At 40.1% G+C, this 233,559-nt stretch overlaps 2 protein-coding genes, 1 long non-coding RNA gene and 1 pseudogene across 22 annotated transcripts, besides 16 other annotated features; 2 read left to right on the forward strand and 2 right to left on the reverse strand.

Moving 5' to 3' along the window:
• Nucleotides 15,542–16,741: an enhancer, noted in NCBI's record as "P300/CBP strongly-dependent group 1 enhancer chr2:201167128-201168327 (GRCh37/hg19 assembly coordinates)". NCBI's record gives its function as "activates an origin of replication core promoter dependent on BRD2, BRD4, P300/CBP, MED14 and CDK7 cofactors, with strong dependence on P300/CBP, by STARR-seq in HCT116 cells {active_cell/tissue: HCT116}" and the evidence as "EXISTENCE:reporter gene assay evidence [ECO:0000049][PMID:35650434]".
• Nucleotides 16,284–16,333: an enhancer, noted in NCBI's record as "active region_16954". NCBI's record gives its function as "activates an Ori minimal core promoter by ATAC-STARR-seq in GM12878 lymphoblastoid cells {active_cell/tissue: GM12878}" and the evidence as "EXISTENCE:reporter gene assay evidence [ECO:0000049][PMID:35858748]".
• On the forward strand, nucleotides 19,016–195,401 carry SPATS2L (spermatogenesis associated serine rich 2 like). Of its 15 annotated transcripts, none has more exons than XM_011510938.2 (14): nucleotides 19,399–19,738; nucleotides 22,024–22,227; nucleotides 42,568–42,617; nucleotides 102,360–102,420; nucleotides 125,448–125,556; nucleotides 129,516–129,565; nucleotides 132,387–132,633; nucleotides 152,259–152,465; nucleotides 153,786–153,921; nucleotides 172,906–172,964; nucleotides 180,427–180,536; nucleotides 183,051–183,153; nucleotides 185,969–186,189; nucleotides 190,773–195,401. In XM_011510938.2, the coding sequence occupies exons 2-14, from the start codon at nucleotides 22,210–22,212 to the stop codon at nucleotides 191,166–191,168; spliced, it is 1,767 nt and encodes a 588-aa protein (XP_011509240.1). In that variant the 5' UTR covers nucleotides 19,399–19,738; nucleotides 22,024–22,209; the 3' UTR covers nucleotides 191,169–195,401. The 15 variants fall into 15 exon arrangements, with proteins under 15 accessions (NP_056350.2, NP_001269664.1, XP_024308556.1 ...); XM_047443892.1 differs by lacking the exon at nucleotides 19,399–19,738 and adding an exon at nucleotides 19,830–20,059; NM_015535.3 differs by lacking the exons at nucleotides 19,399–19,738; nucleotides 22,024–22,227 and adding an exon at nucleotides 19,016–19,297.
• Nucleotides 19,205–19,304: an enhancer, noted in NCBI's record as "active region_16955". NCBI's record gives its function as "activates an Ori minimal core promoter by ATAC-STARR-seq in GM12878 lymphoblastoid cells {active_cell/tissue: GM12878}" and the evidence as "EXISTENCE:reporter gene assay evidence [ECO:0000049][PMID:35858748]".
• Nucleotides 19,715–20,444: a silencer, noted in NCBI's record as "silent region_12223". NCBI's record gives its function as "represses an Ori minimal core promoter by ATAC-STARR-seq in GM12878 lymphoblastoid cells {active_cell/tissue: GM12878}" and the evidence as "EXISTENCE:reporter gene assay evidence [ECO:0000049][PMID:35858748]".
• Nucleotides 20,465–20,794: a silencer, noted in NCBI's record as "silent region_12224". NCBI's record gives its function as "represses an Ori minimal core promoter by ATAC-STARR-seq in GM12878 lymphoblastoid cells {active_cell/tissue: GM12878}" and the evidence as "EXISTENCE:reporter gene assay evidence [ECO:0000049][PMID:35858748]".
• Nucleotides 25,403–25,903: an enhancer, noted in NCBI's record as "H3K4me1 hESC enhancer chr2:201176989-201177489 (GRCh37/hg19 assembly coordinates)". NCBI's record gives its function as "activates a minimal SCP1, AML or CMV promoter by ChIP-STARR-seq in primed H9 embryonic stem cells {active_cell/tissue: H9 hESC(primed)}" and the evidence as "EXISTENCE:reporter gene assay evidence [ECO:0000049][PMID:30033119]".
• Nucleotides 35,003–35,297: a silencer, noted in NCBI's record as "tiled region #2520; HepG2 Repressive DNase matched - State 5:Enh". NCBI's record gives its function as "represses a minimal TATA promoter and a strong SV40 promoter by Sharpr-MPRA in HepG2 cells {active_cell/tissue: HepG2}" and the evidence as "EXISTENCE:reporter gene assay evidence [ECO:0000049][PMID:27701403]".
• RNY4P34 (RNY4 pseudogene 34) lies at nucleotides 86,315–86,404 on the forward strand (annotated as a pseudogene).
• Nucleotides 87,265–87,314: an enhancer, noted in NCBI's record as "active region_16956". NCBI's record gives its function as "activates an Ori minimal core promoter by ATAC-STARR-seq in GM12878 lymphoblastoid cells {active_cell/tissue: GM12878}" and the evidence as "EXISTENCE:reporter gene assay evidence [ECO:0000049][PMID:35858748]".
• Nucleotides 91,788–92,314: an enhancer, noted in NCBI's record as "H3K4me1 hESC enhancer chr2:201243374-201243900 (GRCh37/hg19 assembly coordinates)". NCBI's record gives its function as "activates a minimal SCP1, AML or CMV promoter by ChIP-STARR-seq in naive H9 embryonic stem cells {active_cell/tissue: H9 hESC(naive)}" and the evidence as "EXISTENCE:reporter gene assay evidence [ECO:0000049][PMID:30033119]".
• Nucleotides 97,014–97,153: an enhancer, noted in NCBI's record as "active region_16957". NCBI's record gives its function as "activates an Ori minimal core promoter by ATAC-STARR-seq in GM12878 lymphoblastoid cells {active_cell/tissue: GM12878}" and the evidence as "EXISTENCE:reporter gene assay evidence [ECO:0000049][PMID:35858748]".
• Nucleotides 102,181–103,380: an enhancer, noted in NCBI's record as "BRD4-independent group 4 enhancer chr2:201253767-201254966 (GRCh37/hg19 assembly coordinates)". NCBI's record gives its function as "activates an origin of replication core promoter dependent on BRD2, P300/CBP, MED14 and CDK7 cofactors, and independent of BRD4, by STARR-seq in HCT116 cells {active_cell/tissue: HCT116}" and the evidence as "EXISTENCE:reporter gene assay evidence [ECO:0000049][PMID:35650434]".
• Nucleotides 109,792–191,110, reverse strand: LOC101927741 (uncharacterized). Of its 3 annotated transcripts, none has more exons than XR_007088047.1 (7): nucleotides 190,682–191,110; nucleotides 189,240–189,379; nucleotides 162,513–162,605; nucleotides 144,642–144,674; nucleotides 142,560–142,774; nucleotides 124,596–124,645; nucleotides 109,792–118,513 (listed from the first exon to the last, which is right to left on the reverse strand). It is a non-coding gene; the product is annotated as an uncharacterized LOC101927741 (long non-coding RNA). The 3 variants fall into 3 exon arrangements; XR_001739165.3 differs by lacking the exons at nucleotides 109,792–118,513; nucleotides 124,596–124,645 and adding exons at nucleotides 136,013–136,204; nucleotides 137,501–137,618; XR_001739167.2 differs by lacking the exons at nucleotides 109,792–118,513; nucleotides 124,596–124,645; nucleotides 162,513–162,605 and adding exons at nucleotides 136,013–136,204; nucleotides 137,501–137,618.
• Nucleotides 118,497–119,696: an enhancer, noted in NCBI's record as "MED14-independent group 3 enhancer chr2:201270083-201271282 (GRCh37/hg19 assembly coordinates)". NCBI's record gives its function as "activates an origin of replication core promoter dependent on BRD2, BRD4, P300/CBP and CDK7 cofactors, and independent of MED14, by STARR-seq in HCT116 cells {active_cell/tissue: HCT116}" and the evidence as "EXISTENCE:reporter gene assay evidence [ECO:0000049][PMID:35650434]".
• Nucleotides 136,922–136,971: an enhancer, noted in NCBI's record as "active region_16958". NCBI's record gives its function as "activates an Ori minimal core promoter by ATAC-STARR-seq in GM12878 lymphoblastoid cells {active_cell/tissue: GM12878}" and the evidence as "EXISTENCE:reporter gene assay evidence [ECO:0000049][PMID:35858748]".
• Nucleotides 184,740–184,919: an enhancer, noted in NCBI's record as "active region_16959". NCBI's record gives its function as "activates an Ori minimal core promoter by ATAC-STARR-seq in GM12878 lymphoblastoid cells {active_cell/tissue: GM12878}" and the evidence as "EXISTENCE:reporter gene assay evidence [ECO:0000049][PMID:35858748]".
• Nucleotides 186,235–186,384: an enhancer, noted in NCBI's record as "active region_16960". NCBI's record gives its function as "activates an Ori minimal core promoter by ATAC-STARR-seq in GM12878 lymphoblastoid cells {active_cell/tissue: GM12878}" and the evidence as "EXISTENCE:reporter gene assay evidence [ECO:0000049][PMID:35858748]".
• Nucleotides 195,402–202,094: 6,693 nt separating the features above from the next.
• Nucleotides 202,095–223,205, reverse strand: KCTD18 (potassium channel tetramerization domain containing 18). Of its 4 annotated transcripts, none has more exons than NM_001321548.2 (7): nucleotides 223,148–223,205; nucleotides 219,994–220,228; nucleotides 217,907–218,096; nucleotides 212,028–212,221; nucleotides 210,890–210,984; nucleotides 206,309–206,411; nucleotides 202,095–203,753 (listed from the first exon to the last, which is right to left on the reverse strand). In NM_001321548.2, exons 5-7 carry the CDS (start codon nucleotides 210,921–210,923, stop codon nucleotides 203,237–203,239), a joined length of 654 nt encoding a protein of 217 aa, NP_001308477.1. In that variant the 5' UTR covers nucleotides 210,924–210,984; nucleotides 212,028–212,221; nucleotides 217,907–218,096; nucleotides 219,994–220,228; nucleotides 223,148–223,205; the 3' UTR covers nucleotides 202,095–203,236. The 4 variants fall into 4 exon arrangements, with proteins under 4 accessions (NP_001308477.1, NP_001308476.1, NP_001308479.1 ...); NM_001321547.2 differs by having other exon boundaries at nucleotides 217,885–218,096; NM_001321550.2 differs by having other exon boundaries at nucleotides 222,765–223,205.
• Nucleotides 222,978–223,437: a silencer, noted in NCBI's record as "silent region_12225". NCBI's record gives its function as "represses an Ori minimal core promoter by ATAC-STARR-seq in GM12878 lymphoblastoid cells {active_cell/tissue: GM12878}" and the evidence as "EXISTENCE:reporter gene assay evidence [ECO:0000049][PMID:35858748]".

The following is a 233,559-nucleotide window of genomic DNA, read 5'->3' on the forward strand; positions in this document are numbered from 1 at the left end:
TTCTAAATTGTAAAAGTTATACATTCATAGATTGAAGAGGCTTAGCAAAACTCAAGTGGGATAAATATGAAGAAAATCATGCCTACCACATGATAAAACTGCTAAAAACAAAGAAAAAATCTTCAAAGCAGTCTGAGAAAAACTATATACTGTCTCATTATATAGGAGTTATCATTAACTCCTTATTTGAAACAAAGGAGGCCAAAAGGCAGTGGAATGACATATTTAAAGTGCTGAGAGGAAAAAAGAGCATAGCCAGAGACAATATCCTTCAAGAATAATGAGGAAATAAAGACTAAATACAGATTTTTCAAAAAGAAACTAGTAAGAAGCTTTATCATCACAAGACCTGTACTAAAAGAAATAGAACATTATTTAGGCTGGAGGGAAATGACACTAGATGGAAACTTAAGCGATAAAAAGCATTGAAAATGGTAAAGAGCTGGGTATTTATTAAAATCTCTTTTTTCCCCAACTTTTAAAAAGCATGCAGTTTAGATTTATAATATATGGAGATGCAGTAAATAAGGCAACGATAGCATAAAGGACAAATGAGGTAAATGAACCTCTATAAATGTGAGCTTTCTACATTTTACACAAAATAGTAAGTAATATCTCTAAGTGGACCATAAAAAGTTAAGCATAGATATTGTCATTCTTGGAGCAATTAATAAAATGTATGATGCTAAGAGGTATAGCTAAACAGCCTATTGATAGATTGAAATGGAATTCTAAAATACATTCAGTTGATCCCAAAAAAGGCATAAAAGAAGAATAAACAAATCAACAGAGGGGACAAACAGAAAAGAATACCAAAATGGTAGAAATAAATCTAACCACATCAATAACATCAATTTAAAAGTGAAAGGAGTCTTTTCAATAAACGGCACTGGAATAACTGGATATCCATATGGGGGAGAAGAGTCTTTGACCCATAGCTCACACTGTACACAACAATTAATTTGCAATGAACAGAGACTTAAATATAAATCTGAAACCATAACTCTTTTAGAAGAGAACTTAGGCGAATAGCTTTATGACTTGGAGACAAGCAACATCATTTTTTTTTAACTTTTATTTTAAGCTCAGGGGTACATGTGCAGGTACATAGGTAAACTTGTGTCATGGGGTTTTGTTGTACAGATTATTTCATCACCCAGGTCTTCACCCTGATACCCATTAGTTATTTTTCCTGATCCTCTACCTCTTCCACCCTCCACCCTCTGATAGGCCCTAAAGTGTGTTGTTCCCCTCTGTGTGCCCATGTGTTCTCATCATTTAGCTCCCACTTCTAAGTAAGAACATGCAGTATTTAGTTTTCTGTTCCTACATTAATTTACTAAGGATAATGGCTTCCAGCTCCATCCGTGTCCCTGCAAAGGACATTACCCCATTCTTTTTTATGGCTGCATAGTATTCCATGGTGTATATGTACCACATTTTCTTTATCCAGTCTATCATTGATGGGCATTTGGGTTGATTCCATGTCTTTGCTATTGTGAATAGTGCTGCAGTGAACATACACGCACATGTGTCTTTATAATGGAATGATTTATATTCCTTTGGGTATATACCAAGCAATGGGATTGCAGGGTTGAATGGTATTCTGTTTTTAGGTCTTTGAGAAATCACCACACTGTCTTCCACAATGGTTGAACTAATTTACACTCCCACTAACAGTGTATAAGCATTCCTTATTCTCCACAACCTCAACAACATCTGTTATTTTTTGACTTTTTAATAATAGCCATTCTGACTGGTGTGAGATGGCAACATTTTTTTAGGACACAGAAGCAGTAACTGATTTGGGGAAAACGATAAATTAGACTTGGCCAAAAAGAAGGGCACTGTTTATTAGGTTGTAATCAGGTTATAGGAGAACCAATAGAGATGGTGCCAGAACAGAGCTGGTAACAGCAGAGGGCAAGGAGAGGCTACCACAACCTAGAAGGAGAGACTTTTGCAGCACACATGGTTGTGATCTTCAGAATGTGATCTGGTCAAGGTTGCGTCAGCCAGCCTGAGGCAATCCAGTAGGAAGAGAGCCAGGGAAATAAACAGTCTAACAGCATTCTCCTCCATCTCTCCCATTTCTCACCAGGTTTCTCTCTTGGCAGAATCCAACCAGAAGCCAAAGGAAAGGAAGCCGGTTGATATGATTGCAGGAGACACTGTAGGGACCCCACACACATCACCTTGACATTTAGAGTCTCATGTTATATTTGCCAAAATCACCTTTTAGCATTTTTATTACATGATTACATAGGAACTGCCAACAGGTTCATTCCAGTAGTTCCTATAGACACATGTTCAGATCCCTGTTGACTCAGCTTCCTAGATCCTTCAGTCTTCTCATGCTTCTCATTGTAAGTATAGGGATTCCAGAAAGCATACTGTCTTGGACAGGATATATACACGGTGCCTAGTAGACTCCCTTCTAAGAAAGCTCTTGAGTGACTTCCACACTTCTTGCCTGCTGCTGAAGACTTCCTTATCCCTCATTACCATGCGTTTTTATCATTGATCTCCTTATCCTAGGAATATCCAGAGTGGAATTAAGCAGGCAGATATCTATGTTTGCCAACAAGGTTTTAGAGGGATTGTCAAGCACACGTGTTGCCCTGGAATTTTAACTGACTGACTAAACTAAAATTTGGATGTGAGAGAGTGTAAGACAGCCAGGTAACTAGTAGCATTTAGAGAAGACAGCAGTTAAATTGCCAACGTATTAGAGCACTGGAGTAAGATTAGACGCTAACTTCTGAAGAGATTAATACAAAATAGATTTGCTAAATCTCAAACTTTTTTTTTTTTTTCTTGAGACAGAGTCTAGCTCTGTTGCCCAGGCTGGAGTGCAGTGGCATGATCTCAGCTCACTGGAACTTCCGCCTCCTGGCTTCAAGCTATTCTTCTGCCTCAACCTCCTGAGTAACTGGGACTACAGGCATGCACCACCATGCCTGGCTAATTTTTTGTATGTTTAGTAGAGATAGGGTTTTACCATGTTGGCCTGGCTGGTCTTGAACTCCTGACCTCAAGTGATTCACCCGCCTCAGCCTCCCACACTGCTGGGATTACAGGCATGAGCCACAGCACCTGGCCCTCAACTGTTTCTTGAATCAATTTTCAATTTTTCATGAGACTTGCTGAGACTTTCTGATATATCCTGATAAACCTGAGGAGACCAGAAACTATCTCAGTTCCTTGTAACCTTAAAAAGCCCAGTTTTTTCTTTCAGTTAAGTGACAAGGCATTTTTAAAAAGGGAAACTTACTGCATCACACAATTGAACGGTCTTGAAGTATTCCACCAAAGTTTGACCTGGCAATTCAATGATATCACCAAGGACTTTTCTCACTGTCTATCCTTTCTGCCATCTGCAGTGTTGGCTTCATTTCCAAGTTCCAAATAGATGCTCTCCTCTTGTGGCAGCAGTTTCAGCCCTTACAATTTTACAATCCACTGTTTGGAGGGGTAGAGAATAAATTTCTGATAGTTTCTGAACTAGTCTTGAGATGCACTCTCATCAAACCAATTTAGGTCACATTCCCCATCCATGAATCAATCTCAGAGGCTAGGAACATTGAAGGAGCTAATTTGTCAATATTCCACACCTGAAGCTAAATGTGGGCTCAGCTTTTATAAAAGTATATGGGTACCCAAAGATGTTGGTGGCTGTAGAGAACGAGATAGAGAATGGATGCTTAGAAACAACACATATGTCCATATGTATTCAGTTCTTAGCCTAAATAGCTACCCAAAAACAGACCTCTGCAAGCATTGTTTTATTGAGCCCTGGCATTCCACTATTAGAAAGTAAGCCTTGGCCCTCCACTAACATGTTAAGATGATACTTTCAGACATAATCATCATTCCTGGGCAGATTTGAGGAAGGGTGAAAGCATGAGAGCTTGGCTACCTAAGAAGAAGAAACCACCAGAAAAGGAAGTGAAGAAAAAGAGAATTGGGAGGTTAATGGCAAATGTATCTCATTAAAAAATTTGCCAAGTGTGGGCTGGGCATCCTGGTTCACGCCTGTAATCCCAGAATTTTGGGAGGCTGAGGTGGGAGGATCGCTTGAGTTCAGGAGTTTGAGACCAGTCTGGGCAACCTGGTGAAACCCCATCTCTACAGAAAATCAGCCAGGCATGGTGGCTCATGCCTACAGTCCCAGCTACTGGGGAGGCTGAGGTGAGAGGATTGCTTGAGCCCAGGAGGTCCAGGCTGCAATGAACTGTGTTTGTGCCACTGCACTCCAGCCTGAGTGACAGAGCAAGACTCTGCCCCTACAACCTCCCCCAAAAAATTGCCAAGTGGATACTTCCCACTGCCAATAATAAGTTGTCCCTGGGCTGAACTGAGCAGGCTGAGAATGTCCATTTGCTATCCCTGGCCTAAGAATGGCTTCAGGACTTCTCAGACGACTCCAGTTACCTGAGACATTTTCGTTTAAATTCTGGTGGGCCACTCCAAGGAAGGAACATAAATCTAATCCAGGAATTCTCTCTTTAATAAATTGAAATTAAAAAGATCTGTAATCAGCCATCCTCTTTCAACTTCCTACTAAATCACACAGATATACACATATTGTTAAAGGTATTCTATTCTTGCTAGGGCCAAAATTTATACAGAAAAGATGCTTCATGAAATAACCCTGAATTTTCCCTAATGTATGAATTTAGAGTTAGGAGCATTCTAAGGTGTCAATTAGGCACGTTCATCCATAGTTCATACCTACCCTGCCTCCCATTCCTCCTCCCCACAACCCTACTGAACGCCCAGGAGCTATCTGGATCAAAGCAAGCTTATAGAACTCAAATTGGATAAGACAGTAAACCATCGGAGCAGAAAAGCAAGGGTGTTGACTTATTCCTCTACTATAAAAATAAGAAAGTTAATGAGACACTTCAAAATTAGAATAAGTAAAGAATGTATTTTTAAGAATTAAGTGGCCGGGCGCGGTGGCTCACGCCTGTAATCTGAGCACTTTGTGAGGCCGAGGCGGGTGGATCACGAGGTCAGGAGATGGAGACCATCCTGCCTAACACGGTGAAACCCCGTCTCTACTAAAAATACAAAAAAAAAAAAAAAAAAGAAAGAAAAAAAAAAGAAAATTAGCCGGGCGTGGTGGCGGGCACCTATAGTCCCAGCTACTAGGGGGGCTGAGGCAGGAGAATGGCGTGGACCTGGGAGGCGGAGCTTGCGGTGAGCCGAGATCGTTCCACTACACTCCAGCCTGGGCGACAGAGCGAGACTCCGTCTCAAAAGAACAAAAACAAAAACAAAAAAGAATTAGGCAAGCAATTCGTTTGGGCTGTTGGCATATTAATCTTTAAAAATTTTAAAGTAAAGCCTCTACCTATTCACAGCAAGAAGAGACTTTCTTATAATTTTTAAAATATATGTTTCAACAAATTAAATGTCCATATACAAAAAAACACTTCATAACTGCTACCATATATAAAATATAACTCAAAATGGATTGTAGACCTAAATATAAAATCTAAAATTATAAAATATCTGGAAACAAACATAGAAGAAAGTATTTGTGACCTTTGGTTGGCAAGGATTTCTTGGATAAGATACCAAAAGCACAATCCATAAAAGAACAAATTTGACTCCATTAAAATTTAAAACTTCTGCTTTTCAAAAGACACAGTTAAAAGAATGAACACACAAGCCACAGACTGGGAGAAAATATTCATAAATCATATATCTGATAGAAAACCTGTATTCTGAATATATAAAGAACTCTCAAAACTCAGTAATAAGAAAATAACACATTTTTTAAATGGGCAAAAGAAATGAACAGACATTTCACCAGAGAAGATATTTATACAGAAAAGATGGTTCATGAATAACCCTGAAGATTCTCTAATGTACCAATTCAGAGTTAGATACGGATGACATTTAAGCATATAGAAATATCCTCAGCATAATTAGTAATTAGTCACTAGGAAAATGCTAATTAAAGCTCCTATGAGTTACCACTTTACACCTATTTAGAATGATTAAAATGACTGACCATATCAAGTGTCGGTGAGGATGTAGAGGAACAAAACGCTCATAGAATGCCGTGTGAATGTAAAATAGTTGAACTGTGGAAAAAGTTTCTTATAAAGTTAAACATATACCTACCATATAATCCAATCATTCCATTCTTAATTTACCCAAGCACAGGGAAAGCATATGTTCCCACAAAGACTTTTCTGCAGATACAGCAGCTTTGTTTATAATAGCTAAAAACTGGAAACAACACATGTCTCCATCCACAGGTGAATGAATAAATAAAGTGTGGTATGCCATTACAATAGCATACTACTTAGCAATAAAAAGGAATGAACTATTGATACCTAAAGCAATGTGGATAATTCTTAAAATAATTATGCAGAGTAAAAGAAGCCAGTCCCCTCCCCAAAAAGAACATATAAAATGAGTCCATTTATATAAAATTTTATAAAATTGAAATTAATCTACCCTGACGGAAACTAGATCAGTGGTTACCTGGCAGAATGTTGGGTGAGGGAAGGTCTCCGGATCGGGAGGGAAGTAAATGAGGATGGGATTACAAAGGGACACAAAGAGAAAACTTTTAGGGGTTATAACTATGTTCCCTATCTTGACTGTGATGAAAGTTTAAAAGGCATATATATATGTCAACACTTATGCAATTGTACACTTTAAATATGTGCAATTTATTGTTAGTCAATTATACTTCTATAAAATATTAAATAAATGAAATTTAAGTATATATTTTTTGAAAATATCCAGCCATGTTGTAATTTGACAATATTTCCTGAATGTTCCCAAGCACTGAAGCTATTCTTTAAGAAGATATGAAATGTAACTCCTAACCTTCAAAGGCTTTCAGAGTTCGGAGGGCTCAAATTTTGGACTTGTGGGACTGGAGCTGTGTGTGTGTAGATTTAGGATATAGAAGTTTAGAGCTCAGGACAGATTTTTGATCTGAAAATATAGACATTAGAGTTACAGGGATACAGAGTTAATGAAATAACTTGCATGAAAGATATGCCTAGAAATAGATTCTAGATTGAGAAGTGGAAAGAACTGAGGACAGACACTAGAAACACCAACATTCAAGAGGCAGGAGAGGGAAGATAAGCCAGTCTGAGACTGAAAAGAAATAAGCGGAAAGTTTGGATGGGAACTCAGAGCAGCAGCACAAGGAGTAGAGCATTCTCAAAAGGAGGACAGTGTCAAATGACTCAGGAGGGATGCCAAAGATAAGGAGTGAACAGTGTCAATCGAATTTAGCAATTATGTCTCCAGTGGCCTTGGTGAGAGCACTTTTTGTGTCACTGCATTGAGGAAGCCAAACACTGGTACACTAATATTCTTGCTTTGCATGTTGGTTATTGTAAAGGAAGCAGAAAAGAAACAGTTGGATATTTGAATTATTCCTTCTCAGACAGGACATTACAGCACACCAGAGCATTGAAAAGATGATGTTCATGTGTCTAGACTTCTGTCTCTCAATTCTCTGCTCTCTTTTCCCCCATGTGAACACAATCATAGTCTCCTAATTTTGATCAAAATGCATGGCAGTCATCGCTCCATTATCCTCTTTCTCCTTCACTCAAGTCCCTGAGCCCCTTATTCCTTTCCAGTTCCACCTCTCCCCTTCAAGTTGCCAGAAAGAGTGGTCCCTGTCCACCACTTCCACTTCTTTACACTCTTTCCTCTCCTGTCATCTTCATGCACCCAGGAATCTGGTCCTGATAGGAGGGGGAAGTTTAGAGTGCTAGAACAGGAAGGGCCTAGAGTATGATCACCAGGCTTCTTAGCCAGATGCTATTAATTTCCCCAATGAGAATGACACTAAAATATCTCTGAAATATTTGCTCCTTTATGTCCATGGCTGCAGATGCAGTTCATTCGCTCTTTGATATAATGACCTACCTGGTCCCCTCCCCTGAGATGGCCCTTACAGCCATCTTACACCTGCTCACAGCTGCAGGCATTTGGCTGCTTTCTGTAGGCCATGGCTGTTCTGCCTGTGGCTTATTGGGAAAAGAGAATGCTGGTGGAAGCGTTTTGGATTTGGATTTGAGTAGCTCTCTCTTTCAGTGAACTAGGCTTTGAGGAGTGTTGCTAGTGTGGTTTTCATCTTATGTTCTGGTCCTAGCAACTAGGCTTCTTTCTTTCTCCCTGCCTTGTACTAGAATTCTTGAAACATAATCCCCTTCTCTGCTTCCTATTCCTCAGTGCCTGATTTGTTACCTGGCTACATCAGACAGGAATTCCAATTGGCTGCTTGTAACCAAAGTAGGAAATAACAGTGGTTTAAATAAAAGTTTTTCTGTCACATAAAAAGCATCCAAAGTAGATAGTCCCAGACTGTTCAATGGCTCCTCAGTAGTCAGAGACCAAGATGGGTTCTTACTGGAACACCAGCCTTAGCACTGGTTTCTATTTTCTCCCTCCCTTCCTTCCTTCCTTCCTTCCTTCCTCCCTTCCTCCCATTCTTTCCTTTCTTTCTCTCCCTCCCTCTTTCTTTCTTTCTCTCTTGTCAGGGTCTCGCTCTGTCACCCAGGCTGGAGTGTAGTGCTGCAATCACAGCTCATTATAGCCTCGAAGTCCTGCAAGCAATCCTCTTGCCTCAGCCTCCTGAGTGGCTAGGACCAGAGGTGCACACCACCATACCCAACTAATTAATTTAACTTTTTGTAACCTGGCCTCAAGTGATCCTCCTGCCTCAGTCTCCCAAAGCACTGGGATTACAGGTGTAAGCCACCACTCCTGGCCTTTGTTTTCATTTTCAAGCTTGCCTCCTGGCCCAAATTGTCTGTTGAAGCTCCAGCCATCAGGGTTGTCTTCCAAGGAAAAAACTGGAGAAAGGGGGAAAGCAGGCAAAAGGCATAAAGCAGTCATTTGTCCTCTTTTTACAGAACGTTCCAGAGATTTCCATCTAGAAACTTACACTTGTATTTCATTGGCTAAAAATTAGTCATATGGCCAAACTTTGCTGTGCTAACAGAATGAAACCAGGGTTCTAAGTAAAAAGGAAACAGTAGATTTTGGGTGGGGAACTAGCAGCCTCTAACAGAATTATTCAGCTTAGAAACTTGCCATTTTCATTATATCCTCCTTCTTTCCCTGAACCAGTGTCCTGTCTTATCTCTCTGACTTGATATCTCCTGATAGATTTCTCTACATCTGCCTGCCTGCTGACCACTCACCTGGGCCTCCAAACACAGTCTGCTTCAAATGTTTCTATTGCTATGTTTATCGACATAATTGTTCAATTGCTTGATTTCTCCTTATTGACCTTCCAGGCTGTTGACACCAGGCTCAGATTACTTTGTCTATTAATTCCTGGTAAACAGTACTTTCTAGTACTGCCAAAGATGCTTACAGTTCCCCTGGGGAGGGGGAGATAAGCATATTACACAAGAGGTAAGTGTGGAAAAGGGGCCAGGACAATTAGTCATTAGTTCATCTGGTTGAAACACATCTACTCCTGGGCAAGAGCTCCTTACCCTGCTTGAACTGCAGCATCTTCCTCTCTTCTCCTCCCTTGTCTATTCAGTCATGATTTCTAGAATACGCCCTGTACTTAAGATTTTCATTCTCAACTTGATAACTGGATTGCAACCTTCATACATTTCTCCTCTTGGTAGACTTCTTGCCTCAGAATCATTTTCTGACTGTAAGTCTTCAGTCTTCAAAGTCCTCTTGAAATTATGTTTTCTTGACTTTCTCCTTCACTTGGTCTATCAGACACCTATTTTCATTAGTAGCATTTCCAGGCTTTACCCTGAGACTGACGATAAACAAGTTTGTTTACTTCTAGTGGTTCGTTAGAGCAGGCTTGTATTGGCTTGGGAGAGCTGTTTGTTAAAAACAAAATAATTATAAAAATATAACTTGTTAAAGTGTTGGTAGCTTGAAATTAGCCATGGTGGGAGTATGTACCACATGGAAATTGGCAAACACTATTAATCAGGGCTTTCTTTTTTCCCGAAAGGGTGTCTACCAGCACGCCATTGCTTGTTTCACCCCGTCATTACCCCCTGAATGCGCGCGCACGCACACACACACACACACACCCACACGACACTTCTCATCCCAGATCCTTATCTCTTCAGCCTACCTTAGCCTCCAGCTTACAGATAACCCTTCCACACTCAGCTATAGCCAGTGATTCAACATTTCATAATGGAATATATATTTTGAAAATACATCCTGGACCCTAAAGACTTTTCCAAGACTGCTGACCACGCTATTTGAGAACTGCTAATGTAGTCCATCTGTCTGCCTTCAGAACACATGTAATCATATGGAGGAATCATTTGCTGGGGAAAAACCTACATCCTGGTATTTCAGTAGAAGGAATTTATTGATCAACATCAGAGATGACTCATCACAGAATATTAACTTCTGTGAAGTTAATATTGGGTGAAAGATGACCAATTAATGATTACAGGTATTTCAGAAAGCCTGGTGCAAGCTGTGCAATAATCAAGCTGCATGAGCCAACCAAAACGTCAAGATGCTTTGCCTTTGACAGGAATTGTATCAATTCACATCATGCCATTACCTCTTATTGATCAGGACCTCCGTTCCACGTGTCTTCGATTAATAACAATGAAAAATGAATTAATTATTACTTATAATTACAGTATTTTAGTAAACAAAATCATTCAACTCATGGAAGAAAAATAATAAAAAAGATTATGAAAGCCTGGGAACCACTAGACTATGCCAATTTTTGATTACATTAAGAAGCTAATATTTCTTTGTTTAAAAACATGTAGCGGTTGCTAATATTATAGACTAGAGCACATGCTGTGGAGGCAGACTAATTGGGTCGTATTAGAACTTTGCCACTTAGCCCTGTGATTTGGGGCAAATTGCTTAATCTCTCTGTGCCTTAGTTTTCTCATCTGTAAAGTGGAAATAAAAGCATCTATCTCACACGATGACTGTGAAATTAAAATGAAAAAACACATTAAATGCTCAGAACGGTGGTTAGCATGTAGTAAATAATTAATGAACATTTGCTCTCATCTTCATCCTTGATATTATTTTTGAAGCAGTTTTATTGTACCAGGAACTGTGCTATAGGCTGTACATGCAATCTCCTCTAACCTTATCATTAAGCCCATTTTATGAGTAAGGAAACTGACCCTCAATAGAAATGATGTAACTTTTCCACGGTCTTGGGCTAGTAAGTGTGAAAGAGGTTGGCTCAATATCTTTTAGGAGATTTCATTTAAATGGTAGAAAGATGTAAAACCACAGCTTGCATTGGAATTCAAGCCATCCTGATATTTAATATTCTACTGGGAAATTCTTACCTCATAGTCAACTGAACCCGTGCATGTGGTAGCATAAACTATTCTCGTTCTGTCTTCAGCGGAGACAGAAGAGCTCACTCATAAACATCCCTGTGTTTTCGCTTGAACTGTTATTAAGTTGCCCTCCTGACTTGTCTTCTGCAGGTTTTACAAACACACAGCTCCCATAGGCCTTCCCCATGAATCCTATTTGTTAGCCACAGAATAATCTCCACAAAAGTATTTTCACTTTCTCTAACAGTAATTTTTAACTTAGACTTTAAATCTAAAGTTCATTACTAGCGTAAGTAGAGCACAATATCCTTTGGCTGAACTGGCTTCATTTATGAAGAAGCTGAATATAAAGATCCTTTCTGTCTTGGACTTTCTTATTCCACCTTCTTATTTAAAAGCTGCTGCCTACAATGCACCACAATGTATATAATAAGTATTTTAATAAGTATTTTTTTAAGTTTCAAGTTGCATGTCATTTTGTGTCACAGGGGTGAGTCTAGACTCACATTTAGTTGTGCAATCAGGAAGACAAATGACAGTGGGAATATTTTTAAAAAACACCTATTATATCACTATCCATTCATTCACTTTTTCTGGGCCAGTCACTGTGCTAGACACCAGGACCAAAGAACACAGTCCCTGCTCAGGGAGCGCATAAGTCCCACAAAGGAGGCCAATATACAGTTACCTAGTTATTGTGATAGAGCAATGCACAGGAATCAATAGGAACATGCGGAAAGGAGCAGCGAAGAGACCCTGGAATGTAGAGGTAATATAGTCTGATCAAGAATGCTAGGGAGCCAGTCAGAAGCCCTGGCTCTAATCCCACTTTTACAATTAATTATTATGCCATCTGTTAATGGCTGAATTGTGCCATCCCAAAAAAGATCTGTTGGAGTTCTAACCCCTAGTACTTCAGAATGACCTTATTTGGAGATAGGGTCTTTAAAATGAGGTCCTTGGGGTGGGCCCTAATTCAATATAACTGATGTCCTATGAAAAGGGGGAAATTTGGACATAGAGACAGACATATGTAGAGGGAAGATGATGTGAACAGACACAGGGAGAACATGGGCATCTGTAAGCTATGAGAGACCTTTCCTTCACAGTTCTCAGAACAAACCAACCCTGCCCGTATTTTCAGCCTCCAGAACTGTGAGACAACTTTCAGCCTCCAGAACTGTAAGACAATATATTCCTATTGTTTAAGCCACTCAGTTTGTGGGTTTTTATTACAACATCCCTAGCAAACTAATATGCCATCTCAGTGTCACAAGCATATCCCAAGCTTCAGATACCACACTAGGCAAGGCCAGTCCCACATTTGGGAAAATTTGGGCAAAAGCACTCAGAGCACGACTAACCAGAAACATGCCTGCATCTGCCTGCAGCTTGTTCTTATGCTGTGACCCAGATGAATTCAAAGGTTTCTCTTTAAATACTGAATTTGAGTCTATGACAAGACCCATTAAACCTCCCCAGTGTGACATCCAGAAACAACACCAGTAGTCCTTTGCTTATAAGGTAAATAATATATACTATTGTAGATAATTTTAGAGTACAAGCTAAATTCAATAAAAATAAACTTTGTGTTAAATAACAGATCAACATGACATTACTTAAAACAAATGGTTAATAAACATGCAAGATTTTCTATCTCACTGGTAATCAGATTTGAGAAAAAAACTGCTCTTGGCAAACGGAAGATGCTAATACAGTTCACCATTGAACACTGTGAGGGTTAGAAGTGTTGACCCCCATGCAGTCAAAAATCTGAGTATAACTTTTGACTCCGAAAAACTTAACTATTAATAGCCTACTATTAACTGTAGGGCTTACTAATAACGTAAACAGTAGATTAGTTGGTTATATGTATTATATACTGTATTTTTACAATAAAGGCAGAGAAAAAATGTTATTAAAAATTATTATAAGAGAAAAAATATTTTTTATTCACTAAGTGGAAGTGGATCACCATAAAGGTCTTCATCCTTACTGTCTTCATATTGAGTTGATTGAGGAGGAGGAGGAAGAGGAGGGCTGGTCTTGCTGTCAGGGGTGACAGAGGCAGAATAGGTGGAGGAAGTGAAAGAAGAGGCAGAAGAGGCAGGCACATTAGATGTAAATGTTATTGAAAAAAATCCACATGTAAGTGGACCCGCACAGTTCAAATCCATGTTGCTCAAGGATCATCTGTACACATCAGAGAACAAATGCATGCATCCTGAATGAGTGATAGCCTGTTCACTTAGAATACACAACTGGTTCCATTTGTCTTTCTGTTGGCACAATCTGAACCTAAAATTATCTTCCTAGAATACACAGTGACATGAAACCTGTAAAACAAACAAACAAAGAAAAAACCCCTCTATTAGGTACATGTTCATTTCAGGCAACTCTTCTGAGGACAGAAGGTTTGAACATAAAAAATGCCTGAAACAATGAAAAGATAACCTAATATTTAGCTCCTGTATAGACTGAAAAAGTTCAGCCAAAGTGCATTGTTTGGGTTTCTTCTTTCCAACATGTTTTACCCTCAGGCCAGCAAGGTTATACTTTCTCTTCTCACCCCAAGTCTTCATCTTTTCTGGAAAATTTCCAAGCTGAGCCCTGGTCTCAGGTCATAACAACTTGATCTGCTGCACCAGAACACCAAGGGAGTGAGTCATCCCTTTGGATTTGCCTCGGCAGGTCTTCAACAAGTCTTTGTTTCTCTGCCTATCCATCCCTCAACTGCTTGACATTGGCCAGTGTCCATGATGGGTTTTTCTTCTAGTTTCTGTTGCCTTCCATCTTTTTACTTTTTAAAAAATTATAATGATAAAGAAGCGCACAAAGTTAAAAGGGCAGGTTTCACCCCTTTCACCATCACCCTAAGGGTCAAAGGGTTACCAGGGTCAACAGTGTGAGTATCCTTCGAGAGACAGGAATTTCCATCCTCCCCGCCCTGCCCCCTTGCTGTTTAGAGCTCATACTGTACACAGTGTTCTGACTTGCTCTTATCACTCAAAAATATATCATGGACACTCTTCCATGTCAACACATACATAGCTCCCTCATTTTTAAACAGCTATTTATTTTTCTACAGTGTAGATGTGCCCAAATAGAGAAGTAGATGAACCATTCCTCTATTTATAAACGTGGAATGTGGTCCAAATTTTTTTGGCCCTTACAAATAATATTACAATCGGCATATCTGTAAATATATTTTGGCACACTTAATATTTCTGTAGATGAGATCACTTGTAGTGGAAAAGTGTGATTAAAGGATACATGCATTTTTAATATCTATAGGTTCTGCAAATTACTTTCCAAAAATGTTTATTAATTCACACTCCAGTCAGCTAAGTATGAAAGTTCCTATTTCTTATAGATGCAAACACCTGATAGTAAAACATATTTTTGCCAATCTGACAAATAACAGATGCTATCTTGTTTTTATTTATGCTATGATCATTGATGAAGTTGGGTATGTTTTCATATGCTTATTAGCACATAGTCCTTCTTTTGAGAATTGTCTATTTTCTTTGTCCATTTTCTTACCCTTTTGCTGCTTCTCGTTTCATACTGATTTCAAGAAGTTGTCTATATTACCCATATTAACCCTTTCCTGTTGTGTATACATGTTGCATGTATTTTCTCCCCTTAGGTAACATTGTTTATGGTACCCTTCACTTGATAGAAATGTTAAATTTTTATAGTCTTCTCTGTTTAATTTTTTTCTGTTATAGCTTGTGAAATTTTTTCATGATATTTCTAATTAGTATTATAAAGCTCTTATAAGGAGCCCTTATAGCTCCTACCTACAGTACTTACTAAGAAGCAGCCTTCGATTATAAATATTATAAATATTGTAAAAGTCTCCTATATTTTCTTTTAGTCTTTTATAGTTTTTTATGTTTAGATTATTAATCCATCTGGAATTTTTTCTGGAATATGAGCTAAGACAGTGTATTAGTCATGCTTCATTCAACAGAAGGATTTTTTTTTTACTCAGATAACAATTGTGGGTGTTCAGATAACAACTGTGGGTGTTCAACAAGCAGACACAGGTATATTAAATGTTTATATTAAATGTTTTAATATCAGGTGTTTGTGAGTGTCTATAAGAAATAGTGACAGGGTGACTCAGAGACCCAGGCTCCTTCCATCCTAGCTCTACCCTCCTCTTGATAAGGGGTCAGCAAATTACAACCCATAGGCCACATGCAGCCCACTGCCTGTTTTTGTAAATAAAGTATTATTGGAACATAGCCATACTTATTTGTTTACATAGTGCCTATGGCTGCTTTCCATAAAACAGCAGAGTTGAGCAGTTTTGATAGAGACTATATGATCCACAAAGCCTAAAATATTTACTATTTGGCCCTTTATAGAAAAAGTTTCCTGACTTCTGCTTTGAAGTCTCAGGGTCCTTAGTTTCCACATGGCAGATGGGGAAGAGAGATCATGTGGGAGGCTTTCCACGGATGAGGCCTGGAAGGGGAGTACAACACTTTCGCCTACATTCCATTGGCCAGAATTCAGTCCCTGGCTTCACCTAACAATTTGGGAGGCTAGGAAATGTGAATTTATTGTGCACTGAGGAGGAAAGGGAATAATTAGCCATATTCTGCCAAGGTGTTCCCTGCAATTATCTGTTTCTTTCTTCCTTCCTATTTTTAAACAGAATAGGCTAGATTACGGTGCAGAAACAACCAACCATCAAATCTCAGTTGCTTAGAACAAAAAAGGCTTATTTCTTGATCATACTACATGTCCACTAATGCTCAGCAGGGATGGCATTGCTCATTGTTGTCATTCACTCCAGTCTGATGAAGCAGTCACCACCACGCACCTTGATGTTGCAGCACTAGGAAGAAAAGAATGCGGTGACTGATGTCCCAACTCTTAACTTCTGACTCAAAGTTATACTCATCACTTCCGGCCACCTTTCATTGGCTGAAGCAACTCGCAGGGCTATACTATACTTTAGTCAGGTGGGGAAGTACAATCTTATCATGTGCTTCAAAGGCAGCAGAGCTGGAATATTTGTGAACAGCCCTACTGGATTGCACATTAACAAACACAGAACACATATTCATCCCCTTCCTATGGGAGATAACCCAGATTCCATTCATTCACTGCACACAAAGTCCAAGATCCTAGATGGTAGATGCCCTCCCCAATAAGTTTGAATATTGCCTAGTGATCTGGAGTCTAGCAACTAAAATTCCTCTCTGTCCCCACTACTTATTCAGATATCAAAATCCTAACAGAGTCACAACTGATCATGGCCTGAAACAGGTTTCCAGAATCTGAGCTATATCCACAAATGTGAGCCCTGCTCTGAACGATCATGCCTAGAGAATCAGGAGCCTGGTACAATCTAGGGGTGGCAAGCGGGAAATACGGCATTTTGCAAAAATCAATACTGCAAGAAAAGAGTCATCTTTATTGAAGGACATGGCATTGTTTCTCCAGGCTTACAATTAAGCACCCTGAATAAAGAGTGTAGGTGACAATGTGGAGGAAAGCAGTACGCACAGATTAAAAATACCTACACGTAAATGTTAAAAAATATAAACGAACATACTTTGTTCATCCCTCAGAAAACATCTGCTCTTATGGTTCTTGTTTTGTTTGCTTAAGAAAAGATCTTCACATTTCTATTTAGTTTAGAAAATAGTAAAATGCAATTCAATCTCTGAATTGTAATCACAGAGAATCATTTTGAACAATACTGTCAAACTAGCATTACACAGATCAAGATTTCAAACAATGTAATTTTTCAAATAAACTTTGACCATCTGGTGAAAACATCAACATATATCTTATTCATATTTTGTTTCTTCAGACTTTTCTATCTCCCTATAATAATAGGAATATAATGCATATTTTAAAAATCATTTATGCCTAATTCAGAAAAATAATGCTTTGTTAGTTATATGATGTGCAAGAAGCTTTTACATGTTTCAATAAGCATATTAAATCCTCTCTAACAGAAACAGAAGTTTTCATTATTTCCAGAAGAAATTAATTTGAACAGCAAAAGGTTCAAGTTTGATTTGAAATTCACTGTCTCTAAAACTTTTAAAACTCTGATTTTTTTGGGGGGGTGCTGGGCCCCTTAGCTAACTCTTGAAATATACAATTGTTTTCTTCGAAGTTATTCTATACTTGTCTTTTCACGCGCTAGGCCTCCACTCACAGTAGAGAATTAGTTTTAGCCTAGTCTGTGGTACAGTGGCTACTCCTACCTGCCTAGTCTCTATTTTTTCATTGATTCACTGCTTTAACATCTTTGCTCTCAACACATACAGCATTTATTCTTATAGCTCCTACCTACAGTACTTACTAAAAGAAGCAGCCTTCGATTAGAAAGGCGGTATATGGTCTTCTTAAAACCCTTTCTTCCCTCTGGTCATATTCTGTTCTTGAAGGCATTTTTTTCTGTCGGACTTCACTAAGCAAGTTAGATTTGGAGTCATGGGAAGATTATGAAGTGGTGGAAGAAAAGAATGAAGACTGAGTTCAATGTTATTTCCAAAGCCCTTCCTAGGAAAAGTGTTGTTTATTATTCATTTTGGAATTCTAATTATGGAGGAAACCTCCCAAAAACATAAATAAATTATTTAGCCAGAGGACCTAAGAAGTGCATCAAATTTCAAGTCAAATGGCTACAAGTTACTTATTACACCTAAATTTAATAAGCAATAGGATGTTTGTTCTTTATGTGTGGTATGGCTTCTAGAAGCAAGCTTTCCTCTCTGTAGCACAGGCAGGGTCCAACGGTCTAGGTTCAAATTCTTCCTTTACCACTTACTAGCTAAAAACTTAGGCAACTTATTTCACCTCTCTGTGCCTCAGTTTCTTTCTTTCTTTTCTTTTAAAGGCTCTGGCTCTGTTGCCCACACTAGAGCGCAGGGGTGTGATCCTGGCTCACTGCAACCTTAGCCTACCTGGTTCAGGTAATCCTCCCACCTCAGCCTCCTGAGTAGCTGGGACTACAGGCGTGCACCACCATGCCCGGCCAATTATTATTATTAGTTTTTTTGTTTTGGAGGGATGGAGTTTCACTATGTTGCCCAGGCTGGTCTTGATCTCCAGGGCTCAAGAGATTTGCCCACCTCGGTCTCCGAAAGTGTTGGGATTACAGGTGTGAGCCACTGGGCCCAGCCCTCAGTTTATCTGTAAAACAGGACAAAAGTAGTACCTACCTGATGGGGTTCTTCCAAGGATTAAATGAGCTAGTACTTATAAAGCACTTGCTAATGTCTGTTAAATAAATTATATTATCCACACACCAATCCAAGGCGACTATAAGGTAGCAAGAACCACTCCAAGTCACATAAGAAAATGAATTCCTTTCGTTTTAGCTCCTCTCTTTATTTCAGCAGTGCGTTGTCAACAGGGCCACATTATGTTAGCAGATTTGAACTTTATCCGAAAGGTGTTTGTATTTTATTTCAAATTATGAATTCCTGAACATCGGATTATGTACGATTCTGCAGTGCCCTCGGAGGCCCATTAGAGTCTGGAGCTCGAGAAGCATAACAAACTCTGGTCTGATATTTGTAAGGAGCTTGACAGCCAAGGAGCCACTCAGAAACAGTTATTGGTATTGCCAAAAAAAAAAAAAAAAAAGGAAGCTAAGAAGTCACCCTTCTAAATAAATAAATAAATAAATAAATAAATAAAAACCTGAATTGGAGAGCTGCCTGCATTTCACTCTACTGCCTCTGGAAGAAGAGTGTTATCTAAAGTGCTTCCATCATGAATAATGATTGAGAAACTGCTTTTACTCTCCCGACTACTGTACTCCCAGGCAGAAACCCACGGCTGAAGCCCACGATGCCCATGTGTAACTTGGTTATTACACACACGTTTGGAGCCCAGTGTGCAGACCCGCAGCGCAGAGGAGGCGGCGGAACACCCCGGGTTGGTCGGGTTTCCAAGGGCTGACCCGAGCTCCAGCACTTTTTCCGCGCCTGATTTTTCAGGTCATTTTCGAATGGGCTATCTTTGCTTACATTTTGAGCTTGGATCCTCTCCAGAAAGCATTACTACCTTCTAAAAGGAAAAACATCTCGTATTTGCAGACAGTGCTGAGGGAGCAAAGTTCATTTTCTCGGGTAGGAGAAGATGATTCTCTTGCAACACGTGCGGATTGTGACAAAATCTTTCATTAACAAGGGGAGTTTCGGTGAAGTGGAGGTTTGGGGAAAGGCGAGGAAGTCGGTCTGGAGCAAGCAAGCAAAGTGCGGAAGCTGTACTGGGATTCTTCTAGAAAGTGGGGTGGGAAAGGAGCTAGGGAGGGCGTGTGGAGGGACGAGATCTGTGTCAGAACGTGCGTGTGAGCGGATACAAAACCCGAGAGAGGCGTGAGCAGCGCTGTGTTTGCGAGCGGGAGCGAGGGGCGCCGGCTGGGGTGTGTGCTCCTGGTGAGTGACACCGAGGGGAAGGCGGGCGGGTCGGCGGGCGGGGGCAGCCTGCGAGGGGCGGGAGTGTCCCTGCGTGGGGCGGCCGAGCCGGAGTTGTGTCAGTGAAGGAATCCAGTCCGGGGGCCGAGCTGGCTGCGCCCTCCGCTGCAAGCGCCGGCAGCGCGGGGCGAGCTCCGGACGGCGCGCGGCCCAGGCAGCGGCTCCCGCTCGGCCCGCCCTCCGAGCCGCAGGGGCCGCCACCGCCGCGGCGCCTCCCCTGGCGACCGCGCCCCCGGGCCCCGGCTCCGGCCCGGGACGGAGGAGCCGGCGCTCGACACAGAGGTAAGCCCAGGACCCCCTCCACGCCGGGCCGGCTGGGGATGCAGGGCGCGGGCGGACGCGGAGGGGCCTGCGCGGCCGGGACGGAGACTCGGCTGGGCCGAGCATTCCGCAGCCCGGGCCGCCCAGCCTCCGCCGCCTCCCGGAGCGCTGGGTGTGGCCCGCGCTCGGCGCCGAGGCGGGCTGGTGGCGCGGACCGGACGCGAAGGTCGCCGTCCTTCCTTTCTCCAGCCGGCGCGGGCAAGCGGGAGGAGGCGCCGGCTGGGACGCACAGTGGCGCTCCCCGGGCGAGCGTGTGGCCGCCGCGCTCCGACGTGTACCCGCCCGCCCCGGATCTGAATCGCCCGCGGCCGCCGTCCCTCGCCTGCCGTCCTCCCGCGCGGGCGCCCCCGTTCCCTCCCAAGCCGGAAAGAGACCCACCGTCCCCCAGGCTGCTCTCTGGCCCGGAGCCGCAAAGCCCACGTCAGCCGCGACCACCCCGCCCTCGGATCCCAGCCGGGTGCGGGGGCCGCGGCCCCACTGAACCCCGCGCCCCTGGCGCCCAGCGGGAGTGGGATGCGTTGGCGTCCGCGCTGCGCGGGTGGGCTGGGGTGGCCGGAGCAGACGCGGAGCGCCCTGGCCGCGGGACGAAGCGGTCGCGCCGCCGCATTTGGGCGGGGGGACCCCGGAGTCCGCGGGCTGCGGACCCCAGCGGGAGACGGGGTTGTCGTAGGATGCGCTCGCGCTGGACGCCGGCGCACTCTGAATATCATGCTGCCGCACACGCGGGGCTGAAGGGCCGAGTCTTCACCTGCGCGGGGATGCGGCGGAAGCGTCGCGTCTTCGCGAGTGGAGGTTTCGTGTTCCCGCGGGGTTGGTGTGTTTTTGAACTTCACGAGCTTCTCATCCCCCCCGCAATCCTGGTTTTAGCAGATGTCGGGGTTTTGGAGACCTGACACTTTTCGTGAAAGATTCTTTCTGTACGTTTTCTTTTGGCTATATTACAGGGTTTGTAGCTTGAGAACTAGTGAAAACCCTTGAACTTCAAACACAGTCTCATTGCTTATTTTTTGAAATTTAAATATTAAAATATGTACCAGCCCCCTCACAAGCCGACAGACTTTAAGACAAACGACTGTGAAATTTTAGAACCTGTGCAGAGAAAGTGGTTTTATACCAGTACTTGAAATAGTAAGGTCGTGTAACCTTTTTAACATCGTTTTAGTTTGTCTTAAAGGAAGGTTTCAGCACCACTTTGACTGGTACTGTTTTCCAGAGTTTAAGCAGATGTATGTAATATAGCAGGGAAGAGGACAGGAAGTCAGAAATCTCTTCACTCTGAAAAAAAAAAAAGACTTCAAATAATACAACCAATACCCTGAAAATAGAGTGGCCGTCTGGATAAAGTATTTGATAGGCCTTATGAAATTGTGTTGCTTAACCAGAAAGCAATGTGTTGTTAGATAGGGCAGTTTTATCTAGTAACTGTCGTGTTTAAAAATATCTGTGTATGATATTCTTTGTTGAATTTTAACTGGGGAAAAATCAACTTTGGGAATGGGTTTCTATTTGGACAAGGCAAATACTGCAGTTTCTAATTAGAGTTTTGGAATAAGCTCAAGCTGTGTTAAAACCTATTGTATGGAGCAGCAGAACAGAAAACATGTCAAATCTGTATCTGTGTGGCAGAAAACATGTCAAATTCTGTATCTGTGTGGCTTTAAATACACACACACACACACACAGACACACAAACTAGAGACTAGCCCCAAAAGATAATTTGCATAAAAATACAATCACTTGAATGCAGAGAATAGCTAAAGACGTTAGTAAAAACTGAACATCTGGGAAAAGACTGTATTAATTGGCAATTTTCTTTCTTTAATCCCTGAAAATATTAAATGATTTTCTAAGAATCAACTTAGTTTAATGTGCTCATTTAGACAGGCAAAATGATCAAGACTCCTTTTGTATTCATTTTGTTTTAGGGAGCCCCCTAATGAAAGTCTTCAGTAAATAGTTTTTCTGCATGCACTGATTTTCCTGAGGCCATTGTGGAGAGAGTTATCTGTGGGCTTGAGAAGCTGCTCTGCCACACCAGTAAGGATCAGGGAAAGAAAATACTTAGGCCACACCGTTGCAGTCTTTGATTGCATGCCAGTCTGAAGCATTTTATGGACCCGTTTTGCCATGTAAGTGGTAAGCTTTTACATCAGAAGTTAAGCTTTAGAAATATCTCACTTTGGGGCCTAATTTTTGTGAGTTTCTCAGTCTGCGATCAGAGTTGTGTTATCAATCACAGTGAATGTTCGTGAATGGTTGTGTGTTGAAAGGGCATAGGTGGTCTTCATTCTATTACTTTACACAGTTTTAATCAGCATTTTCTGAGGTGAGCCAGGACAAGAACTTCTGGTTACAGTTTGGATAGGATGGAAAAAGTTGTGGTTGCTCTTCGTAAGATCTAAGCTGCTACTACCTGTCCCACTGTATGACAAGAGTGGAATGCATTTTATGTGCACTTGACAGGTACTGCTTAGTCACTGCTTCATAGTACTTCTTTCCTAGCCATCTTCTGTAGCACTTTTACTGTCATTTGACTGTGATAATTAAATCATATGTTTTTTATAATTTCTGTGCACAGAAGAGTAGATTTTACAAGCATGACACAGGACATGAGAGTAGGTGTCTCATATGGACAGATTTAAGTGATTGGGTCTGTTTATTGATCTCTGAATGTTGTGCAACATTCAACTAATCCATTTCATCACTGTTTTGCCTTAAAGTGTAATCACACAATTAAAATAAGATTTTCATGTTACAAACAGTTAAAAACCCAGTAAACATAATTATAGAAGAAAAACAAACCTTTCTTTTTTCTTCCCTTTTTTGAAGTAGTCTTGCTATGAAGGTGTTATGTCTTTGACACATCAAAATGGCTAATTTGGAGTTGTGATGCTTGTTATGTAAATAGGCCATATGTTGAATTTCTGCAGAAGCTTATTCCTTCAGTGTTGTGGTAATGGGTAGGATCCCCTAAGTACCATAGCTGAGAAAAATAGTCTTATGAAGATATATTTCTCTCTACAACTTATGTAATTTTTTATTATTTTTGATAATAGCTAGTGTTTTTATTTTCTGATAAAAAAATTTTAAATGTGATGTTATCCTTCCTTGCATCATACAAATCTTTGTCTCTAGTACTGATCCAAACTCCATTCCTATTTATCTACTTCCTTAATTAATAGACTTTTTATGGTGGATGGCCTGCTGTCAAGCTAAAGACTACATGCTTGATAACAAACTTTTTGTATTCTCTCTAAACTTCTTCCTTTTATGATGAAAAGACTTTCCTTTCTTGATCCGTTTAGCATTCTCTTCATCACCCAGACTGGAGATGTAGGAACCATTGCTGACTCTTCGCTCTCTCACTGCCTCTGTGAAACTGTGTTATCAAGTCCTGTTAACTCTTCCTTTTTAATGGTTTCTCTGAGCCACCCCTGCATTTCGTTTTCATTCTTCACTCTCCCTGATCGGATGGGAGGCCGTCAGCCATCACCGTTTCTAGGATAATTATAGTCTACATCTTGGTCTCTCTGTAATTGAGTTTTCCCCATTCTACGCACTTCCACCGTATCAACCTTCCTAAAACTCTTCCCTCAAAACTCTTCAAGGATTGTTTCACAGGAACAATACTTTAGCATTGTTTAGTATTGCACCAGAGTGCAAATACTTTCCATGGCCTCCCCCATTGCCCAGCCTCTCAACTTGGTTTCAGTGTACCTCACAGTCTTGCCCCAAATTAACTTACCAATGTTATTTTCTACTTCTTTCCAACATGAACCTTCTGTTCCTACTAGTTGGATCTCACTGCCCTTCTAAGATGACATGCTCATTTTCATGTGTCCTTTTTTGTTCATGCCCTGCCTTTTAGAATGTGTCTCTTCTTTTTTTCTCTGACCTAACCACATTCTTCAAGTTCAAGTCAGCCTGCCCTGATCATGTTACTCTCATTGGTTCTTTCTGCCCTTTTGTTTGCATCGTTCCTCTAGACCATCACATCCTTTCTTACGCTGTTACATGCTTCTTTCTTTCTTTCTCAACTAGATAGTAAGGCACTGATGTGCCTTTTATTCTGTCTACCGGCCCTGGCCGTAAGAAGCACTTGATAAATACACCGATAAAATGAATAAATGTAAGGATGATTTTTTTTAAATCATGGGCTTTGATACTGACTCTGAACTGCTCACCATTGGGTCCTCAGAGCCTAACTCATAGCCTGACACATAGTCATGACCTCAATAAATATTTGTTAACTTAGAAATTCATGTTGACATTGGATAAAAGGGACAGGCATTTGAAGGAGGCGTCTGTCAAGATTTTTTTTTCCCATTTTTCTTCAGTAGTTCTAATCAGCTTCTCCATTCATCAACTGTGAGAATTCTGAGGACTCGGCATTTCCCAGAGTTGGGATAATGATGGAGTCTGGCAGTTGTGAGTTGGAATTAAGAAGCTTGTAGTTATTTTAAGGTGGAGTGATGGGCCCCAGTACTGAGCAAAAAAAGCATTGAGGCTTTATGCCAGTATTTTATACGTCAAACAATTAGGCTAAAGTTATCAGTTATATAAAAGTTCAGCTAATTGGCTCTAAAATTTCAGACTGTATTTATTGCAGGGCTGCTCAAGTTTTTCATTTAAAAGCATCCCTGTAAATTAGAAAAAAATACATCTGGGCACCCATCTGAGGGTGAAAGGTGATGTAGGGAAGAGTCTACCACATCCCATTGTATTCAGGACCGAATTTAATTGTTTAGTAAGCCTTATTTTGTACAAGGCACTGTTTCTGCTGGGAAGGAGTTTATAGCCTAGCAGGAAAAAATAACAGACGTATCCCAGAAACAAAGGTCTAGCAGAGCTCAGAAGGGAAAAAAATCTGTTGGGGAGTGGAGGGAATCTTCTTAGAATGACAGTTGTTTGAGGTGATTACTGAAAGGATTTGGATAAGATTTCAGTGTTATTGGGAATATAAGGATGGGGGAAGGGTGCTGTGAGTGAATTCCAGGGCCAATTTGTTGACTTTACATCAGCACTCTTATAGTACTCCTGCTTCTGAGGAGTTGAACCCAGCTAGGAGTCTTCTGAGCATTGGTGGGCTGCAGTGTTCAATAATGGAACCTAAAGGATATATAGATACCTGCAGTAATTACATGTGGTGCCAAGTGCTGAACTGACTATGACACAAAGCAAAAAATAAATCTTGGAAGCAGTATAACCAGTGTGTTCCTGGATAGCATCCAGCTCACTTAGAATGCTCAGAAAGGCCTCCTGCATTATGGAAATGCCACTGAAGGTTGACACTTTCACAGTAATGTAAATAATGAGAGGTGCACCCCAGATTGTGGTCCCAAGCAGCCAGCCATCTGTGGGACACTGCACAGTGCACCTAGCCGAGTTGAGTAAAGGTGTAAACACACTGTTATATAGAACCCTCATTCTGATTCTGTGGAACGGAGTCCCATGGTCTGTAAAGCTAGGACCAATGGGAATGTTTGAGGAATACAGATTTTGGGTCAATAGATGGAAAGTTGCCCCATTATGGATTGTGCTATTTCAGGAGGTAATAGGCCCCCATCACTAAACATATATAAGCATCGCCTATACCAGGCAATATCTTATTTAATTATATACATTCTCTCCTTTATTCTCAAAACAGTGCTATGAAGTACATGCTCCTATTACTCCAGTTTTACTGAAGAGCAAAACTGAAGCCTAGAAAGGTTGAGTAGCTAGTAATTTGTAGAGCTGGTATAAAGCCCAGGCAGTTTGCGGGCAGAAACTGCATATGCACTGAGATGAAGAAAGGATGCAAACATTAGGTGGCCATATGGATTTTCAAGATTCCTTCCTAACACTAGGATTAATACTTTAATTCACCTTAGGGATCAAGATGCTAGCTGTTGCAAAGTACTAGTTCATTATCAGCACCCAGTTCCTAGAGATTCAGAACAAAGTGAATACAGTCATCATCATCATAGTTATCACTTATTGATCATTTTATTTAAACCTCAAAGGAATCTTGGAAGGTAAGGATTATACACCCTTATTGGACAGTGAAACTGAAGCTCAGGGAAGTTACATAACTTGATTGAGTCTGCAGAGTTGATAAGTGGCAGATGAATCTGGTGTCTGACACCCAGGCCCTGCTTTTTCTTATACCACCCTGTGAGGTAACACATGGTGACACTGAAAATATTTACCTATCGGTCTGCACAGAAACCAACAAGTCAGAGCTGTCAGCAACGCCTGTGGCTCTGCAGGTGATGAGTATCACCTGAAGTGATATTTAGGAGCAGTTTGAAGGTGTGTGAAAGGCTTGGTAATCTACCAAGACCACAGATCTGGAGCTCTAGTGACTTCTTCCCATGCTCAGCATTTATTTTATTTTATACATGATAAGTAGTACTATTAAAGAGAGAGAAAGCCTTCACGGATAACTATTATTACATTTATATTTCTAATTAAGGAAAAATGTTTTGCAGTGGTAATCTGTGTCCCTTATAAATGGCAGGCTCTCTTCCCACTCCTTGTCTTCCTTTCCCTTATTCCAGTCTGATGCTAATCCCTCTTGCTTCCTCAGGGACCTTGCTTCATTGTCTTTTCTTCAGGGTCTCAATGATCCTTTTCTTTCAACATATAAACATGCATAAGTCTTTCATATTCTTTATGAAAACAGAAAACGATGAACGCTTTTGGTCGCTTCTCTCTAGGTTTGGGTGTGTTTCATCTTATTCCTGGTCTTAGCAGGCAGCTCCTTGAAGTACAGGTCCTCGTACACATCCCGCACCTCGCCATCTTCCTTTCATCTTCAACCCCCTGCACTCCTGTCCTCTCCTAATGACCACCAGGTCCATTATCTAGGATTCTCTTTCATTTCTTGAACTTTGCACAACATTTGGTGTTCTTGACCACTCTCTGCTCCTTAAAATGTTGCCCACCTGTTTTCTGAGTTATCCATTTCTCCTCATTTTCTTTCTTGTCCAGCTGCTCTATATTTGGACTTCTCTTTACTGTCCTCCCTTCCTCTCAAACCTTAGCCTCCCCTACAGTTCAGCCCTCAGCCCTCTGCTCATTCTGCACGTTTGCCCTGTGGCAGCTCATCTTCTGTTTTCTTCTACTACCACCTATATGCCATTGATTCCATTGTAAATCTGCATCTCCAGCCTTGAAATCTTATCTGACATGTGTTCCAAATGTCTTTAACTCGACAAGTTCAAAACATCACTTCCCCAACTTCAATCCAGCATACTCCTTCTGTGTTTTCTATCTCAATGAATGAAACCTGCTTCACCAAGTTTAAAACCCAGGACAACTTCTTTGCCTTCTTCAACCTCTACATTTTATATAGAGACTGTCTTTTCAGACTCTCTTGAATCTGCTCTTTCCTCCCTGTATCATAACCTTCATTACTGCCGTGGTTCGGGCCCTCATCCCTTCTCTTGAGGATTATTGCAGTAGCCTCGCAACTGGTCTCTCTGGCTTCTGCCTGGCCTGTCTCCAATTTGTTCCTCATACTGCTGCCTTTCTAAAAGGCAAATCTGATTACAACTCTCCACTGCTTAAAATCCTTCAGAGGAGTTTCTGCATCTTCAGGTTAAAATGTAAGCTCCCTGGCATGGCACGAAAGCTTCTTTGTGATCTGGGCCTTCCCTTCAGGTGTGTGTCAGTCTCCTCTAATGATCCTGGTCCCCACTGTCTGCCCCTGCCCGTAGCATCTCCACTAAAGGAAAGAAATGATAGGAGGGATGGGAATAGAGGCGAGATGATAGACCTGCTGTTCAGTACTGTAGCCACTAGCTACATGTGGCTGTTGGGCACTGGAAATACAGCTAGTCCAAGTTGAGATGTGCGTAAGTGTAAAATACACCATGCTTTGAGACTATATAAAAAAATGTAAAATTTCTTATTTAACAAATTGTAATATTGGTTACATGTTGAAACAGCAATAGTTTTGATATAGTAGGTTAAACAAAATATATTACTAAAATTAATTTCACATATTTCTTTTTATTTTTAAAAATGTGATTACTTAGTGGACGTTACCATGCGACATAAAGAAATAATAAAATAAAATGTGATTACTAGAAAATTAAACATCACCTGTGTGCTCACATTATAGTTCTGTTGGACAGCATTGTTAGGGAACATCTCATTCCCAGGAGATGCATCCTGTACGAGCCAAGCCCACGAGCTTTTTGAATGATTAAGTCAGCCCTATTGGCATAGAGAAGTAGCAGTTGCTCAGTTTTTTCAGTCCAGAGGTATGAAATGTTTGGATAAGATTCAGAATTGGAGAGACAGCTTCTGAACGCTATAGCCAGGAGTTACATGTACAATGGGCATAGTGTGGAAAGCACTATTAAAGCACATCTGTCTCAGCAGGCCCACCCAGCCATCATCAGAAGTGGGAGGCAGGAATTCTCGTGGTATGGTAGAGGAAGGATTTGAGGTAGACAGGAGGAACAAGGGAAGGGAAAGTGGAATCACATTCCCTGGAAGCCTCCTATTTGTGAGGCACCAGCTGAAACCCTGAGAGCCAGGTCTCTGAGATTCCCCATCCTGCCGTTGATTCTTCCTAGTGGGCTAAGTCCCAACTCCCCTACTGTCTGGCTGTAGGATCCTGAACAAATTAATGAATCAACGAATCTGGAGTCCGAATATTATGCACACCATACAGTCATAATGTGTCAAACAAAATGATGTGACCCACACTGATAAGGGCTCTACAGAAGTTAGTTATGCCTTAAGACACTGAGGGCAGTAATCTGTGGATGAGTTGGCCTGAAGGGCTTTGAGGGAAGGGCATACGGACTGTCAGAAAGACCTGGAAGATAGCACCTGTTGCCTTAAGAGATATGCAGAGCTTCTGGCTAACACGGTGAAACCCCGTCTCACCAAAAATCCAAAAAAAAAAAAAAAAAAAAGAGCCTGGCATGGTGGTGGGCACCTGCAGTCCCAGCTACTCGGGAGGCTGAGGCAGGAGAATGGCGTGAACCTGGGAGGCAGAGCTTGCAGTGAGGGGAGATCGTGCCACTGCACTCCAGCCTGGGAGACAGTGTGAGACTCCATCTCAAAAAAAAAAAAAAAAAAAAAGAGATATGCAGAGCTTTATGTGTTCACGATGGAAAAGCCAACCTGTGATAGGAAACCAGATCTTACCAGGTTGGATCAGGAAGGGGAACCCTCCTGGAAGAGGTGATGGGAAGAAACTGTGACTATAAAGAGAACAGTCCAGTGGGATTAGATTCCAGTGAAATCTGATAGGCAGTGTGACTCAGTGTCTTCTCTAGTGGTGGTTTGCCTGCTGTAGTCTGTTGGACTCTTAAATTCTGAGAACTTCCTCTCTTGGTTTCAACCTGGGCGGCTGTTTTTATTTGCTTCATGAGTAGGCATTTTGTATAAGATTTTGTTAGGGGCAAAGGTTCTTGTGCTAAAAACAGAAGTTTGAAAGTCCTACATTATAGAAAATGGCCTGAGAGGAGTGGTAACTACCTTGATGTGATTATTTCTCCCTCATTCGCAGGATCTAGGACCAGTTTAGGCCCTTTCCAGAGGGCATACAGCTTCCTTTCATCTGAGGCTTAGCGACTTCGCGGACCAACCATGCAGTTTGCCTTGTCCAGGTAGTTTAGCCAGGTAGCCATAACTCAGTCTTGTTCTTGGGTAAACAAGTTTTCACTTTTGTACTGGGTTCCACCTTGTCTCCTGCATTCCCAAGTCCTGGATTTGTGTTCTTGTGGAGGGACCCCAAGTTGTCTTAGTTAAGGATCCTGTCATGTTTCTCCAAGCCTTCTTGGGACAGTAGTGTCCCTAGGGTTGGGCCACTGCTACTCCCTTCTAGGCCTCTTTAGTACTGAGAACTACCAGCAAGGGTCAGGAAACTTGATAGATATTTAGAATTGAATAATTTGCCTGGAGCTTGGCTTTTCCCTGGCTCCAGACCCCTGAGAGCAAATATTCTTGCTAGTTTGCAGTCCCGCTGGTCTCTGAGTCCCATTTGTACAACTTGGAAGGAGAAAGGAAGACAGATATAGGGCTGATTTTCTTAAATTATGGTGCATTCATATCTTTGTCTCTAGTGGGAAGGTTGGTCTTATGTGTGTATGAGAAAGGTGGCCGCCTTTATGTTGTGGTTTCAGAATCCATACTGCTGAAAAGGGCACTTCAAATATCAAGTTTCTCTTTTTTGCTCTCCAATATGTGAAAGCCTACGTTATAAAAACTCTATTTAGTTTCCTATGACCAGTATGATTTAGAAGAAAAAGAGGACGGGCTTTGGCACTTGAAAGACCTGATTTTGAGTCATGCCATTGCTGGCTATATGAATTTGAGCAAGTTATTTAATCTTTCTGGACCCCAGTTTTCTCATGTATGAAGCAAAGTGAGTAACGCCTACAATTCTGTTATGATTTTGTTGTGACTAAATAAGATAAAATATAAAGTGCCTGGCACCAGGGCCTAAAATGCAAATGCTATGGAGGTGGTAAGTCAAACTTATCCTCATATCTCAGTATATCTCAATTCACCCTCCTTATGTTGAATAATTTTATAGACCTTTCCCTGAGACTGATCAGGAAGAGGATATGAAATCTGGGGCAAGGGGCCCAGATTTTACCCAGCCAAGGGTGACAAAGGACCAGAAGGAAGTTGCCTTCACATTTTGCCTAAGTCCCATTCTCCCTATGCTTTGCATTTGTGAAAATATTCATCTGAGATTATAGGTACAGCATGAAGCCTTGGAAAAAAGGCATGTTTACATCCTCTGCCAGGATAGCATAACAATTAACAAAGCAGGTTTTTGAATCTCTGAATAGTCAGGTGCACTGCCATCAAAATAAACTTTTATTTCTATTCTTTGCTGATAGATTACAAATAAAGCCACTAAAATATCCTGAAAAAGAAGATTTATATATGAATTGGACACCAGGGACAGATTTTTCACACTTATTTTGTTGGAGCAGTTTTTTCCTTAGCTGTGGGTGTTTGGGAAGTTCTTTTGTTGTAGCTTTTGTTGCTTACAAGAGGGAAAAAGCTTTAGTATGCTAAGGTAAGAATGATTTTGATTGGAGGCAATATTGTTCTCAGTGTGGGCTGACTTTCACGTATTGTAGTGATTACCAGTACATAACTGAGAAAACCCATTTGTTGAAGTGCTGTAAACAGCAGAGAGTCTGATCTCACATACTGCCCTGATCGACAAGTGTTTATTGTAGGAATGTGGTCAGTCCTGTAATTTTTTAAGGGAAAAGGGGAAGATGTTATGCCAGTCACTGTGATTGCAAATGCCCTGATCTGGCAGGTCTTTTTCCTTTCTCGTTTATTTCTCCTGTGGAATCTGAATGGTGGATTCAGTACATGTACTGAGCTTCCAGTGACTTGGTCAGCTCTTGATGCAATTGATCACACCACTGTAATTCCATACCCTCAATTTTAGTGCCATATCAAAATCATGAACACTCAAGGAGACCATGTAAATCTACGTCCTCAAAAATTAGAAATAATGGCATTAAAAATGTTATTTAGTGCTGGTTTGTAGCACTGAATATATGAACTCATTCATTGTTCTGGTACTCCCTGAACAAGAACTGTTTCGGTTGCAGTGGATGATATCAACTAAGGTTTCCATGGCAGCACTAATTTATAATATGAAAACTTTTGTGGAATTTCACCTTCTGGACTCTTCTCGATTGCATTTAAATTTACATTTTCCCCTCATTTATTAAGGTGAGGCATATTTAGATATTACTTACATGTGTGTACTAGGAGTATCTTCATGAAACTCAGTGATAAGAAATTACACGTGTAGAAAGCAGACAATGGAAACGGAAAATGGATACTGTGGTCTAACATCTCACCAAATGCAGGAATTCTTTCCACATTATCCCAGTTGCCATTTGAACCAGCCAGGAACGAGGAGTTTGGTCAACATTTTATGAAGCCAAATAATGCTAATGACAGTAGTCTGCAGTGCTCCGGACCCTAAGCCCATTTCGATTTGGACTTCATGTTATTTGTGATTGGACCAATACTCCATCAAGCACAGGTGGACACAGATATTTGTAAAACCTCTTCCCCAGTGGTGCACTGAAACCTGCCTCCCTGCAGCTTCCCTGTTGGTCTTCCATCCGCCCTTTGAATGCCACAGAATAAATATGCACCTTCTGTGTGGTCGCTCTTCAAATATTTGACCATAGCTATTGTATCTCCTCCTCGAAGTCTTCTCCTTTCAGGGTTATGCAGTGCTAGTTCTCTTAACTGATAGTTCTCATCCTGTTAACATTCCTCTAGGCACCCACTACTCTATCAATGCCATCTTAAAAATAGTGCATCTGGCCGGATGTTATGGCTCACGCCTGTAATCCCAGCATTTTGAAGGCCGAGGTGGGCGTATCACTTGAGGTCAGGAGTTTGAGACCAGCCTGGCCAACATGGCAAAACCCCGTATCTACTAAAAATACAAAAATTAGCTGAGCATGGTGGCGTATGCCTGTAATCCCAGCTACTCAGGAGGCTGAGGCAGGAAAATTGCTTGAACCCCAAAGGTGGAGGTTGCAGTGAGCCAAGATTGCGCCACTGCACTCCAGCCTAGGTGACAGAGCGAGACCCCACCTCAAAAAAAAAAAAAAAAAAAAAAAAGCATCTTGAATGCAACAGCCTACTCCTGACTGAGTATTCTGAACAGTAGAAAACACCAGGCTGCTATTCACTCCCTTGATCAGGGCACTCTTTTATTAATCTAGTCAAATATTGTGTGGGCCTCACATGTAAATCAGGAACAGCACATTGTTTGTTCACATACGAAGCTAAAGAAAACTTCCAAGCCTTTTTTCCTAACAACTGCTACAAAGCCAGGTCTCCTTTGTTCTTTACTTGAGCAGTGAATCATGTGTGCCTACTTAGAGGACTTTACATACATTTATCCTTCTACATTTTGTCTCTTTTTGTTAAATTATTTTTCCTCTTTATCAAGACAGCTTTGAATTCTAAAATTTTTAAATTCGATATATTAATGATGTTAGACTCTTACTTATTTATCAATTGCACACTTGGAAATGTTACTTTGTCGTTGATAAAATGTTGACCAAGACAGGCCAAAGATAGGGCCCTGTGACATTCTGCAAGAGAATTATTAACATCAGTATGTGAATTTTTTTTTTAAACTAGCTTGACAGTCTTTCACTTGTTTACTTTGTTATCCAAGAGCATAGAGTCAGGGAAAGACTTAGTCAAATGCTTTAGTAATGAGATCATTATTGGTCTACTTATTGCCACACAGTAGAACTCTATGATAAAGAATAAGATTCATGAGAGTAATTTTTAGATTGCATTAATTTTTCTTCTGAAAAATTTCTTGAAAAAGCATATCTAAGTCACCTTATTTTTAATGTATCTAAGAGAAAATAATTTTGTAAAATAAAATCAAACTTCACCTATCATTTCAACTCATGAACTTGTTTGGTTCAAAGGAATTGCTATGTAATACATCATTCTATTCTCTTTACAGAATCATTACTCTTAAAGAGAATTGGTGGGGTGACAGGAAATTACTCCATAGGTGTCACTCCAGCACATCATGATATTCTCATCTCCTGGGACAGAGTCGTCAGGCTGAGGCATGTCCTAACAGTGTGCCAGCCTGTGTAGATGGCTCCATGACAGTATCAGTAACGTGACCATGACAGAGAGAGCTCTGATGGCATTGTGTCACTAATGGATGTGTTTTCACTAAGCTGAAAATTCTGTATTATTTGAAAAGAGGTTTATTTTTCTTCCCACACAAATTATTTGACTCTCATATTAATGTCAAATAGCTGTCAAGTAACACATATGGTGCTTTCTGTGCTATATTTTATTGTACTCATGTACAAAATAGTTTTTTTAAAAACATGTTCTCTGCCTTGGACTAGATAGAAAAAATAATTTAAAAGAATAGTATTCTTAAGAAACACAAATCTATAATATATCAAGGAATAAATGAGTGCTTCATAAAAATACTAGTATTTGTGTCTATATTTTTCAGAGTACTTTCATGCATTTTCTTTTTTGAAAAAAAATCTGATGTTAAAAATAATACATACTCTTTGAATTTGGAAGCTACTGAAATGGATAAAAAATTAAAAGTCAGCTCAAATTCCACCTCTCAGAGATTGTCACTGTTAGCATTTGGTGTTTCCCTTTCAGATGTGCATTTGTGTGAGGTTGTGAGTGTGTGTGCATGTGTATATTTGTGTGTTTTAAACTAGCTCTTGGTGGACCCAGGACGTTTGTACAGAAGAATCAGCATGACATAGTCGGTAAAGAGCTTTGGAATCAGGCACTTGGAGATTTCAGCTCTGGCTATACAACTTACGTAGTGACTATGAATTCCTTAAACTCTCTAAACCTTAATTTCTACTTCTATAAAATGAGGATAATAATACTATATACCTAGTAAGTTTATTGTAAAAATTAATAAGATAATGCAGATAAAGTACATAGCATGGTTCTTGGACCATAGCATATGCTCAGCAAATGTGAACTATTTTTATTATGCAGGTTTTCTTTTCTGCTTTCTTCACTTAAATTATAGGGTAAAAATTTCCTTGTCATAAAATATTATTTGAAAAATATTTAGAATGACTGCATAAATTTCAGTATATGAATGTGCTTTAATGTTATTCTATGGATAAACAATTTTTAATTTATTGTGATCACAAAGAACACCACAGCTGATATCGTTTACATTATGTTTTGTGAATAGACAACAAATTCAAAGTGAATTACTAATCGCATTTTATGGAGAGGCAGAAAAAAACTTACAGTTCTTTAGTGTCTATTAATGTTCCAGGTTATATGCTATGTTCTTTACAATAAAATTCTCTTTAACTTTCACATCCCCTTTGAGGTAAGTCTGTTACGCCCATTTTTCAGATGACAGAGCTCTGAGGGGAGATAAGTCATTCGCTCAAGGTCACAGAGAGATAGTGGTGGTAGAGATGGTGTTTGAAGCCAGCGTCAGATTTCAAAGCTTATGCTTTTTCCATTCTGGCATGTAGTTCATGCCTATCTTTTTGAGGCTTGCAGAATGAATAGTTAGCATTGTGCCTTCTACAAAATGTCACTTGGTGCCACATGAAAGATAGGATACTTGGCTGGAATGCTTGACTTACTCAATATAGTACCTCTTGCGTGTGTGTATTCTTATATGTTTTGGAATCAAGCCTCATTAAAATAAGGTGTTAACTAAAGGAAATGAAGCATTGATATGATTATTTGATGAAAGGAAACCTCAAGGAAGAAAATATTCATTGAGTTGATAATATGAAACTCTTCTTTGTTTTAGTTGTACGGACTAAGCCAGAATCACTTATCTCCCCAGGAATCAGGGTATTTCACATAAGTCAGTTTAGGAATTAAGCAATAACAACAGCCAAAGTAAATTGATGCTGTCAAAGGAATTGTATGTTTCATTACTTGTATATCAGGGGTTGAATGTAAAAAAATACCTCTTTAGCCTTTGCTGTAAGCTGATACATCAGGAAAGAGCTGTAATAATTGCTATAGGTATAAGTATAGGTATACGAGAGACAAAGTATACTAGGATAAGCCCTCAAAGAATTATTTGGTGAACTGACAAGTTGTCTTTAAAAAGTCAGCCATTCGGAACATTTCTCTTGGCAGCTCTCAAATCTGACTTACAGTGTGTACTGTGGCAGCCAATTTTGTAGGAAAAATGCATAATTAATGTGAAGATCAAGGTACAGGTATTGCCAGTCAGTACCTAACACACAGTTTCTTAGAACAAAGGAGCAATTGAAGTTGTCTTTTGATAGGGTAATCCTGATTTGTCATTTTGTGGGTTTCAATTCTTAGTAAAAATGGGGGAAAAAACCCAACTCTAGGAGTAATATTTCATATCTGAGAGGTACTTTGTTGCAGAGTTTATAACCAACTGTTGTCTAGTCAAGAAAGCTATCTTTGGTTTTTGAGATCTCGAATTTTTATAGCCTTTGAGCTTGCTCATTTTTGTCTTAGGATTATTCTGGTTTCCCTCCAGTCATTTTAGTTTTTGCAAGGGAGAAACAGTATCACTTATGGACCCAAGGCCAAAAAGGCTTCAAATCTCGACAGAACATGACCACCAACTTGGCATGTTGGTACTAGCAAGTTAAATTTGAACTTACTATGCAACTAGTGAATAGTTAGAACTGTGAACAGAGAATTAGCTATGGGATCTGCAGGTTGGATTTACAGCATGGCTCCATTGTGTGGTAGCTGTCTACCCCTGGGCAAACAGCTTTCCTATCCCTGAGAGTCCTCAGCTCTCAAATGGAGATAATGACTACTATATAGTCAGAGATCATTTGGAGGGTCAGATGTATTGAGCAAACCATTGGTTCACCCAAAAGTTTGCTTATGATTTGTTTCTAGGTGATTAATAATGGCTTGAGCCATTATACCATTTAAAATATTTAATGAGAATATTTTAAATATTCTCATGAGCCAATATACCATTTAAAATATTTTCAAATGAAGTATGGGAATATTTGTAAGATAAATGTAGAAATATATAACTCCTGGGGCTAACCTCACCAGACCCTTCTAACTCTTTGCTTAGACTTTATCCAGTAATAATGGGACAGGCCCTTTTACTGCCCTGGAAACCCCTGGTGCCTAGCTTAGAGTCTCTCAGAGTTTGGATGCTCACACCCAGGGCATATTCCTCTAATGAGGGAAGGGGGCCTTTTGACTTCAATAGGTGGTTCCTTTGATCACAGTAAAGACCTTTATAGAAATAGGCATTTAGATCTATTATGTTGTTCTAAGATAGAAACAAAACTGGTATTTGATGTGTATTTTACTCTTCAATAAGAAAGGCTCAGAGAAAAAGACTATAAGGTAGAAAAAAGATTTCAGAAGATTGCATTACAGAAAATTATAGGCAACTCTTTTATTATTAAAGTAATGCAAGTGCTGGAGGGGACAGGAAAGGGAACGGGAATTTGGGAACTTTGACACTGGGTAGCATCCGTGCAGAGGTTTTTGGAGGTCTCTCTTGGTTCTTCCCCCCAGTTCTGGTGATGTAGTGAAGGGCTCAGAAACTGCTTCTGGGTCTGACTGCAAGAGAGTAAATCCCAACCCTGGGGCTGCACTGACTCCCTTATCCTGGGCGGCTATGTTCTGACCTCCTTGGCTTTTATGGCCTCCCATACAGTCACTGTGGATCGCCCTTTATCTTAGTCCCTTAAGACAACAGGATTTGCTCATTGACCACCCTTGCTTGGACTATACTGTAGGACCTTGAAGGTGTTTCAGGCAATTAATGATTGAAATGTCTCTGTGGAGTTCCTGAGGGATGTAAGTGTGTGAGCTAAGTGCTGGACATTTTAGACAAACCTCTGTGACTGCTTTGCAGTAGAGAGCCCACCCAAGGCCCACTGGTCCCAGGACTCTCTGAGCATGCCAGGTGGTGAGGGTCAACCTGCTTGCTATTCTCATTTGGAATCAATTTCTAAATTTTATTTCTCCTTCGACACAGGGAACTATTCTGAATTTCCCTTCTTTGCTTTGGTACCAAAGCTTTCATTGAGCTCATCAGCTATTTCCTGAGTGTCTCCTCTGCACCAGGCACTGTGAGAGGAACAAAGGGAAATCAGGTCTTGAAAGGAAAGAATGTGCATGCCTTAGGTAAGAAGCAAGATGTGTCTCCAGAGTTGAGAGAAGGGAGAACTGAAGATGCAGTGAATTTTTTTCTGTTGTACTTTCTATACAATAAATTTTACTTCATAAAAATCTATACTAATATCCATTTGTGTGGCAAATTCCATTATAATGAAAATCTCTGTTATCCAGCAACTTAGGCAAGTATCAGCAGAGCACAATTTCAATACAGCAGAAGACTTTGGAGAGTCCCTTGGAGTGAGCTGAAATGGGATTTGACCTATATATTAAGCTTTTCATGGTTTTGATATTTTTCATTTCCATGTGTCAACAAATACCCGACTTGATATTAAAGCCAGTTAAATCAATATTTCTTGCTGTAGTCAAGGTACAGCAACATATATCCAAGGGCAACAACTCCCCAACAGCCATATTTTGTTGAGAATATATATTTTATCATAAACCTGATTGAACTACCTTCAGAGGAAAAGGATGAAAACATCAACATAGCTATCATAAAAAAAGAAAAGCCAGGGAATCTATAATCTTGTACCTTACCCCTCATTTAAACAATTCCATAATTTATTTTGCTTTCTTTAATCATAAGGAATGACAACATGGAAAATATTTTTATTGTGATAGCTGTGGTTTCTTTCTCTATCCTCAAATAGAGCTGCTTTAATCCTTCTCCCAAATTCCGTCCCATTCAAAGGATTTTTGAGCAGGTACATGTGAGCAAAGTGGCAGGTACAGCTGAATCCAAGATTCTTGGACTGTAGGAATCTTTTTATTTATTTATTTTTTTAGACAGAGTCTCACTCTGTTACCTAGGCTGGAGTGCAGTGGTGCCATCTTGGCTCACTGCAACCTCTGCCTCCCGGGTTCAAGTAATTCTGCTGCCTCAGCCTCCCGAGTAGTTGGGACTACAGGTGCACACCACCACGCCTGGCTAATTTTTGTATTTTTAGTAGAGATGGGGTTTCATCATGTTGGCCAGGCTGGTCTTGAATTCCTGGCCCCAAGTGATCTGCCTGCCTTAGCCTCCCAAAGTGCTGGGATTTCAGGTGTGAGCCACCGCCCTGGCCAGACTGTAGGAATCTAATAATCAAATAATTGTAATGGGAAGGAGAGTGGAGTAGAAGCCCATTTCTACTTACTCTTTCTCTGAAGTTTTAACTGTTTGACAATTTCTGGAAGTCACCTATTACAAACTCAGTATTTCTATAAACAAATAGTCTGATGCATCAGTTTATAAACACCAACACATTTATTTACTATGTGTTATCAGAAAAGCCTCACTTATCTTCCTTGTGTTCTTTGACTAGGTGAGTACTTAACCATTTATTGGGCTCCTACTCTGTGCTAAGCACTTAAAATATTTCACCTCTCACAGGCAAAATGATGCTCAAGGCACATGCTATTGTTTATATTTTCCAGATAAACATGAGACTTCAGCTGCTAAGTAACTTATCAAAGGGCACCCAGGTAGAAAGGGTGTAGTCTGAGGTTTGAACCCAAGTTTGTCTGATTCCAGAGCCTTTTCACTTTTTTAGAGATGGGGTCTTGGGCTCTTCACAGATGCAATCATAGCACATAATAGCCTTGAACTCTGGGCTAAAGCTATCTTCTTGCCTCAGCCTCCCAGGTAGCTGGAGCTACAAGGGCTTGCCACCATGCCCAACTCCTTTTCACTTTTTTAAGGCTGTTTTCCATAATATATTCTGAGATTGAAAACAAAAATTCAGATTGTTAAAGTAGTACATACTCACTATAGAAAATTTAGAAAGCAGAGAAAATTATTAAAAAGAAGAAAAATTACCAATAATCCTTCACCCTAGGGATTATCACTACTGAAATTTCAATCGTTTTTCTCTCTAGGCTTAAGAAAGCTATTTATCCAAATGAGCATTTTTCCTCAAAGTTGTCCTCTTTGAGGAAAGATGTCCTCTTTGAGGTTTATGCATGTATTCCAACAATGTTGCCATTGCATAAAATAATTGTGGAATCCCTTTCAGAGCCAGTTTAGGAACCAACTTTTCTATAGACTCCCAAGCACAGGTTACTTTGGTAGAAACATAGTAAAGACAGTATATCTGCTACCTGAAAACCTATCAGAATAATGCATGATATGTTTGAGCATTCTTTTTTTTTTCGAGACGGAGTCTTGCTCTGTCACCCAGGCTAGAGTGCAGTGGTACAATCTCGGCTTACTGCAACCTGCAGCCTCTGCCTTCCCAGTTCAAGCGATTCTCCTGCCTCAGCCTCCCAAGTAGCTGGGATTACAGGCGTGTGCCACCATGCCCGGCTAATTTTTTTTTTTTTTTTTTTTTTTTTAGCAGAGTTGGGGTTTTGCCATGTTGGCCAGGCTGGTCATGAACTCCTGACCTCAGGTGATCCACCTGCCTCGGCCTCCCAAAATGCTAGGATTACAGGTGTGAGTCACCATGTCCGGCCCTGTTTGGCCATCCTGTACCTTCTGAAATCCTATGCTGCAAATATTTAACCATCCTATTAAAAATGCCATCATTGAGCCAGGCGTGGTGGCTTACACCTGTAATCCCACCACTTTGGGAGGCCGAGGAGGGCAGATCTCTTGAGGTCAGGAGTTTGAGACTACCCTGGCCAACATGGTGAAACCCCATCTCTATTAAAAATACCAAAATTAGCCCAGTGTGGTGGCATGCACCTGTAATCCCAGCTACTTGAGAGGCCAAGGCAGGAGAATCACTTGAACCTGGGAGGCGGAGGTTGCAGTGAGCCAAGATCATGCCACTGCACTCCAGCCTGGGTGACAGAGCGAGACTCCGTCTCAAAAAAAAAAAGCTATCATTGCCCTCTCTTGAGTTGTAAATATCTTGTGCTGACTTCTATTGTAGTGGCAGATGGAATTTACCAAAGTGCTGCTTCTTTCCATGTCAAAGATTGATGGATATTTTGGGGAATGTCTAAAAGTCTTTATTAAAAATTTAATCCATAAATGTTTAATATCTCATTTGACAACTCATGTTATTTATTGCTTTGTCAACACAACAATGTTTGCCTTTTGTGGGGCATAAAGAAAATTAGAAAATTGTTTTTGTCAAAAGTGTGAAAAGCATATTTTAAAATCAATTCCTTTTTAATGGAAGTATTACACTCACTAAATTATTACCCTCCAAGGAGTTTTTGTGAAAGCAAATGTATCTAGGTGAGATGAACTGATCTTTATATAAAGTCAGTTGCATTTATGTAGAAGTAAATGTTTCCCGTAGAAGCAGGCGTGTGCGGGCACACACACACACACACACATACACACGCAAACAAAAGATTTCTGTCAAAATAGCCATTGGTATACTTTATTAAAGAAAGTCAATTAAGTACCAGCTGAGTTCTTGTCACTTCGGTTTGTTGCATACAACACTACTAACTTGTAGAAAACAAATCTAACTTCCACCCAAGCATCCCATTGGTTTTCTTGTTTCTGCCTTATTTTTCACAGACATTCTTACCCTCCCCATCTGCTTAGCATGACACCCTACCCCTTCCCAGTCTGCTGGACACTTGGGGCACGTGGATCCTGGGTGTTAGACTGGTACAGATTGGGACAGACCAAGTGTGTACAGTTGTCCTCAGGGCTGCATTCTTCCCTTGTCTTCTGGTTGCCAAGATTTCATAGGATGAGAATTCACCATGCTTATGGAGGTCATTACAAAGTGTAGGCTGTGTCCTGTGTTATATCTTTGGCATTATTCATGGTGCCTAACATTGTGTTCAGTCAATGTTTGTTGGCTAAATGAAGGGTTATATTTTTTCAAAACTGGACTGGTAGGGAGAAAAAGTTAGTCCAAAAGAAAGTCACAGTTGTAAAGTAGAATCTCAGGGCTTAAAGTCTTTAGGTCAATCCTCTTATTTAAAGATTAAGCCCAGAGAGGTCAGCTGGCTTGGAGAAGGTCACCCAGAGAGTTGGTGCCAGAGCCAGGAACAGCATCTCGTGTCCTGAGGCCCCGTCCCCTTCTTTCCAGTGCCTCCCTCGCGGTTGTTCTCCAGTCATTTTGTGGAGGTCAATCTTCTGAGTCTCGTAGGACCAGTTAGCGGAGCATTTGAATCCCCACACAGTACTCAGCAGAGCATTAGAGACATAGGCATTATTAAGAAATATGTGAAGTGATGGGTGACCGAGTGAGTGATTGATTGGTTGACTTACGACCTTGGCACCCATCTTTCCACCTAAGTGGTTACTGGTTGAATGGTGAGTTCTTTGGGATTGTGTGTACTTTATAGGATATCTTTTGGAGAGGAGAGGATTATAACAAGAACAATAGCTAACATTAAATTGGACAAGATATTTTGGTGAATAGTCCAGGCTCTGGAACTTGATTGCCAGCTACATTTTCATGAGACAGGTGATTTGACCTCTCTGGTGCCTCATTTTCCAACACCTGTAAAGTGCCAGTAATACCAGGGCCTACCTCAGAGTATTGAAGAGTTAGCCTATGTGAAGCCCTAGAACAATGCTAGACACTTCCTAAGCAGGCAATAAATGTTAGCTGTTGTTGGTGTATTTCACTATTATATGTTAGGCAGTGTGCTAAATGCATTACATATGTTATATATCATCCAGTCAACAACTTTGTGAGGAAGGTACTGTTATTATCCCCATCTTACAGTTGAATAAACTGAGGCACAGAGAGGTTACTCCACCTACCTGGAGTCACATAGCTGTTAAGTCATGGGTGAGGACGAATTCCCTGTCTTCTTGACTCCAGATCCTGTGCTTGGGTTTTGAGTGTGATGGGAAATGGGTGGTGTGGCTACTAATTTGAGACCTGCCTGACTTCCCAAATTTCCATTTTTCCTAGAGCTCTTCAGAAACCAGGCTGCTTTCAGGAACATTGCTGTGGATTCCCAGGTGAGTAGAGATGGTCCTTCCCTCTCTGTGACCTCCTCCTGCTGCCATGGCCAGCTGTCCCTACACCTGCAGCTGCCTCCTGGGAGCCTTGTCACAGCCTTTGGCCGCCTCTGCTGCCTCTCAGGGCTCAACACCAGAGTTCTCTTTTAGAGTGTGTTGACTGAAGTTATTCCTGATAGGGCAGTGGGGTCTGGTGGATGTAAGTCAGTGCCACCCCACCCACATCCCCCTTCCCCACCTGCCTTGCCACGTCTGTGGATCTTTAGAGTAGTTTCATGCATATGAAATACTTTGAAGTACCAAAAAAAAAAAAATAGGGCTTTTAAAGACATTCTTGTGATTTAGAAAAGAATTATGGCTAAGAGTGGTGGGCTCTGGAGCCAGACTGCCTGGCTTTCCCTCCTCACAGTGATAGCCACTTTTGCTCTCACTGTCCTTCTTATTGAAGAATGTGCTCCCACGATTGCAGAAGTCTGACTTGGAATTGACAGTGCTCAGTCAGCATTGAGTGGGAGTAGGACACAGACTCCTGAGCCAGACAGCCTGGCTCTGCATCCTGCCTCTGCTGCCTAATAATCGTGCAGTCTTCGCATGTCACTTACTTTTCTGAGCCTTGGTTTCCTCTTCTTTAAGATGGGGTAATTATACCCATCTTGCAGAATTGTCAAGATGTTTTCAAGCTCATGTATGCAAGGCAAACTTACACAAAATTGATATTCAATAAAACAGTAACCAAAGATCATCCTTGGTCCAGACCCTGTTAAATAATCATAAATTCCAAATTGAGGTAGTCCAAATTAATGAAGTCTTATTGCCTCCTGGATATTTCCATTAATGTTTAATATAAACTTGATTCTTTTTCCATAAATGTAAAACTTTTGTGGTAAGATGATTGTAACTTTTTGAAAAGAGCCATAAATATTGGTGGGAGTTGGTTGTTTTCCATGAATAGAATCGAATATTTTACTTCCTCATATTTGAATCACAATGAAAGCACTTTCAGTTGTTCAAAGAGAATTAATATAGAAACAACTGTTGATTTTCTGTCTTTCTGTCTCCATACACATGTCTGCATGCACAGGCGCACACACTGCTTAGTTTTCCTTTGGTTAGGCAGCTGAAGAGTTACTATGTAGATCCTGGCAGCCTTCTACCCATCAGACAAGCAAGGGCACAATCAATTCCTGTTTTCTTGAAACGTATACCAAATAATCAGAAACTCTGATTATTCTGCTGGAAGGCAACAGCTTGATGGAAAGATGTACCAATTGAAAACAATTCTGATCATATTTTTGTCAGGAGAATGAGATGCCTCCAGCTGCCTGTCACTAATCATATTAGAGGTGGAAAGCAGGAATGTTTTACCCTGCAAAAGATTACTCTAATCATGTGTTGGAACGCTACTTGTACTGGCTGCTTATCCCAGAACGGTGACATTAGACATCCCTTCTGTAACTGGTCTTGCCAGTTGGTAGTAGTCTAAACCATATGCCACATGAGCACACTTTAGGAATTTTCTAATTACAGCTCAAAGGCTTTACTTTTATCTTTTTATGCTTGTACTGCAGACATCAGTGATTGAAAATGATTTCCCCCTCAGCATAATCCTATTGCCAGCAGTTATGAAAGACTAGGAAGATGGTAAATGAAGCCCACAATAACTGAAGAGGTGTCCGAATTCAATTATGAAGAGGCCTGTCCCATGTGGACACATAAGCCATATAAATCCATTTTAATTGTGAGCTGTGATGCTTATCTGATTATGTTTATTTTCGATGCAAGTGCCAAAGCTGGATTTAGACCAGAATTCCAGATCTTCAAGTTCTAATGACTAATTTGGGTATCCACTGAATCCCTTAATTCATTTCTTAATTTGTTCTCCCAGAATTAGAGAGTTGCTTGGTTACAGTCATTTTCACAAATTTCTCATGGATCAAAATAAATGTACATAGATGTTTTTCCCCCTAGGATTCACACATTTTGCTCTGATCTCAAGGAACTATTCTTGTTGTTATCAAAATAACAATAACAGTGCCAACAATAACAACAAAACTAACATTCTGCAAGGTAGTGTAGGGAATATAGACCGAGGCTCCAGGAGGAATGATTTTGAGTCGCACCTCAGCTACTTAACAGCAGTGGGACCTTGGTCAAGTTAGTCCCCCTCTCTGTGCCTCAATTTCTTCTTGTAAAATGGGACAAATGAGAGTATTCACCTCATTGGGTTGTTTTGATGATGATTAAACAAGCCCATATATGGAAAGTATAGGTAGGTTGATATGTGGAAAGTCCTGGCACAATAAAAAATGTTAGTTATTTTGTTGTTATTGGTAAGACAGTGGTCGACCAGAGGCAGATTTTGCTCGTACCACAGTATTGTCATCTAAGTATGTCCCATTTCTACGGTCCACTTGGAGAACATTTATGATGGTAATGAAAACACTGGAGACTCTGAATTTGGAATCAATCTCTGTTATTTGTGCTTGTACTCCTTAGTTTGGCTACAGAAATAACATTTTTTGGCTTTCCAGGCTTGATCAGTATTGAACTTGGAACCCTTTTGGTGCAAAATTGCTTTAAAATTTGAATGAACATTTTGTTCTCTTGGTATGCACAATATTAGCCCTCATTAAGAGGAAAAATTTTATTACAATATGTAAAATGTGTGTGTGTGAGAGAGAGAGAGGGAGAGGGAGAGGGAGAGACAGAGAGGAAAGAGAGAGATTTGGAAGAATCAGCTTTAGTAAGTTTACTGGAAATCTTCAAGCTTTTTTTTTTTAGAGAGACAGGGTCTCACTCTGTCACCTGGGTTGGAGTGCAGTGGCGCCAACACAGCTCACTAAAAGTTCAACCTCCTGGGCTAACACAGTTCTCTTGCCTAAGCCTCTGGTGTAGCTGGGACCACAGGTGCATGCCACCACAACTGGCTATTTTTTTTATTTTTTATAGAGATAGGGGGTCTCACTTTGTTACCCAGGCTGGTCTCAAACTGCTGGGCTTAAGCGATCCTCCCACCTTGGTCTCCCACAGTGGTGGGATTACAGGTGTGAGCCACCATGCCTGGCCCAAACTATTTTTTAATACAGTAAAATGCATTTATTATCATGGCTTAGATTTAGTGAATGTGTAGGAGTGAAAGTCTACTGAGAGAATAAATCTAGTAATTTAATGAACTTTCTTCATAGCTTCATAAGAGTTAGTTAATTATGATTTCTTAATTCATTGCCCAAAGAATGAATTACTGGAATTCATTATATTTTTTTTTTGAAAAAAAAAAACTAAGTTAGCTGCCTGTGTGTGTGTGTGTGTGTGTGTATGTATGTATCTATGTATTCTAGAGAAATATATATTATATGCATCCAGAGATGTGTAAAATATTCTCTATCAGTAGGAGAATAGATTAATAAATTGTGGTGTAATCATATGCTAGAATACTATACAGCAGTAAAAAAATGAACTAGAGCTGTACACAATAACATGGATATATCCCACAGACATGATGTTGAAAGACAGATATGGCCTGGGTTTGTTAGCTCATGCCTGTAATACCAGCCCTTTGGGAGGCCAAGGCTGGGGGGTTGTTTGAGCCCAGGAGTTCAAGACCAGCCTGGGCAACATGGTGAATCTCTTTTCTACAAATACAAAAAAAAAACACCTTAGCTGGGTGTGGTGGTGTGTGCCTGTAGTCCCAGCTGTTTGGGAGGCTGAGGTGGGAGGATCAGTTGAGCCCAGGAAGGAAAGACTGCAGTGAGCCAAGATCACACTACTGCACTCCAGCCTGGGTGACAGGACAAGACCCTGTCTCAAAAAAAAAGAGAGAGAGAGAAAGAAAAGACACAAGATTACATAGCAGTCTTTTTTTTTTTTTAGGTTTTTATTATTGTCTTTATTTTATTGAGACATGATATTTTATATATTTATGGGTTACATATGAGTGTTTGTTACATGTGTAGAATATGTAGTGATCAAGTTGGGAGTTTGGGGTACAAGGGTTTTTTAAAATTTTTTTTATTTTTTATTTTATTTTATTTTTTATTTTACTTTAAGTTTTAGGGTACATGTGCACAACGTGCAGGTTTGTTACATATGTATACATGTGCCATGTTGGTGTGCTGCACCCATTAACTCGTCATTTAACATTAGGTATATCTCCTAATGCTATCCCTCCCCGCTCCCCCCACCCCATGATGGGCCCCAGTGTGTGATGTTCCCCTTCCTGTGTCCAAGTGTTCTCATTGTTCAATTCCCACCTATGAGTGAGAACATGTAGTGTTTGGTTTTTTGTTCTTGCGATAGTTTGCTGAGAATGATGGATTCCAGCTTCATCCATGTCCCTACAAAGGACATGAACTCATCATTTTTTATGGCTGCATAGTATTCCATGGTGTATATGTGCCACATTTTCTTAATCCAGTCTATCATTGTTGGACATTTGGGTTGGTTCCAAGTCTTTGCTATTGTGAATAGTGCCGCAATAAACATACATGTGCATGTGTCTTTATAGCAGCATGATTTATAATCCTTTGGGTATACACCCAGTGATGGGATGGCTGGGTCAAGTGGTATTTCTGGTTCTAGATCCCTGAGGAATCGCCACACTGTCTTCCACAATGGTTGAACTAGTTTATAGTCCCACCAACAGTGTAAAAGTGTTCCTATTTCTCCACATCCTCTCCAGCACCTGTTGTTTCCTGACTTTTTAATGATCGCCATTCTAACTGGTGTGAGATGGTATCTCATTATGGTTTTGATTTGCATTTCTCTGATGGCCAGTGATGATGAGCATTTTTTCATGATGATGAGCATTTTGGCTACATAAATGTCTTCTTTTGAGAAGTGTCTGTTCATATCCTTCACCCACTTTTTGATGGGGTTGTTTGTTTTTTTCTTGTAAATTTGTTTGAGTTCTTTGTAGATTCTGGATATTAGCCCTTTGTCAGATGAGTAGGTTGCGAAAATTTTCTCCCATTCTGTAGGTTGCCTGTTCACTCTGATGGTAGTTTCTTTTGCTGTGCAGAAGAAGCTCTTTAGTTTAATTAGATCCCATTTGTCAATTTTGGCTTTTGTTGCCATTGCTTTTGGTGTTTTAGACATGAAGTCCTTGCCCATGCCTATGTCCTGAATGGTATTGCCTAGGTTTTCTTCTAGGGTTTTTATGGTTTTAGGTCTAACATTTAAGTCTTTAATCCATCTTGAATTGATTTTTGTATAAGGTGTAAGGAAGGGATCCAGTTTCAGCTTTCTACATATGGCTAGCCAGTTTTCCCAGCACCATTTATTAAATAGGGAATCCTTTCCCCATTTCTTGTTTTTGTCAGGTTTGTCAACGATCAGATAGTTGTAGATATGTGGCATTATTTCTGAGGGCTCTGTTCTGTTCCATTGATCTATATATCTGTTTTGGTACCAGTACCATGCTGTTTTGGTTACTGTAGCCTTGTAGTATAGTTTGAAGTTAGATAGCGTGATGCCTCCAGCTTTGTTCTTTTGGCTTAGGATTGACTTGGCGATGCAGGCTCTTTTTTGTTTTCATGTGAACTTTAAAGTAGTTTTTTCCAATTCTGTGAAGAAAGTCATTGGTAGCTTGATGGGGATGGCATTGAATCTATAAATTACCTTGGGCAGTATGGCCATTTTCACGATATTGATTCTTCCTACCCATGAGCATAGCAGTCTTATTAAAAAACAGACAAAACTAAACTTTGTTGCTAAGGTGTGTATATTCAAGTGGCTGAAACAATAAAGAAAAGCAAGGAACTTATTACTGAAAGAATCGGATACCAAGACAGTGCTTACCTGAGGCGGGAGAATGGTGTGAACCCGGGAGGCAGAGCTTGCAGTGAGCCGAGATTGCGCCACTACACTCTGGCCTGGGCGACAGAGCAAAGATTCTGTCTCAAAAAAAAAAGAAAGAAAAAAAAAAGAAGATAGTGCTTGCCTCTAAGACAGGAAAGAGAAAGGACCTGGAGGGCTTCCAAGGGTGCTGGCAATATTGTGTGCTTTGACGGGGCTGGTAGTGACGTGGGCAAAATAAATGAATTTTTAAATTTACTTTCCTGTTAATGAGTTATAGTAATAATTTAAAAAGTTAAAAAGATAAAGTAACTATCTCTTTGGCCTGGCTTAGTTCACACCTTGTGTTCACACCTGATTTTAGTTCTAGAGATTTCTGTGATTATAACTGGCTTTTAGAAGTGAACGACTGTGTCACTGCATGGCAAAGTGGTCTCCAAAGTGGGATATGCACCCCAGGGAGCACTTGAGAAGACTCATTTGGGTAGGAAAAGAAATTGATTAGGACTTGCATTTACATTCATTTTGTTATCATGAAACATTATGGTAACTGATGGCAACTGTATTGACATTGGCACCATCCTTGAGTCCACATATCTGGGTGGTTAGGTATTGCCTGGGGCATAGGCGAAGTCTCCTGAGCAAAGAATGGGAGTGCCCAGCTCAGGGGCTTCCTAGTGGCTTCCCCACTGTTCCATCTGTCTTTGTTATATTGTGAAATATATTGTGCCTAGTTAACTGGATTTACAAATTCTATATTTTAGTTTTAACAAAACCTCACAAACTAGCAGAATTTTTAAAAGATTCTGGAAAGAATTCTCATAAGTTGAAGACAATTTTAATATTGCAAGCAAAAAAAGAATGGCAAAGCTTTGCATGAACTTTTTGTCAGCCACGTTATGAGTTAATGACAGGGACCACTGAATCAAATCTGGCAAGAAGCTGGCCATGAAAATTTTATGATACCTGGAAAACTAAGGGATTTATATTCACCTTGTTTAATCATGAACTTCGTCCTGTTCGTATTGCCTTGAGATATTATGATTAGAAAACATTGTATTCATTCTGTCATCCTTTTTCCATGTTTTATAAGGTATATAACATATTAATACAATAATACATGTATATGAATTTAAAAAAAAAGACACATACAAAATGTGAGTAGAAAATAACTTGGATACTACTGTCATGTATTTCAAAGGCTACTTACTGCTCATAGTTAAAATGTGTGGAAAAGTCTGCATATCACAGGCAGGTCATCATACCATTAAAAGACCTTAATTTTTTTTTCTCTTGTGAACCTATTAAAGTGTATTTGATTGTATCACAGCCATTTCTAAAACAGATGTGTACTGCTGTTCCTCACACCAAATGTGTATCCGATACATAACATTTGTTCTACCAGGACTTGAGTAATTACTAATAATATTTCAAGGATGGAAATGATTTAAATGTTCATATGTCTGAAAAATTGATGAATAACTCCCAAAACAATTCAAACGATTCTTTCAGTATTGCCCCTGACAAGTTCTAAATGTTAGTATATTGTCCCCTTTGGATCATTCATTTTAAAGCTGTGAAGAGTGTTGATTCCTTGTTTTTCAAGCACATGTACATATGAAACAACCAAATTTCATATTGTTCATACTTAGTGAAATTTTTTTTCTATTAAAAGAAAATGTCTTTCTTAGAGAAAGCAGATCGCTGAAGAGACAGATATGGTAATAACGATCATTAGTTTACTTGGCCTTGGTTTTCCACAGTGTTGAGTTATAATGTAATCTATAGTTCATCTTTTTAACTAACTCTCAATACATTATCAACCCAGTGCCTCACACTGTTTACAAGGATGATTTATTATTTGTCAGATTTTAAGTGCTAACCTATGAAATGTTAAACTTCTATTGGCAGCCACTGCAGGAAGGTTTGTAGGTGTCCTGACTAATGCTTTGAAAGACCAGCATTAGCAGTAAATCACAGCATACAAAATTTTTTAATAAAGTAATGGAAAGGATTTTACATTCTGGGTCATCTAAGCTTTGGTATTTGGAAGTTAGTTATGTGCGAAATTAAAGGGGTAAAACATTCTCAGGCTTTAACCCTTGAACTTTGGGCCAGCCATAGTCAATAGCAAAAGCATCTTGGTAGCTTTGTTCTCCTAACCCCGAGATTTCTTGGCTATGAGAACTGACAGAGTGCCAAGTATAGGCCTAATTGCATTCCTTGTTACTGAGAAAAAATATCTCAAAGGAATTTTCCTTTTCTTTCAAAGGGGTACCTGGGCATTTTCTGGGATAGCAAAATTGTTTATAAGATGTTTGCAAAACTTTCTGAAAAGAGAACTTGAAGAGGGCTCTGACAGCTAGTTGAAAGGCATGTGTGGCTTACCTAGAGCAGTGGAGAGTTCGGGAGATGCAATTTAAAACGTGAGAGAGATGTGGCTTTGTCCTCTAAAAGCTTGCTTGCTCCTTGATGCACAAGCTGATGGCCTCTCTTCTTTTTCTTTCTCTATGTTCTGCTCAAAGATTTAGCAAGACATTACATAAGATATTCAGCTAGCCCCATAATAGACTGCCAGCTGTCTAGGTTCTGCTTTGTTCACCAATATTTCCTGTGCTGTGTCCACTGCCTAATACATAAGACATACTCAATTAGTATTTGTTGAATGAACATATATATTCAGGTATTTTCTTCTATGATCTATATATTGGTGATTAATTTATTGAACCAGATATACTCTGAAACAAATTAACTTTTTTGTTGTTTTTTGAGACGGGGTCTCACTCTGTTGCTCAGGCTGGAGTGCAGTGGTCCAATCATGACTCACTGCAGCCTCAGCCTCCTGGGCTCACGTGATCCTCCCACCTCAGCCTCCAGAGTAGCTGGGAATACAGGTGTGTGCCACCACTCCTGGCTAATTTTTGTATTTTTTATAGAAATGGGATTTCACCATGTTGCCCAGGCTGGTATTGAACTCGTGGGCTCAAGCAATCCACCCACCTCGGCCTCCCAAAGCATTAGGATTACAGGTGTGAGCCACCGTGCCCAGCCCCAGATTAACTCTGATCAAGGAATCAGTAGCTAATTTTAGTAGATTGAGATCTTCTAATATATGGAGTTTATATTGTAGTGGGAGGGCCAGACAATGAAGAAACATGTAATCAAGTGAATAAACCCAATAGTTCAGCAAGTGATGAGAGCTGCAAAAAACCTGAACAAGGCAAGTGTTGTGATGTAGACTAAGGGCTTGGAGAAACCAAAGCCTGGAACAACCTGAAAGCCCAGTGGTATAGAAGGAATTGATACAACCTCCCCAAAGGCTTAATTTACTCCAATAGTTAGCATGTACAGTGAAAAGATTCATCTTATCACAGCTTTTCTTAATGAAAATAGTTTTGCTGCATCTTACCATACTAAGAATGTCAGTTCCTACTTTATAGAATTTTGTTTTTAACACATCAGTTGGTTAACACCAGTGCCAAGGCCAAGGGGTTACCTCTCCACTTCACTTCCCTTCTTCTCCAAGCTGCACTTCTCTCTCAAAGCCAGACAGCTGTCTCCCAAATGTGCACTGTCAGTCGCATAGGAAACCAGATGACCAAAAGAGGGTGGATCAGCACAAATTTCTCATCAAAGCTGAAAGAAAGAAAGAGAAAGAACCTCAAAGCCAATGCCCTGCTGACTGTGGGTCAGAAGTGTTATCTTTGTATCTCAAGGACAGAAAACTTAATAAAGATTTGGGTACAAAGTACACATCATCCTCCAGGCATGCCGAACGATGTCAGTCAGAAAGCCGTTCCTTAGAGTTTACAATTTCCCCTTTTTCCTAAATTAAAAAATGCTAATGTGAACTGTTGACTCGCAACAACACATGTTATTATTGTATATAGGGCAAAGAGTAAATAAGACACTTGCCTCATGAAATAACAGTTCATTTTAACTCAGCAAGCTGGAAGTAATTTTAGCTTTTTTTTCTTTTTTTTTATGCTTCTTTATGGAAGTAGGCCACAATCATTTTTATTCCACGATTCTTTATAACCCTATAGCATGCTTCCTGTTTATGCTTTTAAGACCTGTTTTTAAAGACCCTTAAGGGATATCCTTTAATACATTCCTTTTGAAAATAATTATTCATCTATAGTACCCCCTTAGAATGTCTGAGGGTTTGAAAATATGGGAACTTCTTAATGAGATGTGTTTAATAGTCTATGCAGAGTATTGAAATGTTTACACCTGGTTTAGTTAACATAAATTATATTTAATTAGTCATTCTGGAAAATAAGTAGATATTTTAGAATAGATTCAGTACCTAAAACCCACCATTTGCTTTTTATGTATAGTATCCATAGATAAATTCAATGCATGTATTTATAGGTTTAAAAACATGCTTGCAATAACATAAAGTCAATTCTTAGGGACTTTTAGAAATAATACAAGGAACATGTCTTGTTGGGGCAAGCAAAAAAACATCCATGTGGGCCAGAAGATCATGTTTATAATTTTTTACAAAGTTTAAAGTGCAATACAAATGTAATTATGTTACTGCTATTTTTAACGTTTGTGGCATGAAGAACTTCTGGGTTGAATGACAGTCCATAATTTTTTGTTTAAATGCTGAATGTTCCTGTTTAGAGTGAGATTTCCTTTTTCACATGCAACCTTTGTGTCGGGGGTGCCCTGAGTTCCTTAGATGGAATCGTTCACACTGCAATTGACTTTTCAGCTCTTTAGGTGACACTTGTGCCTCCATGTGATCCTTCACATGATGCTTTAGCTGGAAGTCTCATTTATAGAAAGAAACCTCGACCCACGTCACATCTGCAATCTAAGAGCCCCACTGTGGCCATCTCCCCAGTTTCTCCCATGCACTAGAAAAGGGCTGAGCAATCGCTCATCCTTGGTATTGGGTGGCCTCTGTTATGGTCCTCTGAAGTATGCTGTGCTCGCAGAGTTTATCTGCCCTGCACTCTTTACTCTTGCTGCTTTGATGTCTTCTTATGGCTGGTATGTGTTTTGTAGTTATTCTGGCCACCAGCAGTTTTTTCTGCAAATCCTGTGTCCTGCTGGGTATGTCTGTTCCTTCCTGTTCCCCCAACAACACATTCTCTTCACTTCAGCATCTTTTTTTTTGTTTGCCCTCAATGCTACAAGAAACCAGAAACAAGACAGCGTGTCTTGATAATATTCCTCTGCCGATTTTCCACTGCCTTCTTCCCTGGATGAAATTGCTCTTTTCCACAGCACTCTAGTGTTGCCAGCTGCCATCTTTGTTCTCTGCTCTTTCAGAGCGCTCACATGGAGGGGGTGCAGCAGGAGGTGGGGAGGGCTGTGGAGAGGCACAGCCCTTTCTGCTCAGAGTGGTCCTCCAGAGAAGTGCCACATTGTCCGGATGGAGGACCTGACCATGGGAAACAGACTCCCTGACAGTCACCATGGGTTACACAAATATTACTTCCATTTAGCTTGACCTTTCATTGTGCTTGAAAAAGGACTGAAAATACTTAAATCATGTATAGTATTTTTCTGGAAACAAAAATAAATGGGGTTCTTTTCAGAAGGCACACTTGAACTTTTGCCCTTGCTCTTCCTTTTTGAGCCATTTTATCCAATTCAGTGTTTTCTTTTATCATGTATTTTCCTTTTGTGAGAAATAGCGAATTTCTCTGCTGATAAAATTATGAATCACAGAAGCAATGTAACTGTTAAAGATAAGGATAGCGCTTGTGGCCCTAAAATACTTAGTTCTGGGAATTCAGCTTTGCTAATATTTCTTAAGTGCTTACTCTGTATGTGCACGTATGTGTCACTGGCAGACCGACTTCTTAATTCTAAAACTGCTTTAATGCATTATCCCAACCAATTCTCACAACAGCCCTGTGAGGTGGGTAGTATTATCATTTATCTGTGTTTTATGGATGTACACATGGAGGCACAGTAAAGTTAAGTGATTTCCTCAAGGTCGCACGATTAACCCTGGGCAGGGCCTGGATTTGAACCTAGGCAGTGTGACTTCAGCACCTATGTTCTTAACCACTGAACTAAACTCAATAACTCAAGTGTGTCATAGAACCTCTGAGAACCTAAGTTTCCTCATCTCCGAAATGGGAATAGTAACACTTACCTTACTAAATTGTGAGGATCAAATAAAATAATTACTTGAGAGGATGCACTTAATTGTGATGTGCTGAAGCATAAGGTTGAAGTCTGGGGGAAATGTTGATATGGGATTTTCTGTTATGAGTCTTATTGGTGAATTTGTCCTTTGCTGCTTGGATATACTGCTGGTTCAGATGAAAAACTGTGTTTTTTTAAGGCTGTTTTGAAACCACAGGAAGACCTCAGGTTTCACAATGAAAGGGATCCTTTCCAAAATGGTGGCATTTAGAAGCATTTAGAGGACAGGCAAAATTAACTATAATTTTTTTTTTTTTTTTTAGACAGAGTTTTGCTCTGTCGCCCAGGCTGGAGTGCAGTGGTGGGATCTCAGCTCACTGCAACCTCCGCCTCCTGGGTTCAAGTAATTCTCCTGCCTCAGCCTCCCGAGTAGCTGGGACTACAGGTGCCTGCCACCACGCCCAGATATTTTTTTTGTATTTTTAGTAGAGATGGGGTTTCACCATGTTAGCCAGGATGGTCTTGATCTCCTGACCACGATCCGCCTACCTCAGCCTCCCGAAGTGCTGGGATTACAGGCGTGAGCCACCGCGCCCGGCCAACTATAACATTTGTAATATGCCAAGTAATCATATCATTGTTTTCCTTTTACTCTAATCCCCCTTTAATGTAGCACTTGACACTCCCTCCCTTTTTTCTAAATCATGCAAAATAAGTTTTCTTTCCAGTGTCTATTCACCATATACCATGGACTTATCACTAACTATCACTCACTGTGTAATACTGGACCTGGGACCATGTCTTGTATTGCCAGCACAGGGCCCTGAAACACAAGAGATATTGGGCAAGGGATAGACCAGTGGAAGAGAGGTAGAAAGCAAGTCCAGAGATAAAGATTTAGAAAGGCTGCAGACTAAAATGACTGCTTCAGAATGTGGGACAGGAGACCAGAGCTGCAGAAGAGTCAGCTGGGTGGTATTGGAGGAGGACCTGGAAGAGGACGCTGAGAAAGACAAGCTTAACAGGAGACTGGTTGTTCTCTTGCAGCTGCTTTACAGGGGAGTGAAGCCTTCCTCCTCCGTCTGATGCTGGGCCTGCCTTCCCTGCTGTGCAGCTACTCTGTGTCTGTGGGTCTAGTACCTTCATTTCTCATTATGTTCACACAAGTCAGGTTGTTGGGGAGCTGAGCTCTTACAGTCCCATGGGGGAAGTGGAGAGCCAAAGGTCTCACTTTTTGTGATTCTTTGGAGATTTTATGCACCCTAGAAATTTGAGTTTTTCCTGGTGTCTTCTGGGACTGGTACTGCATACCCAGGGTCACCCTGTTTGGGGGCTTTTCCAAGCGGAGTTTGTGATCATAATGAGTTATATTTTTCCTCTTTTCTGGATAAGAACAATATCCTTGCCATTCAGTCTCCAAATATAGCATGTGGTTATGATAGAAGAATATCCTTATGTTAGGAAAGAAATTGGCAGTCTCAATGAGGCAGAAATGTCCAATTTAGAAAACATGTCTAAAAGGAAAAGCTGCTGTAAGTCCTTTTTGGAATCAGGTGGAATATAAATGAATAAATAAAAAAATTTCAAATAAAATGTGTGGTCTGACAATACATTCTACTTTCTCTCTTTAAGGTACTTGTTGATTTTGCCTAAACTTCAGATGTAATTTTTTTGTCACTTCATTAAAATTTCAGACTACAAACTGATCTGGCATCTAATTGGGAGAATAACTTGGATGGAGATTTTCTAGCTGATGCATGTAATCAGAGCACTACAATAATATTGTCAGGGACTGACCCATTTAGAATGTTTTTAAGAATGTTGGTAAGTGTATAAGAAGAGTACTTAACACAGGGGAGGGAGAAAAGGCATCAGGTCCCAAAGAAAGAGCCAAAATGGAACGTATGTCAGTCTTGGCTGGAAGTATACAAATACGGAGTATATAATATAAAATCACCTAATCGATTAAGGTGTCTGTAGTTAACATTCATCAGAATTATGGATACAAGCACATCTATCATACTTCACCAACCCAAGGGTGCCTGTTTAGTTTCTCTTCATGTAGTACTAAGCTGATCATAACACTTGATAGGCAAGTAACTCAAGTAAATTGAAGTATATGATGCCCTTTCTAGAGGGCAGTTTGTCACTATGTTTGTTTTTAATCCTTTAAAATATATTTACTGTTTTATTTATAGGAATTTGTGCTAAGGAAATAATTAAAGATATGTGGAAAGGTTTTAGCCACAAAGATGTTCATTACATCATTGTTTATAATATAGTAAACAGGAAATTGCTTCAATTACAGATTAGTTAAATATATTCTGTATATGATGTCACAGTCATACAATAAAATACTGTTCAGCCACAGTAGATGCTGTTGTAGATAAGTATTGATAATGAAAAGATGTTTATGATACATTGTTAGGTAATAAAATGTTAACAAAAGCCAAGTATGCAATGTGATCATATTTTGCTTAATATATGTATATATTCTTAGAAAATATTCTGGAAATGTATTTAAGAGTTTTAAAAGTTGTTCTCTGAGTGGTAAGGTTTGGGGCATTCTTCTATTTTATCTATGTCTTTTAATTTTCCTACTCTGAACATATACTGCTTTCATAATAAGCAGAAAATAATCCATAGAGGTTATTTTTTTTAAAAAAAATTTATTTTTAAATAAAATTTATTAAAAAAAAATAGATTTGAGGGTGCATGTCCAGGTTTGTTATATAGGTAAACTCATGTCATGGGGGTTTGTTTTACAGATTATGTCATCTTCCAGGTACTAAGCCTAGTATTCATTAGTTATTTTTTCTGATCCTCTCCCTCCTTCCACCCTCCATACTCAAGTAGGCCCCAGTGTCTGTTGTTCTCATGTGTCCATGACTTCTCATCATTTAGCTCCCACTTATAAGTGAGAACACACAACATTTTGTTTTCTGTTCCTATGTTAGTTTGCTAAGGATAATGGCCTCCAGCTCCATCCACATTTACACAAAAGACATGATTTTGTTCTTTTTTTATGGCTGCATAGTATTCCATGGTGTATATGTACCACATTTTCTTTATCCAGTCTATCACTGATGGGCATTTAGGTTGATTCCATGTCTTTGCCATTGTGAATAATGCCGCAGTGAACATTTGTGTGCATGTGTCTTTATGGTAGAATGATTGATACTCCTTTGAGTATATATCCTGTAATAGGATGCTGGGTCAAATGGTAGTTCTGTTTTTAGCTCTTTGAGGAATTGTCACACTGCTTTCCACAATGGTTGAACTAATTTACACTCCCACCAACAGTGTATACATGTTCTTTTTCTCTGCAACTTTGCCAGGATCTGTTATTTTTTGACTTTTTAATAATAGCCATTCTGACTGATGTGAGATGGTATCTCATTGTGGTTTTGATTTGCATTTCTTTAATAACCAGTGATATTGAGCTTTTTTTCATATGCTTTTTGTGGGCATGTATGTCTCCTTTTGAGAAGTGTCTGTTCATATCCTTCGCCCACTTTTTGATGGGGCTGTTTTGTTCTTGTAAATTTGTTTAAGTTCCATAGAGATGCTGGATACTAGACCTTTGTCAGCTGCATAGTTTGCAAATATTTTCTCCCATTCTTTAGATTGTCTGTTTGCTCTGTTGATTGATGGTTTCTTTTGCTGTGCAGAAACTCTTAAGTTTAATTAGATCCTATTTGTCAGTTTTTGCTTTTGTTGTGATTGCTTTTGGCAACTTCATCATGAAATCTTTGCCCATCCCTAGGTCCATAAGAGGATTGCCTAGGTTGTCTTTCAGGAGTTTTTATAGTTTTGGGTTTTACATCTAAGTCTAATCCATCTTGAGTTGATTTTTATATATGGTGTAAGAAAGTGGTCCAGTTTCGATCTTCTGCATATGGCTAGCCAGTTATTCCAGCAACAAAGGTTATTTTAATTGAGAAAAGGAAAATATTTAGATCAAACCTTATTAAAGTGACTGACTCTGGATAACTGAGAGACTTTATATGAGGCTTTTTGGCTGTATTTGTTTGTAAACATATTTCAGCTGAACATGTGTGCTGTGATTTTGAAAACACTGACTACTCTATAGTACATTTGATTTAGCAGAGATTATTAGCTTTCTTCCTAGACTGCCCTGCAAAATGAAGGAACTCAATTTATTAGGCCAGCTCTGGGGTTTCTTCCTACTCCCAAATCCCAGGTCTACACTTTCTAGGTTTACCCAGAGAAACTGCTGAGTGGGGATTCCCTGCATTTCTTCTATTTACTAGCTCCCAAGTGATGATCATGTATTATTAAGGACTCATTGTATCATTTGTAGTACACTCAAGCTAACCTACTCTGTAATATTATCCTTGATCTTTTGCTCCTTTGAAGAAAGACCTTCAAAATACCTAGTTTTTGTATCAATTGTTGATTACTCTAGTTTTTAACTTTTTTGGAGCGCTTATGGTGAGGGTTACATAGCTGAGAGCTGCTCAGTGTTTCAGGGGAGCTTCAGCCGTAGGTGGGAAGCAGTTGAAGCAAACTGTAACAAAGAAGTCACTTCCATCAGAAAATAAAATTCCCACCAGCTGTTAAACCCCTGACAACCTCTCAGCCTCTTCCTTTTGTGTCCAGGAGACCTCTGTCTGTCTACAAACCCTGGACCTGGTTTAGTTCAGTGAGGCAAGATGCCGTATATTTTTCCTTGTTAATCACCCTTGGCAGATGTCATAGTATTACAACCACTTTCTCCTCCCTTTAAAAATATAATTTCAGAATGACTTCACAATAAATGTAGAGGTAAATTACAGTAACATCTGGCAGACTGACTTCCTAATTCCATGACTTCTGAGTGGTTGTTAGTGGAAAGAGTATTATAGCTCCATGAGCTAGGAAACCCATATTTTGATCCTGGCTCTGCTGTGAACTTCTTGGGGAACATTAGAAAGATGACCTAGTTTTTTTAGGTCCAAGTTTTTCTCCTCAGGAAAGTGAAATAGTTGAATGTGGTTGTTTTCAACCTTCCTCTCAGTTCTGAAGTTGTGTGACTATGATCTATAAAGGTCATTTATTGTTGCCTTCATAACTCAAGACCAAAGGCAGAGTGTCTGTTAACACTCCATTTCAGTGACTCCCCTGCCACTTATTTCTCTTGGTCCAATAAACTATTGTTTTTTTGTTTATCTTCCTTTTCTCATAAAACACTAAGTAATTTCAGAGAGAATCTCATTTTGGCATTCTTTATATCCTCTAATGTATGATGTGTCTTCGTGACTACTGAAAAAAATTCTTAAAAGCAGCTACTTCCATTATTCTCTAGTTTTTAAAGCTATCCCCTGAGAACTAAATGTCAATTCAAAGATTCCTGCATTTGTTATCATTTCTACCCTAACCTGTAGAAGTCCAAGACATAATTTGAAACTGAAGGATTCTTGCCTGGAGACAGTGGGCTCATAAATATGTAGCTTGATTTTTCTCTATAAGAAGAAATTAGGATTTTTAACAACACTTTTTCAGTATCTAAGTTGAATATGCAAAATTGGGCTGCTGTACATGCTTGCAGATCCTGTATTTTTAATTGTAGTTACATTATTTTTCAATTGAGTAATAATTTTCAATGAAGCTACTGCAAAATAACAGGTTCTTGCCTAATGAAAGATTTTACAAACCAAAGACTCATGTGTTTTAACTCTATCTCTAATTTAGACTCTGAAATATGCCATTCTTCCTTTATATATGTCAGATAGCTGTCTGTTTTCTAGGCCGAGCATGGAAAACACAACCCAAGTGGGCCACAGAAGAGGTCACTAATTTCCTACCCAGTACCCATTCTTTTCCTCTTCCTTAGTAACACATTCTGATTTTATTCAAAGGGATAATGTCCCCAGCCAAAAGACTGCATTTCCTAGCCTCCTTTGCAGTGAGGGGTAGCCAACACAGAGATCACTAGGTGGGAGTTCCAGGAAACCTCTTCAGTGGGAGTTGACTGTCCTGCGCATGTCTTGACTCTGCATCTTCTGGCTCCTTTCTGAGCTCCACCTGGTCACAGGATGGTCAAGTCAGCTTTAATCTCATCATCCTCTTCATTTAAGCCCAGCAAGAAAAAGTCCATTTTCCTAATAGCTTAAACAAAGCCCCCGGTTTGCATGTCCTTGCCCTCATTGCCCATTTTGAGCTGCCTTGAACCCATAACTGAGACACATAGAATACAATGTGCCGATGGATCCATCCTGGTCATATAACAACCCCAGGGCTCAGGTTGGAGGCAGCTTCACTGGGTCCCCTAAAGCAAAGTAGGGCTAGGAGAAGTGGGGGTGGATGGATACTGAATGATCATACTACAAATGTCCACCCCACCAAGTATGCCAGTTTCTTCTCTGAGTTATTAGTCTCTGATAATCTGGTAAACTGCTTGGTTTGCAAAGTTACGTGAACAACAATTTAGTCACTAGATTCATTTATAGTAAACGAAGTTGAAGGCTCAAGGCTGCACCATTAATCTGGATTAGCTATCAAAATATATATCTTCTAATTTTCCTGAGTAATATCTTATAATAAGTCATATAACTTCTCTTTCCATTATCACCCCATATATGGCCTGCTAAAAGGGTGGAATCAAAAGCTTGCCAAGAAATTTTTTCAAATCACAGCAATTGTATTTTCCAGTATGGCTTGCTGATATAGCAGAGGACATTGTTTCTGAACATAAAGTTGTATAACAAGTTACAGCTAAATGAAATTTAAAACGACTTGTGATAAACCCTGAAAAAGTGGTGCTTTAAAATAGTAATGTCAGCAGGCTGTCTATTATGTAACCATAATACTAGTGTTCTGAGTTTAGATGGGGAAGTTATAGGGCAGTGACAGAAAATGTCGTTGTCCTGTCTTTGGTATGAGAGAGCATGTAAAAGTGATTTTGAAGTGATTTACTGCAGATGCATGTTGAGACATGGTAAACAACGAGACAGATGATTATGGCCACAGTTCTGAAGATGTTCAGATGGACTTCAATTAGCTTTGGGCAAGGCTGCTTCTTGCAGAAGCCAGTATTGATTTTCCAGAATGCCTTCTAACTTTTCAGCAGAAGGGCCAATCTTGTCAATTCCTTTAAAGCCACGGGACACGTCATTGGAGAGCAGACTGTGGGAAGTCTTCCTGCAGTGGCCAGGGACTGGCTATCTGAGCTGAGGACAGTGGGGCTAGGTGGAGGTGAGGCAGTGAAGTGGAATGATGGAGTGTGAGCTCTACAGTCAGAGAGGCCTAGGTCTGACACTAGTACCTCCATGTATACCAGTAGATCACTAAGCTCTAGGAGCCTCACTTCCCTCCTTTGTAGGATAGGCACACATGAGAATCTAATGAGAAAAGGCCTGGAAAGCTCCTAGCTCAGTGCTTCTGGCCTGTACTAAGTGTTAGGAAATGTTAACTATTACTCCGTTTCAGAGCTGGCCCTTGAAAGAAAGAGAAATATTATTGAGTTTTTCACTCTTTTCCCCTGAGTTTCATTAAGAAAAAAAAAAAAAAAATTTGCATGTGAAGAAGTTGAATTTGGGTTGGCTCTATTCCTTTCTGACTATGCTTTTACTTTCTTGTGTAGAAAAATGGAGAGTCAGTATTGGCATATCCTAGGTGCTTTTACTATCTTAGGATCTTGTCCTGTACTTTCGGTGCAAATTTGTTTAAAACAGCCCTTTTTTAAAAAGAAGAATGGTGTTATTGCATCACATCTAAGAATGGCAGCCACTTGCTGAGAGAGCAGAAGGACCCTGAGAAGTCAGCAAAGTCTCAGGCCTGTAGTTGGCATCACGTTAGAGACCACCAGCATTCCGTCTGTCACTTTAGACCTTCTGGAAAGAGTGTTCCAACATCTCAGAATAGCAGGACCCTAGGGTCATAAGCCTCCAGTTTACAAATGAGGAAACCGAGATCTAGAAAGGAGAAATGACTCACAGGCTACATCAAGAGTCAAAGACACGTAGGCCGGGCATGGTGGCTCACACCTGCAATCCCAGCACTTTGGGAGGCTGTGGCAGGTGGATCGTTTGAGGTCAAGAATTTGAGACAAGATTGACCAACATGGTGAAACCTCGTCTCTACTAAAAGTACAAAAAAATTAGCCGAATGTGATGGCACATGCCTGTAATCTCAGCTACTTGGAAGTCTGAGGCATGAGAATCCCTTGAACCCAGGAGGCAGAGGTGGTAGTGAGCTGAGATGGCGCCACTGCACTCCAGCCTGGACAACAGAGCAAGACTTCGTCTCAGAAAAGAAAAAGAGTCAAAGACACAGGCAAGAGTGAAATCCAAGGTTCTCAATGCCCAGGTCAGGGGAATTAATGACTATACCCTGTTTATCCTCTAACCTTCTCCTTCTGGTCTCCTGTTAATTGCCATTCTCATCCAAGCACTGAAGGGCAGGAATTCATTCCTTTCAGCAAATTCAGTTTGTTGGAAGCCACCTTTTACTTTGTCCTCCCACCAAAGTGTCAACATCTAAATGTCTTCCCACTGTGGTCACTCCATTACCCAGGAATGAAATTCACATCTCCTGCCTGGGGGTCTAAGAGTAGCCACTGCCCCAGGCTATTGAATGGGAGAGAGCTGGAGGCCTCACTGTTAGTGCCCAGAGAGACTTCCTCCTAGGCCCTTGTTTTCAACCTGGACCCTCAGCCTGCCCTCCATAATGCCTGGGGTCTCAGCCTCTTGGGTTCAGTTTTCTAGAGAGGAAACCACATATGTCCCACAGGGTTGAGAGGGATGGTTGCGTGGCTACGGTGAGTGAGGTGGGTCTGTTCCCCCTCTCAGCCTTCCAGGGGTTCTTTGGTGGCCAGACGGCTGGCTTCTCTGTATTCTTATCTGTGGGCCCTTAAGTCTCAGTGGCCTCTGCTGAATCAAGTTCCTACTCTTTTGTCTGCTTTCCTTCTTTCTGAATGGTTGTGTCATGCCTCAGCCATTTTTGTCTCATCTTCTCATTTGTTGTCCTTTTGGGCTTATACCTTTTAAAAATTACTTTCTCACCATCCAAGCAGGTTTTGGAAGAAAACAGATCAGCACAGTGTTAACCACCCCCACCCCATGTTAATAGCCATTTTAAAAAATATATTATTTAAATTTTTCTCTCAATGCAAATTTCTAAATTTAAATTTTATTTTGATTTCATTTTATTTTTTGAGATGGAGTCTCACTGTGTCACCCAGGCTGGAGTGCAGTGGCACGATCGTTCACTGCAGCCTCTGCCTCCTAGGTTCAAGCGATATTCGTGCCTCAGCCTCCCAAGTAGCTGGGACTACAGGTGTGTGCCACCACACCCAGCTATGTTTTTTTGTTTGTTTGTTTTTTTAGTAGAGATGGCGTTTCACCATGTTGGCCAGGCTGGTCATCGGCTCCTGACCTCAAGTGATCTGCCCACTTCGGCCTCCCAAAGTGCTGGGATTATAGGCATGAGCCACCATGCCTGGCTTAAATTTAAATTTTAAGTAGACCTAAAATCCTGTGGATAGTGACTGACTAGGGCTGAGTGTGGTTAATTTTTTTTTGTTTCCTTTGGAATGTTGAGGCTCTTGGCTTCAGCAATACAGAGAATGGGTGAAGCAAGTGAGGAATTACCCTCCACAAAGATCACACCATATGTTCAGTCACTGCCAAGAACCTTCTGAAAAACAAATCTTCTCAGGTTTTGTGTTATCACCAAAAGTTAACCTCACAGCATGGTTCACAATCATGTTTATGCAAGTGTTTTGAAAATGAAATGCACCACTATGAAATCAATGGGTGGAAAGCAGTGCGAACTCTGAGGGAGAAGTGCATTTGTGTATTTCTTCTGTAGCTGAGCACTTGCTGGGAGGGAGTGCCAAACATCTCAGTGTTTGTGTTTTTAGATGCACTAACCAACAATAGCAAGCTTTTCTCCAAGCATGTAAGTACCGGGAATACAGAGGAATGATGTTTGCTAAGTGAATAAACTTAATGTATGCTAGAAGATTTTGTGACTATAGTAATATATTTGCAGTAAAAACATTTGAAGTTGAGATACTTTTCAAAATCCTGAGAAATTAAAATTAAATGAATGGCACATATTTTGTTTTGCCGAGAACTAAACTGTCCCATTAAAAAAATAAATATATTACCTTGTCAGTAACTTTTCTCCAACACCTGATGTATTTTGGTTAATACTAAATTATTCCTGGTGTTCTGACACGCATAATTGTTAACAAAGGGATTCATCTAATACAATATTCAGAATTGATGACTGATTTACATAGCCTTAAACTGAAGGATGGGGCATAAAAATTTTTTTATTCACTCCTCCCTTCAGTAGCGAGGAGTTATAGATTGAGATTTTTTTTTGATGCAACTATAAATCAACCTTGTAAAAACATAGCTAACAATGATGTAGTCTTTGGTATAAGGTTTCCCTGTTGGCTTCTAGAAATATCTGAGGGTTTTGGTTATAAATCCCCTGCTCCTTGACACGGCTCTTTAAGAGGGTGGAAGCCCCCTGTGCCATTTCAGTTCTATCTTGTCAATCTGTTTGAGTGTTGTTCAGTTAATGGTTGCTTTCTATTGCCTTTTAATGGATTCTAAGAATGTTGCTATATCTCTTTTCCAGTCTGTTTGGCTACCTTTCTGGCTTGGGTAGTTTCCCATTTCAGTGTACATCTCAGTTTACGTGCTTGAAGAAAGAGCCAGAGACTGATGGGTGTTTGTGTCTTGCCTTTTGCTTTTTGTAAATGCCTGACAGTGTAGCAATGCCTCATGGTTTACAACCAAAAAAGGTAGTGCTGTATTTGTATTCTGAGTTTCTTTTCTTGTGTGAACAAAACTGACAATTTAAGGGTGATAGAAAAGGGCATATACTTAAAGACCATAAAATGAGTTTTTGCAGCTCTATATAAAATACAAAATATTTTGGTTTTGAGGCTATATAACCAGCAGTTTTTATATATATATATATATATATATATATATATATATATATATATATATATATATATATATGGTAAACAAGCTCGATTTTCTCTCTCTCTTTTAAACATTATCCCAAATAACAGGCTTAACTAGTTTTCACCTCCACTGTATTGATCATTTGCTCTGTTACGCAGACACAGCTTAGGATCTCTTGTGAATCTGCTAACCTGCTGCTTTTTTTTTCCTTTTTTAACCCTTAGCTCTAGAATAGCTGGATTTAATGGCAGGGGGCCTTAGCCTCTGTTCCTGAAGGCTCTTTTCCTCCTGCTCCCTTGGAGAGGGAAGCATTATTAATTTTTCCCCTTCCCTTTTGATTATAGGAAAAATCAGGTAGACAGTAACTCAGTGCCAGCACACCTGAATTCAGGGTTCAGCTCTGCAGACAATTGCTTTCTTGTTCCTTAGCCTCATGGGCTGGTGAACAGCGAAGGTGAAGGGGTAATGAATTCCTCTAGGTGCTGATAAGAGCTACATTCCAAGAGGATTAACAGCACAAAAACCTGCATGTATGAGGGAAAAAAATGAGAAAGCAGGGGAGGGGAACACCCACATTGACACACATGCACAGCCACACAGTGAACTTTCTAGTGTTCTCAAAGCCACATTCCAATTTTAGCTGCCCAAAGTCTGAACTACTCTGACAACAGCATCTACATGTTGTACATGGCATGTACTTTCTTTAAAAGGTTTGGGAACATTCTTGCTGTGGTTCTGAGAAAGGATACTCTGGTAGCAGAATGACATCTGGCCTCTATCAAGGACTTCCTTGATCAAAACACAGAAAAATTTTCAAAAATACCTTGATTTTAGACTTTTCAACCTAGAGGAGCAAAGAAGAGGAGATGAAAAAGTCCATGTAATCTGTTAACCACATCTGAGAACAGTTCTGGAAATGGAAATTTGGCTCCATTTAAACTTTCCTAAAACAGCTTGATCGCTGCGTTGAAATTTGGGATCTTGATTGTGCAATCCAAGTGGAGGTCCCTTGTATGTGTTTTGACGGATATATTTGGTGAAACTTAAAGGCAGTATCATTCCTGTCTGCTAATCAAGGGCCAGAACCAACCCACACACATCTGCCTAACTATTCCTCACTGCCTGTTATGAAAATAAACCTCTCATTTTTCAAAAGAAGTCACTACCCCTGAAGCAGAAAACAAGAAGAGCAAATGGATGTGGTCCCTGGATATTTCCACCCTCTTCCAACCCTTTACCATTCCCTACCTCCAATAGCTATGATACCCAAAATTTTCAAACTTTGAATCTAACCACCCTTTGTTTTGCCACATCCCCTATTTCACAAAGAAATCTGACTTAGTTTAGCTTATCCCTAAAAAAAAAAAATTCTGAAGGTATTTGCCACTCAGACCCATTGTCCTTGAGAAATGAACACATAATCAACTCTTACTGAAGCAATGACTTCTACAAGTACTGTGCCGTGGTCTAAAACAGAAATATGCACCACTATTGTAGGAAACTACAGCTTTTACATTTTCTTGGCAGAACTCTGGTCCTCTCTTTATAGTGAGAAGAGAACATTCCATAAATAGCAAAGTGGGCCTTCAGTTAAGTTGTCCAATCCATATTTTGCATGGTGGTGTCCATTGGAAATATACCTTCTTGATGTCAGTGAGGGCTTAATGAAGTTAAACATTTCCCAAGTAAGTTTGTTTTTGAGAGGAATCACTTCAGGAAGGCATGTTGGAGCAAACTTAAGCTTAACTAACCATGAATAATTATTTGCCTCGGTCTGTAATTTTAACAATGTGAATCATTAGCTCAGACCCTGTCATTTATCCCAAAGAGGGAAAGATGCATAGCCAAGACCATGGAATTTAGTGAAGGCTCTCTGCTCTGAATAGAAAGGGGTGTTGATGTTCCTCGCTCTCATACAATGAGATGACTTTAACTTTACCCTGTGATCCTAGAAGTGGAGCCATAGGTCTTGGACAGTGTAGCCAGCCCTAGTAAAGAATCAAGTTCAGGTCGGGCGCGATGGCTCACACCTGTAATCCCAGCACTTTGGAAGACCGAGGTGGGAGGACTGCTTGAGGCCGAGAGTTTGAGACCAATCTGGTAACATGGTGAAATCCCGTCTCTACTAAAAATACAAAAATTAGCTGAGCATGCTGGCTGGCACCTGTAATCCCAGCTACTCAGGAGGCTGAGGCAGGAGAATCGCTTGAACCCAGGAGGTGGAGGTTGCAGTGAGCTGAGATTGTGCCATTGCACTTCAGCCTGGGCGACAGAGCAAGACTCCGTCTCAAAAAAAAAGAGAATGGAGTTCAGCCTTTTCTTCCCACTTACCCACTTCATTCTCGTGCCTTTCAAGCCCTCACCATTGCGAGAGGCTAGCTGTTGCCAAGGATTCTTATTCCTCTCCTTTCTTCCCATTTGGAGGGATAGTTTGTAGAAAATACAAATAGCTTTTAACTGTCTGTAGATGTATTTTAAAAGCGCTTTTTGGGATACATCAGAAAATATTTTTCGATTTAAGAGAAAATGGCCATGAGTTTGTTAGTTATTTGCTGTGCCTGAACAAACCAGATTTTAACAACAAAGGCAGTACCTTTGACATCTTGCCAGGGTTGTGTTTCGTAGCTATACATGACATTTAGGAAATGTCAACCGTGAATGACTTTTTTTTTTAATTGTAGTAAAGTATGGTTGGATATACGTACAATCCCTGACTTACAAGAACTTGACAAACAGGTTTCCCGTAGACATAAAAGGCCGCCCTTCCTCTATCTCTCCCTTTTCAGACATCTCTTTTGTTTCCCCTCTTTGCCCTTCACCCGCCTGCTGTCTGTCCCCCTCAATGCCAGAGCCACTGTGGCACTGCTGTGGAGACCGCCTGTGGAAAAACTTGGCCCTTCTGGAAAAATCGTGGTTTCTGGAATGGAAGGAGAAGCTGTGCAAAAGACACAGTTAGGGGGTCTCACCCCAGACATAGCCTCTGGGCTGGACCTGGTGGGCTCCTCAGTATTTTCTCTAATGTGGTGTGATTCTTTCTACCTTCATTTACTTTGATTCATTTGGATTTACAAGTATCCTTTTTAAAAATCTGGATGTCTGTGAGACAGATAAGGAGGACAAGCCCCATTCATTGTCATGTTGCTGTGAATTGGGTCAAGCTATAGCAACCACACACACAAACACACAAATCTCATATGCATTTAGTGATTTCTGTTTCACTCTTTACAAAAGGTTTCCACACACGATTGTTCTTCACAGCTGCTTTACAGATGGTGAGACTGGGAGTCAGAGAACTTGATACATTTGAGTTGCGGAAAGCAGGACTAGAAGTTCTGAATTGAGTTCTCCTTCCATTCCGTATTCCACTGTGTATACAAATATGTTTATGCAGACACATACATCTATGTCTTTTTAAACAGTGAAGCAAACACATTTGCAGGTAATTAGAAGACAGAATATAATTCAGACAATTTCAGACTGTCTCTGACTTCAGTATTATGCTATTTTATAAGATCCTTACACCTGGAAGGTGAAAATTAGATGACTGAGTCTTATTTCATAAGGAAATAAAGAAGGTTGTTTCCTTATTTCCAAGTCTTTAGAGATTAAGATTATCGTGTGTACCTGTAAAACACACTTAAAACCTGAATGTTAAGATTTTACAACTTGACTGAGAAATATCTATGTAATGGTTGACTAAATAATTAACGGAATTCATGAATTATATTCCTGTTTACAAGTCAAAGCCCAACACTAATAGTACATTTACACCTGTGGTTTTGAATTTCTTATTTGAATTACAAGTCAGTCCACGGTAAATGGGTATTATGTGTATCTATCTATAAAGTGTATTGGAATTTCAGACCAGAAAGTCAGGCTCATTATTCATATGAAAACCTTTCTGATCAAGGCCTAAATAACACAGTTCTGAAACTGAAAATGATAAACATGCATAAAAGCACATTATACAGGTCTGTTTATAGTAATAATAATGATGGCACTAAACAGATTTGTCTCACTGGCAATGAACATACAATGGGGACATCATAAGAGATGAACTAGTGCCATTTTCTGAGACAGAAAATTCTCACATTTTACATAAAGCCAGAAGTAAAAAAATGGTTCCAAGAAAAAAACATGTGTTAAGAATTATAAGTGTTTAGCTTAGAAGGAGGGAAAAAAATGGGTTATCACAAACATTGCTTTTTTTTCTCCCAAAATATAGAAACATTTTCCATTCTCTGACTACATGATGTCATGCTCTGGATCAAAGACATAGTGGAGGAAATGGAATTATGCAAATGAGCAATATAACTTATCAACTAGATTCAATAGGAAATAAAAATCTGAGGATGGCTTGGTAAATGACTAATAACGCTTTAGGGATCATGGATGTCAGCCTATTTTGTATAACAGAATACTCTAGATTGTGTAGTTTGTGAACAGAAGTTTATTTGGCTCATGGTTCTGGAGGCTAGGAAGTATGGCATTGGTGTCTGGTGAAGGGAGGGCCTTTGTGCTGCCTTCATCTCATGGCTGGCAAGAGAGCAAGAGGGGGCTCACCTTGCTTTTACAACAAAGCCACTCTCCAGATAACTAACCCACTCCTGCAATAAGGACATTAATCATTTATGAGGGCAGAGCCATCATGACCTAATCACTCCCCCCAGCACTGCTGCATTGGGGATTAAGTTTCCAACACATGAACTTTAAGGGATACATTCAAACCATAGCAATGGAATTGTTACTTTCAAGGATCTAGATAAACTGTGTTTATTAAAATTGTGTGAAGTTGTTACTGAATATTTTCTTGAGAACTATAATGTCATCATCCAACATTCTTCACAGATGTTGAATTCTGTTCATTCCACCTCTGTTTGGGGCCAGATTTTTTTGGACATGTGTTTTCCCTTCTAAACTGCTTCTGTAGGATCGGTTACTACATTCCTGAAAGTCCTTTCATTGTCAGTGTCTGTAGAATTATGCTTTAGGCTCTGCTGGAGCCCTTAGCATTGCTGGCTAAGTGAGGCCACTGAGAAATAATGCCAAGCCCATAGTGTCATTAAAAGCCTTCCTCCCTTACATTGGCAGAAGTTTGGAGGCTCTAACTTTCAGCTCAGCCTGTCACTTTCTTTGGAGACAGGTAGGTGGTTACAAAGACCATTGATTTCTGCCTTTTGAAAAATGTAGAGAGGGGGAAAAGTAACTATACAACTTATCTGATTTTTTAAAAATCAGATGCCTCTTTTCTTAGATTATGGTTTTGAAAAGCCAACCCAGACCAAATTACTTTTTCCATACTCCAGCACAACTTGGCTAAATTTTAAAGCACAGGTTGTTTTTTATGTAACAAGAATAGGGAAACTTTACTCCCATTTCACATGAAATGACAAGTACATTGACTTGGTTTAGATCAATCTGCATTCAAGTAGACTATCATAATGTTTCTCATGAAGTAGCACTGGGTTTTAAAGTCTTCGTAGTTAATTTTTGAGCATCAGTATATGTACGCGAGCAATACATGTCTCAAAGTGCATTGGAGACGTGATCTTTGAGAGATATCAAAGATGTCATCAAATCATCAGTTTGAATTTATAACTGAAGGCACCCAAGCACACATAGCCTGGGAGAGACTTGCTTAACCACTGAGACAAGGAAACTGGCCTGATGTTAAGCAGCTACTGTTCTGTCACTTGCCAAACATTCCTGTTACAGAGTCATGTTCTGAAATTTTCGTGAACCAACTAGACGAACAAACTGTGTGGTCTGGATAAAATAATATCTGCCTAAAAGGAAAGAAGTGAAGTTAGCCAGAAAGCCAGATGGCAGATTATTTTCTGCATAACTCTATTTGGAAAGTGAGCTTTATGTAATTTTTGGTCATTTCTTACCATCTTAGGAGACCATTTTCAGAATAAGCCATTGAGGGATCTAGCACACAGGTTTCAAAAGATGAACTGTACAAATGCAGGCACATCATATAACCTGTTCACAGAATTAGCACTAGTTGATGAAAATGCTTGGACTTCTTTTTCTTCCAGCATTTTCATGACCTACACCGCTATTCCATGTCTTTTAGTATTCATTTGGCTAAATTATCTTAGAGCTAAATTCTATGGCTAGAAATACAGTGGAGTTCACATACAGGAAAAACCTGGCTGCAAAGGTACGTGAATTTAATATTGGTCTTCATCTTGTGGTTGACCAGATTGCTCTGCTCACTCACATGCAGAAAATCAGGAGTTATTCACTACATACACACAAAGGTGATATTTCCTTTTTTTTTTTTAAGGCAGAGTGCCATTTCTAAATTGCATCTTCAAGCAAATGTAGTAATATCTTGGGCTCTTGAAAATTTGGTCCATCTTCCATGTTTAAGAGTTTTTTAGCTGGATGCAGTGGGCCATACCTGTAATCCCAGCACTTTGGGAGGTCAAGGCAGGAGGATCACTTGAGGCCAGGAGTTTGAGACCAGGCAACATAGTGAGATCCCATCTCTATCTAAAAACAAAATTTAAAATTAGCCAGGCGTGGCAGTGCACACCTGTGGTCCTAGCTACTCGAGAGGCTGAAGGGGAGGATCCCTTGAGCCCAGGAGTTCAAAGTTGCAGTGAGCCATGATTATACCACTGCACTCCAGCCTGGACAACATGACAGAGTGAGACCCTGACTCTTAAAAAAAAAAATACACACACACACAAATTTTCTTTGAGGTTAGAGGCTGAGCCCCAAGCTTTTAAATAGGAGTAAGGAAATATCAACTCACACTGTTGTTACTTACTCTAGCAAATCAGGATAAAAAACTTCAAGAAATCAATTAGGGTTGTTTAGTTTTTAAATGGTGGAATCATTTCTAGGAGTATTTGGTTTCTTCTCTTTCTTCCTCCATATTTTACTGAGGCTTGATCATATTCTTTCTAATTGATGTTCAGTTTCATACTTTCTTCATTATTACCACCTTTATCACTCTAATCAAACTCTGATAGTCTCACTACAGACTCTTCTGAGCTGCTCTAACCAAATCCAGTTTTTTTTCCATCCAGCTTGCACCCTAACCTCAGAATAATCTTCACAAAACATAGATATCATGATGATGTTTGTATCTTTAAAATGTTGAATGGTTCCATATTTCATTCTACAGCAAATCAAATCCAGATTTCTCTACCTTTATTTCATTGTTCAAGGTAACCTGCCACTTTGACTCTTCTCTGTCTTCCAATGACTAACATTATTTCCTGTTACTCTGCAATATATTGGCGCTCAAGTCAGTGTGATGAAAGCCAACTTCTATCCCATTTGTGTGATAAGCCTGTTCTTGGAATAAAGTATTCCCAGAGAAGTCTTATTTGGCATGCACCTCCCATTTTCCTTCTAGCTCTGTAAATCCTGGCCATTCAGCAACTGTTAGCTCAGTCCTCACCTCCTTCCAGTTCATTTCAACACATATACACTGAGCATCTTCTGCAAATGGAAAGTCATCTTACAGCATGTGGCAAGGAGTGCACGGCTGTGAACCAGGGCCCTTCCAGTCCAGCTGAGTCTGTCTGGACTACTCCAGACTTCTAAGTCCTTCTCTTCTGAACTTCTACAGTACTGAAATTCTAGACCAGTGGGCTCCAAAGTGGAGTGCTCAAAATAATCCTTTGGGGGTGTAAGAATATATTGGAGCTTATATTAACATCTTTTTCCATATCTTTTCAAATTTCTATTTTAGAATATTTCTATAAAGTATGTGATATATTAATACAGAAGCACATGTTTAACCTTTATAAATAAATAACATATATGGTCCATGTGCAAGCACTACAACTATGGGGTGAGTGATAAAAAATACATAGAGCCTCAAGTTCAGAACAATTTCACTGGGGTTTTAGAAGGTCAGCTAACTGGTCCACCCAAGTCCATTTATTCTCTTCTTCAAAAATTGTTTACTAGTTTCCTACAGTGTGCCAGGTAATGTTGAGAGAGAGGGCAGTCAGGCAAGAGGAGAGTAAAATGTCAGCTTTCTTTCTGATAAAAGCTCACTGGAAAATGTGTCTTTAGATCAGGGCCAGCATGGTTTGCCAATACTTCGCCCCTGCAGTAAGGAGACCCAGTTACAGGCAGAGTGGGACATTACATCCCCTTCTCTACCTCTGTCCTCCCCAACCAGGGGCAGGGCCTGCACCCAAAGCTTATTGCATGGCCAAGAGCAGGTGGAAAGTTACCCTCTTTGCCGGCAGGCAGAAGGATCCTATCGGAGTGGGGAGAGGAAGGGGGGTTACCCTGTTTATTCTTTCAAATGAACCTAGGAGATAAGCCGCTCCTCCTTGGGGGAGGGGAAGCAGGTGGCAGGTGGTCAGCAGTGTCCTCACAATATGGGATTTCCTCTAAATAAATAAGCTACTGTTATTTTGGCTTTCATCACCTCGTAATAAGCTCTTGTGTTGTTTCAAATGTATCTACCTGAAAAGGAGCACTCTTTCTTTTTTTACCAAAAAGACTAGCATGGCACATGACCCATTGAGGGGATGAGTAGAATTGTGTGCTTGAAGATGGATCTGTACTGAGGCCTGAGGCTTGATGCCATTGTACGACCCCCCGCCCCCACCAGAGTTCATCATCTGGTTTCCCAATGGTAGGATAGAACAGAACAGAGCAGAACAGGGCTGTGTGTGTGTGTGTGTGTGTGTGTGTGTGACTGTGTATGTGTGTCTGTGAATTGCTTCTGGATCCATTGTGAAACTCCCTTTCTAGCTCCACCCCACTATTCCCCACCCCACCCCCCCACACACACACATCCCTACACAGATACACACACCTACATACACATACACACTGTTCCTACCATTAAATTTTGCAATCTGTGGCACATTATAGAATGGACATAGGTGAAAGCATGTGGTCATGAGAAATAAAGCAAAGAGAAACAAAGTTTATTGCTTCTCATGTAAGCACAAACCAACTTAATGTCATGAGAGAAAGAGAGAGAAGAAAAAGGAGAAAGAAGGGAAATTGACTGGGGGGAGAAGGAAAGATTGGAAGCCCTGGTCCCTGGATGAGGGACCTTGTTGAGATAATCTCCATCCTCACTCCCTCCTTCTTGCCCTCGTAGGGCAGAATTCTAATATGACATTCTAGAAAATTAAAATCTATCCAATTAAAAAAATATCTGCAGGGAAAGAGATTTCAAAACCTCCCTCAGTAACTAAAATGATTAACTGCACGCTAAGAGAATACATTTCTCCAAATCGTTAAGGCTTTCTTGCTGCAGTTTAAAATGGTCTTCTTTCCATTGTAGAAGGCTCAGTTCATTGCCATCCTTTGTCTGAAACAGGGATATTAAGTTGACCGCTAGATTTACAACTGAATAAGCCAGTCCTTTGCCATCATGCACCTGTTTGTATGCATGCACTTTTCTACATCCTCTTCAGTTTTTCACATACCACTTTAGTTGTGGGAACAAAATAAAAGGATTATTTACTGGTTTCTGTGTGCTTCTATGTATTTATCCCCAGTATTCAGCTTAAAAGAAAAACTATAATGTTAATTCAAAATCAGTTTTTTACCTGTCCATTATGATTTGTTCAGGGTATTAGGACATTTATACATAAGTCTTTTAGGATATTGAAACCTTCTTAACCCAAAGGTGTGAATGCAGGGCCAGATGTGGTGGCTCATGCCTGTAATCCCAGCACTTCGGGAGGCCAAGGCAGGAAGATCTTCGAGCCCGGGAGTTCAAGACCAGCCTGGGCAACACAACCAGACCCTGTTTCTACAAAAAATAAAAAAATAAAAAAATAGCTAGGCATGGTGGCACATGCCTGTAATCCCAGCTACTCAGGAGATGGAGGCAAGAGGATTGCTTGATCCTGGGAAGTTGAGGCTGCAAGTGAGCTGTGATGGAGCCACTGCACTGTAGCCTGGACAACAGAGACAGACCTTGTCTTGAAAAAAAAGAGTTGTGAATGCTAGAGTGCAGGAAATTTCTGGATTAAATATTAGTTTTGTTACCAATTTGGCTGCTGAGATAAAGACAACACTGGCTTAGAAACACAAAAGTCTGTTTCTCCCTCATGTCACAGTCTAGGCATACAGGCTGATGAGGGAGCTGCACAGTCTTCTGGCAGGTTGTCCTGTCATCCTTACATTGTGGCTTCCATTTCAAATTCTTGTCACACTTCAGCTGGCAAGAAGGGGACAAAAGAAAGTGGGAAGCACACCCTTTCCTTTTAAAGGTACAACTCAGAAGTTTTGCATATTACTTCCATTCACATTCCATTGGCCAGGACTTACCTATGTGAAGATACTTAATTGCAAGGGAGGATGGAAATTATGACCTTTAGATGGGCGATTGTGCACCCAGGTAGAAGGAAGTAATGGATTTTGGGGACAACAGTTTGCTTTGCCTGTGGCTTTGTAGCGCCAGCCTAGCAGCATGTTTTGACCCGGAGTTCAGCTAGGGGACTAGTAAGCAAAGTAAAAAAATATCTAAGGATATAAAGAAGGAGAAAATCTCGCTCTGCAGTAGAAGGTTGGTGTTGCAGCTTTGTGGCTCTCAGGCCTCCATTTCAATGATGAGATACACCTATCCTCCTGCTGGAAAATAATTTGAAGCCTAACCCCCAGGAATATATTTTGCTACTGTACAATTGAATTAAAATAAATTTTCTAGGTACAATTTTCAGGCCAGATAGGTTCAGTATAAAACCAAGATCGCATGCATGATCACTGTGATTTTAGGCCACGGAAGCCGTACTGCCATTGCCCCTCGATCCAGATCCTTCTATTAGTCTCAGTTATTGCTACACGTCTCTGAAAGGGGCAGTAATGTATGTTTGATGCCTATAATGATAAAAATTAAACTTTTAAAATGCTAATGAATGAAAATTTAAAGTTTTTTTTTTAATTATACTACTACTACCACCTCGTTATAAAATCTGCATTACTTCAGCAATATCCTCGCTAGGAAAAAAATCATAAAAAGACAGTTTGCTTATTATAGTGCAGTGCTATACATACTCTATCGGGGACTTGTGTGTCTTATTTGTTTACTTGACTAGCCAAGCACTTTTTCATGTTAGTGTCCATATTCGTCTTCTTCAGCTGTAGCCCTGGTTTTCCTCTCAACCTGACAAGACCAACCTGGATTTTGACAGTCACACTGATTTTTATCTCTTTAAACAGCTAGAAGCAAAATCAGATTTTGTTTCTGGCTTTTGTTATTGAGAAAAGTAATAAAAACCATGGCAGAATTAGATCAAGGACATTCATTATTTTAACTAGGAACAAGAAATAAATACATAGCTCTTCCCAAGAATTGGATTAATGTAAGTGTACAGAAGATATTAAAAATGACATTGAAAATATGTTTCATAGCTGGTCATTTGTTTGATATACAAATGTTAGCATTTCTACTGTCTGTTGTAGAGATGACATAATAATGAAAAGTCTCATTTCATTGGCTGAGTGCTTTAGTGTGTACCTTTTCTGCATTAATTTCTGTGGTCAAAGCTTAAAGCCTTGGATCAGTCTCCACCTGCATGGCTGGCACATACCAGAGGAAGGAAAACTGGGAGGTTGTGGTGGAAGATCAACAACAGGCACTCACTTCAGTGTTAGTATTCCTGTTTGAATAGGTCATGAATTCTCAACAGGGGCAACATTGCCCCCAAGGGTATGAAAATTGATTCTTGGAGAGTGAAAAAAAACAGATATTATGGCTGAGCTCAGAGTCAGAGGGAGATGTTACTGTGGAATAATGGTCAGAGAGATGGGACGCTGCAGGCTTTGAAGATGGGGGAAGGAGACATAAGCTAAAGAAGGTGGGTGGCCTCTAGAATCTAGAAAGGGCAAGGAAACAGATCCTTCTCTAGAGCTTCCAAAAAGGATCCTTGTCAGACTTCTGACTTACAAAACTGTAAGGTAATGAATTTTTATTATTTTAAGCCACTAAATGTGTGCTAATGTGTTACAGCAGCACTAGGAAACACAGTGTTTCCTCTCCTGTTCGGTAAGAAGAATAGAATGAGCTGTGTCACCGGTTTGTTGTAATTGCTAAATAAAATGATTTGTGAGAAGTACTTAGCATAGGGAACATAGTGATGTATCTCCGCCTTGCCAGCGTTCAGACGGGCAAGATTTCCCACTGAGTGCCCTGTTCCCGTGTTTAGGTTGCCGATGGACTTCTTTCTTAATGTCAGTGGCAACTGTCAAGTCTTATAGTGGCCCAGTCACTTTAAGGGGACTTTGAAGTCTCTCCTAGGGTTCATCATTTATTGATTTTATATATCAACTCTCAGAAGATGTTTTTATTTCACTTGTTGCCAAGTTTTGGGAAATTTATTCTAGTGCCATCCAGATACCACCCACTCATAGGTCCTTCCCCAAAGCAATTCTCCCTGTATTTTCTTTCTCCTTTCTGCCTGGACTGCAGGAATGTCTGAAGGCTTGTTGGGGTCTGTAGAGAGGTAGGGGAGGGAAGTTCCTAGCAGGGAGCAGAGAAGGACCAGTTGCCAGTCATCCCGGTGAGTGCAGGGCAGTCCCAGGTGGGTTGGGCATTCTAGAGTGAGGCATTCCAGTTCAGGGATGACTGGGCTGGAAGAATAAACTCCGTGTATTGTTTTCTTATTTTTGCTTTGTTTTGTTTTGTTTTGTTTTATTGATTAAGAAAGTCTCTCTAAAGAGGAGAATCTTCGCAATCTGACATTCATTGATGTCCTTCAGGTCAGTTAAGTCAGTTGGGTAGATCCTGGTGTAAGTGAATAAAGTGAAAGCCACAGGTTTTCCTCTGTCTTTGCTGGGTCAGTCAGATTCCCAGGGAACAGCTTTTGCATTATCACAGGACAAGAAACCAACAGAATTGTATTCCTACTACCCAAGTGCTAATATTTTGTGGGTTTACTTATGTTATCTTTTAATGCTCACAAAATCACTGCGAAATACATATTATTACTTCCATTTTCTGCTGAGGAAGGGGAGCATCATCACAACATCACTATGAAATAGATAAATAGATGGCATTATGCCTGTTTACAGCCAAAGATCATGGGGCTCAAGGAGGATGACAGCTGTACCGGCTTGGCTGGGACAGCAATATGACCACTGTGGGGCTGCTGCTGGCTGGTTGCCTACACAGGACTTCTCAGTTGAGGCCATGTTTCAAAGCCTGGTTTTCAGTCTTCAAAGTCTATACATGGGACTCTGTCTGTGAACTCAGAGATGATCAGACTCTACCGTGATATACTCAGGCTAACAAAGTTTTAATATGGATAATGGATTAGCCAGAAACATTATGGCCTTATTCTTAGGGTATTTATTTTTTTCTAAGGATCATGTTCTTCCTTTTTCTTTCTTCTTCACTGTGTCCCCATTCACCTAGCTACTTCAGGGCCCAGCTTAAACCTGACATCCACCTGGAAGCTTTCCTTGACCCTCCTAATTTTTGTTGTTTGCCCTCATCTCACCCCCAACTCAAAGTGGTCTAATAAAACTTTGTGCTTCCCCTAGAATGGCTTGTATTGTATTGTTTTCTGCTCACTTGTCTGGTCACCCTCACTAAAATCAAAGTTCCTCGAGGCCAGGGATTGTATTTCATGTACTGTTCTTTTAGCTAGGACTCAGCACAAGCCTATATACATAGGAGATGCTCAATAAAATTTTCTTGAATGAGTAAGAATGGTAGACCTGTGTTTAAGTCCTGACCCTGCCACTTTCTACTAGTGTGACTTTCATCAAGTTCCTTCTGTCCATACAGCCTCAGTTTCCTCATTTATAAAAAGAGAAATTTTGTTGAGATGCTAAGGAGTTCTTTTCAAACATGAACATATTGGGATTCTAATGCAACTCATTAGCTGTCCCAGCACCATAAATCAACAATCATATCTTGCAAAGTACAAGTTAGGTGGATTGCCTAGACTACTTGAACATGGATTAATTATTTCACCCCATCCACTTACATACATTAACAGTCAACAGATTCATACCTGTTTTGTGCTGATATTTCTGTCCTTGATCCCAAGGGTTTACTTATCATAGAATATCCTCTTCATTTGGACTGACTGGCACACTCAAAAGGAGGCTTTTGAGCCTGAGAAAATAACAAATTCTGCTTATGTTTGCTTTCTTATTCTTGTATCCATCTGTTTTTTACCTAGGGAGAGTTAATGAAATCTTTTGTTATACTAAGAATTTCAAGTGAATATAATTAAATAAACTATCGTATAAAAACAGCAGTATCAAATAAGAAAAAAGTCTGCAAATATTGATGATTATTCATGGACTTGAGTTGGTAATAGGCATAATACCATGACTGTGTGAAATATTTGATATGAAAATAAAAGGAAAATGCAAACTAACATCCCAGCAAAAATGTGCAGTATTAATTGTAAATAATTGCAATAGCTCACATGTGATGTCTGCTTAGCTAACTCCTAACTAATGGAGGAATCCATGTCACACTGCAAGATTGTATTGGAGGCTTACAGATTTTCAAGATGTTGCCTTCTACATTCCTAAAGCTTATTACCATAGAAATCAAAATCTTACCATATCTCAGGTACTTCTTGCTAGTAAATTAAACACATTTAGATGCTTTATTAATATATAGTATGTAATAAACCAAAGTAGTAATTTACTAAGAGTTTCTATAGGTGCAATTAATTTTTCCAAAATTTGCTCAACATTTGCTGGTGACTGTCACTAATCGAAGACTCAAAAATAGACTAAACACTTTTCAGAAATTACTTCTTAACCTTACTGCAAAGTCGTAATATTATTGAAAAGATATACCTGAGAGGATAAAACATCAGTATTCTAAGTAAACTCACTACAAATAAATTTTAGTCTGTATTTCGTTAAACATTTTCTTGCCCTGTACAGAATTTCTTTTATCTTTGGGCAAAAACTGTGTTTAGCTTAGCTTATAGGCTAATTAACATTAAGTTGGGTTTTTTTCCCCCACTCTCTCTTTCTTCATTACTTTCATGCCTTCTTGCTTATTTTGCAATCATGATGATCTCTGACCTGCTTACTCAGCAAAGCCCACTTCCAGGTCAGGGCCATGACCTCGTGTGGACAGAACACAGTCTTCTAGCAACACACCAGGAAACAGCAAAGACAAATGGATTTGTTGTTTCTGTGAACACAAGTTATTCTGTACTCAAATCGTAGTCAGTGAAAATGATCTGATGACTCAAAATCTTGGTACAGAAGCCTAGATGAAAATCTATACTTTTCAAGAAAATAAGAGTATGTCTTTATTTCATATGGAAAATAAATTATGTGGTTTGTTTGCGTGCAGCGTTTGCATTTGATCATAGATTACCTAAATTACTTTCTAAAAAGTAGATTGAAAAAGTTAAGAAAGGAATGCCCATATTTACATATCCCAGTATTGAAAGTGAATTCCAATTTTTATGCTACATATGGAGTAAATGAATGTGTGAATGAAAGTTCAGATCCTAAAAGTTATTGATCATGTTGATGATCAACTGAATCACATTGTAAATTTAGCTGCATTCTTTAAAAATGTTACTTATTTTCAGATTCAGATAAATGGTTCCTAACTGGTAAGTGATAAGAGTTGTAGTTTATAAACAATGTAGTATTTTGTCTCATGGTTCTGATTTTTAAATTACTATACTTAATTTGGTATTCAAAACAGCGTTATAAGAAAGTAAGAAAGTTTTCATTATAAAAAGGTTGAGAAACCTGGTTTTAACTAATCTGCCCTAAGAAAAGAAGTTGATGAATGGCAGGATTTGTAACAGAGCAGAAACAGAAGGGAAATGAGCTTTTTCACTGTAATAGTTCAGTGGGTTGTTTCCGTGGAGCAGGAATCCCGAACTTCTCAGGGAGGCAGAGGTGTGAGAATCCAAAAACCCAAAAGAAGATGCATACTTGGTGAAGTTAAAAGGAAGAAGAAAAAAATTCAGTGTCCAGGAGAGTTCCTCACATGTGGTGGACAATACATAGTTTAGTTGACTCAATGAACTTAGACCATTCAGTCATATTGGGCATTGGTATAATTTAGTTCTGCTATAATGTACAAAAATGACACAGAGGTAGTAAGAGTGATGAGAGACTTAAGCTCTTTCGGCATCTGCTTGAAGTCTTATTCATGTTTAAATGAAAATGGGGTCTCAGATACTAATTTGCCTCACTGCCATTTTCTCTCTAGAGAAGTAAAGTAAATGAAGGAAACTGCTATTTTGGACCTAATTTTAACCAAGAAAAGATTGGTTGGTAAAATAGAAGTAGAAGGAATCTTTATCAATTTATTTGATAAATACATGTTGAGTGTCTGCTGTGGGCCAGCACTTGGGGGATTGTGACCACAATGTTTAAGCTTTTGTGCTAACTAAGGAGCAGATGGTGGATATAGCAGACATGTATTACAGACTTCAGGGGGAAATCCCAAATATTTCAGAGAAGAAGAAGATATAGTTCTATAGCCGGAGACTCTGAAAGAGAAGATGACTGAAGAGATGAGAAGCCCATCTCTACATTCAAATTAGGGCTCTTTCTAGGTACTCCTAAAGCTCCTCAAACAGTCTTGGCACATAGCTGATACCCAGTAAGTTTTACATATACATATATAAAATATATGTGTATATGTATAAAATGAAAGAATCAACAATGAAATCTTGATAATATAATCATGATTATGTTTCCAAATTACCAAAGATAATGTACACATTCTGTCTTACACATACACATGTACTCCAAGTCTAACAGTCCATAACTGTTTGAATGATTAGAATTAGAGATTTGATAGTTCTAAAAAAAAAAAAAAAGAAGAGAGTTATGGCTGCAAAGGGCATGTTCAAATTAACTCATAAAAGAACATTCATTTATTTTATTTATTTATTTATTTTTTGAGACAGAGACTCGCTTTGTCACCCAGGCTGGAGTGCAGTGGTGCGATCTCAGCCCACTGCAGCCTCTGCCTCCCAGATTCAGGCAATTCTCCTGCCTCAGCCTCCTGGATAGCTAGGATTACAGGTTTGCACCACCATGCCCGACAAATTTTTGTATTTTTAGTAGAAACAGGGTTTCATCATGTTGGCCAAGCTGGTCTTGAACTCCTGACCTTAAGTGATCCGCCCACCTTGGCCTCCCAAAGTGCTGGGATTACGGGCATGAGCCACCGTGAGGCAGGGGCCATAAAAGACCATTTAAAAAGAATGCAGGGAGAGGCCAATAACCAAGAACAAATATCAAAGAGAGAGACAGAATCCCATCAGAAAAGTGTCAGGAAGCCTGGAATCCAGGGTGAGCTGGATAGTAAGTATAATAATACTTAATAAGTATTAAGTACTGGATAATAAGTATAAATTAAGTATAATATATAAAAAAATCCTAAAAACAACCAAAGACATAAAAAGCTGGTAAGAAACAATCCTACAGAAAATAATGGTGACAGAATAATCCAGATATGGAAGACTGGAATCCTAGTGATGTCGAGTTTTGTGCATTTTTTAATAATGATGTAGTTATTTCTGTCAAGACTGCGATATTATTTTTATCTTTTTTATTATACAGATTTGTTTTAGTTTCGTAAAGAAAAAAAATAAGAAAGAGACAAGATCTCTGATGAGAGAAAAACAAAGTACTATTGCTCCCTTCTTATTCTTGCCTTTTAATCAAGGATACTGATTTCTCACCTGTAAGGGTAAAACAAAATGTGAGTAAGAAGGAACTGAGGTCCCCAGCAGTGTAGTGCTAGGCCCTTAGTGCCTCGTCATGGACTGGGGCCACCTGGCCGGGATTGCATCACATGCCTTGCTCACCTGTGACTGTTGCTGCAGTCAGTCATCTGTGAGAATGGCAAAGAATGGAGAAAGCCCCCAGAAGCTTGGTGATTGACAAAAAGAGAAAACATAAAAGCTCAGCAAAATTCTGGAATTTATTCTGAAAACAGAAAACACTCAGAAAAGCAAGTGATAATCATTAGGCTCCAAGAAGTCAAGCAGGACTAAGTGATTTTCCTGTTCAATAGAATAAATGGAATGCAAAGTGAAGAGAATGTAATAGATATGGTGTATATGAATTTCATCAACGCAGTTTTCACAATATCTCGGGGTTTCATTATGGATTTAATGGAGAAATAAGAACTGAATAACAGAATAGTTTCAATGGATTCACAACTAGGTTTGCATAACAAACCCAGAGAGTGCCAAAGAATGGGTCAGTGTAATTGCGGAGGGTAACCAGTATAGACTCTGTTCTATTCCAGATCTCTCTTTATCAGTGACATGAATGGTGATGATTTTGATGAAACAATAGAAATAACTGACATTTATTGAACTCTTATGTGTCAAAAACTGTTCTATTATTCTATATATATTAGTTTATTTAATCTTCACAATTCTGTGTAGTTGATATTGATAACCTTTTATCTCCACTTTATGAATGAGTAAACTGCAACACAGAGAGTTTAATTTCCTCAAGGTCACACAGTTCCTAAGTGGCAGAGCTGAGATTCAAGCCCAGACTGTGTACTTAATGGCATAAGTGACATAAATGATATCCTTCAATTTGTGAATGACCAAAGTGAAATGGACAGCTAAAGTGGAAAGTTACAGATTTGCTACCCGAAAGAACCTTAATAGGCTTGAGAAATCAGCCAGATTAGTACGACAAAATTAATTTGAGCCAAATGTAAACACATGCACTTAAGGTTCAAAAAGAAAAATCAACTGCCAAAGTAAAGATTGGGGAAATGGGACTCAGGTCATATGAGGAAATCTTGGGGGTTTTAATTGATTGTCGGCTCATTATGATCAGTGTATACCGTGATGTGATTATCAAGAAAATGCAATCTTAGGCTGCATTTAAAAATGAATAAAACCACTGAGTATATACATGTATATATGTATCTCAGGGTGGGAAGAATAAAGTTCTCAAGTTCTGACAAGACAAAATGTCTTATCCACAAATTAATTTAGGAATGTATTATATAAAGTTCTTTCCAACTCTGACATCCTTTGATTCTATGAACAAGTCTGTACTAGGATAGAGGAAAGCATACGTAAGATGAATCTGAGAATTTTGGAAGAGTGACCAGGTTTAAGGAGTGTCTGAAGGCAGAGCTAGCACATTCATGGAAGGCAGTTGCCTCCGTCTTAGCTAAGGGTTTAGTCACAAGTAGACTTGTACAGAAAAAGCTCTTTTAGGATGCATGGATCCCCATTGTAGAATATGTTTGAGCAAGGTCTGGATGGCTATTTAATGAGGATATTGACTGCGGGATTAACTTACAGCTCAGGAGTATGTATCTCAGGGTGAGAAGACTCCAGACTATGTCAAATGAGGAATAAGTGCACTCTCAAGAATAAAGTTCTCAAGATCTGCCAAGACAAAATGTCTTATCTACAAATTAATTTGGGAATGGATAAATTCCCTTATACATAGAGTCCCAGGACTCCAGAAGAGTAAACAGTTACTGGATGTTGAGTTCAGTGTTGAAGCTTCACCAACTTGCAGATTGTGGGTACATTAGGACCAGGAGATGCTTCTCATGAAGGTTGGGTTGAGTTACAAACCAACCCAAACATGCAAAATCTGTTAGAAGATATTTGTGTCATCGAACAGCTTCTTTAGATTTTGCTTTGAACGGTAAGTCATACCGTGTTTTCTAACAAAGCCGTAGATTTGAGGCATTTCTGGCCCTGCCTGCAGGAAGAAAGGCTCTTTCCATCACCATCTCAGACTCCCAGGCATAAAAACCCAAAGGAAATAATTGACTTCTGAGAGTGTGCCTTGTAGGTATCAGCTGGACTTGACTTGGCTTCAATTTTTGCTTCAAGCTTTCAGACAACACATGACTAAGACAGAATGAGACCACTCTAGTTGCCTCATGGGAAACTCGGGAAAAGACTGCAAAAACAACATTGTTTCTCCCTTTGGAATTCTGGAGTTATAAGGCAGAGGTCCCCCATCTTCCCGAACTGTAAGTGAATTCCCTCTCCATTATCCTCATTCAATGGCCAGCCAGCTTCTGCTTGAACAGATTCTGTGACAGGAGTCTCACTACCTCCCAGGACAGCTTCACCTGCCCTTTAATGACACCAAATGTAACAGGAATAAAGGGAAAGGAACATAAGGAGATAGTAAGTTAAGGAATGGATAAGAAAGAATGTGGCCCAGGAAAGGGTATTCCATGGTGGTTTGTCCTCACTGGGAAGTGGGGAGCAAAATTTAACGCACTGAGAAAATGTTGTTCCTCCCATTGATAATTTTCCTTCCCCCTTTGGCATTTTTGCCAAGCCAGCTTTACATCTACGATTCTAATTTTTGTGAATACTAAGATGTTGCAACTGGAATGAACCCTCTAAATAATTTTTAAGCTACATATTCCCTTAATTTGTATTGAACCAAAACAATGGCACCAGACTAGTGGAATGAGGACCAGCTTCGGAGTTAGTTTGAGAGGTTTCAGTCCCAGCCTTGCTGTTGACTAGCTCTGGGACCTGGGCCTTAACATATAAGCCTTAGTTCCCTCATCTCTAAAATGGAGATAATAATACCTACATGCAGATACATTGTGAGGTCTCAGTGAAATAGAATCATCCAGTGTGGTGCCTAAAGAGGGTTTTGTTTGGTTTGTTCACTGCTGTATCCCCAGCACCTAGGATGGTACCTGGCACAGAGCAGGTGCCCACTAAGTGCTAAAATGAATACTGAATGAATGAATGACTGTGGTCAGTAAATGATAGCTATTGCTAAAGGCATGGCAGAGCTGTCAGACACAAGAAGTGTTTGTAAAGCAAGAGGCTGATTATTCAGAGGCTTGAAGGATAATGCTTTGTCATAAGCTAAATTAATTTTTCCCCACCATACAGCATGGCTTTAGGATTCTTCAAAAACTAACTACGTTGGTCTGATGGTAGTGGGTTACCAGAACTTATTAACATTAGTGTCACTAAAGTTGGCATATAATCCCCCTGTGCTAAATTTGACTGCCTTAACAAAAAAAAAAAAAAAAAAAAAAGAACAAAACTGACTAATACTGTGACCATTAGAGTCTTTCCTCCATCCTTACCCTATGTTCTGTATGAAACATCTAGAGGGGTCGCATTCTGTCTAGTCAAGTATCATTCGAAAGCTTGGAACAAAAAATGAAACCAAGACTTAAAGACTGGCTGGTAGCCATTCAGAAATAGATACAAATGTAGATTAAGTTTTGAAGACATTTTTCTTTTCTAATACCTCCTCGCATTTTTAAGAGAAGCATTTAGTAAAACAAACAAGAGTGTCTTTTCAGTGTCTGGTTATCTCTTTTTCCAGACTGAGTTTGGTAAATTATGTAATATTTGGTGTTAGTCATCTCACAGGATGTAAAATCAGGTAAAAATAAAACCAAAAGGAATCTTAAATATAATTTATGAGTTACTTTCCTAGAGGTAAGTGTAACTCGCCTATATAATTTTATTTTTTTGGAGTCCTTTAATATTTGTTAGATTAAAGCATATATTTTTACAAAACTGAAAGTACTGAAAGTCAGCTTGCACCAATTTGAAGTTATTTTAAAAGATCCTGTTTTCAATTCAGTATTTCAAGAATAATAGAGAAAATGCATAAGGTCTAGATTCAGAACCATGTAACCAAAAATGACAGTGGGGTGGGAGGGAGAATTGGGCTGGGATAGGATGAGAAGGAACTTTCCCATTTACTAAAAGAAAAATGAAACAAGGATATTACCTCTAGCTGCATTACGAACAGAACAAATGTAAACCACACCATATAGACACCTTCTCAAATACTGCCTTCTGATGTCATCTCATTGCTTACTGCCTGCTAATCTTATCTCCCTGCAGGAGCCAATCTTAAATTTATACTGCATCATAATTAACTAAATACATTGCATCTAGCAGAGACAAATCGTGGCCTCCCAGTAAATATTTATTAACTGACTTTTGTGTGCTAAGCAGGTAGGTTTTATTTCTGGCTTTACACATTAGTCACTGTTTCTGCAAGCGAAGTTTCACTTTCGCTCTTCCTCATACCTGCAGTGCCATTCCGATCATTGCCAGTATTGCCTCAAAGTAGTGCAAAAGAGCACTCCCTCTCTGAAGCCCTCTTTGATTAAGCTCACCTAAACTAAAGCCATCTCATCCCTCCAGAAGCCACTTTATGTACATGGTTGTAGTCATTTCAGAATGATTTGTTGACCATTTTGTTACATTCTTATTTCTCTTGGTTTTGATCCCCCTGTGCATGGCAATATACACCCCCACCAAGAATAGGCATTGGGTCTCAGTTGTCACAGGGACACACACACACAGGCACCCTCTACATGTAGTGTCTGGCCCAGGAGGAGCACACTCAAAGGACATGTTCCACAGTTAGATAATGAAATTGTTAGCATTAGTAAGATAAAACAGACATTCCTAATTATTTGTCTCTACGAATCGGCCAAGAATGGGTATAAATGGAACCAAAGCTGTGAGAGATGGACCTATTTCACCAAACAAGTAATCAAAACCTAATATATTTACACCTCAAAATTGGTGTTAGGTAGATTGAATAACTATGAAAGTCTTCCAAAGGGAAATAATATATGGTATTATATTTAGCTGAGAGGCCTGTGCATTATTTGAGCCACTGTACTAAAAAAGTTTTGTTTCATTCAATCTTTAGAAAAATGATTTGGAAGAGATTAAACTATGTATTGCTAATGCTTGTACACCATTGGAAGCATCTGGTACTTTCTGAACTTCCCCCAGTGTGAGTTGAGCCATAGGGCAGGCTAGAGCTCCGTGCAAAGTAGAGAGGATGTGTGTCTGCACTCCATCCTTTTATGCTACAAACTAAGAGTGTGGCCAAGGCAGGCCATGAGGTGGTTTATGAAGCGTCCGTAAAGTGCATGTAGGTGCCAACAGCAATGAAAATCCCTCTCTGTGCTGGAGTTACGTGGGTATATAGGAGTGAGGCTAATGGTTAAATGTGTTTAGCATTGGGTGAAAATGAATTTTTTTTTCATACTCCATAGAAAAGGTTAACTTCAGTCTTTCTTTTTTGGACAAAAGTGTAGGCTTTGATCGAGAGGAACTAGAGAGCTATAGTCTAGTGACTTTATCCTGGGTATAAGGCTCTACAGTAAGAAGAAATAAAATCAGTAAAAGATGGTAGGCAAGTTACCAGGTTAAAGAGGGGATACATGAGGCCCAATAAGGATGATATAGAAGGTTTGGGTGCTTATGATTAGACCTTGACTCTGATAATGGCTAAAAGATATTGCAAGGTTGGAGGTATGCTGGGAGGAAGAGCAGAGTGGATTGGAAGGTGTGTGAAATGATGTGGCTAGAACAATATTGGACAATGCTGGGTTTTCTGTTTTTTGAGATAGGGTCTTACTCTGTCATCCAGGCTGGAGTGCCAGTGGCATGATCACAGCTCACTGCAGCCTCCACCTCCCGGGCTCAAGTGATCCTCCCACTTCAGCTTCCCTAGTAGCTGGGACTACAGGCACATGCAACCACACCTGGCTAATTTTAGTACTTTTAGTAGAGACAGGGTTTCACCGTGTTGCCCAGGCTGCTCTCGAACTCCTGGACTCGAAGGATCCTCCCACCTCAGCCTCCCAAAGTGCTGGGATTACAGGCATGAGTGACTGTGCCCAGCCTGACAGTGCTGGTTTTAAAAGGGTGGCATTTAAAGTGATAACTTAGTATGAGGGGTTAAAAACTGGAGAAAAAATTATTAAAAATTCATTGCAAGCAAGACAGGAAGAATAAAATGAGAGGACATTTATTCCTTTCTTTCCATGTGTCTTCATTGAACACTTAGCTTGTCAAAGGCATTGTATTTGGAACTTTGGAAGAGAGAAAGGCAAAGTGGAATTTATCAGAAGCAGTCTTTTTAAAAGGAAGGAATTCTTTTTGTAACGTATTAAATCTGTTAAAGTCATGTATATTTGAAGCACTTTAAAACTATTTATTAATTTCCCATTACAGCATATTTCAGGTGACAAATTTCTATTTTGTATTACAGCTGGAAATGGAAAGTTCACTAAGATAGTAAATATGACCCCCTAGAATCCTGAGCATATAATAAATGATCAAAATGAGTTTTTATTATCTGTGACTGCATTAGAATAAACTAAAGGGAATTAAAATCATATGAATTCTTTCTTTTATTCATGTTGATACAATTACCTGAAATCATGTATGGAAAGAGGTTTAGTAATTTTTAGATTGTTCCCTTATTAGCTCCAAGGCTTTATTTGAACTTTGCTCTTTCTATGTTATGACTGTTTGTTGTCCTTTGAAGACAAGTACCTTAAGCTGTGAATTTGGTCACGAAAGCACTGAGCACATCTGATAGCTACAAGGCAGGAAATCGTGACCTGACATTGGTTTCCGATCCATTCTATGCAGAAGTGGTATTGTAGTAATGGATTTGCTTCTGCCAGTGCAGCTGTTTTAAAAGCATGGAACACAAATGACCCTGTGGACACAGACAGAGCCCTGAGAGTTCGTATTTCCTTAGCAGGGCTGCAGTCAGGCCCCTAGCTTCGGGCCGCCACCCTCTCCTCTCTGGAGTCACCCCACCTCTCCCATCAGGTGACAGTATGAGTTGGAAAAGGGACGGGTGTAGCCACACCAGGACAACTTGTGGTCAGAAGGTCAGGTTTCAAGGGCCGGCTCCGTTACTGGCTGGATGCATGTTGGTAACCTCATAATCCTTAGATTCTCACCTGTAAAATGAGGACAGTGGGAAAGCTACCACATGAGCTATGAGAGCATCTATTTATATTCTTTTATAGCACTTTTATAGCACTTGCTGTGTGCCAGGCACTGTTGTAATCACTTTACAAACATGAACTCATTTCATCCTTCTTACCACGCTATGCCGTAGTTACTATTATTATCCCTATTTTACTGATGAGGAAACACGGCCTAGATCAAAGTACTTGCCCAAATCCCAAAACTAGTAAGAGGTAGAGCTGGGATTCAATCTTGGTGAATCGTAATTGCTTGTTTTCGGTCATAAGAACATAAGGAAGAATCTGTATTGCAGAAAATAGGCAGTGTTTACTCTGCGAGATTACTTAAGGGCCCAAGATCCTGTGCTTGGTGACAGAGGCACAGGGCTGGTGGTAGCAGCTTTCTAGGCCAACTGCTTGTGTGTGGTCAGCTAGATGGGCTCTGATGGTGGGGCCTGATCTGAGAGGGAAGTGAGCCTTTCTAAGAACATGTAGAATGTATGTGTTAGATTTCTAAAACTCAAACCAGTGAACAGGTAACATATATAGGACTAATGTGTGTGTAGATGGAGCAGGTCTGACAGGTAAGAAAACCCTCTCCACTCTGCCCCAAATGTACTCTATCACATGCTTCTCACCCTGGCTTTTTGCCGTTAAACTGAATAAAGATCAGGCAAGAACTTCACTTCCTTGTGTGAGCACATGCCCCTTAATAAAATGTATACCCCTAGACATGGTTTTTACATTTTCCATTTAATGCAAAATTAGCTAACAGATGTTTTCAATTAGGTGTAGAACCAGGAACTGGTTTCAGGGTGCAGTGTAAGAATGTGTACTAATTGATTGATATGCCTGTCCTGGTGTCGCCTGGAAGATAAGAAGCCCTTAGCAGACAATCATGCCCAGAAACTGACCTTTGGAATGATGACTACAGTCCCAGCCTATACCTTCTCAGCCTCAGGGGCAGTGAGTGTAAAGGTTGCAAGTTCAGTCTTAGAGCTATACCTTCCCTAAGATAAGAAGGATGAAGAGCTGGCATTCACTAACAGGACCCTGAAGGCAAAAACACTGGGCAGTTTCACAAAAAGGGAACAAGTAGTCTCTCTGAAGGTGAGTCTTTCTGTTGCTCAGGTGACCAAGGCCACCAACCCCCTGCTGATTACTCAGCCACGCCCAAGATCCTGCTACTACCCTGGTTTCTGGCTCCACATTCGTCACTATTGAGATGACTTACTGGTCACAGTAAAAGCAAGTTGATAAAGGTGGCCAGTGGGGGAACAGAGCTTATGTGCCTCCTGAGAAAGCCAGTCGCTGGAAACTGGACTGAGAGCCCTGATTTGGAGCACGAGGAAACCTTAAAAAGTGAGTTGAGGTTGCATTTGCTGGGAAGCCATAGGAAGAACAGTAATGGGGTGGGAAAGGGGGCTGGCTGCCTGGGGGTACTCTCCAACTGGAAGTCCAAGCCCTGCCTTCACTCCCCAGTATTTCTTTCCCACCAAGTGCCAGTGCGTTTAAGGCAGTACATCATATACTGTTTTTGTTCCGCCAGTGCCAGTGACATTTCAAGGAACTAGGAAGAAAACTGACTTTCTCTGCCACTTTGAGAAAATTATTAAATGTTTACTAGGAGTGTTCTGACTCAATGAACTAGGATACTGTGAGTTTGTTGGAACAGAGATTTTTGAAACCAGAATGTGCTGTGAAGAGATGATGGGTTCCTTTTCCACATTTTTATTCCATGACAACCGAGCCAGCTTCCCAGAGTTAGCTATAAACACAGAGCTTTTGTTTGCCAGGTTTAGTTAGGGGTTCTTTTTGCTGGTTCAGAGTTATATTGCAGAACCACAATCCATGTTTTCTTTGGACGTGAATATGCAGTGTTGTCCTTATAAAGATCCCATTAAAAGTTTAAAAAGCATACAGCCCCATCCCCAGCCCCGCTAACAGCAAGCGTGCCTCTAATACCTTTGCGCCTGACTCTCTGGGATGGGACTTTTGAGCTGGACAGACCACAGCCCCAGTGTTGCTGTGCCCAAAACCTTGAGCCAGCTGAATTCCAACTCTAATTCTTCCAGTTCTTAATCTCATTTCCTTCCCCACTTCCTTGCCTGGCGTTCTCCTTTGTTTTTGTGTACATATCTGTCTTCATCATTGATCTTTAAGCTCCTTTGGGGCCAAGAGCTCTGGAGCCAGGAGATATAAGTTCGAATCTTAGCTCAACCAGGTACTGAATAACTTTGTGACTTAGTGAGTAGCTTACCTCTCTGTGCTCATGTTTATTTTTCTATAAAATGGTGATAACGAAAATAGAAGTACACACTGCTTAGGGCAATTCTGAGAACAAAAGGAGTTAATACATGGAACGTGCTTAGAGCATTGCTGGGTATACGGTAAGAGTTCAGTAAGTGTAGCTTTAACCACTGCCAGCATTCCCCACAGACCCTGGTGCATTGTCGGTGTTTAATGAATGTTTGTCAAATTATAAGAAAAAACATTGCCCTTTCTGTAGGAATTGCCCATAGCTAAAGAGATGGGGGAAGGAAAGGAAGAAAGGGAACACATATTTCTTTTTCAACATTGGGGAGTTTGTGGTAAAGTACTTGGGGCTCTGGAGTATAAAGAACTATGTTTGATCTTTTGTCCAAACCCCTCTGGGATTTGGGATTTGCCAGCGGGTGGTGGGGGGGATGGGGGAGGAAAGCAGTGTGATCTGCAGGGAGAGAACCAATTACAGTATGCTTGGAGAGGGTGACATTTATTCTGCTGAACCTCTTCTCTGCTTCACATAACGTTGGCCACTTCACCTTTCCTGAGATGTCTCTGAGGATGGGCATATTTTAAAGACTTGAGCTTACATCATCGCATCTTGAAAGAACCGAGTATAATTGAGTTGCTGATACAAGTGGGTACTTGCACCAGGTCCGGGTCACCCACATCTCTATGGAAACACATGTTTGCTTTAAAGCCCAGCAATCAGAAGCAGATCCTTATAGGAGCCAGCATTGGGTCACTTTTAGAAAAAGGCATTTATTTATATTCTCAAGCCAGCAGAGACCTATGAAATGAAATAATTTCAAATTAAATAGAAAAACCATGCCGTAGGTGAATGCTAATAAAGCCTGCCGTGCGTCCTCCTCCCCCTGTGCTTGCACTGCCTCAGATCCGCTGCATTTATTTTAGCTGTCCTTTGCTCTTTTGTGCCCATTTGCATTCTGCTGCTGTGAGGAGGTGGTTTGGCACTTTATGCAAAAATGGTTAATCTTCATTCATAAGCATTTGCCAGTACTAAAATGGAAAATTCAAAGCTGGGACTGCCATAAAGTGTGTTTTGTGTTCTGCTCTGCCGTGTACGTGCAGCATATACAACAGTGTGCGCCACGCAGATGACTCTGCCTGCCATACAAGCACTCAGCACTCGGGGCTGTTGAGTGAAGAGGTTCTCCCATGAAGGTCTCAAACTTGCATGAGCACATCTTGCCCTAGATCTGCTCAAGTGATATTCTAAGTGATTGGAAGCTTTTATCTGCCTCTGAAAGCAGGCCTTTTCAAATAAGTATTGACTGTTAATGACCTGTTTAAATAAAACATTCAATTTTCTTTCTTCCCCCCACAAAGAACTTAGTAGGCAGTGACATTTCTAAACCAAAGGCTAACCCTGCTTTTCAAAAGAGGCCAAGCCAGAGCTTTTAAATGTGAAATTTTTTTCTGACATTTGCCCTTAAAATGCTTTTCAGTGAAGTTGTTCTAACAGTGGGTTGAGTACATTGAAATGTCTTTGAATGAAAATGCAACCTTGAGTTTTTTTCTCCAAATTAAACAAAAAATGCCAATCTAAGTATATTCATATGAAATTCATATTTCAGTCACCACCCTGTTTCATTGTTTATGTTTCTCAGTCCTAATAATTAAAGCGACTTTCCTCTAAGGAACAAGAACTTTTATTAAACTATGGAAATTAAACCACAGAAACAAAGAGCAAAAACACTTGAAATATAAGAGACCTGAGTCATTACCATGCCAGATAAGGAGTAGCAAAGGATGGAGGGAAAAGGAGGAGGGGACAAAACGGAAGAGAAATTAGGCAATTTAACAGTTAGGCCACAGAAAACATACCTAGTACTAAGTTTAGACCAAATCTCAGTTTTGAAGAAGGAGCATTTGTTTCCCTCTTCAGCTGGCATGCAAGTGCCCCTGATTGTGCTTAGGGCCCTGGATGGTTAGTCTCTGGTTTAAAAGTGACCTGTACAGAGAAATAGCCTACTACTGTACATCATTGGAGACAGCACCCACGCCTTTTATAAGTGTTTCCATCAACTCCCAGTGCCTGTACAAACCTGTAGTACCTGAGAGCCAAAAGAGACCACAGAGTTCATTTCCTCCAACCTGGAGATCTGAGGCCCTCGTGCCACAGTGTGGCCTGTCAGGATGAATGATGCCCTTTATAGACAGATGTGAAGTTCTTCCAACTCTCCCTATCGAAGGGTACCTGTCTTGTTTCCCATCCTGTCAGAGCACTGCTGTCTGCTAAGGGCCAATTGACGGCAGTAGGAGAATGAAATAAATTAGTCTGTGATAGTGCGCCTTCTTCCAGAGGTAATATATTGCATGCCTTCAACTAAGTAGAAATGCATATGTCTCTTGAGAAGCCATACTCAGAGATACTGTTGGATGCTGTTTTGCCTGAGAGATTTTTGCTGCTTCTCAAATCACATGGCATAATTGACTTCCTACGCACAAAATCAGTGCTGATTCTTCCCCTCTGAGGCAGCCATGAGAAAATGTCTTAGGATCTACGTGATCATAGTGATGCAGGATTTTTGAATAGCATTGTCTAGGCTATACCAAAGTCAGGTACACAGACACTTTAATTACTCTTAGTAATTAAGTTAGTAATTCAGTTAGTTATGCCTTTAGACCCCAGAATGTCACAGAGCCACTGGGCTGCATCACAGCTCGCAAGAAACAATTTGTTGGCTGAGGGCCCACTAACTGCAACTCTTTGCACCTTCACCTGAGGTAGGAAGCTGCAGGAAAACAGCCGTTTTTTGGTGGGGTCGGGGTTGTGGTGAATGGAGTCACTCTGTCACCCAGGCTGGAGTGCAGTGACATGATCTTAGCTCACTGCAACTTCCGCCCCACCTACCGGGTTCAAGCAATTCTCCTGTCTCAGCCCCACCCCATCCCCCTCCCCAGTACCTGGGACTACAAACACACGCCATCATGCCCAGCTAATTTTTGTATTTTTAGTAGAGACGAGGTTTTGTCATACTGATCAGGCTGGTCTCGAACTCCTGACCTTAGGTGATCCACCCGCCTCGGCCTCCCAAAATGCTGGGATTATAGGAGTGAGCCATCTCACCCAGCCAAAAATAGCCATTTCTTTGAAACAAGTTCATTTATGCCCATTCCTGTGTGAGTGGAGTGGTTTCGCACTGCAGTTTGTGCATCCTGCAAATGCGCAAGGCATATACTGTGGGCCTGTCTGGCCTGAGAAGGCAGGTCCCGTGGAACGGTTTTATTCCCCTGGTGGAGTTCTTACTGCATTTCATAGACAGTGAGCCCTGTGACTTGTTTATGATGGTTTTGAGGTGCTGTTAGCCCAATGGCCGTGGGCTTGCTGAGTTGGACTGCCTTAGGTTTGAGTCCTGGCCCTGCCACTTAACTGTGGGACCTTGAGCAGTTACTAGATCTCTTTGTGCTTCAGTTTCCACGTATGTAAAAATGGGGATAATCTTAATTTCTATTCGTAGGGTTGTGACGGTAAAATGAAAAAAAATGTATGTCAAGCACTTAGCAGAGTGTCTGGTACGTTATAAGTTCTCCAGAAGTGTGCTAATTATTATTAATAATATATTTTTGAAAAGATTATTCCTTAACGACGTAATTTGTAGGAAACTGGCTTTCCCCTTATCTCTCTAGGCTTCCATGAGAATCTATTTCTTGTGTGTAGTGTTTGGGATTAAGGAAGAGGCTCTTTCTTTATGTTCCAGGATGGAGACACTAGTAGTTCTCACGGTTTTGCTAGTGCACGTCCGAATACCCTGCGGGGCTTGTTAAGCACTGACTGCTGTGCTGCCCCTGCCCTCCAGAGCTTCTCTTTCTGTCTGGTGAGGGGCAGAGTATTTGCATCTTTAACAAGTTCCCAGGTGATGCTGAGGCCACTCATCTGGGAACCACACTTTAAGAACCCCTGCTCTAGGACAGTACTTTCCAGTGGAAATATAATGTAAGCCACACATAAAATCATACATTTTCTAGCAGTCACATTAAAAAAGTGAAAAGAAGTGGATGAAATTAATTTTAATACTGTATTTTATTTAATCCAATCTATCAAATGCTATCATTTCAACATATAGTCGATATAAAAAGTATTAATGAGACAGCTTATATTCCTTTTTTTGTACTCAGTCTTTGAAACTCGGCCTCTATTAAACCCTTCCAGCACATTTCACTTTAGACTAGCCACATTCAAATCTGGCTTTGCATGAAAATGACCTGGGAGTCACTGTTTTCCATCACAACTTCCCCACACCAACTGACCTTGGGGCCCAGAAATCTCAGTTTTTCAGAGCTCCCTGGTTAAGTCTGTTGATTAGCCAGAAAGTCAAGTCGATCCAGTCTCTACCAACTTGGTCATTTTCCCTCTCTAAGTCATACGTCATGACATTTGGCATTTACCCACTCCAGCTTACATTATGATAATTTATGAAATACCCTATTAACGGCCCCAAATATGCAGTATGATTTCTATGTTTTTACAAATCATGGGAAATTTTGCATTAATAACCTTGAAAATTTTGTTAAAATCATTACTTAAAATGTTTTCTTATATATTTCCTATGGTTTCTTAAATCCAGTTCAAGCAAAGTGATGTAATACCCAAGAACAGGAAAGTAAACCTAAGAGCATTAATGGGTTTCAGAGAAACGAAAGTGAAACTTTATTACTGCCTACACAATCAAACAGGAGGGAGAAAGGAGACAAGCAAGTCAGAAAGCGATTTGATAGGTCAGTACATTGATAGAACTTTGCATGTTTTATGTGATTGCATTAGAAACATAAATATATATTTTTAAAACTTTACAGATAACTCATACATATTAAAATTTGTTGAATTATATCAATTGGAAATACAGAGACAGACATATTTGCCAGAATGTCTATTATTTGGGTTTATTTTTCATAAAACATGTTTATCTTTGTTCTAAGCTAATAGATTTTCTGGCTACTGTTAATGCATATTCTGTAAGATTTTTGCTCAGTGATCAGTTCAATATAATTTTGTGTTTGAAGTGATTGGTGGTAACCATATTTGTGGTTCATAAATTTTATTTATTTATTTATTTATTTATTTATTTATTTGAGATGGAGTCTTGCTCTGTCGCCCAGGCTGGAGTGCAGTGGCGCAATCTCAGCTCACTGCAAGCTCTGCCTCCCGGATTCATGCCATTCTCCTGCCTCAGCCTCCCCAGCAGCTGGGACTACAGGCGCATGCCGCCATGCCGGCTAATTTTCTGTATTTTTAGTAGAGACAGGGTTTCACCGTGTTAGCCAGGATGGTCTTGATCTCCTGACCTCGTGATCCACCCACCTCGGCCTCCCAAAGTGCTGGGATTACAGACGTGAGCCACCGCGCCCAGCTGTGGTTCATAAATTTTATACTAGAAAAGTATATATAGATGATGTATTAAAATGGTGAAAATCTTTCCTTTATGACTAATATGTTTCCCTAATAAGTTTTAACAGTTTCCTTGATCTCTATTTTTCTTTAGGACATATGTAAAAATTAGATGATTATATCTACATATGTTTATAATGGTATTACTGAAATCTAAATTGCAATTTTTAGGAAAAAAGTTTTAAAAAATGTCTAAGCTATTGAAATGTTGCACCAATATCAGGACTTATATTTCTGAGTATCTTAATTTTGTGTTGATTGATTGGTATGTATGGAACATGTATTCGTGGACTTGAATAGTTAGCCCGCAGTAATTGGTCTGTTCCAATAACAATTTTAAATGATAATAACAAGGAGAAACCAGGTTCTTCTCAAGAAGTCAAAGATCCCTGTACCTTTCTTATAGATTTAAAAGCTCCTGTGGTCGATACATATTAAGGTATGAGTATTCAGTCATGTTTGGCAGTGATACACTACCAAGCATGATGACCAAGATGTCAGGGAGAAGGTCTGTTGTCCCCAGACATCTGTTACTCACTGTAGGTCCTAAAAATCACAGCATTAGAGGCTTCTTGGGCTTACCTAGAAGTCTGCACCTTAGAGGGCTGAGGCTTCACGTTGCTAAACCCTGGGCCTGTCATGTGAAATCAGGTGAAAATATATTGAAAAGTTCCTTGACTACTTTAAACAATTAAGATTTAGATGAAATTGAGCTGACTGGGCAGATATAGTTCATAGCAGAAAAGAGAATCTCAAAATAGGGACACAGCACTGTTTCATTTTCATAGCAGGGAGGGTCAGCTCAGGAAAGGTAATGAGTACATGATGTTATGCAGGGGCAAGGTGGGCTTCCGGACATTCTGGAGGGACTAGTGCTGATTGGAGGGTGCAGACACTCAACGAGGACCTTCAGGACACACCGAAAATAACCTCACCTGTCCCACAGTTTCCCCAGTGTTTGTCCTTAGCAGTAGAACCCAATTTGACTATCTAGTCACTTAAACTTAAAATTTTTTTTTTTTTTAGATGGAGTCTCGCTCTGTCGCCCAGGCTGGAGTGCAGTGGTGCGATCTTGGCTCACTGCAAGCTCTGCCTCCTGGGTTCACGCCATTCTCCTGCCTCAGCCTCCCGAGTAGCTGGGACTACAGGCGCCCGCCACCACACCCAGCTAATTTTTTTGTATTTTTAGTGGAGACAGGGTTTCACTGTGTTAGCCAGGATGGTCTCGATCTCCTGACCTCGTGATCCGCCCACCTTGGCCTCCCAAAGTGCTGGACCACAGGCGTGAGCCACCGCACCCGGCCAACTTACAATTCTTTAAGGCAAACCAAATTTATGGTCTGTTTAAATTAGAACCTTTTAACTAGTTCCCCATTGCCTCTGTTATGCACCAGCTAGCAGAAAGCTGTGATATTAGAAACAGTAAGATTTTATTTTACTGTGATGTGGAGAGGGTATTGGAACCCACCTGGAAGATGGAGCCTGTAGAGGCAGCCTTCCAGAGCCTGTAGAGGCAGCCTTCCACCTGGGAAAAATAATTGAGAGTAAAATGGGCAAGGAATGGGTCCCTGTAATTATTTTTATCTTATTTTCCCATCTGAGAAAATAGCCCCATTCTACCCTCACAGCCAGCATTTTTCTTCCACAAAAAAATAAAATTATGATTTGAATAAAATTGTAATTAATTTTACTAGCATCAGTCCCAAAGAAGAGTCTTCCTTGAGTTAGACTTGAGGTCAAAGAGAAAAAGAATTGCCAAGGAGATGTGAGCGTGTGTGCGTGTATGTTTTCTTACGAATATAGCTTACCATCCATTGTCACCACGTCTTCAGATCTCATAAATTTTCTCTCTTCAATGGAATTCCTCCCTGATTCCTCTGTGGATTATAACATTTCAGCTTTAGAGAATGCTGCACATCCAAATCCTAGACATCAAAGCCCAAATGCAAAAACAAAACAAAAGCTTTTTCTGTTAGATTTCACATATCTGTAATGGCAAAATTAGATGTGTCCAGAAGAATCAGCTGATCTGGTCTAATGAAAGTCATTGTGGCTCACAGATTCATTCTTAATGGCACCAAATTCAGCTGTCACCATTCAGTTCTTCATAGTTCTTAGGTATACCTCTCTCTCTCCTCCCCCTCCATCCCCCTCTCATACACACATTCATATACTATCACACACTGAAAAATTCATGTATATACAATGTATGTTTACATGATGCCGAAACTTTCATTTGAATAAGAAAATCAGCCATCCAGAAGTCTTCCAATATAATGATTGCAGACTGTCTTGCAGGCTTGTAATGACCGACCAAAGGCTTTACTTTCCACCCCTGGCTTGTAAACAAAAACACCTAATTATTTGTTCTTGTACTTCACACATCATTCATGTTCACTATTAGAAATAATCAGAAAAGAATCCTCTTCTTTACAAACGAGTAACTTTCAGGGTCAGGAATAAGTGAAAATAAAATTCGAGTGTTATTTGCCAGCTATTAGGTTGGTACAAAAGTATTTGGGGCCTTAGCCTTACTTTCAATGGCAAAAATCACAATTACTTTTGCACCAACTGACTCTCCTATATGCCAAGTCCAGGGATATAGAACTTACCATTTGGAGGGTGTTTTCAATAGATGGGGCACTTTTATGGAGCATTTGGGAAAGCGCTGCTTTACTGGAAGCAAGTATGCAGGGTCTCTCCTGCTAGCATGTCCAAATGCTTGTGTCAGTGGCAGTATTATTTGGGAACTTATAAAAATAAAATGTTACTGTTTCTAATATTTGATAATTTGTCTCTCTGGATTCCTAGTTGAGAATAATTTGAGTAGTAATAGAGTTAACATTGCGTATTACCAAGCTTTCATCCTAAAATCAGCAATAGATAATGGATCTGAATTTATGCTTTATTTAAGACGTAAGTGTAAAAGAAAATAGTGGGGAAGAATCAGAGAATTTTTGCAAGTTATCCCTAGCATGTGTCTACTCTGGAGGTGGGTACACTCTTTATAAGAAAAGAAAAGGAATATAAGAAAGTGTTTCAGTGGTTCTTGATTGACAAAAAGCATTCAACATGCAAATAGGTGGTATATGTTGATATCTTGGCCTGACTGGCTGCTAATTTCTGAATCAATCTGTTTGTGCATTTAAGTCATTTATTCTCTATTTCAAAAAGATTGAATCTATTAAAGTCTTAAGATCTGTCTTCCATTATAATGGTGAAAGATTTTGACCAGATAAGGGAAAAGAAAACACAACAGCTTGATTTTGGGAACACAGATCTTCTCAGAGGGGGCCACTTTACAAAGAGATTGGACACCAAAGGCAGAAAACCTAAAGATTTTGAAGAAACAGAAGGATTATGGGCAGTTTTAAGGGTCCATTTGAAAATGGAGATTATGAAATTATGGACAATAAAAATTACAATGAAGATACATATGTATCAATCTGGAATGTTGCTCATGATATGTTGGTAAGTGAAAAAACAAATTTAAAACTGTTATATTCTGTTGGAGAGTAAGGCAGGAGAGGTGGCAGCTTTAGATATGGTGGTCACCTCCTCTTGGAGGAGGTGATAACTCAAGCTAAGATAAAGACTGCAGAGGACAGGTGCATGGCTCACACCTATAATCCCAGTGCTTTGGGAGGCCGAAGTGGTAGGATCGCTTGAGCCCAGGAGTTTGAGACCAGCCTGGGCAACAAAGTGAGACCCTTGTCTCTACAAAAAATACAAAAATTAGCTGAGTGTGGTGGTGCATACCTGCAGTTCCACCTACTTGGGAGGCTGAGGTGGCAGGATCGCTTGAGTTGAGGAGATGGAGGCTGCAGTGAACTGCGATCACGCCACTGCATTCCAGCCTGGGCAACAGGTAGGTTTTCCTTTAGGTTTGTTTTGAGACAAGCTCAAAAAAAAAGGTTTTGAGATGCCCCCCCCCCACCCAGAAAAAGACTACAGGAAAGGAACAACCCTGCAAAGATCTGAAATTAGAGCATTCCAGATAGAAAAGTTGAAAAAAAAAAAAGAAAAGAAGTTGTGGGGTGGATTCTTATGTTTAAACCTGGGATAGTTTTCTCCTGTTTTTTTCCATAGTGCTTGGTATTGTTATGTACATATAGGAGAGATATATTCAATAAATGTTTGTTAGATTACCAAGGAGCTGATAAAAGCTTTGAGACAGTGAGGACTGTGATGACAATACTTAGTTAAAATAGGTACGGTTTCCCTTCTCTCTATTTTTGACCACCTTTCTTTTACATAATAGGAAGAAACACAATTTAGATAAATTCCCATCTGTCTTTGTCGTTTTTCATGTCAATACAGTATGAATAAAAGATTTTACTTTGTTTTCTAGAGTTATTGTAACATGCTTTTAGAACATGTCTAAGTCAGATGCTTAGCTTGAAAGTATTTTTACATTCTAAAATGATATTTATGATTATGACCGAATGAAGTTGTTTACTGTGTTGGAAGAGAGTGTAAAAATAACACATTGAGAAATCAATTTTAAAACTTAATCTTGTTTTCCTTCTTTATAGGGCCTATTCCACTAGAAGCAAGATGGCTGAACTCAATACTCATGTGAATGTCAAGGAAAAGGTAAGATCAAGTTATACGTTGGCTCACAGAAACTCCAAACTAGGTAATGCAGTTCCTAGCAGGTAAAAACTCAATTACAGTGGAGAAAGGGAAAGTGGTTTTGGGGGATACGTAGTAAGTTTGCCACAACAGTAAACTGTTCAGCAGAAAGAATCATAAGTAACATTTACTGAAAGCATGTTAAGCATATGACACTCATTTTTTCATTTACTCTTGACCATAACCCCATAAAGAAGATACTGTTGTTATTTCCATTTTACAGAGGTGGAAATTGAGAAACAGAGAAGTAATTTGGCTAAGTTAACGTAGCTGGTAAACAGCAGAGCTGGGATTTGAACCCATGCAGTGTGCCATTCCACCGTTCATACTCTTCACCCCCAGGCTGGGTTACATCTAAGAGCAAGGGTATTATATTACCTCTTCAGAAATGGACTCAGAGAGAGACATCCAGTCTATCACCTGGTGGTCACGCTGGGCAGCCTTTGAAGTTTCTTTCAACGCTGAGAGTTCATGACTCTGAAAATCCCCACTTCTCATGATTTGTTGGAGACTGATTCCACTTCAGAGCTCTTTCCAAGTCTATGCTGCGTCCTCCACTGAGGGTCAGAATCCCTCACTTGCCACATATGCTGCCTTGTAATGTTAGCTCTTAAGGATCATAAACCATAGACCATGAAGATAAATTTGTCCAACCCATTTGTCTGACACCATAGGAACTGAGGCCCTAGCACTGGTTTGCTAGTGGTTGTATAGGCAAGTGGGAGAGCCTGGACAGGAGCCCAAGCCACCACAGTGCTGGTGCACCTTCCACAGCATCACCCCACAGCCTTCTCTGGACTGTAAACCATGTGAAGGCAGGAGTTTGTCTTTCATCTCTTTGTATCCTCACCATACCAAAAATAGAGTGAAGGATGAGAGAAGTGACATTTGTGAAGCCATTACTATTTTTTCTTTCACTTAGCAACAGGGTAATAGACCCAAACACCACTCTAGATGCCTGGGGTATGGCCCTGAACATGTAGATGAAGTTCCTGCTCCCATGGAGCTCACATTTTAGGGCAGGGAAGCAGAGAATAAACACAAGAATATCTAAATGAACACAGTTGTTCCAGGCGGTGATAACAACTGTGGAGAAAACAGCAGGGCGGTGTGATGAAGGCAAGGGGAGGTGGCTCCTCTGTGTGGAGTGGTCAGGGAAGCCCTTTGGAGGAGGTGACATTTGATTGAGATAAAGATGGGGAAAGAAACAACCATACAAAGATCTGAGGACAGAGAATTCCAGACAGAGAGAAAAGCAAAGCAGATGCCTAAGGTTGACTAAGTTGAATGTGTTTGATGAGCAGGTGGTCAGTGTGGTCCAGGTGTGGTAGACAAAGGTGATTGGTGATGGGAGATGAAGTCCAAGAATACCACTTAGAATCCTGGCTGTCTACCCAGGTCCGTGGATCTCCAAGGGATCGCGGTTAGAATCCATGGGTCCATGAATGTAGATGAGAACAAATACATTTTTATCTTCACTAACATCTAAATGAAATTTACCGTTTCCTCCAGTCATGAATGTAGGCAAAGGCAAAAAAAAAAAAAAGGCCAGAGTAGGGCCAGGTGTGGTGGCTCACACCTGTAATCCCAGCACTTTAGGAGGCTGAGGCGGGCAGATCGCCTGAGGTCGGGAGTTCAAGACAGCCTGACCAACCTGGAGAAACCCTGTCTCTACTAAAAATACAAAATTATCTAGGTATGGTGCCAGACACACGTAATCCCAGCTACTCAGGAGGCTGAGGCAGGAGATTCGCTTATACCTGGGAGGCAGAGGTTGGGGTGAGCCAAGATCGCGCCACTGCACTCCAGGCTGGGTGACAGAGCAAGACTTTGTCTCAAAAAACAAACAAACAAAAAACCCACAGTAGAGCAGCAGTACCCGTGACTTTCACAATTAAAAATCACAGATATTTTCATATCCAATTACATTTGTTGCAGATATCCTGAAATGGTTGTCCGTCATTACTTCAAACTTACTGTAGTTGAAGAACCTTGTTACTATATAATGTTATTTGATGTGTTAATAGAGAAGTACATATATTACTGCAGCATGTTTGTTTTTTATTAATATTCTAAGTATATTTCAATATAAGTAGTTTCCTTTGTAATCACATGTAGTTTATTTCATAAATTTTAAAACATTATTTTGAGAAAGACCCCAAAGGCTTCACCAGACTGCCAAAGGAGGTCCATGTACTGAAAGGTTTGGAACCCATAATACTGCCATGTAGGGCATTATTCAGAGAGCAAAAAGAAGCTGTTGGAAGGTTTTAAGCTGGAATATGACTTGATCTTACATGTTTTAAAAATATCACCTGGCTCCATTAGCGACTGTGCTACATATTTTATAAATCTTCATGTTAAATAACCTTTCTGTTTGATGAGGACACTGAGGCTTGAGGTCAGACTTGTCTTGGTCAAAGTCAAACTCTCAAGAAATGTGGAGGAACAGGGCTTCAAACTCAGCTGTGTTTGGTTCTAAAGCCTGTACCCTTTCCACATATTACTGCTTCTCAGGGTTTTCCATCAAAATGACCCCAAGACACAGAAGGACTAATGTGTTACCCCAAGTCTCTGGGCACATGGTCAAAACTAACTTCTGACAACATACAATTTCCTTGGGGTATTATTACATGTTGTCTTAAAAATCGATGCAAAATTTTTATCCATTGTATTTAATAATATATTCCACACATTATTTCAGTATAAAACCACTGTAACTTTGTGATACTTATTATGAAATATATATACCATTCCTAAAATCCTTGGTATCTTCAAAATGATAAGTGTCTTTTTGTATGCTGATGAGCTGATCTTTGGCTGAGGGCTCTTGGATATCGTCCAATAGGGGCTGGTTGCCCAGGGAACCAACCAGGTGATTAGAGGGTTGGAATTTTCAGTCCTACCCACCAAACTGGCAGGAGGAGAGAGGAGCTGACGTTTAAGTTGATCACCAGTGGCCAATGATGTAAGCAGTCATGCCTATGTAACGAAGCCTCTGGAAAAACCCAAAAGGACTGAGCTAAATACTTGGAGGTTTGGGGTGGTGAACCCAGAGAGGGCATGTTAGCTTTGAACCCCTTTCCACATACCTTGCCCTGTGTATCTCTTCTCTCTTGTGTTCATCAGTAACCTTAATAATATCCTTTGTAATAAACGAGTAAATGTGTTCCCTGAGTTCTGTGAGCCACTCTAGCAAATTATAGACCGTCCCTTATTTATGGTGGTTTGATTTAAGATTTTTTGATTTTATGATGTTCCAAAAGCCATAGGTACTCAGTACACTCCTGATATTTTTTACTGTTTTTTTCCCAAATATTTTGGTTCTGTGGTTGGTTGAATCCACAGATATGGAACCTGTGGATATGGAGGGCCAATTGTACTTGTGCTGGTATCTGAAGTGGGGGGTGGTCTTGTGGAACTGAGCTCTCAATCTGTGGGATCTGATGCTATCTCCAGGTAGACAGTGTCAGAATTAACACTGGGAGAACTAAGTGGGAGAACACCCAGCTGATGTCTGCTGAAGAATCCACTGCTGAACGATTACTTGGTGGAGAGAAGTCCCCCACACATTTGGGTGACCAGAGGTCCCCAGAAGTATTCTGCATTGTGAGAGCATAGTAGGAGAAGCGGAGTTTGTTTTTTCCTATATCTTTACAAACTTATTGGCCATTGAGTAAAAAATAGCAGCAAGATGTCCCTTTTATGTCATGGCTTCTTCATATAATGTCTGAACTCACAGTCATATATTCAAGTGAGAATATGTATTCCCCAATTTGAGAATCTGGGTTGGGCGCCATGGTGCTGATCGAGGATTGGCAGCCCCTTTCCTAATATCTGTTGAGATAGAACAGCTCCTAAAGTTGGACCATGGAAAGGAAAAGCACTTTAAAGAATCAGACTCATAGCAATTGATCCCTGCAAAACATGGCTGGTGGACAGACCAATATGGTAGGCAGAGCAGCCGACATTAGAGTGTCTTATTCAAAACAGAGGTGGCATCATGCCAATGAGGGAAAATAGGCTGATCTGTTAGCACACAGATCACAGAGGTTCAGTGTAAATGCTCCATGCATAGGCTTAAGAGCCACAGTCATCCCACTCCTCATGAGCAGTGTCAGATGTCTACCTGACAATTAACAGTAGTGTTTTCCCACTGCATTTCCGTAACTTATAAAAATGTTGGCACTATTTTGAAAGAGGGTGATGACAATGGAAGTAGTGCTTCTCTAACTTATTTAGTGAATTCCATCTTCCCATGTCAAAAGGTTAATAGATTTCTCAACTCAATGAAATAAATCATAATAAACAACTGAAAATTCTGAACGTTTATAATTTGACATTGATTTATTTTAGTATACTTACTGTCTTTAGTTATTAGCTTTTATGGCCTAAAAATTTTTATGATTAGTTTGTTTCTCAATCTGTCACACAGAGCAATGACATTTTAATTCTCAAAATTAAGAATAACAACTGTTATGTCTTAGATTACAAGCTTGTAGAGATCAGATAAAACATCTATTTAGTGTTGGTGATGCAGTATCTAGTCGAGCACTGTGGGAAATTAATTACTTCATAAGAAGTGTTGGAATCCAATGAGTTCATCAGCTGTCTCTAGTGGGTCCTCTATTGGATGAATTCGAGTAGGTGCTTTGGTGAGGAAATGATTCCTGCCTTCATGCAGCTTTTAGTCCAAAGAAGCAGGTAGCTAATGATTTCAGGTTTAATATTCAAGACAACTGAAACTTAAAATTGACAATCATTTTAACTGTTTCATTTTAAAATATCTCTACCTTGTTGGATTATAACGATAAGGATTTAAATTGAAAATATGGTTGCAATCAGAGTCTGGTCTCTTCGGCATAACATACATCCCCTGCATGAGTGGACCCCGTCCACCTTTTACACCCTTATCCACTGCCGCATCTCCACGCATCTCTCATTCGCCACCCTGACCTTGAATGTGTCTGCCTCCTTTGCAAAGGCTGTTTCCTCTGTCTGGGATGTCCTCCTCAGGGACTCAACTCTCTTCTTTCTCCTACCCTGCCTGAATGATTCGCCCTTCCTCTGTCATTCACCTTGTACTTCTGTGGGCTTCTCTGCATTCTCCACTGCAGCTGTTATTCCACGGAGTGTAATTGTTAGTTGTGGCTCTGTCTCCCCATGTGAGACTGTGCTTCTTGGAGGCAGAGAATGGGTCTTACTATTACTATTCTTGGGTTTGATACATAGTTGACCCCCAGATAGAGTTAGATAAATGAATGAATAATGAATGAATGGACACGCCTGCTTGAATTGTTAAGTTCTTTAGAGACTTCATTTCCCATTTACGATGTTTTGCAAAATCTCAAGTCTTCTTGAAAAATGAAATGTAGGTTAATGGAAATGTCATCTCATTTTAGTACTCTTTTTGCTATTAAATAAAGCATATTTTAAATTGCTTCTAAAAACAGAAACTTGGGTTACTTACGTTGACCACCTGTGGTTCTTCAGAAAAGTAGTATGTTTACATAATCATCAAATACAGGTGGTCTCAGGTAGGCTTCACAATACCAAATGAGGTCCTTTGCTGAGTAACCGGTCATATCCTGCTGCATGAAATAAAAAAATAAAGGGAGAAAAAAATTCCCCAAATGTCACTCTGTGAAGGTGAGCTATCAGAACAAAATCTTTGGGCTAATCTGATCTTATATTTAGGGCATACTCATTTTTTAATAGCTTCTTTTCTAAATAATGTATTTTTAAAGAAATTGAATACTAGAAATTTATAGATGATTTCAGTGTACAGCTTAATAGTCACTGTTAGATTATTTCTGTGTAAAATATGTGGGTACCAAGGTAAATTAGATTTATAAATGTTTAAATAATTTTAACTGAATAAGAAAGGATTATTAGAACTGGTATAGACAAAATAGAAATTTTAGTCAGATATTTTTAATGCATTCCCATAAATCAGTTTAAATAGAATACAATTCAGCAGTAAAACTTGGTGATGGAAAGTAAAGAAGATCTTTGTAAATGGGGTTAATAGTTGCAAAGTGTCCAATTATGCACTGATAACTAATTCCAATGAGTGACCTCTAAGCCACTTTAGAGGACCCAGTACACTTGGGAAGTGATCTCCAACAAGGTAAGGCTGTGGAAAGAGTGTGGAGTTTGGAGACAGAAGTCAGAGATTATTAGTTGAGCACCCTGAAATAAGCCACTTAACTTTTCTGGGCCTCAATTTCCTAATCTGTAAATTGGACATGATAATAAAATCTGCCTCACAAAGTCATCAAGTACAATAATAAATGTAGAGCTGCTTTATGAGCTCTTAACGATATAAACTAGAAAGAATCTGGGGGAGCTTATCTGTTTATTTCACAATTAAAAAATGGAAAAAGAGCTCTAGTTAATTAACATTTTTGTTTGAGGCCTGGCATGGTGGCTCACACCTGCACTTTGGGAGGCCAAGGCAGGCAGATCACCTGAGGTTAGGAGATCGAGACCAGCCTGGCCAACATGGCGAAACCCCGTCTCTACTAAAAATACAAAAATTAGCTGGGAGTGGTGGTGGACACCTATAATCCCAACTCCTTGGGAGGCTGAGGCAGGAGAATCTCTTGAACCCAGGGAGCAGATGTTGCAGTGAGTGGAGAGCATGCTACTTCACTCCAGCCTGGGCAAAAGAGTGAGACTCGATCTGGAAAAAAAAAAAAAAAAAAAAAAATATATATATATATATATATATATATATATATATTTTCCCATAGAACCAAGATTGGAAAGAAAAAGTAAAAAGACCAAATGAGAAAAAGAACATAAAAGCGAACTTGACTTTTTCAAACGTTTATAGCTATTGCTGAGCCTACAAAAAATAAGTGAGACTAGACAATACGATGATATGGAAATGGGGAACAGCTCAGTCTATAATGTCATCGCTGAGCTGCGCCACTCACTGTGAATAGCTTTTAGAACTGTTACAGTTATAGAGGTAAATTGGTTTATAAACAATAATTGTGTAGAATCATTCAAATAAAAAACAAGGAATAGTAAAAAGGAGAAAAGTCTCTTGTCCAGAGAGGTGACATATTCAATGTCTCTGCAGATGATGGAGATAGAAGGTGTTCATGTCTGTGTGTCGTGGTGTCTGTCCCCAACGGATGAGCAGATTTTTAATTATTTTTGAATAAATATGTACTATTTTATTATTTTTTCTTGTAACTCTCTTGATCTGCATTTTACAGAGTAGTGACATATAGTTCAAATCTTTATGTGGGGTGGAGTATGGTCAGAAAAATCCAAGCATTTGATTAGAGAGAGTACAGAAGAAACCCATCATTATGCATCTTTAAAACATTAACTCCATTTAATAGATAACTCGCTTCATGGGATTTGACACAAGTTTTAATGCTAAGTAGTTGTTTTGAAAGTGCAAACCATGGAAGCTTTGGGGAAAAATTTGCAGGAGTGTAGAAGTCAATTTAGTCCAACCCTTGGATTCAAACAAGAACACAAGCCACACAGCTTTCAGATTTCACCATGAAACAGGTTCTTGTCATCATTTTCTCATAGGAAAGGGTCATTAAATTTCCCATTAACAGAAAGGAGAAACATTGACAATAGTTGTTGCCTAATGCTTATGTACAGAACTGCTGTTACTGTTGCTTGGCAACTAGAAGAGATTTGACAAGGAGTCTAAAGGAACTGAATGAATAAATGGAAATGTCAGCCTCAGTTTCAGGGGATAAGAAGAAATTTACTATTGTAGGATTAGCATCGCATTGCTTTTTCCAGGCTACATGATCGGAATTCACAGTGTTTCTCTCCTGCTTCTCCTGCCTCTCCACCCCCACTCCTTCCAGTCTTTCCTGGTAGCCCCTGTGCACTGCAGCTGAGAGGTATATATAAGATAGATGGTTAATGCTAAAGAATACAAGAGCATGTCGAAAATGAAACCCTGTGGCAGCAGGAAGAAGTAACTTCTATTCACAATCCCTTGGGATTTATAGGTAGTTTACCAACATTCTAGTTATTTCTCACCATGATCCTTCGTATTAAATTATTCAGTTTTTACGGAGAAGAAAATGACAATGTTGGAAGGCTGTAACAATGGTTCCTTCTCTCCTAACCTTGTACACTGGAAATCTGTTCGGATAGATTAGACAGACAGGTAGACAGACAAACAGATAGATGCATAAACTCAGACCTTAAAATTGTTATTGTTTGTATTATTATTAAAACCACATTTTCTCTGTAAATCATTGCTCCTTAACTTGATTATAAGCTCCTAGTGGACTTTTGATTTATTTGTGTACTTATCCTATAGTAATATATTATTATATAATAATAATATCATAGACTTTGTGCCCCCCAAATATTGGCTAATTAATCAGTGTTAAATAATTTAGCCACTATTGTCTAATGGTAATTCTCAACTCATAGGGAGGAAGAAGGAAGTGGGACATGCTTCCTGGGTCTAGGGCAAGTATTAGAATGTCAGTGGGGGAAAAGATAGGTATAATTAGAAAAAAAAACCCACATATTTGTTTTCTTTTGAGTCATCCAAGAGACAGATGCCAAGATGAGATGGGATTAAAAGAGATGGGGAAGAGGGTAGGCAGCCAGAGCAGGCAGGGAGAGGCTTTAGACTTCCATGCAAATCTGATAGCTTGAAAGAAGAGGGAGAAGAAAGGAAAATCGAGCAGAGAATGTCTCAAACTTACAATGCAGTATTGAATTTCGGCAGGCTGATGAGGAGTGTTTAGGCCAACGTTGCCCACTGGGGGAATGTTCAGAAATGAGCTTTCACGAGTCCCCAGCCTCCTCAGCTGTTAACTAGCAACCTCCTGGGGGGAGTGTGGCTGGGGTGCAAATGCACTGGGGGACCCAAGAGGAGTGGCAGCTAGGCTGTCAGTCAACTGTGTTGATTTCCGTAGCTGCCACAATACCTCAGAGTGTAACAAAATACATATGTATATATTTAAAAAGGAAATTGGAATACCTATTTTGGAATTCAACTATATGAGAAAAGCTTGAGATTTTTATGTTTATTGAAAAGAATAAATTAAAAGTTTGGGAGCCATCATTCTAAAGTAAATAGTAAATTAAAATGCAAACTCTAGAATTTCCCATCCTTTAGCAAACCAAGTCATACTGTCACTAGTATGGGAAGTCTTCTCAACTTCTAGGGTGAACAATGATTCAGTAATCTTATTCTCCATTAAAAGTATACTTTGTTTCAAACCACATTATAAAGTAACAAAGGGACATCATTATACTGAAAAACTGTCCTTTGTGTACAATGTGTATACATTGTATTTATTCACTTGGCTTCAATGTTTTAATCTGCCAAACGATGGGAGTTCATGTAGATGAACTCCAAAATCCTTTGCAGCTCTATCATTGGATGAACCTGTGGTCTTTCCCACCTCCTACGCACTGGCACTGTGAAAGACCAAAAGGGAGACTGTGCTGCGGATCAGAGAACATGGGCACCAACCTGAGTCCTGATACAAACTGGATGCCTCAGGTTGAACTTAGCACGTAACCTCTCAGTATGTCAGTTTCTTATAAAATAACGGAACCTGATCGAACCATCTTAAAGGTCCATGTGTGGTTCACTGGCATAACATTTCTGATGCCCTCCTGTCTTAGGGATGCTTCGGAACTCTGCTTCTCAATCCTTGAAGGTAATTATCAAAAATATATTGAAATGATGATTTAGGATCAATTATATAACTTAATGTTTTTCTTTCTTTTTAAAAACATTATGCTAAGCACATTTAACATGAAATTTACCCTCTTATTGTGTTTTTAAATGTACAATACAATGTTGTTAGTCATAGGGACAGTGCCTCTAGAGCTTACTCATCTTGCATAACTGAAATTTCATACCCATTGAACAGCAGTTCTCCATTTCCTCCTCCTTCCAGGCCCTGGAAACCACCATCCTACTCCCTGCTTCTATGAGTTTGACTATTTTACATGCTTCATATGAGGGGAGTCGTGTAGTATTTGTCCTGTGCTGGGCTGATTCCACTTAGCATAGCATCCTCAAGATTCATCAGTGTTGTCATGTTGTTGCACATTGCAGGGTTTCCTTTTGTAAGGCTAAATAATATTCCACTGTGTATATATACCACATTCTTTATCCACTCATCTTCCGATGGACAATTGTAGTTTTTAAAATTTTTAGTGGCTCAAATTGTAATTTCAGGAATTTGGCAAATGCTGACTAGTTTTAATTCTTTTTTACTGCCTTTAGAGGAAAAGCAAACAAATAAACTCATAAAATCATTGGGAAAACAAGATCTGGCCAATCAGATGATAATTTTGACTGGTGTTCAAATCATCATGCTCTTTTTTAATTGATCAAACCTGTTAAAATGAAAAATGATATGTAGGTGAACAAATAAACTCCCCTCAAAGAGAGAGAGTGTGCTTCTAGTTTCCATGGTGTTTAAATCATCGGCTTCCTCTACACCACAGTGAAGAAATATCCAAGGTTAATATAATTTAGAGATTAACCCAACTCCCTTATTCTGGTATTGACTAAAAAATAATTAACTCCTTTATTCTGGTATTGGTTAAAGGGTAATAGTGACTTATACCTTTATGGTACTCTTTATCTGAAAAGTTCTGTGAATGAGCAGGAAAAAAAAATCCCTCAGGGAGAGTGAATGTCAATAATTACCATTTCCCCCCTCCAAGTGGAGACTTTAAATTGCAAAGAAAATGAGAAGAAAGATTTTACTGAATATTCTAAGTTAGAAGCAGAAGATTAAAGTGTCTTAGTATTCTACTCTGATTAAAATACCAAAAACAAAATGCCAAAAACAAAATGCCTTGAATGAAGATAACATTTTTTTGTCCTCAGTAATAAATTAAAGTATAGAATTCATCAGTGATAGTGGCTAGACAGAATATTTACCTAAGTCCTAATACCATGTAGGTATAACCAGCTGGCTGAAAACAGACCTCCAGTGGACTCAAGGACTCAGTGTACCCTAAAATTATGTGCAAGTCTAACTGGTAGTTCTGGGAAAATATGAGAAGAATCAAGAGCAATTATAGAAAACATGTAGGTATATACTGAATATATGCTAACTAAATGGATGAAATGAGATATGTATTAAGCTCATTGCTTGTTTAAACGTAGATCAAAGAGACTGTTGCTAACAATGATTTGAGAGTTATATGTATATATTTAAACTTCCCAGTGTCAGATTAAAAATCAAAATTCTGATATAAAAAGTTGATCATGGACTAAATTTAAAGATTTAAAATACTTTAGTTCATTTTAATTTTACTTTTTTGTGTGTGGGAGACTGAAGTTTTATTATTACTCAAATCAGTCTCCAATTTTACTATTTTTTTTAGATAGGAGAGAAGTCCATTTGAATATCTCTTACTCTATAAGTCATCAGCTCATTTCTAGGAATTAAAGAAGTTGTATTTAACAGAAACTATCAATTTTCATTTAGTATTATTGTAACTGTTAAATAAATTTGCTTTTTTTCCAAATGTTCAGTGACTTGACAAAGTATAGACGAAGAATTGGTAAAAAGAAATCTGGGTTGTTGATTTCATTATCTTTAACTATTTGAAGCCAACTGTATTTTTCAAAGAGACAACAATAGTATCTTCCCCCATTAAAAGATGGAGCCTGCCTCTCCCCTTAAAACTGGGCAGACTTTTGTAGCTGGTTGATCAGTATAGTAGGAAGGAAAAGACTTCCAAAGCCAGGTGATTCTGCTACTTCTTCACCAGGTGGGATATTGCAGTGGCTCTCTGGGCTGCCATGTAAACAGTCTGACTGTTCCACCATGCTTCAAGGAAGCCCAGACTAGCCCATCAACACAGACCACTTGGAGAAACCTTGAGACTGCACAAGGAGAGAGAGGCTCAGACACACCCCATCTGCAGCAGCATCCCTCCCCACCCACCATCCATCTCCATGAGAGACCCTGAGGCAGACTGCTCCACCAAATTCCTCCCTAATTCCTAAGCCACAGAAATAGTGAAAAATAGATTGTTGTTCTGAGCCACAAAATTTTGGACACTTGTTATGCAGCAGTGGATACCTGGGATGGATACCCTCTTACAGAGAGAGAGCGTGCCCTCTCGAAGAGTTTTGCTTTACAGAAAGTAAAACTGTTCTAAACTAGAACTGGTATTTTTGAAATTATAATATTACATAAATAATGGAAAGGGGTGGGTGCGTAGTGAGTACACTCAGGTAAATGAGTTGACAGGTGAGCAGTTACACTTAAAAAGAGATCTGTCCTGTGCCACCTTCTCTCCTTTGCCTCATCCACTGTCCCTTACCTATCTATGACTTTCATGATTTCTCACTCACGGTTCTCAATTCTGGATGGATATTAGAGTCCCTGGGAAATTTTTTTTTTAAGGAATGCCAAGTCCCAGATTTGATATCTGGAGTGGGGCTCAGGTTTAGCTATGTTTTGAAAATTCACCAAGTAATTCCAGTTTGCAGCCAGGGTTGAGACTCAGTTTGATGCTGATGGTGCCAAAATCTCTATCCCTGGCTCAGTTCTTTTCTGGAGCTCCAGATTTACAGATTCAGCTGCCTCTTAGATATCTGGACATGGATGTCTCACAGGCTCCCAAAAGAGTAAAGCTACCACCACTGGTCCCTTCTCAGGAAATGACCCCACCAGCCACATAGACAATCAAGCCAGAAACCAAGGAATCACCCATGTGCCTTCATCTTCCCCATTCCCTGCATCTAGTTAAATGCAAATCAATTGCTTCCTCCCAAGAAATTTGTGAGTCTTTTTCTACACTGCCCCATCTTGGTCCATTTTCTCTCCCCTGGACAGTATTAGAATCCTAACAGGAATCCATTTGATCTCCTCCAACACATTCACAAAGAAACTGGAATGACCTTTAATATACAAGCATCATGTTCCTCCCCTGAGTAAAGCTCTTCAATGGCTTGCCCTTAGAATAAGCCTCAAAATTATAAGTCTTCCAGGGCCTTGCCCACTTTTGCTTTGTGCCTTTCTTCTCCAGCATCACCCACAGTCCCCCTCCTTTTCATACTTAATGCTCCAGCAATCTTTGACCTTCATTCCTTTGAGCATGTTCTTCCAGTCACTCAGTCCTATCTCTTCATAGACGTTGTGCCCTCTTCCTGGAATGTTCCACCTTCCCTCCCATTCCCCTGGCCTAACTATAGTGCTACTAACCCATCATTCTCGGTTTAAGCTAACTTCAGTCCTTGGAGGGGGCTTCCCTTACTCTCTAGACTAGGACAGGTCCCCTGTTATAGATGCCAGAGCATCCTTACTGCTTCTTCTATAACATTCATCAAACATTTGCCTTCCTAGACTATAAACCCCAATGCATCTGTCACTGCTGCAGTCCAGCTTCTGAGTCTGTGCATTGTGACTGACTGAAGAAATGAATGAACCAGGTATTAAAAGATTAATTTCAACTTTGAGGGAAGTTTTTATGGTAATACTCTAGCCTCTGTACTTGGCCATGGCCTACACAAAATTCAAATAACAAATCTAAGATATAGAGGATGTCAACTGATTTTTAAAATGATACAAAATTGGAAGGAATGGCTGAAACATTCCTGTTTATCATGGGGCAAAATGCAAGGTTCTAAAACATAACAGTTGGCTGGAGTGATATGTCAGAACTTACATATTGAAATTTAAGAAAGATGAATATAAAATCCTACCTTTGTGTTCTAGTCATTGCACAAGTAAAGGCCCGGGGACACTTGTCTCAAACTCAACGGAAGGAGAGTCAGTAGCAAGTAACCTGCATTTGACCTAGTGATTAATTAATGTGGCTCCTAAAATTGCTGATGCCACCTTAGACTCCCTTAATGGATAAACGGGGCCCAACCAAGGCAGGTGCAGGTCTCACAGTCCTCTGCTCTAATCCAACCACTTCTGGAGCAATGTGCTTCTCTTATAGCAACATATTTTAACAGGATATGCTCAGGTGAGCTTGATCAGATAGTAAAAACTTAGGAGGCACAGCTTATGAAAAATTGCAGAAGAGCACGTTTACTCTATAAAGATGGAATTGTGGAGAACACTTTAGTTCTTTTTAAAAAGCAAAGGGCTGGACTGCAGAAAAGGGGTTATACTTACACACCAGCAAGCAGCACTGGGACCACATACTGGCAATGTCTAACATCCCTTCTCTGAGCATGTCCTTATCATTGACCTCTCTCATCTTCTAATTCTCTTTAACATCTGTTCTTTCTTGTCCCTTAGCCTTTCTCTAGTGTTCCAATTCATCCTCCCCCTTCATAGACCACAGATGCCTTCATCAGACACCTTAGTGATACTCAGCCCCTATGTTTCTGAGCCCTAAAATCTACCACTACATTTCTTACAGTTCAGTTTGTAACTATGGATGATTGCTTTGCTCCTGCTTCTGGCTTGTTGAGAATTGCTGGGGAAAGCCATGCCGATCGGCACCGTAACAGATCTGTGCAGTCCAGCACCATGGACCCACAGGCCTGCTCAGCATTCCATCATTCATCAAGGTCATTTCCTATCTCATTTCCATAAGGGCAGCTCTAAACCTTTCTCCACTTTTTAAGCCCCAAAGCGAATTCTAAAACTCTCACGCAGAGGAATGGTTTCCATAAATTTTCCCCTTCACAATCTGAAATTTTTATTATGTCTTCACTCTCACTTCTCCTTTTCTCCTTTCTCTGAATTCTTAGAAAAACAGAAGAACCTCCCTTCCATTCCACATGGGTTTTGATGACGTTTCTCTTATTTCCAGTGGAAGCTTGTTTCATAATTTATCTCCTCTCTTCCCCTCTTCTAATTCTTTCTCACTGCCATCTCCTTCCCTCTATCAGTGAACACGCTCAGCACTTTGGGGAGATTAATTGTGCAATGACTGTTTTAAGACAGATTGGAGAGAGGAGAAACCAAGCCAGAGAATCCCATTAGGAGGCCTTTTCCAGAGTCCAGGTGAAAGATAGGGGAACCTGTCTGGGTTAATGAAAGAAAGAATAGGGAGCAGGTAAGATTCAGAGAGAACGTTGTTACCAGAATGATGTGCTAGTTATTTATGACTTTGCCTTATTTTCCTTACTCTTTTGTCAGCTCGTTGGATGCAAAGATTGTGTGAGATTCATTTCACTTTCCCTCACAAAATGTGGCTTGAATGAGTGAATGGCTAGAATTCCCCCAAACCTTTGTGGAGAGGGTTGCCATCTGGAAGGTATATTTTTTTAAAAGGTAATAGTTGGTGGGATAGGGAAAGACATCTCCTTATAAGGAGGGAGGAAGAGAAGTGTAGGCCTTTGTTTCTCAAAGTGTGGTCCATTGCATTCATTTCCAGTTGCTGCTGTAACAAACTGCCACAACTTCAGCAGCTTAAAACAACACACATTGATTATCTTCTAGTTCTGGAGGTCAGAAGTCCGAATGGGTCTCATTGGGCTGAACTCAAGGTACTGGTTCTGGAGCCCTGGGGAGAATACTCTTCCTTGCATTTTCTAGCTGTTAGAAGCTGCCTGCATTCCTTGGTTCGTGGCCCCCTTTCATCTTCAAACCCGGAGAGGCTGGCCAAGCCTTTCTCTCATTGCATCACTGTCCCATTGACTCTCTTCCATCTCCATCAAATTATAAGGACCCTTGTGATTATACTGGACCCACTGAGATAATCCGGGATGATCTCCCCATTTGAAGGTCAGCTAATTAGCAACCTCAATTCCATCTGCAAATTCAGTTTGCCATGTAACCTAACATGTTAACAGGTTCCAGGGGATAAGGCCATGGACGTCTTTGAGGGGCCATTATTCTGCCCACCACATCCCTGGACAAGCAGCATTTACATCAGCTGGGAGCTGATTAGAAATGTAGAATTCAGGACCCACCCCAAGCCTCTGAATCAGAATCTTCATCCCAATCAGATCCCCAGGTGATCAGAATATATTTTAAAGTTTGAGAAGCCACAACTAGAATGTTTCTAAGATCCTCTCCACTTTTACTTCCCATAATTCTATAAAAACTGCATTTTTTTCCATCTTCAAATCTGCATTATTCTTTCTCTTCCTGGTTTCCTGCCAAAAAAAAAAAAAGTTAGTTTTGATTTGTACCCCTGGTGTTAATTCCCCAAAAGTCAGCCAAGTAGAACATGACAGCACCTCATGCATATTTTTTGCTGGCAGGAAGTAGATGTTAGAAAAGGCAATTAAATTATGGAATTATCCATGATGTGAAGGTACTGGTCTGCAAAGAGTATTTTCTTCCCCAAGAAAATTCATAGGAAAACTACCTCCATTACTGTGTAGATAATATTAGTGGCCCAGCAAGTGAAGCAAAGCATACACAGATGAGCTGTTTTTAAGGCATCTCTGAATGGCTCAGCATTTGAGAAATGTGACCAAAGCTGATTATAAAACTCCTTTCAAAGTTGCAGGAACGGCAAACCCATAAATAACTCCAGTTCCCATTGGTGTGAGGAGGAGGTTGCTGGCTGCTTGATTGCTGTCCTTATCATAGGGGATAAGGTTAAGCTCACCTCCAAGATTGCAAGCTTCTCAAGGAAAGAGCCAGCCATATGCTCTGCCTGGCACCCAGGAGGCACTCCATACATTTTGGGCTTGAATCCATTAAGCTTTTTAATAGTGTGTAATACTTAATTCTTAATTAGAGATGCACTTAAAAATGGATAAATAAAACTAGAATATGTCAGTAACCATCTTACTAGACTCCCTGCTTCCTTTTACTCATTCAGTGAGTCATCCCTTTTACAAACATTTATGAATCATCTACTGAATGCCACCCATTGTTCTAGACCCTGTGGATATAAAGATATGCTCCCTGTCAGTAGAGCAGGAAGTCACATAAGTAAATAATGGTGGCAATGTCAATGCTGGAAGAAGTGTGTGAGCAAAGGTCTCAGGCCTCTCTTCTCCCAGCTGTCATGTACATTCTAATGGGACTTATATTTAAAATCTTCCTTTTCTCACCTTTGCCAATCGGGATTATTTAGCTTTATTATTTTTATTTCCAGCCCCGGCTATTAATGTTGCCTCCAGGCACACCATACTTGCTCTAGAAAATGAAACCCTCTCAAACTAGCACAAGTTTAAAAAAAAAAAAAAAAAAGAGGTTATTATTATAAAGGTCTGGCAGCGTCTCATGAGACTTCAGGAAAAGTTAAAGGAGCAGGAAGGAGAGAAAGTGAGGCAGTTGCAAGTCCAGCCTCTCTTCATCTGCACTCCAGCTTCTCTCCCTTTGTGTTGAATAGCTCAGACCTTCAAGGCAGAGGGTCTAATTGTTTCACTTTGTCTTTTCTAGCCAGGCCACTTCCTGACCACTGTAATTCATTGTCACTGTGTTCTGATTGCTTCCTTCATAGCACTCACTTAGCACAAGTTGCAGTGATATATTTTAATTTCTGTGTTTATATCCGTTTCCCTCTCTAGTTTTGGCAGTGACCATATCTGTTTTGTTACTGCTGTATCCAGCCTCTAGTGCAGTGCCTGATCATAGTAGACATTTAGTAAATAATTAAATGAAAGAAGAAGAGGGGGTAAAACCATGTTAACCACCCTAAAGATAGACTTTCTCATTGTACCAGTTACACCATAGAGAAGGGAAAAGTGGGGACAGAGTCTTGGGTCCACTGACCCCTTAGCAAGTCTGTGGAGGTAGGAGGTTCTCTAAGAAGAAGGGTAGACAAGGTAGTCTCCCCCAAATACGTCTTGACCAACATTCAAGCCACATGGTCTTTCCACTTCAAAGCCACACCTGGAAGGACCCCTTAATGCAAATGCTCCCACTTTTTTCTTTTTAAAATCTATTGAGTAGCTAATATATGCCAAATTCTATATGAAACACTTTACAGGCATCATCCCTTTCCATTTTTACATAGGCTCTAGAAGATAATATCCTCATTTTACAGCTACAGAACCAAGTTTCAAAAATTTAAGTGGTTCACCCAAGGTCATAGAGCTAGCATGTAGCAGAAGCAAGATTAGAACATAGGTCTGTCTAACTCCAGCGCTCCTTCCATGACATTTGGCTCTCTATAAAGTACTCACCCTTACTCAGCAAAGTTAATTCCTTCTCTGTAGCACCACAGTACCCTGTTCATAAGGACAGTACAACACTTACTACCTACTTTTATTGTAGACATTTCTGGCTCCACTGCTAAACTGTGCCTCCTTACAGCAGAACTGTATCTAGTTTTTCTTTGTATCCTCAGCTCCTGTCATTTAATGGGGGCTCAACCAATGTCTGTCTGCTAAGCTGAGCCTTGGAAGGATAGACAGGCAGTTACTGTGCTTTTTCATATTTTTAAAACTCCACAAAATACCATGAGTACCTTATTCTACAGAATTAAAATTGTAAGAATGTAAAAATCTCATAAATATTCCTCCAGTCTCTGTTATTGAAATTTAAAGAACATATATATGTTCTCCCTACCCATATTATGCTTAATGACATCAATCAAGTGAGACCTGCCCACTGTTATCATGAGTGGTAGATGCAGAGTGCTGGGATGGTCCACACAAGATGGTGGAGTCTTCCTTTGACTCAGAGCAGCCGCCTGGTGTAGCTATAAGTTGGCATTCTCTCACTCAACAAATATGTATTAAATACCTACTACATGCACCGTATTAGTCGCTTGTGAATGGGCATGGTGATTATCCAAAAATGGCCAAGATGAGGATTCTGCCCTCACGTTGCCTACCATCTGGGAGACACGACACACACACAAATACTGGAGCTATAAAGGAAAAGGGGCTAAGACACTTGCTGACCAAGGGCTGCAGGAGTTGAGGCAAAGGTGACCTCTGGCAGGGGGTATGGAGAAGGATTTCATGGAACACATGGCATTTCACCTGGAATGTGCAATTCAGACATATCTTGGAAAAGCCCGGCCTGGGGGTGGGGGTTCAAAACTGGGCATGGGGAGCTTGTCTGTGAAGGGGTAAAGTCAGAGACATTTAGAAAGCAAGTTGGAGCCCAATTGTTGCTGGCGTTGAATGCCAGGTTGCAGATAATGAACTTTATTCTTAAGTTCTTAAGGAAGAGGGTAAAATGGTCACGAATATACTCCAGGAAGAGCAGCTGCCTGGGACTGAATTGCAGGGGAGAGACTGGAAGCAGAGAGAACAGTTATTTTATGTTTATTTGATAATGCCGGGTCTTTGCTGATCACACAGCTGTGTGGGTGGATTGAAAACTTTGGTCAGAGCCACTTTGGAAACTCAGACATAGTTTAAGTGACTCATCAGGAAGCCAAGAAGAATTTCTAAGGGTCATCACAGACAGGCTCAAAAGATGCACAGTATGAATGAGGAAATCTGTTAACGGCTCTTAACCAGACAGCTCAGGTGCAGAGAAGGCAAGTTAGTTTGGGAAACTGAAACCAAACAACGTCCATGAAAGTCACACTGCCTCACTGCCCAGTTAGTGCAAGCAAAAGGCCAGCAGGGCGGGCCTGAGGCGCCATGGGGCAGAGCCTGCGGAGTCAGATAGGGAAGCCCCAGAGAGAGGAGAGGATCATGACTAAAACACTCAAGAGGGGGCATCAAAACATCATGCTGTTTCTAGATAGCACATGGACTTTGCCAAACCAGAGTGAAATTAGCAGAAGCAAAATACGGGAACATAATTTTGGGAAGGTAAAGCAGTTGCTAAATGAACCGCTAACTAGCCATCTTGACTGTCACCCAACAGCGGCCGCCTGGTGGGACCACTTTGTTTATGGCATGAGAGTCCTTTAGCGGGGCAGTCAAGTGCAGCTTCAAACGGTGGCTTAGGTGTTAGCCTGGGCTGTGGCAATGAAGTAAAAGGCTGTGTGAAGCTGCGCCAGAAACAGCCTCTGCAAAACAGCCGCTGCGGGCGTGAATTTTATGAGTTCTCCGTATGCAAACTACTATTAGTCACGCATTGATTGATCCATTCCTTCCAGGAGCATCCGTCCTCAGAAGCTTGGTTTCCAACTGCAAAGGCAAGCCTTTCAGCACAACCTCACTATAACTCTTCCTTGGTCATCCATGCCTTATATTTAAAGCTCTGCATAATGAGGGCTTTTTTTTTTAGATTAAGATGCTTAAACCCTTTTTGATACCACTGAATTATGAGGAGTGACACAGTGAGGTTCCTTTATTTTTATGTGCACATGTGAGTTCACACAATTTCTCCATCTTTCTCAAAGACATTTCCATAGGAAAATAAACATAGTGAATTTATAAATAACAGGCTGAGAAACAATGCCGCTGTCTCCACATTCGCCAAGCCAAGTGATTAAAGCAGAAACAGAGGTTGGCCCAGAAATTTACTAGAATTCAACATTACTATGTAATATCCAAGTATAAGCAGAAACTATTTTTTTCCCCTTTTTCTGTAAAACTTGGAATACCTGTCCTAATTAAATGTCTTCCTCCAGGAATTGTATCTGATATTCAGTTAGATTTGATATCAAAACTCAGTTATTGACAATTTTCTAAGGATACAGTCAGTGCTAGGATATACAAAATGACAAGGATAGAAAATGTTTTCTGTGCACATCTTACCATGTGTTTTTTTCTTTTGAAGAAGGATAGGCAAGAGTAGTATAAACATCTAAAAAGGAAGTATCTCCACAAGTAGTGGTTTATTTTGTGTTTTGCCTTAACATAATACAACATTGTGTTTTGCAGGGGAGAGACTGGAGGCAGAGAAAGCCATTATTTTATGTTTATTCCATAATTCTGGGTCTTTGCAGTTCACACAGCTGTGTAGGTGGATTGAAAACCTTTGTCTAATATAACTATAATGTACTTAGTATAATTAATATTATATTAATTATATTATTTAGGTGTGCCTGATGTGGTAATAATGATGGTGATGATTAAGAAATTTTATGTAATATGAACCCATAGTGGCTTGAAATAAATGCTAGATTTAAAAGAGCTATATTGGAAGGGTAACATAATCTTTAGGTATAATTCCAGTGCACTGGTAACAATGAGGCAAATAATGTGTATTGTTGAACACATTCTGTTAATGACCTTCCTGGGCTGGATGGAGGGATTTTTTTGTGTTTTTCTTCCTCCCCATCTTAACCTCTCTCAAAAACAAAACAAAACAAAACAACAAAAAAAAACCCAGCTCATCAAAAGGATAGTTGAGGGTTGCTCACAGGATCAAAATCCTTTGCACAGCCTTGTAGGCCCTGTACGATCTGGTCCCTGCCCAGTTCTGGCTTCCTCTTGTACTCTAGAAGCCTACCCTCTGCCTCCCTCCCTAATCATGTCCAACTCCTCCCTTCTCATCCATGCCTTGCCCCTCACTCATGCTGTTCTCTATGCCCAAAATGCTTTTCCCCTTCCCCTCCCACCCATCTCTTCTCACTCATCCTCCATCCAGGTCTCAGTGGATAAAGTCATATAAGTCAAGTCTCCCTGTCATATGATTTTATACCACTTAAGTGGAATGTATAAGCATATATTTGTGCAATCATTTGGTCAATGTGTAAATCCTCCTCTGGTCTCTAAGTTCCAGGAAGTTTGATTGCTTGTCAGATAATAGGTATTCAAAAAATATTCACAGAATTGGATTTTTAAAGATGACACAGAGAAGTAAGAAAGAACTTAGATTTGAAGACGTTAATTTGTTTTAATGGATGCCAGAAAAACTAAGAACAATGAAATGTGAGAATAGAAAATCAATTTGTATGTGTGTGACTCACACACATACATATATATATATATATACATATATATATAATATTAGAGTCCTCAGTAAAACTCAAATATTTAGCACTTATAAAATGTCAAGATTCAAAACCACCTTTCTAATCTATAGTGTCAGCACCTTTACAAGTCATATACCCACCCATGGCTTGTGCTGGGTGGGTACATGACAGTAGCTTGTGCTGTTGTCTCATTACAACCTAAATACTCTTACATGCAGATCTGTATGGAATAGGTGATCTGTTTTCTAACATAATCAGGAAATAGGCCATCTTGTTCAATGAAATGTTCTGGTCAATAGCATCACATTACACATACCATACCCATTTAATCCATATTCTGTGAATCCAATTATACTAAACTGCATTTAACTCTAAAACCCACTGATCATAATTTAAATGCTGATGAAAACATTTGAAGACCGTACAGTGCTTTAATGATCACTTACCTTTGCACCATGCAGTACTCTAGTATTCTCAGTAGCAGCTGCAGTAATCCCTGTGATAGAAAACTGGGTGAACCAGGTTTTACTAAAATCAATAGAACATTCTGTAGTTATTGCAAGTACTGTGAGATAAAGGTCAATTAATTCTAATAGTCAAGAAGAAAGAATATATGCTAAATTTGACTAGGAAATGCATATATGTCATTAAACGTTGAATATAAGCTTTAACCTATTGAAATCCTTAGTGGATATATGTATTTACTATTTTCAATGTTTGATTTTCAGAAGTGTGTTCACAAACATTTTTTGGACTATAGCTAAGATTACCATTTCAAAAATACAATGCTCCACATTTTTGTATCTTTAAACATTAATGGAATTTCACAGCACACTTCTGTTGACCCTCAAGATGACTGTTTCCACTGTGCAGATAGAGAAGCTGAGGCATGAGGCTATTTCTGTACATTTTCTAAAGATACCCCCTGAGCCAGTGGAAAGGAAGCCTGAGACAGAAAAAGACTTGGTGTCCTCACTGAGAACACATCTTGTATGCATCTGTAGTCTTGGGGGAGGGTAGATTGCAAAACCAGAGTTGGCTTTTCACACATGCTCCTACACTCCTACAAGGAGGTCTTTGTAAAAATGTGTACACAAATAAAGTGGGTGTCAAGGTGATTACCAGGATGAATTTTCACTGGTCTGGAATGCCTTGAGTATGCTTGATGACAAGAAGGTAGATTAGTTGGCTTTTCAAGGCCTTTCTAATAGTTGTAATTCTATCCAGTGGGCAATTCATAGATGAAAAATATTTAAAGTGTTCACATTTCTATTTCTTTTTTTTTTTTTCCTTTACAGATCTATGCAGTTAGATCAGTTGTTCCCAACAAAAGCAATAATGAAATAGTCCTGGTGCTCCAACAGTTTGATTTTAATGTGGATAAAGCCGTGCAAGCCTTTGTGGATGGTAGGTATACCTGTACCCTGCAGCTGAAGATGTTAGACTTAAATATTCCAGATATTCCATATTTTTTCCTTAAATGAACTGAATATCAATTCATTATGTGTACTTTAGGTCTCATAGAAATGTGCGAGGTTTCACATGATTGCGCTACTGCACTCTAGCCTAGGTGACAGAGTGAGACCCCATCTCAAAAAAAAAAAAAAAAATAGACACACTCAATAAGAATAGAATTTGGAAGTTCTTTATCTCTCATTTAAGGAAAAAAAGACTCTAGATAGTTTTCAAAGGATATTGATAATAGTGCTACTAATTTCCTTGCCTACCAGTCATTCCAATTTAATATTAAATGTGTCCTTGGCCAGCAGTGACTCACGCCTGTAGTCCCAGCACTTCGGAAGGCGAAGGTGGGCAGATCACTTGAGGCCAGGAGTTCGAGACCAGCCTGGGAAACATGGTGAAACCCCGTCTCTATAAAAAAATATATATATAAATTAGCCAGGCATAGTAATGCACGCCTGTAGTCCCAGCTTCTTGGAGGCTGAGGTGGGAGGATGGCTTGAGCCCCTGAGGCAGAGGTTGCACTGAGCTGAGATCGCACCATTGCACTCCAGCCTAGATGACAGACTGAGACCCTGTCTCAATAGATAAATAAATAAATGTGTCCTTTATTTGATACCATTCTTATGAATGGAGGATAATGTATTTTGGTCCTTATCTGGAAAGTCTTCTCACTTCTCCAACCAGCATAATCCTACTTGGCTTTATGACTGGAATTCTTAAACCTGATGCTTATGTAGTCTAAGAGGACTGGTTTATTCTTTAATATCTTTAGTTTATGATTTTTAGATTGCCAAATTAATCAGAATATCAGTTTATCTTATCTATCTCTAAAATCTTTTTGCTTTATTTTAAAAATTTTGTTGTTTAGGTAGTCCATTGCCAGAGATGTTATAAAATCTAAAGTCTCAGGAATACGTTTATCCTATAATTTACAACGTAATGCTTTGGATTTCCTGTAAATTTTGGGAAATTATCCTCTTCTAATCAAATTAAACAAGTTCCAGTTTTGAACAAAGATCTCTTACTTGTCCTCAGTTATCATATGTCTTCTGTCCTGGCATTAGTTTCTATTTTGTAAATATGGGCAAGCTACACATAATCTGTCAAATAAGGTCAAGGAAGACCTGCCAGCACATTTCTCAGTTGTATCCTATTTACAGTTTGTCAAGGACAGTTTGATTTACTTATTTTCCTAGGAGTAGAATAACCTTCTTGAGTTTCTAAAAGTATAATTGCATTTCAGGGCAAGGTCTTGGAACTAAGCAATATGCTCACATTCTGATATCAGCAGTCAAGGTTTAGGGTCCTAATTGAATTAGCAAATGATTATCATTCAGTAGACCTATAAGCAAATCCATGGTGCATAACTTTTCTCACTGTTTTTTCCTGCTTCATATACTAAGAGATACATAATTTTTAGTCACAAGAAGCAAATAGTAGAGAATGCAGTATTAATCTAACTTTGCAGCATTAGGTGCAGTTTGTCTCAAAAAATATTTGGAAATAAGCATATCCTGGATCAGATACAGTCTCTTTTCAGGTTTTACTTGCCAACATCACCTGCATGGAAAAAAAGCTTTAGGAAAGGGTAAAGGCTATTATCCCCATTCCTCCCTACCCCCACTTGGATTGAGGCCCCCCACGTTCCTCATCATGAAAGTTTTTATTGCAGAGTGATCTTGATCAGATGCACAGTAACTGATGGACTGTCATCAAATCTGTTTGTACTTAAACAGAGCACCTTGCTTGTCCTTCTTGAAATTTTCACCTTGTCAGTGTTGAGATCTCATTAATAAAGCTCATTGATTGCTGAGAAGCCTCATGAGAAGTCATTTTGGTTGGGGAGCAGTAGGAAAACTTGATTTAAAAATACTGGGTGCCAGGCAGGTTCCTCATACCTGTAACCCCAGCATACTGGGAGGTCAAGGCAGAAGGATTGCCAGGAGTTTGAGACCAGCCTGGACAACATGGCGAGACACTGTCTCTACAATTTTTTGTTTTTAATTAGTCTAGAGTGGTGACACATGCCTGTAGTCCCAGCTACTCTGGAGGCTGAGGCAGGAGGATTGATTGGACCCAGGAAGTCGAGGCTGCAGTGAGCCATGTTTGCACCACTGCACTCCAGCCTGGGCAACAGTGTGAGACCCCGTCTCCAAAAAGAAAAAAAAACCAAAACCATAAAAAAAGCCAAACAACTGACAGTCAAAAATATTTGTTAGGAGTCATTTATGAGGCATACAGAAAGCGCTCTGAGTGGCTGAAAAACTCCAAGCCGTTTCAGTATAATTAAAATTTAATAATAACAGTTTCAAAATCCTCTGTAAATATGGGTATTTCTTCTTCAAAATTAGTCCCTAAAGCTCATTGTCCAAATTACAAATAGAATGTATATCAAAACATGAAAATTAGAGGACTAATTGAATATGGCAGTTGTGAAAGCAATAAGCAACTCACCACCACTTTCTGATTAAAATGAACAGTATTTAGCATTTTTAAGTTTTAGTTTTATTTAGAAAACTGAAGCGTAGCTATAAGTAAGTACTGCCCTAATTATTATTAACCAAGACTTACCAAGAAACTTAACAAAAGGGACTTTCTAAATTTCTTCTAAAGGAAAATGCTGTGAAACATTAATTCTCTGGACAAATTAGAGAAAGACCAACCCAGTTAATAAAAAGTCTGAATTATAGCTTACTTTTAGGTGCAGTCTTATTATTTCAAGTACATGCAACTCAGACAAGTCTAAGAGGGGCGTTGAGTTGGAAACTTTAAATAGATAGGAATTATTAGCCTGTCTAAACATTAGTCAAAGCCATATGGCCTTCTGCTTATCTAACAGTGACAGTAGACTCAATAATTAGGACCCTACTAATTTGAAATTTATTATAAAGACCAGCCTGAAATTTATCTTTGTTTGGCCAACATACTCCTTTTAGAGAGCTATTAGTATATTTAGATTGTATGAGAATTTTTAAAATTGTTAAAAGAATATACTTAAAAGAGCTACTCTCTTTTAGAAATACTGTGCCTATTTATTTGAAAACAACTGATATCCTCATTACCAATAACTTGTTATTGAAACCACCTTCAGCACAGTGGGAATGAATGAATGAACTTTGTTAGACTATGGAGAAACATGGATTGCAGCTGGCCAGCGATAAAACATTTTTTTAATGTCTTGTAATTTAATTAGGCATTTAATTTATATATAATTTAATATAATTTGAATATAATTTAATTAGGTATCTTCTCTGAGTCAGTGCAGTTCTACCGATATATGTGAATGGGATGGACAGAACCTGGGGCCCAACTTTTCACTTAATGAACTTTTTTTGGTTTCAAGGTAGAAGCCTTGTAGACCACATCCCATCTCTATCCATGCTAACTCTAGAGAAACTAATATCATTGTAATATGTCTTCCTCATCCCCCTGCAAGATGTGAACATATGAATAGGGACAGAGAAAGAGAAAGAATGGCCAAACAGAAAGCTGTGATTCACATTGTTAATAATATTCAGAATCCCATATTTGGTTCAGAAGATTATAGGTATTTTTATTCATATATCAAACAGAATAATTTTAATTCTACTTATGGCAACAAAGCTGCTAGAAAATTCTCAAGATATATTTCATTTTCCGTACGACAATATAATGATAAAAAAGTAAGCTTCATGTAGTGAGGCTTAATATTTTGATAAAACCAAGATCATACAGTGAATTAAATGAAAATCTGGGAAATAAAAAATGAAACTGGCATTTTTATTAAGATAGGATGTATCAAAACAAATGAAAAAGCCAAAAAAAAAAAAAAAAAGCTGCTACCAAGATGGAAAGACAGAGATGAATTTTGTGTGGTGTTTTATGATGTGAATATTTGTTGAAGATTCTTTGTCTTTATCTAGGCAGTGCAATTCAAGTTCTAAAAGAATGGAATATGACAGGAAAAAAGAAGGTAAGATTAATATTGATTGTAAATTGGTAACATCTTCAATCAAAACCTTCATGGTTGTTATCATTTTAACAAGGCTGCCAATTTTTTGCTTCTTTCAAGTATGTTAATATATACACCCAGAAAGCTTCCAAATTCATGACTCTCGGAAATTAGCAGATACTCTCAGATACTCTCACTAGTAATGCCCTTATTTTCTACTCAGTGTTTTTAACAACCAGGTGTGCTTAAGAAGTCCCAGAGTTGTTCTCTTTTTTAAGTATAAAGGGGAGCCCAGCTGGAGAATTCAAAGGATTCAAAACATTAACTTGCCTGAACGTATCCTGTAGCACAAAGAAAAAAATTAAGGAGTATTTTAAAGATACTTGAAAACTTCTAAATATATTTTCACATGTTTTTCCACCTGAAAGAATCTGTCCAAGGCTGCCCTGAGATGCTTTTTGGCCGAATTCTAAGGTAGATCATTAATAAAAGAAGAAGAAAAGAAAATGCCTTAGAACCATAGTAAGTAAGGGGCTTTCTTGAACACTGGCGTACTGCTCTTTGAGAACAAAGGGAAGGGGATTTTACTGTGTCCCATTCAAACTGGTTTGCTTTCTTGTCGAGTCACAAAGGGCCTGGGATTTCTGGGAGCTCGTGAGATGCGTCTGTGCATACACACTAGCAAAAGTGTGCCGCTCCTTTCAAAGTAACTGTTCCACTCATTCCTGCTATGACACAGCAAGGCCTTGTGTTTCGGATTTCCCAGGATATAGTACGCCAGTCTACCCTTCCCAGTGGGGGAAGATCACAGGCCTGCAAAACAGGTTCTGAACAAACAATAACACAGTATTACTTTCATAAAACCCGAAGATTACTGAAATTACAGGAATCATCCTTTCCGTTTTTCTCCTCCTAGTTTCATGTAGAGTAGGAAAATTATGAGTTTTTTTTTTAACCTTTGTATGCCACCATCTTTGACAATCTCTGCTTGTCTTTAATCATAGCTTCCCAGGCCTCTGTGTGAGATGAACATGATTTGCAAGTGATTGAAAGGCAGTATTTAGACTTACATAGAAAAATTTCAAATGTGTGGTTTGGGTATTAGATTTTTCTGATGTGAAAAAAAGAGCAGACAGCAGCTGCAGACCCAACTCATTACTGAGTCTTCCTCCTGGAGGTTGAAAAGGAAAATGGTCTCCCAGCCAAGTAGATGTGAGGCTTGAGAGCCAGAAGCTGCTGTGGGTGTTTTGTGGGAATAAGTGCCACTGGCCTTGCCTTCAACCTGGGACACACACCTCTCACCTAGGAAAGCACTTACTGGGGCATGATTGTGGTTCCAAAGGAAAAAAGCAGGGAGGAGAATTGAGAAGAAAAAACTGTTTATTTTTACTTCTTTTGTAAATGTGTTGAAGAACGAAGCCACGCTGATGTTCAGCTGGCACGCACTCATTCAGCAGGTGGGACAGGGTCTTTCTTATGGGTCGGCGTCTGTTCTGATTGGCCGGGGCTGGTACCATACTGCTTGTTGAGTACACTGAGTATCAACTGGGTACAAAGCAACATCAAGTCAAACATATAACATAATTAGGAACAACAGCTTCTTAATTTTCTTGATATTCTCATGTATTCACCATTAGAGCATTTTAAGAGAGATATAGTAAAACTCCGCATTTTAGACTCTTGTGATATTGGGGGGTCTAAACAATTTCAATTGTATAAAATGCAGGGTGGTTTTATTTCAAAGGAAATAAAATGAAGCCTTGTAATGCTGTTCAGCTAGCAGCCGAGAGGTCCAGGGGCTTTCTCACCGGAAAAGGGGGACTTATATCACTTTGGCATTACCTTGAAGCTGTTGTCTGCTCCAGCTGAAATATTCATGGGATGGCAGGGCGCAGTGGCTTGTGCCTGTAATCTCAGCACTTTGGGAGGCAGAGGCAAGAGAATCACTTGAGCCCAGAAGTTTGAGACCAGCTTGAGCAACATAGGGAGACCCTGTATCTACAAAACATTTTAAAAAATAGCTGCATGTGGTGGTGCATGCCTGTAGTAACAGCTACTCAGAAGGCTGAGGTGGGAGGATCGCTTATGCCCAGGGGGTTGAAGCTGCAGTGAGCTGTGATCACACAACTGCATTCCAGCCTGGGCGACAGAGCCAGAGTGAGACCTTATTAAATAATAAATAAATAAATAAATAAATAAATAAATAAATAATCATGGGGATGATTATGGATCCTGTGGCTACCTGGGACTTCCTAGACAATGACAGCAATTCCAGGAATCTCCTTGTTGACTGGTTTCTATTTCAGAGACCCAACCTGAATTTTAAGGACCTACCTTCTGTGTCCTCATTTTACAAGAAGAAGTTGCCTGCCTTTTCCCTAGTAGTCCTCCCCTTTACCTCTCCTTCTGCCGAGCAGATGGGAACCTTAGTGGCCTCCTTGCCTCCCCAGCATTCACCACTTTGAGATGAGAGCTACTCCCCAGTGGCAGGATAACTGAAATCAAATTTTTTCAGGATGGTTATCACCAGATTTTACTATAGAACCTCAAGTTGCTCAAATAATATGTCAGCTATTTAAGCCATTCCTTGTTGTTTTTTTCTTCCTTTTATTGGAACCTTTTTTATTGTGTTTATGAGGTGAAAGTTTATACAACTTACTATAAGAAAGAAGATACTTAAATTAACTTGGGTGGTTAATAAAGATGTAAATATTCTTCATCCAGTCTATAAGAAGAGCCAGGAACCAAAAAAGATAGCATATCTTATTTTCATCTCTCAGATTCACCTTATATTTCAAGAGTCTGAGTTGAATATTATGTTCTCATTTGTTTCTCATTCTAGAACAATAAAAGAAAAAGAAGCAAGTCCAAGCAGCATCAAGGCAACAAAGATGCTAAAGACAAGGTGGAGAGGCCTGAGGCAGGGCCCCTGCAGCCGCAGCCACCACAGATTCAAAACGGCCCCATGAATGGCTGCGAGAAGGACAGCTCGTCCACAGATTCTGCTAACGAAAAACCAGCCCTTATCCCTCGTGAGAAAAAGATCTCGATACTTGAGGAACCTTCAAAGGCACTTCGTGGGGTCACAGGTCAGTAATGCTTAAGTAAAATTGCTTAGGAAGGCATAGATGAAAAGAGCACAAAGGGAGCTCATTGGGGCTGCTGTTGATGTTGTTGAAAATGGAAGGTTGTTTTTCTGCAGTGTGTACGATTCAGCCTTCCTGAAGCCAGGATTGGGGGTGAAGGGGAATGTAACAGGGCAGAGAATAAATGCTCAATCTAGCTCTACACCAAGTCAGAGGATTTTTTTTTTTTTTTTTTTGAGTCTGGGTCTTGCTGTGCAAGGCTAGAGTGCAGTGGTGTGGTCATAGCTCACTGCAGCTGCAGTCTTGAACTCCTGGACTCAAGCAATCCTGCCTTGGCATCCCAAAGTGCTGGGATTACAGACATGAGCCACCACACTTAGCCAGTCAGAGGTCTTTTTTAATGGAAATTCCAGTTTAAAGAAATATTCTATATAGACACATTTGCTAGAATTCACCTGGGGTAATGAAGGAATAGTTGATGACAAAAAGAAATGTTATTCAATGTTTTCTTTAGAAAGGGCAGACCAAATTATTTTAACTGCTGGTATTTTTTATATGATGTGACAGAACATAATCTTCCAGGGTGTTAGAATCTGGAACATTAATTATTTGTGCTATAGCTATATATTTATTACTCTTCAAAAGGCCACTTCCTAATCCACTGTTTGACTTTGGGCACATCATCTACTCTAGGGTCCCATTTCCTTTCTGAAAAATAAGGAAACTGCATTGGAATCTACTAGATCAGTGCTTCTCAATACTATCTGACCCAATGCCCCATTTTTAGAACAAATGTTAAAATAAATCTCATGCATAATATAACCTACCTAGAAACAGAATTTCAATAAATAAAAATATAAGACATTCAGGAAAAACTAAAATAGAAGGCTCAATAAAGAGGCCAGATTTTTACACCCACTTATAATGAATCACTTTGCAATTAAATGAAGTAAGGCAGTAGTCAGCTGGATATTGTGGATACTGTTTTACATTTGACATGTACAGTAAGAGCTCAATACGTATATTTGTATATAACATGGAATCACTGTGAATGCACCTGCTACAAATGCAGTCCAATTTAGGGTAATGGGTGTCAGCTCTAATATCATGGCTGCTGATGTGGTTTTCCACATGGCCAAAAATTCTTAGTCAAGTTCTAAACATCATAAAGTACCATCTTCCTTTAATTTATGCAATAGTTGAATCTTGGAAATCCAAACAAATGTTGTAAATCCGTAGTAAAACTGTCTAGACTCACATAATTATATATATATTTTTTTAAAATCATGAATGTCCAGGGGAACATGAGAAAGTTCAGGACACAGATTAATTCTTTGTTGTGTATGACATTCCCAGGATTGCAAGTCATCTAGCATCCTGCCCCCCAACCCCACCGCCAACACACACACACACAATCATTTTGCTAATTTTTAAAAATGCCCGCTCAGTTTTTCAGAATGCCTCCTAAAAGGTGGTAGATCCTTTGATGAGAATCACTACACTAGTTGACCCCCAAAGTCCTTCTAGTTATAAAATCATGAGTTTGTAGAATCAGTGGCGTTTTAAACTCCCGTTATATTCAGAGCACTGTGCTAGATGCCACAGTAGATTCAGAGAAGGATATGATATGGTCTAGGCCCTGATGGAATCACATTCTGATATCCTTGAAGAGAAGGCTATAGGTTCACTGGTGAGTTTAAGGTTTGGGGAAGAGAGGTGCAGTATCCGACTGAGTGCTCCTGGGAGATTTCCTGGGAGCATTGGGTATTGAAGGACCAATAGAACTGAGGTGGTAAAAAGGATTTGGAGGGTTAGAGAGAAGTAAAGAGAACTTTACTGAGTGCCCTCAGGTATTGCACACCTGCTATATATGACACACTGCTATTCTCTGACAAACCAAAGATGAGTAAGACACATCCATGCCTAAGAAAAGTTTAGACTACCAGAAGAGATGGAGGTGCAAACAGAAAAGCAAATGGTGACATGTACCAAATCAGGGTGGCAGTGAGAAGGCATTAAATAACTGGCACACTCTGTAATACACTAGTAAGTTCTTAAATTGCTCACAAAGCACAAATTTTCTTCCAGAAACACATTTCCTAACAACTCCACTAATAGTGCTGAAACTCATGTCATCCTTACTCACTTCATGATGGTTTCCTAAAACCGAACAATGACAACAACAAAAATAACCTATTTCATTTTGAATCTGAATTCTCCAGAAATTTTTTTAATTCAATTTTCACTGTGCCTACAATTTTGAGACTGTTTTGATTTATAGTCAGAGCAAGAGAAAGAAATTAAATAATCGAGTGGCAGATTCCCAACTTGTTATTGCTTTCACATGAATTACTTTCAAAATCCAATTACTCAAGTTGCCATTTTGATATCAATCATAGACTAAAAGCTTAGCATATATATTTTTTCATTTACTTATAATTTATACCTTCTTTATAAAACAATGTCAGTAACTCTGTCAAGTATATGACATTAAAGCAAATGCAATATAGAAGTGCCTCCCTTCCCAGTGGACAGCTGCCTTGAAAGTTAAGTACCCACCAGGGGAATGGGTACAAGGGGGCTTTTGGAAACCCTCACATGAAACTTTCTGTGAAGAATTATTTCTTGCACAGTGATCCCATTCTCCCTTCTGTTTTTTAAGTATAGCATGAAGGCATTGAGGTGTGTTGGTATTATTTGTTAATGTTACTGATTCATTACAAATGTCTGTGCAATAAATTTTTCTGTTAAAGAGTAAATGAGCCAGGCTTGGTGACTCACACTTGTCATCCCAGCGCTTTGGGAGGCTGAGGCGGGAGGATTGTTTGAGCCCAGCAGTCCAAGACCAGCCTGGGCAACATGGCAAAACCCCATCTCTACAAATAATACAAAAATTAGCTGGGCCTGGTGGTGCATGCCTGTACTCCCAGCTACCTGGGAGGCTGAGGTGGGAGAATCACCTGAGCCCAGGAGGTTGAGGCTTCAGTGAACTGTGATCGTGCCACTGCACTCCAGCCTGGACAGCAGAGTGAGTAAGACTCCTCAAAAAAAAAAAAAAAGGGGGAGGAAGAAGAAATGATGGTAATGGAAGGTTAGTAGATGTTCTTGCAAAAGGAAGCAAATTCTCCTTATTGGCCCTTAATTTCGTTAGCAGCCCATTTGTTATGATTATAAATTTTAAAATGAGTTTTTAGCTATAGTAATCTGCCCTTTTCCTTGGAAGATAGGTTCCAGGACCCCTAGTGGATGCCTGAAATCACGTACACTGTTTTTTTCCTGTACTATACTATACTATGCTAAAGTTTAATTTATAAATTAGGCACAATAAGAGATTAAAAATAACCAATAATAAATAGAACAATTATAGCAATATACTGGCCTCTTTCTTGCTCTCTCTCTCTCAAAATATCTTATTGCACTATAAACATCCTTACTGTGATGATGTGAGATGATAAAATGCCTGCATGATGAGATGCGATGACACTCACTCTGATCACCAAGACAGCCACTAAAGTGACGAGTGGGCAGGTATCGTATATGGCATGGATACTCTGGACGAAGGCATGACCACATCCTGGGTAGGACAGAGTGAGATGGCACAAGATTTCATCACATTACTCAGAACAGTATGAAACTGAAAACTTAATGAGTTGTTTATTTCTGGAATTTTCTGTTTGCTATGTTTGGACCGCAGTTGACCATGGGTTACTGAAACTGTGAATATGGGAGGACTATTGTAGTTAGATTTTCCTGCCTTCAAATTATGAAGGTTCATCAGAAAGTTGATGGCAAAACTATCTAATGGCTTTAAAATGCTTGCTCAATCTACTGGCAATCGCAAGAGCTCTAACAGGTATTCTGCAGATGAGTGTTAAGCTGTAGACACTCTGTACCCCATTTTGAGTAGAATGTTGGAACTAGAGAGGATGAGAGTGAAACTTTAATCCTGGCTCCCCACTTTATAACTGAAGAAACCAAGGCTCCTGGATTGAGAAGTTCAGAGGATAACCCTCTTGAACTCTCTGTAGTTTGCAAAAGGCTGACTCAAATCCATGTAATTTTATCAGGTAATGGAGAGTTACTGCTAAAACCATGGGTTACCTAACTCCTAAAAAAAAATGTGTAATTGAAAAATTAGAAAAAAGTCACAATAACAAAGCCACATAATGATATTCTGTGCTTGAGTGAGTTCACAGCATAAGCCTAAAAGAAATCGCCAGGCTACTATAGTGGAGCATTTATCAAGCCCTCCAATAATGAAACTAGCTCAACAAAGCCTGCCCTGAATGCCCCACTGGGCAGGAGGCTGTGAACATGTGGGATGCGTGTTTTATCTTTTTATAACACCTTGACATTCAGGATCTCTCTTTTTAAAAGTCTTAAACAGAATCATTTTTTGGTAGGGGAAAAGTTAGCTTTAAGATATATGCAGGTGGCTCAGGGGTGTTAGTGTGACTTCCTACATGAAAAATCACCACCAAAAGCATCATCATTTCAGGCTGTAAATATAGCACTGTCAAGTGGGACAATGCTGTGTGTCAGCAGATCGTTTAGAAGTTTAGGAGTATGTTTTAAGCCTGAGAGTAGTTTTTTTCTGTATCTCAGAATTTTTAATAACAGCTCAAATTGGATCTTTTACATAATCCAATCAAAATCATCCTGGGCTCAAATACAAAATCAGGCAAAGAGTAGATCAAGATTTATTTTTGCCGAGCGGGCACAGTGGCTCACACCTGTAATCCCAGCACTTTCAGAGGCTGAGGTGGGAAGATTACTTGAGGCCAGGAGTTTGAGACCAGCCTGGGCAACATAGCGAGCTCTTATCTCTTTAAAAAAAAAAGAAAAATTAGCTTGGTACGGTGGCTCATACCTGTAGTCCCAGCTGCTTGGGAGGTTGAGGTGGGAAAATCCTTTGAGCCCAGGAGTTTGAGGCTGCAGTGAGCTATGATTGTGCCACTGCACTCTAGCCTGGGGTACAGGGCAAATCCCTATCACAAAAACAAAAACAAACAAACAAAATTATTTTACTAAAAGTAGTGCCAAGGATAATACTTTTTTCTAAGACCCTATCTAAATGTCTAAAGCACATGTTGACCTTAGGGTCTAATTTTCCCAAATGTTCCTCCTGCCCTATGCTTCCTGAGGCTCATAAGCTAAAATGTATAGCATTTACTTGTCTCCACTTAGGCCAGAATAGGAATTCAGATTCCTCTCTTGTCTTTACCCCACTGGACACAATTCCCATTGAATAGGAATTCCAGGAGCAGGACTGTGGGCCATCAGCAGCTTCCCAGAGATAAACTGGGGCAGGGCTTTCCCTCTCTTGAGCTCCTGTTGCTGACCCAGCAGCCGGCCTTTATGTTGCCTCCTCGTGTAAAGCATCCTGGGAAACCAAGTCTTCGGTCCCTGTTCCTTGGAACAGAAGGCTCCATGCCATGCTTGCTGACCTTCACGAGCTGGACTGTACAGCCTGCCCTGTACCACAAAGCAGGAACAGCCCTGTCGTTTTTACCTTAGCAATGCAGATTCTGTGCTTGGGCGCAGCACCTGCGCAGAGCTGCTTTCTCATCCTCAAGTGAACTGAACCAAATGTGAGAGAAAGGCTCCTGTGCCTTTAGAATGTTAGTTCCCCCCGCCCCCCCCCCCCCCCGCCATTTGTGCTTCCTGTAACAAACAACAACAAAAACACCTCACCACCATTTCACAGTATCATTGTGGTAGGCGGTTCCCCACAGGTTGTTCAAGCAGATTTTTTTATGTTGCTGTTGGTCCTGGCCTCAAGATTACCTCCCCTGCTTCTCTAAGCCCTATATTGGACAGAGGATTAGCAAAGATCAACAAAAAGAAAGCAGCCAGCTTAGAACTTTAATAGTAAAAGTCAAATGTGTGTATCTAGGATTTCAGCGGTGCCAGCTCTCAAATGGAAGCAATACAATATCACAGCTAAGAACCCGGGCTTTAGCGTTAGACATGTTTGGTTTCAAATCTTGGCCTCATCACTTATGAGGTGTGTGACCCTGGACAGGTTAACCACTCTGCATCTCACTTTCCTCATCTGCAAAATAAAGAACATTCGTCCACTTTACAATATTGTGGTGAGCAGTAAATGAGATATATAAAGTGATTAGCTCAGCATCTGGAATCGGGTAAACCCTCTTATCATTCATTTATCCATTGAGTAAATATTTTTAATCATCCAACATGTGTCAGGAATTCTTCTACAGGAAGCGGACAAGACAACAAAGGTTTTGCTCTTGGGGAGTTTACGTTCTTTGGGGTCGCGGGGGATGGGGAGAAGAGGTAGATAATAAACCAGAATACAACTGAGTTACCAACATAATTCTAGAGTGTAATAAATGTTATAAAGGCAGCATGTAGAAGGGCAGCTGGAGAGTGCGTGTATGCAGCAATTCCATAGAAGGTCCCACTGTGACGTAAGTGTCTGGAGACATTGAAGCTAAGATCCCAGTGCTTCAATTCAGGCTCTCTCATGCCAACTTACAGTGGTCTGAACAGCCAGTGTTTTATCTAAACTTTTATTAAGTACCTTAGCTGAAGCCCTTATAGAATTATAACCATAGGTTTTTACTTTTTTTTTTTTTTTTTTTTTTTTTTGAGATGGAGTCTCACTGTGTTACCCAGGCTGGAGTGCAGTGGCGCGATCTCAGCTCACTGCAACCTCCATCTCCTGGGTTCAAGCGATTCTCCTGCCTCAGCCTCCCAAGTAGCTGGGACTACAGGCGCATGCCACCATACCCAGCTAATATTTTGTGCTTTGAGTAGAGATGGGGTTTCACTGTGTTAGCCAGGATGGTCTCAATCTCCTGACCTTGTGATCTGCCCACCTCGGCCTTTACTATTTTTTGTTATTAAAGATCTAATACTCTATTAACATATATATAACTGATGTTAAGTACTATCATATGAGCATGCATTTTTGAAGTTTATATTTTGGTCAGGCACAGTGGCTCATGCCTATAATCCCAGCACTTTGGGAGGCCAAGGCAGGAGGATCACTTGAGCCCAGGAATTCAAGACCAGGCTGGGCAACATTGTGAGAGTTGGCTCTAAAAAAACTTAAAAATTAGCAGGGTGTGGTGGCCCATGCCTATACTCCCAGCTACTTGTGGGGCTGAGGTGAGAGGATCACTTGAGCCCAGGAGGTCAAGGCTGCAGTAAGCCATGATCACACCACTGTACCCCAGCCTGCGCAATGAAGCAAGACCCCGCCTCAAAAAATAAAAATAAAGTTTATATTTTAAAGCACATAATTACTATTCTCATTCATCTTTAATTTAAATACTTGGTATTAATTCCCATTTACAGTTGTGTTTTTCTCAGTCTCAACCTCAGCTTCAAGTAACTTGGTATCTTAGATTGCATTTGCAGTGACTTAGAGCTCTGCTTCCTTTCTTTATGTATGATAAAGCAGAAAGAGACAGACACAGGATGTAGTGATAGGAGGGCACAGGAAACATAAAACCCCTCAGGTATTTTTCGGTCACCTGGGCTCTCTTCTCTTTCTCATTCAAGAGTGTTTTTGCTGCAACTGTACAGCAAAAACACAAAACTACTCATCTCTGAATAGCTGATACCTTTATAACTTCCCACCCACTCCTTGTTATGGTGATTTCAGTTACAAATGGACTTAATTAAATGGAATGTACCACTTACAAAGATCAAAAGGCTTTCAAAAATTTTTCTTAAGATTTTTGAACAAAGATTTAACTGTTTCTATTAAAATGCAATAAGATGGAAACTCTGTTTCCTCTGATGTGATTATTATGCATTGTATACCTATATCAAAATATCTCAAGCACCCCATAAATATATAAACCTACTATGTACCCACAAAAATTAAAAATTAAAAACTTTTTTTTAATGCAATAAGAATTAAACCTGTTTTGCAGAGAAATAAGACAGTGGAAAAAATCAAGTTATACATATACATATATATTACATACATATACATATATAACATGCATATACATATATAAAATATACATGTATTATTATATATAATAATATACATATATATTAAACCTATTAAGGTATTAATGACATATAAGATCTTGTAAAGACAGTGAATGTAAATAAAACTAAAGATGTTATTCCAGTCAGAAAGTTACCACCTTTATGCCCTCTGAGCTCATCAAGCTTCATAGGATTTGAATGAAATAATAAAGTATATCTGTATTTGATAAAGACATTATGAGAAGGCAGAACTGACATTGTGTCTGCTGCATAAACCTGTCTATTTTGGTCTCTGTTCCAAAGTTATTGTTTCCCCAAATTTTTGTTTATTACCCTGTCATGTAAAGATAGAAGAATGATGAAACTTGCAAATCAAAGTATATAATAATTATGAGAGAATGGTTTTCTTAGCCTGGGCAACATGGCAAACCCCATCTCTACAAAAAATACAAAAATTAGCTGAGCAGGGTAGCAAATGCCTGTAGTCCCAGCTGCTTGGGAGGCTGAGGTGGGAGGATCACTTGAGCTGGGGGTCGAGGCCACAGTGAGCCGTGATCACACCATTGCACTCCAGCCTGGGTGACAGCGAGACCGTGTCTCAAAAACAAAAAAAAAAAGGAGTTTTCTTGAGGCTTCATCACTAGACCATTATTCTGTAACATCTTCAGAGAGTTACCTTTACTCCCTGTCTCCACTCTTCACCTCCCTCTCACTCATCACCTCATTGTTACGGCTTTCAGCCCCATCTCTCCAAATAAACTGCTCTAGGTAAGCTGTTATAGGTAAGTTTAGCAATGGCCTCCATATTATTGAATCTAGCCATTGTTTTTTAATCTTTATTTTTTCCCTTTAGCAGTATTCAGCATTGTTAACCACCCTATCCTTAACTCTATCGTTTCCCTGTGGTTTCTATGACATGACACTCTCCTGATTGTGTCCCTCTGTCTTTACTGCTTCCTCTCTGTTCCCTTTGGAGGTCATTCTTCCTTACCTGGCTGTTAAATTGCTGAAGCTCCCTAGGGCTTGTTTGATCTCAGGTCCTTCATCATATAAAGCTACACACTGTCCTTAGATTATTTCAGCCATACTCTAGCTTTAATTATGTAAGATGACTCACAAACTCATCTTCCTAGTTCTGGCTACACTCTGAACTCCAGACTCTTCTTTGACTTTTTCACCTTGATATTTCAAAGCACTTCAACAACATGCTCAAAACAAACTCATCATCTCCCTTCCCAGTCGTGGCTCTCTTTTAGTGTTCCCGATCCTAGTGCACCACCTATCCAATTGTGCAAACCAGAAATCTAGTCATCAGTCATGACATCTCCCTCTTTCTCACTCCCCATTTCCAGTCTATCCCCATTTCCTGTTGGTTTTCATTTCCATGTATTTCTAGAATTCATTCATTGCTGTCTCTTCCCCTGCCTTCCCACCAAAACTACCATCCTCACTTGCCTGCACTGCAGCAATAGTCCACTCATTAATCTCCTAGCACTTACCCTTGTTCCTTTGTAAATCATTCTCTATCCTGTAATCTTTTCAAAACACAAATCTGACCTCTTACGATAAAGACAAGAAGACTTACCCTGTCCTGCAAGCCCAGCATAGTCTGGCCCCTGTGTCCCACTCCACCCTCCTTGCATGGCACATTCGTTCTTGCCCTCTCTACTTTAGCTATGCTGGTCTCTGTTTGGGCCCTCATACTGGCCATGTGTATCAGTCAAGATCAAGTCAGGAGATAAGAACCATACTGGTTATTTGAATAGGAGAAATGTAATGTAAAGCATTGTTAATTAAAACAGTAGGAGGTTACTAACTACTAGAAGGGGTAAAAGAGGACCATAAGGTGTCCACATTTAGCATGAGAGCAGTTACTATATCTGTACTGAAGAAAATGAGACAATAAAGGAACTAAGGCCTAGGGGAGGCCCCCAAGCCAAGACTGAGATTCTGACCTGATCGAAGAAGGTGTGTGGCTACCAGAGGAACGTGCAGCCTTGTGGTGGTGAAGAAACTTGTCAAAGGGCACAGACTGAGCTCTTCTGTTAAGAGGCTGCCATTGCCAGAGGGTGTAGATGGATTGGAGCTGCTCAAAGCCACTGACAGTGGCGGGAGGTGGGGAATGGCACGAGGATGTAGGTTGGAGCTCCTCTGAATGGCTGCTGGGTTCCTGTGAATAATAATAATTAATAATAATAGAGATCCAGAACCCCAAAGAGAGATATACTCCTGTTCTTATGGCCTTGCAGGGTCACTTTATTGCCATCTGCTGACATCAAAAGTTAACATTCTACTAGCTGGCAAAAGAGAATTGCTTACAGGGTCCAGCTCCAGTATCACAAAGTAGGGCAAGAAGAGTAGATCTGGAGCCAAGAGACACTATAACTTGATAACTGGCACACAATGCTTTCTCCCCTACAAATGTAGTCACTGCTTGGAGTACAATTTCCCACTCTTTTCAACTAGTTATTTCATGTGATTTCAGATGAGATCATTCAGATCTCACCTTAGGTTTACTTCCTTGGGGAATTCTTTCTTGATATCCCCAGGTCAAATATGCCAGTTACAGATTTCAGAACACTATATGCTTTTCTTTCTTAACACCACAGTTGCAATCTTTCATTTGTTTGTATGGTGGTTTGATTTACACACCTTCCTATTAAAGTGCAAGTTCTGTGACGACAGAGACCACATCTGTCTTTCATTACCATTGTATTTCTGGGGCCTGGAACAAAGATGGGCACTCACACAATCCTTTCTCATTATCTCTATTGAATTATTAATGATAAAATACATGGAGAAGTGTAGGTTAATTAAATTTTTGTAAGTTGCTATGTTGCTTTTTAAAGATAATTAAATTTTTGTAAGTTGCTATGTTGCTTTTTAAAGATAATCATGGATTTTGTGTTTCTGGGTTTAAAAAGACTTTACACTAATTGAGGAAATTTGAAAATTCAGTAAGGTTTGAGGAAAAAAAAAAGGAAACAATCCTGCCCCCCAGAAACAACCACCGTTAAATTTTATTTCAGAATTTTTAAAATGCACAGATATGTAGATTTTTTTTAAATGATATTAAACGGCCTGTGAACCTTTGTATTCTGTTTTTTACTTAACGTGAGATTATGAACATTACTTCATATCATTAAATGTTCTTTAAAAACGTGATTTAAATATCTGCATTGCATGTTTATGAATGTGCCATATTTCTTTTAATTGTTCCCAAACTGTTGTCCGTGTGAATTGTTTCCTTTTTTTTTTTTTTTTTTTTGAGACAGAGTCTTGCTCTGTCACCCAGGCTAGAGTGCAGTGACATGATCTTGGCTCACCACAACCTCTGCCTCACAGGTTCAAGTGATTCTCGTGCCTCAGCTTCCCAAGTAGCTGGGATTACAGGCGCCTGCCACCACTTCCAGCCAATTTTTGTATTTTTAGTAGAGATGGAGTTTCGCCATTTTGGCCAGGCTGGTCTGGAACTCCTGACCTCAGGTGATCTGCCCACCTTGGCTTCCCAAAGTGCTGGGATTACAGGCATGAACCATCGCACCCGGCCTCCATTGTTTGGTTTTATAAAGAATATTATAGTGAACATCTCTTGTATATAGATTTGTGTGAACAACCATGATTATTTCCTTAGCATATATTCTTAGAAGTAGAATTATTGGGTTCAAAGGGTATGAATAGTTTTTAAGTTATTAATATATTACTGTCCGGAAAGGTTGTACTAATCTCATTGTTTTTACTTTTAAAACTGATTGGTAGAGGGATGGAACTTTTTAAGAAGTTTCTTTTCCATTTGTATTTTTTCTTTTGTAAATATTTAAGAACACAAAGATCAATTACCAAAGAACTACCAATTGTATTATCAGGTATCAAGTATCATAAAACACCATCACATTCACATAAGTACTTTTTAAAGAATGGTAACTTGCTTTAAGTAACATAGACATTAGCAATTTTAGACATAATTTTACAACAACAAAGTTATGCTTTGTTTCTTTATCAGTTTCTTCCAAATACAACTACTTTACAATACTTACTCAAGATCAGATGATGTGCTTTGCTGCAATTACCTGTGTATAGAAGACAATGAAACCATCTTAACTCAAAGGGTTAAAATAATTATTTTAGAACTATTCTATGTTTAATACATTCCTTACAGTTAGATTTGAATTCTTAAAGTTAGATTTGAATTCTTTCTTCAGTCTACTTATAAGTATATCAAGCTTTCACTAAAAAGTAAAAACTAAAGAGAAAACAATCTTTTTCAGAAACTTTCAAATTTGAATACACACATGGCTGTACATACATAATGAAAACTTTTGAATCCAAGTTTATATATTTCCCCCAAGAGGAGGGTTTGTTTTCTTTGGCACTGCTAACAAAAACAACCAGCACAATTCATTTATTGTATAAAATAAATTAAGCACAAGTAAAGTATATAAGTTGATACTAAGATTTAGTAACCAGTAAGTTGATAGTTTTCACTGTTGGCAAGAGTTAAATATGAAAACAATTGCAGGCACTGCAGCTGAGTGTAAATGGTACAACTTGACTGAAAAATAATTTGGCAAAGCATATCAAGAACTTTTCAAGAGAAAGAAAGGCATGAATTTGTATTGACTTCATAACAAATTCCCTTAAATTATAGTAAAGAAATTTTTAAATGTAGAAATCCACAATACTGAAAAAAATGAGAAAAGGGTATCAGTTTCTACAAGAAAGGAAGTAGATGGAAGGGGCTTTATTGATGAATCAGATGCTGCAGCATAGAATACAGAGGGAGGAGCTTTGGTGGGGAGGAAGATGATTGCCCTGCAGAAACTGGGGGAGCCCTGGGTTCAGAGTCAGCACATGGGATGGAAGGCAAGCTCAAGAAGAGGAGTATAAAGCAGAGGAATTAAATGAAGGTATTTTAAGGAACAGTGCACTATCCCCTTATCATCTCTTCCATCCCCCAACTTGTTCTTTTAGCTGCCTAACATTTATCCTCAAGGCAAAAAGGGAGGAAGAGAGTGGGCAGTGATCTGCAAGTACATTAGTCACCCGTTAGAACAAAAGTCAAAACCCTTTAAAGGAAAAGAAGAAGATCTAGAGTTTCTCAATGCATCATCCAAAATGGTCAGTGTCCAATTTTAAAAATTACTAGACATGGGAAGGAGCAGGAAAATGTGACCTATAATGAAGAGAAAGATTAGTCATTAAAAACAGACCCATTAACAACACAGAAGTTGGAATTAGCAGACAAGGATTGCTAATTAAAAATATGTTAAGAATTTTATGGAAAAAGAAGATGGATATATAATGGATGAAGAAAAAGAAAATTTAAGTCATCAGGTGTGCTTAGCAACAGTTCAGACGATGAAGAAGAAAGGATGAGTGAACTTAAAGACAAGTCAAAAGAAACTATGCCAACTGAAGAACAGAGAGAAAAAAAGTAAAAGAATAAAACAAAGCCAGAGCCTCAGTGACTTAAGGAACAGTATCAGGCAGTCTCACATAGGTGTAATTAGAGTCTCAGAAGGAGAGCAAAGAGGAAATTTGGCAGGGAGAAGGAGGAAGCTATGAAGAAATAATGGACACAGTTTATCCAAATTTGATGAAAAACAACAAGCCTCATATCCAAGGGTCATTTCATAGTAATATGTTGTTTGATTGATCAAAAAGATATAACACCTCTAAATGTATGTGCATCTAATGATTCCAGATCCATGAAGCAGCAATATATAGAACTAAAGAAAGCGACAAATCCAAATCCACAGCAGTGTAGATCTTAATATCAGGTTCTTAGTAACTGATAGAACATATAGATTAAAAATCAGTAAGAACATAGACGATTTGAACAATACTATCAACCAACTTGAGCCAATTGATATTTAAAGGACAACACACCCAACAATTTCAAGAGAACATGGCATTTACATTAAAATAGGCCAGTTGCTGGACCATAAAATTAGTTTCAAATTTTAAAACACCATCTTAAGAGTATGGTGTCTGAACACAGTAGAATTGAATTAACAATAGCAATAAGATAACTAGAAAATCTCTGAACATTTAAAAATTAATCAATCTTCTAAACAATCCATTAGCCAAAAAGAAAATTTCACAAGAGATATGAGAAAAATTTTGAACTGAATCATAATGAAAATATAATAAACCAATTTCCAATATCAGGGATAAAATTAACCCTGACTTCATTTATTTAAAAGCTAACAGGATGTTATAAACAACTTTATGCCAATAAATCCAACAACTTAAATGAAATGGACAAATTCTTTAAAAACACAACTTACCAAAACAGACAAGAAGAAATAGAAAATCTGAATAACACTATGCTTACCAAGGAAATTCATAATTAAAATTTCCAGGCCCAGATGACTTCCTTAGTGAATTCCCATGAACATTTGAGGAATAAATGTAATTGCAATCTTAAACAGTTTCAGAAAATAGAAAGAAGGAATACTTCCTAACTCATTTTATGAGGCCAGCATAACTCGTATCAAAACCTGACAAAGTCATTACAAGAAAAGAAAATTACAGAACAATATTGTTAATGAATAAAGAAGCAAAAATCCTCAACAAAACATTAACAAGTGAAGTAAACAATATATAAAAGGATAATACTGCATGACCAAGTGGGTGTGGTTAATAATTTCAGGAACTCAACATCAGTTTAACATTTAAAAAAATCAACATAATATTATTAATAAAATAAAGGAGAACAATAATATGATCATCTCAGTGTGTAAAATAAAAAATTCACTTGACAAAAACTGTCAGCAAAGAAGGAATACAAGAGAATTTTTAGAGTCTAATAAATACATGGAAACTCTACAGCTGTGTAATACTTGATAAAATACTGAATGCAGTTTCCCTAAGACCCAGAACAATGCAGGGATGCTCATTCTGCTTTGTAGCTAGGATTAATAAGACAAGGAACGATTGGAAAAGAAGAAGTTAGACTTCATTACCACTGTCATCATTGTGTTTGTAGAAAGAAAATCTTAAGAAATCTACAAAAAAAAATAAAGCTGCCAGAACTAATAAGGACATTAGCCAGGTCGCTAGATATAAGTTCAATATATTAAAAAGCATTTGTATTCCTGACATTTTGGAATTGAAATTTTTAAAAATGCTATAAACAATAACATAAAAATTCTAAAACACCTAGGAATAAATTTGACTGTAGATGCACAAGACTCTAAGAACTATAAAATGATGCTAAAGCAAATTAGAATTGAAATAAATGGCATAGTATGTCATGTCGAGGGTCAAAAGACTCAGTATTGTTAAGATACCGCATATCCCCAAATTGCTTTATAGATTCAACACAAGTCCAATGAAAATCTCATCATATTTTTTGTTGAAATAGGCAAATTGATTCTTAAATTTATATTAAAATGCAAAGGACCTAAGATAGTCAAAACAATCTTGAAAAAGAGGAGTAAAGCAGTTACAGTAACTAGGACAGTGTAATGGTGGTGTGAGAACTGGCAGCTAGATCGGTGGAATAGAATACAGTCCAGAAATAGTCACGCATATAGTCAGTTAATGTTTATCAGAGGTACCAAGACAATTCAATGGGAAAGTTCAATTCAGATTTACTCTGGTATCCTCTTCCATTATTTTTTCACATTTTACATACTAGTTATTAAGGTCAGTCTATTTCTCATTTATTGCCTATTAATAAACCAGAGCTGATACACTGTGCACTCTCCATATGTGTCTGTTGAATCCTTGAATCAGAAACCAACGTGATACTCAGGACATTATATACCATTTGTGTGTATATACAAAATTGGGATTTGGTAAGTGTTTTCAATAAAAGGAATGCTCACGTAATAGTTAAATTCAAAGACACAAACTTCTAGGAGCCATTTTTAGATACATGGACAAGGATTAAATTAAAATGTATACAATTTTTATTGAAATCTAGGCAGATGGTGTGTTTCCAGAGATAACTTTTCTTTCCAAGATACGGCTACTGTGGAATCTAATATTTGATGAATATTAGATAAAGACACAGCCAGAGACTCATATCAAACGAGGCTCCCTACAACTGGAAGGGCCGTAGGCATGCATAGCACTGAAGTAACACTGATTCATTCATTCAGTATTTATTATGTATCTACGAGATACCAAGCACATACAGTAATGATGAACAAGACATACATCACCCTGTCACCACTTTTCTCATGTAGAAATTGCAGAGGATATTTTAAGGCTTCACTAAAACAAATACCCTTTTCTAGAATATAAATTAGTAGTGATTACACACTGAAGATCAAAACTCTCACACTCCTTGTGTATCCTATTAGTGTTATCCAACAGAAATTTAACACATAGTATGTATATAATTTTATATTTTCTGGTAGCCACATTTAAAAAGTGTAAACAGGTGAATTAAATTGGGTAATATATTTTATTTAACTTAATGTATCAAAAATATCATTTCAACATGTAGTCAATCTTTTTTAAATTATTAAAGTAATATTTTAAATTTTTTATTTTGTACTAAACCTTCACATTTCAGCATATACATTACACTTATAGCACATCTCAATTTGGACAAGCCACATTTCCAGTGTTCAACAGCCACATGTGGCCAGTGGCTACCTTACTGGACACTGGAGGCTTATGTGTGAATCAGCCCCCATTGAGCTACAACCTGTTGAAGTTTACAAGTGGACTCCCGATAAATGGAGAGCTGATGGTATTTCTGGACTATAATGTTAGAGGAAAGTCACTGGATACAGTGACTTTCTGTTATAGCTCTATAACGCTCCACCAGTTTTCATCTGCAAGAGTCCCAGAGTTTTACTATATTTGAAGACAGATCTATACTAAAGTAACACTGATACATTCATTATTTATTATGTATCTGCAAGATATCAAACACATGCAGTAATGATGAACAAGACATACATGCATGTCAGACATACATGCATATATGCAAATATGTACAAGTGGTCTTGAAGATTTTAATGTTCAGTGATTTCACTAGTAATGAGACAGCTTTTGAGGACCTAAAAAAAATCTCTACTCACATTTCTCAATTGATATCTGATGGGGAATGTTGAAACGAACCAGTAGACCATATATCAGTTCTCTGATACACAAATAAAATGTTTTCAGCTCTAGGTTAATGAGCCTATGCTCATTTGCATGCTTGGCTTCCATTTAAAATTCTTTTGCATTTCATTACAATAATTTTTTCCCTCTGCTCTAAGGTCATTGTTTCCATTAAGTTATAGTATAAATCCCCTTATTTTCAAGAATATGATCTCTTTACGACACTATACACGAAGATCTGTGTTTTAAATTTGATATGGTTTGAATGTTTGTCCCCTCCAGATCTCATGTTGAAATGTGATTCCCAATGTCAAAGGTAAGGCCCAGTGGGAGGTGATTGGATCATGGGGGCAGATCCCTCATGAATGGTTTAACACCATCCCCTTGGTGATAAGCGAGTTCTTGCTCAGTTACTTCATGTGAGATCTGCTTGTTTAAAAGTATGTGGCACCTCTCCCCTCACTCTCTTGCTCCCATTCTCACCATGTGGTATGCTGGCTCCCAGTCATCTTCTGCCATGATTGTAAGCTTCCTGAGGCCCTCACCAGAAGCTGAGCAGATGTTGGCATCATGCTTCTTGTACAGCGTACAGAACCATGAACCAAATAAACTTCTTTTCTTTAAAAATTACCCAGGCTCAAGTATTCCCTTACAGCAATGCAAAAACAGCCTAACCCAGAATTCTCAATTTATAGTATCTCATCCAGACTGCCTCTCAACTGGAATTTAGAGAGGTAGTGACTTGGAACCAGTTTGGACGTGTCATTGTTTTAACACAAATGTTTATAGACTCAACATAAAATTAGTTTTTTAATCTTTTACAGTAGGGTTTCTCTGGGTGGCTGGTACCACCCATCTCCACTCCAACAGAATCACCTGGGGAGGAGAAGCCTGGGCCCACAGCTGAACTGGAATCTCTAGAAATGGTGTTCGGGAAGTTGCATGTGTAATAAGTACCAAGGGAAACTCATTTCACACTGAAGTTTGACAGCCAGTGCCTTATAGTGAAGTTCTACCTTAATATCACTAAGGATAAAATTGCATACTACCATTTGAATCTGTTTTATTACTGGAGGAAATGCTGTTTTCAGTACTTATGTACTTTGTTTACTACCTTTGCTGAACATTTTGTGTACTGTGAGTAAATTTTTAAGGGTATTCATTCAGCTCATAGAAAGTATGTTGTGCTTTCTTGATATGTAAGTTATGAATGATGGATTCAACTGAAGTCTAATTATATTGATCATGAATGGACTAATGTCTAAAATCAAATTGACTAGGACCTAGATCATATTCCTTTGTATTTTTTCAAGTGTAGTCTCTGACTGTGTCAGGTAAGATATTCATTGTTTTTTATTTTTTTCTATGAAATTGTTTCAAATGTACTTTAATTAGATCATAATTCTACAGAAAGCCATCGAGCCAGACACAAGTACTAGGGCTTCAAAACAGAATTGAACTCAGTGTTTGCCCTTGGGAAGATTGCAGCCTCTGCAAGGCAGGGGTGAGGGGCAGATATGGAAGCCTTGTGTTAAAATATAAAACCGTGGTACCATGGTTTTAAGTAAAGCAAGGTACCATGGGAGTAGAGAGAAGCAGGGCAAGGGTGACTATCTGAAAAGGCTGGGTTTTACAAAGATGACTGTGTTCTGTTTGAGTGCAAGCCAGTCAGCCAGACAAGTGAAGACATTCCCACAAGGTCACCCAGGACATAAGGAATACCAGAACTTGGTTCTCCTAGATCAAAACTGCACTCATCAAGCTTTCTACAAGAACCTGGCCTTCAAGAGCACACTGGCTTCCCTTTTCTCACACCCAAAACTTTCTCTGGTAGTAAGATGTTAAGAGTGATACATTTCCGTTTCAGGCCACTAACATGCTATTTAATTCATTCCAGCAATAACTAAATGGGAACCTACCTTTAAAAGATGCCAAAAGCAACATCCTGCTAATTGATTGCCACATCTATTAAATCTCCAGAGAGAATCTGACTCCCTAGATTTTAAATATAGTTGAGATATTATGATGATGTTTTCTGATTTAAGCCCTCCATAAATTAGATGCAATGATTATAGTATCTGTTGTCACTTCATTTTTGCTCTATCTCCAGTCACGCTTCTGCCTTCATTAATTCGGAATGAAATATCACAAGACATTAATGTAGCACTTGGAGATAGGAGGGCTACATTTTTATAGCCTCAATATGAAATTGTACTTAAAAGACTCATAAGCCTTTACTGGAATAGCAGGGGGGAAAAGGCACTGCTCATCTTCTATAAGCCTCTTAATAACCTTCCTGGATAGTTATGGATGAGGAAACTAGGGCTCAGAGATGCCCAGGGTCACTCTGCAAGTAATTACCAGAGCCAAAACATGCCCAGGTCTTTCTACTCAAAATACAAGGCTCTTCTAGTACACCCTCTAATCTTCTGGGGATTCTTTTAAAACAGTTTCTTGACTGTTTGCAATGAAAGGCATTATTGCCAATATGTAAACAAAAACAAAAATCTTGGCATCCTCCATCACTTTATCGTCAGTGTTTTTAGTTTATCACTTCACAGTCATTATTTGGTGTTTTCTTACAGAAGGCAACAGACTACTGCAACAGAAACTATCCTTAGATGGGAACCCCAAACCTATACATGGAACAACAGAGAGGTCAGATGGCCTACAGTGGTCAGCTGAGCAGCCTTGTAACCCAAGCAAGCCTAAGGCAAAAACATCTCCTGTTAAGTCCAATACCCCTGCAGCTCATCTTGAAATAAAGCCAGATGAGTTGGCAAAGAAAAGAGGTAAAGTGATTTCTTTTGCACAAATGATTCAACATATTTTGCACATACAGAAAAGTGCCAGAGTGACAGAACTTTCCAAAAGATGCTGCTTAGTGAAGAGAGATGCACATGAAATTGCATTTTTTTTTCTGTGACCCACATAGATGGAAAGGCAGAGGTGATTCCTCCCATGTAATCAAAGGTCTTGAATATTTAAATAGAATTACATCTCCTTTCTCTGCCCCTCTGAGACCATTCTTGTTGTAGGCATGGATAAACTTACACCACAAGTACCTTCTATCCTAATATCTTATAAAGCAAGTGCTCATTCAGGAGCTCTTTTAAAAATGTAACTGCTAAAAGGGACTCATGTTTCCCTGATACACAATTGCTTGACTTGCATTGAACAAAGATGAGTCTGGAGGCTGGTATATGTTCTTCAGATATGGTCTTCCCAATGTAAATTCAGTTCTGTGTTAGAATTTACACACAATGTAACATTGAAAGAGGGTTTTATATTTGACACGCTGGATTTTTATGATTTTTCTGAGCTTGGATATACTTGATACGTAACTGGTATTAAAAATGAAAATCACTTCCTTTCTGATTCCCAGAAGATTAAATACTATTCTTTTCATTCAGCCTCAGTTGTATCTGATTTCCTTGGCTTTGGTTTGATCTACTTTCTCATTTTTCTTGAGGGGGATTTCTTTCTTCTACCAAACATGGCCTGATTGTGATAAGTACAATCTGCCTGTTTGTGATGTACTATCTGTAGACCCTGGTGACAGTTGCAGGAAATCAGGCGAGATGGGCACCCATAGAGCTGCTTTCAATGCTGCTGCTCTAATTACAGGCCTGGCTTCGGATGATGGGGCCAGTGCCAGCGTACCTGGCATTGATGCCCCATCCTCTCTCTATCTCATTTGTACCTCTCCCAGTCTCTGTGTCATTTTCCTCTTCCAAAAGCCCTGCTGGCTTTTAACCACGCAAAGTGGTGTTTATAGAGAGAGCCAGCAGCACAAATGGTCTTTAGACGTATCAGATTCTAAGGCACTGCAGTTTGTGATAGAATATAATGATGACAGCCTCCTTCCAAAGAGTGCAGGAGACAAGCGTACCCCAGATGGCCCAGTCAGAGACCCCACTGGTGAAATCATAACAGCCTCAGGTGCCACACAAGCCACCCACACTGGGTTACAAACATTCTCCTGATGGAACTTTTACTAGACAAAAGATGAGTCCCTTTTTCTGGTGGGCTAATTGCTTTGTTTTGTTGTTTAGCTTACAAACAAAGGATTAAATGCTCAAGTTAATAATATTTTTTGACATCAATTTTAGGCCCAAATATTGAGAAATCAGTGAAGGATTTGCAACGCTGCACCGTTTCTCTAACTAGATATCGCGTCATGATTAAGGAAGAAGTGGATAGTTCCGTGAAGAAGATCAAAGCTGCCTTTGCTGAATTACACAACTGGTGAGTGATTCAACGTAGGAACCATAAATTTGTGATGCTTGAGCTGTTCCAACAGGTAAAAGTATCAGATGGAAAACGTTGTTTATTTAATACATAAACATCACAGAATAACTCTCCAGCAAATTTTGTTAAGCCCTGCAGGCAGTAGCATGTATCTTGGGAATAAAAAAGAAGATAAAGTATTTGAATAAAAAGAAACCTGATAGACATAATTCACTGGAGTTTGAAGTTGGCCCAAAACTATGAATGATGTAAAACAAAACCTCAACAAAGAATAAAACCTCAAAAAATAGTATTTTTGACAAATCCCTGGAAGGCTAATATCATGAATACTACTAGGAAAACAAAATATTTTCCAGCACTATAATTATAAAATAAGAAGAATTCCCTTAACGAAATTCAGAAACATCTCACATAAGCTTAGCAACAGAGTCCCATTCTTGGGTATCTTTAAGACTAGAATTTAAACATGGTGCATCAATATGGTTTTGGTCCTGCCTTGCCCTTCCCTGCTACTGATTTTGATGGAAAATGTTTGAACCCTGTATATTTGCTCATGTCTACAATTGAAATGATATATCTGTTAATAAAGGTTTAGTTATTAACAGTAGAAAAATGTTCTCAGCGTATCAGTTAGGTCTCTTTCAGTTTGGAGTGGCAGAAATCAAGTCACAGAAGTTAAAGACAAAAGAGAATTTATTGGCTGATATACATGAAAATTACAGAAGTTTCCTTCAGACAAATTTGACTGTAAATCCTCATTATGTTATCAGGACTCAGTCTGTCTCACCCTCTCTCCTTCCTCTCTCCTGGTGTCTCCCACAGTCTCCTAGCTCTGTCCATTCTTGGCTTTTTTCTTAGGCACCATCTCTCTTTGTGGTAGCAAAGATGACCCCCTCACAGCTGCCAGATTACATAATCCTTAGCCCTCTGATGATCTGAGAGAGGGCTTCATCTGAAATAGCAAAAGTCCAAAGGCTGGCACATATCCACCATGCCCAAGCTCATTAACATATTCTCTATATCTCATTGGCCTCCCGTGATTCTAGAATTTGATCACTTCTTCTGCATGCTTTTCCTATTCCAGGTCCTTGCTTTGACATTGATGTGCTTTTTAGCAGAAACTGTGTGTAAAACTAAGAATTAAGCTTAACACTAATCTAAAATGCATGAATTTTAAACCATCTGCTATGTATCATATAAGATCCTAAGGGTGCAGAAGACACTAGGAACTTAAAAGAAAACTTTCTCCTTCAGTTATCATTCAGCCTCTCAGAGGCCCTCTGAGGGGAGGATTCATCTACCTCCCCCCAACCCCAGTCATGGCATCTGGATGTCAACGAAAGTCTTCTCTGTTTGATCATATTATAACCTAACCAATTGTTGAAAGCAACTCCAAGAATATGTTTGAGTACCTAGAGAAATTAAAGATGCTATACAAATGAAAATTGTTATTACTATTATTTTATAGTTTTATAACTTTCCAATCTGTCTTTAGGTAAGTTACCTTAACACTTAGAAGTACACCCAGCTTCCAGGGCTGTTCTCTAGAGCCAGGGTCTGCAGACTTTATGGGGCCAACTAGTAACTATCCTAAGCATTATGGCCTTAAGGTCTCTATGCAGCTACCCAGCTCTGCTGTTGCTGCTCAAAGGCAGCCCTAGATAATCAAAAAGGCTGTGGGCCAGATTTGGCTCATGAGGGTCATTGTTTGTCAACCCCTGTCTAGAGGCATTAGTTAGCTGTTCAGAGAAGACCACTCTGTCTTACTCTTTAGTGTGGCCTTTTAGAATAAACTCTTCCTCTGAGCCCTCTGTGTGATACCTTCCATCTGAGTGACTCATATACTAATTGACAAAGTGTAGCAATGCCCTCAAATTACCTCTCTCTTCTCCAGCTGCTCTGAGTACTTCTTATTTTATTTTATTTCTTAGTAAAATGAACATCACATGGGTCATGAGACATCTTGAGATTTATAACAGATTCTGTGAGAGTTTTACTCCTCAAGAGCTGAAAGCGTGGGGCCAGGAAAGTCAACACCCAAGGAAATAGTATATTTTTTCTCTGCTTGTAATTCATGTTGTGTTTTAAACTGATGGAAAGAATCACTTCTGAATGAGCGCTGCCAAGTAGTACTGCTGTTTAAAAGCCACCTACTTAACAAAATGGCACTTTTTCTGCAAACCAAAGAAGACATTTAGATCAACCATTTTGGTATGCCATTGCTATAAAATGAGTAAACAGCACCACTTATTTTCTGATCTAATCCTTAATAAAAGTGATCCCACAATAATTGCATAAATGTTAACTTAAAAATAAAACCAAAGTGCTCTTTAAAATCAACTATGCATGCCTGCCAAACAGAAAAACCTTGCCTCTGTTCCAAATGAGCTTGCAGCCCAGCAAACATGGTGACATACTTGAATAAAGCCTCCCTCTTGTTTTCTAAGAGGAAGAAAATGAATTTTAGGGATTATGGTGCTCTTGAAATATCAGGTCACAAAATTGAAGATGGCAGCTTGGAAATTTTTGTTAATGAAATTTTCCTATTGATGGTGAAATCCTGCATTCTAAGCATTAGAGAAAACTTTGAGTGAACTATAGGTGTGTTAGAATGTACTCATTTTAATGCAGTTGTAGCCTCAGGATTACATCATGAGGCATATCTAGATTTGGAGGACATGGGATAAGTCCTGTGGAGATTTCCAGAAAGAATGCCAGTTCTGAGAGAGATGTCACCGCATGTGGTGCACAAGCGACATAGATGTATACCTTCCGTTTCCAGTTCCTCTTCTCCTCTCCTTGCTTTGGGCCACCCAGTTATCCTAACCACAAAGTACTCAACAAGCATTTCGTGTAGTTGAGAACTAGAAACTCAGGTCAGAAATTCTAAATATTCACTTTGCTACCAAAAAGTGCCAGCATAAGGACCTGAGTCCTGCTTGACTAAACTCCCTGAAAAGTACTGCTGGAATTCACGAGAATGATGATTTTGAGAGGCTGGGAGCAAGCTGTTGTTTGCATATCCTCAATACCAAGCAAGCACACATCAAGGTAAAATGAACGAAATGATCTCTCTTCCAACCGGGCTGTGAAGAATACTTTGTTCAGTACAGTTATTGAAGAAAACCACTAAGTAGCTAAAATGTAAAATCAAAGTTGGCATTTAAGCAGGATACAGTTACGTAGGCTGCATGACCATAACAGAGCATTCTCATTTTCCCAGAAAGAATTAGGGATTTGCGAGGGGAATAAAGATGATACAATGCTCTCACAATGCATCTTAACAGAAAATAAATTTTGCGACATGAGCATCTGTGTGAAAAGTCACATCAGGAACTAACATGAAACAGCTGGTTTCTTTTCTGTATGATTGGCCTCCTACCACAACTGGAAAATATTCATCCTTTGGAATCATAGCTGCCAGATTTAATTGCTTTATATGCAGACTAGTCTAGCTTCTCATCACAAATCTGTGTCTGTGTGTCCAAGTTGATTGTGAAGACTTAAAATGAGCAATAAAACATTAAATTCAAAAAAACATTGAGGAAGGAGAATAATACTTGATAGTTCCGCCATATGCTGGGGGGAAAAGTATTCCAAAATAGAGCTGTAAAAATTCTGTTAGGTGCTATTGTCAATTTAACATCTAATTAAAAGCACCCTAAGAAAATGGAAGACGGTAATGAGCCAATGGGGTAGCGTGTGTGCTGGGCATGGGGAGGCATAAAGAGGCTCTAGAGAATGGGGGCTGGAGGGAGCAGTCCTTTTAGGCAGCTTTGTTTTCCAAGAGGAAAGGGAAATCTGTGAAAGCATGTATTCTGTACCAGTGGGCCAGAAATGTTCCTATACTTTGTGTTTCTTTTTTCCCGAAGCAATGCCAAGTCTGGCCCAAGCAGAATTTGAAAGTAGGTCAGGAGTCTCAGCTCCCCGCACCCTGAGCCCTGGCCCACTTCCCCTTCCTCTGCCAATTTTCCTGCGTCTTAGAGTTTCCTCCTTCCCAACAGACAGGGTGAACCTCCTGCTGCCCCATACAGGCTAGGGCTCCTCACCTCAATCAAGATAGGTGTTTATAGTGGTGTCTCCATATCCCTTTTCTCTTTTTTTTTAACTATGGAAACTCAGTTATCTTATGTAACTTACTAAACTCATCCCTATGATAACCATGTATCCTCCCTCTCAAAGTGACATATTTGCATACTAACAAATGCTCTGTTGAGACTCTCTCCCCCAGCCAAAAGACTACTCTAAAAGTGAGAATGTGGCAGGGCAAGGTGGAACACACCTGTAATCCTAGCACTTTGGGAGGCTGAGGCAGGAGTTTGAAACCAATCTGGGCAACACAGCGAGACCTTGTCTCTACAAAAAGAAAAAAAAAATCAGCTAGGTGTGATGGTTCGTCTGTAGTTCCAGCTACTCGGGAGGCTGAGAGTGGGGAGGATCACTGGAGTCTAGGAAGTCGAGGCTGTGGTGAGCCGAGGTCGTGCCACTGCACTCCAGCTTGGGCAGCAGAGTGAGACCCTGCCTCAAAAAATAATTAATAATAAAATAAAAGTGGGACTTTTAGGCAGAAGAAAAAGCTATTTTGAAATAAGTTTTATCTTTCTCATCCCTCAAATCCTTCTCATCTGCTACTGAAGCCCTGTTGATAGCCAAGGAAAATCACACACAGATTATCAATGTGGTCAACAGGTGGCCCCACATACAAACCAGATGTCACCATTGACACTTTAAATATTGTGCACTTTTCCTAGGATGTGATCTTGAGGTCTCCCATATGGGAAGTTGCCAGTGGCACTGCTGAGCATCAGAACCACGTATATGTAACTGTATGTCCCATATTCCCAGTTTGCTCTCCTTGGATATCCAGATAATTTTAAATTGTTGAAACATATATCCTTGAAGCCCCTTTAGTTTGAGTCCAAGTAAGACCATCACTTTTGCAGATTTTTCAGAGCTGATTCTTGCCATGTTGATTGGTTTTTTTTTTCCCTACCCATATTCTCCAAATTTTAGCTGCTTTCGTGTGATTCCTGGCTTTCCAAACAATGATAAACCCTGGCTTTTCTGTGTGTCCTTTGGGTTTTTTATGTGTTCTCTTTGTGAACAACTTCACATTAAAAGATGATGCCTATATATTAATATCTACTTCTTTCCATACCAAAGTATATGTGTGTACACTATAAATAAAAACTCTTAGAGCTTTATAGTCCTCCCTTGCCTAAGTGCCGCCCCCAGAGATACTGATTGTACCACGCTTTTAAAAACAACAGGCCAGGCACAGTGGCTCACGCCTGTAATCCCAACACCTTGGAAGGCCGAGGCAGGAGGATTGCTTGAGCCCAGGAGTTCGAGACCAGCCTAGACAACATGGAGAGACCCCATCTCTACAATTTTTTGATTAGCTGGGCATAGTGGTGTGTGCCTGTGGTCCCAGCCACTCAGGAGGCTGAGGTGGGAGGATCGCTTAAGCCCAGGAATTCAAGACTGCTGTGAGCCATGTTCGTGTCACTGCACTCCAGCCTAGGTGACAGAGTGAGACCCTGTCTCAATAAGAACCAAAAACAGATAATTCTCTTGACATCTGTGGTTGAAAACTGCTGGTTGAGAGTCTTGCAAAGGGAGTGATATGTCTAGGGCCACAGCAGTGGTTCTCAATGGGACAATTTTGCCCCCAGGAGACCATTGATTTGGAAATATTTTTGGTTGTCACAGCCACAGGGAGAGAGTGCCGCTGGCATCCGTTAGGTAGAGGCTAGGGATGCTGCTAACCGTCTCTCCCACCTCTCCTGTAAGAATGAATTACCTGGCCCAAAATGTCTGTAGTGCTGGGAAAGCCTGGGTGAGAGGAAAATGAGAGAAGAGTGCCTCATTTGTCCTGCCACCTCGGTTCTGCTGGAGCACCTTGAGGGAAGGATGGAGACTCTTCCCTTTGAAACATCCCTGATCATCTTGCCCCCAGTTGCCCTCCTAAGCCACCACTGGAGATATGAAAGAGGGACTTTCCAATCACATACCCAAAGAAACACTATATTTGTCTTCTCATTTCATAACAGTGCAGCAGGAAATATTTTTTCCATAGTGCCTGAAACGTAAACCCTCTCACTACACATTTTAAAGGTCAAATTACATTTTTGTCTCATTGAGATCAGAAAAACAATTATACTGAAGTGTAGAAAATTGAAGGCTTTGCTTTATCGTCTGTTTTTCATCATAGAATTCTACTCAGTCCTTAGAAGAAAATGGAAAAATTAAGAACCAAAGGTTGTAGCTAATGATAGGCAGTCACTTTCATTAGCCATTCTGTTTCTACCTGAGTCTTTTTCTCATTTTGCAATAAAACCAAATATCACAGTGGGGACCAGGATTAGGATGAAGATCTGAGACATGTAAAGATAAATACAGTAAGGACTTGTTCCATTAAATGTCTGCTTGGGGGTTATTCTTTTTCTTTGACTTCAGCCAGGGAGCAATATTACTTGGTGTTTCTGGCATATCTGGCATATATCCAACTACTCTGATGCCAGTGACATACCCAGGTATGCCAGCCATTATGCTCTTTAAGCCAAATGAACAGAAGGTCTTTTACATATCTTACGGTGCCGTAGTGGTTGAACAAATACTTATTGGCCATTTTATTACTCTGTCTTAATTAGGAGATCACTGGAATTGTGGCATTATATATACTTTAACAGGTAAGCATAGGAAAAATACATATTAGGCGAAACAGGTCCTAGAATCAGATCTGTGTCACAGAATAGATGCTGTGACAACAAGCAAATTTGGGTTTTGAGTTCAGTCACATGGAAGATGTTGATATAAACATGAGGAATGAGTCAAGATTCCATTGTTAAAGCAACGTGGCTGAAATTTGATAGTAAACACTCCTAGTGTACACTGAGAGTATCTGGGGTAGTATAGTGTAGTTGTACAGTAATAAGATGATGCTTTTCTCTGTGCCATTCAACAAGGCATGTTTATAATAGGATTACCAGTAGGAAAGTTGCCTTTAGGAGCCTTTTCAGCCACTTAGCATTGTTATATAATAATTTTTAAAAGCTTTCAATTCCCTGTTTAATTATCAGGAATGTGTTAAACAATTACTAAATTTTGTTAATTCCTTAGATTAAACAAGTAGTGAAGACAAAAATCAAGAGTTTGGCCAGCTGGAGCAACACAGGGAGACCTCATCTCTACAAAAAATTTTAAAATTAGCCAGATGTGGTGGTACAGTCCTTTAGTCCCAGCTACTCAGGAGGCTGAGGTGGGAGGATCATTTGAGCCCCCAGGTTGAGGCTGTGAGATAAGCCGTGATCATGCCATTATACTCCAGGCTGGGCAACAGAGAAAGACCCTGTCTCAAAAACAAACAAACGGGTGGGCACAGTGGCCCACACCTGTAATCCCAGCACTTTGGGAGGCTGAGGTGGGTAGATCACTTGAGGTCAGGAGTTAGAGACCAGCCTGGCCAACATGGCTAAACCCTGTCTCTACTAAAAATACAAAAATAAGCCCGGTGTGGTGGTGCATGCCTGCAATCCCAGCTACTCAGGAAGCTGAGGCAGGAGAATCACTTGAACCTGGGAGGCAGAGGTGGCAGTGAGCTGAGATCACACCACCGCACTCCAGCCTGGGTGACAGAACAAGACACTGTCTAAACAACAAAAACAAAACAACAACAACAACAACAAAATCATAAGAGTTCAGTGTGTTTTTGGTTTTGTTTTTAATAAAATCAAGTGTTTGAATTGTGTTTTTTAATGTTTTGTTTTAAAAGACATTTAATAAAAGGGCTCTATCTCTTTCTGCTCTGGAAATGAATACAATCCTTGCAATGATCAAAATCTATACAAACCAGACTTTCTGACTAATCCCTTTCCTTCTCATCAAGTAGTTTTTCTAAGTGTTCACCTGCTTGTGACTTGGACAAAGCACCATAGAAAGAGAATTAAACTTTTTTCTCCCCACCCCCAACATTCAATATTATGCCAGAAGTTAAAGAAACAGAGAGTATGGGGATGAACATTTACTTGCAAGGGACACCAAGAGACAATAATGGAAGAGGCTAATAAATACATTTATGCCTCAAGAGAGCCATATGTATGGTTTCCATTGCTGTCTAGCTGACAAATTGCCCAAAATGACTCCTTTTCCTCACTCTGCACCAGTCCAATAAACCGAAATAAGCTCCGGGATCTATTCTGAAATTGTGAAAAGGGCAAATACACATATAACATGGAGAAACTCAAGGTTCCCATAACTTTGTGACTAAGGCAAGTCCCTGTAGTGCAGTATATTTCAAATCTTGCCTCATTTGTGAATATGTGTCTTTCTAAATAGGTGTAGCTCACTCTTTGGAGGTGAAAGCTTCTCTTTTCCTATTTTCTTTCTTCCCTGAGGTTTTCCTCTGCAATAGATGTTTCCCCAGGGCCTTTGCAAGGACTGAATGAATCAGTTGACATGAAGGAAGAGCAGGTTGATAAATACAAAAAGTACTGAACTGGCCTTTTCAGTTTAGGTATAGTCCCCAGGAAACCAGCATAAATAGCACCTCTTATTAATAGCCTTCCTGAGCTACACGTGTGGATTACCTCCATACGTTATGTCAGTCACACACTTGGCACTGGCAGTCAGCTCCGCTGGCACTGCAGCCTTCTTTGCAGAATAAAGGCCCACAATAAGAGCTGGAAGACAAGAAATTGGTTCTAATTTCAGCCTGAAATCGGAAAAGATTTCTGAATCTTCTCAGCAGATGAAAGCTTACCAATCAACCAGCCCGGGAATGTACTTCTGAAAAGGAATTGTTTTCATCATAAAATAGAAAAATAAAGAGGAAATAAGCAAATTGTTCTATCTACACATTCCCATAGGATACTAGAGTATGGTCTTTTAAAAAATATATATGCAATATAGTCTATTTTCACTAGAAAAAAGAAGATGAATTTGTTCTTATATCTTAGTATAAATATAAAATACATTATAATACTAAAAAGTGAGTCCTAAATTACAATTTCAGAATGCATCTTGGAGCTTATTTCTGTTTTTTTGGACTGGTACAGTGAGACTAAGGAGTTATTTTGGGCAGTTTGTCAGCTAAGTCAGCAACAAATCATATAGAAAGGCTGTACGTGAAGCCAATAAAATAGAACTCCTTATATGTATACTACATGCTGCTTCTAGTGACTCTAAACTCTTGATTCTTACCAGGCCATATTCTAATGAAAGACGCATTTTCCAAGGTTTATTAACCACTTAATTAGGAGGCACGGGATGTGGAGTTAGATAGATTAAGGTTTAAATCTCATCTCTACATATTCTAGCTCTGAACCTGGTTGAGTTTTTTAACTCCTTCTCAGCTACAAAGCAGGAATACTGTTATCACTTTCTAGGGGTTTTGTGAAAATTCATATATAAGTAATGTATCTGTCACATCATTCTAGAAAATCACTAGCCTGGCCCATAAGAGATGTTCAGTTAAGGTTGATTCTCTTCCAGAGTAGCATTTGGGAAATTTCTTTTCCTCTACACCAAGACACTGGCAATAAGTTATCCCTTCCAACTTTCTGTTTATTTAGCATGCAGTGGAGTCCAGCTATGGGATAGGAATGGTTCATCACCACTTCTACTTTTTATTACTTGATGAAGAGAGAAGTAAGGCAAAGGGACACCCACTTCTGAATGTCACAGTTGCCACCAAAACAGCTCCCCTTCCCCTTTCTTGTCTTGCCATGCCTTCGCTACCTCTCTCTTCCCCTTTCTTCATTCATCCACTTAATAGATAGATGAATGTGTGTCAAGCCACTACTTTTCAAACATTTGAGTGCACGAGGAGCATCAGGGCCCCATTTCCAGATATTCTGATTCTGTGGATGTTAGGTGGCACCCAAGAATCTTCCACTCAGTGAGTCTAGTGAGTACAAATGTAGGTGGTCTGCAGACCACACTTGAAGGAGCACTTCTAGAAAGACTGAGGGATAAAGACAGTCTTCCTCCTAAAAAAGCCCATGCACTAGTGGCTGCAGATGTAAACAAGCTGGAATGGAGCTGGGGGGAGGAAAAATCAACTCTACCTGGCTCATTAGGAAAGGTTCCATTGCAGAGGTGACCTTTGAGCAGGATCTTGAAGGAAGACTAGAAATTTGCCAGATGGAGAAGGAAGAAAGAAGATTCCATGCAGAAGAAGCAACACAAAGAACCAGAGGCAAGAAAGAACATATGTGCTCAGGGAGAAGTACCCTTCTTCCATCAATAATGATGGGCACGGTGGCTCACACCTGTTATTCCAGCACTTTGGGAGGCCAAGGTAGGAGGATTGCTTGAGGCCAGGAGTTCAAGACCAACCTGGACAACATGGAAAAACCCTGTCTCTACCAAAAAAATATAAAAATTAGCTGGGTATGGTGGTGTAGATCTCCAGTCCCAGCTACTCTGGAGGCTGAGGTGGAAGGATCGCCTGAGCCCAGGAGGCGGAGTTTGCAGGGAGCCAACATCACACCCACACCGCTGCACCCCAACCTGGGCAACAGAGCCAGACCCTGTCTCAAAAAGAAAGTTAATATAACTAATGATGATGGTCTCACTCCATCAATAAATGAATTTTAAGCACATCCCTCTCAAATCAGAAAGTTCATTTATAAATTATACATGTGTACTACTGTTAATCTGTATACTAAAGATGAGGAAAGCCTACTTAGAATAACAAGTGAGTACATAAAATTTAATATTGTATTCCTGCTCCATTTTGGAAGCCTGGACTAGGGTACGGCCTTACCATGGGCAATAACAACACCTGTGATTGTGGGGAAGAGCCTTCTAGGCCAAAAACAAGAAGAGCCCCTCCCCTCCCCTTTTCACATGAGAGCCTGCCTGGAGGCCAGGAGCAGAGGAGGCTAGGCCTGGCTGCCTTGGGTTGAATGTGGGCCAGCATTTCTGGCACTTCTTGTACTATATCAGTTTCTTCCAGTTTCTGTTCCTGTTATTTATGTTCAGCAACCATGATGGCATCTACATAAATGCCCTTCCCCTTGCCCCCACCGTTTTCTTTTTTCTTTTCTTTTTTTGGAAGGAAATACAACAGTGATCAGAGTGATTGGCTCTATTTTGTGCTTGAGACAAAGGGGCATTTTGCTTTATTTTGTTTTATTTTGAAATTTGTTTCATTTTATCCTGCTTTCTAATATTTTCCAGTTTTTTAGTAGAGATGGGGTTTCACCATGTTGGCCAGGCTGGTCTTGAACTCCTGACCTGAGGTGATCTGCCTGCCTCGCCCTCCCAAAGTGCTGGGATTATAGGCATGAGCCACCACGCCCGGCAGATGTAACTTTAAAAGGGGAAGCGGGGGAGTCAGCATTTTTATAGTCAAAGACACTGAAATACAGTCAAGTTACTTTCCCTGAATAGTGACCTCCATGAAAAGAAACTGAACTAATAAGTAATTAGCAAAGATAAAAATTTCTATTGTTCATCAAAGTCATATGTACAATTTCTAAACAGAGGAATATAGATTTTTCAGTTGAACATTTAATGTTGTGGGATTTCCATACTATGGGATTATGCTATTCTGTCATTTAAAAAATTCCAATAAGAAAAAGAAATCCCTGTATATTTTTTAATTAATTATGTCCTTTTTGAAGAACTCCAAAATATTACTAATGTTGAGAGTTAGTCCTTATACTAAATCTGTGTGTCTCATCCCAGAAATGCACCTCAGACAGTATGATGAACAATTTATTAACCATGATTTCAAATCATTGTATGATTCCAACATAAAATATGCAGACTAAACAATATTAACACATTGTATTGCCTCTCATAAAAGTAGTAGAAATAAAATGTCAGCCTGATTGGCAATTGAGTGTAGTCATTGATGTTCATTGACAGTCAGATGGATTTTGACTTTGCTTTGTATGTTGAGTGTGGTTCATGCTTGAGGCACCCCCACTCTATTTCCCGGATGAGCGTGATTAGTAGGCAGCCTTTCAAAGGGTTATGTGCTAACCCCAGTCTACATGCTGTGGACATGTATGCAGGGTTTTATATGTTTACCAAATAACACTGTTAAACCCAATAAATCTTTAGAAGGACCAATTTGTCACCAGTGCTGCATTTAAAAAAAAAAAAATCTATTATTATTTTTCAGTTTTGAAAAGAATTCAGGTTGTTATAAAACCTAAATGCAAATATATACAGAGTGGAAGGTGACAGACCCGGGAATTCCAGCAGTGTAACAATAAACAACAACAAATAGCCAAGGACTGGGTAATGTGCTCAGGGTTAAATAAGAGTCAGTGGAAGTGGAGAGGTGCATGGGACAGACAGACATTTCTGGGGTAGACTTCCAAGGATGTAACCATGTGGGAAGTGAAGGAAGAGGAGCCATGGACACTGGGTGAGAGATGACACCAGTAACCAGCATAGAGGGTGCAGGAGAGAGGACAGGATGGGGAGCAGAACAGCAAGGAAGAGCCGGGAATTGGCAGTGTGCAAGAACGTGAGTGCCCTTTACAGTTAGGGCTGCCAGGCCTCCTGACCCTGGGAATAAAGAACCGTACGGTCTTTCTGCATTTGTGGCTGTCAAGCCAGGGAAGCATCTTTGTTGACAGCTGCAACAAAGAAATTGAGAAATTGCAATTGAGAAATTGGTGAGCTGAAACCCCTGACTAGCTTTGCCCTGGGCCCAATAATTGCTGGTAATACTTGGGGAGTTGGACCAGAAATGGTACTCATGGGAACAGTACATTAGGCCTTAAATGTATAAAGGAAGTTTTCCTGCCTTGCAACTAGTGGGCAAAATTTAAGGGAAGGGACACAGATGCTCAGTGCTAGCTAGTACGGGGCAACTGTAGCTTGCCAGCTCAAGGCCCACGTGGTGGTCAGTGGGCACTACTAGGCTATCAGCCCAGCTGACATCCCTCTCAGGGGATGTTAGAACCGTTGGTCACAGTTCTTATTCCTTTGCATTAAGAAGCGGCAGAGCCCACAGTGGAGGGAGATGTTTTTATACCACTCTTTTCTTTTTAGTGAAAGAAATGGAAATTCTTTATGCAGGGAAGCCTGGCTGTAGGGCTTATCAGTCTTTGGCATGCTTTATGCTATTTGGTAGAGGCCAGGAAGGCTGAAATATTCATTAGCATTCATAGCATCCTTTCTCTCCAGCAGTTCCCACCTTCTCTTTCTACTGCATGCGCCTCCTGCTGGGCCTGCCTCCCTCCCCATGCTCCCATTCTGCAATTGTTGGCTTGGCGAATGATGAGTTAAGCTCCAGCTGAAGTACTTTCCCCACAAGAAGGTTCTGCAGCAAAATTGTCTGGGATCAGATGGTCCCCGGCAATTCCTCTCACTCTAGTCTCCCTGAGGCAAATGCATGGAAGATGGAATGTGGCCTGGTTTTAAATCTTTAACATCTAACTCTGGCTGTTGTTACAGATTGAGTTCTTCACCTCCCCTTTGAAATTCTGCTTTCATTCCTCGGTATCTACCAGCAGGTTCTGCTCTCCAGCTTATCAACTACATTGATGGTCCTGTGGCTGCCTCTCTATGGTGGCATCTTTGTATTTGAAGAACACTAGGCCTGACATGACTCACCCAAGCTTCCAAATGAATCAATTTTGTCACTCAATGCCTCCATCTCCAAATTTAAAGAGCCTTTCACAGGGGAGAAAATGATAAATCTATTACTACTAACGAGGCTTTCTGATTCTTTTCATTATTGTTATTATCAGTGCTCTATAGAAAGGAATCAAGACAGTGGAAACATTTTTATAAAATGACACTTTATCTCTGTGATTAACTATATAATAAACTGTAAAGTCTTTGCCATGGTAATCTCCTCCTTACACCTTATTGCTTTGATAATAAAAGCTTTTTTATGGCAACAAAATAAAATTTTACTATCCAGGCAGTTTGGCTAAAATGAGAAGATGTGTTTTTAGAAGGAGAAAGGGCACATCTGAAACATGTGAGGTCCGCGTGGATTTTACGGGAACTCTGTTTATGTAGAACACGTTTGACGTGCCTGGTGCCCTCCAGAGGGCTTTACCCAACCATTTAGAAAACTTTTAGTGGCCAGTGGAAAGCCAATTAAAGAGTTATGTATTTCTGTCAAGTACTCAGGATCACTGTTGAAAAGCAAAAACATTCAGAACTTAGCATTTCAGATGATCAGTGGTGGGAGAACAAATTTCAGTAATTAAACCACCATAGTTTGCAAACTGCCTGTTTTGACTCAGCCAAACCTTGTGTGTTTGGTGAGTATCATGACACCTTTACTCATAAGCTTATGTCTCCAATGATTAAATTCTGTCAGTGACCAAAAGTTTTGCATAAATGTGATGTATATGCAAGCACCACAATGTACTAGTAAGTTTCATTATTGTTATGCCACAGAAAAATGAATATGTTGTCTTCCCTTATATTCATCACTATCAAGAAATTTTTATTGAGCAACCCATAATAAGTCTAAGATCATGAAATTGAACAGAAGTTTTTAAAAACTTAGTCAGAGCTCTCTAAGGAAGTGACGATTAAGCAAAGACCTGAAGGAGGACTCAGAGCTGATTAGATGAAGAGAAGCAAGGTTAAGCAGAAGAGTTGTCTTCAAGGTAGAGGGAAGGGCTTGTTTCAAGCCCCTGTGGCAAGGAGAAAGCCAGGCTTGCTCCTCCTGGGATGTCAGGAAGCTTAGATGAGATCATTCCAGGAAGGCACTGGCACTCTACCTAATGTGCCTGGCCCACCATCTGCACTCAGAAAGTGATCAGCTCACATTTCGAGGCAACTGAGGGCTGATATGTGTCTGCAGAGGTGTACCTCGAAAGCAAGTGTGTGACCTTGCAGCTTCCACAGTAGGAATGTGGTTGATGATACTGTCTCTGATTCTTCTGTGACTCATCAACTCCCTAATGTCATTCCTCTCCAAGGGACTCGCTCCTCCCTCCATATCTGGTAACTCCATACCAGGGCTTTGCCAAGTGCCCTCTGTCCTATCCAGCCTGCAGAGTTGTCAAGCCACACTTGACCACCCATACGTGTCTGTCTCTGTCCTGGTACCTCTAAGAAGATTCCACAGAACATGGAAATGGCACCGATGAAATTACTCCCAAAACTGGATGTGACACACCCAGACACCCCAGGCTTTGTGGGCATTTAGAAGGATTTAGGCATGGTCTTTCCTCTCTGACCTTCTTTTAGTCTGGCACTCGCTTGATGTAAGGCTGGCTCCTCACTGTCTGACAGCCTGCCAAAGGACAGGCTGGCTTTACTACTTCCTCCACATCCACTTCCCACCATTATTCTTCCCTTGACAAGCCTACTGCCTGGAAAGCAAAACTCAAGGAACTCTCAGGTCTACACATTGAGATTCTCAAGGGCAGGCCGGGTTTATCTGCCCTGGGCTGGCCCCTGATCTTGGTTTGCATCAGTTCATCAGCTCCAAGCTGGGTCCTGAGTCAGCAGAGATCACTGACTTGCCTTTGTGCACATGAGTTTTGAAAGCAGCCACCCATAGATAGCAGAGCTTGAATTACTACGATGCTTGCAGACAATCTTCTATGGAAATACCCAGAGAAACGGAAGCCTGGTTTGATGCCAACTTCACAGGCTCTTTCACATCCTCAAGGGTGTGCATTAAGCAGATTAACAATTTATTGTGTAAACCCTCTTCCCTCCTGTTGCTAGCCCAGAAGGTCTGAACTAACCATTGTATATAAATGCCCAGCTTTGTTTAATATGTGTTAGACCCGGGGACAAGTATTGTACCCCAAATGTCCATCTTGTAAATTCTCTGGGCACAAAATTATGTTAACAAATTTGATCAACAAAAGTGTTACGATGGTCTTGTAGCTGATAAAGAAATTAGCAAAGGCCCTTGCACACACCACCATTCCACCAACCCCACACACAAGTGGGAGGATTCCCAAGCCTCCAGGACCTCTGCTTTGCCTGCAGTCTGCTCCTCTCCCCTCCACTGGGCATCTGAGGACATGCCAGTCTTGTGTCACATGCAGCAGTATTTCCCTTAGTGTGTGCTGGGCATGCTCTCTAAACCCAGGGACTCTATTTATAAAGCCTTCTAGTTGATTCAGGGAAGGGAATCCTAATTGCTTCTTCTTGCCATCGTCATTTTCTTTCCTCTCTATCTGCTTTTCACTATTTCCCCAATGAGTCCTGGCAGGTCCTCTCACATCCTTCTCAGCTCTCCCACAAAGAATGTCGTCGTGCTGAGTTTTCTGTCTTCTCTCTTCCCTTTCTGTAAGGGATAAAAATTCAAAACATGTCCTCAAGCAGAGTAGCTTAACCATATATTTGTAGTTTGGGCTTCTGGCTCCACATCTGTAGATTCTCCCCATATCTCCCCAACAGCTTGTCTCGAACAGTCTTTGTTTCCCTAAAGTAAGGTAGCAGTGCCCCTCTCTAAGAAGGTTGTAAATAATGAAAACATACATACACACACACACACACACACACACACACACACACACAGATGCCTCTGTCATGGCTATGTTTGTGAACTTGGCAGAGAAGCTCATAATCACAGGAGCACAAAGCCTATTGACTCAACCCGGCATTTCATACAATTACTGAATATATGCTGGTTGATTACATAGACAGTCTCTGGAAATGCAAGAACTTGTCACATTGGAGACCTCCAAGGAGGGGAACTGAGTAAGTTGGGGCAGAGATGGGATAAAGAGTTCCTTCTCACTGTACACCTTTCTGTATCATGCATTTCCTATATTTAAAACACACTGACATACCTATGTAATGTCAATAGGTAAGGGACAGGCGTCCTGATATGTTGGTTACACCAAAGTGATCATATCCAGTGACCGTAAGCCATGTGTGTCATGGGGCTGGCTGATGTTGTCTGCAGTTGAGGGACTAGGCTTAGAGCCCAGTTCTGGAGAACATGCCATGCACTGTGCAATTAGTCCTTTCCACTAGGATTTCCTGGTTGGGAAGAGCTGAGTTCCTCAGCACACAGTCCTTTACTCTTCAAGTATTTAGGTTGCACAGTCTACTTGAGGAGCCCCTAAACTGCTATGGATATATTCCAGAAGTCACTTCTTACTTTGACAAATACTGCAAAATTTTTCAGAGGAAGTAAATTTTCAACACACTTTAAATTGCAAAAGTACATCTGATGGAGAAGAAAAAGTCCATGTGATGGAACAATCTGAGAGTAATAAAGATGATAACAGTGTTTTGAAGCACATTAAATATGAGTTTATAATTAATGTGTATAATTAAAATATACAAACAAGCAAAAAAATCTTCTTGATTACCTTTGAAGGATGCTAAGGAACCAACTATCATTTTGAAAACAAAAGGGGAGAATCAAGCATTCATCCTACCTTACCTATGCAAACTATACTTCATGATAACCAAATCATTGATAAAGTTTCTCTTTATGGAAGAATTCCAGGAAATAAGAAAGAGTTATAGAATGTGAATATCTCAATTTTGCAAACCCTATAAAATCTAGGCAATGATCATCAATGGCTGCTAAGATCATAAAAAAGAGAGATGTCTTTTGTATTTCCTATAAATTTGCCATTTTAGATGTAGAAATTTGATTAAATTCAGTCTCATTTTTTTTCAGGTGGAGTAGTTCATATCGTATACTTCCATCAGCACACACATAATGACACAATACACTTATCAAGTGTTCCTCCTAAGAAAATAAAACCTGAATCTAATCAGATTTCTACATCTAATAACAAATTTATAGGAAATACAAAAGAACAGGCTAAATAACACCATGGAGATGTAATCAGCAAAATTCAGGCTTTGCACAACTCTTCAGGACAAACAACCTAATTTCTTCAACAAATAAATTGCAAAGGGGATGAGAAAACAGATGAGAGGGAACCTCTGGATTAAAACAGATTTAAGAGTCAATCAACCAATTGGAATGAACAGGGCTTGTTTAGATCCTGGTTTTAACACACTGTTAAAAAAAAAAAAGATTTATGGGACAGTTGGGGAAATTTGAATACTAAGTAGATATCTGATACCATTAAATTATTGTGAATGTTTTATAGATGCTATAGTAAATTATTGTGGTCCCCAGAAGTCCTTATGTTTTAAAGATATATATTTAAATATTATGACTAAACTAAAAATATAAAGATAATCTGACATCTGTGCTCACCCACCCTGGGGATTTTCCCCAGGCTCTTCACCCTGCACAGCTCCCTGCCTTTTTGCTGAAACCTCTCTTCACTCCTTCCTACATAAAAATCTGTAAAAGGACATATAAGGAATTTGTCATGATGCATTACTTCTGGGAGGGGAACTAGAGAACTGGGGGTTGGGATGGGATAGGAGAGAAGCAAACTTTGGGACAGATCATTGTTAGCTTTATGCAGGTAATACCTTTTCGAAGGACTAACCAAAAAATAAATGAAATACGAGAAAAAGTTCATTAGAACCTTGAAATGCTTACTCGGGAGAATGAAAAAGGCAGAGACTTATGTTGTTGAGCATGTGGATGGATTGGCCCAGACCATATTTCTCAAAGTATGGTCCCAGGACCATCTGCAGCAGAATTGGGCCCATCTCCTTCCTTCCCAGCCAGAATCTCTCAGGGTAGAGCACAGAGACACTGGGAACTACAGTCCTTAAGGACCTAAGTGCCAGCTTTTCAAATACTTATTATATTGTTTTGGAACTTTGGAATGTATAGGACAAAAATATTCCCAAATTTAAATTCAAAGCAGCACAATTCTGAAAGTCTAAAAGACTTTTTTTTAGGTTTGTTGACAATGATTTAATCAGCAGATGTCACTATGTAATCCTTGGGAACATCCCTTCGATGTTGCCTCATTTTTTGGAGAGGCAGAGTGTACTGCTGGCATTGTAGCATAGAAATATTTATGGTAATTTTGTATTTTGTTTAATGAAAATAATTTTACTTTCAGTGCTTATTAAAAGTTTATCTTTGATTAAGCATTCTTTGCTTTTGTTTTTGTTTTTGTTTTTCCCCAGCATCATTGACAAAGAAGTTTCATTAATGGCAGAAATGGATAAAGTTAAAGAAGAAGCCAGTAAGTAGACAACACATGGTTATTTGATTAGGAGCTTCCCAATCAGAAGCAATCCATAGGTCAGACTGACAATGATACCGGCTTCTGAACAGGGTCCTAAAATTTATATTGAAATTTTGGCTCATGAACTCTGTAACCTTAGTCATGTCACTTAGCCCCTGGAAGCCTCATTTACATCATCTGGCAAAAAGATACAGTTGTAACACTCACCTCGTACAGGTGAGTACATGGCAGGATGGACACTCAGTACATAATAGGTGTCAGTTGAGTTTTCTAAAGTCCAAAGGGATGTTTGTGCACATAAAGAACTTATAGTTAATTGGATTTAAAATGACACTGAATTTAGTATTAGATTTTAAGACAATTTTAACTCTTTAAAACTTACAAATCTCATCATCATTTTTACTAGTTCTTTTTTAGGTTCAATTAAGTTTATCATATTAAATTTTCCTAGAAAAGTAGTCCCATTTGAAACTTAATTACTTAAATTCCCCTCAACATTTTTAATTACATATATAAATTTAATATATCTGATTTGTCTTAAGCACTTCAGATGTCAGACAAGGCAAACTCACAAACCTAACAAGCAAAGTGTTCCTAAGCTTTTAAGCAACTCTTATAAAATTAATAATTCAAGGCTGGGCGCGGTGGCTTACGCCTGTAATCCCAGCACTTTAGGAGGCCGAGGCAGGCAGATCACAAGGTCAGGAGATCGAGACCATCCTGGCTAACACGGTGAAACCCCATCTCTACTAAAGATACAAAAATAAAAAATTAGCCGGGCGTAGTGGTGGGCACCTGTAGTCCCAGCTACTCAGGAGGCTGAGGCAGGAGAATGGTGTGAACCCGGGAGGCAGAGCTTGCAGTGAGCCAAGATTGCACCACTGCACTCCAGCCTAGGCGACAGAGCAAGACTCCATCTCAAAAAAAATAATAATAATAAGATTAATAATTCAAAATTAAAGATACACTAAACAGTTTTTTTTTGTTTTTGTTTTTGTTTTTTACAGAGTCTCACCCTGTCACCCAGGCTGGAGTGCAGTGGCACAATCTCTGCTCACTGCAAGCTCCACCTCCCAGGTTCACACCATTCTCCTGCCTCAGCCTCCTGAGTAGCTGGGATTACAGGCGCCCACCACCACGCCCAGCTAATTTTTTGGGTTTTTAGTAGAGATGGGGTTTCACCATGTTAGCCAGGATGGTCTCAATCTCCTGACCTTGTGATCCGCCCAGCTCAGCCTCCCAAAGTGCTGGGATTATAGGCTTGAGCCACCGCGCCCGGCCTAAACAGTTTTCTTAAAATACTCCAGTTCTGTTCATGAACTTCGTCAAATACACTGACACCTGCCAACTTAAAACCGCAAAAGAAAATCAATTCCATATATTAAATTGAAAATCACAAATCAGATTGCTTAATGTACCAAATTCTCTGTTTAAATAATGAACACGCTCAAATTATCTTGATCATTGCAAAACTTAATCCTAAATTTAACATAAAATATTAACATTCTGGGTTTGACTTGTTTTATTTTCTTTATGCTGATTTCTAAACCTTTCCACTGTGGTAAAGTTACTTGAGTAGTAGAGAAGAATTACCATCTTAAATAGACTGAGGCTCATGAGTTGGAAATTTCAACAAAGACAAGATTACTTTGTCAGATTCAACATCAAACCACAAGTGAATGTGTGAGGCCCTCCCTTATTATTGAATTTAGTTTGCTGTGTTAATGGGGCCCCTAAGACCCTATTTTCCAGCTGGGATTCAGTTTTACAATCCTTGTCTCCTGGGCATTTTAAATTCCTCATCTTTACCCAAAGATGAATTGGATAAATGGCAGTCTGTGCCCCTAACCAGATTTCAGTGAAATCCCTTTACCTTTGATGTGATGTCTTTCTTTTGCCAGAATGAAAGATCAGACCAGATTCTTCATTCTTTTTTATTTTTCTTGTCTGGACCTAGGCCATAATTCAAGTGTCATTTTATGGAAAATAGCTATCGTTATTTTTGTTACACAGTTTTCTAAATTATTTTGTTATTCATTTCAGACCTCCTTTAGTCAGGCATCTAAATAATTGTAAGCAACATTTTAGAATCCTGAAATACAGCAAGCTTTGTTAAATGAAACTAATGTGATCCAGGGTGAAGCTATGGACTATTTAGGTAGTTAAACAATCTCTTTGATTGTGAAATTATTTTATTCTTATGAAATTTGTTGACATCTTCAGTAACAGTAGATTATATACACAACTTGGGATTTTCCCTACTTCTCAAGTATAGCTTACTTCAGTTTCATGTCCTAATGATAAAAATGCTAACAACCAACACAGACACAAATGATCCTCTTGAACCAAAATGGAAAGTCACTAGCACATCATCACTTTCTTAGAGGTCAAGAAAAGACCTCAGGTTTCATGTACTTATTTTTCCTTCTTGAGACATGATAGTCTTTGATGCCAAGACCTGTGGAATTTGGAGCATCTCTGGAGAGCATCCCATTTTAAAAACTTACTCAATCAGTAAACACACGCGCTTCCTTGTGTCCAGGATAAACAGCAAACAGACAAATGTAGAGCCTGCACTCACCAAGCTTTCAGGCTAGCTGAAACTGCTAGATTGGTTGACAGAGTTCACCTAACTTGAGTAATTGGTATGGCAGGTCCTGGTTTTTGAACTAACCTCAGCCCTGGGGAAGCCCATTTGCATGCTTTTGAGGCAGGCAGAACTGAGTTCAAGTCCAACCTCCATCTCTAACTGGCTGTGTGTCCCTGAACCATGTTGTTGACTTCTCAAAGTCTAATATTCCTTAGGCCCTGGCAATGGCTCACACATATAATCTCAGACCTTTTGGAAGACCAAGGCAGGAGGATTGCTTGAGGCCAAGAGTTCGAGACCAAGCCTGGGCAACATAGTAAGACCCCATCTCTAAAAAAATAAAAATAAAAAATAAATTAGCCACGTGTGGTGGCATGTGCCCATAGTTCTAGCTATTCTAGAGGATGAGAGGGGAGAATCACTTGAACTCAGGAGTTTAAGGATGCAGCAAGCCATGATCATGCCATTACAATCCAGCCTATATAACGGAGAGAGACCCTGTATTAAAAATAATAATAACAATAATAATAATAATAATATCCATCTCAAGTAGTTATTGTAAAGATAAAATGAAAAAATACACGTCAGGCACTTAGCACAGAGCCTGATACAATATGTGTGCAAAAAGGGAAGAGTTCTTATTAGTAAATTACCCCAACCCGCTCATATTACAGTCAAAAAATGGAAGTCAGGGGTTCTATTGCATCTCTCAAATGACAAGCCTGTATCAACACTATGTCTTCTCCACAGATAGAAAGAACCATGGAATTTCTCCCCACTAACTACAGAACTGTCTTTACAACCACCATCTTTAATTTGGTTCTCTGTGGTCTCAAGAGTATTTTTCACACTTTACATTTCCTGTAGACATTATAAATCATATTTCCTCAATTATAACAGAAGCTCCTAAATCCCTCATGGCACCTAACCCAGTGCTGAGAAGACTGCAGGTACTTCATAAATATTTGTTAAATGAGTTATTGTAAATAAGTCAGTATCTGTAGACTGTGGGAACGAATATTAGTGAACATTCCTGTAATTGCACAAAAGAGGAAGTATATTCTAGATGAAGAGATCTCACTTTATCAATAATATTTAGAGTTAGCATTTTGAGTATACTATACGAAACACCTCATGTATGTTATTCCATTTATTTCCACAATACCCCTACAACATGTGATCAGTTCCTACACAGATTTTACAGAAGAAGAAACCAAGTGTGTTGTAGTGCTAGGGTCTCAAACTTCCTGTTTATACCCACATAAGCACAGGTGTCAAGTTCACTAGAGATACGGGAAGAAAACATTACTTTGTAAATTCATAGTAACACAAACAAATTATGAAGTAGAATGCAAAATTCACTAGAATTTTTAAGGAATAAAAAGTATTCCAAAGAATCTTTGTGCTTAAAGAGCCACTTCTCCAGCTCCTGGCCCCTGGCCCCCACCTTGGGATTTTAAGTATATTTTCTGCTGAGGGTTATTGTTTTGAGAAGCCTTCAGATTTTCTATGGTTCAGATAATATGAGCAAGCTTCCAATGTGTTTCAAAAGCTTGAAGGAGTTTATAAATCCTATTGAGAAAGTGGATTTCAGCTTACCAGATACTGTTTATACATACATAATATTAATTAAGTCTTGAATGCAGTGATAACCTAAGCTGTACAGAATTGTCTTCCTCTACAGATTTCTGAAAGCATGGTGCTTCCAAAACATACTTATTATTCTATTGTAAATTACAGGATCAGTGAAGCTTAAGATCTGATCTGTTTTTGTTTGTTTGTGTGATTGATGTTTTTGAGGTGAAAATGTTCATCCCTTCAGCCAAAGAATATTGGCTTTAGATCTCAAGTTTTAAGGCTTTTTTCATAATGAAAGCCTTTGAAATGTTAATGAGACTATATGTAAAATGCATTTTAACACTTGCTGATCCAAAGTATTTGTTTCCATGCACATTGGCATGAGGGTAAACTCAGAATTTATTGGTGATCTTGCACCTGCATTCCTATTTTAGGGCCCATTTATATCTATTTCTACAAAATCTTTTGTTTGGTATGAATGCCCAAGTTCTGCTTAATCAAAAAGAACAATGGCCCTTAATTGTCACCAGTCTCACAAATGATCCATGAAGAAAAGTTAGATCTGTTGGACTGTGTCATCACTGAGGGCCTAATGACCCCTTTACTAGCTGCTTTTCAAGTCTGGGCCTTCAGACTTTTTTTATTATTATTATTATCAGTTTGATGAGACAGGGTCTTACATTGTTGTCCAGGCAGGTCTTGAACTCCTGAGTCAAGCAATCCTCCTGCCTCAGCCTCCGAAAGTGCTAAGATAACATGTGTGAGCCACTGCGCCTGGCAACAGAATTAATTTTTTTAATTTTAGTTTGCAAGAAGAACATACCTCATTTCATCTTCCTACTTGAATTGTTTTCTCATGCTGCAGATGTTAGTCCCATCCATATATTGAATTATAATGGCAAACAAATAACATAACCAATCAAAGGTGTGGATCCTAAACAGTCTTAAGTGACCCCTGTAGAAAAGGAACTTCCATCCTTCTTTAGATATTCCCTTTAAGTAATAGATTAATTCATTCATTGAATTCTTCACTCAGCAGGCATATTGCATACCCCTTGTGTACCAAGCAGGCACTAGGTGCCATGGACACAAAGAACTACATAGTGCAGTTCACACCGTAGTCCCGAGAATGACTGGAGATGCTCGCAGGAAACAGATAGGTAACATTAATGTGCCAAATGGGGCAGGGGGAAACCATGGCACACTGGGCACCTGACTCCATCTAAAGAGGGCAGTGGCTTCTTGGCTTCAGCCGTTTGTCACCATGTAGGAAGGTTGACCAACTGTGACCAGAAATTCCAGTACTTTAAGAGATGCCAGAGAGCCAGCTTTCAAATGGAATCTTCTAATTTTTAAATGTGGGCAATTAATTTGTAAACGTAATGTGTGGACCAAACAAGACATATGTACTCTGGCTGAAAATGAGAGTGAGCCACCTTTTTGTGACCTTTGGTCCCACTGGGTGTCCTGAGACATCCTTCAGCAATCTGTTGTCTACATTGAGATGAAACTTCCCTTCACTTTCACCATCCAGACAAGTTTTTCACTAGCTCCTCTGTATTCAGAAAGACTATTAGGCACAGATCTGTCTGCCCAGCCACATGGTATTGTAAATGGGGGCTAGGGGGAGCCCCAGTTAAAGAATCAAAGCATGATTAGCATAGTTTGGCAGATGATAAAGCTGTATGAGTTATAGACTAATTATTTTATTAACATCTCAACATTGATATCAGCATAAAAAGATGATGTCTTAGGGCCAGGTGATGGCTCACACCTGTAATCCCAACACTTTGGGAGGCCGAGGCAGGCAGATCACGAGGTCAGGAGATCAAGACCACCATGGCTAACATGGTGAAACCCCGTCTCTACTAAGTATACAAAAAATTAGCCAGGCATGGTGGCGGGCGCCTGTAGTCCCAGCTACCCAGGAGGCTGACGCAGGAGAATGGTGTGAACCCGGGAGGCGGAGCTTGCAGTGAGCCGAGATCATGCCACGGCACTCCAGCCTGGACGAAAGAGCGAGACTCTGTCTCAAAACAAAAGAAGATAATGCCTTTCAGTCTGTCTAAAGAATGGTTTATGATTTGCAGGGAATCTTAACTCTTGATGGATTCTGTACTTCTTTTTGGGCTTTTGCAGTGACTATCTTTTGATATTTTGAGTAATAAGAACTCTTAAAATCAGAAATCATATTGTTTGGACCTGCACGTATGCTGTGAATCTGGTCTAATAAAGCAGTTGATCCTTGTTCAGCCAAGCATAGAATGTGAGTCCGACATGCATGTCATCTTAGATGAATACCTTTTTTCTTACACCTCAAAATGCTTGTCCTAAAGAAATGAAGGCAATTCATATGAGTCGAATTAGAGAGCCAGAAGTCTATCTATTGAAAGATCCAGCTGCATATTTAAATCTCATCCTGTGTGTCTGTATTGATTGCTACTGAGCGCCATAATCTTTTGGGAAACACGTGTATACACACACAGACACAAACCAACTGATAGGCTACTACATCTATTTGAACCTTTAGTTCATCTGAAGATGTGTGAAAATGTTGGAGCCAGAGTACTCCCCAGTGTCTTCTCTACGTGTGCAGGTGCTAAAAAATTCACACGAATCTAGTTCTAGCTGGCCTCACTCACTCTTGAAATTTTTCCACTGGGGACACTTATAGAAAGACCTAAGACACTCTGGGGTAGAACTTCTGTTTTTTTGCTGAATGGAAACATATCTGCAGAGTATCAAAAGCAGAGACATTTTTGGCTCACAAAAAAACTAATAAAGTTAGATTTTTATGTCAGATTCCAGTAACACAGCTAGTCACCCTAAGTGAGTATGTGTTAAAGTTCAAGAGGGCTGCTGCTGTTAAAGTTGAATAGTGCAGCACATATAGAATGATTTCTGCTTAGTAGACTTCCTGTCTTGGCGGTATCACTCAGAGAGGATTTTAATAAGTGTTGTTTTTCAGAGATCGTTGTTCGGAGTAACAAATTTCAAAAGTCTAAATTCCGTAAGTGAGGTCAGACACCAGTGGAGAAAATGTAGAGTGGGAGTGTACAGTGAATCAGAAGGGACTGTGTTTGGCTTGGGGATTGGTGGAGGAGGACAGGAGGAACTGGGTTGTTGGTAATAGGCACAGAGGGTGAACCCGCCTCCATGACCAACTCAGAAAACACAGTCGTGGTCCAACAAAGCAATCAGTCTGTGGAGTGAGAACTGATTCCAAGAAATTAGGTTATTTAATATGTTTCAATCTCTGGCCCTAATGTATGACTCCTCCTTATTTGGCAGTGGAAATCCTGACTGCTCGTCAGAAGAAAGCAGAAGAACTAAAGAGACTCACTGACCTTGCCAGTCAGATGGCAGAGATGCAGCTGGCCGAACTCAGGGCAGAAATTAAGGTCAGTTCTAAAATATCACAGCCTGAACCCTGAGCCAGAGAGCTGATCCCAATTATGTTTGTTTTGCATCCACAGAGTTCTGCTCTCTGAGGATCTAACATGTACACCCAGCTCTCTTCCACAGGGTGGAAATAGAGAACACAGAAGGGGGAAGACCCACATAATCACTGTGTTTAAGTGTAATGTGCTTTGAAGGAATGTGTTACTCCAAAGGAGAGGTACAAGCTATTTTGTCAGTCAGTAGAGACTGAACCAAATAAAGTAACTTGGCCAGGCCATGAATTATAGCTGGGATGGGGGATATTATTTTCACACACTGTGATTTGTATGTATGCATATAAACACATCCACAGGTATATATACACACACGAAGCATGAACGTAGTGTAATGGTGAAGATTAGAAAGCATGCGGTCTGTGGAGATTTCTTTCCTGTATTATTTTCTAGTTTAGTTGCATTTTTATTAAGAATACTACCCATAAATACGTATTTATTAGATTCCTTCATTGACAAGCAACAGAAACTGACCCTGGCTAACCTCAAGGACAAGTAGAATTTGACAGGATGTGAGTATAGCTCAGCAAAGCAGAGCCCTGTCTGAAGGCTCAGCTCAACAATTAGGTAGGAACTGGGGTGGCTCTGGTGAAATAAGAAGCAATAATCACTAGACACTCTCATGGGACCATCAGCCCTGTACCACCCCACTTGGCTCGGATCCCTAAGAGAGAGGCTCTGATTGGCCTCCACTTGGGTCACGTCCATCATTTGGCCCAGAGAGGGTGTGACATCTTGATCGCCAGACCCACCAAGACTGTGGATCTTTGAAACTGCATCAGGGTACAGTTACCAGAAGGGGAAATAGTTACCAGGAAGGCAAGTATAAGTATTTACAACAAAATAGGAAGAAATTTTAAAATTCCCCTTATCCACTTTTTCACCCAGTATACTACACACACACACACACACACACACACACACACGCCTTCCAGCTTCTTACCCACTTCCAGGAAACTAGAGTGGTTGCAAGACACAGCTGCTGCTAGCTTTGAAAGTAAGATTGCAAATTGGGGCATAAAACTGCTTGGCAATGATTGACAGTGGCAAGTGACTTTTCAACTCCCTCCCTCCTGGTTGGGCATGAAAGCGGGCCCCATGGGGAAGAGGACCTCACCTGAGGGTGCTGAGGGCGTCAGTGGCCTTTCCCTCCTCAGCTTCTCTGCTCTGGCCTTTGTGGCCTCCCACCCAGCCAATTGCAGTGGCCTCCACACTAGTCTCTCTGCCTACACTGTCTCCCTTCAGCCTCGTACTCCACTAAGACCAGACGTAAACTCCCAAAGCAGATCTGGTTTCCCCAGTATATCTCCTTCCCCTCAGAAAGAAATTCACAGCTGGACTTCAATATATGTTCCAACTTCCATCTCTCTCTACAAAAATCCCAGCTTGTTAGAACATCAAGTAAGAAATATAAAATTGCTAGCTTCCTGATCTATTGAAATCACCTCATCTTCCGAGTTTCATTTCTGCCTATCAAAACGCCACCCATCATAAAATAGTTAGTAGCACAGGCTTTGGAGTGAAACAGTCCAGCTGCAAAATTTTCTACTTCTGTGACCTTGGATAAGTTACACATTCTCTTAGACTCGTAGAACCCCAATTCCCCCATCTGTAAAACAGAGGTAATAATACTGACTTCATAATACTGTGATCAGATGAAATGAGATTATCTGCTAAGAATTTGACCAGTGCCTCGTAAGTGTTCAATGATTTTTTCAATGTTCCCTCTTAAATAACTCTTTCCCCATTGCCCTCAGTAGGAAATAATTTCTTCCTCTTTTATATTCCTAAAGCACCAACCACATTCCACCTTGTATTGTAGTTAATGGTATCTGTTTTCCTTGCCATTGCTAAACTCCCTGGTAAACTCAAGAAGGGACTGAGTCGCAGTTATTTCTGTATTTCTCACCATGTCTTCTACACACAGATCTTAATTTTAAATGAATGGAAAAATAATCTCTTTCTCACTTCTTTTCACAGCACTTGAAATTCTGCCATTTAAAATAATATTTTCCAGACACTAAAGGCTTTGTGGACGTCCCGGTTCCCTGTTAAAATAGGAATGGGGGTCTAGGAAGGACGACATGTTTTCTCTTGATGGTTAATACCTTAGAAGGCACTTGGCCAAACTCAGAAGACCCTGCCAGAATGCAATTCAGAAAAGTACTAGGAGGGCGAGGGGTGCTAAAAGGTTAAATAGATGAGTCAGACACACATTTCATGTAGGCCCAAACAAGAGAAACACAGGCCCCTCACATATTCCCCAGGCAGGAAGATGCTCATTCCCTAGCCAGGTCAGCACTAAGACTGAGCGTGGAGCCTCCCAGCAACAGGGCTGGAAAGATCCCCACCAGGTCAGCACTGCAGTGGACACCGGAAGAGCAGAGTGAACGCATCCACGGGGGTGCCTTGGTCATTTCTGTAATCATGGGGTTCCTGCTTTTCATCTCTTTCCTCCAGCACTTTGTCAGCGAGCGTAAATATGACGAGGAGCTCGGGAAAGCTGCCCGGTTTTCCTGTGACATCGAACAGCTGAAGGCCCAAATCATGCTCTGCGGAGAAAGTGAGTTTTGCATATTTGCTGAATAATTCTGTGTGAGTAACCTTGGTGCTATTTGGAGTTGCTATTGGAAATGTCAGGTGTGCAGTCCCCCCAGGGGGCTAACGTGAGGTCTAAAGAGATTTAATGATCTAAGCTCATGACACAAGTCACCAGAAATGTCGAGATTTGAACCTAGAGTCTTCAAATGCCACTGCCCATCAGTAATTCCCCAGGATTTATTAAGTGGAACAGAACAGGTCAACTAGTTGATACCTTTTGCAAACTTTTATTAAGCACTGCCAGTTAAACTGCTTCTCTGATTTCAAACAGCCCTGGTTCTACAGAAACTCGTTAGGCAGAGAGAGTGAGTCTTCCTAACATGTCTGGGAACAATCAGTTATTGTTGTGCAGGGCCCAGCTGTTATGCGAGCCCCTCAGCAGTGCCCTGAGCCTCCACCCTCGGTTCTCTGTGCTGAGTGAGGCTGCAGATAATGAAAGACTTCACTCAGCCATTAGCTTTAGTCTTGTTCCCTATTAAGCCTTAATTAGAGCAGCTAATGTGCAACAAAATTGGCTGCTATATTTTCCCCCTACACCAGCCCACCCACAAGGGGAGGTGGGAATGAGCACTGAAGCGGCTTTAAGGACGGCCACAAGGAGGAAAGGACTAGTCAATGACGTGGAAACCCACAGCCTCGCAGTCAGCTGAAAAATTAAGATTTGGCTGCACTTCCTATTATGATAGAATTAACTATACTGTACTACACTGCATACATATATAGTAACACAATTTGCTTTTATCACTTCACAATCTATGGTAGACATTTTTTCATATCAATATATTTAACCAGTCATTTCTCTAAATATAATAGATGTCACCGGTCTTCTGGTTGCTGCATTTAGATTGCTTGCAGTTTTTCACCATTAAAATAACACTCTGATCACCTGAGGCCAGGAGTTCGAGGCCAGCCTAGCCAATATGGTAAAACCCCCATCTCTACTAAAAGTGCAAAAATTAGCTGGGCGTGGTGGCAGGTGCCTGTAAGCCCAGCTACTTGGGAGGCTGAGGCAGGAGAATCACTTGAACCTGGACCCGGGAGGCAGAGATTGCAGTCAGTGGAGATCGCACCACTGCACTCCAGCCTGGGCGACAGAGCGAGACTCCATCTCAAAAAATTAATTAATTAATTAATTAACACTGCTGCGAGCATCCTTGTCCACACATCCTTGCCAATTATTTGATTTTCTGACTGCATTTTTAAAAATTATTGTTCCCCCCTGTACTCTTCCTTATGAAAGAATCTACCTATTTGCCATTCTCTATCCCCAGCTTTTGCCCCACCTCTAAAAAAGGGAACTGCCCACCCTCTTTTCCACTTCAGCCCTCAATGAGCAAGACAGTGATGCTGAGCGATGCCCTGTCACCACCGATCTCGGGGCGATGGAGAGGTGCCCCTTCACCTCCTTTCCTCCTGAGCACTTCAAGTGCCATCTAGTGGGAGAAATGGTCCCTTACTAAATTCCAGGTGTCCATTCTGAAAGACAGACACCGTAATCATCCAAAGGCCCTTCCTTCTCAGCTTTGTTGAGAGCACATTGAGAACCCACAGGTACTGAACCGGAAATAGTGGTCCCTGATCTGCAGACAATAATGACCCCATGAAACTGAATCTGGTGAGCATAGGAGCCACGGAAATCCCCTGGTCACATTTGGACAGCCCCAGCTTGCTGTCACACCTTCCCAGTACACTGAAGGGACTGGGGATGTGTCCCTGGCCTTTCCATTTCTCCTGTATTGTGATTCTTACTGGTCCCGCCTAGTCCTCTAGCAGAACCCTGGGATTAAATCTGATCCAACAAAGAGAGCAGACAAAGTTGCTTTCAAAAATTGGTGACAGTTTTAAGCCTCAAAGAAAGGTCTAGCTGGCAGTCAGATTCTGGTGAACTGTGAGAGGGAAGTCAGGGCTTTATCCTTGAATTGATTCCCTCCAGTTCTGATTCAGTGTAATCACATAGAAATCATCCCAGCAGAAACCACCACTTTCAAAACCAGGGGGAATGGTCATAATAAACGCTGAGCAGACCTGCCTGAGCCCTGAGCCCTGAGCCCTGAGCTCTGACGGGTGTCCGCCTGATCAGCCTGCCTTGCCTGTAACCTTGGAAGTGGTGCACATCTGCAGTGAGGCTGCAGAAAACGGGGCTGATTAAAGGTGTGATGATGGAGCACTAATGAAATATACAAGATGCCTTAGGGGCTGGCGGGCCTGGCCCTGTGTTTGGGGGATATGCATGACCCAGAGTAACAGAATTCCTAACATCCAACATCACCCCATTCCCAAGCTCTCAGAACATCGTGGATCTGACAGGCCAGAGTGTCCGCATAGCTCCCAATCTTTCTGTGTCTGCAGTACCAGTTGGTCCAGGGAACTGATCAGGGAAGTGAGAACAGGTTTGGTAATGGGGACTCTACGAGGCAGAGTACATTTGCAGACAGGGCCAGAGAGGGAACCTTGAGGTTTCATTATCTCTTTTCCCTTGGTGGTTCTTGACCTAAAGAATAATATTTAAGTTGGTCAGATATGTCTTATTTCCTACAAATGTCTCCCAACTTGGATGATTATGCTGTAATCACAGTTCAGTGATTCCCACAAAAGAAATTTGGTTGTTCTCTTAAGCACCAAGATGCCCTTTCAAATAACATCTTTCAAAAGAAAACTTTTTAATGTTTTTGTGGAGCTCCTGGCCAGTTTCTTCATCTTCTAGCGCTTCCTAATGGGTTACTGAGGCAGCAGTGTTGGAGGTGCAGCTCGTAACACTGAGCACTTTATTATTGCAGTTACACATCCAAAGAACAACTATTCCTCAAGAACTCCCTGCAGCTCCCTGCTGCCTCTGCTGAATGCGCACGCAGCAACCTCTGGGAAACAGAGTAACTTTTCCCGAAAATCATCCACTCACAATAAGCCCTCTGAAGGCAAAGCGGCAAACCCCAAAATGGTGAGCAGTCTCCCCAGCACCGCCGACCCCTCTCACCAGACCATGCCGGCCAACAAGCAGGTAAGCCGACACTGGTGCAGGGTGCCAGAGGAAAAAAAAAAAAAAACCTGTTTCCAGAGGAAGAAAACAGCAACTACTAGATTCTGGGCCTCCTGGGGTCACACTCAGGCTCCCGCCACCTGCCCTCACCCACTCCCCACCCAGCAGCACTGCCCAGCTGGCCTCTTGGGAACTCCCCTGGTCGCTCTCATCCATGCCTGCCAGGTGCTTTCCCATGTGGAGGAAGTGGCCTGCATGCACTCTTGACCACGTGAGCAGAGTCCACCCCAGTGACACAGTTCTTCTCATGGCTAGGACTGCCACCATCCCTGGGGCCCCGAAACCAGCCCACACGTGGAAGGGACCCACAGAGACTCTGGAACAAGACTCGGAACCTACTAAACTACTAATGAGAGGAAATCTGGCATTTGTTTTTTAAGATATTTTAATCCCCATTTATGTTTAGCTGATCAATAAGAGGCTAAAGTTAGTGCAGTCTTCTCTTCTCTTGGGATTTCAGTAAGGAGAATACATTTCAAAATGGCATTCTTCATTCTTATCTATTATGATGTCTAAAGACACAAGTGTCCAAAGAACCATCTTCCTTCTCTCCTTCTGCTTCTCCACTATATCTTTTGGAGGTGATTTCCCCCTTATCCTTAGAGAATTAACAAAAAATTGGGATCTGCCGGATGCAATGGCTCACTCCTATAATCCCAGCACTTTGGGAGGCCAAGGTGGGCAGATCACTTGAGGTCAGGAGTTTGAGACCAGCCTGACCAACATGGTGAAACCCTGTCTCTACTAAAAACACAAAATTTAGCCAGGCATGGTGGCGGGTGCCTGTAATCCCAGTTACTCGGGAGGCTGAGGCAGGAGAATTGCTTGAACCCGGGAGGCGGAGGTTTCAGTGAGCCAAGATCGCACCACTGCCCTTCAGCCTGGGCAACAGAGTGAGACTCCATCTCAAAAAAAAATAAAAATAAAAATAAAGGATCTGATGATATAGAAGTTGGGCATGCTATAAAGATACCTAAGATACCTTTTATCATCTCCAAGAAAAAGTCTTTTCTTTTTTTTTTTTGTAAGACTTTAAAAATGGTGGTTTTCTAACAGGTGTCTTGTTGGGTTTTGCTGTCTCAGCCTTTGAGAATTCTTATTAATGATATTGACAGGTGTTTTCTCAGGCCCTGAAGTCTTCATGAGCTTTAAGATAGCACTTTGACAAGGAGCATGTTATAATCTCATTAGTTAAAGATCATAATCAAATCTGTTTTTACTTGTAGTCTAAATATATCTTCACAGTTTTTGTTCTTTTTTTTTTCTTTTTTTTGGCACAATCTCGGCCCACTGCAGCCTCAACCTCCTGGGCTCAAACAATCCACCAGGCTCAGCCTGCAGGGTAGCTGGGACTACAGGCACGTGCCACCACGCCTGACTAAATTTTTTTGTATAATTTTTGTAGAGATGGGGTTTTGTCATGTTGCTGTCAAATTCCTGGGCTCAAGCGATCCACCTGCTTCAGCCTCCCAAAGTGCTGAGATTACAGGCATGAGCCACCATGCCTGGCCTCTCTGTTCATTATTAAATACCATGCTGATAATTAAGTCTAAAATTTAGTCTAAGAGTTTCCCTTTTTCATAATTTCTTTAAAAACAAAGGAGGCCAGATTAAGTACTATCTATGTAGATACTTCTTCAGTTCTCTGGTTTAGCAGTTTAGGTAATGGCTCATTTAAGTTGAAATCCACTCAAATATCTAAGTCAGAACACTGTAGACCCAGGCAAGAATGGCCCTTGGACCGGGCCCTGTGTTTTCAAGTAACTTCTTGACCCTCCCGCAGCCATGGCCCTCTCTACAGAGTAAGGAATCAGAGAGACCAAGGAGACAGGGCCACTGGAATCTACACTCTTTGTTCTGAAGCATGCTGCCAGTCAGTACTCGAGATCCTGGGTTACTCTTCCCAAGTGGGCCCAAGCCTGCTCACAGGATCTGCCTGGACCACTTTCCTGTATACATCATCTTGAAGATGAACAACACTGCCAGTTTTCACACCCATCCGCTGGAAGGGTGGGAGTGGAGGCGATGCTTAGGTGTGCAGGCTGGAATGTCCACATTTGTGTGTGCAAGGCCCCTTACAATGTGGGATGGAGCCAGAGATAGGAAAAGACAGTATTCAGACATATGGTGTGTGAACCCCAAAAATCTGAGACAGGTCTCAGATAACTTAGAAAGTTTATTTTGCCAAGGTTGAGGACGTGCACCCGTGACACAGCCTCAGAAGGTCTGATGACATGTGCCCAAGGTGGTGGGGCACAGCTTGGTTTTGTACATTTTAGGGAGACATGAGACATCAATCCATTTGTGTAAGGTGAATATCAGTTCAGTCCAGAAAGGTGGGACTACTGGAGGCAAAGGCGGACAACTGGGAGCGAGGAGGGGGCTTCCAGGTCTTAGGCAGATAAAAGACAGATGGTTGTATTCTTTTGAGTTTCTGATTAGCCTCTCCAAATGAGACAGTCAGATATGCATTTATCTCAGTGAGCAGAGGGGTGACTTTGAATAGAATGGGAGCCAGGTTTGCCCTAAGCAGTTCCCAGCTTGACTTTTCCCTTCAGCTTAGTGATTTGGGGGCCCCAAGATTTATTTTCCTTTAACAGATGTATGGACCTACATTTGTACTCTTGCTCTAGGCTCTGAATTATTGGGGGTTGGTCTGCCCTAAACCTATACCATCCAGTCACAGTGCACAAATGAAGAACCTTATATATTTGTAACTCATAAAATTTCATGTTTTCTTAAGAGGTTTGATTTTCAAAAAAGGTTTATGTTTATGTTACAACTTAAGAGTCTTGTCAGGAGATAGTATATAAAGCGGGAATAGCTCCACCATTTCCCAACTGTAGATAGACCTTGGGCAAGTCCCTGAAACTCCTTATCCTCATCTATAAAACGAAGCACATAATAGCAACTAACTTAAAGGGTGATTCTGATGTTAAATGAGGTAGTGCATGGTGAGAAACCCCATTCAGTGCATGGTAAGCACTCAATGAGTGTTGGCTATTACTGACCTTGAGGAGTTCAGAAATCTTTCCCTTGTAAAGGAGCTTAATCCATTGCGTCCTTACTGCTCATCCATTTACGTTCCTGGTCAGTGATGTGTTGAAGGAATGATTTTTTAATAGAGGCTTCAAATTTTCTTTGCTTATAACTGCAGAAAGTTTAGAAAAACAATGAATTACCTCTGTGAAAATACACCTTATTTCTGCATGCCACCAAGACCTGCCAGATACACTTCACCCCTATATTTGTCCAAGATAATATTTCTGAACTATAAAGATATTTGTTTTGGAATAAATTAGAAAAGCTACTTTAGAGAAGAAAAGTTACAGAATTTTACTTTTTCTTCACTTACGTAATTAGAATTCCTATGCATGGTTTTGAACAGGAAATTTTCCTTGACCCCTTCACAGGCCTTGCAACAGGGGTGCCTCACTTTCTCAGCCTGAAGCTCTGAACCCCTCGGGGGAGGGAGAGCATGCAGGTGAGCAGGTGCAGGAGCTAGAGCAAGCACTTTTGGCCACCGGCAGGATCAAAACTCCATGCAGTCCCACAGCAGTGCCTAGGGTAGTACCCATGACCCCTGGAGCCCCAGAGGGCATGCGTTACAATGCTCTTTTAGCTTTGCAGTCCAAGGACGGCTTAAGTATTTAACAGCTCAATAGACCTTCTACTTTTTCATGAAGGCAGAGGGTCAATGTGACACTTTTCTGTATCCTGAGCTCTTGTCCAGCATCCATGAAAAATCAGGTCATATGAACAAATTGAAGGATAGTAAACGCGGGGGATTTTATTGCCATTGAAAGTGGCTCTCAGCAGGAGGGAGAGAGCTGGAAAATGGGGATGGAGTGGGAACGTATTCTTCCCCTGAAGTACTGCCATCAAGCAGTCCCGCTAAAGTCAAGCTGCTGCTCTCCGACTCAGACTGCAGTCTCCGACGTGCAGCTGCTTCTCCTCTTCTCTGCTCTGTGCCAGTGGAGCCTGGGATTTTTATGGGTACAGGATACGGGGTGGGGTAGGCCAGGGGTGGTTTTGGAAAAGGCAATATTTGAGCAGGAAAACAGGAATGTAAAGTTCTCACTTTGGGCTTGAGAGTGGGTCTTGGCCAGGGACCCTGCCCTTTTTCTGTGTACAATTTCTGTGCCTCCTGTCCCTCTCAGTCTCTACAGAATGTCTCAGAAATCTCCATAGTAGAGGATCATCATTACTCTGCCCCTGGCTTCTGTTTTATTCTGCTATAGTTTAAGCATCTTTATGAATTTTATTTGACCCAGTTTTTGAATTGTCTGTCTTACACTTCTGTAACCTCTCTTTCAATATCATTTTCTTCCAGTTCCATTTACAAAACAGTCCACTATTCTTTTAGGATTAATAATTTTATCTGCCTGACCTCATCTTCATGTTTTCTGATTCTTCTGGTGTATAAAAAAAAAAAAAAAAAAAAAAAGCTTACCTGTGGCTTAGAGATTTGGTTTTCCTGATGTCTACTGGTGTCATCAGTGGCTTGCTGGCATCTGATACTTATCTCTTTTCTTTTTTGGTAGAATGGATCTTCTAACCAAAGACGGAGATTTAATCCACAGTATCATAACAACAGGCTAAATGGGCCTGCCAAGTCGCAGGGCAGTGGGAATGAAGCCGAGCCACTGGGAAAGGGCAACAGCCGCCACGAACACAGAAGACAGCCGCACAACGGCTTCCGGCCCAAAAACAAAGGCGGTGCCAAAAATCAAGAGGCTTCCTTGGGGATGAAGACCCCCGAGGCCCCGGCCCATTCTGAAAAGCCCCGGCGAAGGCAGCACGCTGCAGACACCTCGGAGGCCAGGCCCTTCCGGGGTAGTGTCGGTAGGGTTTCACAGTGCAATCTCTGCCCCACGAGAATAGAAGTTTCCACAGATGCAGCAGTTCTCTCAGTCCCGGCTGTGACGTTGGTGGCCTGAGCTAGGAGGAAAAAGAGCAGTTTTCACTCAGTTTTGGTTCCCTGCCCGAGGTGCTGACCCAATTCGCTGCCAAAAGAGTGTCAATCAGAATATACAAATCCCGTATGGTTGTGTCATCCTCTCTTAATCATTTTTACTAATTCTAATAATCAGCTCTAGCTTGCTTCATAATTTTCATGGCTTTGCTTGATCTGTTGATGCTTTCTCTCATCAAGACTTTGCAGCATTTTAGCCAGGCAGTATTTACTCATTATTAGGAAAATCAAGATGTGGCTGAAGATCAGAGGCTCAGTTAGCAACCTGTGTTGTAGCAGTGATGTCAGTCCATTGATTGTCTTTAGAGAGTTAATGTTACAAAAAAGAATTCTTAATAATCAGACAAACATGATCTGCTGAGGACACATGCGCTTTTGTAGAATTTAACATCTGGTGTTTTTCTGAAAAAATATATATACATATATTGCTTTATTTGAAACAAATTAAAATATGCTGCATTTGACACCTGGCTAGTTTCTTTTATTGATACCCACCTAGTTATTGAATGTACTGTTTAGTGCTTTCAAAAAAAACTTTAGAGACTAGAGGTTGTGGTGCAAAGCTGTGTACAATAAATACTGTTTCTGTTGAGACAAGTACTCTTTCAGGAAAATATATATATGCCCTTTCAATTAGATTACACAAATAGATGGATATGCACCCTGATCATCTTAGACACACCATGTGGCAGTTGGGCAGTTGGAAACATTGGTTGCAAGTACTACAAACCTCAGCTGAGCCTAGCTTCAACAATAAGAATTTATTGGTTCAGTGAGTGAAAAGTCCAGTTGGTCCAATTTGATCAGGATTTCAGCTCCCATCTCTTTTTTTTTTTTCTTTTTTCTTTTTCTTTTTTTGAGACAGTCTTGCTTTGTCACCCAGGTGGAGTGCAATGGCATGATCTCGGCTCACTGCAACCTCCGCCTCCTGGGTTCAAGCCATTCTCCTGCCCGGCCTTCCGAGTAGCTGGGATTACAGGCATGTGCCACCACGCCCTGCTAATTTTTATATTATTAGTACAGACAGGATTTCACCATGTTGTCCAGGCTGGTCTCAAACCCCTGACCTCAGGTGATCCACCTGCTTTGGCCTCCGAAACTGCCGGAATTACAGGCATGAGCCACCGTACCCGGCCAGCTCCCATCTCTTAATTATCTTAGCTCTCCTTTCCTCCTTGGGTTGACATTGCATTCAGAATTGTGGCAAAGGGCCACCATGCTCTTAAGACTCAAGTCTATTTTCCACACTGTCCAGAGGAGAGAAGTTATCCTAGTAGCTTCTACACAGAGCAAGTGTCTTTCTCAGAAATCCCAGCAAAGGTCTTGCATACCATTGCTGGTAGGCCTGTCTCTTAAACCAATCATGAAAGGGGGGAGAGAAGTGAATGGGATGAACTAATTTGCATAGACTAATTAGAGCCCACCCCTGGAGCCTGGGTGTGGCCATCTTCCCAGAGTTCCTGAGCTAGATGGAGAAGGGGTACTTCTCAGAAAGGGAAAATGGATACCCAATGGCCCAAACCCAAAATAGCCCCAGTTCCCCTAACTTTGACTACAGGGCAGTCCAGTTTGGGTGCCGCTTCCGTTGCACTCACATGTCCTACATATCTGTTGACTACTCACAAGTGCAAATGCTTATTCTCAACTCAACATTAACATTTTTTCTGGCAACCCAGGTTCACTGGTTCTCTTCCACAGAGCGGCCCTGAGCAGCTGAGCCTGCAAGCCACGCAAGCATCTGTTTCTTCTTTTGCCAAGTACAGGAGGATGTTTGCTCTCTCTGTAGAGAGCTTTCTGAGGTCTCTGGGTGTACCCAGAGATTTAATAGAAATTCTTAACGTTAAGTCACATTCCAGGAAGGAAGGAAGAGTTGTTCGTTCAAATAAGAAAGATAAATGTTCGGCACTGTAGGCCCTGTTTACCCCATCTGAGGCCCTGAATTCATATATTACAAGACGGAAGGATTTTGCACAGTTTTTTATGTAGCAAGATTTTGCTCACCACTGAAAAATGTCAGTGTAAATGTGACCGCTTTAAAGATGAGTCAAGTAATTCTTGGAACAGGGAAAAAAATGAATTTGCCAGGTCAGGAGTTCACCTGCCTTTGTCAGAGTTGAACCCAACCACTCTTGACCTCGACTCACTCCCTTAGGGTTAAGAAAGCCCAAACACATTCCTGAGCACAGAGCAAACACTCCCATGTCACTGAAAAGAAACAAAAGAATGCTAAAAAGTGCTCAGACCTGATCACATTTTTTCCAATATTTTTTCCTTTTTTTTTTTTTTTTTGAGACAGGGTCTTGCTCTATCACCTAGGCTGGAGTGCATGTTTTTGAGACAGGGTCTTGCTCTATCACCTAGGCTGGAGTGCATGATCATGGCTCACTATAGCCTTGAACTCCTGGGCTCAAGCCATCCTCAGCCTCCCAAGTTGCGAGGACTACAGGTGTGCACCACAACGTCCCAGCTACTTTTTAAATTTTTAGTAGAAACGAGGTCTCACTATGGTGCCCAGACTGGTCTCGAACTCCGGAGCTCAAGTGATCTTCCTGCTTTGGCCTCCCAAAGTGTTAGAATTACAGGCATGAGCCACCTCGCCTGGCTGGTTTTTGCCTTTCTTATAGACCCTGGGCATGTAAGCATTTATTAGTTTGCATTTTTGAAACAGTAATTTCAATATTTTAGTGCCAATGTCAGGCCGCTTAAACACTGTATTACATATCTTCATCTGTCTGGTGGAACTATTGGTGTGATCCTAGAGAACTGAGTCCTATTCTGCCATTCATTTAAAGTGTTTTAAACTCTAATCTCTCTACTTAATGCACAGTAGTCAGATTATTCTCTTAAACATTTGCCTAGTAGAGGTTAAAATAGTTTAATCCTTATGAAGATGGAATAACTTCAAACTCACATTGTGGCACTTAGATCTTCCACCAAGACTTCATCCGTGAAATCCACACCTCCCTGTTGGGTTCCCAATTACATTCCAAATTTACATTTCTTTTGAGAATCTCTGCATACTCCAGCTCTGTCCTGTTGATCCTATTCTAGAAGTGCTTAATGCAGCAAGACACAGAAAGTTAAACGCAAATTGCTGCAAAATTCACCCTCAGTGGAGGACTAGAAACACAACATGTCCAATTTAAAGCTCAGTTCACAAGCAGTTCAATTCTGCTGGCATCAGAAAAGGAGATTCTAATTAAACATTCTTAGGGAAGGACATCAAATGAGGTTAATGGGAAACGTTACCAGATTAAAAGCAGTTTTTTGACAAAGTAACAGATTTGGAAATTCTGACTCTCTGAAAGCCTTGATTTGAACCTCAAACTTGATTTCACCATGAGAAGTGGGGATCAAGGGCCTGCGCAGTTCTTTTCCTAAATCGATTCGGTGCTCCCCACCCCGACGCAGGCACAGGTCCGCAACCAGATAGGGAGATGCCTGAATTTCAGGCTACCTTTGACAAAGCTTTCTTCCTCCCTCCCTCCCTTTGCACGCTGCATCCCACGCTGCCTGCTTAAAGCGCCCTCATGTGTCTACAGATGGTAAAACGTTTATTTCTCAACAGACATTCCAGTGATAGCATCCAATGACCTATGTAACGGCACCCTTTTTTGCTGTACGCGTTTTTTGAGATGGAGTCTCGCTCTGTCGCCCAGGCTGGAGTGCAGTGGCGCGGTCTCGGCTCACTGCAAGCTCCGCCTCCCGGGTTCACGCCATTCTCCTGCCTCAGCCTCCCGAGTAGCTGGGACTACAGGCACCCGCCACCACACCTGGCTAATTTTTTGTATTTTTAGTAGATACAGGGTTTCACCGTGTTAGCCAGGATGGTTTTGATCTCCTGACCTCGTGATCCACCCCCCTCGGCCTCCCAAAGTGCTGGGATTACAGGGGTGAGCCACTGCGCCCGGCCCCAGTCACTTGTTCTTAAGTTTCTTAAGCAAACTATAAAATAGCAAAAGACCAAAAAAAAAGGAAAAAAAGCAGTTCGCCTAATACATTGTTCCAGCATTTCCTTGAAAGTACTGAGCCATCTCAATTGCTCTGATTTTGTGAGAAAATTATGAAGAGTTGCAAAGTCCCAGTGATTCTCTTGTTACTTAGCTAAGAATTTGAAATGTAATTTAAATACTATTCTTTACAATCCATTATAAGGATTTTAAAATCTTTTTGCTTCTTTAATAAATTCTAACAAAGTTTTGTGTTTATTCTTAGTTTCAAAGAACCAGGTCCCCAGTCCTGGGAGGCTGCTCAGCTGGCCAAGCCAGTGTTTAATCTCATTATAGCAGCCCTGCAGGCAAAGGCACTCTGGTCTGAATCTAGTCTATCTGAGAAATACACAATGCTGCTCTCATCATTCAAGGTTCTTACACATTAATGATTAATTATCAGAAGTCCCTTTGTCTGAGAACTCTGTTTTTTCCCACAGCTCAGAGGAGCTTCTGGGGCTGCCACTAAGTTCCAGTTTCATAGGAAGAATTGCCACAAACAACTTTTGCAGAATAATGAGTATATTCCAAAGCAAATTTGTCTGAGAAATTATGTAGACTTCTGGCAAAAAAAAAAAAAAAAAAAAAAAAATGGTTCAGAAGCATGACTGTGACAATGGCCAAAGAACTTCTACAGAAAATAGCAGTGTAAAAAGTGCTCCCTGTCAAAAAAAAAAAAAAGTATCCTTTTTTTTTTCTTTTTTTTTTTTTTGTGTGTGTGTGTGTGAGATAGGATTTTATTCTGTAACCCAGGCTGGAGTGCAGTGGTGCAATCACAGCTCACTGCAGCCTCCAGCTCCTGGGCTCAAGCGATTCTCCAGCCTCAGCCTCCCAAGTAGCCGGGACTAGAGATGCATACCACCGCACCTGACTAATTTTTGTATTTTCAGTAGAGATGGGGTTTCGCCATGGTGTCCAGGCTGGTCTTGAACTGCTGAGCTCAGGCAATCTGCCCACCTTGGCCTCCCAAAGTGCTGGGATTACAGGCTTGAACCACCACGCCCAGCTGTCCTGTTTTTAACTTCAGATACTTAGATTTGAATTTGATTTAATTGTTCCTAGTCCTTTGAAAGAACCCACCTTCTGTAAATTACCATCATTGTGTAACAAGTCAGCCAATAACATCATTACTCCTCTGCCAACACCTGACGTATAGTAGGCACTTGATGAACACTGATTGAAAGAGAGAGAAGATATGAATAGGTGACCAACTCCAATATCTCCAGAAAATTCTGGAGTCTAAATGACTTGTGCAAAGTAACCCAGTAAAACAATCCTAGAGAAAATAGGAGGAGAGAGCAGAGCAGCTGAAGTAACCCACCCTCAAAGCCACCTGTCTGGATTCAAGCGCTAGCTCCACCACCTCCTGTCTGTGTAAACCAGGGTACATTTCTCAACATCTCCTTACCTTGGTTTTCTCCATGGGTGAATGGGGCAGGTAACTGGAGCTACTTCACAGAGTTGTTACGAGGATTGAATAGTTAATATTTGCAAAGCATTTGGAATAATGCCTGGCACTTTATATAGATTCCAGGCAGGAGACAGTAACCACAGAGTAATTTGCCGGGGAAGCTTTATCAATGTATATGGGGAAGATAGATCGACAGAAATAACTAGTAACGGGAGATTAGCTACTAAAGGGTAAGAACTCTGAAGACAACAGGAATAGCTGATACAGGGACTAGTCACTACTAGAGGTGAGACAGAGTACCCAAGAAAGGAATAAGCTTGAAAGAGCTTGCCCCACCCTCAAGGCTGACATTCGGCCTTGTTGGAGAGGGTGCAGCTGTGGCCACTGGAGGGCGGAGCAGCTCGCTGAGGTGTTGCAAGCTGGGGCTGGCAAGCTGGAAGCCACTCAGATTCACCAGGAATACACCTGCAGGGATGCCATTAAACCTGCTGGGACTCCAGCTGGAACACCAGCAAAACTCACCTGGAAACCACACACAGGGGTGTTGTTGAATTGTCTGTGGAGCCAGCAGGGAGACCCACCCAACAGGAAGCTGCACAAGGCAGTGCTTGCTGAGGGTGAAAGCCACTGGATATTCCACACTGGGACCAAGCACTGCAGCAGCAAGACCCGGGATGCACCCTGAACCTGGAAGAAAAGGGCCCTTCTGCAGTGTCCCACCAGTGACAAAGCTTAACATCATGCCAGCTGGTGAGAGAGAAGTGTTTGCAGGGTCCAGCTCTAGTATCACAAGCAGCACAATAAAGAGTGGATTTGGAAGCAAGAGGCAATGAATTGATAAACAACACATCCTTAGTAAGTGCTATAAGAATATTTGATCAGGCCAGGTATGGTGGCTCATGCCTGTAATCCCAGCACTTTGGGAGGACGAGGTGGGTGGATCACCTGAGGTCAGGAGTTCAAGATCAGCCTGGCCAGCATGGCGAAACCTGTCTCTACTAAAAATACAAAAATTAGCTGGGTGTGGTGGCGGGCCCCAGTGATCCCAGCTACTTGGGAGGCTGAGGCAGGAGAATCGCTTGAACCCATGAGGCGGAGGTTGCAGTGAGCCAAGATTGCGCCACTGCACTCCAGCCTGGGCGACAGAGTGAGACTGTCTCAAAAAAAAAAAAGTGTTTGATCCATAGAATAAATAGCTATGCAGCATACAGAAGACTTTAATCCTATCTAGCTCATCTCTGGGAATGGGAGTAACAAGCTCCTATAAGAGCAGACCTAGCGTTGTGCTTAGGGGCCTGGACTCTGGAGTAAGATGACATGGATGTGAATCCTAGCTTTGCCTTCTGCTAGCAGTTAGGCAGCTCATCTAACCCCTCTGTGCTTCAGTTTCTCCATCTGTAAAATGGGGATGATAATAATACCGACCTGCGTCATAGGGTTAGTGTATTAAATAAGTTTATAAACAATTAGAAGAGCACATATTAGCTTTTATTAGGTAGTTGCTTGGTCAGAACAGCAAACGAAAATATTTCAAATTTTATGCCAAAACCAGAAATGTAACTGGGAGCTTAAAGGATGGGTTTTTTAAATCAGCAGGCCTGAGACATCCTTCCTTCTGAATCACCCTCCCCCTCAATTCCCATGGCTCTACTCCTGCCTGTGATTGACAGCTGCAATGTTTTCTTACTGATCCACAGCCCCCAGTTAGGAGAGGCAGTTAATCTGCTCAAGTTAAGTCACCCAGTTAGAGCAATGGTTCTCAACTGGAGATAATCGATGCACCCCCTGACCCCAGGGGACATTTGGATGGGTCTGGAGATATTTCTGATTGTCACGACTGGGGCAGGAGTGCTAGCCAGGGATGCTGCTCAACATCTTGTAATGCACAGTATAATCCTAACAATAAAGAATTATTTGGTCTAAAATGTCGATAAAGCCACTGTTGAGAAACCCTGATCTAGAGGGTTCAGGGGTTTGGAGAAAGGGGACAAAAGTTGAGTAGATGAGCCAGGACATGTTTCCCTGATTCCTCCAGCTATGCTGGGTTCTTGGCTGGTTCAGCCTCGGTGACCAACTCCAGACTGTCTGAACTTTGGGAGGACGAGGTGGGTGGATCACCTGAGGTCAGGAGTTCAAGATCAGCCTGGCCAGCATGGCGAAACCTGTCTCTACTAAAAATACAAATTTTTGGTAGATTAGCTGGGTCTAAATGTACAATTTCTGATGTCCCTGGACTACTAGTGTCACATACATAGAAACTGAATCCCCAGGTCTTCCACATCAAGAAATTAGAGAATAGATTCTTGAAAGAGCTGCTATTGAAACAAAACTATTCAAAATTTTAAGAAATCTTGGCAGAAGGCAGTTTGCCTTTTCCCATCATTAGCAAATATTCTAATGATGTTTGTTTGAAACAACATTCAAACATGCTGTCTGTTTGAAACAAGTTTCTCTTCTAAGCCCCAGGCCCCCCATTTCATACCTGGAGCTCAGCAGAATTTTACTAAGGCAATGAGGGTTTTAGGGTGGAAGAAGCAAACGAAAAGCATGAGAAACAACATGATAAAATGAAAAGCTGCTAAATAAACAAGCAGGGCAGAATACTGACTGACAGTTAGCGTAAAATTCTATCTGTCTTAGCCACAGCCTACATCAGAAGCCATTTAGCTAGCAAATATAAAACATGGATGGGCTGTCTGAGGCAACACATGTGAACAAAGAAAAATTAGCTTTTCTCTAACAATGTAAACCACGTATCTCTTATGAGGCTGACAAGAATATAAGTGAAAATGGTCGCTTTGAGACTGCACCACCAATCAAATTGAAATATGAAATTCCGGAAAGAGCTGGAAAGCAATTTTTTTTTTTCCTGTTAGCTATTTATGATGTTTCTTTTTTTGGGTCCTACACGCTCGAAACCCTGCATACTAACTGCTGCCCTCAACAAAGAACCACTCATCCACTCACTGTTTCCTGACTGGGGAATCAGCAACTTGTTGATAGTTTTCAAGGAAGAGTTTCAGCATATGGAAAAGACAGAATTTTTCATAATTAAAAAGTTCCTGGTTACTTTCAAATACACACATGTAAGTCATTTGAAAATACTTTTCATTTGCTATAATAGAAGCTCTTTCCCTATGTTTTACCAAGTTCATACTTTCTATTTAGTCTCCAACCAACATCCTACCAAATACAGATCAAAGCTATTAAAGGGCCTGCAGATGTAAGATAATCCTATCTAAGATGATCTCATACTCATATAAATGTCAGCATTCTTCCCTTTACCGAACAACTTGCCACCACAGGCCTTGTGCACATTCAAAATGTGTTTAAATCAAAGGTTTTCTATGAACAATTTCTCAGGTATAGCCAAACACGCTTATATGTTAATTCCTGCTGTAAAAGTCAAGATACAGCTGGTCAGTCATTATACTGTATTTAACCATGGACTGGAAAGTGAATCGACAATTTTTTTTTTAATGTTAGCACTTGCTAAGGAAGCAATGGGATTCAGTCTGTGAATGAAAAAGAACTTACATCAGCACAGGAGATGTACTGAATTAGGAGCAGGGAGGCCAGACCTCTGCCTTCCTCTCTGGAAAGTCAGGAAGCATCAGCCACGGACCTCTCTGGGATCTGGTGATACATATTTCTAAATTACTTCAAACAACTCGACAAGTTATGTAACTGTTATGGTCATTACCAATAGTAATTGTGGTCATCAGCAATATTCACTGTATCAAGGAACTTTCAAAAGCACCTCCTTTGTTCCCCTGACAGTATAAACTCTGCAAGATCAAAAAGCAGTTTCCATACCCTCTGAATATTGCTATCAGATACATTTTCTAAAATAATTTGGAGACAGGAGGTGGCCCTCAACTGTTCAGAAATTTATTAAAGGCCTGCTGTGTACCAGACTCTAGAGGGACAGAAACAACAGTCCCTGTTTAGTAGGAGACACATAATCTAATATTTTCCTGCTCAAAAACTTCAAATATTGAGGAAATTCACACTTACATTTACTTCCTCCCTCTAGCTTTTCAGTGATGCTGTGTGGTTCTGCAGAAATCAGATAATGGGGCTAAAATGTGTACATTCCCTATTGTGTAGCCTTAACTTTTCTGAAACTCATTTTCTTTGTCTTTAATCTCAACACTTTGGGAGACCAAGGTGGGAGGATGGCTTGAAGCCAGGAGTTTGAGACCACCCTGGGCAACATAGTGAGACCTCATCTTTACAAAAAAAATTTTTTTAATTAGCCGGGTATGGAGTGCATGCCTGTAGTCCCAGCAAGTTACTCCGGAGGCTGAGGCAGGAGGATTGCTTGAGCCCAGGAGTTGGAGGCTGCAGTAATCCAAGATCGTGCCACTGCATTCTAGCCTGGGCGACAGAGCAAGAACCTATCACTACAAAAATTAAAAATTTGAAAAATTTGAAAGAAATATAAAAAGCAATGAAATCACATATGTGAAAATACTTCCTAAATTCTAACATAAGGCATTATTAACAAAACAAATCCTTCATTAGGTCTCCACTGCCAGCCTTAGGCTATCCATGAAACAACTAACCAGTTTTAATCAGGGCAAACCTGTTTTCAACACAGATTATGTGAAAGGGTATAGTCACTAAACTTTTTTTAAATATACGAACAATACTTAAATATCCTACTTATCATTAAGTATTTCTAAATGTCTCCTGATCCAACTGTATAAACCTACTTCTCAAATCACTATTTATAAAGCTTTCATTTTTTTTCTTCCAGGAAGACCAATGGGTTATGATGAATTACCAACTCTTTTAGGGTTTGCACAGTCTGGTATTAAGAAAAATGTTTTTCCATGTAAAGTGAAGCTAGCCCCCAGGGAACCACACCCAAGTAATGTTTATGTTACTCGAGCATGCTGAATTTGACTTTGACTCCTGATATCCATAAGGGTGCATCTTCCCCTTCCCTATCGCAGCTGCCCCGGCCTTCAGTAGTTATCCAAAGTCACTCCTCTTACAAAGACTAAGTGTGCTAAATGGATTTCCCTTAAACTACTTGATGCAAAGAAATGGAGGATGTCAACGGAATCACCCATGATTAATTGTCAACATGTTTCCTGTCCAGCAACTCAAAATGTCCTAAATCAAGCAATACTAATAATGTCCACATTGGTAGTTCTGAAAATTCACTATGGTCTTTGATTTCCACAATGCCTGGATTCTCTATAATGGCATTTTCAAAAGTAACTGAATATTTTATATATTCCACAGGACAGTCATCATGGATCTTCAATTAAATAATCACTTTTTCTAGCAAAGTAAGCAGCCTATCTAAAAAGTTCCTAGTAGATGGATAGTTATCCAAAATTGATTTAATTATTTCATACTTTATCTGCACAAGAAAGCAATTTTGTAAGTGAAAATGGATAACCTAAATAAACTAATAAGTTTTCAAACTACTACAGGGCTCCACGGCTTTAAAAAGTACAGACACAGAAAATACCACTTTTTATGGAAAAGTTTTATTTGATTTTGTAAAACGTAATGTTTTGAGTATACTTACTTTACTCTTTCAAAGCAATGAAAGTACAATGATAAGCATTTGAATAAAAAGTACCCTGTTTTATGAGCTTATTTTTTAACATAGTGAAGGCATACTCTCACTGAAAGTAGAAATATGTGATCCAATTACAAAACATAACATTTACGAATAAACACACACAACTGAATAGTCATGAAAAAATAGAGGATTAGTCAAAATATTCTGTTTAAAAATATTAAATTCAAGTTACATGGAAATTTTATGCATAAAAATCATATTGTATAATCAGAATGAATCTTCAGTGGTCATTTCTGAAAAACAAATACTAACTTTAGTTAAAAAGTTAAACTTTTACTTCTCTTTTTCAAAGTATTTTCAAAACTTCACTATTCAAATTAAATAGGATATTTTAATAATTTACTTCAAAGATATTATATAATTCTGATCCCAAGAGATCTTCTTGTGGTGTTTATAAATAAATCTACTAACAGAAAAGAGTAAGAAAAGCCAATCTAGGAAAGAAAATCGTTGAATTAAGTGAGAGTCAAAGTGCTAATTCAATCTATGGGGTTTTTTCCTCCCCATCATTTCTTTTCACGTTGCCTTTGGAGACAGAGTAATTTGTAGGCAGCTCGCCTTGATCTACATTTTCTCTCTCTAATCTCTCTTGGCTGTGATATAGTACAGGGAACCACTAATATCACCCCCTCCATTTTCCCAGACAGGAATACCTAAGGCCAAACCTCATGCCCATCCTCGGGTTGCAACAAGTAACGTTTACTTCAGCAACAAAGTGGACCTCTCTAGAGATTATTTGTTGTACTGTCTTGTTGCCTTAATACGAATTAATCATTAAAAAATAAATTGAAAACCAGAAATTCAAACTGCCCATAGACAATCATATAAAAGTTGGGAAAATGAGAAATGGAGCCTTAACCATTGAAAGTCTCCCCTCCTCCATTCCTAGCTCACACAATTCCAGGAACAGAATCCTCAACATAAACCTAAGCTTCCCCTCTGCTGCATTAAGAAAGTGTCACTTCTTTGCGTCGAATGGGTTGAAAGCTTTGGGAGATGAACGGGAAATTTCAAGTCCACCACTTTCATCAATTTCCCTTGTTCTTCCCGTTCTCAGTCCGCACTCCCAAGGCACGGGCAGCTTCGCCGGGAAGCGGCTTGAGGGAGTTGGCCTGCCTCGTGGCCGTGGGGGAGGGCAGGCAAGGCGCGGTGGCGCACAGCGGAGTCCTCTTCAGCTTTATCACCCGCTGGGGTGTAGGCTTCTTGTCGGAGAGTAGCACCTTAGCTGGAGGTAAGTGCGTGCCTCCATTTTCAGCGCTCGCAGCCCCAGGGGAAGCCTGAGGATGCCCAGGTGCCCCCGTGCCCACCAGGGCCGTGGCTCTGGAAGGTGCAGAGCGCTGAGCTGCCTTTCTGCGGCTACCACTTTGAAACCGGTTTGCTGTCGCCCCAGCCGACGTCTGGATGGCACTGGCTGGAGACACCGTGACTGAGGCCGAGTTCTTGACTTTAATTTGGGTACTTGTGGAAGGGCCCAAAAATCTAACTGGCTTAGGACCAGTCTTATAGTTCACACTTTCGTCCGCTTCATTGAACGTTATCAGTCGCCTAGAAATACAGAAGCGTGTCATTTTCCACATGTATAGTTTTAGTAACTCATGAAAACATCTCCCAAGTTTACCTTCAGCATTAACAGAAAGGTTTTGGTCAAGAATTAAAGAGTCAAGAGGTTTATGGGCACCTACCTCATCTCTCATCTCCCACCAAGGTCAGTAAGCAAGTTTACAAAAGATTGGTCTTAATTTGAATACGAATTATGTAAACTCACACACATAATATTAATACTAGCAAATTAAAATTTGGCACTTTACATAAGAATACAATATATCACCCTGTTCCCAAGTATCATGATGTGACCTACGGGATAACCAGAAATATCACAAATTGTTTTTCCCAGAACTGCAGTTTAAAGAGATTTAGTAAAGAAAAAAAAAGATTTCACAATCAAATAAATATTAGAAATATTGCTTGATATAGTTTGGCTGCATGTCCCCCCCGAAGCTCATGTTGAAATGTGATCCCCAATGTTGGAGGTGGAGCCTGACAGAGGTGTTTGGGTCATGGGGGAGGATCCCTCATGAATGGCTTTGTGCCCTCTCCCATGGTAATGAGTGAGTTCTCACTCTATTCGTTCACGTGGGAGCTGGCTGTTTAAAAGCCTGGCATCTCTTGCTGTCTCTCACCGTGTGACATATCTGCTTCCCTTCACCTTCTGCCATGATTGTAAGCTTCCTGAGGCCTCACCAGAAGCATATGCTGGCCCTAACCTTCTTGTACAGACTGCAGAACCATGAGTCAAAATAAACCTCTTTTCTTTATAAATTACCCAGCCTGATAGTCCTTTATAGCAATGCAAAACTAATAAACTGCTGCATATCTTTTTTTCTTCTTGAAGCTTTAAAATTCATGTTAACATATTAAAGATTATGAAAGGCCTATACTAAAGATATCTGTATTTCCCAATCATTCTATAGTGAAACCTTTGATGGCCAGTAAAATTTGCATTCTTTGGAACCCATTTTGGGGACTGCTAGAACAGTCATGGACAAACCTTCAAAGATTCCAGAACTGAGTTTACCATTCATTATAAAAAGCCTACGGGGGAACATTTTTTTAAATGACCTTAAAACCGTCAAACAATCATTGTCAAAACCTTGCCTGCTCCTTCAGCTTCACTTCCTGAGGACCACCCCAAGCATGAAAGGTGACTGCAATCCTCTCACTCTGCTCTCTTGCAAGTCTGCATAGCATCAATGTGTCATTAGAGGCGATTACAACTTATTCAACTCCCATTCTTGGAAATGGGATCATAATAACGTGGTTATTTGAAAATTGCCATCTGTAGCAAAGAGTGCAAATATAATATATTCAACCCTAAATCCCTACTGAACATTTTCCCTGGTCACCAGATGGCTCCTTGGGACCTTACAAGTGCTTCTCAGTCATCATCATCGTTATCCTGTTGATGCATCAAAAATAATGCTTCGTAAACTTGTAGAGGAAAGATAACTAACACAGAGGAGGGTCTCCGTAAACCACTCCTGCCTGCCTGCTATGTTTTCCATCTACATCTTCCACCAGACTCCACACTGAGGTTTCTCAACCTCGGCACTATTACCATTTTGGTCACATAATTCTTTGTTCTGGGGGGCTGCCCTGTGCACTGTAGGATGTTTAGCAGCACCCTTGGCCTCTACCTTCTAAATGCCAGTAGCAACTCTCACCCCACAGTGTGTCAACTAAAAATGTTGCCAAACATTGTCAAATATCCCCTGGAAGGCAAAATCACCCCTCGTTGAGAACCACTGCTCTTGACTCAAATATATTTGCTAACTGTAGGCTCAAAAGGTAAAATAAATGATAATAAAATTATGGCTTTTAAGAAATAAGATCTGTTTTGACAAGTGATGGTTAACTACTAAAAACTGAATAAGCATCTCCGCATTTCAGTGAAAGACCCAGAGGGCAAATGTAAGAAAGTAGTCTGAAATTCCATACGGGCATTCAATTAAATTGTAGAACATGTGATCAAGAAATCAGAACATCTGAAGGCCATGAATAAAACCCAGACACTGTAAAAAAAATGTGATTTTAAATGTATTTAAAACACAGTGAAAGACACAGCTGTGGAGTGAATTTAATGCTAATAATTTCATGGAACACAGGAAAATACCATTTAATAAAAGTGCTATTTGTGGCAATAGGAAACAGAAAGGAACTCAGAATAAGCCACAAGAAATTTCAAGTATTAAGTCTAAATAGATTTTTTTTTTACTATTGCCAGTAAAGCCTGGGATTCCACTTCTGTGGAGCAAAAATATTTACCACAGCATGCCCACTGTGTCCACTAGTAATTTTAGAATCACTCTCTCAATAAGAACATGTTACACATGCAGTTACAAAGAATTATAGCCACTTTTTACATAGTTTTGGTAACTTTATATTTATCAAGATCTATATTTTGATGGTAAGACAGAATATTCAAATCGGTGATTAATAAGCTTAGTAAGGTCAAGAATTATTATTCATTTTCCCTTCACAAAGGCAGTAAAAATGTCAGCGATTAAAAAAACAAAACAAATAAACAACACAGCATAGATAACCTCTTTCGAATTGGAGCCATGTGACGCAGGCTTCCAAGTAAAGGCCGTTCTTCTAGAGTCCAACACTCTATCAGCTCATGAGGCACCCGCCAGTAGCTAACACCTGGAAGGTAAAAAGACATAATTAAGACAGCTACCATCCACTGCAAAATGCTGAGCAACACTGTTTCGCCTAAGACCTGCCAGAGTCTGAGGTTCATGCCTCCCGTTTGGCAAAGAGAGGTGTGCACAACATGAACAGGAAGCGCTCACACGAGGAGCTAGGGCCAGGGAGCAACACAGCTCACGACCTGGGTCAGGAAGAGCTGGCCACCAGCTTTGCCACTGATTAGCTGAGAAGATTCAGCAGGTTATGATGCATACTCAGGGCAGCTGAGAGTGAGGGCTCAGGCTCCAGCAAAGCCTGTGTGGGTCTCAATCTCCATCTCTCACTCACTATTCATGTCACCTTGGGAAAGTTACTTTTCTGGGCCTGAATTTTCTCAGCTGTGAAATGATGACAATAATAGTATGTACCTTGAAGGACCACTGTGATGATTAAATGAGTTAATAAATGCAAAGTGCTTAGAACAGGGTCTAGCACAGACTAAGCACTCAAAAACTGTCAAGTACCTTTATTCCCAGTAGTCGTAGGGAGCAGTATAAGTATTGTATAGGGGGTGGGTTGTAACACTTGCCTTGTCTACTTCACTGGGTTGCTGTAACATCAAATCAGGGGAACTTTGTGAACTACTCTGAAAATGGCAACCACTGTACAAATATGAGACATCACCACCCGATAACCACCTTTTCCAACAAGAATCTGAGCTAGTGAGTTAGGCAAAAATGCCATTCAAATTCATTTTAATTTTTAAATCTGTTATGTTTTTTATTAAGAGCTGAAAAATGTATTTATTCTTGAAGCCTCGAAAACATTATGCTAAGTGAAAAACACCAAACACAATAGGTCACATTTGTATTGTTCCATTTGTAGAGCTATCAAGAGTAGGTAAATCCATTGAGACACAAAGCAGACTGCTGGTTGCCAGGGGCTGTGGGAGACAGTGGAGTGGGGAGTGACCGCTTAGGGGTTCCTTTTGGGGTGATGAAATGTTTAGAACTGGAGAGAGGTAATGATTGCACAACATTGTGAATGTAGTAAATACCAATGAAATGTATGCTTTAGTTAATTCTGTTATGTGAATTTCCATCTCAATTTTTTTTAGAAAAGAAGCATAAATATATACACATGAAAAAAGCTCAAGGAATTATGTTGAATAAAAATTGCTTGGAGTAATCTAAGTCCCAATAATGGATTTGGTGTTGTCTTCTTATTAAACTTCTGGTAACAATAACAATTTAGCAAGCTGGGCATATAAATCATTATAATGATAGACATATCTGATACTCAAATAACTCTATGATCCTCATTTTAAAACAATTAACTTTCTGGAACTGCTTGATCACACTCCAAAACCTACACATACTATAAAAACATTCCCAAATCCGGTCCATTAAGTTTGCTTTTTCTAAAAGTCAGATTTATTAAGATATAATTTATGTAAAATAAAATTCACCCTTTTCAGGTACACATTTCAATGAGTTTTGACAAATGGATATAGTTATGTATCCATAGTCATAATCTGTAGACCACTTCTATCACCCCAAAAATTTCCTCATACCCCTTAGCAATCAATGTCCCCTCCATATCCTTAGTTTTGCCTTTTCTGAAATGTCATATAAATGGGATCATACAAAATGCAACCTTTTGTGTCTGGCTTCTTTAGCATGATGCTTTAAGATTCATCCATGTTGCTGTATGTAGCAATGATCATTTCTTTTATCAGTGAGTAGTATTCCACTGTATGGATACACCACAATTTGTTTAAAAACTTTCTTTTTTTTTCCTGCCTATAAAGTAATTCACATCCCTTGTACAATACCTGGAAAATATAGAAAAGTATATATAAGGGAATCAAAGTCACTCCTAATCAGAAGACCAGGAATCATTGGCTCAGGACAGACTAATATGTTTCATTCCAGTCTTTTTTCTAGTCATATGATATACTTTACATTTATTTCCTGCTTTTCATCATTTCTTATCATGGGCATTCATCTATGCAAAAAGTTATTTAAAATAACTTTAATCGCTTTATTATATTCCATTCTGTGGATGTGCCAAAATATATTTAACCCTCAATCATTAGACATTTAAAGTGTTTTTATTTTGTCTCTATTATGAAAAATGCCAGAGAACATTTCTGTTCCTAAGCCTTTGTCTGTGTTTATGTCCTTAAGATAGATAAGATAGATTCCAAGAAGTAAAATTACTGGGTCAAAGAATATGAACAATTGTGATGCACTGATGTGACCTAACAAGTTATTTTCCAAAAGTTACATCAATTTTTACTCCTACCAGGAATGAATAAGAGATCTTTACTCATCTGGTATATAAAAAATTGTTTTTATTAAATGTATATTTCATTGATAAGGAATGAAGCTGAACCGCCTGCCACGTGTTTACTTCTTTTTCTGGGAATTTTATGGTCATGAACCTTGTAATTTTTTTTTTTGTAGTAGTGGTTGCCTTTCTAATCAATTTTAATAAACTTTCTTTCTATTAAGGATATACTTTGTCCAGTTAATGCAACATTATTTATCCTAGTTTTTTATTAGTCTTTAAATTTTATTTATAATTTTTAATGTTTCTTGTTTTTTTGTTTTGTTTTGTGTTTAACATTTATGCCTAGTGTTCCATTATTGGAACACTAAGCATGTGGGAGTTATTTATATCCTACTGCTCAAGGTCATCGCCAAGATCTGATTGCAAAAATTCGGCTCACTGCAACTTCTGCCTCCTGGGTTCAAGCGATTCTCCTACCTCAGCCTCCTGAGTAGCTGGGACTACAGGCGTGTGCCACCACACCCAGCTAATTTTTGTATTTTTAGTAAAGACAGGGTTTCACCATGCTGGCCAGGATGGTCTCAATCTCATGACCTCATGATCCACCTGCCTCGGCCTCCCAAAGTGCTGGGATTACAAGTGTGAGTCACCGTGCCCAGCCCTCCTTCAGCTTTCTAAGGCAGTGGGCTCCTGGACATCTTGCCAGTCCAGAGGCACAAAGAGAGACACAGAGAACACCATGGAGTTTGTTCTCCAACTTGAGCATAAGTGTCTCAAAGTAAATTAAATATAAAATAGAAAGCTGAAAGATGTCATCCTGCCTCTTGAGGGGTATGACTGGAAAGGAAAAAGGAAGGAAAGTGAGGGGGGCAAAGTTGAGGAAAGGAAGAAGGACTGGAGCTGGCACGACACCTGAAGGAAGAACAGCTGATACAGTGTTTTGTTTTGTTTTGTTTTGAGACGGAGTTTCATTCTTGTTGCCCAGGCTGGAGTGCAATGGTACAATCTCAGCTTACAGCAACCTCTGCCTCCCGGGTTCAAGCCATTTTCCCACCTCAGCCTCTCAAGTAGCTGGGATCACAGGCATGCGCCACCATGCCCGGCTAATTTTTTGTATTTAGTAGAGATGGGGTTTCGCCATGTTGGTCATGCTGGTCTCAAACTCCTGACCTCAGGTGATCCACCTGCCTCGGCCTTCAAGGTGCTGGGATTACAGGCATGAGCCACTGCACCCAGCCAATGCAGTTTTTAAAAGCCTCTTCCTCTCCTTTTATGTCTTGCTCTGTCACCCAGGCTGGAGTGCAGTGGTGTGATAACAGCTCACTCCACCCTCAAACTCCTGGGCTCAGGCAATCCTCCTGCCTCAGCCTCCCAAGTAACTGAGACAATAGGTGCATGACACCAGGCCCAGATCTTTTATCCATTGTGTGACTGGCAGTCAGTCTTTACTAGCTTTCAGGATTATTTGAGGATGGAATAAGTCTTATTTATCTTTGGATCCAATTTTAGGACTTGTTATCATACTTTGCACCTAACAGACACTCAATACATGGTTGTTAATTAAGAAAAAAAATGCTTAGGCATAGAACAGAACACGTAACCTGTGATCCTTATGAAAGTGTCAAAGCCCTTCTGAGACTCAGTTTCCTCATCTATAAAATAGGAATGGTAAGTAGCGTACAGGATTGTGTTAGGACTAAGAGATACTGAATGTAAACTACTTATCGGGGATATAAAACAGCATTATTATTACCAACTCTCACTCTGTAGTTTGAGAAAAATGACCAGTTTTCAAAGTGTACATTTAAAGATTATTGTAATTATTTTATAAGGGCTCTTTAGACATCTTCTCCAACATTATTTTCTCTCCCTTTCCTTGATTACATATTTTATGCTTAATTTGAAGTATTTTTCCAATGCACAGTAGGTACTAAATGAACTCTTATTTAATTAAATTAAATAAGCCTAGCTAACAGAAACATACCTAGTTACTGAATTATAAACTATTAATAATATCTAGCAACTCATGGGATTTAAAGATTTGTAAGTAAACTGCCTCAGTGTTATCATGAGATGACAAATACATTGTAAGACTCAAAAGAATACTTTCTAAAAAAAGAAATGCAGTATTTGAGCTTACTTTGTCTTTTTTTTTTAAAGTCCACCTGCTTCCATGAAATAAAAGAATTGCACTGTACCTTTTCCTTCCCAAGCATCAAAGGCATCCATCATTTTCTTCAACTCTGCTACTGAATAATAGCTCCAAATGTACTGAACATTATTTCCCGCCTCTCTAGAAATATTGCAAAGAGTAATGAAAATATACTACCTAGGTATGGATGTGCATATATACATACAGCTAATATACATTTAATAAGAGCTTGTTAATTAAGGGAAAAAACATGTAAGCACTGAGTAGTTGTTCTGTGATCCTTAAGTATACATATGCTTACACAGATACATATGTACACATTATATAATATACTAACCTATATTTTGATCTCTTTTTATCATAGTATTTTATTAATTCCACAATATGCACCATGTAGACAAATCAACACATCTTTAATATCAAGTTTTTAAAAAAAATCAGCGAACTCCAATGAACTTAGAAAATATTCACGTTTCACCAGCATTATGCCAGGCACTTACACATCTTACATAGAAGCATCCCTATCTGTAAAGAATTCAGAAACTGATGACATATTTAATAATCTCAAAAGGCAAGCTTATATGATCCTTCATTAGTCACTAATATTCGACCCAATCCCATCTGCCAGAGAATTTTTTTAAAAATTGCTAAGAGAATTAACCAGTGTAAATAAGATTATAGGAAAAATATTAAGTAATAACTCTTAAGAATTTAACATGTTCAAGTCATAAAATTCTAAAGCTGGAAGGGACCAGCAAGTGCTTCGTCATTTCTCAGAAGAAGACACCAAGGCAGGCCAGCCCTGAGTCACTCAGTAGGCCTGCTGACTTCTTCTGCCAATGCTTCTATGGTCTAGGAAGACACCAGGCATGTGGCTTTTCTTTTTTCTTTCTCTTCTTTTCTTTTTAAGCCTCTCAGGGGAGGGGATTCTGATGCAGACTCCCAGTTGAGAACCACTGCACTAGATCATGCAGATGGCATGCAGCTTATCCATACTGTATGGGAAATGATCTTAATTATAATTTCCTCATGAAGCAGGCCTATCTCAACTGCTATGATGGCTCACTGTGTCTCCTGAGAGGTGTTAATGGTCTTTTCTAGTCAAGCACATTTCATTCAGAAACACCTCTTAAAAGAGACCAAGACTTTATTTTGTTCTTTTTCACATTTAAATTTGGACATACCTTTTAAAAATGCCTTTGCTGTGAATTCTTCCTCCCAGCTGCTTTTCAATAGCGTCTGTTCCATCAGTTTTTGTGGCATATACACCAATAATTCTACTCTCACAGCTTGCACCAGATGTGTTAAGATAGTGGAGAACCCAAACTGTTGGTTTATTGCAGACTAAGCCATATGAATCACAGAAGTCTGTTAAAGCCTAAAGCAAAAAGTATATATAAAATTTGAATTTAATTCTAGAGTAAAATAAAAATGAATATGCTCCATTACTTTCATGTAAAAGCTGAAATTCTAGTTGATCATAAGGGAAATAAAAAGATTATATATTTCAGCTTAGTCTTTACATCTTTAAAAATCAAACACACATTTTTTTTAATTAAATCGGGGCAGGAAGGACAATCACAAAAAATACCCCCCAAAACCCCAACACCTTTTCATCTACAGAAACCTTTTCCACATGGAAATTCCATTTTATTTCTTACTCTTTTAGTCTGCCAACATCACTTTTAATTTTATCATCTTTATAAGATCATTCCTCCACTGCCAACATCACTTTTAATTTTGAAATCCAATCCCACAGAAATACAAACTACCATCAGGGAATACTACAAACACCTCTACGCAAATAAACTAGAAAATCTAGAAGAAATGGATAAATTCCTCGACACATACACTCTCCCAAGACTAAACCAGGAAGAAGTTGAATCTCTGAATAGACCAATAACAGGAGCTGAAATTGTGGCAATAATCAGTAGCTTACCAACCAAAGAGAGTCCAGGACCAGATGGATTCACAGCCGAATTCTACCAGAGGTACAAGGAGGAACTGGCACCATTCCTTCTGAAACTATTCCAATCAATAGAAAAAGAGGGAATCCTCCCTAACTCATTTTAAGAGGCCAGTATCATCCTGATACCAAAGCTGGGCAGAGACACAACCAAAAAAGAGAATTTTAGACCAATATCCTTGATGAACATTGATGCAAAAATCCTCAATAAAATACTAGCAAACCGAATCCAGCAGCACATCAAAAAGCTTATCCACCATGATCAAGTGGGCTTCATCCCTGGGAATGCAAGGCTGGTTCAATATATGCAAATCAATAAATGTAATCCAGCATATAAACAGAACCAAAGGCAAAAACCACATGATTATCTCAATAGATGCAGAAAAGGCCTTTGACAAAATTCAACAACCCTTCCTGCTAAAAACTCTCAATAAATTAGGTATTGATGGGACGTATCTCAAAATAATAAGAGCTATCTATGACAAACCCATAGCCAATATCATACTGAATGGGCAAAAACTGGAAGCATTCCCTTTGAAAACTGGCACAAGACAGGGATGCCCTCTCTCACCACTCCTATTCAACATAGTGTTGGAAGTTCTGGCTAGGGCAATTAGGCAGGAGAAGGAAATAAAGGGTATTCAGTTACAAAAAGAGGAAGTCAAATTGTCCCTGTTTGCAGACGACATGATTGTATATCTAGAAAACCCCACTGTCTCAGCCCAAAATCTCCTTAAGCTGATAAGCAACTTCAGCAAAGTCTCAGGATACAAAATCAGTGTGCAAAAATCACAAGCATTCTTCTACACCAACAACAGACAAACAGAGAGCCAAATCATGAGTGAACTCCCATTCACAATTGCTTCAAAGAGAATAAAATACCTAGGAATCCAACTTACAAGGGATGTGAAGGACCTCTTCAAGGAGAACTACAAACCACTGCTCAAGGAAATAAAAGAGGATACAAACAAATGGAAGAATATTCCATGCTCATGGGTAGGAAGAATCAATATTGTGAAAATGGCCATACTGCCCAAGGTAATTTACAGATTCAATGCCATCCCCATCAAGCTACCAATGACTTTCTTCACAGAATTGGAAAAAACTACTTTAAAGTTCATATGGAACCAAAAAAGAGCCCGCATCGCCAAGTCAATCCTGAGCCAAAAGAACAAAGCTGGAGGAGGCATCATGCTACCTGACTTCAAACTATACTACAAGGCTACAGTAACCAAAACAGCATGGTACTGGTACCAAAACAGAGATATAGATCAATGGAACAGAACAGAGCCCTCAGAAATAACGCCACATATCTACAACTATCTGATCTTTGACAAACCTGAGAAAAACAAGCAATGGAGAAAGGATTCCCTATTTAATAAATGGTGCTGGGAAAACTGGCTAGCCATATGTAGAAAGCTGAAACTGGATCCCTTCCTTACACCGTATACAAAAATCAATTCAAGATGGATTAAAGACTTAAACGTTAGACCTAAAACCATGAAAACCCTAGAAGAAAACCTAGGTATTACCATTCAGGACATAGGCATGGGCAAGGACTTCATGTCTAAAACACCAAAAGCAATGGCAACAAAAGCCAAAATTGACAAATGGGATCTAATTAAACTAAAGAGCTTCTTGCACAGCAAAAGAAACTACCATCAGAGTGAACAGGCAACCTACAAAATGGGAGAAAATTTTTGCAACCTACTCATCTGACAAAGGGCTAATATCCAGAATCTACAATGAACTCAAACAAATTTACAAGAAAAAAACAAACAACCCCATCAAAAAGTGGGCGAAGGACATGAACAGACACTTCTCAAAAGAAGACATTTATGCAGCCAAAAAACACATGAAAAAATGCTCACCATCACTGGCCATCAGAGAAATGCAAATCAAAACCACCATGAGATACCATCTCACACCAGTTAGAATGGCAATCATTAAAAAGTCAGGAAACAACAGGTGCTGGAGAGGATGTGGAGAAATAGGAACACTTTTACACTGTTGGTGGGACTGTAAACTAGTTCAACCATTGTGGAAGTCAGTGTGGCGATTCCTCAGGGATCTAGTATTAGAAATACCATTTGACCCAGCCATCCCATTACTGGGTATATACCCAAAGGATTATAAATCATGCTGCTATAAAGACACATGCACACGTATGTTTATTGCGGCATTATTCACAATAGCAAAGACTTGGAACCAACCCAAATGTCCAACAATGATAGACTGGATTAAGAAAATGTGGCACATATACACCATGGAATACTACGCAGCCATAAAAAATGATGAGTTCATGTCCTTTGTAGGGACATGGATGAAATTGGAAATCATCATTCTCAGTAAACTATCGCAAGAACAAAAAACCAAACACCGCATATTCTTACTTATAGGTGGGAATTGAACAATGAGAACACATGGACACAGGAAGGGGAACATCACACTCTGGGGACTGTTGTGGGGTGGGGGTAGGGGGGAGGGATAGCATTGGGAGATATACCTAATGCTAGATGATGAGTTAGTGGGTGCAGCGCACTAGCATGGTACATGTATACATATGTAACTAACCTGCACATTGTGCACGTGTACCCTAAAACTTAAAAGTATAATAATAATAAATTTAAAAAAAAGAAAAAAAAAGAAATCTTCATATAATAACCAAAATGTAGACCTTTTTCTTTTCCCTTTAGAGTAATTTCCCCAAAATTTCCCATTTTACACAATCTTCCATTCACCTTCTACTGACTAACCCCATGGTTGGTCCTTATTTTTAGCTCCAAATTCTAATCATGGACTAACCAGATTGATTTTACTTTTACACGGAAAGATACGAATATGTAAACTCAATATCTAAACTCCGTATATGCTGCCTGAACTCATTTGGCACTTATCAACCTATTCATTCATTCATTTGAATATTAAGTTCCTACTCTGAGCTGAGCTCTAACGTCCTGCAGATATAACAATGAACAATGGTGAGACAGGGTCCCAGTCCTCCCAGAGTTTATAGCTAATGCAGAAGACAGACATTGAATAAGCCACCAGCACCCTGTGTAAGAAGTGCCACCAGGACCGGGTGCAGGGGCTCACACCTGTAACCCCAGCACTTTGGGAGGCCGAGGCGGGCAGATCACCTGAGGTTGGGAGTTCGAGACCAGCCTGACCAACATGGAGAAACCCTGTCTCTACTAAAAATACAAAATTAGCTGGGCGTGGTGGCACATGCCTGTAATCCCAGCTACTCAGGAGGCTGAGGCAGGAGAATCACTTGAACCCGGGAGGTAGAGGTTGCGGTGAACTGAGATCATGCAATTGCACTCCAGCCTGGGCAACAAGAGCAAGACTCCATCTCAAAAGAAAAAAAAAAAAAAAAAAGAAGTGCCACCAGTGAGACCACAAGGTGCTCCAGGGCAGAGAGCAGAAGGGTTTCACCCAGTGAAGCTGCCAGGGCCTTCCCTGGGAGGAACAGCTTTACTGCTGTAAGTACTCTGGACAGGTACTATATTGTGTTCACTGTTATATCCCAAGTGTCTGGAATAGTGCCTGACACAAACGAGATGCCTAGTATTTACTGACTCAGTGAATGAAAATGGGGCCCTACCATGTCTTGCACTTTCATTTAATATTGCTATCTAACTCCTATATTGGTTTGGAATTTTACTTACACATACATCTACAAGAATTCCCAACTATACTATAAACTTCAAGGGCAAAGAACTACATGTTGTATTTCTTGGTGTCCCACGCAGCCCCTTGTACAGTGCCATACATGTCACAGGCACTTGAAACAAACATGTGTTGGCTGACAGCATGAATGTGGGCATGCTGTGTCCTTTTTGAATAAAAACCAGGAATAAAAGATTACAGAGCTGAGACTTCTGAAGATGAGCATTAACCCTCCCAACCTTCTAGTCAGGCCTCATTCTGCAGATGTGGCAACAGCAGGGAAAGACTATCGTTCGAAAATATAGTTTATGAATAACTTCAGTAGCAGAACCCATATAACTATTTAAATTCCTAAAGGGGATCTGGAACCAAATCAACTTTCTATTCATGCTGCACTCCTAATAACCAACCACCCATCAGCTTGCTTCCTAAACGCTGACATCCAAATCAAAGAATTCAAACAAGTTCAGATCAGTTTTCACTATTAACAATTTTCTAAGAAAAATATTTTCCTTAGATGCTCAAAAGTGCTAATTAATAACACATATAATACTTTCAATAAGACAAAAACAGATAATTAGGATTTTCAAATCATGTAAAGATCTTTAAAATGCAATTTAAAATAGAAGCATCTTAAAAAGATATTTAGTGATCTCAAAGTGAATTAGCCAAACTAATGTTTTAAATTAGTAACAAACTACTACACTTACTAAATCAAGTAAGATGCTTTATTATTCATCAGGATCATTATTTTCAAAAATCATTTTAGTAAATAAAATAATACCACTATGCCCTCACATAGTATAGTATTTCTCTTAATTTAAAAAGAATTGGCCGGGTGCAGTGGCTCACGCCTGTAATCCCAGCACTTTGGGAGGCCCAGATGGGCGGATCACGAGGTCAGCAGATCGAGACCATCCTGGCTAACACGGTGAAACCCCCGTCTCTACTAAAAATACAAAAAATTAGCTGGGCATAGTGGCAGGCGCCTGTAGTCCCAGCTACTGGGGAGGCTGAGGCAGGAGAATGGTGTGAAGCCCAGAGGCGGAGCTTGCAGTGAGCCAAAATCCCGCCACTGCACTCCAGCCTGGGGGACAGAGCAAGACTCTGCCTCAAAAAAAAAAAAAAAAAAAAGCAAGAATTTCAGGAGTTCTGTAAAAAAGCCGTCAAAAAGTGTTAAATCTTCAGTGAGCAATATAAACTCAATCAACCTTTGAGTGGCAATATACTTTCCAAGAATTTTGGCCTTAAAAAATGAGAAGTAGTAGTAAAGAAACATGTCTTCAAAATGCATAAAAACTATCTTGTTTGGTTAATGTGAAAACACAGGCTATGCAAAATAGTACATATTGCTTTGTGCATCATAAATATATATATTCAAAAACTTAAAAAAATGCCAAGACCTTTTTAAGTTCTATATTTGACCTTAAAGAATATGTCTCCATTTCATTGGCCAAATGGTCAGACAGGCTGTATGGATAAGGGATGCCAAAGTAATCAGCCTCTTCCTGTAGGGCGATGCGGGTTTGCTCATCTGTGGGAATCTGAACTTCTCCATGAAGGTAATCCAAAAGGTATTTAAATAGACGTCCATCACGGTCAATAACACAAGCCCCTAGAAAACATTCAGTTCAAAAATGATTATAGAGATTCTGTCGATCAATAAGATTTCAACAAATCAAACTAGGTCTGAGGACCTCTACAATTATAAATGTTTCTTTCTCACATGAAAGTTAACATCTAGTGTTCAAATAGGTTTATGTAATCTAAGCTAGACTTTTGGTTATTCAAACACCAAATATGATATACCAGCAACCCTCTGCTTACAAATAGGTGATATTGTAAAATAGAATCTGAATGAGATGTGTGGGACAATCACCTGTAGTTCTATAATACTGCACATAAGTTTGAATGCAAATATATATCACCAGGGTTGCCATGTTTGGTTGTACTGGTGTACTATATACACCATGCTAGGCCAAGTGGGCAAGAGAGGCTAAAACCAAACCCACACTCTGCTCACCAAGCCATGCACCCTGGCATGGAACTGCATCTTCCTGGATAAAAGGGCACCCTTTTCTGATTTGTACACAAAGAAACTGAATGAGTCAGTGGTGGACCTTTGCGTTCTCACTACCATATGGGAAAATATATTCTGAGATCCATTTAGAACTTTGGATGCAATGACTATATTCCCACAATGGCCACTGCAAAAGCTAAGGGCACCCCACACTGCTGGTAGAAACAGCAGTTTACCCCTAACCTTATCTCAGCTGGACTAGAACAGGTATATGGAGGTTCTCACTAAAGAGAGCATGTGGGGTGCTCATCACTATGTCCAGTGTTTGCATATCAGCAACACTACAAATCTGGGGTTCCTCACTCCAGGCATGCCAGATGATTCGAATTACTGGGTTAGTCCTTTTGTACTACGAGAACCCAAACTTTAAAAAAGAAGAAACACTATGCTGGTACTACTTTATAATAAAATATTTTTCTTAGATAATTTAGCAGAATTAAAAAAAAAAAAGAGAGAAAAACCTCTACATGAGGCTAGTCAGTAATTCCTCACAAAAGAAGGGATTAAGAAGGTAAAATTTAGGGGCAGAGAAGAAAACTCAATCCCTGCTTACCATCTTTGCCCCAACAACCTTTCTGCCCAGGTAGAAACCAAGCCCTGGGCACCAGCCACTGGTGATTTTTTTTCCCATTCTTTCAACTGCCATTTAACCAGCAAAGCAACCTCCTAACACCAGAGTTATTAACAGTAAAACAGTCCCTCATGTTCAAGACTCCTCAATCATTCTCCTCTAACACAGAACCAAGAGTGGGTCTGGGGCTCATACACAGGGCAAAAAACTTCATTTGTATTGATGAACTTTCTTTACAAACAGTAGCAGGTTCAGTGAGTACCAGAGCACTGGAAGCAGAGAGCAGCCCCAGAACCCTACCTGTGTGATTTACAGTTCTGAAACCCAGTTTTCAGTCCGCTGCCCCTTTGCCTCTGACGGTATCACTGCACAGACTTTTTCTCAGCCGTGCACATTGGACACACAGCAAGACTACACAGCTAGGCTAGGTGGCGAGCCCAACACTAATTCTACAATGACGATGGCTGCTCTGTTAGCAATAAGGAGGGCAGCTGCTTTCTCCAGACAAAACATTTTCCAATTTGAAGAACACAGAGAGAAGCAAATATATTTAATCAGCATCAATATCATCACCCAAAGCTGCATGAAAGTAACAAGTTTCAAAATACAGTTAATCCCCATAATTAGGTTATGACCAGCCTTTATGAACTCTTACTTCTTTGTCAACTTTTAACATTATCACAGATTTTCAGAAGTAGTATTTAATTTCTCCACGTACTTAATGAATCTCCATAGAGTCCTAATGATCTCAGTAATTAGTATAGTCATCTAGTACATTTCGCTGTAATTAAGAAAATCAAAGGGAACTTAAACTGGTGTTAATAAATATTCAGATCATGCTTTCAGACTTTAGACATTTACCTGACTCATCTGTTTTTAGAGGAAAGCGACCACTGAACATAGATGCCAACATGGAGTCCTTGAAGCGGCACAAGGACTCCCGCCGGGCTGTGTAAATACAGCCACCCACGTTCAGTCGGAGAACATCTAGCACCTCTTCTTCTGCCTTGTGGCCTTCCATTTCTCCCCCAGGCACCTGAATTTTTGCCGCCCAACACTTTCAGAAACTTCAAAACAATGATGTCTTGGTCTCCCTCTGTAAAACAAAGGACAGTCATCCCCGCCATTTCCAACAAGACACTAAATAGATAATATAATAAATATACTTTAACATGACTGAAAATAAATTCCTCAGTACTGGCATTATTGAATTGAAGGATTTTATATAATATAAGAGAATTTCGAGATATGCTAAGAAGTTGGAAAATGTTGGCTAAGAGGATTTGTAAAAGATAATAAACGACTAACAACCCAATCATTGCTGTTGAAATGACTGTTTAAACATGGTAATGCACTCTCTGTCACACAGCAAACAAAGGAGAGGCCTGCTTATGATCTTCAGTATTCACATATCTTTTTAACCATGATAAGTCTGAGGGAGCCTCTAGACTGCAGAGATCAGTGGACAGCATGGAATTGAGCTGCTAGGCTCTTCCCCTCACCAGCTCTAGGATCTTGGGCAAATTACTTATCTTCCTCTTCCATAAAATGGAGGCAGTGATGATGCCCAGCTCAAAGGACTATAAGAGGAATAATTAAAAGAATATATAAAACAGCAAAAGAGCAGAATCTAGCTCATGGTAACTATTCAATAAATTATAAATATTATGCATAATGATATAAATTTAACCATAAGGTGTCTACTGAGGGACTTGATATTGACTCTGGAAATGTAAGGAAATAAAGGAGCAGGAATTATTAACAATGATAACTATAATTCTTAAGTTAGGTAACTAAGGAATATATAATTTATCAACTGAGATTATAATTCTTCTTTTAATTTTTTTAAATTTTTAAAAAATGAGACAGGGTCTCGCTGTGTTGCCCAGGCTAGTCTTGAACTCCTGGGCTCAAGCAATCCTCCTGTCTTGGCCTTCCGAAGTGCTGAGTATACAGGCATGAGCCACCACGCCCAGCCTGAGATCAGAATTCTATGTAGACCAGTAGCCAGGCCAGTCTAGAACTACAAATAACACCTCCAAATCATCCAGCTTCTTCACTGTGAAATGGATGAAGCTTTAGGGAAGTTTTGGGGGGTTTTTGTTTGTTTGCTTGTTTGTTTTTTGAGATGGAGTCTCGCTCTGTAGCCCAGGGTGGAGTACAGTGGCGCCATCTCGGCTCACTCCCGGGTTCAAGCAATTCTCCTGCCTCAGCCTCCTGAGTAGCTGGGACCACAGGTATACACCATCATGCCGGGCTAATTCTTGTAATTTTAGTAGAGACGGCGTTTCACCATATTGGGCAGTCTGGTCTCCAACTCCTGACCTCAGGTGATCCACCCACCTCGGCCTCCCAAAGTGCTGAGATTACAGGCGTGAGCCACTGCACCAGGCCCAGGGAAGGTTTAAGGGTTGGATTTTTTTAATCCATTCTGGAGATCACAGAACCACAAGTGACACTGTGGTGTTTTCCCACCTAAAACAATACTGTGATGAAAAAGGTACTCCCAATTATTGAGAATCTGCAGTATCCACACATTTCATAGCAAGTTGAAAATGGCTGCCAAAAGGCTCAACTACATCCATGTCAATTCACTTTTACTCAGTGAACAACTAAGATCGTTTTGTAGATGCCAGCTAGTCTCCAATAAAATGGAAGGAGACCATTAAAATCTGAGGAAGACCATGTGTGTAGAATACGGTCAGCAACAGAAACCATTATGGGCCAAAGGTCCAGCCTTCCAAAACCACTTATGGATGTGACATCTCGCACTGCCTAGAAGTCCTGGGAGCAGCACTCCAAAGATCCATGTGTGAGAGCCACCTCTGAGGCATGGGATGGAACTTGTTCCCTCTGCCTCATTACTGGCTCCCTGGAATCCTATCTATTCTTCAAGGCCTTCAGCAAACCTAATTTCTTGCATGACCGTCCCACGTATCCTTCTGCCCCCCAAGTTAGAATCCTTGCACAATTCTACAAATATACTGTGTGTCTGTCCACTTTTTACCCCACTTGTTTAATCCCTACTTTTTGGTCTGTAGGCCAAGGAAGCCAGGGCCTGTGTCACTCTTAATAACTCCCATTTACTGAATGCTTATTATGTGCCAGCCATTGTAAGAGACACTTGACACACTTTACCTAATTCACACAAAAACTCTATTGGATGGGAATTACTGTCCCTGTTGACAGATGAGGCCATTGGGGTAAAAAAAAAGAGTGATGTGTACAGGGGCCACACAAGGACTGACTGCTAGTAGGTTGTGGAGCCAGCCCCAATCCAGAACGGCAGGACGAACCCCAAGTTCTTCCTGCTTCACCCCACACCGCCTCCTCCAGCACTGTTTCACCCCTATGGATCCTGACCCAGCCCTTTCACTCTCTAAGCATCTGTCCATCTCAAGACTTGGCTACGATAACACAGCAGCACCCCGATCCCGAGGATTTAAGAGCTACTCCTCCTACCCCAACCCCAGGCAGTCTCTCCTAAGGATAGGAACATCATCATTCCAAGGCCACACCAGGGGGGCACTCCGCAGGCCCCATCCTCAAAAGCACCCAGTTAGGCTCCCTGCTATGTGGAAAGTGTCCAGCCCTCGGGGACAATGTCCCCCAGAGTGCATTCCTATGATCACCTGCATCAAAACCATCAGGGACGCTTGGGAAAACGAAGACACTCCGGCCACAGCACACAGTTCCTCAGAAAGTCTGAGGAGGGGTCGGGATCTGCCCGCGAACCCCACTTTGAAAAACATCGCTCAAGGGGCTCACACTCCTCTTCCGAAGCGGGAAGAGCCGGGAGGAGCTGGGGAGCCAGAAAGCCCCGCCACGGTCTTCCGCGGCCTGGAGACCCCAAATCGGCCCGAAGCCCGAGCCTGCAGCCCGGGGCGCGCGCGTTACCAGCGCGGCCCGTGCCCTTCCTCAGGGCGCCCCGCCGCCTTCCGGGCCCGCGGCCCATCCCGCGCCCGGCTCTTCCGCACCGGGGGGGTGGGGCGGGTCGGCAGCTTCCCAGACTGACCTGCGGCCCGCCAGACCCTCGGCGCGGCCGCCGGACGCCGCGGGGCGGACGCGGAAGTGAACGCCTTCTCAGCTGCTCGGCAACTCGGGAGCAGAGCGGCCCCAGCGGCGCCCCCGTGCGGCCCGGCTCTGAGGCAGCGGCTCAGGGAGGGAGGGAGGCCACGTCCCGGGCACGCCACGCCACGCCACGCCCCGCCCCCAGATTCGTCTCGCCCCAGTGGGCCGCCTCGGAGTCGGGTGGGTCTTCCATCCCGGAGGTAAGGGAAACACACGGTAGAGAAGGCCAGGGCTGAACCCCAAGGGACGGTCTTGTGTGTTCAGAGGCTGGTTTTACAGGTGAAGAGAAGAAACAGCCGCAGAAGTTGCGATTGTCCAAGGTCACTTAATAAGTGGCAAGAATTAGGATGTTAAGTGTTCTCACCCCCAGGTCAGTGCCCATCCCTCCAAACAGGGCTGCTCAGTGCCAACGTGTGTTAATATATTGCACTTGGATAAGTCTATCTGGATAGTGTCTGCAGCTTACAAAGCTTTTTCACACACAGCATTCTTGTTTAGTCTGTGTGACAGTGATATAAAGGGTGATATTTATTTCCCATTATAGCAAGGAAAATTGAGGCGAGAGCAAACATTTATTCAACACTTTTGTACACCTGACACTGTGCTAAGTGCTTTGCATGCACTACTTAATTTCCTGTTAACGATAACCCTAAAACAGTTCTTCCAGTTTCTAGCACCATCTTACCTTGTGCAAGGTACTGTGCTAGATATTTCAAGAGAAATATAACAGTCCTGTTTTCAAGGTGCTTCCCCAAAATCAAAAATATTTGGTTCCAAATTTCCCTGACTGGCTCTTAGAAGAGAATAAGCCAAAGAGAGGTAAGTCAACCTATCCCCTTAGATATTAACAGTCTTAGGAGAGAGGGAAGGTTTGTTCAACCTGTAATTATTAAGCACTAGCTATGGAGCAAGCACTGAGAGTAAAGGACTGGAAGAGACAAATAATGGGCGTTCAACCTTACTTTCCAGTACAACATGCAGAAAACTTGTTCTGTAAATATTTTAGGCTTTGTGGGCCATGCACAACTACTCAACTCAGCAGTTGTAGTCTAAAAGAAGGCATAGGCAAAACCTGAACAAATGAGCATTGCTAGTTCCAACTTTATGGACACTGAAATTCCAATTTCACATAATTTTCATGTGTCAAAAAATATTCTTTTAAAAATGCAGCTTTTTCAAACACTTAAATATGTACAAGCCATTCTTAGATCATGGGCCAGACAAAAACAAATGGTGGTCCATGGGCCATAGTTTGCCTGCCCTTGTTCAAGTGGGAGAAACAGACACTAAGCAAAGTGGTGACAGAGAGTGATAACTAGGTGCGAGGAAATGAGTGGACATTTAAGTTGAGGGCTAGGAGTCAGAATGAGTCCACCTTCTGCAGAGATGGAGGAAGGGTATTTTAGGAAGAAGGGAGAGCAAGTCGGAAGCCCCTCAGGCAGGAAAGGACTCAGCAATTTGTAGGAAGAGAAAGGCCACTAGTATGTCTGAGCCTTGGTGGGCATCAGGACAAAGGGGAAGATGAGATGGGATGAGGTTGAAGAGAGAGGCAAGAGCCCAGACTCTAAAGTATTGTGTGGCCATGGTAGAAATTTAATTTGACTGTAAGCATAATGAGAAGCTATTGAAAGGTTTTAAGCAGGGAAGTGACACAATTGATTTACTATTAAAAAAAAATAATCACTGCAGCTACTGAGATGAGAATGGATTGGAAAGGTGTGAGATGGAAGTAGATGACTATTGCAATAATCCAGGGGAGAAATGTCTTAGTTCCTCCTTGAGTAGTGTTGGCAATAAAGAGAAGTGGATGGATGCAAGAGGGGTACTCAGGAGATAGACATGACATAAAATTTGTTGGTGGATCAAATACAATGTGTTAATATGGATCCCCTGAGAAGCAAACAATATTATCAGATTAGACATGTGAGAGATTTATTGAAGGGAACACCTGTGAGGTAATAACAGGGAAGCATCTGAGGGGAATTAGGAAAGACATTAGACAGTTTCAACCCTTGTGGAGAACAGGAAAGGAAAAGTAGGAAAAGTTGTAGATATGATACAGTTCTGAGAAAGTTTCAGCACAGCCAGTGGAAAGCCTTCAAGCCAAAGTCCCCCATATCAGAAGAGTTCTGTGTCTCCCAGGAATGGGCCTGCCTTAAATCCCTCTGCTCAGTCACTGGCTGGGAGCAGTCAGTGGGCAGTGCAGCCTGGTGATAAATTTCAAAGGACAGCAGCTGAGGCATCAGTCAACAATGCTCCCTGCAATTGGAGATCTGAGAAGTGCATTTTCATGGCTGCAATATATGGGATTTAAGGGAAAGGGAAAAATGTAGGAATATCTCTAAATTGTTAATTTGAACAATGGGATAATAGTGAGTTTACCGAGTCAGTGAATTATGGGAGAGGAATAGGTTTGAGGGAAGAAATCAGAAGCTGTGTTTTGGACTACTAAGATTCAGATGCTTTTCAGACATTCAGGTAGAGAGATCAATTAGCAATTGAATAAATCTGGAGCTCAGGGGTAAAATTCTGTGTTGAAGGTGGATATTTGGAAAGCATAAGCATTTAAAGCTATGAGAGTGAATGAAACCATCTGCAGAAAGGGCAGATAAATGAGAAGAGACAACATGAAGCATTGACTTCAGCATTTAGAAGTCAGGCTTACAAGGAAGAGCCAAGAGGAAGGAGGGGAGTCAGGAGCGTATGGAGTTACAGGAACCAAGAGAGCAAAGTGTCATTCATGTCAAATGCCACTGAGAAATCAAGGGTCCATCATATTTGGTATTGTGGGAGTTCTAGGTGACCTTGACAAGAGCAGTTTCAATGTTGTGGTGAGGACGCAAACCAGCCAAAAATGGGCTGGAGAGTGAATGGGAGATGGAAGGCTGGATGTAACCCTTTAGAGAAGACTTTGTTGTAAATAGAAGTAGAGAAGTGAAGCTGTAGTGAAGGTGGGATAAGAGTCAAGAAAAGGAATTTTAGGATGAGAGTCATTCCAGCAGGTTATGCTGATGGAAATGATTCAGTAGATAGGCAGAGATTGGTGAGGCAGGAAGGGGAGGGAGGGGACAACCGAAGAAATGAAATACTTGGCAAAGCAAAAGGGTGTTGGAGCCAAAGCACAAATTAAGCAATTTTCATTTGACAAGAGCAGGGGTAGGAGGTAAAACACAGAAGACAGATTTAAGTTCAACTAAGTTGTAGATTTCACAGAGGAGAGATGAGAAAAGTCTGACCAAATGGCTTCTGCATTCTCTATTTAGTCTAAAGCAAGGTCAAAGGCTGAGAGTAAAGGAGATGAGGAGTGGAAAAGGTGTGAAGAAGGAGCGTAAGGTATGAATTATTTATCTTGGGAACTGAAAAGCAAACTTTCTATAGAAACTTGGTAGGATTGCTAAGAAGGGATGAGTGTCCACTTGAAGATTGTAATCATTATAACATGGATGTCAAGCTAGTCATCCCAGTTATATGACTTTTATCCAGCAACATTCAGCAGCTTCAGTACAGGTGCTGAGAAAGTAGATAACCCTGGGCTCAGCCGGAGTTGGGATTTAGCCAGGTAGTATGACACAAGGATTGGTTACCATGATGGATCATCGATTCTAAGATGGGTAAAGAGGGAAGTATATGAATGTGGTGATGCATAGTGAAAAGGTAGTGAGATTAATGGATTTGAGATCTCAATGGAGTTGAGGAATTTTTCAAATAGGAATACTAGAGTAAGTGAGCTAGAAGAATTGAAGGCAGTGGTCAGAGAGTATACTTGAATTCAAGATGCCAGAAGTCATGCAATGAATGTAGTGCCAAGGCTCTGGGCTGAGACGGGGTGGAAACAAAGTTAGTAGAGGTGAAAATTGTAAAGAAATGGCAAGCTAGGTTGTAAGATGGGTTATCACCGTAAATAAATACAAAGTCAACAAGAATGAGTTGGCATAGAGAGAAAGATGATGAAATGGAAGCCATTGTTACCAATAACTGATCATCAAAAGAGTTGTAGAAAACTGCATTGAGGAAAGAAGGAGAGATCCTCTGTCCTGAGGTATACATATAGTTAAAATTACCTAGGGCTTAGAAAGACAAAGAAGGAAAAGTGTTTGGAAGCACTATTGAGAGAAAACGAAACGCCAGCTCCACCTCCTGATTCTGGAATATGGGGGGAGTGGAAGAAAAAGTAGTCTCCACCCAAGAAGTCTACAGTGGAAGCAGGACCTCTAAGAACAGACAACTTTCAGTTAAAAAAAAAAAAAATTAAGCAATAGTAACATTTTAGCCAGGTGTGGTGGCATGTGGCTATAATCCCAGCTACCCAGGAGGCTGAGGCAGGAGAATCGCTTGAACCCAGGAGGTGGAGGTTGTAGTGAGCCAAGATCACACCACTGCACTCCAGCCTGGGCAACAGAGAAAAAGAGAAAAAAAAAGAAGAAGAAAGGAAGAAAGAAGCGATGGTAACATTTAAAAGTGAATTTTAAAGGGCTCTGTGGAGATGTTTGGAAGCAATGGGAACAGTGGAGAATTGGCTTATAATAGTGGACATATCAGAAGTATGAGGATGAGGGCCCCAGGTAACAGTGGACAACTTGGGGAATTGGGACTGCTGGGGTGATTATAGAACACAGGGTCTAGACATAATGAGAAAAGTCCTAATGGTCTGTTAATGCAAGGTTCAAGCAAAGGCCAAATATTTAACTCAATAGCATTGGTATAACCCCATTTTCTGACTGCTTTCAATTGTATGGTGGACTGAGGGCAGGGAGGGTCTTATGTGGAACTGAAGCATCAGGAAAATCCTCGGGTGACTACTCCCTCCTGCAGCTCTCCTGGAAGGAAAGAACAATCCTAGCTCTGGTGCACAGAAGGTTGAAGGGAAGGGGGTAAAAAAGCAGTATATAACTCAGAACCTGAGTCACACACCTGATTAGACTTGAGACTGCCCTCCTCTTCTGGCACTCTTTAAGATGGGAAAGATAGGTACTTGTCATGGTAAAGGAGAAGCAAATAACTTTGCGACTGTCCTCCAGGAAAAGATTCCCAAACCATAAACGCATTCCTCCTTCAAACCCAGGACAATGTATGGGAGAATGAAGGGTCTGGTTGCTTCTTTGTTCACAAAGGCTAGATAAGTTGGGACGTTTTTCTTTTTGCAATGCCTGGTGCAGAGTGTGCAGTTCCACCAAGATAACACTGACAGGACAATTTCTGAGCAGCCAGGCAATAGCAGCTATAGCTGCATAAATCTGAATTTCCCAATTCATTCTCTGAAAACCACACTACAGAACAATAAAAAAGATCAAACAAAACTGCAGGAAATGCATGCCACCTGCATAACTAAAAGAGAATGTTCAAATTTCAGTATACCTGTAAGTAGGAAGTAAACATCCAGTCTCAAGTAGCTGTGTCTCAAGATCTTGCCATAAACTTTCACAGAGATACAGTTCTGAGAAACAGAGATACAGAGCAGCCTGGAGAAAGTGAATAGAAGAGAGAAGAGGAGAGCCATTGACAGGCCTGTGATTGATCTAAGAAAACCAGAAAAAAGAGAAAGTCCATCGTATGTGCTAACATACTGGAAAAGATTCCTAGGAGATAAAACCACTTGCTATATATGTTTTCTTAAAGTGCGCATGATTCATGGGAACAGTCTATGAAATGCATTGCTTCTGGAGGTACAGAAGGTAAAAAAGATAGAGAGGCACCCTTTGAATCTAAATGAAGAGGAAAATAAGTAAAAAGAAATTTTAGTGCCAAGTAAATGAGTTTCAAAGCTTTTTTGTCTTGTTTTGTTTTGCTCTGTTGCCCAAGCTGGAGTGCAATGGCACAATCTCAGCTCACTGGAACCTCCGCCTCCTGTGTTCAAGGGATTCTCCTGTCTCAACCTCCCAAGTAGCTGGGATTACAGGCATGCACCACCATGCCTGGCTAATTTTTTGTATTTTTAGTAGAGACGGGGTTTCACCATGTTGGCTAGGCTGGTCTCGAACTCCTGACCTCAAGTAATCCATCCGCCTTGGCCTCCAAAGTGCTGGGATTGCAGGTATGAGCCACTGCGCCGGGCCTCAAAGCTTTAAAAATATGCAATCTTTAGCTACATACACATGCATGTGCATGCATGTACACATGCAAAAGCCATCCATTGACAAACTGTATTTCACTGCAGAAGAGAATACCCTTGAACTTGAAATCTCATAAACCATATCAAATCTTTGAAATGAACAGATGACGTATTATTCAAGGTTTTCCAGATAAAAAGAACCAATAATTAGTATGTGCATATATATGTAGATATAGATACAGATATACAGATATAGATTAGAAATATGCATTTAATATAAAGCATTGGCTCACACAAATATGAAGGCTGAGAGGTCTTATGATCTGCTCTCTTCAAGATGGAGACCCAGGAAAGCCAGTGGTATAGCTCAAAGGCCTGAAAGCCAGAGAACTGACTACACAAATTCCAGGCTGAATGTGAAGACCTGAGAACCATGAGCCCTGAGCCAGGGCAGGTGAAGGTTGCTATGCCTGCTCAATACACAGGCAGAGACCTAGCAAACACACTGGGGAGGTCAGTCTGCTTTCTCAGTCTCCCAATTTAAATGCTAATCTCTTCCAGAAGCACTCTCACAGTCATATCCAGAAATAATACTTAACCAGATAGCTGGGCATTCCATGATCCAGTCAAGTTGACATATAAAATTAACTACCACAGGTGAAAACAGAGTAAATATATACAAAACCATTATAAGAAGAAAACAGAAAACAAGACCGTGTCAGCTGATGAAAATTCTCCTCTCCCCCCGAAAAGAATCCAAAGCAGAAGAAAACTGACATAAACTCCAAAGTGAAGTAAATATCTTCAAAGAAGCTTTTGGGAATATGAAAAAAACACCTTGAATCATAAATTTTAAAGTAAAAATGGACAAAAAATGGGAAGAAATAAAAGAGAGTGTGTTAGATCCAAGAAAGAAATATAAGAAAAAGACAAATTACTGCAGAAGTGAAGAACAAATTGCAAAGTTTCCAGAGGAAAAGAGAATTAAATAAAATCTTAATAAGGGACAGGGAAATAACCAAGATATGAAAAGAAGATACAAAACTAAAAGCTTTGAGAGAAAAGAAGTGGTTGAAATGGAAGACATTTCAGAGAGAAATAGTTGAAATGGAAGACAGGCAAAGAAGAAACAACATACAAATTATTGCAGTCCTTAAGGGATATACACAAACAACAAAGGAACAGAACTAATATTTGGGACCATAATCCAAGCATGTTTCAGGATATAAAAGAATATATAAATCTATATACCAAAAGGACTCATCAATTATGTGGGAAAATTAATCCAGAATTGTCAACTCTAAACCATACGCAAGTAAAATTATTAGATTTCAAAGATAAAGAAAAAATCCCCGAGATCTCCAAGGGAAAAAAGATCAAGAAATTACAAGGACGAGAGAATTAGACTGGCACAGGACTGCTCAAAAACAATATATTAACAAGGCAACAATGGAACAGCAGTTTAAAAAAAAAGCTCAAGGAAAAAAGTGTGAATCAAGGACTTCCAGGCAACCCATTCTTCAAGTATTAAATATCAAGCCAAGAAAAGATGAGTTTTAAACATGAAAAAATTTAGGGAATTTTTAATACATGAACCCTTCTTGAAGAATCTTTGAAAAGATGATTTCTGCTCAACCAAGTAGCGAAACTTTCTCAAAAGGACAGATGGTGATCATTTACTATATTTAATTGTAGACCTAAGACTAAACAAAGGTGGGGACAAAGCTAACAAAATATTGTTATATGTTGATATGGTTTGGCTGTGTCCCCACCCAAATCTCATCTTGAATTGTAGCTCCCATAATCCCCATGTGTCATGGGAGGGACCTGTTGGGAGGTAATTGAATCATGGGGGTGGGTTTTTTCTGTGTTGTTCTTGTGATAGTGAATAAGTCTCACGAGATCTGATGGTTTTATAAAGGGCAGCTCCCCTACACATGCTCTCTTGCCTTCCACCATGTAAGACATGCCTTTGCTCCACCTTCACCTTCTGCCATAATTGTGAGGCCTCCTTGGCCATGTGGAGCTGTGAGTCCATTAAACCTCATTTACTTTATAAATTACCCAGTCTCAGGTATGTCTTTATTGGCAGCATGAGAACGGACTAAAGCATATGTTGTATGTAGTACATTCTGACAAAGTAGAAATAACACAACTGAAAATGGGAAAAGGGAACAAGAAAAAGGAAAATAGAATAAGCCTACCAATTGTGATATAGGCAATGGATAGGGGTTAAGGGACAATATTAAAATTAAAAAGTCAGATAATCGAAGGTTAAATAAAAAAGAGGGAATGAAGTTTCTTGAAAAAGGTATAGTACAAAGATAACCAGTAGAATAAAACTGTGAGCTTTCTTAAATACAAAAAAATTTTTTAAAATTAAAATAGCAAAAAAAAGTGTCATGCAAAGAAAGAAACACAGCAAATAAAACACAGTTTTAAGATTATTATAGTATAAAATATGTATAACAAAATAAGTTGAACTGTCATATTAATGAGTATGAATGAGTTTAACTTATCTATTAAAAGCAAAAGATTTCCACTGGACATGCTCATTCCCATAATCCTAGCGCTTTGAGAGGCCGAGGCAGGCAGATCACCTGAGGTCAGGAGTTCGAGACCAGCCTGGTCAACATGGTGAACTCCGTCTCTACTAAAAATACAAAAAGTAGCCAGATATGGTGGTGGGTGCCTATAATCCCATCTACTCAGGAGGTTGAGGCAGGAGAATCACTTGAACCCAGGAGGCAGGGGTTGCAGTAAGCCGAGATCATGCCACTGCACTCCAGCCTGGGTGACAGAGAGAGAGACTCTGTTTCAAAAAAAAAAGGCAAAAGAGATTTTCAATTTTGTTCACAAAGCAAGATGCTGAAAATAAGAGACATGACTGATTCAAAATGATTCAGAAAGTCTAAAAAGGGATGGGCAAAAGTACACTAGACAAATGGAAACAACAACAAAGGAGGGGTTGTGATACTAATGTCAAGATAAAGTTTAAACCAAAATGCATTAAATGAGACAAAGGAGGGCATGTTTTCATGCCACAGTTCACAATGGATATACTACAGTTACGAATTCTGTTCACCAAATAACTCAGCAGCAACCTTTATAAGGAAAAACTACAGGACATGCAAAGAAACACTGATAGAAACACACTAACAAAAAGACTTCAAGACACTACCTTCAGTACAAAACAGACTCAGTAGCCAAAAAAGAGGAATTAATGTAGACCTAAGTCGTATAAGCAATAATATAGATCTTACAGATACACAGCCATGCATCACTTAAGGATGGGAATATGTTCTGAGAAATTCATCTTTATGCAATTTGATTGTTGTGTGAACATCATAGAGTGCACTTACACAAATCTAGATGGCATAGCCTACTATACACCTAGGCAATATTGTATGGGCTATTACCCCTAGGCTACAAACCTGTACAGTGTGATACTGTACTGAATACTAGAGGCAGTGGTAACACAATGGTATTCGTATATCTAAACATATCTAAACATAGAAAAGGTATAGTAAAAATATGATATAAATGACTTTGAAAAATGGTACACCTGCATAGGGCGCTTACCATGAATGGGGCTTGGAGGACTGGAAGTTGCTCTGGGTGAGTCAGTGAGTGAGTGGTGAATGAATGTGAAGGCCCAGGACATTACTGTATATTAGGGTAGGCTTTATAAACACTATACACTTAGGCTACCTTAATTTATTTAAAAAATAAAGGAATTGTGCTATGATGTTACAATGACTATGATGTCACTAGGCAACAGGAATGTTTTAGCTCCATTATAATCTTATGGGACCACCATCGTACATTTGTTTGGTAGTTGACTGAAACATCATAATGTGGGGCATGACTATAATTATTTTATTTCTTTCTGTTAGACAAACTGTTTACAGGAGATAAGGAAGTTTTGGTTTATGCCTAAATAATTTCACTTACCTTAGTTTTTACTGAAATAAAAGCATAGAAGTTTTAAATGTAGAGTTGCCTTTCTTTTAAGGAAGCAAATGTTTTGAAGATAACTGTCCAACATTTATGTGAATGTGAAAACTTACAAAGTACTCTGGTTTTCAAACTTATCTATGCCTACAATATCTGGTCTTTCTTCTCTTCTTCCCACCACAAAGGAAAAGGAGACCCTTCAGCTCACAGCTTAGCCCTGATTCTAACCCCTGCCTCACCACTACTAACTGCTTTCCTATGTCAGCCTCTCTCCCTCTACAAGCTCCCTTATCCAGCTTTTAAAAAGAATATGTGAACCCCAAAAATTTGAGACAGGTCTCAGTTAATTT

The sequence above is a fragment of the Homo sapiens genome, chromosome 2 (assembly GCF_000001405.40).
Source record: "Homo sapiens chromosome 2, GRCh38.p14 Primary Assembly".
NCBI classification, from domain to species: Eukaryota; Metazoa; Chordata; class Mammalia; order Primates; family Hominidae; genus Homo; species Homo sapiens.

Bases quoted from the DNA above. Each gene is read 5' to 3' on its own strand.
- SPATS2L (XM_011510938.2), top strand. The intron at 153,922-172,905 runs GTGAGTGATTCA...GTTTTTCCCCAG, and splicing joins TTTGCTGAATTACACAACTG to CATCATTGACAAAGAAGTTT. The intron at 186,190-190,772 runs GTAAGCCGACAC...CTTTTTTGGTAG, and splicing joins CCATGCCGGCCAACAAGCAG to AATGGATCTTCTAACCAAAG.
- KCTD18 (NM_001321547.2), bottom strand. From the start codon at position 220,153: ATGGAAGGCCACAAGGCAGAAGAAGAGGTGCTAGATGTTCTCCGACTG. The intron at 212,222-217,884 runs GTCTTGGCATTT...TTTTTGCTTTAG, and splicing joins CAAATATAGAACTTAAAAAG to GCTTTAACAGACTTCTGTGA. The intron at 206,412-210,889 runs GTACAGTGCAAT...TTTACCTTCCAG, and splicing joins TGATGCTTGGGAAGGAAAAG to GTGTTAGCTACTGGCGGGTG.